At 48.7% G+C, this 255,906-nt stretch overlaps 2 protein-coding genes, 1 long non-coding RNA gene and 2 pseudogenes across 6 annotated transcripts; 1 reads left to right on the top strand and 4 right to left on the bottom strand.

The window, feature by feature from the left end:
• Positions 1 to 14,677: 14,677 nt before the first annotated feature.
• On the bottom strand, positions 14,678 to 18,641 carry LOC144172544 (uncharacterized; annotated as a pseudogene).
• A 517-nt stretch (positions 18,642 to 19,158) lies between these two features.
• Positions 19,159 to 21,413, bottom strand: LOC144172554 (uncharacterized; annotated as a pseudogene).
• Positions 21,414 to 49,372: 27,959 nt separating this feature from the next.
• On the top strand, positions 49,373 to 253,463 carry LOC144155525 (sodium-dependent noradrenaline transporter-like). 4 transcript variants are annotated; one of them, XM_077687028.1, is made up of 16 exons: positions 178,798 to 178,947; positions 199,571 to 199,904; positions 201,302 to 201,526; positions 203,533 to 203,664; positions 205,085 to 205,316; positions 219,513 to 219,651; positions 219,837 to 219,971; positions 224,247 to 224,350; positions 226,312 to 226,549; positions 229,056 to 229,196; positions 234,329 to 234,428; positions 235,303 to 235,403; positions 236,003 to 236,170; positions 237,321 to 237,395; positions 238,269 to 238,321; positions 253,257 to 253,463. In XM_077687028.1, the coding sequence occupies exons 1-15, from the start codon at positions 178,879 to 178,881 to the stop codon at positions 238,290 to 238,292; spliced, it is 2,217 nt and encodes a 738-aa protein (XP_077543154.1). In that variant the 5' UTR covers positions 178,798 to 178,878; the 3' UTR covers positions 238,293 to 238,321; positions 253,257 to 253,463. The 4 variants fall into 4 exon arrangements, with proteins under 4 accessions (XP_077543155.1, XP_077543156.1, XP_077543154.1 ...); XM_077687029.1 differs by lacking the exons at positions 178,798 to 178,947; positions 253,257 to 253,463 and adding an exon at positions 49,373 to 50,358 and having other exon boundaries at positions 238,269 to 243,839; XM_077687030.1 differs by lacking the exons at positions 178,798 to 178,947; positions 253,257 to 253,463 and adding an exon at positions 133,641 to 133,805 and having other exon boundaries at positions 238,269 to 243,839.
• LOC144155524 (tubulin beta-2 chain-like) lies at positions 77,234 to 85,735 on the bottom strand. Its single transcript, XM_077687026.1, has 6 exons — positions 85,568 to 85,735; positions 81,255 to 81,363; positions 80,876 to 80,986; positions 80,108 to 80,552; positions 78,274 to 78,710; positions 77,234 to 77,470 (listed from the first exon to the last, which is right to left on the bottom strand). The coding sequence occupies exons 1-6, from the start codon at positions 85,622 to 85,624 to the stop codon at positions 77,292 to 77,294; spliced, it is 1,338 nt and encodes a 445-aa protein (XP_077543152.1). The 5' UTR covers positions 85,625 to 85,735; the 3' UTR covers positions 77,234 to 77,291.
• Positions 98,207 to 99,105, bottom strand: LOC144172538 (uncharacterized). The gene is made up of 3 exons (XR_013323040.1): positions 98,754 to 99,105; positions 98,413 to 98,558; positions 98,207 to 98,321 (listed from the first exon to the last, which is right to left on the bottom strand). It is a non-coding gene; the product is annotated as an uncharacterized LOC144172538 (long non-coding RNA).
• Positions 253,464 to 255,906: the final 2,443 nt, after the last annotated feature.

Genomic DNA, 255,906 nt, shown 5'->3' with positions numbered 1-255,906 from the left:
TACGCTATCGTCACCATCATCGTCACCATCCTGTTTATGTTTACTGCAGGACGAAGCCCTCTCCCACTGTCTTCCAGTCGACCCTAACATGCTAATTACTTTGCTGGAAAAGCTCTGTCTCCCTCGTATGACTTTTGGCAATTATTTCAACTCTCGGCTGGCAATCTATAGCTTCGAAATTTCACCCGTAAGATATAACAGAATGATGACCACCACCGCCTCCACCGCCGCCATCACCACCGTCATCCCCCCCTCCCTCCACCATCATTATCATAATCATCATCATCATCACCACCAACAACAACAACATCAGCAGCAGCATCAACATCCGATGCAGGACGAAATGCTCCTAGTCTGCCCTGCCCGAATACATTCGCTGCCACCAAATTGCCTTATCTCATTCCCCGATCGAGTTATCAATATTGCACTTCCAATCTTGCATCTCGATAGCCACTCCGTTATTCTGGTTGTCGACCGATTGTCAGTTCTTCGCAACACATCCCAGCCCATCTTCGCTTCTCGCTGCTAATTTCACCTATGGGGCCTTCCACCCGAGTGTGCTCCCTAATATGAGACGCGCATTAGCTATATCTCTAGGCGTTAATCTTATTATTCTATTTTCCCTGGCTCGTTAGGCCAATCTAAGTGTCCTTTCAAGTTGCTTAGTAAGTCCCCAAATTAATTCGTTATATGTCACCGCCGGGAGAACACATTCGTTGTATGCCCTCCATTTTGGTGAAAGAGGTAGCCTATGCAGTACATCACTGCGGAGAGATTCCCTTCTCATAGCTTGGATCAGCACTCACATCTTACCTCAGATAGTTATACTTATCCACCTCTTCTAGTAATCCGTTGTATCGGCTGAATGGGCGCTTTTTCTTGTCTATTTAGCATTACTTTCGCTTTATTCGTACCTACCTTTAAGTACGAAGTAGTGTATGTCATGTTGATAAAGAAGATAAATACAATGAAGGGTCAATAGCAAATTTATGGTTAAGGAGGGAACTCAGGAAGTCCAAGCGGAGTTGCCTTCCTCCAGACTGAAGTAGTGGTTGTTGGCCATCATTAGTTCAAATGGAGAGTCCATACGACGAAATATGGAAAACGTAACGCAAACCGCTTTTCATTGAATTCTTTCTAATTTATCAATGTTACATTTTGTGTAGGGGTCCCATACTATGCTTGCATATTGTAATGTTGGGCTTATATAGGACTGGTAGCAGAGAAGTTTAACATTTGGTGGTGAATTGCGAAGCTTGTGCCTTAACGAAACAAAACTTTCTGAAGGCCGACGAACAAATGTTGTCAACGTGTAAATTCCAGGACAGGTTAGCAGCGAACTTTAAACCTAAATATTTTTAGCTATTGGCTCGTTTAACTGTAGATGAACCCAGGGAGTACGCATACTGAAAAGGGGATTTATTTTCGAGTTATACAATCGGAAACTATTTTTCTTTTGCGTTTACAGTCATGCCCCACTTGTGGCACCTTTAGTATGTAATATAGATTTTTGTCTGGCTCTATTTGATCATGTCTGATGCAAAATTCAAGAAATAAAATGCAGACATCTGCGAACAATCGAATCTGACCGGTTGGATGAATTACATCTGCGATATAATTTACACATCGAGTGTGCTTTCACAGGCATTGCTCGTGCGAGCACGCGCCGTGCAGGGATGAAAGTGCTGGCGACACAGGAACGGGTATGTGCGCGTATTTGACGGGAAGGCACCACCAAAAGCGTTGCTGCAGCGTTCTTTCAGAGTAAAGGTACCCCCGGAATACAGTCAGCAGGGAACAGGGGGGCCATGCACCGCTCTACTCGGGAGAAGCCGGTAGATGAACGGTGTGGTTCAACTGCCATAAAGCCTCGAACCAGGGCTGGCCCAGTTCCTGGCCTTCTTACCCCTCCACCCCCCCGCCCCCCCACCCCCTATTTTAAAAAAAATTAGGGTATACTCTATTGCAATGGAAGGAATTTTTGTCCCTTGTGAATGAAATGCGAAATGTTGCAAGCCGAGTTGCTTTTTCGGGCTCCCTGCGTGCAGTCAATGTCGCCGCCGATTAAGACGCCGCTGTCTACAGGGTTGTTACCCCTCTGTACGGCCAAAAACAGGCTCAAATGGTGTAAATCCCACCGTTTCCTAGATTGTTGCAATACAGGCTAAGGTTGCATAATGGAAAATTTCATCACATGTGGCTCATGTCAATACAGATAGACAACGTGTCAGCTAAGGTCGTGTTGAGTCGTTCCGTGAGGCCATTTGGTCGGGGGTGTGTAGGGAGGAGCAGATCTGTGAAAGCACTTCCTGTGTCGTTTATTACAACAGCGGAGGCACCATGTCTGGAGACGATATTGTGAGGAAAAAAATTGGCACAGCTTGTACTAGTGGTGCAAGGCTGGAGAAACAGCACAGCTGGCGGCCCCTCTTCCTTCATCGGATAACCGGCTGTTTCAGTTCACATTTATTTCCGAAATTGCCGCCGAAAGTTCTCCATGGCTGGCAGGCCCGGATCGGTTCGTCCGCAGGCTTTCACATCTCTCCCAATGTGGACCGCGTTAGCATGCGCTAGAACCCGCGGCCAAGACCAAAGCCAACGCCCGCGCCTCGCACACAAAGGAAACGCTGTGTCCTGAATGCGATGATAGTTAATTCGGATACACGACGTTTTCATGACGCAAAGGACCCAGGTGCGATCCGGACCGCGGGAAACGTTTTTTTTTTTTTTTGTAGCATGAGCTACACTGGCCGAGGTTGAGCAGATTCGCGTGGATCCTGGAGAGCCGTGCTGCGCATGCGCGGGGAGCACTGACGTCACACGGAGCACAGAAAGTTGCTCGCTGCCCGGCGTCTCTCAAACACCCTACTCGCCCAGCGTCTTCGCCGGCCCCCGTTCCGCACCTGGCGGCCCAGTCCACTTGATGATCATGCGAGGGGTGGCCGGGTGTGTAACCGATGGCTCGTGCGTCGCAGCAACACCGGCGTGCGCCTGTGGAACCGTCTTAGCTCTGGGGTGATTGGTGACGCTGCGCCGGAGCCGCTTGATAAATATACGTGTGTCACGTAATGCGTATACCGTGTGTGTGTCATTGAAGCAGCAGTAAGCATGATAATCAAGATAATCATAGACAACAAGGAAAGCTAAGAATAACCAGCTGAACCTTAACTCACGCTACGTATATCCTGGCATAGCCGAGCTAAGCCACTGCTAATTTTTGAACTGTGTGAGTTCCTTTGTGGGAGGCGTCCTTAGTCCAGGAAGCCTTGGTCCTTGATGGTAATTTGATGGTAATGCATCCTTGTCCTTAGTTCTTGGTAGAAGAGCCGCTACTTGAATGTCGAAGCTGCTGTACATGATTATTGACTCCACATGGCCCGGCCGCGGGTAGTTCGCACGGCCGAGAGAGAGGCTGCGCTTCGAGAGGCTCGGCGTGCAAAGCATCCGCTAGCGACGATAAATCGCGCTTGCAGAGTGGCTTATACAAAAGCGTCGAGCAAAACGACGAGATCACTCAGGCCTTGCTCAACATAAGGTCATTGAAATGCTATGCCGCCGACGTCAACCACGACAACGCAACGATACTAAAAGTCAACTTTGTGTCCGTCAGTGATCACATACAACAGCTTCGCCATTCAAGTCTTGCGCGTGACTGCAAGTTTCCCTGAATTTGTGTTTCGAGTCATTGTTTTGTGTCTTATTTCGAGTTATCGTTTTGAACTTCCTTGTTTTAAGTCATATTAACGGGAACTTCTGATAATTCAAACTCCTGTTAATTCAAACCAAATCCTGGGGTCCCTTCAAGTTTGAGCTACCACGAGTCTCCAGGTTTATTCAACGGGCGAACACGGGCTGTCCGTTTGCCTACCGCGTCGTAGGCATCTTACTGTCTGTGTGTGACGAGATGCCAAGTCAATCCCCCGTGCGCGGGTATGTGCCACGAAGACATGCGCGCTGATGATGGGAAGGCAGCGAGAGTGCGAGAAGGGGGACGAAAAACGGCGACATCGGCTCGAGCTCGGGGTCGCGCTTGGAATCGCGAAGAAACCCATTAACGGCGCCCGTGCTACCGCGCCGGGACGTCGACAGCTCTTGCCGGGGCTACAGGGCCATAGCCACAGCGCCGGATACCCGTGTCTGTCGCTGCGCTGGGCATCCGCGCCTTGCGCCGGGTCGCCTGGTCGTCGGGCCAACCAGGAGGGGGCCGCAACCTCTTCGGGCAGACCACCCGTTGGATCCACCCCACTACCTGTGCCTGCTGCCGCTTCTACCGTGCCTGGCGTTACTGGACCTCATCGGACGCTGCGCCGCAACGTGAGCACGTTCGGTTGGCATTAGGCGCTGACGCCGCACCCGACTAAGGTTACTGGACTAGCGCGACTAGGACTGACAAGGACTGCTGTCCTCTTTCCTTTCTCCCAGTCTTATTATTTGTTTTTTTTTTCTTTCGTTCCGCGCACCACGTGTCTCACGTTCCGACAATATAACTGCATTCTTCATCCATGCCATGTCTCCGACCCTTATGACTTCTGGCACGTGTCTCGGCTAACCCGAACTTCATCACAACTGGCGTCCGCGACAGGACCTCTCAACAACATCTAGAGAGGACGACGAGATTTGTGCCAGAGTTGTTCCGGCCTGAGAAGCGACATGGAGGTTGAGAAGCTCGTAGCAAGTGGAAAGGAGCTAGGACTCCGTGACGCCGAGCTGCGAGAGTGGGTGAAAGCGGAACAAGACCGGTTGAGAGACCAAAGGGCAGCAGAACGTGAGGCTGTGAAGGCAGCAGCAGATCTGGAGCGTGCTAGGCACGAGAACCTGCTGCTTAACCTAAGGCTCCAGGAAGGCGCGCGAAATAATCCGCAAGCTGATGGCTCTGTTGCGGGCGCGCCTCAGGCAGAACCAACGATTTCTGCCAGCCCCCACAAGTTCATACCTCCGTTCGACGAGCGTAGAGATGACCTTGATGCGTACCTGCTTAGGTTTGAGAGGGTCGCGCGCGCGCAAAAATGGCCGGAGGACAAATGGGCCGTAGGACTCAGCACCTGCCTCACCGGTGACGCCCTCTCCGTGATAGGAAGGATGACGCCAGAAGATTCGCTGGACTACCAGAAGGTCAAGCTGGCTCTCCTTCAGCGGTTTCGTTTTACCCCTCAAGGGTATAACGACAAGTTCCGCCTGGCCAAAGCTGAGGACGGAGAAACCGGAACCCAGCTTGTTTCCCGCCTCTCTGGATATTTCGACCGGTGGTTGGAGACGTCTGGGGTGCCCAAGACATACGAGGCAGTACGCGACAAGATGATCGCTGAACAATTTCTACGGTGCTGCTCCTCCCAGCTGGCAATCTTCATCAAGGAGAGGGAATGCAAGTCCACAAAAGAGATCGCCGAAGCATGTGACCGCTTCCTTGAAGCTCAGAGGGTCGCAAACCTGGGCAAGTTCCGGGACGAAAGGAAAGAGCCCCATGTCGACACCCCTACCAAGAGAGGCCCCACATGTTTCATCTGTGGCAAAACCGGACATTGTGCTCCTGACTGCAGGATAGCAGCCCGGGCTGCCCGCTGTGAAAACTGCGGAAAACGGGGGCACAAGACGGACAGCTGCCGGTCCAAACCGCCAAATAACAAACAGGTCTCCGCTTGCACTTTTGTAAAACGCCCTTGCGGAGGAGTGAATACGGACACTGGCGGCAAAGGCAAACGCAAACTGGCCCCCACACATTCAGGGGGTGAAGAATGCGAGCTCCAAAAAGGAAGCCTGGCAAGCAGCATGCCTGTGGCCACCGGCCAGGTCTACGGGCGGTTGGTTTCCGTTCTACGAGACACCGGCAGCAACACCGTCATCGTGCGTCGGGAACTTATTCCAGACAGTTGCCTCACAGGCCAGGCATCGACAGTCCTGTTCGTAGACAACACCACGCGGCGCCTTGAGGAGGCATACATTTACATGGACACGCCGTATTTCACGGGACATGTCCTGGCAAAGTGCATGGCCGATCCCTTATATGACGTCATACTGGGAAACATGCCAGGTGCTAGGGAGCCCAACGATCCTAACCTGGCATGGCAGCCACAACTACCGGATCCGACAGTGTCTGAGGAGACGCGCGAGCGTGTAACCTGTCACGTGACAGCGGAAAGCGAACCATCCGGAGTTCCACAAGAAGTCTCTGCTGTAACGGGCCCCATCCCGATCACGGATGTTACAAGCAGAGACATGATCCGAAAACAGCAGCAAGACCAAACCCTTGACGACTGCTTCAGGAAGATCGGAACGGAGTTTTTATCCCGAAGTGGGAATGCTTACAACTTTGTCCGAGAAAAAGGGCTGTTGTACCGTCTGTACTGTTTGCCATCTGGCCGACGGTTTAAACAGCTGGTCATACCGCAACCCCTCAGAGAGGCCGTGATGAGAGTGGCACATGAAGGAATCATGTCTGGCCACCAAGGCACGAGGAAAACCACAGACAGAATTCTTCGAGAGTTCTTCTGGCCGGGCGTTCATGCAGACGTAAAAAGATTTGTAAAGTCATGTGACGTCTGCCAGCGTACGACTCCAAAAGGCAAAGTGGGTATCGCCCCCTTGGGGAATATGCCTATTATAGACACGCCGTTCCAAAGAGTAGCAGTGGACATTATAGGCCCGCTGAGACCAGCCTCGGAGAAGGGCAATAAGTATATCTTGACGATGATAGACTTCGCCACCCGCTATGCGGATGCGGTAGCCCTACCGAGCATCGACAGTGTCCATGTCGCAGAGGGTCTATTGGAAATGTTCTCCCGAGTCGGCCTGCCGAAGGAGATCTTAACGGATAGGGGGACCAGTTTCACATCCGGCCTCATGGAGGAAGTGAACCGACTCTTCGCTATGAAATCTCTGCACACGACACCATTCCACGCTATGGGAAACGGCCTGATCGAAAAGTACAACGGTACGCTTAAGACCATGTTGCGAAGAATGTGCCAAGAAAAACCCAAACAGTGGGACCGCTATCTTGCACCCCTGCTATTCGCGTATCGGGAGGTCCCTCAAGCCAGCCTGGGATTTTCGCCATTTGAGTTGATTTATGGTAGGCACGTCCGTGGACCAATGGCGGTCTTAAGGGAGCTTTGGACAGACGATGGGCTCGACAAGAATGTCCGCACCACTTACACGTACCTTATCGAGCTCCGCAACCGTCTCGAAGAAACCTGCAAGAATGCTCATGAGGAACTGCGGAAGGCTAAAGTCAAGCAAAAGGCCTACTACGACCGCAAGGCAGTCAGGCGACAGTTAAAACCTGGGGACTATGTCCTGGTGCTTCGTCCAAGCAGCACAAACAAGTTAACAATGCAGTGGAAGGGGCCGTTCGCTGTCCTCCGTCAATGCAATGACGTGGATTACGAGGTGGACGTTCGCGGCAAAACGAAGCTTTTCCATATCAACATGCTAAAGAAATATGAAAAGCGACAGCAGGCTTCAGCATTCGTGGCAGCCGTTAACATTATTGAAGATGGAGCCGACGGCGAGGAACTACCTTTCTTCCCCGCCAAACAGGAGCAAACCTTTAAGGACGTGTGCATTTCACCGGGGCTAACGCCAAAACGCAGACAGGAGGCACAATCTCTGTGCAAGCAGTTCCAAGACATTTTCAGTGACTTGCCTGGAAAGACCGACCTCGTGGAATGCGAACTAACCCTGACCAGCATGACACCCGTACACGTGCGGCAATATCCTGTTCCCTTCGCGTTACAAGAACCCATTGAAAACGAAGTTCAGGATATGTTGCGCCTCGGCGTCATCGAAAGATCAACTGCCGCATACAACGCACCCCTTCTGGCTATCCGGAAACCGGACAACACAATCCGAGTGTGCGTCGACTTTCGGGAGCTAAACAAGATACTCCGGGAGGACAGAGAGCCTATCCCACGAATTGACGTGTTGCTAGCACAAATCGGACCAAAGAAGGTTTTCTCAAAGTTTGACTTCACAAAAGGATATTGGCAAGTTCCGATGGCCGCAAACTCCCGTGAAAAGACTGCGTTTTCCTGTAGGTCGGGGTTATACCAGTTTAAATACATGCCATTTGGGTTGAAGACAGCACCCGCAGTTTACGCTCGCCTTATGAGGAAAGTCTTTGCGGGAGTTCCAAACACGTTTCACTATTTTGATGATGTTCTCGTCGCAACGGAAACATGGGAGGAGCACATCACCACTCTACGTGTTATATTTGAACGCATAAGAGAGGCGAAGCTCACCATCAAGCCGAAGAAGTCAGAAATAGGACACCAGACGGTGTCCTTTCTGGGGCACAAAATCGGTAACGGTAGGGTTGAACCAATGACCAAAACCCTGGATAAGATTCTTGCATCCAGACGGCCCCAGAACAAGAAGCAAATCAGATCATTCCTTGGACTCACCGGCTACTATCGCCAATTCATTCCCAATTACGCGGAGACGGCGAAACCGTTGACGGATCTCACACGCAAAACTGCCCAAAATGTAATTGTGTGGACAGAGAAGCACGAACGCGCCTTCTCCGTTTTAAAACAGAAGCTGTCGTCCGCTCCTATATTACAAGCACCAGATCTGCGCAAAGACTTTGTGCTGCGAACAGATGCGTCCGACAAGAGTATTGGGGCAGTTCTGTTACAAGAGGACAACGGAAACCTCCACCCCGTCTCCTATGCAAGTCGAACGCTTTCCCCGCGCGAGACCAAGTACTCCACCGTCGAACGTGAATGTTTAGCTCTGATTTGGGCTGTGAGGAAATACCATCTTTTCCTGTGTGGCCGAAAGTTTGTCCTCCAGACAGACCACCAGCCTCTACAATACATCCAGACAGCGAAACACCTGAACAGTCGCGTCTTGAGGTGGAGTCTATTTCTCCAAGAGTACTCCTTCACGGTGCAATACATCAAAGGCTCGGATAACGTCGGAGCTGACTTCTTGAGCCGGGTGTAATCAAGTAGCGTTAGCAGCCGCTTGCTCACTCGATATCGTATCCCCTTGTTGCAAGCGTTAAGTACTGTGTACATAGTATTTTCATTCTTTTTCTCCGTTTTTCTTATTTTTTTTTCCTTTCACTCCTCACCGCATCCCGCCCACCGAGGACTCTGAAAGTGTGTGCGGCTCCGCCCCAGCAACTTTCTGAAGCCGGGGGTAGTGTGACGAGATGCCAAGTCAATCCCCCGTGCGCGGGTATGTGCCACGAAGACATGCGCGCTGATGATGGGAAGGCAGCGAGAGTGCGAGAAGGGGGACGAAAAACGGCGACATCGGCTCGAGCTCGGGGTCGCGCTTGGAATCGCGAAGAAACCCATTAACGGCGCCCGTGCTACCGCGCCGGGACGTCGACAGCTCTTGCCGGGGCTACAGGGCCATAGCCACAGCGCCGGATACCCGTGTCTGTCGCTGCGCTGGGCATCCGCGCCTTGCGCCGGGTCGCCTGGTCGTCGGGCCAACCAGGAGGGGGCCGCAACCTCTTCGGGCAGACCACCCGTTGGATCCACCCCACTACCTGTGCCTGCTGCCGCTTCTACCGTGCCTGGCGTTACTGGACCTCATCGGACGCTGCGCCGCAACGTGAGCACGTTCGGTTGGCATTAGGCGCTGACGCCGCACCCGACTAAGGTTACTGGACTAGCGCGACTAGGACTGACAAGGACTGCTGTCCTCTTTCCTTTCTCCCAGTCTTATTATTTGTTTTTTTTTTCTTTCGTTCCGCGCACCACGTGTCTCACGTTCCGACAATATAACTGCATTCTTCATCCATGCCATGTCTCCGACCCTTATGACTTCTGGCACGTGTCTCGGCTAACCCGAACTTCATCACACTGTGTAACAAACTGCTGGACCACGCAGGACCGCAGTCAGGTCGCATCGGGCCATGCGGCGTCCACTTTGAAATCTTGAGCGCGTGTGGTCTACACCCCCTACACTCTGCTGTGAACGTATGTGGGGCATGGATACAGGGGTTAGACGTAAACAACATCGCTGTAAAATTTTTCTCGGCTAATTTCGAAGATAGGCGTCTTTGAGTAGAGTCGCGCGCCACGCGCGAGCCAACTGCACGAGCTCCTCGGCGCAATGGATTGCCTACCTTCCGGGAAGACAACGAACGTCCCGGTGTTTTCTCACCGCGGTCACCATCAAAGTTGTAGTCCGTTCGAAACATGAGGGGGACCCCGCAAGCGCGTTAGAGTCGAGAAGAAGCCCCGAGGGGAGGGAGGAACAAGCAGACGCGAGGCCACAAACGGCGGAGCGTACGGCTGCAGACCAGCCTCTGCTCCTGCTCCCTCCCCTCACCCACCAACTAAACCAAAATTAGGAGCCATTACACTCGGGGGGGGGGGGGGGGGGGTGACCGGCGAAACTGTATAAATGCACCTCACACATGTTGTTAGGGAATGTACGCTCATGTGTTTTTTTTAAAGATGATAGTCTTTCTTGGGCTACTTAAACGCAGAAATTTTGGTCTGTCTGTATATGTCTATCTGTGACTTGATTCAGCCACCCCGCCAAAGTGAAACAGAAGCTGCGCAATAGTCTTATATACACACAGCCAAATCTAAACTTCTAAGTCTGGTGTCAATGTTCATACTCGTCAACATGGCTGAACAAGAACAGGACATTACGCAAATAGAATATCAATACATAAGTGATATTTGTAGTGTCCCTTCATTAAACAATTTACGTATGCTTGGTCTTTGCGATACATAATATACTAAATCAACTGCAGAAAATTCTCGCCTGTTGTTGCCCGCGCTACTATAGCTCCTGGCGGAATTTAAGAAATCAAACGGCAACATCAACGAAAGGTACCACTAGATAAAATAAAACTCTCCTAGCAACGTCAAAGTTCACTATTAGTACATAGCCTAGGTGAATACTGTAACTGTAGTGAATCATGCATGGGGTCATTAAAAATTGTTTACATCAGGGACAGCCTATATAAAGCTTGCTTGGAAGCGTTTCTCACCTGTGCATGATTGAAGGAAATTACTGAAGCATAGCTGAAGACATGAGAGGAATAGCAAATGCCTCTCTGATGTTATTCCCAGTTACAAAATGAAGCAGCCCGCAGTTGTAGCGTGTCCAAGATGGCACCTGCAGTGGTTGTGTGCGTTCGACAACCTCACTTTCATGCTCATGCCAGTTTTCTTGCATGCATTATACATTTGAAAGTATAGTGCGTTTTATAGTATATTAATGGAACAAAAAAATTCTTGCTTGTTAACAGAAATTGAAAATCAACTTCGGGAAAAATGTTACTTGAAACTCGATTTCCCCTAATTTTCAATTTTCAACATAACCCATTTTTTCTGCTAGAATTTTGAAAAACATAATAACAGGAAACAAAGAACTTTAAGTGTACTACTTTTTTCATTTTTGGCAGGTGTAGAGGATTTCGTAGTGCAAAGTTACATTTTCCCCCCCAAACAACTGTTTCTGAATTTTTGTTGCTTTGCTTTTCGGTATTATTTTGTGAAGTTGCATACTCCAAACCCTAATTCTTAAGTTTGTAAAAATATTGGCAGAGTGGCGTCCAAGCTCTCAGCAGCGGAAATGCTTTCTGCTAAAAGTGTGAAATAAGCACACGAATGTGCCAAGCCACGTTCAACTGTAGTGTCGTTTAAGAAATATAGGCTGCGGTGCTTTTGTCGACTGAAAAGGTTGGTAATACCACCGGCAAGTATTTTTGAAGTAGTTTTTTGGCCCTTATCCACGTTTTTTAAAGGGTAAAAACTGCCTCTGATGGAAGAGGCAGAATTTGTAATTGCTGCTTAACTGCGCCTCGAAGAAAGATCTTAACTGGGGCGCTATTCCAGAAAGCCCGAGTTCCCCCTACTCCCGAGTTTCCAGCTGCTTGGGTTATGAAAGTAGAGATAGTGGAGCATTCGATACACCTCGGGAGAAACCGCCGGAATCGCGCGCAGCACGCCTGGCATCTACACCGCGCTGTATTGGGGCCGCTTACGTTAATAAAGTACGGTTTCAGCTATCATCAGCATGCAGCACCATCTGAAATCGATCTGCAATACTCATTCCTTAGCATAAACTAGATAACCCCACTGCTAGTTTAAAATCCCCAGCCTGGCTGTTGGCCACGCCCGGTGCGAGACGGTACATTTTTCTCGGTGTTATGTTCTTCCATTGAATTATGTTGGCTACTGGCTTGAGGGTAGCCCCAGTGCAGCTCTGCGCAAGCACAAACTAAGTAATAAAACGGGTCCACTGTAGTGAAAGGAACGCGCCCTGCTCCCAACCATCAAATATGACTTTTGTTTACGGCTTGCTTGAGTGTGCGCGGCGGGCGCTTATCAGAAATCGTACCGTGTCAAGAGCCTGTTAGAGCATTGACGAGTGGGTTTTAGACGTTTTAGTTGTGGCATTTGTCGTCGACTGTGTTTCCACTGTGTATGAAGAAGGCTCCCGTGAGAAAATCGTGTCGTCTTATCGGCTAGTACAATAGTGGACTCCACTTCGAACCGAACACCCCCGCGACTGGGGCACCATTGGCTGACAATGACCTGGAGACTTAATTTTTGTTTTTCGCTAAGTTCTTGTCGCTACTAGGGGGCATCAAATGACGACTTCGTGGCTATGACGCCACGCCCACAAAAAGTGGACGCCATGGGTGGGTGTGGCTTCGGTTGTTTCGCCACACTCACGAATTGTCTGGGTGTGTTCGACTGACATTAGAACTCGGTGGAAACGCGGGCATGGTTTTTGCACGGCCGAGTTGAACTCGGGACGCCCGTGGTGGCCGCTGCTGCGGCGTAGCTTATTTTTATGGTCGCCGTAGCAGGTATTTTTCTAACCCGACAGGTCATTTAAACGAACGATATCACTGGAGTAGGACAGGTGCACACCACCCTCGGAGAACCCCGATTCTAGGGAGGCTGTGGCGTGTTGCAGTCTGCGTGCACACAAAGACGAACAAATGAAACAGAAGAAACTGACGCAAACACGTAATAGCAGAAAAGAAGCCGTTGACATTAATCTGTGCCAAAAGACAAAGAAACGAAAGCGAGGAAAAAGGCACCAGTAAAATGTATTAGAAAAGAAGTTGCTAATACGTATCGCCAGGATTTCGCCTTAAAAGTACGTAGGCAGACTGCACCGCGCCGAGGAAATTTTGTGTCGAAAGCGGAGGGCTTCGATAACGTAATACGAGCAGCAACTGTTTTAAACGTGGCGCGCTTCTACACCTGCTTTCTTTTTTTTGCCAGTGGGCCATAGTCATGTGATTGCACTGTCTGCCACCGACGGCAGAAACTACTTCTCAGGACGAAAAATTTCAAACAAAAAGCTCATAGGAACGCCTGGAATAAAAAAATACAAATTAATAAAGTAACAGTACAAAAAATAAAGAAGCTGGATTTGCTTGCCCCATGTAGCTACCAGAACAGCAGTGGAACGAGAGAACGCACTGAAACATGTGACACGCCCCATTCCAGCATCCTTGGAGCGCGCTGCCTTGTACCGCATACGTCACCTCCAGGGACGTATTAGGTCCCTGGAATTCTTCTAAACGTGCCTGTCGTGCCACGAAAGCTTTACTGACCTATCTAAAAGCCACAAGCCTTGATAAGACTTTGTAAATAGTACAAATTATGTGTGTTCCTCTTCATGATTATCATCATTGTCACAGCATTCATCTGGCGTAGCAAGCCAGGCGGTTTAGCTCGGCTGACATCGCCAGACTCATTAAAGATTGCTCTCTCTCTCTCTCTCTCTCTCTCTCTCTCTCTCTCTCTCTCTCTCTCTCTAATCAGCAAACAGCGTGAATCGCATCTTTAAGGTGTTTTAACCTGTCCTCGAAATATTATATTGAGCTTATTATCACCACAGCTCCGCCTTGCCCTAGTTTCGCTCAAACTTGAGCCTTCTGGAATAGCACCCCTGGAGCGGAATTTCCTCTTAACAATCCGCACGGACTGAAGAATTCTTAAACAGCTTCACTGTTGATACTGGCTAGAGTAGTCCAAAGCACGGTGTCCAATACCAATGAGTCATCGAACTTTGGACCACTCATTAAAAATGAGTCGACAACGCTCATGTGTGGGAAATTTCAGCGCACGTTGAAGATCCCCAGGTAGTCAAAATTAACCCCGTGCCCTCCACTACGATGCACCTCACCACCTGTGTAGCGTCGGCGGGTAAAACCTCACAATCAATCAATCAATCAATCAATCAATCAATCAATCAATCAATCAATCAATCAATCAATCAATCAATCAATCAATCAATCAATCAATCAATCAATACAGACGAGTCACTCTGCCAGAACGTACGACCCATCTGCCAAGGTTATAATCATTGATTAATATACAATTCCCCTTGTTTCTTTTCTTCTTGCAACGTTTTACTGCCACAATACTGTCGCAAGAGTTTTGCTATTTCTCTAAGGAGTAAGTTATTTCCTTTTCATAAATTTATTCACAATGTCAATTGTATCCCGCGTGACGGCATAATACCTGTGCAGCTCGAGTGTCACGCAGGCGGTGCGATTCCTCTTTTTAACTAAAGCAATAACCTTATAAGAATAATAAATGGTAATTCAAGATTCAGGGGCAAATGCCAGGGCCGACCTCCTCTAAGTGAAACAACTTTATTGACGATCCGGCATAAAGGGGGAAGGGGTAGGGGCATTAAAGCGAGACGCAAGCGTGCTAGGACGTCCCGGAGCAGCAACCTACTCTCGTCAAACCCGTGGGGGCGCAGCTTTCGGCCGCTGGCGTTCCAGGATGCTAAGCACGTGCTGGACCACGTCTCTTTGGTTGCCTAGCTCTCGGCTGATGATCTTGCTGCTGATGGCAGTTCGCATTGCTTCTTCTTGGTTACCCGGCGGTGGCGCACAGTCCCAGAGAAGGTGTCTCTGGGTGGCTCGCGCCTTCTTGCAGTGTTGGCATATATCCGTGGTGTATACCTCCGGGCAAACGTGATTTGCCCAGACGGGGGTCCATATGGCTTGTACTTGCAACTGCCGTAGTGTGGCTGCTTCGCTGCGTTGTAGGTCTCGGTGAGGCGGTGGGTAGAGGCGTCTGCTCGTTCTGTACCACTGCAGAACGTCGCCGTAGGTTGTGATGGAATACTCTTCGTCTTCGGCATCGGGTCGTTGCGGCTCCGAGGAATGCGTTGACGGAGACCCGCGGCTAGTTAGCGCGTGTGCCTCCGTATCTGCCTCCTCGTTGCGGTTCGGGCCCGCGTCCAGCTCCCCAGCGTGCGCAGGGTACCACTTGACGGTAACGTTGGTTTCCGGCCTTGCTAGCGTTGAACATACTCTTGCAGTGGTTCCATGGACGTTGTTTGTAGCAAAGTTGACTATTGCCGGCTTCGAGTCGCTGAGGACCGTGCGGCAATCCGGGATCGCTAGTTCCAGTGCGATTGCAAACTCCTCGGCTTGCGTGGGCGACTTGCACCGTATGCTTCCCGACGTTGTGAGTACTCCGGTGTCTGCTGCGATGACTGCTGCTGCGTACGTGTTTGGCCGGTGGGGATACTTCGCCACGTCCACGTAGTACGCGCGCGGATCGTTGGCGTGACCCTTTGTGAGGGCCGTGGCTCTCGCCTTTCTTCTTTCTTGGTGTACTTGCGGATGCATGTGCTTCGGTAAGGGTGGGACCCTCAGTCTTTGGAGAACGTCCTGGGGTAGCTGCTTTGCTACCTCCGGGGTCGTCGCTGGTGCGTTGATTCCGATGCTTTGTAGTATCGTTCTTCCTGTCCTGGTCTGGGACAGGCGGTGATGCTGCGCCGTTCGCTGGGCTTCGGCGATTTCTTCAAGCGTGTTGTGAACGCCCAACGCGAGCATGCGTTCCGTGTTGGTGTGGGGGTATAGGCCCAGGGCCGTCTTGTACGCCTTTCTGATCATCGCGTCAATCTTGATCTTCTCCTCCACTTTCCAATTGTGGAACGACGCTACGTAAGAGATGTGGCTGACTGCAAACGACTGGGTGAGTCGCAGTAGACTGTCTTCTCTCATGCCCTGGTACCGCGTGGCCACATTCTTGAGTAGGCGGGTGGCCAGCGAGAGCTTTGCGTGGAGCTTCTGTACCGTCACGTTGTTGCGGTTCAGGTCCTGGACGTGCAGCCCCAAAACCCTGAGCGTCTGCACGTGCGGTATCGGGGTTCCGTCTTGGGTTACCACGTTGATGTGCTGCGTTGTCGGGCGTCGCGCACTTTGCGGTGAGATCACTAGCAGTTCCGACTTGGTTGGTGAAAATTTGAGTCCGGTGGGTCGTAGGTGTTCTTCTACGGCGACGACGGCTTCTTGGAGGGCTGCCTCGATCTGGCTGTCGCTTCCTCCCGTTGACCACAGCGTGATGTCGTCCGCGTAGATTGTGTACTTGATGTTTCTAACGCGTTTCAATCTTCGTGCAACGCCTATCATGACGAGGTTGAACAACAGAGAGGAGATCACCGAGCTCTGCGGGGTCCCCGTGCTCTGCTCCCCAGCTGCTTGAGCGGTAGTTGTAGTTCTCCTGCCACAAGCAGCGTGGTGCGGTTGGTCAGGAAATATTTGATGCAAGCGAACGTCCTCTCCACCATGTTGAGGTGGGATACCTGCCGAAGGACGGCCGAGTGGTGTACGTTGTCGAATGCTCCCTGGAGATCCAGTCCGAGCACCACTCTGTTATCCAACGTGGGAAACTGTCTGTCCACGATTTCGTTCTTGAGTAACAGCATGGCGTCCTGGGTACACAGTTTGGTCCGGAACCCCAGCATTGCATCTGGATATATGTTGGAGTCTTCCAAATAACGTTGCCATCTGTTGAGTAGGACATGTTCTAGCACCTTGCCCACGCACGACGTTAGAGAGATGGGTCTCAGGTTGTCTATGCTGGGTGGTTTGCCCGGTTTGGGGATCAGGACCGTTTTCGCGGTCTTCCATTGTTGCGGTAGCTTGGCCATCCGCCAGCACTGGTTGTAGTACTTGGTGAGGGCTTCGATTGCCGTGTCGTTCAAGTTCCTCAATGCCATATTGTTAACGTGGTCCGGTCCGGACGCCGATTTACAGTTAATTGTTCGTAGAACCGCTCGCACTTCCCATTCTTCGATGTCGGCATCCAGTCTCTCGTTGGTTGCCCCTTCGTAGCTGGGGAGTGGGTCCGTTGGCGTTACGGGGAGATACCTGGCGTCCAGGCGTCGTTGCACCTCGGCCTCTCCCATTTCTTTGACGGCTTTGTTAATGGTCTTGTTCAGCGTGTAATGCTGAGCTCCCTTGGTTGTCTGATCGTTGAGCAAGTGGCGTAGCAGGCGCCACGTCTTGCCTTTGTGTTAGTTGACCGTCGGCTTCTTGACACACCACGTGCCACTGCTGCCTGCAGAGGACTGCGCTGTGATGCTCGATGTCTCTGTTGAGTTGTGCTATACGTTTGCGTAGCTTTCTGTTGTGGCGTTGACGTTTCCAGCGCCGTTTCAGCGAGTTGCGGGCTTCCATGAGGTGGGCTGGTCTGCTGTCCAGCATCGTAGCTTCCGGCTCCGCTTCTACCGTCTGAGTGGCGTCTTTGGTCGTGGCGTTTAACACGTTGGTCCATGCTTCTATGTCTTCAATGGTTTCTGTAACGTTGTCTTCTAATTTTTAAATGCAGAGCATTTCTTTAACTCACGATGTCACCCGGCGTTGTCGGCGTTGGCATGCCTCGGCGTCCGCAACAGCCGTTCCAGGTGCGTCCTCTCCCCCACTCCTCCTCGCCTGCTCTCCGCTGCTCCTCGCGTGTTCTCTTGCGTTCGTCGGCGGTCGCAGTTGATAAGCGCCCTCTCCCCCACTCCTCCTCGCCTGCTCTCCGCTGCTCCTCGCGTGTTCTCTTGCGCTCGTTGGCGGTCGCAGTTGATAAGCGATGGAAGCAAGACCTTCAACTAGTACCTCGACGCAATCCAACATCAGCGCCGAAGCACCAGTTGAAGACGTCGTACCATCGTCTTCGTCGACGGCGGCAGAAGACAAGGCGGCGAGGCGGCGGGCTGCCGACGCCGAGCGCAAACGTCGTAAGCGCGCTGCCGACGCCGAACTTCGTGCACGCGAAACTGCGGCCAGGCGTCAACGTCGACAAGCGGATCCCGAGCAGCGTGCACGAGAAGCAGTGGCCAGGCGTCAGCGTCGAGAAGCGGACCCTTCGAGTCGAGAGCAAGACAGCTTCGAAACGTCAGCGTCGGGCCGCGGACCCGGCCGTACGGCAACGAGAGGCGGCGGCGAGCAAGCGTGGTCGTCTGGAGGCCGCCGCCGTCCCGGAACCCGCCGTCGCGGAAGCCGTCGGGCAACGTCAACGGGACTTTGGGGGTGCCGACGCGCGCTTCAACCCCACTATGCTCTGCATTTACACGTGTCCCTCGCGCGGGGGCATGCGACGGAGGATTTTTTTTCTGTACTCGTGCCAGTCGACGATTTGCTGTTGCTGTGGTCTTTGCGTGCTCTCTGCGATGGGTATTGTAATTTCGAGTATGCAGTGGTCACTTCCCAACGTCTCCCCGGTGTTCCGCCACGTGACGCCACGCAGTGCCGAGGCCGTGCTTATGAAGGCGAGGTCCGGGTTTGTGTCTCGCTGCGACGACATTCCGTTTCTCGTTGTTGCGTTGGGATCGTTTAGCAGTAGGTAACCTGCGTCCATTGTTTCGTCATAGAGGCTGTGGCCCTTCGCCGTCGTGTATGGATACCCCATGCCGTATGTTGAGCGTTGAAGTCGCCGCCCAGTAGGGTTATGTTGGAGCCCTCGAGCTGTTGCGCTTTGTGCACAAGAGTGCGGAACTTTTGCTGGAAGAGCTTCGGATTGCTGTACACGTTGATTATAAAAGTGCTTTCACGGCGCTTGCGCTTCCCGGTGACGATTTCGACCGTGGTGTGCTCGATGGCGCCGTTGGGTAGCAGCTCGTGATCTATTGAGGTTAGATTCTTCTTTACCAAGGTGCAGACCCCCTGCCCTGCTCCTTTCCCAACTGTTCGTGCGCTGGGGGGCTTCGCAAAGGATCTGTACCCCGGTAACGTCGGTGGGGTTTCACTGTGCGTTTCTTGTAGTATTATAACGTCGGGTCTCTTGGTGCTTTGCTGTATGTACTGTTGTAACGATGCTTTTCTCCCCTGTATGCTGTTGGGATTCCATTGCCATATGAGGAGATGATGCTGTTGTGTCCGTGCTCTGCTTCTGTGGGTAGCGGTGCCTGTTTCCGTTGTCCCGTCCATTATTGCGGTTGGGTGAAGACCTGTTGTGGGATTAGTCCTGACGCCGTAAGCGCGTGTATTAGTGCATACAACGTGGTCTGTATTCCTTGTATGGTAGACTGCATGCCATGTACGGTTGTCACCAACGTGTCGAGGCGTGCGTTGGTAGCATCTAGGCGATCGTTAGTAGTCTTGATGGCTTGGCTCAGGGTGCCGTAGTTGGCTTTCATGGTCTGTTCTAGTCGATCTTGACGTTCTTCTAGGCTGCCCAGCCTAGCGTTGACTCTTCGTTCACGTGCGTATTCGAGCGCTCGCTTCTTGAGTGCCGGTTCGCTTGTCCTAGCAACGTCGATCGTTTCGGGTTCTGCGCTGTTAGCTTCCGTAGTAACTGGGGCATGTACCTCCATGGCTGAGTTTGCGTTGTTTTCCGTTGGCGTTGGGGGTCTAGGTTGAATCTGCGGCGGCCACGGCGGCGGTGGCGAAGTCGCCTGGTGCTGCTGCTGCTGCTGCTGCGCGTTGATGAGTTGGTTCAACTTGGCGTTCATCTCTTGCATTTGAGCTTTCTGTTCGGCGATGCATCGCTTGAGCTGGTCGTTTTCGTTGCGTAGTGACTGGACGGTGTTGTCCTTCGCTTGAGCTACTTGGTTGAGCGTATTGCGGTCCGCCGCTTGCGGGTTGATTGCCTGGGCCCAACTTATCACGTTGCCCGGTCGCTGCTGGTTGCGGTTGTAATTCATGTTCTCGCTGCGCTTGCCGTCGGTGCTTCTGCCGCGGCTCGCCGAGCGTCCCCTGCTGTTGTCCCGCTTCCTCGAGCGGCTGCGTCTTCTCTTTGATAGACGTGCTTCGTTTTGTTGTTGCTGTTATTGCGGTGGCAGCTGCGGGAAGTCTTGCGACGAAAACGTTGACCCCGCGTTTCTGCGCGCCCATCTGCGCTGAGTAACTACGAAGGGCACCTTGTACTTGTTCGTACAGCCTTCCGCGCCCGTGGCGTGGCCTCCGTTGCACAGCTTGCAACGTGGCTTCCACCGCGCCTCGTGGTCTGCCGCCGGGTTAGGTGCGCCACACGCAAAGCAAATCTTGGTTTCCGGTGTGGGGCATACATCGGCTCGATGGCCGATTTTACCGCATGTCCTGCACACGTTGTGGTGTTGTCTGTATAATCCACACTTTATTATAATGGAGCCGTACTTTATGTAGTTGGGAACCTTTGTTCCTGCGAACAAAATGACGATCGAGGTAGTGTTTCCAATCCTGTGCGCCTCGAGGGCGTGCGGGTTTGCTTGGTTAACGATATTCTCGTGCAGATCTTCGGCAGTGTTCTCTACTGCGATGCCACGGATCACTCCTTTCACTGTGCCGTGAGGCGCGGTGCAGTAGGCACGCGTTTCGTAGTTACGGCCCCCAATGTACAGGGAGCGTACGCTTGCGTAGTAACGTGCTCGTTCTTCATCGGGCGTGCTGATCACGATGATGTTCTGCGTGGGGTTAGTACAGATCGTATCTGCTTTCGCTGCGGTCTTGGGAACGTAGGCTGCCGTTATGACTGCGGACATTACGATGTCGGCTTCGAGTCTCGCTAGGCATAGCCCTCCTCTCGGTCGTATTACAATCTTCTGCTCTTCCCGCGGCAAATTCAGCGGCATGCGGGACGCTTTGGTGATTCTCGCTATCATGCGTTTTGCTTGAGCTTCGCTAAATTGAGAAGTTGGCTTGCTGCTTTGGGTAACTTCGTTAAGCTGGGGCTTATTAAGTCGTTGGCTTACTTGTTCTCCGGAGCCTTTCCATCCCACGATATCGCTTGGGTGTAAGTCGTTGCCTCGCACCGCGACGGCGATGCGGCCGGTGCTGCGCAGCACCTCTTGGTCGTTGACCGTGTCGGGGGTCGTAGTGTCGTTGCCGCCAGCACAAAAGTCCATGTCTTCCGTAGCAAGGGCCGTGAAACGGTTGTGGGAAACGGCGTTGAGCTGCGATGAGGCCGAGGCCATCTTCGGCGATGAGGAGTCGAGCGTCGAGGCGTCGAGCGGGGCCGGGCGGCCGGCGCAGCTGCGCGTCGCGGACGTACTCGTGCTAAGCCTAGGCGTGGTCCGCTAGGCCTAGCGTCGCACAAGAAAACAAAAACGTCGAAAATTGACGAAAAGTCCGGTTGACCGGGCCAAAAATGGTATCAATCGAGTCCAGGGATGTTCACGGACACTGTAGTGATGATTTCCAATCGGTTGGAAGCAATTAAGGCGGCACAATTAGCGAAAACTGCGGAGCCCATGCGGAGCACGTCTGCTCAGCTCGGCGACCGGAGGAAAAAATGATTCATTACAGGCGCCAAAAAAAAAAAAAAAAAAAAAGATTGTTTTGAGACCACCTGCCTCAAAAAAAGTTCCGAAACCTCTGCAGTCCTTCATCACTCAGAGTTATTCGAACTTTTCACGTAGACTAGTACATTTCAAACTTAATTTAGCAAATTTCTATGGGCATTTTGCTTTCTACACCCATGTAAGCTTTCTGAATGTTTTCATTAAAGGGGCCACCAAGAAAACACAACTTGATTTGGACAGCCCATACCTCGCTGCAGCTTTGTTCCATGCCACGAAAACAACTCAGCCATCACTGAGGAAGTACTGTTTAAAGGAGTGAACTTCAAATTACCCGCTTACTGTGCCATTATATGATGCAGCGGGGGTCCTGTGACGTAGTTTAGGGGGCAGCCAAAAACAGGCAGGCAGTACATGTAGTAAACGCCATTGTTTGAGAAAATGAAAGTTTGGAATCGCTGATCAAAGCTATAGTAAAATCAGTGAGGGTGTTTCAGTGAGAGTAGCTCTATGCCTTGTAACGGAATAACCACGGCCTTTGCCTTTGCTTTGGGCAATGGAAGTGACTACAACTGAACATCTTCCGCTTACCTGACCTTTCAGTGCGCGGTGAGAAAACGCTGGAGTCAATTCTTGTGCAATTCTTCTGACTTCAGAAGCTATCACACTGCTGCAAGAGCCTCTCAATAGATCGCACAGTGCCTTTGCAGTGCAGAAGTCGCTTGTGACTTTTTCCTTATACGCATGTTGATTTCCTTTTCTTTATTTCAGGGTAGCATTTTTTTAATCGCCTTATGAGCACAGCATAAAATAACGTCATGCTTAATTTTAAGCGCTATGATGGCTAGTTGCAGTCCTCCAAAGCTATTGCAATAATCCATTCGTTTGGTTTCCATCAGTCAATTGTGCAAGTTAGACGCATTGGGTCACAAGTTAACTGTGGGGAAGCAGCTGATGAGTCGCAAACCTTCGTTCTGTATATGTGTACTTGCTGAAAGCAAGCAGAGAAACACAGCTTTGTATCTCATGGAGTATTGGCATGACTCCGACGCTCGCTATCCCAGGCTGGCAAATTCTGCACTGACATTGTTGTGCCTATCTAAAAGAAGCTGTTATGTCGAGAGAACTTCCTCCCAGCTGAGATACGTTCAACGATCGGACAGGTCTCGAATGGAGAGCGGCATGTTGCGCATGCAGATGATAATGTATGTAAACGAAGTGTGCAGAAAATTGATGACCACTTTTTTGTGAATGAAATGTTTCTTGGAAGTTATCAATGCACTTTACTGCCACCATTACTGATTAATGTCCAAATAAACACCAAATTTCCTAGAGTAATTGCTAGAAAACCCCGATGTTCCTCCTATTTCCAGCTTGAAACAAACACCAATTTTAACGTTTTAGAGTTCATAACTTGTTCATGCGTGCTGCGCGCCGCTGTAGGCGAAACATTGCTGGGCCAGAACAGGAGTTGGGCTCCACGTTTTTGTGTTTCGGTTCCGTTTGTGTCAATGATAGATCGTATTTACGAAAATAACGGGGCCTTACCCGATGCTATTGCGTTTTCGGTTCTGGTTGCGCAATCCTGGCGCTCAGCACATACTCATACGATTCAAGGACTTTTGCGAACTTCTTTAGGGTGCAACAACTCTTGTCCGCCTGGTATATAGTTCCCACTTTAATTATTATCTCACATTAGTTTGGTTGTAAAAATGAAAAAGCCTGTGGCCGTGCCTAACCTATTTTCAAATTTTGTGCGTGCGTTCGTGTGTATCGACAAATTTTAGAGAAGAAGGGGGGGAAACGCTTTCACCGATGTCCATGTTAGTATGATCGAACGCAGGTTTGGCGGGGTTGGAAAATATTCTCCCGACTTGGCCAATCCCCCTCAGTGGGTATGCACCATTTCCCTCTGTGGCACCACTAGCACCAACCAATCACCATCTGCCACCATGCACTACGGTAGACATTCACCAATCCCCAACTGCCACTGCGCAGTAGAACAGTAGACATTCGCTCCCAGCCATGCGCAGCAGGACACGGATTTACAGCCGGTTGGAATCAAGCAGCCTGCGAACATGGCCGTGTTATCGCCGACACCCAGCCTGCCAAGACTACATAGGGAGCAGATTTCCGGCGACCAAGGCTCGAGGACACGCCATCACCACCACCGATCGGCTTCAGTCTCTCGCGGTGGCCCCATGCATCGGCGGAAGCTTCTCGACCTCGCACTCTTTTGGTGCCTCGATTGATGACGGCCTCCCTGCATACCTAGCAGCTCGTCGGGCCCTCATCCGTCGGTGGTCATGTCGCCTCACAATTTGAGGGACCCCAGCATCATCAGCGGCCACCCCGCCCCTCGAACATCCAGGGCGTCCTTTAGCGGCAACCACCGCACTTCGCATCCCTGCGGAGCCCCCCATCGCATACGGCTTGCCTTCACCGAGGCACGGCCGCCCCACCTCGTGAATCGCGTAATCATGGGCCCTGGTGACACCCTGCCTGCCAGCTGCAGGCCGTCACCAAGCATCGCGCACCATGCCTTCGGCAGCGGCCACCCCGCATCAGAACGCGAGGTGCACTTCATCGACGGCGGCGTCTTGCACTTCTGACGACAGCATCCATCCCGCCTCCCTCCTTGTGCTGTCCCGCCCCACCGGCGGACATAGGCGACACACCTTGCGGCCGCAGTGGTGGGGAACCCCATTGCTCCCATGGGAAACCCCACTGCTGGCCACCATCCTCTGCGCGCTTCCAGGTGAACGCGCATAGGTCGGTCCCAAAGGAAGGCGACGAGACACGGATACGCCCAGTAGTCGTGTGGAGACTAAGATAGCACCGAATCCAGAACAAAGAAAGTCGTCGACGGAAAGCACGGCCTGCTTTCCGAATTCCCCGTTGGAACGGAAGCGTCGACGGTACTCCGGAGAGTCCCGTTCGTCTTCCAGGCCGTCATCACCTGATTCGCGGTCGCCACTGTACCTCTCCCCACGCCGTCGGGTGAACGGCCAGTACATAAGCCACGTTGAGCCTATTGGCAACTAGTCCAGGCCGTGTACCTCACCAGCGGCGGCCACCCGGCATCAGAACTTGCGGTGCGTGCACCTCATCGACGGCTGCGTCTTGCACCTTTCCCGACAGCGGCATCGCGCCTGCCGCATTGCGGTGTCCATCACCGGCTGTCACACGCAATACACCTTGAGGCCCCAGTCGTATGGCGGCTAAGGCCTCAAGGTGTGTTGTAGGTCGCCTTGCGGTGTCCATCGTCGGCAGCCACCCCACCTCGTACCCCTTTTGGCCTCCATCAATGACAGCGACTTCGAGTGACAAAAAACTTCGATAAGGAAGCCTCGGCGGTAGTCTGGCAACAGAAGTCCCTGCACAGTCACAATGGCCAGGAAGCGTATCCCCAAGTGAGTGAGTGAGTGAGATACTTTATTAAAACGAGAGGTCATGCGGCCCTGCCCTGATGCACACTGAAACACCGGCACCACGCAACAAGATACCTGGCCTACAGTTGCTCTGCTGCAGTGCTGAACACGGATGGGATTTTTATAGCAGATGGCAGCCGCTGGAACTTTAAGCAAGCAGCTCCTTCTTTGTGCGCGGCCAGGCTTATTGTTACGATGTACGTGTGCATTTACTGTGCAGCGACGGAGGCCGGCAGGAGATGTTCTCATGTTGTTTTGTAGTGTCCCGAGATTGATGCGACGGATAAGATTTCGTCACAGTCAAAAGTCGGAGTACTGTCAACAAGGAAAGCAGCACACTTGCCAGACCTTATTAGACGCTGATGAACGCTACTGTAGTTGATATTTTGTGCATGTGTGTGATTTCGCGTGTGATTTTTAATTAAAAGTTTTGTGCTCCTGATAAGAAAATATCGTCTGACTAAAACGCCAGTTTCACCTTGCACTCTCCTAATGCGTGTGAAAATGGTGACCTCACGTGTAACCGTAAAGGATGCATGTTTTGTGAGATTGTTCCTTTTTTTCATAGTTCAATACTTAATCTTCCATGCTGACAAAATTTCTCTTTGGACCACACTGCAATTTTAGATCTTTCCTAATTGGTGAAGGTTTGGGTGAGTCGGTATGAGTGTCGCAAGACAGAGTGGATGGGGGCTTTGTATGTATGTATGTATGTATGTATGTATGTATGTATGTATGTATGTATGTATGTATGTATGTATGTATGTATGTATGTATGTATGTATGTATGTATGTATGTATGTATGTATGTATGTATGTATGTATGTATGCATGCCTTTTTGCGGTGGTCTTAAATCCTTGCAAGTATATGTAGTGTTACATTGGCGACGGTGTCCCAGAACTGACCTCCTTCACGTAGTGGTAGCGTGGTGAACGAGCGGCTTTCGGGGGAGTTGCCTTTGTTTCGATGACGCAAAGCCAAGAGAAAAAGTTAAATTGTTTAATACATGGCGAGAAGAAAACAGCCATGATACAGGAAACAGCACCCTGGCGCCCTTACAGCATGTCAGCTGAACGGGCAGAGCAAGCCTCTCAGAGCAACCTTACGCAGAGCTAGAAATCTACGTAACGCGAAACTTTAATCCTTGCATGCCTGGGTTGAAATGAACTGGCGAGTGGTATCTTTTATTGTTATTGGGCTTGGCATAGTTTCTGATCATTCAAAACAGTGAGCCATGGGGGGAGCGTCGAGAGATACGAGACGTTAAGAGAAACGTTCAAAGCTGCAAACTTCCTGGAGAAGACGCCACGAACTCCAAGCGCAGAGAACGTGATACACGCATGAACTGGAGTTTCTCCAGGTGTCTGGCCTCCCCACAAGTCGCTCCCCCGCCGACTTCAGGCACGGTAGGAGGAAGCGAGCGTTATCTCGTGTAAATTCACCATGAGCACTGTGACCGAACTAGAGCACGTTAGTCGTGTCCATGACGACCCCGCTACTTTAGAAATAACGCAGTACACCCTTAAAAACGGTCTTTACAAATTGGTGTAGCGGTCTCACATACTCTCTTGGACTGACCTTACTTATCCAAGTCCGATGTCAACAGCGACATTGTCACTCATGACTTAGTAAACTGTGCCTTCTGTGAATTGGACCCCAAGACTAGAACTGTGTGCATTGTGTGAATTGTGACCTTTCGCTTTCTCCTCCCCCTTCCCATCCTCACTTCCCCGCAGGCCTTATGGCCTCTCGTCTTTAATAAAGTGTTTCACTCTCACTCCCCGCCCCCCCCCCCCCCCTTCCGAGGGGTCGCTTACCGGGCCCCGGGCCCCCCATCAGCGCGATAAGCGGAGGCTAGTTAGCCTCGTCGGCTAAGATCAGACACAGCGGCTCACGACACCATACACCAGCCCCTTGACCAGCAGCAGATGCACCCCATTCAAACCTAACTGAAAAGCCAAAGCTTCGCTTTAAAAATTTTGCGGCCTCTTTAGCTGTTCCGCAGCGAAGGGCTTTAGTGTCGCCATTCTGTGTTAAGAAATCTGTGGTGGTGGTTATGTCCTTGTTCCCTGAGGCTGACGCCGGAAATGTGCCGAGTAGGTCCATTCTATTTTGTCTCAACGGCGGTCCAGGAAGGCGTAGGGGTCAAATAATCCGGCGGGTTTGACCGGTGGTGTCCTCCGGTGCTGGGAATAACGGTAAACTCTCACGCACTGTTGCGCTGATGCTAGCATCTTTTACCAATAGCGCTTTTTATGGATCCTTGAAAACATGCAACTGACGCCTAAGTGCCTGCAGGTTCAAGTTCATCATGGCACAATCAACCATGATTCGTTCCACTTGCCCTGCTCCCACATAAGAATATACAAATTGTGTAGACGCCGCCACTGGTGTATTCAAGTGCAAAATAGAACCGAAAGGAAATCGCAGTTACACGGACACCGAGGCTTCACTGGGATTATCCTTATCAGCCGATTCATGTCCACTGCAAACTAAGGCCGCTGCTACAAGCTTTCAACAGCTGCAATACTGCGCTGTCTGGGCCAATTATTTGCCCCGGAATTTTCAGATTTCATTCCACCGTCAAGTTATTTGTCTTTCCCTACTTCTAGTTGCGCGGACGCCCCTCTGTTATGCTTATCACCCACCGGTTATCACTATTCCTACGGGGGCGGTCTATTCGGAGGCACGCTGAGTGACGAAAGTGCAGAGCAGGGCACTTGTTGAGAGATAATTCATTAGTCTAAATAACAAATGTTTGAATTAAGAAATAACAAATTTTATGATCAAGTCTTTTAATTACCAAGAAATTAACCCTTTGCGCAATCCAGAGGTCATTTTTGAGGCGGCTGGATGATGGGGGGGGGGCACTCTAATAACCCCCTCTCACGCACGCCCCTTTGCACGCCTATGCTGCCGCATCCCCTCGGTTTCTCTCTCTTCATTCTCTTGAGTTCCTCGTCCACCTCGCCTTTAGTTACAATCGGACACTGCCTAAACTAGAGTAGCATGTGCAGTACTGTTTTCTGGCCTATTGTTGCTGACGTACAAATATGCACAGAACCCTCTGCGCTATTTTATCTCTTCTGAACGAAACTTTTTTATCTTGCCCAAAACTCCCGCTTCCTTCTTTCTTTTCATTTTTTTAACCTTTGCATGTTCCAGGCACAAAGGAGGCTAGTTCCTTCATCCATTTTGACAACTCCAGCAATACGATTCACTCCTCCAATCTTGACTCTTGTTATTTTGCGTTAACTTCCTTCGTTTTCTGAAAAAAAATGGCAGCATCTCCATTCCGTGGATGCTGGCGAGGGTGCGGAGTACGGTGACTCGAAATGACATTCAAGTTGCGTCCCGAGTGACACCCGGTTTGCGCCCCGACCGTTATTCGATTTGAGCCGTGAGTTGCACCTTGATTATTCCCTCAATGAAACTGCAACTCACGGCTGAAATCAAAATTCGCTTGATTTTTGCTTGATGGTGGTGTGCGCACGGATGAACGCGGACGGGAACTGGGAGGTCCTAAGGTACTCCGCACCGTTACAGGCGAGGGAGTAAGCCGTTTGACTCTCACGTGCTAACTCACGGTCGCAGCCCAATGGGTAAGACGACTAACACTAACTCCGTCTGGCCTACAAGACACTGGCTAGAATCCTGCCGGTGCCTGTGGGTTTTTTTGCGATTGTAAATGTTATGCGCGCGGACGCGGACGGACATTGCGTGGTCCTAACGTACTTCGCATCTAATAGTTTCACCAGTTTCTTTTAGAGATTCTCTCCCTCCTATCGGTAGTTGTCTTAATGTTGTAGTCAAGTTATTTCGTTTATGTCTACTTTATCTTTACCCTCCGTATTTCAGACCAGAAATTTGTTCTTAAGCGTTGTTCCAAATTCCGGCCCCCTGTCTCATACTGCCTATTCATTTTTAGATGGAGCCTTATTCGGCTTCTCATCACCCCGCCATTAGTGATTTCTCCTTTAACCAGCGCATCAACATCCTGCACAATAGCTGGATTGGCCCTTCGAATGATGTCGATACCGCTTTTTACCGTTTGTAGTCTTACTGTTGGGGCTTTTTCATGTCGTTTCGCTGTTCCTTCGCCTAAAGAACACAGGACGAAAAAAAGGAACTGACAGACATGGGGGCCTTGTGCGAGCCTGTTCCTTTTTACTGCAGTGTTTTTCCTCCCATTTTTTGCACTATCATTTTCTCGCATTAAAACAAGCAATCATGAAGGGCCCAAGAACGGGGCACGAGTGCCGAAGGTGTAAATAATAATCTGCGCTATGCCTTGACGAGTTCCCTCGTGATATCAAATTTTCTCAGAGGAGCGTCTTTATTAATGTCGATTGCCCGTGTGCACTGCGCAATTGGGGCATCTCTGTATAAGTGTTCGCCGGTGCTCGCTTGTTCTTGCACCAGTGCGCGTTCAGACGCGTGTCGCCAAGCTCTGGCAGAAGCGCAACGAGGAGAGAGCCTGTGGCTGTGTACCCTTTCTTCGGCCTTTCGCCTGCCGCATTCGTGGGCCCGTGCTCCAGTACGGGCCCACGATTCTGGCCGATATGATCGCCATACTGGAGGCGCTGGCATTAGTTGTGTTTGCGCTGCCATGCCGCCAAGACAAAAGAATTGCTCACATACCAGGCGCCTTTGATCTAGGCTCATGCTACGTGCGCTGCACCGATCGACTCGAAAGCGCAGTTTATTAATTTGGAGTTGTATACACAAGAAGGCTGCAGAGAGAACCGGATAAGGCAGGAGCAGAAAAAAAGAGCCAGTCTGGAACGTTGGTGCACGCTAAATATCGCCAAAATTTTGCAGAAATAACAAGGGGACGGCGGCGACGAGGGCGAGGGAGCGGAGACGTGCAGGCCCAACAGGTGCGAGGGCGCGCCTTTGTCATAGCTCCCTTGAAATTCCTCGGCCAGCCGGGTCTCGGGGATATTAACTCGGCGCGTGCGTGCGAACCCCGGATTTGTTCTCCGGAGAGTCGCTGGGAGAGGAGACGGTGAGTGCCCCTGGCAGGACCCTGAAATGAAATCTTGCAAACCGTTTTCCTCGAGGACATGTCTTTCATTTCGGCCCTCCCTCTGCCCGCCTCCTCTTCTCCCACCACGCTCTGAGAATAACTGTTCGATGACGATATAAAAAAGGTTTCATTACCTGCGTGGCGTCATATGCAATATCGCCGAACGTGCTGCATACGGGAAAACGGGCAAAAGCGAATGGCAGGTGTCTCCGATTCCCTGACTCCAAGTGGAACAACGTTTCGTCTTGGGCGATGATATGTTCCCGCTCTGTATGCTCTGCAATGACTTGATCAGCTGTCGGTCAACACACAGTTTACATATACGAGAGATCCGCCAGAAACATTTGAGAAATACTGGGGCCCGAAGAATTTAACTATAGCCGTGATGTAGTGCAGTCGAATCCGAATATGCAAAACACGACTATTCCCACCTATTGTTTATATCAGAGTCGGAGCATTAATTGAAAATCCCGTGTAAAAAAATTCTAGCACACCTAAGCACTCCTTAGCGTGTATAGTGCATAAGAAAGCACTACTGTAGTGCTGAGTTGTCAAACGGATATGCAAGTACTGTGTGCGCTGCCTTCTTGTATTCGGGGTGACATGACGTCGTGGCGTGTCTTATTCGCCTTGATCAAGCGAATTGATCAACAACTCGAAGTGAAGGACAGGTGTTAATCGACCAGATTTAGGGGAAATCCCCAAGGTGGAGTACGTTTCTGGGAAGGAAAGTTTGACATCCACCTAAATGCAGCCATACGGATACAAAGGAAAGCTATAAAGCTTTCTCAGAAACTTCGCAGTTGAAGAAAAATTCGTCCTGGTCCAGGATTCGAACCCGGGACCACTGCTTAACCGGAGCAGTCGCTCTACCAACTGAGCTAACCAGGAGGCTAGGCGTCAGTAGCGCGAAAGCGAATTGATCAACAACTTGAAGTGAAGGATAGGTGTTAATCGACCAGATTTAGGGGAAATCCCCAAGGTGGTGTAAGTTTCTGTGAAGGAAAGTTTGACCTTCACAGAAACTTACTCCACCTTGGGGATTTCCCCTAAATCTGGTCGGTGATGCAAGATTGCGTGCGTGTAAACCGTAAAAGTCACGCCAAGAAAAATCTCGCGCCAGCAATCGCGCAGTTCCTAACCACGCATATACATACCCTGATACATACCCACAGCAGGGCCGTGGGGTGCGCTGCTGCATGTTGCTGCGACTTGCGCTTCTTTTCTTTATTTTTTCATGCGAAGGGATTGAAAGGTGGCGCTCGCTTCGGCGATTTTGGCGGGAAAATGGGGTTAGAGCCGTTGGAGGCATTGGCCGAAGCAGGCGGATTGTGCGTCCTGTCTGCCGTCCATGTGTGTACTGCGCGGAGTGTTCGCTTTTTGTGGTAAAAAGTGGCGAAGAAGGAACAATCTGATGGGTGATTTGTCCTTGAATGGGCGGTGTGGTCTGCCGCGCGGTAGGTGCAAAAAAATTCACAGCATATCCACGGGGTGAATGATGATGAGTGGGCGAAGCTCCTGAGGGGAAATCATCGGTAAAACCGTGACTCTTCAGTGAAAGTTCGCCCACTACATCTGTGTCCGAACGTAACGTCTAGAAAGTCTCGCTTAAACCGCGCGTCGGCACCTTGGGGCTGAGCTCGCCTGATGCGTTTTGCAGACGCCTCACGAGCTCTCACTGCATCGGGGTCTGCCTGCCGATACGCGCGCTTTCTCGCCGCTTCCCGTTCTCTGGCGTTTTGGAGATCCTCTTCGCGCCGCAGCCGTGCCGCTTCGCGTACGGGAGGGTCCTCGCGCCGTTGCCGTGACGCTTGGGCCTCTCGTTCTCGAACGCTGGGATCTTGGCGGCGGCGTCGCGCAGCCAGACGACACGCTTCGGCCTCCCGCTCTCGTACGGCAGGATCTTGGCGGCGGCGTCGCGCAGCTTCACGGAGCGCTTCTGCCTCGCGGGCTCGCACATCTGCAGCCTTATCCATCGGGCGACTCCGAGCGCGCGCCAACAGCGAACGGATTTTATTACAACGCTCCCCGCCATCTAGTAAACAACCCAAGAACTAAACTAGAGGTAGCCACGCCATGTAGTAAACAATCCAAGCGCATCTTTTCATCATATACAAGTACCGCCATCTAGTAAACAATCCAAGAACTAAACTAGAGGTAGCCACGCCATCTAGTAAACAATCCAAGAACTAAACTAGAGGTGGCTACATACATACGTCGAGGATGGACAGACCCACGCCTTAAGGAGCTTCGCCCCTAAAAGCCTTGGTGCTGTGTTTGTGAGTGTGTTACATAAAGGACGTTACGTATATGTCTGCTTTCAGACAGTTGCTAGGATTCATTCAAGTAGTAGTTACACGTGATGGCGACGAAATTTCATGGGCGCTAAAAATGCTGCGCGATTTGTCAATGAAACTACACTTCGCCTGAGTTAAGTTCATAGCAGTATTCACGTGCGGCTTTAAAGCGGCATCAACAATTCACCTGGAGCCTATTTTATAGTTCCCGTCTTTCTTACTCAGATTTCTCTGTTCGAAAGCCATTTTTGTAAGTGGTTGTGAATAGGAAGTTTCGCTGAAATTTGAAATCTGCTTGAATTTCTTTGACTCTAAACTTTGGTTCGAAATGTCAACCTTTGCAGCAATCTTCTCCAGACATCCTCACTTAATTTTTTTCACAAACGTATAGGTGCCGAAAGAATGCGCATCAGAGGCTTAATTTTGTGGGATTCGCTATAGTGCACATGTTCAAGATGCTTCACGAACGCTTGTTTTTCACTGCCTTCAACGGCGCTTGGCTTTATCACAACCGAAATTCAGCGGCAATTCTAAACCCCCTTGGTCTGCGAACACTACTAAGTTTGGGGCCGTGTAGAACGAAGAATTAGCGACGTACTGGCAACGTGAGGCTTGTCGATCAGGGACGGGCGACCTTCTTAACGCTTAGTGAAGGGGAAAAAGAGGATTGTCCTTACCTGATGCGGCATTCTCCAGCTGTGTATAAGACGCCTCTCTCTGACCGTCAGAAATCATTTAAAGAGAAAGCTAAAATAAGATAATGTTTGTTTTGCCGTATTTATGTGCTTGGTGGGTGCTCCAATCTACCCAGACCATAATTACGGCACAGCAACTATTGTCTTGTTTCAGCTTTCTTTATAATCGATTTCTGACAGTCAGAGAGGCGTCTTATACACAGCTGGAGAATGTCGGATCAGGTAAGGACAATCCTCTTTTTCACCTTCACTTGGATTGGATTGGATTGGATTGGATCTGTAGCTATACCCCTTTGAAACGGGTTGACACTCCCTGAGAACACCCGTGAGTGTCATAGCAGGTTGATTAAGCGTTAAGAGGGTTGCCAATCACGGATGGCAAGCGTGAGCGCTTAGCGTGATAATTCACCACGCCTAAAACGAGCGTGCAAAAAATATCTTGTACTCACGCTTGGCAAGCGTTACGCATCCCACGAGTCACGCTTAGAAAGCGTGATTTTTCAGCGTGAAAACACGTCACACTTGTAACAAGCGTGCAAAAAATCGTCGACACTCACGCTTGTTAAGCGTGAAAAAATTTGAGTGTATGTTTGGCTAGGGTAAGTATGGCTGGCTAGGTTACGTTATATTTGGTTAGGTTAGGTCAGGTTAGGCTAAGTATAGGTTGGAGTAGGGTTGGGTGGGTTTGGTTGGGTTAGGTTAAGTTATATGACGTTGGGTTAAAATTAAGTTGTGTTCGGTTAGGTTAGGTTTGGTTTGGTTTGGTTTGGTCAGGTCATGTCAGGTAAGGTCCGGTCAGGTGTGCTTGGGTTGGGTCAATTTATTACGATGAGTTTGGCTAAACTATGGTAGGTTAAGGTAGGTTAGGTTAGATTTGGTTAAGTCAGGTAAAGTGAAGTTTGGTTAGGATAGGTAAGGTTTAGCTTAGTTCGGTTCGGATTGCTTCGATCTGGTACAGGTTAGTTCGGTTAGGTTAGATTAGGTTAGGTTAGGTCATCTTGGGTTTGTCGTGATTAGGTTGGGTTTAATTAGGTTCGGTTCGGTGTGGTTAGGTAGGGCTAGGGTAGGTCGGGTTGGGTTGGGTTAGGATAGGTTGCACTCGATTAGCTTAGGTTGAGGTTGGTTTAGACGGATTAGGTCAGGTTGGGTTGAGTTACGTTAGGTCAGGTCATGTCAGGTCAGATCAGGTCACTTTAGATCGAGTAGGGTTGAATTTGGATATGTTTGGTTAGGCTCGGGTAGGAATGGTAGGCTACGTTAGATATTGTCAGGTTAGGTTAGGGTAGGGTACGTTTGCTTTGGTTTGCTTTGGATAGGTTAGTTTAGGAGTGGGTTTGTTGGGTTCGGTTTGTTTTGGTTCTGTTAGGTGTGATTAGGTTTGGTTTTTTTTTGTTCTGTGTGATTTATTTTCTTTTGCTCTGATAGCCTAGCTTAGGTGCATCATCATCATCAGCAACCTACTATGTCCACTGCAGGACGAAAGCCTCCCCCATCTACCTCCAACCGCTCCTGTCCTGCGCTACTCGAGTCCACTCTTTGCCCCCGTATTTCCTTATTCTTTTCCTCCAAGTTATTAGCCTTCTCCTTCTATTCCCGTCTCTCGGTATTCCACTGTGTCACCCTGGGGGTCTACCGTGTATCGTCTAGTCTAACTATACTACGTGGTCAGCCCAAATTCATTTCTTTTAGGGGCGAAGCCCCTTTGGGGCTCGGGCTGTCGGCGTCTCCTGTCGTCGTCGTCTCATGTAGTCACAGTACTAAGACACCCGGACACTCGTTTTCCAACGCCTCGCGCTAGCATTTAACACGTACTAAAAGAAAAGTGCACAATGGATAAAACCAGTTCAAAATAAACTACCATGAGTTAATTAAAGATTTGTGGAACGCTCTCTGCCCGCTTTAGCAATCGTCAAGCACAAGCAGAAGCTGTCTGTAGGCGGGTTATAATTTGTGTTACACTCAAATACCCAGCGTCTCTCGGCCTGATCGGGTCTGGTGGTCGGTCGAAGCAACAAAAGGCATACTTCCCTGGTGCCGGGGACTCGTTAATCACCGAGGACGAGCCCCTAGGCCGAGGCACGAGCATTGTACTGCACGCGCGGTGACCCCGGCCACTACCACAAACTGGGACAGATGGGGCTTGCGAATTGCTTAAAGGAGCCATGAAGACAAAATACAAGTTGGGTTTATTAGAAAGACTGCTTAGTCCCGACAACAATGATACCAATATCATCGCAATCTTCGAACAAATAACGGAGATATTAAAGAAAACCTGTAAAGCCGAGGCGACCCCCTAGCCAATTTCCCGCAACTTTTCTATGACGTCACGGAACCTTGTTTGTGCGATTGACGGCCGCCTAACTGACCTGTCGCGACGACACATGACTGGACATCTGTAATGGGGCATCTAGTTCCATTTGACCGCATCACTTGAATGCTAACGTGCAGTTAACGCACTGAAAATTATGTTTTATTGTTGGCCCGTATGACGTCATTCTTGCTCAGAACACGTCACTGTGACGCGAAATTTGAAAGTTTATAAATACTTGCGTTTTTTTCGTTAAAATACAGCTTTTGTGGCTCTAATGGAGCTGAGTGAGATACTGGATCCTAGTTCTTTCAAATTAAACGAAGTTGTATTTTCTCTTCATGGCTCCTTTAAATCCGGTTCAACGCAAGAGAAGACGCCACCGCCTCAGCAATCGTGCGATTGCTCCTCCCACCGGCGCTTCACCGGCGCCAAATCAGCGCGCGCCATGGGGCAAGAGAGAGACTTACAATCTTTGAATACCCTCATACACTGCATGCTTCGCCCCTCTACAGGTTTCACGTTAGTGGAGATGGCCCGTGATTTTTTTCTTTACTTGAACTATGATATCCTCTACTCGAGTTTGTTCTATCATCCAGGAAGCTCATTTCCTCTCCCTTAACGTTCCTCCTATCATTCGTCTTTTCATGGCCCGTTGAGCCGACCTAAGTTTGCTTTGAAGTTGTTTTGTACGGCCCCTAGTTTACGCTATATATGTCATCACCGGTGGGACGCAGTGGTTGTGTATTCTTCCTTTCAGCGACAGATGTAGCTTACTTTTCATTATTTGGGAGTGCTTGCCGAATTCCCCCCAGCCCATACGTATTCTTCTCTGCGCCGGATTTCTCTGCCGTGGTTGAGGTCCGTACTGACAACCTGTCCGAGGTAGTTTTATTATTCTACTTTTTCTAGCGTTTCAATACACGCGCCGAAGAGGGCGCTTTTGGCATGCTTATTCCTCATTACTTTAGATTTATTCATATTAATTTTTAGCCCCATGGCCATGGTTTCTGATTGTAGTTGCTCAAGCATTTTTGCAGGAGCTCTGCCAACTCACTAGGGCAAGACAATGTCGTCTGCAAACCTCAAATGGCTCACGTGTTCCCCGTTTATCCGTAATCCTGTGTTGACCCATTCAAGCTGCTTAAATACTCCCTCCAGACACGCCGTGAACAGTTTTGACCTGCCGCACTCATTTCCTGATCGGGAACTTCTTGCTATTCTTGTGAAGGATCATCCTGCCCGTACATCCTTTATATATGTCGTCTGTGGGTTTTATGTGGGTCTCCTCAATTTACTGGTCTTTCAATGCTTCCAGCACTGCTGTGGTGCTTACTGAACCGAACAATATGTTGTGTCGGAGCAAGAGGAGGTCAGAGTCAGATGCTAAATTATCGGGGATATCATTCCAGATCCTGATGGCACGAGGCACTGCGGATGCGTTGACATGAGCTCCTCTGCCGCACATGGGCGAGAAACTTAAACTGACGTGCAGTCTAGTTGATAAGTATAGTAGGGCTGTTCAACAGGTATTTTGGCCATTTTGGTGGTGTTTACACACTTATAAACGACTTCGCAAAACAGACTCGGAGGGTGATGAATGATTGAAATGCATATATATATATAGTCCCTCTTTGGCTGTGTTTCTCTGGAGCCGTAACCACAGGTACAGAAATGAATAGGACGGCCATGCTTTGAATTGTTTCGGTCGTGTTGCTCAGATAGTCGGGCTGAACTGGCCAGATCGGTGAGGCCAAGTGTGCTGTGGTCGAATGAATGTTTCGTAACCCTATTTGCGGACGGTAGGAGAAAATGTTGGTTACGGTGAAGTAATCTCGAGACATGGTGAAAGTTTTAGAAATGTAAGAGAACCACGAAGGGTATCGGGTAATACAAACACCGAGATATTTATATGCGGAAACGTGCGAGAACCTTTAGCTATTTTTACGGTAAGAAAGAATGGAAGGATCAAGCATGCGACTAAATGAGATCGCTTTTCATTTTGATGCGTTTAGAATCATTTGCCGACAGTTGGACCATTTGATATCTATGTCTAGTTTTTGCCTCAGTGCATTGTGATTGTTACCGCTTTTTATAGCTTGGTAGGTTATGCAAAAGAATATATCTAATATATACGCCATGAGCGTATGTAGTGTACATTCCCCGCCCGAAGTGAATGTCTAATTTTACTACGTTTTCCCCCTTGATAGGTGATGCTTGCCATCCAGAAATTTGTGTACACTTCCTCCTTATGTCAAATAGTCTTTTCTTGCATGAAAACAATTGCTATGATCCATTCATATTAATCTTCAGTGATTCTAAGTGCCGATCCGCATTCAATCCTCCTACTCAACTCTCGTGATTCAAGGGAGGGTAGGGTGGCGCTCTTTGAATGAACAGACTTAAAATACGTCTCCGTCTGTCAAAACCCCAGCGGCTGTTCGCCAAGCAAGGCGACGCACTGCCTTGCACCTTTCTGCACGATAAAGTCAGCGGACGCCTCCCGTAAAGGGAGGTTATGTGAACGCTGCACGCACACGCTCGTAAGTTCTGCGCATTAACGGCAATTCAAAACTGCGCAATGTGACGGCTGCCGTCCAGAAGGGGAATAATAGACCCGACCGCAACACTGGTGCCATGATCGAGCCCGCCGATCGCTTAGCTACAGCCTGCTATATATCGAGCTCGTGCATCGAAAGCGATTCCTTCATCAATCTCATCGGGCCGACAAATAAATCCACGGTTCATTTTACCGGGGCGTATTAATAAGCTTGGAGCGAAGTTTCGCTCTTCGCGCGCCCCTTGCCAGGCGCGGCGCTCGACGACATCGAGGCGGCAGAAACCATTTTTCATTTCGCATAATGAGCCTTCGAAATGAGCAGACTTCAGGGGGCCTGCGCCGTGGCCTTGCCTAAACGACATCCTCCGTTCTAATTTTTATCGCTTTTCGAGAGTTTAAACGCGGATACGCATTTTTGGGCGAGTTTCTTTCTCTTTGATTGCTTCTGCTCTGGCTGGCCGCCGGCGCTCAATTTTCCGCGAGAGGCGGCATACCGTGCGCCGGGAGAGGGAGGGGGCCAACAGAAATGCGGCCAAACACACAAGCTTAATAATAAAACGTCCCAGAAATTTCGAAAGGGTGCGTGCCACGTGACCGCGTATTATGAACTTGGAAGGCGACAGACGGACGCCTTCTATTTATGATTTAATTTTGCTTGACAAGCCGGTCTGGTCGAGGCTCTTCATTTTCAACACAATGCTTCAAAGGCTCGCCGCACGCCCGATCAAAATGGAGCCTCTCTCGAGGATGTATTTGCTGATGAATATTTCTTTAAACAAGCGCACAAACATGCATGCTCGAGTAAAGGAGAAGCGCGCCGAACACCTATTTTGCGCCGGTTTCCTGCCCTCGCAGAGCATAATGGTGGCATATACATTATACATGTCTATAGGTGGTTGAGTACGTCTATTTCGGCTCCCGCTGTGAAGTCATTAGAGATGGAACCGCTGGCGGCGGGGAACGCGCAGGAGATCCCATTTCGTGCTCTTCCTCCGACGACCACGCTGAGGCCGGCCGCCCGGATAACAACTCCTTCGCAGATTAAAAGCCGCGGTCCGCAATAAATAGCCAGATATGTCAGGCCGCGCGCCGCTGCTGTTGACGCCCCGGTCGGCAATATGGGCGCTCTTGGACCGACCACGGGCTCCACCTGCTCGCAGCCCCGCTCGGGCATTGCAAAGACCTTCCGGCGGCCGTGCCCGTTGCTCGCCTCCTTCAATTGGGCCGTCGAATATGGCGAGCATTGTGAGCAAGGAAGAAGTAAGAACCGACATGGTGCTCCGTGGAAACAACCACGGCTTCGGAAAGCGAGAGGAGCATTCGGCATTTCAGGCCCATCCTGCTTGAAGCATGAATTCTGACTATTAATTTCTTTACTCGCGACGCGATTTTGGGGTGAAGCGCACTTTCTCTATAACTTGGTTTGGGATTTAGGTCCCCGTCTTGCCTAAGCCCCTCAAACGGTATGTGCCATCGGATTTTTGTGTCTGTTATACTGTTATAGAACTTCATCTTGGTTTACGCGAAGCTTCTCATGTCGTTCGTGAAGATGGCTTTTTATGGCGCCTATCATGCGGGAAGCAAGGCATCGGCGTGCTTATACTCTCCCCGCTTTCCTTCAACGGTAGGATTGGTAGATTCACGTTATTTCGGCCGTCGCTGCTGCTCCGCTCTTTCAGCATGGCGCGAAAAGCAAAAACACCCGTGTGTCGATATTTCGGCGCATGTTAAAGACCCCCAGCTGGCGGAAATTAATCCGGAGCCACCTTTAGAATACGCCGGCGCATTATGTGGTACTGCGTAGGTAAAACTCCAAGTTGCAGATTAGAAAAAAAAATCAGAACATGCAGGGCTCCAAGGTTCGTCGTGGGGTGGTGGGGTTGCCGGGAAATTTGGAGTACTATTAAAAATGAATTGAATTGTGGGGGACTTTCATTGCGCCGGTGTCGGAGAAAATTGAGAATAAAACTGTTTCGCAAGAGAGGGGAGAGAGGAGGTCTCTCCAGTGGACGCGGGGCTTCTGTGTCCTTGGGGCAGGTCTGGGCCTGTTGCGTCGGCACGCCATCGAATGTTGATCGCGCCGATATACAGGCGCCACAGATCCTGGTCTTGTCGAGACGTTAAAGCGTGAGTCACCGACAGGGAGGGCCTGCCTGAAAGGCGCACGTAGTGGAGGCTTCGCCGCACAGCCGAGGAGTATTGAAACGAAGCCCAGCGGCGGGCTCAATCGTAACAGCTTCTCCGCCGGGGGTTCGAGATCCCGACGGATAAGGGTCTTCAACCGTTGTCGGAGGGATATTTTCGGAGAGAAGTGCACGCCAGATGATCGGCTGTACGACACCGTGCAGGAGCTTCACCGGGGCCGGTCACTGGACGAATAGTGGCTCGCCAAGAACGTCTCTGACGTGGTCTGGCAAGCAACAGAACAACACACGAAGACACAACCGCATCGCCAGCAAGTGCGAAGACAAATCCACACTGAAGCTCTACCAGGCTTTTAGTTGCGAAAAAATACGCTAGTAACTAACTACACTAGTTATATTTTAGCCCAGCAGTCCTTTAAACAAGTGGACAAACTTGAAAGTTGACATTTCGCGTGATTGGAAATGTCCCACACACAAAAAAAATGTAATCGTAAAGGGCAAAACCTGCTTCAGGAAAAATAATGCAAACGAGAAAGTCAGGCGTCTACAAGCCACTTTTCACACTGAGAGCTGCGATTTGAGCTCTCGTCATTGCCCTAAACTTTCCTCCTTTTGTTCCGCACTTTAGGTGCGCTTGTTCTCTGAAAGCGACTGCGACCGGTCGAGAGGACATCGGCCTTCTTCCGAGACGTGTCTCGAGCGCGCGGAGAAAACTGCCCTACTTTCCACCGCTCGAGCAAGGCGTGCGCTTCCGTTCTCGGCCGCTGCGTGATCCGCTGAGACCCGGCGCAAAGCGGGCGAGCGGCGCTGCGACTCGGCAGGCACGCATAGGAGCTCTCGCCACACTTATTTGCGACACTGTCAGTAAGCGAACACCGAAGAGTGCTTTCGCTCTCCTTTCCGGCCGTCAAGGCCAATCTAGGAACGGGCAGCCCGGTCTCAGAAGACGGCTCAACCCCAGGCGACACCAGAATGACTACGAGCTTGGCTGGCCGTTGCTCGACATCGAGTATATGAGTGGGAGGTGGAACGCTAGCGACTCGCTCAGTGGTGGCGTCGTCGTTAAGCTTAGCTTCCCCGTGAAAACCATTCAGTGTCTGGACTGCCGGCTCTTCCACAGCGTTGCTCGGTTCGGAACTCGTGTCCGGAGAAACACCATTCGTTTCAACGTACTCGTGTTGCCTCCTTTCGCTAACGTCACGGTTTAGGCTTTCCCGCGGAACGTCGTTGGCCTGCAAACTGCGCGTGTTCGGGTCGGTAGCCGCTTTCAAGGCCTCCCGTGAACCTGCGCACATCGAACACGACGACGAAATACCTCCGCTCACTGTAGGATCCTTACACAAAGTGTACTTACGCTGCCATCTGTCATGTGCCTCCGGAAATGGCCCGTCCTCGCTATCTATCTGAGTCTCGCCATTTCTCTTAGAGGCGGCGACACTATCGCTACTTGAGCCCTTTGCAGCGAACACTGCTGATTGTTTCCATGGCAGTTTCTCGAAATTGTACCCCTTTTTGCGTAACAGCTGATCCGACCTGTTCGAGAATAGGTGCCTGTATTCCGGAACAAGTTGTGGGGATACTCCCGCCTGCGTGACAGGTTCACCAAACGGACCTGCGATGCTGACCTTGGCAATCGGCAGGCGCACGTTTCGTGCTGCTCCGGCCTGCTTCACCCAAACACACTGTCCCGTCAGCTGACCCGGTTCAACGTACGAAGGGTGGACCATGTCTACCGTCGCCGCGGAGTCATGAAGAACTCGGCACGGTTTACCGTTTACCACTAGCTCACGTACGTACGGCTCTAGAAACTGCCTGCTGTCCTCACTCTGATCTAGCACGTGAAAGACGAGTTTTCCCTTCTTGCAACTCGCAGCGAAATGTCCCGTCTCGCCGCAGTTGTAACACGCAGCGTGTCTGCGCGCTTCAAAAGCTTTCTTTCTGCGCTGCTCCTCAGCGTCTTCTGCTCTCTTTTCGTTTTCGCGGCCAGTTTCCCTATCCACGACAACGACTTCCCTAGTTCCACCGTCTTCATGGGGAACTCTGCCTTTAGGCCCTGTCTTATCAGGCCTCGGCCTGAACTATTTTTGGCCGTCTTTCGGCCCCTGCGCACCTCGACGAGCGACGAACTCGTCGGCTAGCTGAGCTGCCTGATCCATAGTATTTACCCCTCGCCTGTCTTGCACCCAAAGTCTCAGGTTTTCTGGTAGACGGCGGAAAAACTGCTCGAGACCGAAGCACTCAACGACCTTGTCGGGCTCTCCGAAAGCCTTTGCCTCTTTGAGCCACTCTTCCATGTTAGCCCTCAGCTTATAGGCGAACTCCGAGTACGACTCGCCCTTAGCTTTCTAGGCTTCACGGAACTTCTGGCGAAACGCCTCTGCTGACAGCCTGTACTTACGCAGGAGGCTCGACTTGACTTCCTCGTAGTCCTCCGCCTCCTCCTTTGGCGAACGGGCCATCACGTCGGATGCCTCACCTGGCAAAAGCGTAAGCAGCTTTTGCGGCCATGAGTCTCGGCTAAACTGGGCCCTCTCACACGTACGCTCGAAGTTGACCAAAAAAGGACCGGTGACTTCTCCTACCTTGTAGGGTCTCCGACATACGTGTGGTAGCGTGGTGTGAAGCGAGCGGCCAGCCGCTGTTGCAGCCGTGAAGAAGTCCAGAGGCCGTAGGCTAACGTAACTGTTTACTTCATAGCGAGAGGTGAGCCGAAGCCAAAGAACAATGCCCCGACGGGCGAGGTAATAGTACAGGACTCGAGCAGAGTGACAGCAATGATTCACTGCTCAAACAGGAATGGGTTATAGCGCTTGAGGGGCTCGTATTTATACCCAAAAGTGCCAACGGTCAAAACAGCGTTCCCTCTAGATTGTGCACACGCCACGAACGTCACAGGCACACACAACGCTCTTTCCAGAGTTCGTGAGCAGTCGGTAGTAACGGCGCACGCTGAGTCCGAGAGAGGGGAGAGGAGAGAGGAGGTCTCTCCAGCAGACGCGGGGCTTCTGTGTCCTTGGGGCAGGTCTGGGCCTGTTGTGTCGGCACGCCATCGAATGTTGATCGCGCCGATGGATAGGCGCCAGAGATCCTGGGTTTGTCGAGACGTGAAAGCGTGAGTCACCGACGGGGAGGGCCTGCCTGAAAGGCGCACGTAGTGGAGGCTTCGGCTCACAGCCGAGGAGTATTGAAACGAAGCTCAGCGGCGGGTTTAATCGTAACAATGAACATACCCTGTGGTCTTCTGCTTCTCTAGAACGCACCGGAATGACCAGCCATTGCGTTAACGGGGCGAAGCGGGCCAAGCAAGGTCCAGCTTACGATTTTGCTCGAAATATGCGGTCTAAGCAGCGACTTTTCGCAATGGAGGCACAAGCCTTTGCATTACATAATCACACAGCCCCGATCACAGTTTTAAAATAAAAACCTATGTTCGGTCTCTTGATTCTTGAAGTTTGCTCCCTTGGATTCGGCGATTAGTCACGCAGGCACACTGAGGAGAAGGAAGCGTTTAATGTCCGCATGACAGCCGCAGTCAGCATCTCATCAAAACGCAGTGCAGGAATCTTTCTGGGTGACTTTTTTTGTTTCCTTTTACACATACGACCACTAAAGTAGATTTTCCAAACACGGTGCGAATCGATCATCACGCCCAAGTTTCACCCCTCTAAGACATGTAAAGGCGAATAGGCGATATTTTAGCAGCACTAGGCACCAAAACAGCACTTCACTTACCAAACGAGCTCGTCAGCAGGTCGGGTGCCATTGAACAAATAGGACTGAAACTGCATCTCGGAAGGTTCAATAAACGTACCTCCCTACAGGATAACAAGCACTGTGGAATAAAAATAAAAATATAGAAAGTCATGCGTCTTCTTCCCCGCCATGCACTTACATAACCGATAATTAATGTCAAACTGGCGAAGAACGTCAATCACGAGGTCCATGCCTAGGGTTTGACTCGAACAGTAGGATCTGCTCTGGGATAGTAACCAGGGCGAGAACGACATTTCACTTTGCACGGAGTACTACGAAAACGCAGATGACAGCTCCCGCCCACGTTATTCGTCTAATTCACTCTTTTCATCATTCACTAGCGCCGCGGCGAGGCAGAACCTTAGTCTTTTTTAAGGCATAGAAATTTACATAGGCTCGAGAAGTGGAACAGCATTAACACACTTTCAAAACGCTCAACGGCAATGTATCAAAAGATAAAAAATTGAACTGCGATGTTAATCAACTACTCCCAAGGCTTAAACTAGTTTTCTGCCGCTGCGATAAGCAAGCTGAAGATAAATTCCGGCATAAGCTGCTTGACTAGCACGTATTCAGAAAGATTTCCGTGTGTCAGCACCACCCCAGTGCACATTTATAACAAATTGCTGCATCGTAAGAGCAAGACCTGAAGCCCTCATATGGCGTGAAATAAACAAGCTTCTAAACCGTGGGGCTAGCCAGAATGACAAACTTGAATTATTAATCTGTGATAGAAGAATACAGGGCGTCGAGCTGGCAAACAGAATCAATACGTTGTTGTTGTTTCGTTGTGTTGTGTTTTATGGCACATGAGCAACCAAGGCTATCACGCGCCAAACAGAAAATACAGAAAATACAACGAATATTTTACAACCTTATATAGTACCAGGTACTAATACTTAGGTGCTAAAGATTTTAGGGGAAAAGCCGCTTAGGAGCTGGGGCTGTTGGCGTCTCCTGTCGTCGTCGTAATCGTCGTCTCACGTAGTCACGGCGCTAAAGCACCGGGAAACTCGTTTGCACCTCGCGCTAGAACGTACCGCGTCCTAAAAAAACACCGGGACACTCGTTTACATATCGCGCTGGAGCGCCTCGTGATTCAAAGACGAGAGAATTTTACAGCAAAACGGTATACCTCTACCCCTAAACGGTTTCATCTCCGTTGGCAAAAACGCCAAGGCACAAAGAATACACTTATACACTGCATGCTTCGCCCCTCCCCATGTTTCACGTTAGTGGAGATGTCCCGGGATTTTTTTGGGTGCATTTCGAGCCAACTATTTCCTCTGAGATTTATTCAGTCTTCATGCCCCTATAGAACAGTACATCGCGCGATATTGATGACCTTCAAATCAAACCGATAAAATTTGTCCGTAACCTGTTGTTGCCCGTGCTTTGCCATATTTTTCACCTATTTTTATCCACGGGAACCTTTCCTAAAAATATGCAGCATGGCTCAGTTATGGTCTTGTTCAAATCTGGGAACAAAAATGAATTTTATAATTATCTACCTATTTCTATATTACCTCTATTGTCGAAAGGATTGGAAAAAATAATTTGTAACTGCATTGTGCCCTTTTGTAAGAAACATTGCATGATATCACCGAAATAATCTGGCTTCCGATGAATCATGTCTACAGAACTCCTTGCTAATTGAAAAAGAACACATACTCACTTAATTCGAAAAAAAAAAATTACATTGCGCATTTTTATCGATTTGTCGGAAGCATTTGAGGCGATCAACCATGTAATTATGTTAACCAACCACAAGGGTTTTCGTGGCGTTACTCTCGAACTTCTAAAATGCTTTTTGAAGTTAGGAAACAATGTGTTAGCATCAAAGGAACTAGTTCTTTGCTAAGGAACGTAACAGCGGGAGTTCCGCAAGTTAGCATTCTTGGGCCTGTTTTATTTAATATTTTTATAAATTATACATTCAATATTAGTGAATGTGCTCATTATGTTGTCTACGCTGATGATACCAGCTTCTTCTTTCAGTCCGATGATATAAATGAACTTTCGAACTCAGCAAATAGGACCCTTACAAATTTGCTTAAAGGGTGAGAGATAAACGCCCTAAAAATAAACATGATAAAAACGAAAGCTGTAATATTTCCGACTCTACAAAAAAAAAAAAGAATCATTTCTTTGGATTTGAACCTATACCTTGGATCTGAAAACATAGAGGTTGTAAAGAAAGTAAAAGACCCTGGGAGTAACCTTTCACGAACAGTTACTTTGGGATACAGACGTTGAACGCGTTGGGGGAAGCTTGGCTAAGGCTTGTCGTATTCTTTCCAGACTGCGACACGTTATCCCCACCAGAACGAAACTCCTTCGGTATAACGCGATTTTAATGGCGAAGCCCCTTAAGGGCTGGGGTTGTCAGCGTCTCATGTAGTAGTCTGATGTCATCGTCGATGCAGTCGCGGTACTAAAACACCGGGACACTCGTTTGCGCCTCGCGCAAGAACTTCATCGTCGTCTCACGTCATCGTCGATGTAGTGACGGTACTAAGACATTGGGAGAATCGTTTACGCCTCACGCTATAACGTAACTAATACTAAAAGAACACACTGGGACACTCGTTTTGGTTGATTGATTGTAGGGTTTAACGCGCCTACGCAACGCAGGCCATGAGGCGCGCTGTAGTGGAGGGCTCCATATAATTTTGACCACCTGGGGATCTCTAACGTGCGCCGAAATCTCGTACACACGGGCGTTTTTGCTTTTCACCTCCATCAGAAAAGTGCCGCCGCGGCCGGGAATCGAACCAGCGTCCCGAAACTCGTTTTCCAACGCCTCGCGCTAGAACGCTTCGTGCTTCAAAGGCACGAGGCTTTTACAGCAAAGCTGTATACCTCTACCCCCAACGGTTTCATCTCCGTTGTCAAAAACGCCAATGCGCCAAGAACACACGAATACACTGAATGCTTCGCCTCTCTATCTCCACGTTAGTAGAGATGTGCTAAAATTTTTTACCCCCCCCCCCCATAAATTATTGCCATCTTGTATGGGGCACCACATTTCAAACCGACATAACTAAATTATTTTTATTACAAAAGAAAGCGCTTCAGCATATTGCAAACGTTTCATACGACGCCCACACAGCAGAACGTTTTCCGGAATGTAAGGTGCTCCTTCTGCGGAGCTTATATAATTATAATCTTGGGATGAAATACAAACAGGCTGTCCGTTGCAATAATAAATGCTTTCTGACTTTATCTAACTTTACAAGACCTTTGAAAGTTCCGTGTAATATCAGACAAAAATTTCTGGATGATTTCCTTCTCGCGTACAAACCATGGATTTCGCAGACTGTATGCCAAATCTCTTAAATAATCTAGCAAGCAAAAATATCGACATAAATATTGTGTCCACCAGAAAATGGAAAGAGTACGTTATAGCAATGTGACTTTCTTTATAATACTACTGAATTTCTGTGTGCCATGCATACCGCAGTTATATTCTTTTGTATGAATTTCTGTCCGCAACATTTTCATATAGCACATTTTTGTTTTTCTTTTTTTTTCGCTCAGAGAAAAGGGTTTTATTTGTTTTTTTGGTGACATGAACCTATTATTTCTCTGGCTGTATGTTGTAATACACAGGTTGCTTGTTCTTCCACCCGGTATTTTTTTCCCTTTCATAGATGTGCATTTGTACCTATCAGGGCGCCATGTGTGCATTCCTCAGGTACATTACAGAAATATGTGTAATATTGTTATGGGGTGTGTGTATATATAATATGTGTGTGTGTGGGGGGTGGGCTAAGCTTCCTTCAAAAGCGTGGTAGTGCGGGCTTGTTGACTTCACAACTCAACAACAGCGCTTAAACGGGATAAGAGATTGATAGGACAGGACAAGAGATTGACAGAGATTGACAGGAGATTGACAAGAGATTGACAGGACAGCGCTCTATCCTGTCAATCTCTTGTCCCGTTTAAGCGCTGTTGTTCAATTGTGCCTACTTCCTTATTATAAATGTATATCCGAGGGTTCATATATGTAATTTTGGGCATTTTTATGTGGATTCAGATGCATACATATGTACGTTATTCTTTGTGTGCGCTTTTTTTTAAATTTCTGTATAAATTCAACCATATGTATTTATTTTTCTGCTGTTCTTTCCGCTGTAAAAAAAAAAAACGACGCAGAAACCCCGTCAAGCTGCTTCTTAGCAGCCTTTTCTATCTGTCCTGGCATTTTGTCTCTGTACAAGATTAAATGATGCATAAAATGAACTTTGAACATTGGAAATCTGATGAATAACGAGATGCATCGAAAGATTTGATATTACGCAACTCCAAACGGCATTATTGTCTTGGGTGTACTTCGTAGGCCACGTTTATCGTGTCCATATTCGGGAATGGCGACTGCAATTCCATTCCAACTCTATTTTGAGGAGTGGCGGTTTTCCTTCATTCCAATCTTGAAATGCAAGCGATGAGCCATCCCACTCCTGGAAGAAGCTAGACGATAACATTCCCTTCCTTTAATTCCGCCGCCCGAATGCTTCTAGCCGATGTACCTCGATCCTGACGTAATAAAGCTGACATTATATTGCGGAAAAAGAATAGATATAAGCCGACCACATTTCACTATCGTGCTTTTTCTTTTATTTGCGAACGAAACACTTTAAGAAACACAGAACGAAAGGTCCATTTGTCGGTGCCACTATGCGTTTTACTTTAAAAGGGCACTGCAGGCTGACTAACTTTTTGTTATAACTGAAAGAAAATCATTCACGCCTGTTTCGCCTTTTGATAGGTGACAAACGTTTTTGTTTGTAAATAAATCAAAGCTCGCGATTCATTTTTCAGGGTTACCCCCCCCCCCCCCCCCCCGCGCGCCCCGTTTTTTTTTAATGCATGTCACAAAACGAGCCGACCGAGCGTGCGTGCACAATGAAAAAAGTACCTGCGCAACACCTCCAGAGGTGTCAAAATTCTGGAGGCGAACTTAAGGTTTGGGCCCCTCCAGTCTTTTATACGCCTTCTCGCAAAGTAATCGTCATTTCTCCCATATTGGATCCGTCCTGCAAGGAGCCGCTTCATAAAACGTGTCAAAAATTAATTTTAGGAGCCCACAGCAGATGCGCAACGTTAATTAAAACCGCTCCGCCCTCATTAGGAGGTGAGCGACATCGAACGCCATAATCTTTCTTGGCCCATGTCCGGCGGTCGAACGCACCTTTGCGGGTGCCTGTGAAACTGGGCTTCTGACGTCACGCGCTGCCCGTCAGTGCGCTCTTTCCCCAAGGGGAACACGTCAGTCCGAAACGACTTGAGGGCCAGCTCGGCAAGATAGCACAAAGCCCCGGGGCGCCGAGCCAAGACACAAAAGATGGGGAGGTAAAAAAAAAAAAAGAGAGGAAATCAACCGAACAGCGAGACAACAAGAAAACGACGTGAAGTCGGCGTTCCAAGTGGCAATTCCGCCGAGGAACACAACAAGAAAGTCGTCCGAAACGTATACGCCTGTTAAACCTGTGGCGCGTTTGACGATTCTCAACTCCGAGTGCTCATCCGGCGCGTTTACCTTGAGTCTGATGAACGCAGATCGCGGTGTCGGCTATCCGAATCTCCCGCCCGCGCCGCCTCCTTCACCGCTCCCGCGGCGATTGGCCGAGAGTTGCCCGGGCTGCGAGGGGGACTGCGAGCGGGGGGAAGATGAGGCGGCGGGAAAGGAGAGCGCGGTTGCGCCACCCTTCTCGCGTTCGCAGGTGAAAGACGTCGGAAGCGAGCCGCCACATGGCACTAGTCCTCGACGGCGGCTCTGTGCAGGCGGCGGCCGCAGACCGCTCAGTCGCAGCTGGTTCGACCACGGCTAGGTGTTGAGGCGACGTCAACGCAGACCACTGCGTCCGAAGTGCGCTGGCGTGAAGCAACAGCGTGACGGCGTCACGTTGCTTTGCCGAACGTTTGGCGGCTCGTCCGGACATACGTACTGTCCCCCTGGTGCGCGTGCATCGTTTGCCACTGGCCAACAGCGTCTCCCGACGACAAACCCTCTGTGGGAGCTGAAACGTGCTGCGTAGTGTGGTGTTTAAGTCCTGACTTACTTAGCTGTCGTCTGAGGAAGACCCCTCGAAGCATCTGTTAAACATAAATTATAGCACTTTTTTTTTTTGTGCCAGTGTCACATGTCAGGTATCATCAATTTATTGTGTGCGTGAAATCATCGAAAGGCTACTTATTCAGACTACGCTGATAAATTACCTCCGGGGCTGTCTTCAGGCCTATCTAAGTCAAAGCAGGTCGAACGTGTTACCCGCAGCCTTCAAAGACTACCCGAAGTTTAATTAGGCGGATGCCATGATTCCACTCGGGGTGCTCATTTCAATTTTTCAAGAGCGAAAGCTGGCTCGAGTCCATTCGCTCACTTCCGTCGAGGAAACGCATCTCGCAAGTTCATCCTGCTAAGCTTCCGCCCCCTTATCTCCCCCTTAAGAGGAGCAGTCAGTGCGGGGAGCCGCCGGCGACAACTTTCGGCTCGTGGGAAGGAGCTCGGCTTGCGCAGTATTTTGGCCGGCTGTGTTCCCACCGGACTGGCCAGCAGCTGTGGAAGTGAGCCGACAACGACACCGCGAGCAACTGTTGACTCCTAGCGGCGTTTCGGGTCATGGCCCTGCGGCCAGGACACACTGACACCGAAATCATCCTGAAGAGTGCAGCAGTCAGCTTATGCCGGTAAGTGACTTTGTGGGATAAAGCTCAGGTGTATGCGAGTTATCGCTCTAATTCTGCATGTGATTATCTCAGCTGCCCACCATTCAGCCGTAGTTGATCACGGCGGCTGCCGGCCCCTCCGGTGGTCGTACTAGCACGCTCACCGTGTTCCGCTACGAGTGACAGCCAAAAGGTGGGCGTTCAACGAAAGAAGCGATCAAGGAACACCTGTGTCGTCTTTCTCTCTCCACAAGGCTGCTCGCTCCTGCACATTCCCCGCCGCTGCGCTCAGAGCAACGAAACGACGCGCGAACGCAATAACGATGAAACAAGAGAACGAGAGCGCATCTCAAAACATCGTTGATTTTGAGATACGCCATCGTCTTCCTTTCCTTGTGATTTTAGAGAACCATGCAGGCTTAAGCGTTTTTCCTTCCTAGCTTGCTGAGCAGAACAACTAATCTTTTATGACTAGCGGGACCATGAGCTTAACTAACAGGGTTGAAGGCGAAAACATTACTTGTTAGGTAGATATTTCCGAGAGCATTAAAAGCTTACGGCATCTTTCCTCTTTTCAACTTATTACCTTGCTTGTAATTTCAAATGAGCTGTCCAAGGTAGCCCTTCTGCCCACAGTAAGTGCTGCCACATACTTTTGTTTGCTTGTTTTGTTTACAGAGCTTGACGTACTCGGAACCGGATATGTAAAAGCAGTGCTCCAAAAGCTCTTGGCTAGTCATTCCGAATAGTCCTCTAGAACTGGGAATTTCGCAGGGCATCATTTATTTCTCCGCGTTCCAAATGTATCATACCAAGAAAAAAAAAAAAGGAAATCACTATTCATTTATAATGCATAAAAAAGTCTGGCCTGCTTCAGCTGTGGTGGCAACCGAGAGATTTCGCCCTTCTCGAGGAGGTTTCCACTGGGACCGGTGGATGCTCCGTCGGCGGCGTTCGAAGTCAAGACTGTTCATTCGCGAGGACACAAGATATACGCAAACCGCCATGTTCCGCACTGCGCCCGTACAGAAAATGCCACTTGTGCAGGAAAAAGTTTATCAGGCGTGCAGTATGTGGTGCTTACACGTTATATGCACTTCGTCACTAAGTGTCTGACTCCGCCATACCTGTGTCTATGTTACGCACGTTTTAAGGCCTGTCGCTGTGAAGCGTTTCGTGTCTTAACAGCGGAGCTGTTCTAGGGCTGGCCCTGGCGACGGTCTCTGGTGGTGTCGTGTCACTCTTTCTCTGGAGCAGGTTTCTCCGCCGCGAAAAACCGGTTACCAGTATAAAAAATCATAAAAATAATTAGAGGCCCTAGGGCCTTCATAATTAGATACGACGGCTTATATTGCCCCTGAAACAATGCATTACCAGCAATACATTTGTTTTTAGAGGTGAAGCCGACCTTAGGGTGATCGGTGTAAGCTTGGTAAGTAAGCTGAAAGAAAGAAGAAAACGTGGCGCAAAATAGCCGTGGACGAAGGCTAAAAACGACAAATACAGGCGCCAATCTACCTGGTGCCTGTATCTGTTGTTTCTTGTCCTGCTCGTCCTCGTCTAGCTTGCGCCACGTTTTCGTCCTTCTTTAAGTGTATCCAAACTAGCCCGGCAACAAGTTTTGTTAAATTTGTAAGCTGGCTTTTACACTTAGATTGTTGTAGAGGGAAGCATGGCTATCTACGGAGGGAGTATGATTACAGAAAACGGCTCTAACTGTTTTGTTATCTAAATTATCCGGGAACAAACGAATTATATGAAATTTAGCCACTAAGGCGACTCTACCATTACGCCGAGCTTCATTTAGTTGCAGTAAATAATTTCAGGGTGAAGTTGTAAACTTTAGAGAATTATGGTCGACTGTCAATAAATGGTCATTTAAGGAAAACGGCTGCAACTGTGGTTTTGCATTAACTACCCGGAAACAACTTAGATTGCAGTTAGCCGCTAAGATGACTGTAACATTATGCACCACAGCCTCGCTGGCCACTTTTTTGACAGAGTGGAAGGGCACTAAATTTGTTTTTTTTTTATTTTTGCTACAGCATTGCAGGATAGCCGTTCTTCTTTCGTTTCGTGAATTAGCTGTTATTAGACGCATTGCATGCCTTCTTTTTTTGAATCAGACGAGCCGAAACAGCAAAAAGCTGGGAGGTGGGCTTTTGTTGGAATAGTCGGCGCGATGCCGATGAAACACACCCATCAGCAACGCGGTTCAATACAGTTAGGATGGAAATGAAGGTTTAATTGTTGAGAGGTATAGAACAACTGTATAACACACGTTCAGTGTGAGAGTGCTTGTTTCTTCGTCCTAGTTTTTTTTTTCCTTTTTACTTATGCGTGGTTCACCTCCGCAGAGGTGCCCGAAGTATACGTCTCCTTTGGATGAATTTCAGCTAATGGGGAAAATAAAGAATGGAGCTGTGCATAAGTGAAGAAATAAAACAAAAATGTTTGCTTCCTTCCAACAGTACAATTTAGTATATCTTCTGATAAAAAAAAAAAAAAAAACTTCGTTGGCATTCAATAAGAGCCATCAGTGCTCAGAAATAGGACGTACAAGAACTATATAAGCATAAGCGATGTTTACTAACCAAGTGTGTATTGATGGATCACGGGGCCTTAAAACATGCTCTACGTGCCGTTAATGAATAAGAAAGCGACATAGAGTGCTCCGCGTATCTGCCGAAGATACTGGACTGATGAAGCACCGCATCTGCACTGATCGCTGTGAGCGGCTATAGATGACAGTCGAAACATTTCGAAAACTCGCGCCTCCCTGTTGGCGCTCCCTAATTCCTCAATGTTTGCTTTCAATTATGTTATTTCCGTGTTGGTCCAAGTTTACGTAATTGAAAATTTTGGCCCAGTAATTTCTTTCATAGTGCGACCTAAATTTGTTCGATTCAACGAGGGCAGATTTTATCGTAGGGCGTATATCATTAAACAAATAACCCGACAGCCCGCGACACAGTCAATGACGTCTCCCCTATGCTAACGCGTGTATCAAGCGTGAGCATACAAGTCCACAGCACAATTCACAGATGCACTATGCAAGCTCGTCCGAAGTGTCAAGTTGGCGGAGCGCAGTTGCAGGTTTCGCTGTCAGAAATGATGCTTTCGTCTGCCTACTTGGCGGCGTGCTTTCGCCCTTTTACGCCCCTTGCGCTTGCAAACCAAATGCTCTGTTTCTTGCATAGTATTCGGCAGGCGTAAAACTCCCGAATTAGCAACGACAACTGAACAACAAAAATAGCCGCAAAAATAACGGAAATCTGCTCAGAAGTGGCAGCATTGGGTCCCCGCGTCGGGTATCATAGGTCTTCTATTTTTAATAGTCGCCCGTGAGCTTTGGGGTGCAACTGCCTCTGTGGTTACTTGCTATCCCGAGGCCGTACATTTTTTTGAAACAGTCAATGCTGCACCGCCCCCCTCCCCCCCCCCCCCTTCCCCAATGACATCACATTAAGTATGTTCTCCTATAACTAAAGCCCCTGCATAACCTTTTTTCGTCATGTAGTTGGAAGCGGCAGCAGACACCAGACGATAATAAATCCCTAGTGCGGGATTGTCGTTGGTAGGGTACAACATCGCTGGTATCAGTGGGAAAGGAGAAACAAGTCGTCGTCTGAATGACGGGACGTACCTTATATCCAGGGGCTTGACGTATATAAGGCAGTGGTTACCCCTTTTAGGACCTCGCAGCTTTTGCTAAAAACGTCTGCTTCCCTTCAGTAGCCTTTTAAATATACTATAGACTCAGGGGGAGTGGAGAGAGAGAGAAGGGGGGGGGGGAGGCTCTTTAATGTGAACTGGTTAGGTTAGTCATGCTAGCGGCATGGCTTGCTACGCCAGATGAGGATGACGATGACTGCAGTTGTAAGTAGTCAATGTTGGACATTACGGGCACAGCAGCGAAAGGGCAAACAGAAAAAAAAGTTGAAAACGAGATACAAGGAAACTCTGCTAGAAAAGTTCAGAAAAAAATGAAATTTGAAAAGGAAATCGAAAGCTACCATGCATCCTTACCATGACGACACCGTGCGGAAGTTTTCTTCTATTAGACAGTGTAGACTTATTTCAGCGTCTGTGGCAATGCTGCCCTGTTTTGTCTATTCCTAACGCAAGTGCGGGTCAGGTGCCCGTTCCTCCAGCGTGGTATTTACCACGATAGCACCCTCACACTTTCGCCTCATGCACAGAAGTGTCAGTGACAAACTCTCTACGGCACTTTCGTACCATATAGAGCCAGTGTTTTCGGTTAGATCGTAAGGAAGGACACAAACTAGAGCTGGTTCGTGGTTTTAGAGAAGCACACTTCTACCTTGCCGTCAAATCAGGCTGGGGAGTGCCTCTCGTGTCTGCTTCCTAGTTTCTCCCTAGATTTTATTTTCCTATCGAAACGAACGGCAAGAGCAGTAGACCCTGCATTACTTTGGAGAATGGCCGTTGTCCGCTGCAATCATTTCGCTCGTGACTGGCTCGTTACTGGCTGCGAAGTTCTAATAATAGTGCAATTTGAAGCTGGGGTCGTTGCTCGCTGCTCGCTCAGTGCGCTAAAGAAGTGGTCTGGGCACCGCACCTCGCGCTGTTCGGGTCCTCTTTTCCGCCTTCTTTTAAATACGATAGTCTTTATTGGGTTACTTGAAGACGAATATCTTTGTCTGTCTGTTCTTCGATTCAGCCATCAAGCCCCAAGTTAAAAGAATTCTGAAATCAGAAGTTATGAGAAGAAGAAATGAGAAGTATATGCAAAAACTTTACAAAGCACTAAATCTGGTACCATACTTCGTACTTCTCAACATTGTGAAGTTTTTTAAAAAGAAAACATTACGAATATTTGAAGCAAAACATTCATACATAACTGGTGCTGGGCAGTGTTGTTTTAATTGAAAGTGGATGTGTGATTGATTTTTGCGATGGCAAATTTATATACGCGTTGAAAACAATGTTTTGATCCAGAAGTACAAAAAGAGCTCGCGCGGTAGACTAGACGCGTGGGGAATTTCCAAGTCCAACAGTAAGAAAAGGTTCCACTAGATGGCGGGCGAGCAGTGGAACGTAGAAAGGATGGAACGTATAAAAGTAGAAAAGTGGACCGCAAAAAACGTAGAAAAGATGGCGCGCGAGCCGTGGAAATATTCGCCCCAGGATGAGACATGTGTGGGATGTAGCAGGGATACAGAAAAAAATCTACCTCGTAGTAATAGAATGCCAAGAGGTTCAGCCAGCTAAAATTGGGAAGGGGGGGGGGGGGGGGACTCCTACTTCCTGAGGCACTGGGCTTCGCAAATGATGGAAGCGTTAGCTGGTCAGCAGTAAGTATTACTAAACAGCGGCTAGAGTATTTGTGGAGAAAAAGCAGGGAAGGAGTCGATAAAGTGTCATCCCAGCCAGGGGTAGCGGCAGGGCAGAGTTAAAGAGAAATACGAGTTGTGGGTTAACTCAATTTAATTACATGACGAGGACAGGCGAGATGGCGCATGCCTTCACCCCGATTCAAAGGGGAGGCCATTAATCACCATTATCATCGTAGGAAAATGTAATTGACTCGAGAAGGCCTCCACCGTCTGTATCGTGGGAGGAGCGAGACGGTATAAGAAGAGGGTGAGAGGTTTGCAGACAAGTGAGCGGATATGCGGCCAAGTTTTTTTTTTTTTGCTCGGCGATTGCTACATGTGCACGGTGAGGGCAATAAGAACGGTGTTCGACACGTGGATGTGCCGAGTTCTGTTGCATGACCGTGTTTGAAGGCATAATGCCGCGAAGCAGCATCTTTAAAAATTAAAACAATCATCGCTGATAAGTGTCATTAGCGCCTTCGATGCGTGTCATCCTTGCGTTATAACTCATCGTGACGGGGATAGGCAGGACGATACGCAGTCGGGTCAGCTATTCATCAGCTAAAGTCAGCTCGTTAATACAAGCACCCGCCGTGATGGCTCAGTGGTTAACGCGTTCTGCTGCTGATTCCCCGCAGCGGCGGCCGCTTTTCTGATGGAGACGAAAAGCAAAAACGCCCGTGCGTTCGAGATTTCGGCGCACGTTAAAGATCCTGAGGGGTCAGAATTAATCCGGAGCCCTCCACTACTGCGCGCATCATCGCCTTGGAAGCGTCGGCGCGTTAAACCCCACAATCAATCAATCAATCAATCAATCAATCAATCAATCAATCAATCAATCAATCAATCAATCAATCAATCAATCAATCAATCAATCAATCAATCAATCAATCAATCAATCAATCGTTAATACAAACACATCATGAGGGGAAAATACGACTTTCCTCCTGTAAATTCCGGGTGACATGAAGTACATGCATGAGTGTGTGAAATGTAACGTGAACAGTCAGCATGCAATTGCAACAAAATCGCAAATAATGACCCGGGGACTTTTCAGCTTAGAAGTAGTCGAAAAGTACGTTGCCAAGTTATTATAAAATGGACAGGGTAGTTTGTTTTACGGCGTGACTTATCTCGCAGAAGCATTTATTCCAGCAGCCAAACCACAGAATGCCCCGAGGACTTCGTTATAACCAGGATTTACTGTACAAATATTCGACGCAGACAGCGCCTGAAGCCACGAACGAGCGAAGACGGGACACACGACGGGGGCGTCGTGTGTTGCTCCGCTGTCTTCCGTGGCTTCAAGGGCTCTGTATACAATGGGCAAAAACCAAGTAGCCCAACCGCAAGTTCTGTTTTTTAAGGTGCTACATCACCTCCCCGTTCTAAACATCTTCCCTCATCCTATTGTTACTAATCCTAACTGCCGGCGATTTTCCTCCCACCGAAATTGCTTACGGCACCCCCCCCCTCCCCCCTCCCCCTCCCCCCAAAGGAGTAACTCTGGTAATGTGGCCAAAATTTTTCCGGTATTCCCCTGTGGAATAATTTTGCGTTTGAGAACAAAAAACTAATTCGCTGCAGCCGTTCATAAGCAAAAGTGAAAATGTTTTAGCAGCTACTAATTAAATTAGGAAAAATAAGTGCTTACTAGTGCGACAATATTTTCTTTTCTTTTGTAACGTTTCAGCTCCAGCAGAAATTTCCTTTTTACAATTTACCGTCTTTTATTACAGAACCTATAACTTCAAACCTATCCTTTCGTTGAATATTTAAATATTTGGATGTACATTTTGTGTAACGCCTGATGCTATTACCACACCGTTGGTTTTTACTTATTTCTTCACTGCTTGCTATCTCTAGCGATACTAGCACAGGAGGTCCCGCTTGCTCTTTATTAACCTTGGGGCCTCCTTCTGCGTGCTCTGCCCACTCTAAACATATATTTGCATTGCAATGAATAAAATTTGAATTTAGACACCATCGCATTGGGCACGTCGCAGCTTAGCTTTCACGGTTCATGTCCAGTTGACGTTGTGCTACATACAAGAGCCACAAAGAGCACGGGGAGCAACTCCAAAGGTGCCGTCGTTCTCTCCATATGTCCGATCTAGCACTCATTGTCCTCAAGCAGAGCAAGGCGCGCAGCGTATAACAACTCGGCGGAGAAGAAGGAGCTTGGCACGCGACACGGGGGTCTCACTTTTCGCATTGTATTCAAGCTACAGGTGCAGGCGGAGCCTCCTCCTGTCTGCTGTCATTGTGTTCGGCGCGCGGCCATCTGCGCTCTCTGGCATCAACGTTCCTTGCGCTACTGCGCGTAAGTGGCACTTGGGCTAGCTGACTCCGCTTCGCCAAATGTTGGCTTCATTGAAATGCGACATTAACATTTCATTTGCCTCAGCTTTCGAGTGCCTTTTTTAGAACTGTCTAAGGTAAACTTGCGCCTCATACGCGCGTAGCGCTCTTGGTCTCTGAGAGGAACTGAACACTCTCCGCATTGTCTATGAAGAACTTGAAAAGGGTGTCTGTCCCAAAGGGGCGGGGTAGGATTGAGCTAAGCTTCGTAGGATACTCGTCTGTGGTTTGAGGACACATATGTTTGAGCTGCAGATCGTGGGAGCTGCTTGTACAATCAGTACCGAAGTCTGTCTGTCTGTCTGTCTGTCTGTCTGTCTGTCTGTCTGTCTGTCTGTCTGTCTGTCTGTCTGTCTGTCTGTCTGTCTGTCTGTCTGTCTGTCTGTCTGTCTTCGGGTTGTGACAGTGGAAATTCGCTGTCCTGGACATTGGCGTCTCTGGAATTCTGGTTTAGATCTCGGGATAAAATGGTGCATGTGTATTAATTTACAGCTAGCACAGTAGGCGCTCCTTGTGCGAGCGCGCCCATTCAGTTTACTCAGCGCTCCATTTTGACAGCGAAGCTGCCTTAGGATACTTAAAGCGGACATGAAGACAAAAAGAAAGTTTGGTTCATTCGAAAGATTACCTCGTTAGAATAACACTGGCACCACTTTTACCGCAAACGCAACACAAATAACCTACATAATGAGGAAAACAGAGAACAGGCATGCGACACCACAGCTACTTTTGCCCACTGAACTAATGACGTCCCATTTCATCAACCAGCGTACCCTGCAAAATCCTCGAGCATATCATCTACACACATATCATGGACTTCCTTGATTCCAACCATTTTTTTCATTCCGCGCCGCATCGCTTTAGGAAAGGGTTTTCGTGTGAAACGCAGCTAGCTATGTTTTTTCACGACCTGCATGTTAACCTCGACTCTAACGTTCAGACTGACGCCATCTTCCTCGATTTTGCAAAAGCATTTGACAAAGTTCCTCATGAGCGTCTATTACTAAATCGTGCCACGTTACATTTAAATGCCGACATATTAGCATGGATTAAAGAATTATTAACTAACCGTTCGCAATCAGTTTCCGTCAACAATCAAATCTCTAACTCTACCCCGGTAACCTCAGGTGTCCCTCAAGGGTCCGTCCTAGGCCCACTTCTGTTTTTGATTTACATTAATGACATACCAATGTATGTATCTTCTAACATGCGGATGTTTGCAGACGACTGCGTTATTTATCGTAAAATAAACACCGTTTCCGGTAACACGTCTCTTCAAACTGACTTACGAAGCGTGCAAGAATGGTGTAACCTTTGGCTAATAGAACTAAACCCTAACAAAATTTAAAACTGTTTCCTTCCACCACCGTCGAAATCCGATTGTATTCCCGTACCAAATTGCTGACACAAACCTCGAACTAGTTCCTTCCTATAAATATCTCGGAGTAACCCTTTGTAGCGATTTAACTTGGGCAACGCACATTACGCACATCATTGCATCTTCTAACAAACCCTCGGGTTCTTAAAACACCATTGGCGTTACGCCCCTAACAATGTCAAATTACTAGCTTATCAATCTCTCGTCCGGACGAAGTTAGAATACGCATCAGCCATTTGGAACCCCCACCAAGTATACCTCATCAATCAACTCGAGTTGCTTCAAAATCAAGCCACATTATTTATTCATTCAAAGTACTCTTATGACGTCAGCAAATCGACACTGAAAACAGAATCTGGCCTATCATTGCTTGCATCTCCTCGCCGCATTTTTAGTCTTTGCCTTTTCACAACTTTTTTAAAGCTCACTTGGCCTCTTGCCCCCTCCCGTAAAACCTCATCGCATCGCATCGCAGGCCACCATACATTCTCACTCCTGCACGCATCTCCCATCGCACCGGTCACCCGCAACAAGTTGCGCGCCTGCGTACCCGCACCGCATTATTTTTTCGTGCAGCAACGGACTGGAACGGCCTTTCTAATGAAATCACCGCCATAACCTGTCCTTCCACCATTTTTGAACACCGTAACAAATTACCTTGCATTGTAATAAAATATGGCTTTCACGTTTTCATGTATGTACTCACCCCTTATGTAATACCCTTTCAATGGGGGTCTTTAAGGAAATGTATGAAATGAAATGAAATGAAATGGGCAGCTCGTTGCGAGGTCGGCTGAGGGCGTCAAGATCCAACGGAAATTAAACAGGGCTTACAAGCTTGTAAAACGAGATATTGGCGCTTTAATCTAGTGCACATTCTTTTTATAGCAGTAACAATGGTGGATTAAACAAGGAAAGTTAGGAAGGAAAGCGCAAAGCTTCCTATGGCACCAAGACTGCCAGAACAGAGGCCCTCGCTATGCATGTAGCGAATCAGAATAGGAAATTAGGGCCTCTGTTCTGGCAGTCTTGGTGCCATAGGAAGCTTAAGAGGGTTCAACGCTGGTCGACCACTCTCGACATGTCGTAGACACTCGAGTCACAGCCCGGGGGTTAAAAAGAAGGTCCCCTTCACCCCGAGACGTCGGAGTGGCGCTGGCTACCACCCCCAAGCACAGGAAAAAATCACATTGACATAAATACCCCAGAAAGTGGAGGGGGAAAATAGCCCCGCCGGTAGCGTAGTGGTTATCGCACCAGACCGGTATTCGGGAGGTCGTGGGTTCGGATCCACCTGGCGGGCATTTTTTCTCCACGTTCTTTCTTTCCAAATTCTTTATCTGTTTCAATGACCTACCATATCCTCCCCTTTGTTTTCCGAGGTTTTCTTGACTGCCAAACTTTATTTCTGTCTTATTTTCAACGAGCCCCTCATTTCCTATTCTGATTCGCTACATGCATAGCGAGGGCCTCTGTTCTGGCAGTCTTGGTGCCATAGGAAGCTTAAGAGGGTTCAACGCGGGTCGACCACTCTCGACATGTCGTAGACACTCGAGTCACGGCACGGGGGTTAAAAAGAAGGTCCCCTTCACCCCGAGAAGTCGGAGTGGCGCTGGCTACCATCCCCAAGCACAGGAAAAAATTACATTGACATAAACACCCCAGAAAGTGGAGGGGGAAAATAGCCCCGCCGGTAGCGTAGTGGTTATCGCACCAAACCGGTATTCTGGAGGTCGTGGATTCGGATCCCACCTGGCGGGCATTTTTTCTCCACTTTCTTTCTTTCCAAATTCTTTATCTGTTTCAATGACCTACCATATCCTCCCCTTTGTTTTCCGAGGTTTTCTTGACTGCCAAACTTCATTTCTGTCTTATATATATATATATATATATATATATATATATATATATATATATATATATATATATATATATATATATATATATATATACATAATCTATATAATGATTGGTACTCAAGAAAACCTCGGAAAGCAATTGGAAAGACAGAAATTGGAGAAAGTGTGCCTTATTTCTGTCTTAATTCAACGAGCCCCTCCTTTCCCATTCTGATTCCCTATATATATATATATATATATATATATATATATATATATATATAAGATTAGAATCACCACGGAAAACATAACATTTAATATGACGTTTCGGCTGGGGTCCAGAATTTTTCCCTTGAAAAAGGCTGGACCCCAGCCGACTCGTCGTAACAGATTGATAGATAGATGTAACTTTATTAGGGAAAGGGGTGGTTCAGAGGCCTATAAGAAATTAAGTCCGGCTCAGAATGTCAGCCTCGCGTGCGAAGTCCCAGAGGGAACGCTGGACTCGGGCTGCGTGCGTGTGCTGTGGTGGTGAGATCCAGTGCTCGTACGTCGGAACTTGGTGGCGATGGCGCGCGCGAATAGCCTCAAGTCCGGGACACTCCCATACAAGATGCTGCATAGTTGGGCGGACTCCCAGATCGCATGTTCAACGGGTGACGTCGGGATGGGAGGGCTCAGCGTCTTCAGGTTGCTGGCGTCCACGACGAGGGATGTAGGCTCGCCAAAATAACGTCGTAAAAAAACGTCGTAACAAATGTTATGTTTTTCGTGGTGATTGTAATCTGCTATACTATTCAGCTGCCAAGCCCTGTACTGTTATATAAATATATATATATACCATCAACAGCCTATTTAGGTCCACTGCAGAACGAAGCCCCCCCTCCAGTGCTGCCCCAGTCCATTCTTTGCCTACGAATTTTCTTTCATCTCTCCATTGAGTTAATGGGGCCCTCCTCTTGTTCTAGTTTCGTCTCTCGGTGTTGATTCTGTTGTCCTTGTCGTCGACCTGTTGTCAGTTCGTCGTAACACATGGTCAGCCCAAGTCCATTTCCCTTTCTTAACCGGAACTATGATGATATCATCTATCCGGGTTTGCTCCCTAATCCAGGTAGCTCGTTTTCTGTCCCTAAGTGTTACTCCTAACATTATTCGTTCCATGGCTCGTTGGGCGGACTTAAGTTAGTTCTTATTGTTCAGTATGTATATATATATATATATATACACACACACACACACACACACACACACACACACACACACACACACACACACACACACACACACACACACACACACATATGTATATATATTGTGTGTGTGTATTGTAGGAATAGAGAAAGCTCACAGAGAGAGTGTAGAAATAGTATGAGTGAAGTCAGAACACGGGAGGAACAATAACAAGGACGTCCTTACATATCAGAGCGCCGCTAACCTGTGCGCGCGTGATACAAGCTTGTTGCACTGCGGTGAAGTTCTCGAGTGGGGCGGTAAAGCCCTTCCTCCTCAAAGAAGTTGCGACACACCGGAGCTTGTCTAGCGCGCGTGCGCTCGAGGTGGTAACTCATGCCAGCGGCGGCTGTAGCGCGCATGACTCATCGTTTCCGCAACTTCTCTTAGCGGAGAACCGTTTGCTTCTGGGGCCACGCCGCTGATTCTAGGGACATTCGAACAGTGCATCTAGAGAAGATGTGTTTTGTATATTTGTTCTTTTTCGTGCCGGGCAACACGCTGGAGGCCTGCCTGTTGACCATTGGCACTTTTGGGTATAAATTCTCGCCCATCGGCAAGCCAAGTCAGAACGTCGTCCGCATCGAAACGAGACGTTACTCCATCCGAGCCATGTAAGCATGCCAGCGGGCTGCTGCTTGTGTATCATCGCTACTCTCATCTCGCCATGTATTAAACAAGTTAAGTTTTGCTCTCGGCTCTTCGCCGTCCGGAACAGAGGCAGCTCTTCTGCTCACCGCTCGTTCACCACGCTACCACTATATGACGGAGGCGACCAAGCTCGGTACGGGGACGCCTTTGCAAATGGAACACCCCATGCTTAAATAACACAAGCTCTATTGTACTCGTTCAGCAGATCCCAAATACCTCGCTTACCTTATAATACTTATCCGGATTATGTTACCCTCCCTCGTAATCTCACAGCACTATTGCCAAATAGCAGGACGCAACTTCCAATGCCCAATTTTTTTTGACTGAGAAGTTGGAGACTGCCCCCGAATATGCCAACAAAACCTTTCCATCCCTTTCTCAAAAAAGTCGAGAGAAGCGCGAAAGCTTTCTGACATCAAAGGTACATCAAACCCATCGCTGAAAGGGCGTCCAATCGATCGTCAAACCTTCAAAGACCCAAATCACAAATGAATAACCAACCCATGCGATGATTTTTCGCCCACTAAGTAAACGCATCTACGAACGATCTAAATGCATACCGATACGTGGTTTATGAGATAAAGGTATACTGTTATACTCCTTCTCCATGATCGACGCATGTATTATCTTATCTAGAACCGTTCCTCTTTCGCGATTTTCAATAACCATTTTTATACAGTGGAAGCCCGGTTTCACGCACGCGTCGCGTGTCCAGGGATCTTATCAGATCTTTTCGGTCGACCAACCGTTTTATGGGGAAACGTATTAGTTTTTTGACAGGACGCCATCGGTGCCACGAAGAAAGCTTTCGCTTTAAAAAAATGTCGACCCTCTACATTAGCTCGGCTATAGCTTACGCCATTGGCAAAGCAGAACATGAGTGTACCTATGCTCACTTTTATTGTTGGTTCACATTGTTGGTTTACATAATTAGCGAGTTTTGCTCCGAACTCAGCGCAGAAAAGCAGCCTGGCAATGAAACACGAATTCGTTTCTACTTTTGTATCCCGCGTGCTCTCACCCAAGGTTGCCCTTTTTTTCCCCAATTTTGTTTGTTTTCACTCTTGGGCCAATTTTAATTTCTGTACAGAGAATAACATAACCACCTAGTTAGAAATATATATGTGTGGCAGCGCAGATACCAAACTACAGCATAAGCAGGCGACGTATAGCAGTGTACACCAGAGATGCGCATATCGTCTGGCCCATGCCCTTAACATATTCTTGAAGTACACGATCGCATCTCTGGTGCCGTGCCTAACCTGCAGAAAAGTGAAACGCACACTTTGCATCCCAGCTCCTGAAACGGGGCTCGCAGTATACAAAGCATTCGTTTATATTAGGCATCACACACAACGCAATGTCATTACTATCTACCCTCTTACCTGGACAACGCTACCTCCTTACATCTCGGCAACAAATAATTCGGGCCTGAAACCATGCATTTCAGGCCATTCGGCCACATCTGTTTATTTTTTTATTTATTTTAAGTGCTCACCAACAGCGCTGTGCCTTCTCGGCTGATGCACTGTGTACATGAGGAATTAACGCCATTTAACGGTAAATTCAGGTAGAGTCACGGACAAGTGAAATGAGAAGACGAAAATATAAATCAGACACGCAAAATTCAAAAATACTGTTTGTTTAGGTCCAATAATGGTGCACTACTGATATTTTTGGGAAGCCGCATTTCCAAACTTTGTTTTTGTAACTAAGAAAAAGAAGAAAACTTTATTTTTGTAAGGATCCCCTAGTCCGGAGCTCCCGGGATAGCCGACAGGGCCTTCTCTGCGCGTTCAATGAGGGTTCTTTGCACTTCCGCGCTAGAGTCGGCCAGCCTTCTTAACCATGAAGTGGGGGTAGGATTGGGTATGGGGGGAAGGTTAGGGTTCTGTGTACATGTCCAGAGAGTGTGATAGATGCTAGGGTAGTCCCCGCAGTTAGGACACTCGTGGGTGCCCGGTAATCGTTGGAATCGGTGTGTTAGGTGTACAGTAGGTAGCGTGTTTGTCTGAATTTGCCTTAGTACAGCGGATTCCCGACGAGTGAGTGTTTTGTGTGGTGTTGGGTACTTTTGTCTGTTTTGACAGGCTGTCCGCAGCAGATCCCTGGGGTCAACTGGTTCTTGAGGTCCTGGTTGCGCCCTACGTTCACTTGAATGTGGAAGTGCATGCTCAGGCGCCCGGTGGTTTAACGCTCGGGGGAGTGCGTGTGCGCTCTCATTTCCTGGCATGCCTTCGTGCCCAGGTACCCAGATTACCTTGTAGCACTTTTGACTTGAAGCGAGGACCTTGTTCAGTATGTGAGCGGTATTTCTGTGCATTCGGTTGCAGAGAAGTGGCCGGCATGCAGATTGAGAGTCGGTGTAGATGTACACTGTACCGGTGTCTGGCACAGAACGGCAAGAGTGCTCTATAGCACGCGCGATTGCCCTAGTCTCCACATCGACGGTTGAATTGAGGTCAAGTTCTGTGGCTGCTGTGATGAGGGTATGACTTCCGTCTACGACAACGGTGACACCCGTCCCATCTAGGAGGCTGGCGTCAGTGTAGTAGAGTTCGGGTTGTGGCTCGTTCTTGTTGACCTGCTTCAGGATATCCTTAACACGAAGGGTTCGTCTTTCCCTGTTCCTCTCCGGATGCATATTCCGGGGTAGAGGAGCAGTGCAGATTTTCCCCCGTATGTAAGGCTCCAGTTGTCCGTACGTGCTTCCCTCATATTGGCTGGTGTCGTATCCTAGGTTGTGAAGGATGATTATGCCCTGTGCCGTGCTTCGCAGTCGTTGTAGCTGATTGATTTTGTGCGCGTTAAGCAGTTCCTCCAAAGAATTTGTTGTGCCGGTGTCTTCCAGTGCCTTTGTTGAGGTATACGTGGGCACCCCGAGTGCGATCTTATGGGCCTTTAAAAAGCACCTCTATGCTTTTGAGTTCAGATTTGTTGAGATTTTGGTATGGCAAATGATGAAGTATCCTGGAAGTGATGAGAGCTGCGTTAAGGAGAAGGACATCAGCTTCCCGAAGACCCCGGTGCCTGTTCATAATTCTTCGGAGCATGTGGTTTGTAACTAAGCCACGCGTAATTTTCACTTGCATCGAAAGAAATCGCTCCATTTGTGTGTTCTGGTTCATATTTTTCTGTTCGCGCTTCATTCGTCCATGACTGTGCATTGCCCGGTGGCGCAGTGACTAAGGCGTCATGCTGCTGAGCCCAATGACGCCGGTTCGATCCCGGCCGCTGTGGCTGCCTTTCTGATGCAGGTGAAAAGTGAAAACACCCCCCCCCCCCCCTCCTTCCTCTTCTCCCCCGTGTGTCGAGATTTCGGTGAAAATGAATCCCGAGTCCTCCGTTACGGCTCGCCTCGTGGCCCAGGTGTACATTCGGCGCGTTCAAGCACACAGTCAATCAATCAGGTACATTATCAATATGGCAATCTCTCCTTGCGCAGTTGTTACGGCCATGCGTGAAGTGTGTCTCACCTCATACGCCTGTTCCGCACGGGCAAGACAGCATGGGTTGACTACGAAAAACCGCCTCTCTCGTGAAGAAGCCGGCTGAACATTCCTAGCGTCCAAATAGTAGCTAACATTTATGCTGTAATTAATAGATCTTACTACTTTTCAGCTCTCGCCACCTCGTCGGGCCAGAAAATCAGGCGTTGCCTTGGGCGCCTGCATGTTCTTTAGTGTAACAGCTAGTCAGGTCCCCTGGCAGAAAAGTCCGGGCCACCTTTTACAGACACGTGTTGTTGAGAAAGGAAACGAGGCGGAGACGGAATAAGCAAGGTATCAGGAGTGCCGAATAACAACTGTAAGGTTCTCGGATGTTAGTGGCGCAAAATGTGCAGCCCTACCCATTTCACTTGGTCTGTCGATATGAATCCTGTAGACAAATCCAGACTCTTCTGTTCAAACAATTTTAGACACTTCTTACCCGCGGTGCTCGCTAAAGATCTGACGTCTGTATCGTTTGCCGCAGGCATCTAGGTTTAAATCGATGCGAACCGTTATTGAAGCCACGATCGGGCACAGTACAAGTTCAGTGACAGCAGAACTTTCTGCTCGACATTCTACGCTATATGACATCCTCATGTCATATTCAAGAAACCGGTCAACCTTCCAGGGCTTGTGCGAATGTTGCAGACTCACGGGCTAGAGCTGCAGCGTTTGACTTAATTTTTTCGGCAGCATCTGACGTGGCGAATACACTTCTCTCACACCGAGGCGAGCATGTCACACGTCGCGACTCCACGTGGTGACTTCTCAATCGGATAGAAATAACGGAGATCAGAGAGGATGCGAACATAACGGAAAAAATGATAAACCAACAAAATATCAATGAAAACTTAGTGATTCAACGAGAAATATCTGCGTAACCTTCCGATTGTTTTGGTTCCTATTAAAGCGTTCTCACTGACGGCTTCTGTAACGCGAAAACGCCCTGCAGTAAAGCTAACTTTCTCTGACGATGAGGATGAATTATCGTGGGTGAAGTGAAAAAAAAAAAAAAAAACGCTTTCGGGGGCTGGGATCGAACCTGGGTCCCTTGTGTTATGAAGCCGGTGTCTATCCAATTGCTCCATTTCTTTCTTTTTTTTTTTCTGTTCTATAATGCATGGAAATTTTAGAAAAACACTCGGACAAAACAATTAACACACAATACAAACACTAACAAACAGCAAAGGGTAAAGACGTCAGTGTAACAAAGATCGGCGCCATTTCAAAACTCAGGCGACCAAACGCGCGCATCCAAAAGAGGCAGCCACTCTGGTGGATCACTCTGCGCAGCATTCACGCTCCGCACCACCGCCGCCTGTTCCCGAAAAATGCACTTAGTCGGCCTAGCGGGTTCCCATGCCGGTCAGTCATGCGGCACTTCCACAGACTAAACAATCCGAGACGAACCTACTGCTCCATTTCGACATGGTCGAAAACTCTGTCCAAACTCAGACGACAACCAAATAATCTGCCACGAGAAAGCTTCGCGTTCAACCATCGCCATCGTTAGACGAAAAGGTGCATGATTTTTTTTTTGTTTATGGTCACTGCGAAATGGCTGATCTTCGTGGCGAGACGAGATGTCAAAGCCCCGTTAGCTTGTTGCGTCACTTGCAGCATAAAAACTCATGAGCCATTCCACTCTTGGAAGGTGGATGACCAGCGAAGCTTAGCCCACGACATAGAAGTTACACAGAGTTTAGGTTTTATCATTTGCCGTGGTTGAACGTGGTTAAACCAAGTTTGCTGAGTAATAGCTCATATTTTTCGCCGAGAGTACGCAGTGAACGCGCACACAAATGCACCGGAGGACAGAGTACAGACGCTGCTCGGCGCACTCGCAGTGAACTTGGATTCAGCCAGCGCCTCCCTGTATGATTTTCTGACGGCACGCGCCCTTACTATTTCCCCCTGTCCCTCTCCGCACCTCCTTCCCTGGAAGCGAACGAGCGACCAGCCGCTTTCATTGCGCAACCACACAAGGCGCTAGCTTGTCTTTGGCTGAGCTTGAAGGCCAGATTATGCTCACATACCTATAGCGGACCCGCAACAGGTCGTCCCAACTTGTTCATTTTTTGTTATACGCAAAGCCAGAAGCCTTCGCCGTTCATTCCACCCCACGCTCCCCCACCGAACACAAAACTTTCTCGGAGGGGAAGGGGGGAGGGGGGGGGGGGACTGAATTGTGTTTCCTTCTCTAAACACATCTCCCACCCGGGCTCCTCGCCCATGCGTAATACATGACACGTGCGATTGCGGGGATTCGCAAAAAGCTAGTCCAAGTTCAGTTCCTTGCTGTGCAGATCTTGTTAACACGCGTGTAGCGTGCCATGAACCTAGACTTGTTCCTTAACAACGCATGGGAATAAGCTAGTGAGTACTTCATCATTGGCGGCAGTTAAGCGCAACAAAAATTATACAAAATGCATGATACTCAAGGACAAGCGCTGCTTTCAACTGAAATTTTACTTCCAAACAGAGCAGGTATGCACATAAAAACACTTGAAATAGCAAAAGTTCACCACGGCATTGCGCATTTTTCAAGCAGGCACCCGCTCATACCCATACCATTCGCCCATTCATACCCGCGGTTCGCACCCGTTCACACCTGACGAAGGAGCTGGCCTTCTTGGGTGGGCCTACATGATATAGCCGGGCATGAATTGGAGCGTGCTACCATACTGCTCAGTGACACGGTGAACATTTGTTATTGTAAGTGTTTTAAAGCGAAGTTTTATATGGCTGGACGAAACGACAATCCGGCGGTCCTGTGTACGTAGAGAACTCCTCCGGTACAACCCGATTAGCGCGTGTGAAAAAAAAAAAAAAAAAAAGAAAGACAGGTTCGAGAGGTGTTCCAAGCAGTGTGGCTGGGTTTATATCTGTCTCAGCAGAAACGCGCGCAGCGACCAGCTGCGTGAAGCGCAGATCCCTTGATAACGGCGGGCTATATAAGGCTATGAGGGGCTATGAGGCGCGCCGTAGCGGACGGCTCCGGATGGAAAACGAAGAGGTCTCACGCATGTATGCAAGACGCGTAAGTCTGAAAAGTGAAACCATGGTTTGATTTTGAGCCCTCTACTTCGTGTCAACACGCCAGTAATTGCTTAATGATGGTATTATAGGGCACAATATTCTTTATGCGTAAAGGATGCCGAAAACAGGGTTTTCCTTCGCTAATCCTAGATACGTCCTTCTTCGCTCTCGTGAGAACTAGCCATCGTGTGAAGGCATGTGAAGGAAGTGAGAAGTACTTATCGCAAATTTTCCCGTTGTACGTAGCGAGGGTGAAATATTTGACGCGAATTAATGCCTTCACCTGGTCGCTTCAGAAAACTCCGCCTTTGCAACCAAGGGGCGCAAAGGAGCACCAAAAGCACCGGAGAGGTGTACCCACAAACGCATGCGACGACAGCGTGTACACAACGCTGTGTTCCCCGAGCTGACATTTCGCAGGCATGTTCTTTCGTGCTCTTCGGCCTTGGAGATGTCCGTCCTCCCAGCCCAAGTCGTTCCCTCCATTGCGACAGCTTTCTCGGGCTGTTCAGAATGCGCGGAAGAAACGGATCCCAATACCGGGGTGTCATTTTTAATGCGCGACATTTTTTCTGCATCCGCGTTCAGTTTCACGCCGTGGGACCTTTGCAGCATATTGCACGCGGCGACTTGGAGCCGTTATGTTGTGCTTCTGCGCGTGTGTTTTTGCCGCGGCTCGCATGGTTAGGACGAAAAGTCGGCAGCGCTTTCGTTTCACGCGTGCAAACACAAAAGAGGCAAGGTGAAGCGAGCAGGTTAGGGATCGTCAGTGAAAAGGCGCTGCTGAGACAGGCCCATTTATATGATAAAGGCGTTGCGAGATACCACGAGCAACGACATTGCCGTGAAGCAAATCGATTCCGTGCGAGTGTGCGTGTTTGTGTGCGTGTCGTTTTTTACCGCTTCACCGGGTTATTTGGTTTCTCGGACAATTTTTGTTCCGGAAAGAAAACAAAAGGAATACCGCAAAGATAAGTAATAGGGAAAAAAGGAAAACAAGGATGGGTCTACAGCCTCATCGGGCGTGCCTTCTTTTCGCACCTTTGCAGGTCTTGATCGGAATAAAAAAGCAGGCTCAAGAACCCCGAAATTGAAGAAAAGACGCAGCGTATGAAGCGTGATGCATATTCCTCATACGCGAGAAAAACGAGGACAGAAGAGAGAATCCCGTTTTGCGCTTCCCTTTCGCTCTCGGTTGACGTCATCGGGGAGGGAGAGGAGGGGGATCGTGTCACGCCTTCCCTGAAACGGCAGCCGACCATTCCTCGAACGGCGGAAGAAGGGTCGCCTTGACAGGCGCGCAGGGGGAATGAGGAGGAGCACGAGGGGACCATTTTGACCTGTTCTCTTCCCGGCACTAAGCTGCCTGGTGCTCTGCTCGGACGCATCGAAGACGAGAGGACCGTGCGCTGGGCACACACGTTCTCTTACGCCGTCCAAGAGAGTGTGGCAGTTGGTGCTTCCAAGGTTTTTCCGCCTGCGGGTAAAGTCAGGCGAAATACCTGGTGCGGATGATTTGCACGGTGCTGCGTCGAACACAAAGCGCGCGACTGCAGCCGGTTTTCATTCTCCGTATTTTCGCACGGATGGAAAGGCTGCTGCAAAAGGAGTTAAAAATCTTGCCTACTCTGAGTGCTCCGTAGTTTAAAGGGACCCTGCAGCACTCCCCCTCGACTACTCGGAATGTATTTTGTGGTAAACTCTATTGTCCCAGCAACCTCCTCCTGCAAGAATGATGAAAATCCTTCACTATCACCGAAACTGCGCACGATGAGAAATCGCGCATAATCGTTCCCTCTCAACTGGACCGCGGACAACGCGACGACAGCTGGCGCTCTCTCCGAGAGAGAGGGGCGGCTCGTGGAGTTCTCTACGGCGGCCTTCGATATATCACATGCCGGGAAGTTTTCTCCCTTTCTCCGCAACGTGGAATGGTCTATTTCCGGTATGGTGCGACAAAAAAGCAGGCATGGCTGTCTGCTCGGAACCGCGCACTCAGGCTGGTAGGGCGTTTCTGAAGCAATAAACGTTTGTGATCGAGTGGTCGGGTTGAGAGAAAAGTATTGAGCTCATTACGCGAACTCCGCGTGCACTCATAACACAAAAGAAACGCCAAAGCTGTTTGTACAGGTTCAGGCATAGAAGAGGTTAGTGCACAGCGCCGACGATGGCGGATCGCCACATGAAATGCAAGAAATAAGCCGTGAAATTGATCAGCGATAGCCAATGGGTCAGCCACCGCACAAATGACGTCATTTCGGGGGTGCCAGTGGTGCATAATGAGGGAAATTGAAAAGAGCCCGGTTGGTTTTTCCGCGTCTTTCACAGCGATTTGCGTAGTCACCGCTTCATGTGCACGTGTAATATTTGGCTCAGGTATTCAAGGCAGGGCACACTCTAAAGGTCGCGCAGGTTTATTGGCGCTGTTCAAAGAGTGTTGAAGGGTCCCTTTAAAACACTTTCGTAGTTCTGCTTCGCCACAACACGTGGGGAGCTGAGATATCACCTTAAAGGGGCAGGGATTAGGTTGACTCAAGATAAGAATAGTTGGAAGCAACTGCGTTGTGGTGTTGCTTGAACTCCACATGAGGGACCCCTTCGTATTATACATGATAACGATGACAAAGTCGACGTGTACTTGGCGTTTCGACTTGTTTTAGGCGTTACGTTTTCGTAGAAACCCGGGAAACCCGACCGGTGTTTTTGATAATTATCCTGACAGCCAGGCTAACATTTTACGCAAGAAATTATTCATGAAGTATTTCACTAATCACTAAGTCAAATTTATAAATACTTAAACTAGAGCTTTGGGGCACATCTAATATTAGGGGACACATTATTTTTGGGTTATATCAGTAATAGAAGTCGGGTTAATAAGTGAAACTTACTCAGTTTATGAAAAAAATATGCAGAAATTGAGAGAATTGTCTAGCTAATGCATTCTTATGCCGCTTGTCTAGAGTGGGAGTTTTTTTTTTTTACAGCCAATTTTTTTTGGTTTTTCTAAATTCTGTCCGACCAGTTATCTCCATTTACGCTATGTGTTACTTCCGTCAAATTCGCATTTTTGTGTAAATAAAGGGTGGTACACGGTTCGCCATTCTCGCTATTTTTTTGTATTGTTCTTCTTTTTTGGTTTTTCAGAACTCTGTTCGACGGATTATCTCCATTTACGCTGTTATAACGATTAAAGGTGGAACTTCCGCGAAATCTGCATTATTGTGGAAATGCTGGACGTTATACGGTCCTGGCGGTGGGGGTACTCGGCACAGAATGCTATGCATTAAAATTTAAAAAAAAATTCTGAATGCAGCGGGTGGACTATAGACACCCTTCCGATTCTCTTTACATTCGTAATCTTCGTAATCTTCTCTTCGCAATCTTGGTGTGTCGCTGACGACGGAGAAGGGATTTTGGGAAATCCTTATTTGATGGGCAATCAGTGAGTGGTCGCGTGCATTGCACACTCACCCTCCCCCTTCAAGGGCGAAAATTGTAAGACGAGGTGGGGAGGGGGGCGACCATTACCCTCACGTAATCTGGTGCACTGATCCACGTAACACTTTCGTGCACTGTGCTTGTCCTTACCCCACTGCTTACTGGGAAGCGTACAGACCGCAGTTATGTTAGTTTGTTAATGCTGCAAGCATCTCGCTAGTGCGGTTTCACAAGGCCTATTCTCGTCTTCGTAAACTATTCATTCTGTTCGTGGCCTGTTTCTCTAATCTGTGTTTCCTTCATCTAATTTTGATTATCTTTGATGAAATTTGTAGAACTGATTTGTTAAATTGAAATCGTGTTTTATTTTTGTTTTGTTTTTCTGTTAATTATGATTACATCTGTGTTACGTGATCCGTCTTCCATGCCTTGTAACGGCTTCCTGCGCCTTTGTCAAGCTGCTCGAGCAGCTTTTAGCCAGGAAGTCGTCCAGATGCTTCTGGGAATAAACTGAACTGAAATTTGCCAGGTTATTTGCGTAGGTGAAACGTAAGTAATCAGTAGCGTGTGCGCGTATAACTCTTGCGAAACGTCGTGTACGTCGACGCTAGGCTTACAAAATCAGTATATGAAAATTGACATATTTTGTTTGGTTTAAATTAATCCAGTAATGCTGACCCAAATGCGAGCGAAAGGCGTGTGTTCAACGGAGAACACCACACAATCTTTATTTATTAATTAATTTATTTATTTATTTATTTATTTATTTATATTTATTCGTTTGTTTATTCGTTTGTTCGTTTGTCTGTCTGTCTGTCTGTCTGTCTGTCTGTTTGTTTGCTTGTTTGTTTGTTTGTTCACCGCTTTTTGCAGCATAATTGCGCTTTTTGCTTTAATGTAAACTTGCAAGCTGCATTCTGCGTTATCGCTTTCGACGCCGTCACCGTCGCCACGCTATGGTCTGCTGCTATGTTACAAGAAGTTCATGCCGTAACCAAAGAAAAAAAAATCATGCACCCCTCCGTCTAACGATGACGATGGTTGAACGCGAAGCTTTCTCGTGAGGGATTCCTTGGTCGTCGTCTGAGTTTGGACTTCGACTCACGGACGATCTGGACTTTGACTTGTTGAGCTTGTACTTTGACTCGCACGGAGTTTGGACTTTTGATCGTAGTAGCTTTAACTTTGACCCTTCGTCTTTTAATTTCGCACGAAGCAAGCTTCTCGTTCAACCATAATCGTCGTTAGACGGAGGGGTGCATGATTTTTGTTATTTTGCCCGTCCATACGCACCCATCTCCAAATTCGAACTGCTTCGACCGTGTCGGGATGGTGCAGTCGGACAGACGTCGACTTCATAAAGCCAGGCACCCGGGTTCGATTACGACCATGGGAAGCGTTTTTTTTCTCCCACTTCACCCACGATCATCATAATCGTCAGAGAAAGTTGGCTTTCCTGCAGTGCGTTTCTGACGTGACAGACGCCCTCAGTGAAACATAGGAAGCTTCGCTTTGAAACAATGCCTTCATTATCGGTTCGGTAATTTGGTAAGAAGAGCGAGACGCAACATGGCGCTGAATGGCGAGGCGTACTCATTCCTCAAGATCGAAGTCGATGAACGCGGTAAAGAAAACAAGTCATTTTGCTATTGTTATTTTGCCCTTGTTTCCGATCATGTCACCCACAAGGAGTATGGAAAAATGCAGCGGGTTAGGCTTTATGTAATGAGGAGGCATGTACTGCCTCCTTCTGCAATACACCGAACCAATAACCACAACTGTATTGCGACTCGCAAAACAAAAACATGAAACGTTATTTTTGTACGCTCTCTTATCTCTGACGTTAGTAAACAGCGTTAAAGAGCACCCCATGCAATACGGCGGCTCCTGCAAATTCACGGAGTCGAAGTTCGGCGAAATTTTTTGCCTCATTTTGAGGCAATGGCAGACGTCATGTCCAAGCTCTTGCGTAATATCACTCGACTTTTACACAGGCTAAAGTTGCCAATGAATGACGTTCCTGCTGTTTACATCCATTAGTTCTTTTACGCCAGTGACAAGAAGGGTGTGGCCTACAAGGCATGATTTTGTTGTAGTAAATAGCATAACGCTTCACAAACCGGTTCGGAAGCTGCATTCATTAGGTCCCTGCAACCATGTTTTCTCTAATACATTGGGCTATAATACATTGGGCCATAAACACTAGCCCGGGGACCGAAACTTGAAATACTGCATGGTCATGACTACAGACCGGAACCTTAGTCAAAATGCCTATTTTTCTTTGAGTTCGTATCAAGCCTACTTCACAAGCACGAACTGAGGGAACGGGAACATTTTAAGCAATCATTTATTGTGCCTATAAGTGCCTATTTGGAGGTTCGTGCGGTTATGGGCTTGTTAGCACCAAAAATGCATTTTTTGTGTTTCTGGGTTTTTGGAGTCTATGCTCTGCTTGGACTGTTCTCCCTTCAGTAGCCTGAAACTCGGCGGTTGTTGCACCCTGCCAAAAACACCGAGAAGCGAAAATCGTGCTCGAGCCCCCGCCACCTCAAGGTGACATCATCCCGAGCAACTAGGCCGCCAGAGGCACCTACGCAACGACACCACAGCCAACCTCTCCGCAGGATGGGCTTGATGCCACCCCTGTCCGCACGAGCTCTTGCGTTCCGTTTGCCTATTTATTGCTAGAGGAATAAAAATGAGCAAACAAGAAATTTAATGCGCCACAGCGGTGCGCGCGTCGCTATAGTCGAAGTCCTATGGCCGGAAGATACCACGGGAACATCTGATGCACGGAAGTTTCAAGGTGACGTCACGAACACGTGCAGTCAGCCGCCGATCACTGGTGCACCACCGCACACAAAGATACAGCACGTGCAACACGAAGAAGGAACGAGAGACAGGTTAAGAACAAGCATCTCGGCACTTTTCAAGTAGTCTGGTCGCGACAGCCGCGATCTGCCGTTCCGGGTAACCTTCAAAGGCTTTGTGTCCTAGCTCGAAGAGTTAGGTGGAAAGAATCTTGCGTGATGTCCAATGTTGTTGATCGGTATATAGTTCATAGTCACAGGGTGGCGTTATTCCCAGCAGCTCCACTGGTCATGCACTTCTGCAAGTCAGGATGACTCAGGTTTGTTAACCAGAATTATGGCACTTCAGTGTACTATCCATGCAATTCATCGATGTTTGGAAGAGCCGATAAGGTCGTTCTGTTCCGTCAACGAACAAATACCTGCAAAGTGCTCTTCGAGGTGAGTTCATGCCTTCAAGGAGAAGTTACCGATTGTGCCTCTTGCACCAGAGCCCATTGTTACCCCTTCAGGAACTCGGCTAAGGGCGGAAAACTAACAAGTTCTGGGATATTAGGAGCTTTGCAGTAGACAAAACCGCCGCAGCCCAAACGATTCTACACTTAAACGTGACTCTGCACATCCGTGGACTCATTTCACATTCTATAGCAGAAAGCATTCGGCACGTGGAAGCTTGGGCGCCACTCTCTCCGAATGCAGACCTCATTTCGAAGGTCCGGGACAGGTAGGCCACAGTACCTAAGGACCGGTTGCTGATAAAGGTATTCTGAAGTTAAAATCGGTCTCCGAAAGAAGAATTCCCCTGTTCTCTGCTGAGCGCCAAACATTGACATTCTTGATGGAATTGGAACACTGACCGTTCTGAAGTACAAGCCCTCTCCGCCCACTAGAGTGGACGTTGAGCGTTCTTTTTGGCACAAATATGAGGAGGTACAACAAGTAAAACAGATGAACCAGGTTTGTCACTGTTAAGGTTATAATGACTACTGACCCTCAAGTTCACGCAAATTTGTTGAATGGCGACAATTGCGTGGTATATATATATTCACGAGGAAAATAAAATTACTGTCCTACAGCACAAGATTTGCACGCTTTGGTTTTTAAAGGCAAGTCAAAAATTTTGCTCAAATACTGGCTGTAGCTGTGAATTTCAGCACTATATATGCCGAAACTGGAGTATTTGACCGCTATATATATGCGCCTAAATGCAGCTTCAGTGCCTATTAGAAGTACCTAAAACTGATTTTGCATGCCTAAAGTTCCAGTCTGGAGTTGACGTGAAGGGGCTACAGTAGTAGCCAAGCACTTGGCGACGATGTGAACTGCTGAAACGAAATTTATTGACAAAACTCAGGAACAAGTACAACGTTGCGTGTTCAGACACTGGCGTCATTCTCGTTGTCCTCAAATTCTCCCTCCTCATCGGCCGTTGCCTCCTGGTACTGCTGGTACTCCGAGATCAGATCGTTCATGTTCGATTCGGCTTCCGTGAACTCCATCTCGTCCATTCCCTCGCCGGTGTACCAGTGCAGGAAAGCCTTGCGCCTGAACATGGCTACACAGAAAACAGAGCCAGCATGGTTAGAAGAAGAAAGTACCGGAGAACGCGGGGTACACAGAAGCACTCACTTCCACCACGAGTGTATGTGCGTATGTGCATGAGAGAGAGTGTGCGAGAGTTACTGTAGCCGCACAGATTTACATTTTGGAACTACATTGGAGTATCTCCTGTGGGGAAACAAACTGCGCAACGTGGTCGCCACAAGTGTATGCAAATAGGCTAAAACTGGCTGAGCAGAAGGGTGCATGTGAACATGGGTTCCCGAGCGCGCGAGGTGCACTTGGAGCGTTTCGAAAAGTGGCGCTGACGGATTGCCGAATCTACACCTTCATGGACCAACAAAGACTACACAGTCATCCACACCTCTTTACTGACCCTACCTGTCCAGCGTGCGGGGCACTCGACACTAACTACCATTCCCAATGTGAATGCCCTGCAGACCCGTACCCCCCCCCTCCCCCCCTGTTCCCTCCCCTCACCTCTGGGAGCAGATGTTGCTTGACCTGGGGGAGTCAGGCCAAGTCCCGACTACCTCCCGGGCCCTGGCGGTCGCGGAGGCCCTGTGGGCCTCCACCCCCAATACCCAATCCAGATGGACGAAAAAACGTATTCCTTCCTTTATACGAACGTGGGGAAAGCTTAAGCCAAAAGTCGCGATAGTACAGCTCCAAAACGTTTGTAACTATGTCGCCTGGAAACAAAGTTGCGTGCCGAACTGCCGAGGCACACACTGCCTTGTTTTGAACACCGCGTGACCACCGAGGAGAAAAGGCCGGTGCAAGTAAGCCACAGCATACCAGTGAAGTGCTCCGAGATGCGCTTGAAGAGCTCCTGGATGGCGGTGGTGTTGCCGATGAAGGTGGCGGACATCTTGAGCCCCTTGGGCGGTATGTCGCACACAGCCGTCTTGACGTTGTTGGGGATCCAGTCGACGAAGTAGGCGGAGTTCTTGTTTTGGACGTTGAGCATCTGCTCGTCCACTTCTCGCATGGACATGCGGCCGCGGAAGATGGCCGCCACCGTCATGTAACGGCCGTGCCGAGGATCGCACGCCGCCATCATGTTCTTTGCGTCGAACATCTGCTGGGTCAGTTCGGCAACCGACATGGCCCGGTACTGCTGAGAGCCCCTCGCGGTTAGCGGCACGAAGCCCGGCACAAAGAAGTGCAGGCGGGGGAAAGGGACCATGTTGACGGCCAGCTTGCGCAAGTCGGCGTTCAGCTGCCCAGGAAACCTGCGGCCACGAGAAAGGGAACCAGTCAAAACGGGGGGGGAGGGGGGGGGAAGGGGGTGGACAGGCAAGGGTGCACCGAGAAAGTGGAATGAGAATATTAAAAATACGGCATCAATTAAACGCACTGCAGTGCGTTTCCTTTGTTCTAAGCAAAAAGCAAGAAAACATCCCCCTGGCGAGGGGCACGATCAAATGCAGAGCATTTCCGCGGGGGGCGCGCCTGCAAGTCGTATGGATGACGTATTGGTTGTTGTAATTGTTGTCTTCCAGCGTAGACATTGTCGATGAAGTCGATGGTGAAACGTGCCGTGCACCCCCTGCCGCGGCTATGACGCAACGTGGAGCGGCTATGACGCAACACAATCAAACACACTCCACTTTAATCCAATCCAATCCAAATCCAATGCCCCTCGCGAGAGAGTGTTATAGCGCCGAAATCGCGCCACCACGCGAACGCGTGATGTTGACGTCACGATCACGCCACAGATGTTAGCGACCGGAGCGCGCGCGAACGACATGTGGTTTAAGCGCGAACCGACCGCGGCGAGAGAGCGCGATGCGAGCGCCCCCACCTGTTCTGGCGCGCGAACCCAACGCGGCAAGAGAGGGTGTTGCGCACGTCCCCACCTGTTGTGCGCCCGAACCGAACGCGGCGAGAGAGGGCGTTGCGAGCGGAGAGAAGGCGAGGAGGACGCGGGGGAGAGGGCATACCTGTGGCCGACGGTTGAACGAGCCAATGATATAAGGCGCGTTCGTAACCTTCCAATCTGTGTCGGCTTTGTGGCGCTTTGAGCGCCACAAAGCCGACACAGATTGGAAGGTTGCAGTGGGTAGAGACCATGTACCTTGCGTTCCGCCCGCAGAGTCGTGTGATCGAAACCTGGCGCCGGTAAGTATTTTTTTATACAGTGTAGGGGGAGCGATGCGGACTACGACTACGGACGTCAACGCGGGTGACATCGTGAGTTACTGAAATGCTCTGCATTTAAAAAAAGCGACATATTCCCGTGGCCGAAAACGGCGACTTGCACGGGAAATGATGGAGCGGTTATACAGGAAATGCACCGATTAGCGAAAGTTCAATGACACTAAAGCAAACTAGTAGATACTGTGGGATCCCTATAACGGCAGTGCATCTTGGCAGCAAATGAGGTGCAAGAATTGCTATTGGAAACGATTGTATGTGTACTAAAAAGCGCGGTAGGAGTATAAGGGGAAGGCTAAACGCAAAAGGAGGCCCTGTGTTTCGCGAATGCGCCCAGAGAGGCAGCAGAGCGTGGGCACGGAACAACAAAACTACGTGGCAAACGTACAAATGATGCCGACGTGCTAACTGCGTAGCTGCATGCGTAGCGCAAGGGAGAAGCGTTACCAGGAATGGCTATAAGCGGACGTACCGGAGGCAGGTGGTGACGCCCGACATGGTGGCAGAGACGAGGTGGTTGAGGTCGCCGTAGGTTGGGGTGGTCAACTTGAGTGTACGGAAGCAAATGTCGTACAGGGCCTCGTTGTCGATGCAGAACGTCTCATCCGTGTTTTCGATGAGCTGGTGCAGGGACAGGGTGGCGTTGTAGGGCTCCACCACCGTGTCGGAGACCTTGGGCGAGGGTAAAACGCTGAAGGTGTTCATGATGCGGTCGGGGTACTCCTCGCGAATCTTAGAAATGAGCAAGGTTCCCATGCCCGATCCGGTTCCTCCTCCGAGGGAGTGGGTCAGTTGGAAGCCCTGCAGGCAGTCGCACCCTTCGGCCTCCTTGCGAACCACGTCGAGCACGGAGTCCACCAGCTCGGCGCCCTCGGTGTAGTGGCCCTTGGCCCAGTTGTTGCCGGCACCACTCTGACCTGCAAGGTATAAGTATGTACCAATGAGCACGATCCTGATGGGGGACATGTTTTAAACGTCTCTAGCGTACGTCCCGCGGTCGCGATAAACGAGAACGCGAATTAGGCGCGCGTGTAATTAGACATGCAAGCCAACTAAGCAGTATATGTCAAACCTTAAAAATGCGAAACACTGAAAACGGGACACAAACAGAACCACAGGACCAGCGCGTACTCCCAACTGAAGATTAGTCGGGAAACATGAACATAAGAGCAAATAAGCAGACAGGCACAATCCGACTGCCCATTTGGCGTGCTGGAAGGGGAATGAAGGGCGCACGCACCAAAGACGAAGTTATCGGGCCTGAAAAGCATGCCGAAAGGTCCCGACCGCACGGAGTCCATGGTGCCGGGCTCCAAGTCCACCAGGATGGAACGCGGGACGTACTTGTTTCCTGCAACAAGGCAACGAAAGCACGGCAAGACCACGAAAACTGTGGAACCTCGAAACAGCCAGAGATGAGCTGTAGTGGGCGACGCTGGGCACGGAAGCACGGCTGCAACAAGTGCAGCACGGGGGGGAAAAAATGGGACGGGCTGCGAGGGACGCCGAAACCGCTTGGGAATTCGGGAATATGCAGCCAGACGAATCGGGATACGGAGCACGCGAAGCTGAACTCTAATCGGGGCACAGAAAGGAACAATGAAAAAAAAAAGCCTTACCAGAGGCCTCATTGTAGTAGACGTTTATGCGCTCGAGCTGCGTGTCAGAGTCGCCGTGGTAGCTACCAGTGGGGTCGATTCCATGCTCGTCCGAAATCACCTCCCAGAACTGCATATAAGCAGAAGTAAAATGGGAGAATCTTGTACAACCATGGACACGTGAAGCATAAAGGCGCAATGTGAGCAACAAGACAACGAGGGCACCGAGGTGAAGCGCAATGAAATCGAGAACAGGAAGGGCACACACGCAACATTCACTAGGAGCCGTCAAATGATTACAGATGGATTGTGATAGGGCAGTGAAGGAAACTACAGCGAGGAAGTGATGACAATGACTAACCAGCTCGCTCCACCAGCTGAGAGCTGTTGAAAGCCTGTCCCCACGTGGCATGTACGCGAGGACAGGAAGATGGCAGAAGTTACCAGAAACCGAACAACCCAAATCGTTTTGTCGTTCCCGCCGTGGAACTAGAGGCCATTAAGGGCCGATGTACTCTGGAGAGAGAAACGCGGGCAACGACAGCTTCTACATACCCCGCAACAAGTAGACAATTGCCGGAGCAACGCAGCACAGGCGGCAAGTCGGAACCGAACCGATAGGCTAGAGGTAATGGACCTTTTGTAGGCCACGTAGAGCGCACGTAGCGGTTAATACGAAAAGAACAATTGGTGGCTTTTGCAGCCATGTTTGCCGGTGACGCTGCTGCCGAATACTTGCAAGCACGAAGCAAGCCCGCGGTGATAGCCAGGAGGCTTGCTTGGCATGCACACCGAGCTCCGCTTTTTTAACTTCATGCGCGAAAGTCGCTCTTTGAGTGCGCTGTTCACAAAAAAATCAGTATCTTTTCTTAAGACCGTCCGATGACTTAGCGCTTCTGTAGCGGCCCCCAGAATGCCAACCAGCATGTGTTTGATGCGACGGGACGCCGGGCTCAACTCCAGTTATAAGCGGTACGTATCGGCGATAACAGAGCCCCCAACAGCAATGGCGGCGCCCGCAAGCGCAGATAGGAGTCGTGGAAAAGGCCCCTTCCAGCAAACCGACCAAAGTAGCTGCAGTGACAAATTAGCGCCCTTGCAACCCAAGGAAGGATGAGCTGCGAAGCTGGACGCACTCCGCTGAGTGCACGAAAGAAAAATGAATTTGCGATTTTTTTTTTTACTTCTTTTTACTTTTTTTACTTTTTTTTACTTTTTGCTGTTTTTTTTACTTCCGCGTAGTAGGCATGTCACTAACACCAACCAAACCCTCTCGACCCCCGAGAGGACACCGGACAAGTCGCATTGGGCAGTTTGACGTCCATGTTGAAACTTTCCACCAGCACAACGGACATATCAGTAAGGATATGAAGACTGTAGCTTCGCGCGCGCACCCCCGCCCCCCTCCCAACCCGTGCACGCCAGCAACCGTGTATGTTCGCGGATTTAGAAGTGACTGGAACAGTCGAAAACGTCGCTGTGAAAGGCCTTTAAGCTGAGCAAGTAATATTGGCCCACGTCGGAGGTCCAAGTGGGCAAGTTGCCGTTAATCACAAAGGGATTCGCAGGAACGAGAAGAGCCAGAACTGGAGGACACTGCACAAGTTGCGCCACTTGTGAAAGAGGCAGGGGTGGTGGAGAGTGAATATCAGTTGTGATAGAGCGGTCGGCGGTGGTGAGCCCTGGAGCGGCGCCGAGTAAATCGGCATCACTGGAATGAAAACGGGAGGGGGTGGGGGTAAAAAAAAAAAAAAGGCGGGTGTATATTCCTCACCGTGCAGCGGCACTGAGGAAGTGACAAAGCAAGAGATTCGGTGGATGCACTCAGGTCCAGCTCGAACATGTTGGCAGCGGTTGAGAGAAGGCAAATCCGGAAGAATTGAGTTGACGCGCGCGCGAAGGAAACCTGGATTGTTCGGGCTATACCGTTTGAAATCCGCCGGAACAAGGCCGGCATGAAACTAAGGGGGACGTTAAGTCAAAAGCTTTAACAGTAAACACGGGAGCGCGTGGCGCTGACTGCATTCAGAGCGGTCGAACAACGGGCTGGCGCGCTCTCGCAGTTAGTACGTTCAGCCAGACTCCGCCAAGAACTCCCGTTCAGCGGACACTCGCCAGCGCTGTTGTCGAAGTGATGACAGGGAAGGCGCACGCAGATCAGGCGCTTTTTAGCAAGCAGCGAAAAACTAACCATCTTCAAAAGCGATAAAAAGGGATCTTGCTCACGTGCTTAAATGTACGTACGCTGGAACGTAACTACCCCCGCAGATAATTGCACGAACCGGCACTCGTCAGAGATGGTGTCCGCTAGACGTACGAACTGGGAGAGTGCACCCTCTCACCAGAGCGATGTGCACGTGCTGGAGCGCGTGCCGCACCGCGTTTACCTCAGCATAGCTTTTGACTGCATGTGCAGCTGAGTAATGAAACCCCACCCGTCACCAGGAACGAGGTTGGTTCTAGAAATACGGACGTTGTGCCGTTTAAGGATACGACTACGTTCGTGGACAAGGAATACAGCGGAAATTAATCGGACTCGGAGTATTGGGGGGGGGGGGGTAATTTGATTGTAGGGATTAGCGCGCCGACGCACCGCAGGCGATGAGGCGCGCCGTGGTGGAGGGCTACGGATTAATTTTGATCACCCGGGGATCTTTAACGTGCGCCGAAATCTCGTACATCAGAAAAGCGGCCGCCGCGCCCGGGAATCGAACCCGCGTCGTCTAAATGTGTAGAGTCAAGTGGAAGGAACTGATGGAGTGCGCATACCATTATACGTCTCCGGGAGTCGTGAATAACGATGTAAATATAAGTAGCCGAAGTGGAATGGACTGGTAGACTTGAAAGATACCGATCAAGCTCGTCCGGGGGTTATTAGTAAAGTTTGCTGCCCCTATCGTCGGATAGCAATTCCCCGTGGATTTTATTTTGCAATGTTATAACGGCGGAGAATTTTCAGCGAGAAGCTGGCATGTGTACCGATGCGTAGTGACAAAGTTGCAGCCACGTGAGGAAGACGCCAGGCTGGCGCAACGTCAGAAGAATAGACAGCAAGACTGCATTTCGGTCAAGGAAGCACCTCCGCACACATCTACGTGCGTTGGCCTTGTAGAACCGAAGCCTTATTACGAGCCTTAGACATACAGGGCCCGTATTTGAATTCAAGGCCTTGCAATCGAAATTCCACGTTACAGACTGGCAGCAGATTTGGGGGAGGGGGCTCTAGAGAACGCTGCGGCGGTAGCAGAGCAGAAACGAATTACGCAGATATGCAATTTGAAATAGCGTAAAAGTTTATGGTGTCCAAATACAAGCAGGGTAACACCGCAGCAGCTGGCATAAAAAAAAAGAATAAAACTGGCCGTGCATCGGCGTGCTGTGCTACAAATGTCGTCGAAAGACTATCGTGCCTTGCCGCCCCGCTCACGGAACAGACGAAAAGAGACGCACAGAAGCGTCGGTGCGCACTGAGGGTGCAAGTAAGTGCGGCGGCGCCCAGAAGCCGAAAGAAGTGGCCGAGTAAGCCGCCGGGGCGATGCATATAGGCTTGAGATTGTTTCGTTGCGCATGCAAAGAAACAGAAAGATGGCGAAAAGGGGGTGTACAGTCTAAAGCTTCACGACAGTAAACACGGGAGCGCGTGTCGCACAGTACATACAGAGTGGTCTAGGGATTGGACCGCCAACTTCTGTAGTTCGTACATTTGGCGGATCCACTCGCTGTCAACGGTCGATTGCGCTGTTGTCTGCTGCTGTAGCTACGTTAGATATCAGGACACGATTTCAGATAATACAAGTGCCGATAAGGGGCTTTTTATCAAGCGCGAACGCCAGCGAACACGTTGAAAAGTTTGCTTTTCGCTGCCCGATGGGGTGATGAAACATGCTATCCTCGGTGACTCAACTAACGCAGCAGGCAGCCGCGCGATGAAGCGCTTTCAGGGAGTGCGCCCGCCAAGCGCAGGAACTGCGAGAGCACGCGCTCCCGTGTTTACCGACAAATCTTTCGACTGTACATGAAATAATGGGGAAGGGAAGTAATTGCGGAAATTACAACGCCCACACATGAACCTGCGTTTATGGCAATGGTCGGAACCAGGCCATAGCACAGGCGTTGTTAATTGGCGTGGCTCGGGGCCTCCCTTTCGCAACTTGTAGGGTACCGTGAAGAGACTACACGCACTCAACATTAAAGTGCTAGCAATGACTGCTCACGCTCGCAAAAAGGACGTGGTCACAAGCCCGCGTTTGCTTTTAGTTATAGGGTTAGCAGTACACCTCCCCGACGGAGCCTACAAGAGCGCCAAAAATGGCTGCAAAATGGAGTAGTCTTACCTTTGCGCCGATTTGGTTTCCGCACTGGCCAGTCTGGATGTACACGATCTCCCGCATCGCGAATTTCAAAGAACGAAGCAGGGTAGTAAGCACGGGTAGCGGCAAGGAGCGTAGCACAAGGTGGCAAACAATGCGAATCCAACGGCAGGAATCACTGCCGTGGCCCGATTGTGCCCGCTTTTATAGGCACGATCCATGCAACTGCGCAGGCGTCGACCATCAACCAGTGCCCGCGAGCATTGGTACTCTTTTTTTATGACCCCTGTATTGTTCGTAAGTGGGTGATTGATAAGCTTGTAAGATTAGTTCTTTTCTGCCGCGGAACTGCGAACGCCGCCTCCAATGCTCGGTACCACTTAAAATTGGTTTTTCAGGCAAATGAGGCGTTTTTTTTTTTGGAGACAAGCCAGATACAGAAACTGAAACTAAATCGGAAACAACTGCAGTGGCAAGAAAAGCTTGGCAACCTTCCACTAAAAAAGGGGTGGCAATAAAATAGTTGAGATAACGCCTGAAAACGTGTACGAAGATTAAAGTTCGTATCGAAAATGAGCCAGATCCTGCTGTTTCGCGGACCAAAATTGCCAATGGGAGTTTGCTTTTCGCTTGACTGTTCTGACTGTTTCGTGGGGTTCTCGGAAGTTTTTCTTCTTTTTTTATTTATTTTTTTTTTTGGGGGGGGGGGGGCTTTTCGGAGATGGCTTATTATGAAGGCCGTGTCTAGAGTGCCGTCCGACGGTTTTATAAGCACTCCACTATATCGACGCCCACCGACGTTTTATGACAAAATTGCCGTGTCTGGCAGTACATCGCTCTAGATAACGTAAACCTAGGCAACCTAACCTAAACATAACATAAGCTAACCTAACGCACACAAATAAAGCATTTAAAACACCAAAACTAACCTAATGCACAAAAATTACACTTGAAATAAATAATAAAAAAAAAACTAGGCGACAGCTGGTCTCGAACCACCGCATCTGGGATCAATAAGCTAAGGCGGATCATCTACACTACAACGACAGACTCTATGGGCGGTGCTAGCCTAGTGTTATATACTCGAATGTCGTCGGTCGGCACTCTAGCCATGCCTGCAACGATCAGCTGGAGTGCCGTCGGACGGCACTCTAGACACTGCGTATTATGAATTCAGACGGCAATTACGAGATAGGCGAAAGATCGTGAACGGAAGAAGAAGGGAACGAAATGAAACTGAGAGATGTGAAACAATGATTTCATTTCGTCTCACCCGTCCCTACGAAATAGCTCTGGTTATATTTATTTTTTAACTCCCATAATTACCACTTTAGTACTTAACTAAATAGCCACCGCTTACAAGTGTTGGCAAATCTCCCCCCCCCCCTCCCGCCCCCCGAAGAGTACAAACCACTTCATTAAGGTAAATAAGAAGAAGATATGAGCAGCCTTCTTGTGGAGCGCTTTGGAAATTCATGACAAAACAGCAATGAAAAGCTTGCTTACTTCGTGAGTGCCTTCAGGCGTGCCCAAGGAAATGATCCTGGGGAAGAATTCGAAAAGAGCTGCTAATGGTGCCAAGAGGACTCACCTGCCCTCCGTGTATAGTTCTACGGTTCTTGAAGCCCTGATGCATAATTTTAATGCCTTTTCCATCAAAACTCAATCGCACCATGCTTGAAAGTCAATTTAAATAAAGTTTTCATAAAAATGCCGCATCAACTTGGGTGTTTCAATTCAATACGAGCCAAATCCAAACTTATCCCTCCAAGATTGCTGAAATTTGCGGCATAATTTTTATTAATTGTGGCCATAAAGTTCCCTAGCTGACATGTAAAATATATTATATGATAGCTTTCACGGCGTTGCATTTAGGTCCGGCAACAAACTTCCGCTTATTTCTCCAATTCGCGTTAGGTGGATCTGGCTCATTAAGAAAAAAAAAAAGGCCTCAAATCGTCAAATATTCATTCGGAATTCGCTAGAGAGGCGATGTCAGAAATTGTATAAACCAAACGACAGCTTACTCGCCACTGGCACTGACACTGGCACTAGCCAGGGGCACAGACAAAAACTCACAAAAATTGGGCTTGACATGGCCTGTGCTGCGTAATAAAAAACCCAGTGCAAGCATGTTCGACATATATAAAAAATGCTCTTCCAACTAAAGGAATAGTTTAAAACAACTGTTTTGTAATAAACATGATTTGCAAGGTGGTCATAACAGAAACGTATAAGGCCCTAACCAGTAACAGCGACCCGAAATATTGATAAATTTATCAATTAATAATATCGAACCACAAATAAATTGTTTAATGCAAAGCAATTTGCTGGTTAGATTAATTGAGCAATGAGGGTCACGCGTAACGCAATGGCTGACGTCCACAACTTGTGCGAATAATGTATCAGCATGACAGCTACCATGAGTATAGGTCCTTTGTTAGAGTAGGGCGAATGGGCGAATGTGAAGTTATTCAAAATCGGTTCTGTGCGGTCGCCAAATCGCGACTTGGAAATGTGACGAACGGCTTTCTTTTGGAATATGTGACATCAGAGCTTCATCGCGGGAAAAAAAAAAAAAAAAAAACAAGTTTTAATGTGCGGGAAAGTGGGGGAATTATATGTCGCTAATTTAATGCTTTTGAGAAGAAAGATGGAAGAAATTACGAGGATTTCAGCGACACGGGATGTTTTGTTACCGGCGATATCAACAAAACACCGATATCAACACATCACCGTATATTAGCACCCGCAAGAAGAAGGTACTTGGGAGAAACGGAAGGAAGAGCGCAACTTCTCGCATAAAACACGCGCGTACGTCTCTCTTGTATTGGGTTCCTTGGGTAATAATGAACATTTTCACCAAGTTCAGTTACCATCTGCAGCTCAGAAAGGAAGACAATTTTGTTGCCGCATCTGGTGCGTGTGGCCGCCAAAACCGCCCGCAGGCTTCTGGGGCGTCCATGGAGAGAGCGGGAAATAAGGGAGTGTCCTTGTCAGAAAATTGATTTTTTCGCGCATTCCAGCACACTTGGGCCCTGTTTTGAAAGTTCTGTGAAACAGAAACATTGGCTGGAAAAAAATAATGTGCAGAAATTCACAAAAATGTCTCCTATTGCGCAGCATTCCTATGACATTTTTTTAGAGTGTGAGTTCTTTATTGCCAAATATTTTGGTTTTCTGTTCGATCTCTATTTACGCTGTTATAACAACTAAAGGTGAAAATTCCGGGAAATCTGCATTTTGGGGGAAATGCAGGACGTTACACCGTCCTGGCTGTGGGGGTACTCGCAAAGAATGCTACGTATTTTTTTTATAAATGAGGATAACAGATGTGCGGTTACATAGTACTTCCTGAATATTGGCGTTTTAGCTCATATTGCGCGTCACGTGCCAGGTGCGTAATATGAGCTAGAACGGTAATTTTTATGACTGCGAATTTATGAGGCGCATATCTCTAGTCACTGGACAAACTCAGTGTTTTTATAAAGTAGTCTTGCTTGATTTATTGCTTGCATCCAATAGCCTAAACAAATGTGGGCTTAAGCTAGCAAATACGAAGTTGAAAGGCCCATGTTCGGTAATTAGTTATTTGCAAGCTTATTATTTTCTTGGGCGCCCCACTGCCGAGGGGAGGGGGCGGAAGAAGCGACGCCTTCCTTCTACTCCCCCCCCCCCCCCCCCCCACCCGCTATTTCTGAGCTGTGGTAGGCGGGGGGATGTACGATGCCAACAACCCTGCCTATAACCGAATGCGAAATGCCCATAATTTTCTCTGTTGTAAGCTGTGCACCAACCTTAAAGGAGCACTGACACGAAAATTTTATGTTACACTTTTATTGCTTCTATCGATGCTTAATGGTCTCGTGAACCTGAAACAGCACTTCAAATACTTCAGCGCGCGATAGTTAATTACATTGAACAGCCTGAAAATCGTTTGTTTCAAATTCCCGCGCTTTCATCCCGAACGGCGCATATGACAGCCTCCCGGTTTGACCTCACCGCTTTATGCGGCCGTCACCGGCGCCCGCTTGAGAGGGTGTTGTTCCCGCTCGCCGCTCGTGGGGCCGCGCGCGTGAAGTGACATCACGAGTTTTTGACGAGCGCTGTCGCGTCACTTCTTTTTCCTTTCCTGGAGTGATGTCACGCTGATGTCCATTTGCTGAGTGCCGCTCCGCACGCTCCTCCGTCGGCGCGATAAATGCGATCCAATTGAACTATGTTCTTCGCGTCGCAGGCCCCTCATATTTCAGCCAGGGTATTCTGTTGAGTGAATGAAGCGAACTGTGCAATAATATTAACGCCGAAAATTGGTGTCAGTGCTCCTTTAACCATCTTCGATGGCTGACTGAGCCCAATACCAGCTATTCTGCAATGTCCATGATAAAAAAAAAAAAAACCGTCTTGTTTTTTTTTATCGGAATGGCATATAAGGTATATCGGAACGGCCTATCGGAACGGCAGAGAAAATTGGAACGGCATATAAGGTACGCCAACAGCATTCTAAGGTTCCTAATTTTTTAAAATTTTGAACTGATTTCTTTTTTGGCTTCTATTTTTTTTTTGTTTTTGTTCTTTCTGCGTTTTCTGTTGTCCTTTCAAATATATGCTCTCCAGTTTTTGTGGGAGTCAACCCCTTTCGGAATACCTGCGCGTATGGGAGGGAAAAAGGCATTTCATTCTACGCGCTGCTGTTCTCAGAACTTGTGTGCGTGCACACGCGCGCGCGCGCGTGTGTGTGTGTGTGTGTGTGTGTGCGTGCGAATTTCCTATTGTGAGCAAATTTCCTCAAATTCGCGCGTGGATTGCGCAGTGAAAATGAATGCCATGCTCGTAATCGTTCTGTGTATTTAAAAAATGAGAGAAGGATAACGCACAAGTGGATTAAAAAATTACAGGGTATCCTTAGAACTTTCTAAGAATGTGAAGACGGAAACCTCGTTGGACCTTTCGTTGATGTGCTGTAGAGCTTTTTGTTGAACTTAGCGGCCTCACCCGTCATCACCTGCGCAGCCTCTTGGACAGCGTCCACCGATGCTCGCTCCGATTGCTCGCCAGCAACAGGAGCCTCCTTTTCAACCCTGTCGGGACCTCCCCCCCTCAAGGTGGCTCCTACTGCACGTACGGCAGCGGCCTACCCTCCTCCGGCGTTGCTGTTTCGCTTTCCAGGCGCGCGTTCTGATTTTCTCTGAGGTTATCTGCACCTCACAACAATTTTCTGTACCTCAGGTGTTTCATAAAACAGAGATATTAATGACCACTACAAGAACGTATAATGCGTGTGCATGTTATGTAAAACCTCTGAACACACACAAAAAAGCAATTTACAGCCTTCCAAGTAATGGTTTCATCATTTAGAGAAAAATTAAAATTAAAGGCGACACGTTCATTACTATTGCCTCCATACCTTTTACACAGCTGTGAAGGGTGGTGTGCGCTGCTAACTTTCCCGTCGTGCCGTGAATGCTAACCCGCCAGTAAGGAACCGCGCGGTTCTATATTTGCCATTCACATTCAGCTAAATTTCTTTCTCCTGAAGCTGCGGTGGTGCCTTTGCTTTGTTGCGATGTGCAAGAATTTGCGCGCCACAGCATATAAAAGTCCAACGGTAACGCTTGCGCAAGAGTACAAGACAGCCGACGTGGGATATAACTAGGCAGGAAAGCTGGGGAAGCTCCGCAACAAGAAGAAAGAGTGGCCGTAGCAGTGAACGTCGAGTTGGTAGACAAGGCTGAAAGTCAACGCAGGGAAGGAAGGAATATAAAGCCCTGTACTATAGTAGCAAATGTGGGTCGGAGAGTTTCCCGGTGTTAGCAATACGGCGCAGGCAACTGAGAACCTCGTAGACGCCAGAACGAATGCTTCTACAGCTTTTTCGTAGCTTTCACGGCTCTCTGTCTCCTCGGTGCCACCATTCTCCTCCTCCCGTCTCTCGTTCTCTCTCTCTCTCCCTCTCTCTTAGGAAGATGTATCGAAAAGTACATCTACACGGAAGGCAAGCAGAACAAAAATACGTTGGCAGTGGCGCCCTTGAAAATTCTCGACCGCAATACTGTACAGGAAACGGAAGGGCACTCGAAAGAGCTAGGAACGAGAGCTACGGAAGCGTTGCTCGATGTCATTTCCCGCTTCCTTCATTCCTACGGGCGTGCATACTTGCCGCCTTTGAAGTATTACGTTATCGGAAGGTTTCAACGTGCGAATATTATAAAGGCACGCATCTCAAGAGAGTCAGGGACTGGTTCTTATCCAGTTTTGTCGTGGAATAATACCTTCTCCCAAAGAACGATAGGTTCGATTAAGTTGGACGTGGTTGCCTCGACCGTTCGAACTCACACTTCCGTGAACAGACAACGCACCCGAATGACAAGTGACTGCCATCAGCTGTGAGGCCCAGGATACGATCCGACACGAGAAATATGCTGTGATAACACAACGAGAGCATGACGCTTGGCATCACGTGTTATATGAAGGCTGATCAAATTGGCGAGAAAAATCGCATGCCGGGCTTAATCGTGGGTCGGTCATATTCCCTTCTTTGGGAGCAGAGGTTAGCCAGTCTGGTGAATTTTGCGAAATAGACAAAATCCCTTTGGCGAAATTCCTTTATCGAGGGATTTATTGCAGCGAAGTTGTATAGCCGGAAACTTATGCAATGTTGCACGAGTCAAATCCAGTCGCCCCCAAGTGTATGTTACACATCGTGGGCGACTGGATTTGACTCGTCGGGACACAGTTGCCGACATTGTATCATCCTTGCGCACAATGAAAATAAACTTTCACTGCGAAGCCGTCTACCTCTCGTACCCAGAGATTTTTGTGTTGTTCGCCCGTGACGCGAAAACTCCGACCATGGCTTCAACCCACTTATGCAACATATACACGTGGAAAATTGTCCAGGAATTAATTAAGGATCCGCGCACCATGCTAGAAATGCTGACCTCATCATGTTCCTGTCGTTTGCCAGCGACTACTCTGAGCTGCTCTGTTACAATGAGCCCAGCCAGCCAACCACGCGTAACAAAACGGGTATAAATTTAGTTATGGCAAATTATGTAGTTGCAGTTGGGGAGGAACCAACCCCAGCGTTTACTATAGTGTCCAGAGGACCAGTTTCATTGTCATTATCCCGAAATAAAACAATGTTTGTGAAGTACATTTTTTGTCACCCTTTCGTTAAACATGAATAGCGGTACTACATGCTGGCCATTCATTTTCACCGGGTGGAACGGTTGCAACATTTTTTTGTGTGTCAAAAATATTGCAATTTATTGGGTAGTGACTTGCTACTTACTACCGGAAATAATGGTGGCGAAATGTCATTTGTTTTAGTGTGTCTTGCTTCGAAGGTTTCATTCATTCAGGGGGCATAGAATAGAGCACTGCACGGGCCTGATTTTAAGGCCCGAGCCCGGCCCGAGCCCGCTTCGCGAAGCCCGAGCCCGACCCGGGCCCGTAACACCTAGCCCGAGCCCGGTCCGGGCCCGGGCATTCATAAGTGAGCCTGGCCCGAGCCCGGCCCGGGCCCGCCATCTCAAGCCCGGGCCCGGCCCGGCCCGGTAATTTATTTTTTGGCCTATGGAGGGCCCGCGCGTGTGTGACCAGGCCCGGTCTTTGAAGCTAAAGAAAGTTTGTTTATTATATTCCGGGTGATCAGATGGAGCATCTAGTCTGTACAAGCACGTCATGAACTGAAACGCAAAAAATAAGGGTTTAAAAGCGCACATAGTTTAGCTTGCACCGTCTGCAGCTCACGCCACATCGGCGTAATAATAGCTCGTATTCTTGCACGAGAGGCATCATCACCTTTGATGACCAGGCTCTTGGCAACTTCACGTGGTTGTCTCGGCCAAAAGTTGGTATTGCGGACATTTTTCGATCCGCATTTGAACCAACGAGTATGTATGTACGCGCATTGAACTACTTCACCTGCAGTGGTTGTTAAGCGGTGGTGTTTCTCTGGCACGCGAGTTTGATTCCCGGCCACGGCAGCCGCATTTTGATTGGTGCGGCATCTAAAACACGCGTGTACATACATAGACATAGGTGCACAGCTCCAGAATGTCTGAATTAAGTCCTTCCCCTCTTGGGCATTCCCTCTAATCGTATCTTTGGTATATGTTATAGTACAACAAAATATAAAATCTTGATGCTGTGCAAGAAATGTCATTAAAATTGCAGTATAGTGACCATCAGACCTAGCAAAACACGTTTCTAAAACAATGCGTACAACTAACAGGAAGAAGCGCGAAAAATAAACTAAGAATATTCATTTTGATGCTCTTTTGTACACTTCACGTCAGACCTATTAACGGCCGTGCCTATGAATTCAAGCCCGAGCCCGGCCCGGGCCCATGGCGTCAAGCCCGAGCCCGGTCCGGGCCCGCGGCATTGAGCCCGGACCCGGCCCGGGCCCGCCAATAATCGAGTTCGGGCGGCCCGGCTTGGCCCGCAGGCCGGGTCGGGCCCGGGCTTTCGGGCCGGCCCGGGCCCGTGCAGTGCTCTAGCCATAGAAAATCATTACGAGAAAATTAGCTTCTGGTTAAAGAACATACACCAAATATATTCATGAATCTGCAGTGCATAATGAATGTATTCCTATTTTAACACTCTGGTCAGGTTCAATTCATACTAATTGCACTTACTACATTTAAAAGCAGCCGTTGATATGCTTTCCCACAGCTCACCTGAGTGACCCATCATTGCACGTCAAGCATATGATCTGACTAAAAAATATCGTTTTGCATTGGTGGATATCACAAGGAAAATGAACTCTTTTAGTCAATTTATATGTCGGGCTTCATTATATTCGCGCCTTTGTGCATAAAATTGGCCATTGGATTTTTTTTTTACTTTTTAAACATCTGTAACAATACCCTTATTGCTTGAGAATAGAGGAATCGGTGACAGACAGGCGCATAATTTCATTGAGTCTGCGGTCCTGTAAATGCCCAGCTGTTCCAACCTGGCAGTGGGAGTGCTGTATTGTAACCGCAATGCGCCTTGGATATTCGTCCAATTATACATTTTTAGGGGCGAAGCACCTTGGGGGCACTGCCTGTCGTCGTCTCATGTACACTCTTAATCTGGTTCCACGTAAGATCCACTTAGTAACTGGAACTTTTTTGCAAAAAAGTTCCAGTTATATAATTGGAACCGTGTTCCACATATTCTGAAAATTAAGTGGAACAGTGCACCACATATTTTTGCAACTAAATTATGTGGATCGGTGTTCCAAATAAATATATGCGGATCACTGTTCCAAATAAAAGGGTAGTTTAGGTTACTGGAACATTGATCCATGTAAAATGATTATGGAATTTATCCGGTGCGCCGTTCCAGGCACCTTCAGACCAGCTGTTTATATAAAACGGTGTTCCTATAGACATTGGGAAGCTGTCTGTGGGACTCCACTTTTCCAATATTTCTGCTCTCCTGTCGGTATACACAGGGGTCATATGCCAGGCTGGCGGATGCATTGGTATCAGCAGGAAACCGCAAGCACCATTTTAACACAGCCTTGATATATGACCCGCAGCGATACCAACAATTGGAAAGCAGAAACCACCGCAGCAGTGTGGTCCCTGACAGTTCCCAACAGTTGTCTATCGGAGCACAGTTCTATATAAAAGTTGGTCTGAGGCACCTAGAGCGGCACACAGTCTTTGGCTTCACCAGCAGAATCCTGTTCTGGGTTTCAGCTGCATGTAAAAGAAACAATATACTTGCATTAAAATACGCACGAAACAAACTATTATGACTCATACCCTGCTTTTCAACATACTATACAACTTTATTGGGTGTTAGTATTCATACATTTTAGATTTGAATAGCTGTCTATTTTACATTGCACAGAAAATGACCAACGTACAAGGAATAAACACCATAACGATAACACTAGGCTCCAAGTGGCATTTTCACATATTCACTTTTACTCAAAAACATGGTTAATAAAGACGGTATTAGGGTCAACTGCTTCACAAATAAATAGACGTGTGCGTCTACCGTGGCACTGACACAGACATTATACAACAGTGAGCATCAAATATGCTGTCTTATCAGATAAACCAAGGCAATTCAAAGGCGGAACTACTCATTGCGCTTGCCATACTATGTTTACGTATAACTGTTTGGGAAAATGCAGTTTGCTATTAAATTGTAGGGAAAGGCCTAGAAACAAGCCATACACGGTTGTATTATCACAAACCTACAACAATGCAGTGCAAGAGTTTAGGAAAACAACGCTCGAGCCGTTTGACACGAGAGGTCACATGCGGCAGTATGCCACAATTAAAACATGATTATTAAAGATAGTAGTTTCCTGACACCAGACGTAAGTGTAGCATCAAGCTATTTGTAGGCAAAATAGACTTTATGAGCGTCCTGAAAAGGCCTTTGACTTAAGGCACGTTACTTGACCAAACAATTTGTAGTTGTTTAAAATAATTCATCCCAGGAAATCTCACAAAAGCCAGCGTGAATCTTATATAATTTTGCAAACCAGGTAGCTGGAAGCATGTTACACATTAAAATTTAACAAGCAGACTAATTATATACGTCATCAATTCAAGCGGGAACAAGTCAGACATCCTTAAGAAGCAAACAAGCCAGCGTTGAATCATACAGGGGACCAGTTTTACAATGCAGACTTTAAAGCATTTTTTCCAGCCTCAACGTTTTACCTTAGGTAAAATTCAGTTGCGTCCTATAAAAACCCTCCCGTCTTGCTGTCAGTGTAATTGTGACCAAAGCCCTGCTTCTGCCAAGCAAGAAATGCAACTTTGTTCAAAGGAGAAGACTTGTTCAAGCCAAATACGCACATTTTCAATTCTAATACGGCATGGGTGTCAGCTCACTTACAGTACTAAAATTTATCGATGAAGGCGGAAGCCATCTGCGTAAATAAGCACTGTCACTTTTGCATCAGCAGCAGCACTGCCACGAAAAAAAAAATCTCATGAGCTACACTTGAATAATAGGACGTTACAATGCCGTGCCATGAACTACATAAACACCCACTATAGATTCAAAGACAGCCTGTGCATTGTGCCAATGATAAAAAATAACGCACGACTTCAGTGTTCAGTTGACATGAAACTTGCATGTGCCAGTAACTTAAACCTCTTCATCTGATTTCACCCCCTTCATGCCTTTCAAGAGATACTTTAACCTCTACCAATAATTTAAAATCCCAAGTAGAGCTGAACACTTCAAGTATTTCAACAGAGACTCCAACCTAAATGACACCAGGCCACTGTCAAATTTCTCATGCTTTCAAAGAACTCCCTGCAAAAGTCCCAAGAACTCTTCAAAGGCACACAACCATGAGAACATGATGACACGATGAAAAAGATGACATATGCGGCGAAGAGGACGACCACATCCTGAAGTGACAATGCAGGCGGCGAATCCGTGATGTGTTTCTTGCGGGCTATATTGATGCCGCCACCAGTCCCTTCTCTCAGAATAACCGGGCCTCGAGAAGACTTATTGCTCACCTCATGTACCTTCAAGGAAACAAGAATATTTTGTTACATGGTTGCTTTAAATGAGTGAGTTGCTTAGGCCCTTTTATAACACAGTAATTGATTTAAAATCAGTGATTTCTTGGATTTTTTCTGGGAGTGCTGCTAAAGGTGAAAGTGCGCTAAACAATATCACCACAGACAATCAATGAAATTGTCCTGATTCTGGAAAGTATCCCACCTTGCTGCCTCGGTATCCTGAATATAAGGTTTTTTATCCTTGAGAGGTTTCGTTTATTAATCAAATAATAATTACTATAATCACCTTTCGGCATTATATTTTACACACTTTCTCTCTGCAAAAAATGTTCTCTGTACTGTATAATGTGCTCCCTAGAATGCTGTAGTGAGGCAGGCTTAATATAACTTACAGCTAAACGATGTTTCTACCGCAAAGAAATAAATGGCCAGTGATAGGAAATCATAAATATCGCACTGTGGAAGAAATTGTTTGGGGAATTAGTTCCACCTAAAATATTTCCCTCTCGATATGTATTACCTCCATGGTTCGTAGTGGTATGAGGCAGAAGTTGAGCTGACTAATGCTGAACTAGGCTGTTGCGCAAGTTTCTTATAAATCACAACTATAGCACATTTTCTTGCAGACGACACTTCCTGTGCTCTAAACAATTCCCTTAAAAAAATTACCCCTTATTTAACCACCTGTCAAAATCTAATGCAAGCATTACTCATGCTACGGCTGTATTTGGGAGTATTATTGGTGCTACGGGCGTATTAAAAGCGGGAAATTTAAATCGTCAGTTGCCACCGTATTGTTGTAGTAGCAAGGTCAAAATTAATCCGGAGCCCTCCACTACGGCGCGCCTCATCGCCTGCGTTGCGTCGGCGCGTTAAACCCCTACAATCAATCTGTTGTAGTAGCAACCACGTTGGGCATGTCCGTGGTGCTGGCAAATCACAGCAACAACTCTCAAGGTGTAAAAGCTAAATATTTACAGAACTTAAATACAAAATAGTGTTTTTTTTAGCCACTGTTGGAGCATCCGTAATAGGCGGAATGTGAACACAATGGCCAATATTGGCGTTCACGATAACTTCTTAACAGTGAGATTTTATTAGGATGAACAGCCTCAGAAATTGAGTCCCGGAAAAACAAAATGCCGGCTTACCCAACCAAAATTAAGACCCGGATGTTTCTGCCAGGTACGTCTCAAAGTGCACTTCCAGGAAAGTTTCGCTAACGTGTTCCGAAAAGCTCCTACTGTCACCTTGAGCCACAGGCCAAGCTGTCACTGAAAAGAAGAAACGTTTCAAACCGTTAGTTACAAAGAAACTACCTAAAAACGCGCCATGAAAGACCCAAAAATGGCAGTGCGTACTTACTTGTAGAATGCAATGATTTCATCCCGTGCAAGAGCTTTAATGTGTTGCCTTCTGATGATACACTTCCAAGAAGGGGTCCAAATACAATTAAAATGACCATATGCATTCCTTGTACAGCTGTTTTAGGTCTATCTTCGCCCTATTGCCTAGAAAATAAACAGTACGAAAATATCAGAGAATAAATTTATGCCTTGCTTTACCCAGGGAGCACGAGAAAATATTGAACAATGTCTGATTCGTTCCAAGAAAGTCGCATGTCTTTTTTACAGCGGAAGCCCTGGTAATCTTTTCTTGCTAAACAATTTGAGATATAAAAATATTTGAACATACTTTAAGCTCACCTGTCCTTGGTCTATGCGAACTGGTGAATATCTGCACAATATGCACGACTCAAAAGGTACTCTTTTGTGGCTTATGAGCTCCACAGGGCATTCATAATCCGCCATACTCTCCCCGACGACCCTTCAGCATGCCGAAGATGTCTTCAGCCAGTAAATGCCACAGCCATGACTTCGCAGGAGCATGTAAAGAATGGAAATAATTTGTTTTCATTTTTTTTTTTGCAGAGGAACAAAAACATTTGTCACAACCTATCAGTGGAGGGCCAAATGTCTCCACAGTCAGCCACAGACTCTTTCTGAACAGGTCATAGAGTATGAATACAGAATGTAGCAATCTGCTTTTGCAGTATAATTTCTACGTTAAAACGAGAACAGAAATGGATTAATGTTTCGTGCACATCATGATGCAACAACTTAGCACCTGAGCGTTTCGAAAATTATTCCAACTCTCTAGCTGCCACTGACATTGATAGCATAAAATGGCAGGAATGAATTATTTTAAAACTTACTTTGTGACGTTCAAACTTCTAATAGTCCACACGTGAGCTTTATGGGTAATTATTCTGAGGTCTCAGGTTACCACTCACATTGACAGCATAGAAACGGCTCCACACTTTCTGCGTGTTTCCACCTGACTTCCCCTCCACAAAAGGAACGTTTTGGTACTACGCTGCTGCTCAGACAACCACTTTCCCTTGCATTTCACTACACGTCAGGGAGCCAACTAAAGCTGACTAGTGTAAATAGACCATCTGAATTCATCCAAGGCATTGGAAGAAACAGGGAACAACTACACACACAGCACAGATAAACGTAAGCAGTGCTGCCGCCGACGTCTTGAACGCACATCAACATTAGGCGGAATAGCGTGATTAGCACAGTAAATTTATGGCTCTCAGAAGACCAACACAACGCAATTAACACGGAAGTTTGGAAGTACCGATAAGTCTAAAGACAGACGCTCCGACAAACTAGCCGTGCAGTGTGTGCGCGCGAGACAATAGCGTGCGACTAACCCGAGAAGATTCAGTACCGCTGACAGGTACAGCAACCGTCAATATACAACAAGCAACACCACACCATAAGGGGACATGCAGACTCGAGAAATGCGCGCACCAGCAACTTTCTAAATAGCACTAGCTAACGTATGCAGTCAGAAATGTCAAGCCGACTCCGACCCACAAACACACAAGCTTAAGTGAATAACGGCCGCAAACGTTTCTCGCATCGAACAGGCAGCGGAGCGGCACGTTTATCGGACGCAGTGATGAACAATTCAATGAACAACAACCGTTACCAAAACATAAATAAGCAGCACTGACCTTTGTTGCGCCTCCTGGCAAAACTTCACTTCGTCGAACAGTAAATACAGCCCGAGGACATAAAGAAATCTGCAGTTTCACGCCACAACCAAACTGGTAACCGTTCCCGCCAGTCTGACCGACAGTTCATTTAGTACATCAGGCGCATAACGCGAGCAATCAAGAATACCGCTATAGAAGGCCACTGGTGGCGCTGCATGCGGACGAACAAAAACTAGCCTGCATAAACGTTGAGGCGTAGGGGCGCTGCTGTCGTTAAAAGTGTTCACGCAGTCCCATTTTTTCCTCATCGTCGTTGTACCCGTTGCCGTCCCACTACACCATGCATCAACGCAAGCGCCGCTGCCTTGCGGCTGTCAACGCATGCGCACGGCATGCCGCACTGAAGTGGCGGTCGTTTCGTAATGGTTTCGGCCAACTTTTTCTTCCTCCGTGCCTTGGGCGATGCACGCCGTGGCCAGTGACCAGTCCGCGGAAGAGATCACAAGCTCGGCACCCTTGATCGCTTATATTTGCTTCGGAAAATGGGAGTAGGCCTCTAAGCGGACGTCTACGCGGCTCTGAGGCTGGAACAAAGAGCTCAGATATTACACAATTTAACACGTTAGTTGGGCTAAAGTTGTTTCTCTTGGCGGGCCGTGGGCGCGTGCGGTATGTGTGCACAAACTTTGATGACAGCTTTATCTCTTTCTATGCAGTGAAAACAAAACGACGCTTCTCTAATGACTACATTCCCTTGACAACAAGTCTTTCCAATACCAATAATATATACTGCGACGCTCTTTGATATCCACGTTATAGAAAACTACTTCGGTATAGTGAATCCAGTGTGATTACTCGCTAATTAGCGAGTAATAATACATCTGCCCGTTTTCCAACAGTTTTTCTTCATGAACACCAATAGTGCAGGAAAAGAGCAACGGGGGGACCAGGAGGAGAAGGCAGGTCATTCGGTGAACTTGAATTACTATGGCAAGTAACAACATTAGGGTAACACTGCGAATTTTCGCGATACTGCAATGCATAATTTGAAATAAGAATGACATTTGAGTATAAATATATAGAATGTAAGGCAGATGCCGCGGGGTAGATTTAGTTCTCCGGGTTCTGTGTCGTTCTCCTCCTGCAAAAAAGCTTTCGTTTTTGCTTGTGAAAATTAATAGCCGGGACGAGACAAAATACAAAAACGAACTTCTTAGCATATAACTGCATGCGTAGCCTGATGTGTGCGGTGTAAAATGTGACGCAGTCGGTTACCATTATGTATGTACCCCATCACAACATAAGTAACGTGGAATAAGTACCATTGAGCGCGTACTACACCACAGCGAGATGATGACTGAGTGTTGAACAAAAACTGCCGTTTCTGCGAAACTTTGTAAACCAAATGCATAAAATGTAATGGCCTCAACAAGTATTTCGTAATGAAGATGTTCACAAAAGCACCACGAATTCTTCAGCGCTATAGCAGCTATGGCTTTGCCCGAATGGCAGACGGGGAAAGGGAAGACGTTTAGTCCTTCTCAAATTGAAGTCACTAGTGATTTTGTACTTGACGCCTCAAATGAGAAAAATACGATGTTCATGAAAGTTGTTTGGGTGCCGCAGAACACCTGGAAATGGGTTCCTGCAATGTCTTTTTTTGCCTAAGATATCCTCCTCTCGACATTTTTAATGCTTTGTACGGAGTTGACAAAAAAGTGGGATTTCGTTTTCTGTCAAAGGACATCGCTAAAACTACAGCTTAGCCGTATGATGAGAGTTAACTGCTGCAAGGCAGTTTCATAGATGTCAGCGAAGTTCATTAAATTTTATGTGCGGTGTGCACGTGTATATCAAACGCGCACCTGCATCTTGGAGCACCTAATATATATGCGGTTCATTGTTCCAGTTGATGCATGAAAGATTGCATACTTCACTGCCATGCACGAGTTATGTGGAACAAGACACGAGCAAAAAATATACAAACGCACTCTCCCCAACCGTTTACTGGAACATAAGTGGAACAGTAACCGGAACCGCCGACATCGCATGACCCCATTTCTTTGGTTCCAGATAAAAACCACGAACATAAAGAAAACAAGCTGACGGTTCCAGATAAGATCCACCTATATGCTTCGTTCCAGTTATTCTTTCGTTCGGATCCACATAAAATATATGGATCACCCTTTTTAACTGGAACTTATATGGAACCAGATTGAACTACTTCACCTGCAGTGGTTGTTAAGCGGTGGTGTTTCTCTGGCACGCGAGTTTGATTCCCGGCCACGGCAGCCGCATTTTGATTGGTGCGGCATCTAAAACACGCGTGTACATACATAGACATAGGTGCACAGCTCCAGAATGTCTGAATTAAGTCCTTCCCCTCTTGGGCATTCCCTCTAATCGTATCTTTGGTATATGTTATAGTACAACAAAATATAAAATCTTGATGCTGTGCAAGAAATGTCATTAAAATTGCAGTATAGTGACCATCAGACCTAGCAAAACACGTTTCTAAAACAATGCGTACAACTAACAGGAAGAAGCGCGAAAAATAAACTAAGAATATTCATTTTGATGCTCTTTTGTACACTTCACGTCAGACCTATTAACGGCCGTGCCTATGAATTCAAGCCCGAGCCCGGCCCGGGCCCATGGCGTCAAGCCCGAGCCCGGTCCGGGCCCGCGGCATTGAGCCCGGACCCGGCCCGGGCCCGCCAATAATCGAGTTCGGGCGGCCCGGCTTGGCCCGCAGGCCGGGTCGGGCCCGGGCTTTCGGGCCGGCCCGGGCCCGTGCAGTGCTCTAGCCATAGAAAATCATTACGAGAAAATTAGCTTCTGGTTAAAGAACATACACCAAATATATTCATGAATCTGCAGTGCATAATGAATGTATTCCTATTTTAACACTCTGGTCAGGTTCAATTCATACTAATTGCACTTACTACATTTAAAAGCAGCCGTTGATATGCTTTCCCACAGCTCACCTGAGTGACCCATCATTGCACGTCAAGCATATGATCTGACTAAAAAATATCGTTTTGCATTGGTGGATATCACAAGGAAAATGAACTCTTTTAGTCAATTTATATGTCGGGCTTCATTATATTCGCGCCTTTGTGCATAAAATTGGCCATTGGATTTTTTTTTTACTTTTTAAACATCTGTAACAATACCCTTATTGCTTGAGAATAGAGGAATCGGTGACAGACAGGCGCATAATTTCATTGAGTCTGCGGTCCTGTAAATGCCCAGCTGTTCCAACCTGGCAGTGGGAGTGCTGTATTGTAACCGCAATGCGCCTTGGATATTCGTCCAATTATACATTTTTAGGGGCGAAGCACCTTGGGGGCACTGCCTGTCGTCGTCTCATGTAGTCACGGTACTAAAACATCGGGAACTCATTTTCCAACGCCCCGCGCTAGAATGTAACGCGTACTAAAAGAAAAGTGTGTAATGGATAAAAGCGGTTCAAATGTTTCAGGAGGATTGATGTACGCAGAGAGTGTGCGTTGCAACTTATTACAAATGCCTGAATGAGGCGCATTCTCTCTGCTTGCTTGGAGCCTCTTTTGAGATCTGTTATGGCGCATAAAAGGTTGGGAGGTTAGCCATGCTATAAACCGGGTGTTTGCGTGGTCGCGATTCGGGATAAGTCCTAGAAGTTTGATGCTAGGGACCTAAGACACTTCTTACCCAACGTGGACGCTTTTGTGCATGTGCTTTAGCTGGGAGGACAAGAAGTTGTGACTTGTGGATGCAGCATCCTAATAAGACATTGTGAGCTCCGTAACTGACCATTTGGGCACCTGTTTGCAGCATGTCTTCGATTTCGTCGTCTCTGCCCTCTGACCCCCATAGTGTATTGTCGGCTGGGTTGAAGAATTGGAACTGTGCGCGAGTTTCGGAGGGATGTTTAGCAGAGCAAGGCTGGAAAGCAGTGGGCGGAGAATTGCTGTTTTTGGGGTGGCTATCGAGAGAAAAGTTATGGTGCCCAAAGTAATATCACCAATTAAGAATATTGCCGTTCGAGCGATTAAGAAGTTTTTTGACCTGATTGTGTGTGCGATCTCCCAGGGCCCTGAATTGCAAGTTCTTGAATATGACTCAATTGGGTACTGTATGAAGAACAGCCTTCTGGTGCGAGTATGGCCGCCACATTGTCCTTTGATTAGGGCCAGGGGTGTGTTATTATGCCATAGAGTAATCGGAGAGGCTTATCTTTGGTGGAGAGTCCTGTCCTAGTGTCAATCACGGTGTTTCTGTTTGATTTAAGCGTTTCATTAACCGCTAGTGGACACTGCGTTCAAGCATTTTGCCCGTACACGAGATGGAAATGGGCCAAATAGGTGTGTAGGCTCAGAGGCTTGCCGATTTAAGGATGAGGGAGATTTTGGCGTACTTCCACGCAGAGGGTAAGGTTACTGTGAGTGAGCAGTGATTATATATTGCCCGGTCGGCGGGGTAAGGAGTGGTCATGGAGGGTTAGTAGCCTTTTACTGGCTACGCCATCCATCACGGCAACGAGCCCTGGCTTCACCTTATGTTATATCATGTTCCAAAACGGTATTGTCCGGTCCTCGATAGGGAGGTGAAGGTATTGATGTGTCCCGGGCTATGTAGAGGGTTTAGATTTGTTCTGCGAGTTCCTGATTGGTTTCTGAGGAGTTTTGTATTGTCTGCATGAGGCGATGGTTATGCGCCTGTTTTGATTGCGCCGGGTCGAAGATGTATCGGGACAGGGCACAGGTGCGGCGCATGCCAAGATTGTCCCTTATTTTTTCGCGGACTTGGTTGATTCTGCCTGGGCCTGGTCTGACGCGCGAGTCTCGATTGTGTTACGATGTTCTGCTAGTTTGAGAGGAATGCGCTGACTGCATTTGCAGCGTCGCCACCTGCGTTGCGAGCTTGCGTATGCCTCTCGTGGTGCAAGTGTGTGTCCACGGCGTCTTGAGGGTCTTGGGGTTCTACCAAGTTGGATTACCCAGCTACTAATTCGCTTACTTAATTTCAGGGAGGGTAGTTTGCTCCCATCCACGTCTACACTCGTCCAAGTTGGTGAGGCATTGTTGTCTTAGCGTGAATCCAGCTTGGAAGAAAGGGAGATGCCTAATTCGACCATGTAATGGCCGCTGCACAAGTAGTGAGTTGTGTAGCTCATTTGGTAGCCTTCATGTTGTGTGTGAATGATATATCTAGAAAGCTGTCTTTATGCGCGCTATTGCAATTGCTTGGGGTTTGGAAGACAGATCCTACTCGATAGCGAGCCATTGGGCCTGCGACAGCTCCCTTAGGAGGGGAGCTTTTCTGCTAATCCTGCAGTAGCCACATGCCGCGAAACGTGTCATAAAAGATCCATCGGCAAAGAAAGTGGAACGGGCTGCGCCGAAAATTATTAAGGCGTCCTACGCTTCAGTTGTCCTGCATGGCGTCGCAGAAAAAGGGAGCGTCGCAATGGATTCTGAAGCTGCCACATCGTCAGCCCTCTCGGATACAACCTCAATGGGTTCACAACGCGGTTCCAGTTTCTGGCCGCCGCGCACGCATGAGAAGAAACTTCAATCGCACCGAAAAACGCAGGCGCACCGAATCACGCACTACGGCTTTCGCATTCACAACTTCCTAAGAAGTGATCAGGTGCCCTTGTAGTTTTTCTCGGACTATAGCCATCCATCTCACTTCGTAAGAAGGCTCTGGCCGCCTTATTCGATTATCTTCAGGATATAAACGACTCGTGGCCGATGTAGAAATCAATATAATCATCCTGTTAGCGGTTCAGCCAAACTTTTCACGTGACATACTTAAAACTTATTACGTACTTTCTTCCTTACTTTTTACACTTCCACCTTACGTCTTATGGGTCCTTTATATCCACGTCAGCACTCGTGCAGAGTAGCATGTAGGCGACCACATAAGCCGGCAGTCCTATCTGCTTTCCTCTAATAAAGTGATTTTTCTCCATCCCTCCCTCTCACACATACACACAGACGTATTGTATTTCGCTATTAAGATTTTTTAGCCATTCAGATGTCCGTCGTCATTCCTCGTATTTGCTGAATTGGTCACAATGATGGCTATTTGCTGCTTTGTGGCGAAAGAGACGGTGAGGAGTAATTCCGATTGTAGGACGGGGATGAGATTTAAGTGCTGAAGCGCATGTCTATGATCTATTTTTTGAAGCCGGAAGGCTCGTCACAAGATCTGGCCGTACAAGGTCGATTGAGAATGCCTTTACACTTTTTATAAGAAAAATATTTCTTTTTTTCTATACTTCTTTAAATATGAGCAGAATAATATTCATTTATTACCAAAATAACAAATAGCTTTGCCGGTAAAAGCTCGGTCTTCGTTAAACCACAGAGGTGTTTTCCCACAATTGTGTACCGTGATGCTAATTGCTCGTAAGTGCCACAGAGGCCTCCTAAATGAGCATGTTTGATTCATGCTATTACGCAGGTGCGTGTAAGCCCTCACCTTGAAGAGTCGCGCTGCGGGTGAACGAAGGTTGCTCGTCCTGTCGGAGTATAAATCTTCCTAATCAAGGTCACGGAAGGAAAGAATGCCGCTTGTGGAAGCAAACGCGTTTCTAGGCAACCTCCAGGACAGTCATTGTGGGGCGCTGCAGGCGGCAGCGTTCGAAGCGCGTCGTCTGATACACGCATAACCAAGAGGCGCTGCCCAGCTCGAGCACTGCCACTCCCATTCACCAGAGGGGCGAGACTTCCAGCACTTAGCTTGACCATGGCCTCCGCGATCACCCCGAGCAAAACGCGCGCGTGATAATCTCGGAGGCCATGGCTTGACAGTGAACATTATTTGGGCCCGGGGGACGTCAGCTCCCGGGCGGCAACGGGCAGAAGCGGCGATAAGTAACCCTTCCACGACACATCATCGGCCTTTATTTCCAGTTGACTCAATTTTTGAGTGAACCACCGACAAAGGAGACCTCCTGCGCTCCGGAAGCGCACTTACCCCACTGAGTAAATATAACCTCCCTCGTTCGCTCACCTGCCTAAAGGAAGCGGCGCTAAGGAGGATTGGCGTCGGTGCAGCCCTTACACCAATCGTCAAACTCTACATAGCGCCCGGATCGACGAAAACCGTTTGAGCCTACATGCCCATATTGCTGTATGCATGACGGCATCGACCGCAGACATTGACCATTTTCTCTGCACTTGCCGTGGTCTGCAGCATTCCCCAGAGCGAGTACTAAACTGTCCGCGACTCAATCCAGACCGGCTGCCAGACTACACACGCTGGTGCTTTGGGCCGTATCACCACATGCTTTTAGACTTTCTCGCTGAGTCGAAGCAGCCTGTGTTTGAAGAGGGGTGCATAGACATCCAAAATTACACAGATAAATCATGCAAGCCTCCGTCTAACGACGGCGACGGTTGAACGCGAAGCTTTCTTCGTGCGATATCAATTGGCGAAGGGTCGCCACAATGATCAAAAGTACGAAGTGCGGGCGAGTCAAAGTCAAAGCTCAGGGGAGTTAAAGTCCGAACCGTCTGCGAGTCAAAGTCCAAGCTCTGACGACAACCAAGGAACCCCTCACGGAGAAGCTTCGCGCTCAACCATCGTCGTCGTTAGATGGAGGGGTGCATAATTTTTTTGTTTCTTAACGTTCAGTCGTTCTGCGTTTTCTCATCTTTAGTGGTGACCTTGACGCGGCGACGATGCATTTCGTTTATGGCTCCGATCAGATATGAATATTATTATTATACGATTACTCCTACCAATCAGTTAAGTGAGAAAACTAAATACCGCGCCTTCTGCGAAAATGCGTCGGCAGCGGGCTACGACCACGTATCAATCACACATTGTGGCAAAAACTTCCCTGACAGCGAGTGCGAATAAGCCCCGGCCTAACGTTCTATTGGCTGCACCCCGTCTTGCAGCCGTAAACACGGTAATGCATAACGTGCGAATGCAGGTATACCGCAGCCCGGCTTCGCCAACGCGTCATGCGGCCACGCGAGTATGCGGCGGCATAGCGCCGCTTTGGGTACGCGACGGCCCGGCGTCGCGCCTAGCGTTACGCTTTTACGTCCAATGTCGTCAACCGGCGCCCTTCAGCTTCACGAAAAATGAGTCGTCGTTCCTTGGTTGCACGTCGTTAGGCTCAACGATAAGCTTACCAAACACTAAGGTTGCATATAGGCCTAGCAACATTCTCACATTCCGCCTCAAGGCGATTGGTTAGGGGAAAATGCAGCCGCCGTTAGAACCTCACAGGCGGCTCACCAATTCTCATTTGGCTGCGATCACAACACCCCAGCAACAATTCTCACATTATGGCCACTCAGGGGAAGTGGCCGGAGTTTAAGGCAGCTTCCTTCAGAGGCTCACGTGAAGCCGATTTACCAATTGCCACTGCCTACGACGTAAGTATGCTCACTCCCACATTCTACACGTAAGGAGTCTTACGTGTCTTTCTGGATTTTTTTTTTATGTTCCGCAACCCCGCTGCAGGCTTCTCTGCACATACGCTCTTAGTGCGGGAAAGAAAGATTTCACGGTGGCCTGGCGAAAACGGTTTTTCTCTGTTCAATTTTTTGTTCAAATGAGCTCCTTAAGGCCGTTATACATAGTGCGAATTTCGCCTTCGAATTCGCAGCTGCGACGCGGGGTCTCGTGCGGCAAAACGATTTATTTTCCAATTTTCACTGCTGCGACAAACTGCCAAATGCCAAGCGGCATGCACAGGAGAAGTGTGGCTGTTCCAAACATTTGACAATTTGCCATAGCAACGAAAATAGATCGTTTTGTCGCACGAGCGGCGCCGAAGCTGCGAATTCGAAGACGAAATTCGCACCATGTAGAACTGGCTTTAGCTACCAACAGCAACCAGTCATCAAAATTTATGCTATTATACAGATTAATTGCCGTAACATAGCTAACTCACGCATTGATATGTAGACACAAGGCGTTAGAATTTTTGCGTTAAGGACAGATTTTGCTTTCTACTAAGGTATGCGTCTTCTACAAAATTCAAGCCAAAAAATCATGACCCAATCCACTCTGTGAAGGTGGATCGCCAGCGAACCTTGTAGTGCCCGATCTTGCAGAGACACAGACCAGGTGAAAGATATGAGCAACTTTATTCCTCTTTAGCGATGACGAACGTTATCTCTAAGAAAGGCGGATTTTGTCACACGCCCTTCAGCGGTGGTGTTTGCCGTCACAGTCTCACAGTCACAGCCGTCACAGTCTCTCAAAGCCCATCACAGTCTCGTCTTCGTTCTCGCCGTCGCTCTTTGTAGGCGCGCTGCTCCTCGTCGGTGCTCACATGCAGGGCCTCCCCATCACGACGAGAGAAGAGCAGCCATGTTCAAAATGTAGAACGGCAGCTTGCCGAGTCGAAGCAAGTGCTAAGCCAAATAAAAGCATGTGAGCACGCACACTAACGACCAAATAGACTATTAACACCCCCCCTCCTTCCCCCCTCACACACACACACACACACACACGCACGGGCGCCTCGCATTTGGAACGCCTAGCGCTTCAAAGATAAACAAACGCACAGACACGAGCGTCTCGCACTTTGGAACGCCCCGCCAAACATCTTTTGAGCGGCATGCTAATAGCAAACACACCTGAATGTACGTTCGTTTTTCAATCCCTCAGGCTTAAGACACGTGAAGCATCGATTTTTTTTGCTCTCTGACATCAAGAATACGCAGGTTCCTAGCCATAACTACAAAGATTTTCATGAACAAACATCGACACAGACAATCGATTGCCTCTACTCATGGTCAACTTAAGTACTGGAACTCTGGCGAAAGCGCACTGCCGCAGTCAAACTAACACAAGAATACCCCGCGGCATACTCTCCCCTCTTCCACACAAGGAACGCTCGCCGCAACCTCACTACACTGTGAAGTGTGACCACACTAAACGTAAGCTTAGGACCCGCATTGCAAAGCTCTCAGAGGAAGCTGAAACCTCCGCTCGCTAACTAAGCCGACACAACGGGGAACCCTGCACCAAACTTCTAGGCACATGTGGCACCTGTCATGCCTAGCACCTACTTCGCCGCCTTATGGGCAAGACTCAAACCAAAGCTACCGTACAACACCCCATCAAACGCCTCAGCCACGTCTGCCCTGGTATGGAAGACCCCCTTTTGAGCAGTCTCCAGCAGCCCCTCTAGGGAGACCCAGCGCGACCTCCGGCACACTCCCCGGCTGACACGGGATCCCCCCAATCTCTCCCTCGACGCCCCATTCACGCCGGATGAGTTGTAAGCTGCCCTGCGGAAACTCGAATGCGACACCATCCCAGTAATGACTCCACTCAAAACAAGCTTATCCTGAACCTTGACCACGCGGAACTTACCATCTCCTGGATTTCTATAACTATCATTGGGCTGCTGTTACCCTACTCCGAGAGTGGCGGCATGCGAACATTACGCCCATCCCCTTAACCCAACATACTTATGGGCAACGCAAGCCTTCGCCCCATCTCCATCACGCACTTTGCTAGCGAGCTCTCAGAACAAATGGTGCTTAACCACCTCACTCCCTCCCTACATCGAAGATAATGACTTTTAACGCATGACATCATCTTACAAATCAGAGGCCATCATCAATAACCTCACCACCTCGAGCAGGAAGTTTATCGTGTCTTTTGACATTACAGGAGTATTTGACAACGTCACACCCGAGGTCATCTTCAAGGAACCAGCACCGAACAGTCATGGACTGTGGTCCATGAAGGCACGAACACTTCAAGTCATTTCGGCCTTGGCACCTTCGGCCTAGGTGCCGAGGCCGAATGTGTCCTCCTATTGTGTGAAGTTGGCTTTTCTGCAGTGCGTTTTGGTTACGACACCTCCACCAACGGCGGCCAAGAAACATTCGCTTTAATAAACTTTATTTACTCCTCCTCCACGCTGCAGCCTTCTCCGACTGGCAGCACCCTTGACCAGACACCTCTCCGATACACCCTGATCTCTTCATCGACTACCGCCTCAGCCACCGCAGATATCCTTTTCCTCACCCACGCCTCATTCGGCACGAAGTCACTGCTCTCCGAAGACAACCAGCTAACTGATGCCCAAACCGTGCCTTCCTTCACAAAATGTACCCCACCAAACACCACATGACCTTCACCTACTGCCCATCCCTGGCACCTGATACCATCTGATTTGGATGCCATCACTCCCAGTCTTTATCACCCACCCCTGCCCACGAGCAGTGAGAGGACAGGATTATTAGCTCGGTACTTGCGGCTTAATAAGAAGCCGTCGCTGAAGCCCGGGCAGCCAGCCAGGGGCCAGGGCATCCAGGACTAAGGGCGCCCTCCACAGGGCTGGTGCCCCTGCCATCAGCGGCAAACTTGCTCGTTTCGATAGAATTTTTATTCTCCATCTCAAATTTTTATTGTTTCGTAGGAGATGGGGACTCGCGGGAGCGCAGGCATTTGTCAACGCTGTCAGCCCTTATATATACTGAAATTCCCGATCTTGCCCTCACGTTGGCATGGGGTGGATGGCCCAGGCACCTGTGTTCCTAGCTCCGTCACCTCCGTACTGTTACTCAAATACTCTTTCTCTCGTACGCATTTTTTTTTTTGTGATTCAAGCGTTTTATAATATGGGTTGAACAAAAGGCAAACGCATGCATGGATTCCCTCGATGCTGCGACTGTTATTTCAGGAGGGAAGAAAACCTGTATAAATGAGGTCTTAGAAAAGAGGGTAGGAGTCACTGCGGAAGGCCTGTCTTAGCGTGCAAGATTCGGCGACAATGCAAGTAAGAAACAAGAGCCCACTGCGCCGGTTCTTCAATCGCATAGGCTTTGTTTGTTTTGTTCTTGGGAGGGAATGCCGTTTGCGGGTTCGCTGGTGCAGACGGCGGTGTTCTTGGCATCTGGGACAGGTAAACCCCGCGGTATCCTCGGGGGCCCGCATCGTCGAGACACTTGCAGTACGCATTTCAGGCAGGCTAAAGTTATTCTGAAAGGTTGCGTCACGTTTTTGAAGGCTTTATCCCCATCGCGTGCGCCGTCACTTTACGTCGCCATCACGATGTGTGCCAATTTCTCCTGTTGCCTGGCGTTGAGGGGGCTTGTATCCCGGGAATACGGTGTGAAAAGCAAGTTTTCATGCAGCCGTACTTTCGAGAAATGTTGTTTGTTTTAGATGCATATCGCGTCTGTTTCGCCGTACGCCTTCACCCTAATGTGTTTCTTTTTTTAAGACGGAGCCTTATAGGGTTAGGGTTCCGTGTATTTTTTCCTCTGCGCGCGCAAAAAAACGCCTTGCGGCAAAGCCAACCTTATCGCGAATTCTCAGCAGAAAATGGCTCTAACTCTTGTTCTATCAAAACTTTTCAAAAATGGATATATGATGATTGGCCACTATCACAACTTTATTATGACTCTGAGTTTAGCTTACTTGTCATAATTAGTTCACAGTGAAGTTGTAAACGTTACATAACTCTTATCTGCTGCAAATAAACCGCCATTTACGAGAGGAGCGCGGTTGCAGAAAACGGCTGTAACTTTTGTTTCATCGAAACTTTCCCAATAAAAGTTATATTACAATTGACCACTAAGGCAGCTCTATTAGTACTCCGAGTTTCATTTACTTGTCACAATTAGTTCACAGTGACCTTGTAAACGTTCTCATCTGACAAACGTTGAGCAGAATTATCCTCTACTGCTAATAAATCGCATCTACGGGAGGAGTATGGTTAGAGAATACGGCTGTAACTGTTGTTTGACCGAAACTTTCGCAAGGAAAGTTTTGCCGATAAGACAACCCTATCACCACTTCGAGTTTCTTTTACCTGCCATAATTGCCGCAAAGTGAAGTTGAAACGTTACAGAATTCCCGCCTGCTGTAAACACATGGGCGTCTATGGGAGGAGTATGGTCACAAAAAGGAACTGCAACCCTTGATTTACGGAAGCTATTCCGCAGCAAAGTATGTTACATTTAGCCGCTACGGTGACTACGTCGTTATGGCGAGTTTCACGTACTTTTCATTTCATAATTGGGTAGTTCGCAGTTGCAAAGGTTGCGGAATTCCCGTCTGCCATCAATACATGGGGTTCTACAGGAGGAAAACGGACAGCCCCATATATTTCTGCTAGGATAAAACCAAAGTTTTTTCATGTTTATTAAGTAATCACAAAGCCATAGTTACTACCATCACCAAATATAGATAAAAATCAATGCGTGTATAATGTCTAACCATGTGTGCGATGTGTATTTCATACATCTCCGCCTGTCATCCACCTTCACATAATGGAACAGCTCCTAATTTTTTTGGAGATCGTTTCGGCTTATTTTGCACGGAACATTTGCCCTCAGAATGACGAAACTGTTTGCTCTCCTAGGCCTCCGCTGCTACTGCGCGACAAAGCAGTCACAGACACACGCTCACACACTTTTGGGCGTCAAAAGGTCTTTAGAGTTCTAATCGGGAAGGTATACGGGAAGGATTATAGCTTGTTGGGGAAGCGCTGGGCCAGCTTGACCAAAGAGCGCCGGTGCAACTAACACCCGATTCACAACGGGACAGAATCGTACCTTCGTATTGGCGTTGCTAGGATTCGACTCATTGGTGTTGACTTTTTTGTTCTTTGCGCTATGTTGAGAGCTTGAACCAACTCCTGCGCATTCGAGGCTGAGGGATGTCTTCGCGGTAGTTTTTAATCTACTCGTCGTATGTTACTGCAGCGGTTTTTTAATGGATTGGAATCTTCGGTTTCCCCTCCCACAATGTCCCTTTAAGTTTCTTGGTTTGTGTTTTTGTGTTTTAATTTGTAAAGTTATGGTTCTTGCTCTAGATTTTTTCTGTGTACCGTATGGGCCAGCAAATTCTCCTGCATGATTGAAAATTATTCAGAACTTGATCCATTCTTCCCAGTGAAATGTCCTTAGGCCATAATAACTGTGTAACACATTGATTAACATTACTGAATGTCTTGATGCAACAGCTTAACAAGCGTTAGAAAGCAAATTTTCGAAGTCTTTCTCTCAAGGAGTAGGTTATAAGCTATTTCTTGAGGGAACGACTTCAGAATTTCGGCGGAAATTTATTTGGTCGACTAACGAACGTCCTATAGCTCTAGTCGTAACTCTAGTGGTAAGTATGTATTAATTATTATTTTTAGGTGTTATTTTAACATATTTTACATCCCGCGGAACGAAAATGTAGTCCGTTCTTTGTGCCAATTTGACGAAAAATGATAACACACTCCATCACTACCTCCTCTAATACCTGTGACGATATCATTGTATTCATGCGTGTGCGCGTGCGGGGCGGGGAGCGTGCGTACGTGTGTGCGTGCACGTGCGTGCATTGTTTCTTGATGTTCGCAGACCAAAGTCAACAAGAAGCAGAAACCAAATGAACCCCTATGACAACTGCGTGCACCGTAAACTACCGCCCCCTTCATATGTGCAGTTTCCGCATATATTTGCGTTAAAGGTGACCAAATATAGGTAACATCAAGTCGCTCCAAATGTAAAAATTGTTGAATTGTACCGTCGGATTCCGGGAAGCGATTTAGAGTAAACGCGGGCCGTAATGGTTCTAACTCTCGTTTTGAGCCGTACTTTCAAGCCGCTATTCAATGCGGTTGGCTAAAGACCGGTCACCGGCCAACACTTAACTCGTATTAGGCACGGGGCACTTTTGAGAACCAGTGGTTGGCTACAACGCTAACAGGAGCTAGATAATTGAACGAATTTCTTCGTTTTATAGCTCATTTTGACAGCTTTGGGCTGCGCTGAAGGCCGTCCGAGCAAGTAGGCGAACTGAGGCGTTGCAACTTGCAACTAATGTTGATGATCGAAAATGTGGGCGCATGCATGTTGAAATCTGAGTGCAGGCTGAAGTGATTAGAAAATCTACACAATTCCCACAACGAACGTCTCTTACCGAATGCGAAATGTTCCTTGGTTGTTCATGAACGACGCTGGTAGGCCCCCTACAGGCGTGCTAACATTAAGATTCGACCCTGTTCGCTAAGGCCACAGCAAGACCACAGAGACGACAAAAAATTAAAAAAAAAAATGGGATGTTGACCCTTAGCGCTGCTTCAGAAATGTACCTGCATGGTGAGCTTTTTTCAGACAAAACCTACCTTCATTAATTCCCTCCTTATATATAATTATGGACTGTGAGAAGCTGGATCAGCGGAGGAGGGCCCCTGCAGGAAGGGATCAATGGACGTCTGTTGGGAAGCTCTTGGACGCATCGGAAGACGTGGCAGGACAATGCTTCATACACGATTGCGTCTTGCTTCCAATTTTTTTCAAATCAATTGCAGTGAGTGAAAGCGGATGCAGTAAACGTTAAAATCCCAATTCCATCGACTAGATCACTCCGTCCTCCTCCTACCTGTCAGAGCTTCAAGGTAGCCGCTAGAACGGTGCGTTTCTAATACATGCACCAAAAGGGGATAGTCACTAATAGAGGTGCTCGACTTTGGAAGCACTATACATTGCACGTGTAGCCAGCTAGGAGCCCTTTCCAATAAAGTGGACAAGCAAGAGATTACAAAACGGTCTAATGCTTTGAGAATTTGGGGACACAAACCCTCCTCGTCATCGAACCGACATATACATGTCTTACCTGAACTTGCAGTGTGCGGCGAGGATGAGGGACGATCCCGCTCCCCGCTGCAGAGACGCAGACACCAAACTATTTCGCAAGTACCGAGGTGGGCCTTTCAACATTAAGGAAATCATTGGTAACCACCCACGTAATGCTGCCTGTATCAGAAAAAAAAAAGAGAGGGACACACTAAGCGAGTTCTTTACAGAGACGCGGTTAAAGGTTGGTTGGGCACCCTTTTAGGACGTTATCTGCGACATTGTGAGGTCATTAAAGTCTTTATGATGGCAGTAGACAGACTTTTTCCTTCTCCACGTCGACGACATCTAAATAGCGTATTTTTTAAATTTTTTTTTTACTTTCTCGGTTCTCGCGGCGCTGTAGCAGGCCGCTTCACGGGAAACTGCGCTCCCCGTTGTCTTCTGGCGGTAGTTCTAAACTCCGCTGTGCGGAGGCAGCGCTGGACGGCCGCTGTTTCGCGCTTCCAGACGCTCGTAGAGAAGTTTCGAAACTGTTCCTCAAAAGACGCGCCATGGAGACATCCCTTTTTTCCGGCGGGTGCGCGTGTGGAGAAGCAGCTCTGTCTCGCTAACCCTACTCCAATCTGTCGGCTAATTAGTTTTGGCGTGCTTTCATGGTAACAGGCAGTGTATTCTCTGAAGACAGACGGCGGCTGCCCGGTCGAGGCTGGCCGGCCGACAGCAGCAGCAGCAGCGGTCGCCGCCACCTGGCTTTCCCGGGAAGCACGGGACGCATGAAATTGAATGGCGCTTGCAGAATGAGGCGCGCGGCCAAGAAAGGGCAGCCCCATCGTCTCGTATATTACGGCCGCAGGTGCCCCCGAATGCGACCGGTCGCCCTCCCAAATGATGCATTCTTGGCTGACTGAGACGATATAAGTTCCGACGGAGCAGCGCGCCGGGAGGCCCCCCGGACACCCGCCGATGGGGAAAGACAATGGTGGGCCGTCGGCGGGGACCGTCTTGGGGAAAATAATGAGCAACCATTTAGAATGTGCCGAGTTTGAGGCGTCCCTGCGAAAAGAACGCGGTGAGCGCAAAAAGTCCCTCCTCTCGATCCTTCTCGGCCTAATTTCGCACGGCGTCGTTTAATCGATACACACGCAAGCACGTGTCCGCCAGCTGCTCGTCTCTTCCAGAGCCGACAATTGGAGACCCGGCGACTGCTCGGCGCGCAGCGGTTGAGACACAACGCCGCGCACCTAAAGCGCCAACCACAGCTCCACGAGAGTTCCTTTATATCGGCTCCTGTGCGGGCAGTGGGGACGCCCAAGTATGGAGATATACACGTTTTTTTTTAATGTGAACAAAATGCAATTTACTTGTTTTATTATCAGCGGTTCGTAAGCTGAAAACCTTGGAATGTTCAGATAAGTTATGTATAGTTCGTTTTGGCGTGCATTTTTGGCTCCTTTGCTGTTTCTTATTGCAGTAGCTGGCTCCTTTTGGCCTTTTTGTCCCCAGCCCCCATTTCCGATAAAAATTAACCTCCCACTCCCTCTACCCTTGCCATTAGCCCAGGCCAACGGGATATTCATAAACCGTACCATCATTCTAAAGGGCCTCATTTGTGGTTACGCCTGTAGGGGGGGTAACTTTTGAAATGTTAGAAACTAACAGAAACAAAAGAACGCTAATCAGCTTGTAGCGAGGTTATTCATGGCGTCTAGCATCCTAACACTCATACATGGGGAGTAAAAATCATTTTGAAATTGTTGCAGGGGTTTAAAGCTTCTGCATAATACGTAGCTCCTCTAGCAGCCCCCCCAAAATTACACCATCTTCCCGTAGGGGAACCCTGAGTAGTATGCAAAGCAGCCATGGGGTCGATTCAAGTGCCCATTAGTTTTCAGTTCGTCGTTTCCGTTCGGTTGAGGTACGTAGCTACCGTTATATTTAGTTTGGTTTCCATGGTAGCTACCACACTTTTCACTTACCGGAACTACAAAATGGGAAATTGCGTTGAGCCCATGGCTGTTTCGCATACTACTCAGGGTTCCCCTACGGGAAGATGGTGTAATTTTATTCGATGCGACGGGGCTATGTCCCTCCCTTGTCGTTGTTGCGCCGTCCACACCCCCACTGCGCATGCTCGGCTTGCTGAACGCCCGGTGGTGTCTTACCCTTTAATGGCTCCTGGAGCGACAGTGTTACCGGTGTGTTCCTGGGCCGGCCCGAGATGAGCCGAGCATGCGCATTGGGGGTGTGGACGGCGCCAAAACAAGGGAGGGACATAGCCCCGACCATGAGATGCTGGAGCGACAGTGTTGCCGGTGTCTTCCTAGGCTGGCACGAGACGAGCACGCTTCCCCTTAAAGGGCTCCTGGAGCGACAGTGTTGCCGGTGTCTTCCTGGTCCGGCGGGTGGATGGACGACGGACGACGGACGACGGAGCCGAGAGCAAGAGATGCTTTGCATCTAAAATTTAATTACCTTCTGCAACCATAAACATTTAAACATAACATTTTTTGAGCTACACAGACGTTCACAAATTGAATTTTTTTGCCAACACTTCATGCAGTACTGTTCTTTTATTTCGGGTAAACTATAAAAAACGATAACGTTACACTTATTAAGTTTAAGATAAACAACCTTGAACTCATTTGATGGCGATTAGAAGTAATTTAGGTGTATACGGCTAAGTTACTTTTAGCAGACATTTCACCGAATAGATTCCACACAAACACTTTGAAGCTCTCATTTACCCCCAAAGAAATCAGAGATTGGAACGCGCTGCCCGATAACGTTGTTACATGCGGAGCCCTTGATGCTTTTGTGTCGGGATATCAAGCCTGGACCGTGACCGAACGTTGCCACCGTCAATTATCTATCGTGCCTGTCAGCCTGTCATTTTTGTGCGCATGTGGTTGTGTGTGTGTTTTTCAAGCTGTTCTCCCGTCTTCATCTTTATCCCCCGTGATGACTGTGGGTTCACAAAATGCTATATCATATAATATTGAATCGGGTAGTGTCGTAACTTTCCTACATCGTTGTAAACGTGGTGTGCTATGTTATTGTTTTGACGTTACTGTGTAATATATTACCCAAATCCTGCAACAGCCTCAACAAAAAGGCTAGCATTATGCCCTGAATAAACAGATAAAGCAAATGCAGGGCATACAAACATTTATTTCGCATCCCTTAACTCGAGTGAATGAGTCAGTGTCTGTACAGCTTTACTGAAATCCCTTAGCTCAGAATTCGTGCAATCAATCTAAATAAAAAAGAAACAAACAGCTTGCCCAACCCAAAATTGTGATACACATTACCTCCATTCTTTTTTAGCCCTCGGATATGCTATCAAGTACCCGATTCTTGAGTAACAGCGCGACGCGCTTTTTCCCTTGAGTTCCCAGCCACCCCTGTCCAACAATTGCGTCAAAAATATGTATCGATCCAACTCCAAAAACACGCTCGTATCGAACCCTTTATGAATTTTTATTTTGCCCCAGCTTTTCCCCAAAGTGAGTGCCATTTAGGCTGAAATCTTCACAAATACGCAATCTCGTATTCTTGAATAAGGGATACGTGTCTTGCGATATCCTCGGCCTCATTTTTATTATTTGTCCCCTTATCGGAGGCGTGCATGAAAATTTCGTTGGACGCTTTTAAGCTTGCTGAAGGTACTGCGAAGAAAGCTAAATTTTATGCTAGCTGGCGCCTCGAGGGGTGGCACTCTACGTCCCCGTTCACAGCTGTCGCCGCTGACCAGGCGGCCCGAAATAAACAAGATCACTGAGCTGGCACGGGCCAATGTTCTCGTATATTGTTATGGCGGGGCCCTTTCACCCCCCCTGTGGCCATTACCCCTGCTTGCCTCGCTCCCCTTCTCTTTTTTTATTCATTATAGTCTGGGGGCGTATGGTTTCGCTACCTTTGATGCTAGGTCAAGGTGACGCACGCTCCTGAAGAGAAGTTGCCTTCGATCCGCCAGGGTTCAAGCAGGGTCTTGGAAAAGCTGAAGCTAGTTGCGCAACGAGCAGGCAATCGTTCTTTTTCGGGAATCAGGGAGGCTAAAAGGTTGCATGCACCTGCTAAGGGGGAGAAAAAGCACGGGTTCTACAAGCAATTTGGAGATCATGTGTGCAGATGTCTGTCGCGTGCAATGGAAGGCTACGGGCTTTGTTCGCCATCTCACAAGATTTAAGATAGTTTTGAGTAGCCTCGACGGCGACCGTTAACCGGCAAGACCCACTCTCGCGGCGACGGTGTGCCGCATTGTATACCACCGCCAAGCGAAACATAGGAATTCAATATTGTATCAATATTTACGGAGAGCCTAATAAACGCGCAGAGAAGATCCCCTGGGACTTAGACTGAAAATCAGGCTCCTTTCTTTTTGCCTTGCCTATATGTAAGTGGCGCACTCGGGTAGAGCGTCGCGGCTCGCTTCACGCCTCCGCCAGCCCCACCGCATCCTCCACGGGGAGCCGGCGACTGCTCCTCCGAGAAGCGCGCTCCTCCTCAAAACTCCCGGCGCAAACATCTTCCAGCTGGCTACCGGCTTTCCCGTAGTCAGCACAGTTTCCACAACAAATTAAATGACCCCGCGGCGTGTTTCTGTTTGATCCGCTTTTGCTGAGCCTTCGCCGCTTTTTTCCGTCGCGTTCTCGTTGACTCGCATTTCGCGCTTTTTCCCGCAAACACGGCAAATGGTACTGGTATACGCCTTGACGCATCGCGGCGTCAATAAGAAGGCCGCACAACTGACGCCAATGGCCGCCTTCCTGTTAAACTTAATCAAACTCCACCCGTTCCGGCCGCCGCGTGCGGGCGTTTTGTGTTGAGGCACATTCAGCAGCAGAATTACTCCTGAATGTCGACCTTGCACTAACTCTTCCTTCTTCTCTAGAAGGTGTCCTCTTCCGCCCTTCTTTTTTTCTCTCTCTGTGTTTGTGTGCGCATGTGCGTACGTTTCTCTCCACAGCCCGTACTTTTGAACTGAGACGCGGTACACACACGCAGAGGCGGGCGTCGTTTCGCACCGCTGTTTGCCGCCTGCGCCACGCGGAGAACAGCTGACCTGGCGAAAAGACCCGGAGTGGCGGGACGCAAATTGCACTCAAATGTGGGAACAAATGCAGGCCTGTGTCAACAGTCCAGCTGCGGGCGCTCTCGGCAGCCCAGGAGGGCCCTATGTCCCACGCACTGCTTCGGCGTCGATGTCGTCGCTGCGGCATCACGCACCGCGGGCTTAGGCCATGCATACTCACGCCGAATGAAGGTCTCTCGATTGCAGCACTGGTGTTGTGACGTGAGTACCGGGGGCTTATGCGCACCTAAGCTGTGGAAGGCGGCGATAAGTAAGACGGGATCCAGATGGAAGTCGTCAGCAGGGGCATCCAACGCATTTCCCGCACCGGAAGGCAGGTAGCGATGTACCAGAGACCGGAATCAAACAACAGCAGGGAGAAACGGGGGCAGGGTACCGTGCAGCTCCCCGTCTTTATTGACCATAAACTTAACCAGCAACGAAGACTGTAGAAGTCAGAGGCAAGCAACAGACACCTTGCACGCGGACTTACTCATTCCAAACTATACTCGCACTGACGTCACTGTAGCTGCCATGTTGGAGCATTGGTTGCATGGTGGAAGGCTGTGAACTTATCTGCCAGCGCTGTTCTCAAGCAGCACTGGGAAAGCCAAGAGCAGTACTCCAGAAAGGGCTGTTGTAACGTCACATGCTAGCTATGTATAGTTGGAAAGGTCTTCTGCAATAAAAAAAAAAAAAATGGCTAGGTGCGTCTCAACCTCATGGTAATGTAATTATATCTAGTTCGCATCAACATTCAATGACGGGCTGGACATTTATAGTCGACATACAAGGGAGTACATTTGTTAGGAGGGAGGAGATGGAGAGAAACTTTATTGTAGAATGAAGTTAAGAGGACGCCGTGGCCACCGGCATGGGTCTGACGGCGACAGCGGTGGCTCGGTTCACCTAGGAGATTTAAACCACTGGATTGGAGCTACCCAGCGCCTCCTACCGCTGCTCGTCACACCCTATGGAGAGGGCGGAATCATTTGGGCATGCCCACCTAGAGCGGGACACGGTGGCTGGAGCACCAGACGAGGGGCAGTTGGAGCAGGGAAATAGTGTGGGATGGATATGACGGGGTACTGCCCGACCCGGAAGAGTACCGGTCTGTAAGCGCCGCCACCTGCGTTCCTAGGCGTTATAGGCTCACTTGAGCGGGGGGAAACGCTCGGAGGGCGCGACGGCTGGGTGCGACCAAGTTATGATAGCTAAATAGGCTATCATCTCGAGCCGATCTGGCACCATGTAAGGAGATAAGTCTGGGGCCCGCTCGGATAGTGAGTTCTCGGGCAGCCTCGTTACTTACCACACCGGTCTGGGCTGGGGTCCAGATCAGTTCGATCAGGGGGGTGGGTAGAATTTTGGAGAGAATTCGGAGGGCCGGCGGGGTTATTAGGTCCCTGGCGAAATTTCGAATGGTTGTCTTCGAATCAGAGATTAAGATTGTGGGAGCTGGCGGTTGTGCTAGGGCCAATGCAGTCACCGTCTGTTCCGCCGTTGAAGGATAGGTGGTACGGACGGAGAGGGAGGTAACAGGGGAGGTGGTTGTGGTGGAAAACTGGGAAGGGGGGGGGGATTTAGTCGGTATGTTTATTAGGACGCGGTAATGTATGATGCGCGGACGCCGATATCAAGCCATTTGTGTTCTTTAGAGATAAGGTGCTTATGGCTAGGGTTTCGTGAATTTTTCGTGTCCTTCAACAAACCTGGGTGTGCGAAAACTCAGTGAAATTCCATAGCGCAAGGCGTTCATGTGTGTGCGTTGTTTCGCTTTAGAGCGCGAAGCGTTGCGTATACCGCGAGGCGCGTTCGTGTATGTGCCTTTGAAGAGCGAGGAGATCCACAGCCGAGTCATCCGTGTTCTTTCGTTTGTTTGTTTGTTTGTTTGTTTGTTTTATCTCCACGCTTGGTTTGCCTCAACATGTTTCCGTTCTTTGTTTTGAACTTCACTTCTCTTCTGTCGTCGTAAGGAGGAGGAGGTATAGTTCGAACTCCCGGACGCCTGGGAAGTCCCGAATTTTCGAGTGTGCAAGACCAGTAAAGACTCTCAGCCTAAAGCTGCCGTGTGCTGATTATCCACCGACTTCCATCCCCGATTCCAGACCATCTGCCAAGACTTCATGACGTCCAGAAACGGCTAGTTGCAGCACGACTTCCGTCAGGAGTTCGTACCTTTGCTCAAAATTCTGTCTCACGTCTACTTCGCTGGTCACCCCGCCTTGTCATCCACCCTCACAGAATGGAATGGCTCACGATATTCTTTTTTTTACCTTAGCCATTCCGCAATACAGGGGTTATGTCGAGGGCGAGAAACATATAACAATAAATAATAAAAATTGGCTCCAATCCACGCTGTGAAGGTGGTTGGAAAGCAAAGCAAATCTGTAAACGACACCCACAACAATTGGTCGTGCGTCGTCACTTGAATTCACACCCATGGCTTCAACAGCATGGGTCGGATCCTGCTTACGGCGCTCTCGAGAGAGATGGTACTGTTCTTTTCGTCGAGCTTTGTATTGCCGCTCTTCTTCTGCAGTTTTCCCTTTGCGTGGTCACCCCATGGCAGCCTGCGATGAACTGAATGCGTCGCTAGAGGGGTTCCACTTTAGCCGTTACCTGGGATTCGCGGGGGCGGCGTCCCGAACGCCGCAGCATCGGCCACGGCCGGGCTGAAGCGGCGGACGCCGCCGCTGTAGCCAGGCCGGGCGTCGGCAGAAAGAAAATTGGGCCCATCTCCCCGCGAGGGGGACTCGAGTAAATGCGTCGCATAGGGGGTGGGTGTATTGCGTTAACGTTTAGTGTTTGGGGAGTTGGTGGTAGTGAATGCGTTGTATCAGCAGCTTCTTGACGTAGTTTGAATGAGTCAAGGATATAAGGCGCGTTCGTAGCCTCCCATTCTGTGTCGGCTTTGTGGCGCAGTGGGTAGAGCACCATGTACATTGCGTTCCGCCCGCAGGGTCGAGGGATCGAAACCAGGCGCCGGATGGTATTTTTTTTTATATAGAGTAGTGGGGGGGGGTGCGGACAACGACGGTGCGGACTACGACTACGGACGCCAACGCGGGTGACATCGTGAGTTACTGAAATGCTCTGCATTTAAAACGGAGAGGAGCGTCTTTCAAAGGGGGAGGGGAGGCCGGTACGCGCGGCTACTGCGCCGTCTTTCTCACTGCCTCCCCGCCAGGCTTGGGTCATGTGTTGCCCCCAAAGCGCCCTCCCCCTCTCCAGCCCCTGAATCAAAAGCAGCGTCTGGGTCCCCGTCTCCACGTGTGGGCGTAGCTTAGTCGCTAAGACGACGGGCTCTCGCTCCGCTTCTCTTCGGGCCCAGGCTCGATCCCTGGCGGTGCCTGCATTTTTATTTAGCCTGGTTGGGAGTTTCTTGTGGCGCATGCCACGACGAAACCGTTGGCTGGTGGAGGTAGAAAGCTTTGCTTTAAAAAATCAGTGCCCTTCCACTCTGTGAAGAAGCCTGACCAGCGAAGCCATACGCCGTTTACGTTTGTTTCTAAAGTACGTTTGTTTCTAACTTGCTACTGAGCATACTTCAAGCCAATTAGCTTAATGATGCTTCGAAGGACCCTAGCTTTATCCTAGCGGACAAACCTGGAGCTGTCTGCTTCACCCTCGCGTCGTACGCATCTTCCTATCTGTGTAACACACCAACCCAATCCGCCCGACCACTGCGGACAGCTGACAGGGCGCATTGAGCCATAAGTATTCCATGTTTAAATCTCCCACCAGCAAGACGGGCAAGTCATCGGTAGCGACATGAAGCACAGCTCTGCGCGCACGCCCCCTGCTTCCACCCCCAACCCGCGCACGTATAAACCGGCAACCGGTGAGGGACGCATACTTAGGCGTGAAATACACCAGCGAAAATGTCTCTCGGAAAGCCTTTGAAGCTGAAAAACAATGGGCTCGCGCCGGCGGTCCAACCGGGAAACTTGTGCTTTATCCGGAAGGATGCGCAGCTACTCGACGAAGTGGAATTTTTGGGGAGAAACGGCGGTGGCTACATGTTCGGTGGCGGCGGCTTTCGGTGGTTTTTACGCCCATACGCGCTTCTGTTGATTTTGCGCAATCATCTGATAATGGCGCTACCGCTGTCGTCAGCCGATTCCGCAAATTGTGAGGGACATGGGTGGTGGCGAGCGGGTTAACAGTTGTGAAGGAGGGCTCGGAGGTGGCGAGTAGGAGCCCCGGAGCGGCGCCGAGTCAACTGGCTTCAGCGGAATGAAAACTGGAAAGGGTGGCTTCACCGGAATGAAAACTGGAAAGGGGGGGGGGGGAGGGGGGTGTTAGGCATATACTGCTTCACAGTAAAAGGTGCTAACGGTGGCTACCTATGCGACTGGGGCCTTCAAAGATGCGTGGTGAGCGACAACCCACGGAGCAAACGTGCCCACTGGGAGCGCAGCTAATCACGCTGCGTAGGGAAAGTGCGTGAACAAATCATTTCCGTCCTTCGGACCACTGTCCCCACCAACGACTCGCCCGACGCCGCGCTGCGCCCGTGGCGGTGCGGCTGGCGGCTTTGCGGCTCGCTTTTGAGCACCCACCCCCTCCTTAGACGCCCACAGTCAGCACACGGGTACCGCTCGCCACTCGCAGCGGCCGCTACCTCTTTCAAAGGTGGCCTCGAGAACTGAGAGCGGTGAATAAAATATACCTTTCGGGGACTGAATGCGCGAGCGGTGCTGAGACGAACGCGTTACGGCTCGGTCGAATTGCGCCTTTTAACCCGATCGTCCGGAACGGGATCAGGCGCGCGCGTGTAGGCCGCCGCAAGAAATTCGCGCTCTCCTGAAGGACGCGTCGTGCAGAAACAAAAGGCGCGCCAGTCCGCGGCTGCTCCTTGGGAGAATAACAAGGAGCGCGCATTTGTTTCCACTATTCGCGCGCTAGCTTCTAAGACGCCAGGGGCACCGCTTCCGACTGATCCCCAAGGGCTCCGCGAAAGCCGCGCTCTCTGCTGCGCCCCTATTGTGGGGTCTCTTTACACGCTCCGTCCGTGTCCGAGCAAATTCAGGGAATCTGTATATATTCAGGATTTGAACAGGTGCGAGGGCGCCATTTCTGCTTGCTCTCGCGCCTTTCCTGTTTGTGTCATAGAATTTATTTACGGCATAAAAGCAGTGCGACTGGAATACTGTTTGTGTATTTTATGCTACTACATCACTCCTTTTTTTTTTTTTTTTTTCTCTGTGTCCCGTCCTAGGACGTAATCTTGTTCTAGCGACCTTCGGGTGAGGCAAGGGTTGACGTTTTGTAGCAAAAGCGGAGCTATTCCGTCACGTGTGACGTAGTATTTCTATTAACGAGTGAACATCGTCGCGAAAAGGGTTACTATTTCACTCAAGCATTTTTATTGGGCTTTCGCTTTTTGAGTGGCTAACGCGCGAATTTGTTTGCTATGTAGGCCTTAGATACGGCGCCAGCAGCAGCTAAGGGCGGCTCCTTGCCAGCGCTGCGCAACCGCAGTGTTAAGGCGCTGGGGGTTGAAAAACCAGCATCTCATACTGACGCAGGTCAACATTTACTTCGATTGACCAGTCAGTAAAAAACCGGAGGAAGGGTAAGGGGGGGGGGGGTGGCATTTACGGAAAAGTCATGCACCCTCCGTCTAACGATGATGTTGGTTGAACGCGGAGCTTTCGTCTTGGTTGTCATTCTCCGTGGTTTGGACTTCGACGCGAAGACAATTTAGACTTTGGCTCGTTTAGCTTTGACTTTGGCTCGCACGCAGTTCGGACTTTTGATCGCGGGGGATTTGACTTTGACGCCCCTTTGACGCCTATTTGATTTCTCACGAATAAATTTTCGCGTTCAGCTATTGTCGTCGTTAGACGGAGGTGTGCATGATTATTCGGTCTAGGTTTGCGCGTCCATGCACCCCTCACCAAGTACAAGCTGGTTCGGTTAAAAAAAAAGTATCTCTGTGGAACAATCGGACAGACGGCGGCGGCTTCATAACGCGAAGGTCACAGTTTGAATTCCGACCACCGGAAGCATTTTTTTCTTTGACTTCACCCACGATCATCATCATCGTAAGAGCAAGTTGACTTTCCTGCAGTGCGTTTTCGCCGCGACAGACACCATCAGTGGGATATATAAAGCTTCTCTTAAAAAAATCTCTGTACCATTGCGGCAGTGCAAGCAGGGCGACAGATGTACTGGCGCCACTGTCCCTGGCAGAACCGTTATTCCAACCTTCGAGATACCTTGGCAGGACTCCCTGCGTTCTCCACGGCGTCGCCCTGCAGGAACTCTACCGCGGGTGAGAAACAACGCTAAAACCAACACAATCCAGGAGTGGCCAAAATGCGTGACATACCCCGTAGTGCCGTCAGGTGGTCTCCTCCTGTCCGGCAGACCACCCGCGCAGCCAGCCTGTCCTCGTCAGGAGAGGAGGGAGGCGCGTGAGGGTGACCTCGCCCAACCTCTGCGCCGAGCGAAGGTGGTTGCACCTCTACCACCTGAAGGGCGCGGAGTGTTCTTTCCTCGTCCCTGGGCAGTGATTTTTAAAGGGGGGGGGGGGGGTATATGCTATGCGGGAAAGCTTGCAGCGCTACGAAATCCTTGGTATGGGGCTAGAGGATGCAAGAGCTCGGGTTCTGCTTCATCTACGCTGGTTAGCCGGGTTAAACAACGGGTCAAACTCTTTCCTTATCGGTTATGTCGTGCTGACCTGGCGCTCATACAACCCTGGGGGGTCTCGGCTGTGATTTGTGGTTGATGATTGGAAGCTTGTTGATGTGCAGTCGGCCCTTCGCGAAGTTGCGGCTCGCCTGTTGGTCGTCGGTGACGGTGACTCTGGCGCCGGCAGCGTCAGGGTTACCTCCGCCTTCCTCAGCTTGAAAGGGGCTGTTTCGGATGATTGTGCCGGTATTCGTTGAGCAAGAAAATGGCAGTGCTCTGCGGTGGTTGATCGTCCGGGGTAATGTGCCGCATCCGTGTAGGCTGTAGAGCGTTGATCCCTGCCCATCTGAAAAGTGGCATGGGCATGGGCCTCTGTGTATACGACGTAGACCAGCGCAAGTCCTGTGTTTTTCTTCTTTTGCATCCTGTCTCTAGCTGCTAGGTTTTTACCATGTTTCATTGTGCCAACTAACTAGCCCAGATTCGAGCATTGACAAGACATAGACGGTCTTGAAGGTAAGTTGCGCTTGTTGTGATCACAGAGACGGACACAGGTGAAAAAAGGTACATTTTCACGAGAAGACGGCGCCGTCTTCTTGTAAAAGTGTATTTTTTTTTCTGTGTCCGTCTCTGTGATCATAACAAGCGCAACTTACCTTCAAGAGCATGTTACACCAACTAGTCCGACACCAAGCTTCACTGAAAGACGTAGACCTCTGCATAGCCGTACGTGCGCAATTGCGCAGTCTTTAGTATAGAGAACAGTTACGATTTCCCGCGATGTCAGGCTCGTGAGGACACACTCGTGAAAACTGTCATATTTACTGCTGCTGTAGGTATAAAAGTTTCAGTTTTATGACTTCGCGGAATCCTTTATGAGTTGGAAGATGCTTCTCTATCAGGTCACAAGATGCGACTTTTTATCGTCGGTAAGAAAAAAGGATAATAGTTAATTACGCTCCTGAAGGAATGGTCAGAGCGCAGAAAGTGATGCTGATGATGGTTGTTGGGGCTGTGGTTGTGGTTGTGGTTGTGGTTGTGGTGATGGTGACGGTGACGGGGGTGGTGGTGGCGCAACAAAATAAAAGAAATATGCGGATATTTGGAGAATTCTCCACTAATGCGTAGCATTCTTATGTCGCTCGTATAGGGTGGAGTTCTTTACAGCCAAACTTGTTTTTCAAAATTATGTACGACCAATTATCTCCATTTCCTTTATTATACGATTGCAGGTCCACCTTCCGCCAAATCTGCATTTTTGTGGAAATGCAGGACGTTACACGGGTCGCCACTTATCGCATTTTTTTTCTATTTTTCTTATGTTTTCATTTTTTAAAATTCTCTTTGACCAATTATATCCATTTACGCTATTAAAACGGGTACAGGCAGAACTTCCGGCAAATCTGACTTTTTGTGGAAATGCAGGGCGTTACACGTTCCTGGCTGTAGGGTTACTCGGCGAAGAAGGCTACGCATTAAAATTAGCGCAGCCTACACTAGTGGCGCAAGGCTGGAGAAACAGCAGAGCTGGCGGCCCGTCTCCCTTCGTCGGAGACCCGGCTGTTGCACCTCACATGGATTTCCGAACTTGCCGCTGAAAGTTCTCCACGACTGGCAGGCCCGGGTCGTTTTGTCCGCAGGCTTTCCCATCTCTCCCAAAGTGGACGTGCCAGAACCGCGGCAATCGGCTTCCTGAAGTCGGCGTCTGTAGTGTGAATTTGGCGTCTGCGCTCCTCACTTCAGGCGGGAACGCAGGTGAACTGGCGAGGAGAACAGCACGCGAGAGATCACGCCACGAACGCTGAAGGTCGAGCCGGGCGCTCCCTCACGAGGCGCACGGTCACGTGCGCTCGGTATTTCAATGCGTATCATTCTTTGCCGGGTACCCCTACAGCTAATACCCCGCATTTCCACAAAAATGAAGATTTGACGAAGTTACACCTGTACTTGCTATAATTGCGTAAATGAAGTTAATTGGTCGAACAGAATTTTGAAGAACAAGAACCATAAAATAAAACAATAGAAAAAATAGCGAAAATCGGCGAACCGTGTAACGCCCTGCATTTCCACAAAAATGCAGATTTGGCGGACGTTCTACCTGTAATCGTTATAATAACGTAAATGGAGATAATTGGTCGGGCAGAATTTCGAGAAGCCAACAATTTTGGCTCTAGAGAACTCACACTCTAAACACGCCACATAAGAATGGTAGGCGTTAGTGGACAATTCTCTGAATTTCCGCAGATTTTTTTAATATTTTTTCGCGAACTCCTCACGCCGTGCAAGCCCACGTGCAAGCCTGGATGACGCCGGGCGCTCCTCACGAGGCGCACCCTCACGTGTGCTCTGGCTGGGTTTTCTGGTAACGCTCGACGGCGAAACTACAAGCTTTAACAGCTCTGCCGTAAAACGTGCCACGTTGTACGGGTGAACGTGAGGTCCAGGCGGCTGCGGTGGCGTTCTAGCATGTGCTTGCACCTTTCGTCGTCGTTTGTCCGCGTAGAGATGAGATTTTCGTGCAATTTTAAACAAACACCAATGTATCTTGATTAATTTTTTTTTAAACTTCTATTCGATAAGCCGCCTTGCCCTGTGGTTTTAAACTTGTCCATATCGTACCGATTCCTAGAAAGACGACACACCCCTTGTCTTTCCCAGATATACCGGACGATTTCCGCATTATCTCCTACGTGTAAGTTGCTTGAGCATGCAGTGGTCACATGAATCATGCAATTTTAATGCGCCCATTGAGCGAAAAAGCCGTCGTCGGCGTTGTCCCGCGTCTTTGGCAGGTTTTAAATTCCAATTTTCTGCGACGCTTTTCATAGCACGTATACCTCGAACTACCGGCGCCGCAGTGCCGGCCCGACACTGCGCATGAAGTTACGCTTTGAGGTCTAACGCCTCAAACCGGTATCCACAGCATGACGTACAATTAGTTTGGCCTTGCTTGGCACGCTGTTGGACTCATCGCAATGGCCAGCTAACGTCAAGTGTAAATATAGGCCTAACGAAAGTAATTGGCAGTCTCTTGCTCTTGATGACGGAAAAAAGGGAACGATGCGATGATAAAAATACGACGATAGTGGCGGGAATGATGAATGTTGTGGTGATGATGATGATGGCGGTTGGGGTTGGTTGAGTTGGTGTATCAAAAATTGAACCCCAAAATATACCTGGATTATAGCCCGTACCTTAGCCCTCTTTCAACACGGCGTTCGTGTTCTCTGGCGTTAAACCCTTGTATCGAACGAACATTTTCATAGTTTGTTTTTTCCCCAATCTCCATGTGGAACAATCTACCTGACACTTCACTGCAGTCAACTCATTCATTGAGACACATGCTGTGCTGCTTTTGAACTTTGTAACCCTGATTGTCCTACTTTACAACTTTGATTCTTCCCTTTTTCCCTTGGATTGAATGTTGCACTTTTATGCCGTATACTTTTTTCTGTATTTCTTTCACCGTAGTTTACTATAATCAAATCTCAGTTTCGGCCCTTAGGGACAAGTGCTACCTGAATGTGCTTATGACTTTTCATAGCAGCATTGTATACCGCGGCGACTGTTGCTTGGGCTTCACGCCTGCAGTATTGCGTGAATAAATAAAAACAATACCAATTATCATCATCACCACTGATAATGAATGCGGATGAGGATGAGTATGTACGCACACACATAAATAAAAACAATACCAATTATCATCATCACCACTGATAATGAATGCGGATGCGGATGAGTATGTACGCACACACATTCTTTTGCAAAGGTTTCTAAACCACGAAAAGATTCAATGTGGACTAAGATACAAATAAAGTTTATTCCTCCTCCTTCTGGACTCCTGAGTGCAACCAAAATACAAAACGTGATCAAACTAAACGCGTTCAATGCCTTTGTTAAAGCGATCTTAAAATTGTATCAGCAGATTCACTAGAACTAAGTAACGCAATGTATAAGGACGCTAGATGCACCAGATTTTCTTAAACGAAGTCCCCCAATGAATTCATACACCCATCCCCTAGTTGGGGAGGTGGCAAATATCGCCGCGAAATGGGACTCTGGTTGCTCCGACGTCCATGACGTGCGCGTCGGGGTACGGTCTTCCACATCCTAGTAGAACCAACCACATACGAGTAGAGTTGCAATCCGCATCGAGTATATTCGTTGCGAACACGCTTTCCAACACTTTCTTTCTTTCTTGACGATCGTCTGAACAGGTCCCGCCTCTGCTCTATGGAGTGCAAGCTCCAAAATGGCCTTCGCGCATTGCTCCATCAACCTTAGCAGCGACTTCGACAGTCGCCGCCGCGTGCTCCATGGGCCTGCCGTGGGAGATAATCCGTTTCCTCGCGCCCTTAACATTCGCGCCCAACCAGTCACTGTTGTATTCGACACGCATTTTTCACCATATGTGCCTTCATTGTTTGATGAATTTATACAACTTTCAGCTGTTAGAAACTAGATAGCCACTCCCTGAACCACCTTGGATGGACTCCCTGTCACCCCAGCGTTGTCAATGGTAATCAACACGAACCAGACATGGGAGCTCAATTGGTTCTCGCTTTCATGACTGTTGTCAGACGTGTGTGGGAATAAAATGGACTCTCGCTTTCATGAGTCTCGTAGGCAGGTGTATGAATACGCCCACTTTCTGCCTTAGACAGGGGTGTTAACCCTGAATTTGTGTGTGTGCGTGCGTGCGTGCGTGCGTGAGTGTGAGTGCGTGTGTGTGTGTGCACGTTTGCGTGTGCGGGAGATCATTCCGTAGCTCAGGGTGCAACATTGATAGTAGCACCATTAAAACTGCGTCGTTGTACACTTACGCATGCTTAGCGTAATAGCCACCGCTTTATTGAAGCTCATGCATGATTAATTCCACCTGTACGTAGAGATGTGCGCGCCCGTACAGCTGAAGTCATATGTGGGTGCAATTAAGGCCGCAGGGATCCTCGCAAAGGTCTGACTGCGCATAAGAACGCGTGTAAGAGCAAAATAAACGCTCCGGGTGCCATTTCTTTCCACTTTCTGGACCGTCTGAGCGCCGCCGGGTATGTGGCACCTGCAGGCGCTCTGGGTCGACGTAGAGCGAGCCGGCAGGAGCATAAATCAACCGGAGGGCCCCCAACGTTGAGCAGTGCTCGAGATTAAAGCACCTCCCGTCGTGCCATTCCTTTCATGCAGGAAGCTGATTTATTGAAACCTAAGTCCCACCCATGTACACAATGTGGTGAGCGTATAGAGAGCGCCTCAAGCCGCCCCTAACGATGCGCCTTTTTGCAGAAATTTTTGGAGTTGAGGTGGACCTTCGACTTTCCTAGGCGCGGCCCATGTGAATCGCCCGGCCGACGGTACCTGTCTATATATCGGTGCTTATGAAGCCGCGCTGAAAGCATCAATCTTCAGATGCTCCGCCTTCGGGGCACTGCGGAGACGCGCGCGTTGAACTTGTGAAATTAGTTGGGGGAGAGCAAAAGCATCTGCACCCCGGCCGATGCGGCAGAGGACGAGTCAGATCGGGATGCTGAAAAAAAAAATGATAAGAGAGGGTTATTGCCGCCAGGCCAGACAGCGCGCTTGGTGTTATTAGTTAGGTTGGAGGGTTTCATCACCACCTTGGCTTGCCTCAGCGCCAGCACGCTCTTCACGGGACGATCTTGATTGACAGTATACTTACATTCCCATTTCTACATGCCACGGGGTTTAATCAAGTGAACTTGGACGATAAGATATAAGAAATTGGGCCACGATGACAAAATATTACGACGCTATAAGAAACTGCTTATGCAGTTTACCGGTTGTCTGTATATTTCTTCCCACAGCAAATGAACCTACATAATCAATTACGGCTCTCTTCGTGTCGGACGTCTGAAGGTAGCACCCTCTCTGGAACCACGTTTTCACATTATTACGCAAAAAAAAAAAAAACATTTGTTTCGCGCAGCCACCACGCTTATACCGCCAAAATAATACATTGCATACTACATTGTGGGGACTCCGAACTTGGACTTGATGACAAAACGACGTATGTACATACAAATAACCTATCTTTGCACATAACTGCTTGTTGCCAGATGAGAGCTCTACTCTACCTTATCGAGGTACTCCAAGAGCGAAAGTAAACGAAAGTGATTTCGCATCCACGGGGTGAGCGGGAAAGCTGTCCATTGCTGCCCTGCCCAATCAGTTGCCGATAACACACGCGTGTGGTGGAGTGGGCACATTCGCATCTTATCAGTAGCTGCACTGTGTGCACATAAAGTGAGCGCGCTCCAGATAATGGCTGCGAGGAGGTCAACACTGGCCAGGAGACGCTATTGATCCGCGTTGGCCTTCGCAAAAGGCAAGGTGACGCGTTCATAGCCCGCGCACGGGCTGTTGGAGGACCCGCAAGCATGCAAGCAACAGACTACTGGACCGTAGGCGATACCGCGTGGGCAGCCGCCAGCGTGGAGGCGGTACTGGGGTTCTCCAGTGGGTGAGTTCTGGCGGCTGTTTCTGGCACAAACGCGAAGCATTACCCATCAGAAGCCACGCGCGAAATGCGACACGGCCTGGCATAAACTGGAGCGAACCTTGAACTTTGTTGTCGGGGTACAGTTTTGGGAAGTATAGCTACAAACCACGTAGAGACGAGCTTGCAAATGGTCCGTCCCGATTACGGTACGGAAACACATGCGGTGACCGAATATAGGTATATACAGTAAGAAGTGGCACACAGGAGTAAACAGGCGGTATTACATTGTGTCAAAAAAGAAAGTATTTCCATCATTAAGACTGGGGCTGAACAAATGATACCACCGTCATTGTAAATTCATCAACATTCACAAGATCGCTTGGAACTCATTCCCTGTTTTCGTAGACAAAAGAAAAAAAAAAGGAATGTCTAAATTTGTCAGGGTGCGTGTGCTAAACGGCGTAGTGTGCTTAAAATTGTTCCTACTGCTTGAATGGCAGCCGGCCTAATGGAGGAATTCGTCTTTATGGATGTGACAGCACCGTGACAAACAGCACAAGAAACTTTATGAAAGAAACCCTACGGCGGCAACGCAGTTGGCAGACATGCTTGACTGCATGTGTACCTGTGGCAGCCCCGCTATGGTTCTATGAATGCTTACGGTACGCAAACCTTAGCGCATTATTCGAGACGCTTTCCAAACTATTAGTGAGATACATTTTGTGCGGGTTTCAGACCATGTTTCTCAATTCAAGGATCTGCCTGATAAAAGCTTTAAGGGTGTGCAGTTTCGATTGTGGGGGACTTTTGACTCATTTTTACGCAGAAAGCCGAGTTGACAATTCTTTGGCGCACGTGTTGTTAAAATCAGTGTCCTAATTTATATTTTGGTTAAATTTCGTACCTAGGTACTTTAGAGATTCAGCCCTCTTGGTGTTCTAACCTCTAATGTAGGCAAATTGAAGAGGCATCTTTTTTCAGTTATGTTTGTACGAGTAGTTCTATTACTATGTGGATCTGTTAGCAACATTGCCTTCCAGTGAATTCGTATCGATGGTTTCTTAATCGTGGGTGCTTTTACACGGAGCCCCTGAGATTCAGCAGTCTGAAAGACAAGGTTATTTTCTTTTCCACAGCAACCGCCATATTGACGACACGTGCCGGCATGTTCGACGGCTAGTTATAGATTGGAAGGCTTTGGCTATCATCGTAGTACAAATATTTTCAGGAAGAGTACGGCGGTTTTTCCAGGACGTCCCGTTCGCGCTACTCATCCCACCTATGATGACGAAGTTGTCCTGATGGCGCTGGGTGGCGTCGGGGTGCCTCCCTGGGCCAGGATCCAGCGCAGTGTAGAGTGCTAAGTGCGGCAGTATCCCTGGAACGGCCAATGCTTGGCGTACGGACCATACGCAGTGGCGATGCGGAGACCGCGTAAGAGTGCATTCCGCTGGCAAAGCGTCTACTTAAACGGGTACATGGCGTGTGCGTGGCACGCGCCCCTAGGGCGAGCCGCTGCAGAACTGAATTGGTGGTTACGTCATCCAGGCGCCTCCCAAGCCACCATAGGGACGTGTTACTCGCATCCGTTCATTCGCCACCCAAGGAGGCGATGTGATTCATCACCGTAATCATCATAATCGTCGTCAATGCCGTCGTCATCCTAATTCTGCAGCAGGACGAAGGCCCCTGCCATAGGCAGCTACGTCGACTATGTATTCCGCAGGCCCGTAAAGATCATCGGCAGAGAGGCCCAAAATGGCACGATTTGGTCCGAAGAAACCAGAAGGAAGCGATGCCGGTCCGGTGCGCATACGAAGGGTCGCATACAAAGCAGCAAACGATGCTTTATTCACTGAGAAATTACACAATTTAAGCGGAAATTTCAATTCTCCCACTAAATCGTGTGTTTCGTGACGTCGCCGATGACGTATCTAGGGCAGGTATTTGAAACGAATGTTAAGTGTGTTAAGTAGGACTGCAGCGGACGACGAAACGTCTTTCGTTGCTTCGTTTGCCGCCCGTCCTTCAGACGGCGCCACAATACCGTTCAGGCTAGAGTTCCTGTATATAGCTCCTGTATATAGCTATATACAGGAACTCTAGTTCAGGCCCGCTGTCCGCACTCGCTTTTTTTTTTGACCGGATTTGCCCCTGGCTTATTATAGTTACGGTTGATAGTAATCGTTTCGTGAAACATCGCGTATGCTCGACAAACAGGGTCACGTAAGACAATGTCGCCTATGCCAATCGGCCAGTGTCGTTTGAGACAACCCCAAGGCGCCGGTCTGTGTGCAGCTATAATAAGCATAAAGTGCGCAGTACGCACTGGTGCTACTATGTTTATGTGAGTGTTCGTAACTTCCACTGTTTACCCCACCATTCTTACTGCTACAAAAAGAATATGCATTACATTTAACCGAAAATAGCTCGTTCAGCATGCTTATAAGCCTGCCTAATTTGCGTTTGCTTTTGCCGGCCTCAGCCAATCGCACAGCTGCCCATAATACGTCATAGGTTCTAGATCGGGAAATAAGCTAGTGGGTCGCATGGCCACTGTCTTGCTTTCTAATTACATAGCTCATTTTAGTGAAGTTTGGGTTAAAAGTGGTTTCAGTGTCGTTTTAACGAGGCAATCTTTCGAGTGAACCAAACTTGCATTCAGTCTTTATGGCCCCTTTAGGCGCTGCCGCCACCTTCACCACGACCATATCGCCCATCCTCTTTCTCCTAGACGAGAAAATTACAGAGCAGAGCAGTTTCGGATTTATTTGGTTGGGAAAACTTTTTCGCTTTGAGCCGAACGATACAAGGGAATCGCGCAGTTTATGCATTCAATACAATGGAGCAGAAGCACTTTCGCGATCGTGACGCGCCCACTTTCTAACTCTTGACGGGACTTGATGGTCGGCTGGCGATCGCATCCCCGCGCATTTGGTCTGCCGAAGGTTCCATCCGGACTCAGAAAGAATAGGAACGAAAATAGTTGGCGCTGGGGACGAATGGAAGGGTTGTAAGCAATACGTGTTCTACCGCCGAAATTTCAGCAATAGCAAGCTATCGTAGGAGCCCTAGGAGAACACCTTAACAGTTGAATGTCTTGGACTGGTTTAAATGCAGTAATGACGCGGGTTCGACTCCGATCACGGAAGTCGTTTTTCAGATGGAGGCGAAAAATGAAAACTCTGGTGTGTCGAGATTTCGGCGCACGTTGAAGTAAGATCTCCAGGTGGTCAAAATTAATTCGTAGCTCTCCAGTGCAGCGCACTTCATTTACAAGGTGAAGCATCGGTGCGTTAAGCCACCAAATCTTTTGTTTGAATGCAGGACCGGGAGACACCTAAGCCGGTGTATTATCCGAACCATCCAGTTAACTGACAGGCACGAGCACTTTCACTTTAAAAAACCCCGGAGGGGTTGGTTTCACCCCAATGCACCTGAATGCCGCTGATTGCGATCTACAGTGAACTAGAATAGCGAAGTAAGCCACTGAAGAAGCCCAGCGTACGATTTGACAAAAATAATATGGTGGGCACTTCGGCGGTATTCAAGCCTGACGATTTTCATTGCTTCGTGTCATATATCACAGATAAAATTTCTGGTGCGAGTTGCCGATTAAATTTGTTGCCTTGTACGCAGGGATTGAATTCAAGTGCATGGTGGTGAAGCAGACCTACGAAATATTTTTAGAGCGAAAGTACGCTATGTCTCACAAGGTCATTCATCGCGTTACAATAACCTTGAGCCGTTGGATTACAAGTGCGGATGTTGTGCCGTCACGCCACATGAGCTGCTGCAGAGAGACGCCGCAGCTGCGCTCGCTCAAAGCCTCGCCGCTGTGGCACCACGTGACTAGGCGAGGGTTTAATGGCTGCTTCGTCGCCGCTTGGGCGCTCAGCCTCTCCATGGATGGCGTGCTGGCTGGGCCGTCTGTGCGTGCGCTTCAGCGCAAGCGGCAGGCAGAATCCAATCATCCAGTAGCCCAGCTGTCATGAACCACCGTGTGCATAGTCTTCGCAAAACCAAGACAGGCAGACATTTCGCTCGGGATATCAAGGTTTACAAGTGGTTTTCCAACAATAACAGTGCCAACAATAATTTGCCAACAATAACAGTGTTGGCAAATTGATGCGTTGAAATTCGCCGGCTTAAGTGATATTTTACTGAATTGATTCGCTGCCCGCCATTCCTGCACCCCCCCCCATTCCCTCCACCAAAGTAACGCGTCCAAGCTTTACGTGGGCAATGAGGCGCTCCCACGGCACGCTGTACTGAAGAATTCACGTGAAAAAAAAATCCGTGAATCTACTGTGAAGTAATATTTCTACTCTTCCTGCGAATAAAGATTATGATTATTACTTTGGAACTATGCTTCTAAATGACTAATCACTGTGTGCAAAGCGGGGAATTCGGCAAACAGCGAGGCTAGGCATAATATTGGACTAATAAAAGCGACCTGCGCTGTGGCATCATGCCACGCAACGTAAGAAATTGTTACAGAGTAGGCCACATTTTCGAGTCCAATCGTACCCGTGAGGCGGCTTTACCACGATGCGCCTGAATGACCAGTCGTTGCCATCACTAGGGCCAGCGTGATGTCCAGCGTGGGCTTTAACTCGATAGATGTCGTTTGCGCTCTGACATTACATAATGCGAGCAGGTATGACTTTTGGTATTGAGTGAAGTCATTGCACAGATGACAATTTATTTTAGCCAAATCCCATGTCGGGGCTCAGTATACGCAAAATTCGCTCTCTTGGACGCAGCGATCCGTCATTTGGGTGTATTGTAGTGACGCAGAGAGAGAGAGAGAGAATAAAATTTATTAAGAGCATCGTAATGTGGTGTGGGGCCCTCAGTCCAGGACTCCATTGGAGACCCCTGCCGCCACGGCTCTTTCCACCAGCAGCCTAAGCTGGGAATCGAGACCAGAGATGGACAGCTCCTTCTCCCACTGCTCACGGAAAGGGTGCGCGATTCCTTGAATTTTTGGGTTTGCCGAACACTCCCATACCATGTGGTACAGGGTGCCCGGGGAAGCGCAAAATTTGAGCAGCGGGAAGTACTGCGTTGGATGAAGTAGGTGAAGTTTGGTCGGATGAGGAAAGGTATTTGTTTGGAGGAGCCGGTGGCAGTTCTGCACGTTTATTTGAGCTTGCTGAAGTGGGAGTGGTTCCTTCGTCCGGGAATTCATGAGGCGAGCAGAAAGCCTTCGTTCTGGATGCCAGGAGTTGTTTGACCTCCGGATGACCGCTGGTCACCAGGTACTCCGACAACTCCGGGATGAGAAGAGAGGATCGGAGAGGAGGAACTTTGAGATTGTGCGCCCACTGTATTATAATATGAGGTAGAGTTCCCGGTCAATGCACAATGCACATCGCCATATTTGCGTTGCGCAATACCACAGCGCAGATCGCCTTTCTGAGGAGGAATAAACTTTTATTGTGCACACCACGATGTGCTCAGCCTCCCAAGTCCAGGAGGCCGCGAGTCCGAGCTGCGTCCAGAGCTCGTTGCACCAGTGCTTGCTGTCGCTCTAGTGCTGAGCTGGTCAGCTCGGACTCCCCCTGCTCAGGGTTCTGAGTCAAATCGTACGTCCGACATCGTCATTCGCAGAAATTTCACTGTTGGCTGCACGGAACGGCCAATCGACTGCACTACCCTCTAGGGCCTCTGCAGCACAATGCTCCAGAATGACCAATCGAAGTGGTCCAGTGTGCAAATTCGTTGAAGGACTTTTCGAAGCATTAAATTTGAGCGAAAAAGGGCATCTGCGCTGGTACATTGCCCAATGCAAAACGCCTTGCGTGTTGCCCCTGCGTACATGCATGTTTTGGTCAAATCATATGTCGGGCTCCGTAATTCGACGAATTTGCACACTAGGCCACTTAGATTGGTCATTCTGAAGCATTGTGCAACGGGGACTTAGAGTAGGTGGTGAAAGTGAACCATTCAATTGCCTTGGAGTGTATTGAAGCAACTTAACGGGGGTTTCGAGGGTACACGAAATACTTCAGACCCTCTATAGAATTCTTTGACGAGCATCGAGGTGTCGTGCATGCATTTACTCCTCTAGGGACAGCGTTGTCCGTCGCGTCTGTCCAACATAGGCATTGAAACCACCATAGTTTAATTTTAGGCTTAACAAGTGTGGATTTTGTGGCAGTTTACCTCAGTCTAAATCAGCTTTCATGGGATGACAAAAAATTTCTCAAGGTTAAACTCTCTGAGTTGTTGGAAAATAGATCCGTTGACCGGCTAACAACGACGCTTTACCTGCTATATGCCATCACGGCAATGAAACAAATTATCTTCATTGTACACACATTACAACTGTCAGGTGGGAAATAATTACTCTATTTGCTATGTGAGATCGTTAATTGATATATAAAGGGTAACAGTAATAGCTTGATAGCTCAACATAGTCCTGGTGGAATCTCTATCGCAATATATTGGGCCATACCGTATCTTTTCTTTTGCAGAAACGCTTGCTAAGATGATTGATGATTTCAGTTGAGCTTTAGAGGTTTGCATATGAATTGAATTCTTACAATTCTGCTAGAATTCCGGCTAGAGAAATGCGACAGCTGAAAAAAAATCGTCATTCAAAATGTTCCCTCCTAGCAGTTTGAGGTTGTCCCAACCCGAAAGAGGCATTAGTTCACATGGATACTTCCAAATCTTGTATAAAATGGCTGTTTCTGCGGAAAGATTTATCGTATAAGCTGCTGTTTCAAACGGTCGGGTGAAGAGAAGGGAAACATGAGGCCGCCGTTCCGAACAGCTGTTACTTCTTCGTCCTCTCTTTATTTCTCTACCTCTTCTGCTACATTCTCCCCCCACGTTTCTTACAGAAGCAGAACCTGTCATCAGTTCAATGCCTGTGACCTATACGTACACATATGCAAAGGAACAATAGGGCCTGTGCACTTTCTTTTTGAAAGTTCCTTACTGAGCACTCCTGACCGAGGAAACGGGGACGAATCTTTTATCACCTGAAGCCGACCGCTTAAGCGAAGAACCCTGTTGTCGAAGACTGGGTGGAGGTCATGCAGGAGAGACAATCTGTCTGTCGACACATTGGCTACGCGAAAGTTGATCGATTTCGCGGGCGAAGTCTTAACTTTGGGTACGCCGCATCCAGAAAATGTCTGCCCTGACCATCTCCTCGGCGGTGATCGATGCAGGAAACGACCTTTGGGCCTCTCGACAACGTTCCATAAACCTGAAGACCCGTGGTGTGATACGCAACTTTTTTTGCCGACTGATAAATCTCTCTACGCAAAAAAGGGGCTCTGAATTTTCCTTTGCCTGAAGAACCCATGAAAGTTGAGAGTTCTCACGACGCGACTGTGGATGCATCATCTGCTTTCCGCAGGCATCTCTCACTCCGCTTGGGTCAGTAGTCCAAGCTGAGCGATGTTTTGACAGCCACTCTGGGCCTATCCACCATGTTCAACTATCACGTAGAATATTTGCATCGCAGACTCACCCCTCTCGTCACTAAATCTGCAGGATTACCTTCGCCTGGGCAGTATCTCCAGCTCTCCAGGTCGGTTACAGTGGTGATTTCAATGATTCGGTTCCTGAAAAACTCATTTGGTTTGTACCGCTGCCCCCGAATCCAGTTAAGCACAATGCTAGAATCTGTTCACATGGCAGAGCTTAGAGACAGAGTATTCCACGACGTCTGCAGGTAATTCATCACTCTCACAATTACCACGGCGCCCATCAGTTCCAATATCAGAAGGGTCAAGGCTTTCGTGTGTGCGACTCGAGATTTGGCCATAATCAAGGAAGTGACGACATGGTCATTGGCGTCTGAAGCCTTGAGGTATGCGCATACTTTCAAGCTGGCGTCTACGAAGATATAATTTCAGCAGTTTTCACCGACGTGTCAAGTCCATGTCTCGCGCACCGTGGAGTTGTAATCGAAGCCAGCTGCAGTAAATCTGCGCACCAGGCTTTTCAAAGTATGGCAACGTCTATAGGTAGCTCAGCATCATATGGCACTTGCCTAATCCTCTATGGTAGGAACAAAATCTTGGCTGTTACAGTAAATGGCGCGAGAACTCCACGTGGATTGAAAATCCTGTAGAGGTCTTCAAGAAAGAGCGCTTCGAGTTGACGTGACCGAAGCAGATGCTGAGTAACTGCTTTGGACGCTAAGTCGAAACAGTTGTGCTCTGTATTCCAAAGCATTCCCAGCGCTGTTACATAAGTTGTTGCCCTGTCAACGTTATCTTCTCTCAGGTCAAAGACCTTCTAAATCTGCCTGCCATTAGTCCATATTTACGAAGATTCACAACAGTGTTACTCATTATAGATTTGGAGTTCTCATAGATGGTCAATACTTCGTTGTAGGTTTACGCTCCCACGATTAGGTCATCGACGTTAAATGACTTCTTCAATTTTCTAGCCAAACCTCGGTCCTGCGTACTCACCGTATCCAGGTAATATTTGATGGTGGCCATGAGCAAAAAAGAGCTAGAATGCGACCCAAATGGCACTCTCGTAATTCTCTATTCGACTATATTTGCCGTGAAACTGGCAGGAAGACTCTCAAAACCAGAGAAATTCGAAAGCCCCCCAATTCGGTTCTTTGGCTTCGATTTGCAGGAATGCCTTTTCTTTGCCCGAATTTATGGCCATGGGATATGACCGGAACCAAAGCAGAACCTGACGTAACTCTGGGTTGAGATTTGTTCCTTTGTCGAGACAGTCGTTGAGGGACGGTGCACCTAGGGAGTGCGAGGAGGCGTCAAAAACAACTCGCAGTTTGGTTGTCAATGCATCCTCGCTCAGGATGCCGTGATGCAGCATGTAGTAGACCACCCGATCGTCAGGAACTACTTCGGGTACGACTTTATGGTGGTTGAGCAACAAGTATACTGTAGCCCTTCTTGGCGTGAAATTCGCGTTACCAACCTCTGCAGTCGATTCAGTGCGATGTCATGATTGTTTGTCAAGAAATTTTTCCGGCCATCGTTCTAGGGAAACGCAATAGTTTACCTTCCGCCGTCCTTCTGAATTGTTTGTTTAAAGTGGGCCAGAAAGTCAGTAGATGGTTCCCTGGAGTCCAGGATGTCCATAGATTCTAGCTGCCGGAACGACTGCAAAAGCTCTGACGCTTCATCGTCTTCAGCGACGCTGCTCACATGCAGAACGCAGACCATAAGGCGAGTTTCACAGCCTAGGAATGCCTTCTGCTGAGATGGTCCTTGAAGTTTCCACCCGAAGGTAGTGTTTACCGCTGCAAGGCTTTCGATTTCAGGTCTCCGAGTAACTTCTCCCGTTAGCAAGCGCCATATGTGGTCCGATTCGAGGAGAAGACCTAGTCCCGGCTCTGAATCTACGCGCATCAGTCTCTGCTCATCAGCGAAGACCTTGCCCTGCGTCCGCAGATTGTTTACGAAGGAATATATCAGCCGATTGTGCAGATAAATCTTGGCAGATGACGGTTACCCATGGACATCTGTAGCATCCGGGCTGCGAAGGAGGATTTGAACGACTTTTCGCTCCTGCGCATACGCGGTAGAAGCACTGCCGAACGTGTTGAATGCGACCGTCGTCTCGTTCACGACCTTCAAACCGAATTTGGTTGCGAGTTATTCAATAATGAATGATCGCTGGCTTCCGCCCCAGAGCATACGTTGAACCAGTCAGCTCCTCCCGTAGTGGCTCAACCATGCTCGTAACGTCTTCAGGTACACCCCGTTGTCCTTAGCACGAACGCTTGGCTATTCGTTCTCTCCAGAAGCTCGAGCCGTGGCCGATACGCAGACCGTAGTAGCCGAAGCACTCGCGGTTGCACTCTTCTTAAACGAAGAGTCGCACATGCTGGTTGCATGCCTCCCGCGGCATGACGCAAAAGTCAATCTAAACTTGTTGTCTACCGCTTGATGACCTCAGGACATGTACCTAAAACATCTGTCTTTCGCGAGCTGCTCTTTCTTAGTGGTCATGGAGATGTCGGCGGTGCATTAGCGCGTGCCGTGCTTCTGGGAACGGCAGGAAAAGCATTCTTCTTTACAGTCAGCAACGTGTAATGCCGGCGCTGTGGGAAGGTCAATCCACTGCTTCTCTGGTCAGTTGCCATCGAATTGTCGTTGGGGAAACCAGCAGCACTGCTCCCGACTCTCTAGTTCAATCTTCACTAAGGTAAGCAGTTCGTTCCGCTCATCATCCGACTCAGCCACCAGTACCAATGGATTGGCTGGAGGCGAGTCGTCAACTGGATTGGAGTTCAGCTCTCAATGCCGTTTCTCTTCAGTGTAACTCAAAACAACTTCGTGTGGGAGTGCGTGCTGCAGTGTATCCACGAGAATTGAAGAGAAGCTATATTGCACGTTTAGGCAGTTCATGCAGCGGATGTGTAACTGAGTCGCCCCGTAGAGTCTCCTGAGCCCCTCGTTGCTATCGCTTTCCCCATCACGCAACGGTGCAGATAATAAAGCTTTCACTTGGGCGTAACGGCGCTATTGTTGTGAATAGTCGGTTCAAAAATGTCCCAAAAGCACGTCCACAACTGGAATTCACCTCGAAAGGCAGGTATGTGCAGCTGTGGAAGCTGAGGTCCCTAGGTCGTGGCCGCACTTTCCTGTCCGAACGGGACCCCTTCGTTGACGGCTGGCGCTTGTGGCGCGTTTTGAGCGGCTCATTCTAGAAGGTCGATCTTGCGGTGAATTTGCGCCAACGTGTTGAGGATATGGTCGCTCTATTCCTCGGCCACTTGAAATTCCATGTCGAGTTTATCAGCCGTAAGAAGTCCTCGAGCTCCTCGCTGCTTTTCGAAACTCGGCGTGTTTGGCCAAGAGGCGGTCTTGCAAGCTTGGAGATGTCCTCGCATCCGGTGTCGAGAAATGAGCGTGCTTCGTTTATATGCCTCGTATTAGACCTCGGATAGAGCTTGCTCTTGAGGCGCTCCATGGCATGGAATGCTGCAACCGGTCGTCTCTCAGCCCGTGACGCTCCAGGGCCACTCCGTTAAACCGTTCCTCCCCCACTGGCGGCGCGATGAGAGACGGGACCTTCAGATAGTGCGTAGAAGCCAGGAATTACCGCACGGGATTTTTGCACCAAATGTTCCAAACGTTTGGGCAAAGGGAAGCGAGGCAGGAGGCTGTCGTTCCAACGACGACGACGACGATGATGATGATAACCATGCTGTTCCTTTATGAATGGCACATACCCAAACAGGCGATCGGCCAAACATCAATGGCAAGAAAGAAGATCTCACTTAACTACATTCTTCTGCATAAAGCAAATTTAGAGTGGTTGAAAATCTTGAACGAATTACATAAGTTGCCAGCGTAAACGAAGCCAATCATGGTGGAAGTCTATCAGAATTTTCTACGAAGCTCAGAAGGACTGAGCGCACATCCCGGCGGCAGAGCCCCATCTCGGACGCCCCGAGTGAAAGGAGATTCGGTACGGATAAGGCAATCCCCAGGCTGCGAAGCGGCACCTCAACACGCTGGTATCTGGTCCTAGCAGACTCTCGACAGTCCAGCAGGTAATGATCGACGAGCCCATCTTCATTGCAGTAGCTGCACAGAGGAAATTGCGTCAGACGTGGCCTGTAAAGATACCTATTTAATTGTGGCAAATGACAGCGGATTTCGGCTAAAATAACTTCAAGGTTACGTGAAGGGCACCAATCTGGTTTACAGGAAAATTTAAGGTGGTGAAAGTCTGCCAGTGATAATAAAACGCATTTCTTCTGGCCTCAGCCTTCAAGGACATGTTGCCGCCGTAATTAAGAATGGTGACAGAATAAACTCTACGACTGGCCCAGAGAGTGCCATCCGTGCGAGAAAGTCAGCAGCTTCGTTTAGAGAAATCCCTGCAGTCAGATGAGGCGGCACGAGAGATCTAAATATTCGTTGGAGAGGGGCAGCTGGGCAGAGCAGACTGAAAGTGAGTCTGATTATAACCGGACAAACAATCGATGCATCTAACTTCCGTAGTGCCAATGCGATGGCCAAAAATTCAGCGTAAAATATGGGGATGAAATCAACTTGACGAAGCGGAAAGGACGAGTTAAGGGAGGGAAAATATATACCTATTCCTTATTTGTCTTCGCATCGGGACGCATCTGTGGCAATTATCACATCGCGCTGGATGGAGGCCAAATGATCTTCCAGGAGCCGATTGAGCAGTCGAGAATACACTAATCTGCCATTTTTGGGAAACATGTTGCGCAGGCACATCTCGAGGGGAGTAGTCCTACCAAAAAAAAGAGGAGTAACACTTTTGATCGTTACCAGTAATGAAGAAATAAAGCTTTGTACTAAGGTACATTGCGACGGATACGATCTAGGCCACTGGTGAACATAAAACGAAGCTGGTTTCGTAATATAGATGTACTGCGACCTGTTAACCACAGATTCATAGGCTCGTATGAAGGTATTCACAGAGAGTATGCGATATCTGGTTAACAGTGGAGGGATATGCGTGCTTCGAAATAAAGTACTGCATTAGCCGCGCACTTGGGCTAACTTAAACAACAGTGTAGAGGCTGCCGTTGCAGGAGGCCCAGTCGATGATGCTTGTATGTCGCATACGCAGAGAATAACACACATCCAAACTCTAAAATAGGGTCAGCATATATTCGGTATGCCATAATAAGTGAGTTCCTGCGCATACCCTTTCTTCTATGACTGAGACGCTGCAACATTCTTGCTACACGTTCACCTTTAACACCTGTTATTGCTATATGTGGGCTCCAGTCAAGCACGCTGGTGAAAAGAATCCCGAGATATTTTAAATAATCAACCTGTGGAATGATGTACTGGTGATAAGAAAAAGTGACATTAACTGGGGTAGAGACTGGAAAGACTAGTATTGAGAATTTACTGGCGTTAATTGAGAGATCAATAGTGCCTAGCCAGGAGTCCAGAAATTTTAAATATGATTGCAATGAGGAGTCTTTAGAGAGTTTTAATATCAGACTCTGCTGTGAAAAACGCAATATCGTCGGCATAGATATATGTATGGACTCCCGAAACCACAGGGACCGCACTTAACAATAAGTTAAAAAGTACAGGCGAGAAAACGGCCTCTTGTGACACCCGTCGAGTTTGCGGCCACCTAGTGGAACAAATAGTACCCCTTGCACAGCAGAATTGTCTGTCTCTTAGAAATTCATAAAGCCATGCTATAATGTGCCCCGGAAAGTTTAAGCTCCCTAGCCTAGAGAGCAACGTGGGACATTCAACATTGTCGTAAACTTTAGCACTATCGGGGGTCACCAAAACAACAACCTAGTTATAGCGACGGGAAAATTTTATACGGCTTTCAAGGTCCATGCGCGAAATGCATACGGAGCACTGGCCAGGGCGAAAACCAATTCGGCATGGGCTGAGGACATTAGCTTTGCACACAAACTGCATAATGCGTGATACAAAATCCGCTCAATTAATTTCCCCACACTCGATGTACAGCTGCTACTTCTTTTTCCTCTCTTTATTTCTCAACTCCATAGCGGGCGCACAATAACGTTGTTCTCTCTCTGTCTACCTCTTCTCCTGCAGCTGGGATGCATGCACGACCCAACCGATCACAGCGGAAAGCGCATATATACTCACGGGCTATATGGCGCGGAATGTGGCGGGGGTACTTGCGAATGACCGCCTTCCCCTCTTCCCTTTAGCCAGTGCACGTACGTCTTTTGTCTACAAAGCGGCTGCGGAAGGTCCGCGACAGGGTCGTTGCCTGCCTCAGCAGCGTGCAGGGGCACCAGGACAATCCTTTAAAATTTGAGTGTGAAGTGTAGCGCTTTGACGGGTTGCACTCAACGGAATCTGCCTAAAGGTTTTGGAAAACAACCCACTGAAGAGTTGGGTTTAAGCGCCAAGCACGACTTCAGGAAAAAAAAAAAAAAAGATGATGATAGGACAGAGGCGCGCCTCTGTCCTATCAGTATCGTTTTTCCTGAAGTCGTGCTTGGCGCTTAAACCTAATTAACATGATGGCATACCAACTAGCCCGTGTCGACACATTAATCCAGTGAAGAAGATCCTGGCTATGTCATTGAGCTGGGGCGTGAGATCCGTATGAAAGCCAGCATCCGTTGCCAATACTCATACCCCGTGTAAGAATGAACGCTGACCAAGCTCCCGTGTGAGGCACTTGGCGTCGGTGCTTTGGAACACTTGTTCATAAGTTGTGGCAGTGAAATCGTTTCAGATATTTTTCCGCACCATGCAATGCAAGGGAGGTCGACGCTGTGAAACTGCTAGGGTGTCAAGGACGGCGCTTGCCACGGGCCATTCGGGGTCGAAGCTTTCTGCCAGCACCGGCCCCGGCTACATGACGCGATGTCATCTCGCACGGGGCCACTGTGCGGAGCGCTATAGCAGCGTGGCCTGGTTCGAGGCTCGCTCGGCTGGGCCCCAATGAGCGAGGCCGGGGGCCCTGCTGGGGCCGACAGCGGGAGTCAGCAGGCGGCTTTACATATGCGGCGCTCCGAGACCTGCAGTGGGCGCCCGGCCGATGTGCCCGCCGTCAGATTTCCCCACTGCGGGGTCCAAAATAGACGCGGCCGGACGACATTTCTCGCGCAGCATTCCCTGACGAGGGGAGAAGAATGAGTTCGCGGCAGCGTCTCCCTACAAGGCCCAACGCGCTCCTCTCCCGTCGTCCCGGACGGCCATTGTGCTCGGGCGAGCCTTTGGCGCCCCTCCTGGCCGTCCCCATTTACAATTCACGTCTGCGGCTTTTAATTTTACTCCTGACGCGCCACCATTCAGGGGCCTTCGTCTCCCTGCCCCATTTTCAAGTAAACAAATTTCGGGTCGAACGAATTCTTCATATCTGCCCGAGCTTGACGCGAACTCTTCCCGCTTTCATGCATATCCGCGCGAGCCTATATTATGCCTCCTATCGCCCTTTTGTGCGCTGCCTATCTTCCCCCTCCGCAGAATTATACATCATATGTTTTCGCTAATACACACCTCGTCGGGTGGAAGGCTGCTATCAATGGACTACCAAGTAAAAAAAGAGAATATGCGCTGTACTATCACAAAAGGCGACCATGATATGGACGCCAAGTGCGGAACTTATTGTTCCTTTGTGGGGCTCTGCGGCGGCATTATAAAATGACTGCGAAATTTGTTTACATGAGCCAATAAAATGTCCCTGTGCTGACGTCACATCCCCTTAATGTACTGCCAAGAGGCAAACCTACTACCCATAACTGTTATTACGTCTAATTTAGGATGAGCTCTAGCTCCGCATGGACGTACAAATGGCGTAAAACGCCTTACGCTGAAGTTTCCCACGTGTACCGTCAATCACACAGTGCTACGCGGGGGAAGTTAAAGGACGTGCACTAATAAGAGCTATTTGGGTCTGGGTGGTGTCTATAGTAAAGCAGTGGAGTCGAAAACTCACTACCAGACGCCATATAGCCAGCACGGAATGAGGTTTTTATAAATCCGAGGAGCGGGCACGTAGCTTCACGCTATTATAGAACAAGCAATGTTTTATCCAAATCTGGATAATTTTAGTGCTAATCCTTACTATATACTTTCATTTTCAGAAAAACGATGGGTATGGCACCGTCAAACTAAAGAAACTTCATTGATAGTTGAATTACATGCTGTTACGACGTTAAAAGCCGGTGTTATTAAACACTTGCGTTTTATAAATTTCCGTAGGCAATATTTCAAAAGGGAATACAGTGCGACAAGCGGTATTAATCAACATTATTGATGCACGTTGACAACGAAATATTGTGGGGCCTTCGCTTCCAGGTTAATTGAACCCGGGAACTGATTGATACTGACTCTAACGCCATTGCATTTCTTCTCGTATGGCGTCGCTACGGAATGGAACAGTGAATCATTACTAATTTATCAGAAAGAAAATTATTGTACTAGTCGATAAGCCTACCAGCCTCATAATCCATGAGCACTCAGCGTAGCCGGGAGTGAGGCATTTGGGAGGCGCGAATACGCGGGGAGGTGGTCGCCAGAATGAACGGGCCACTACTGACACACCAGATCGGCTCCGGCACCTGGCAGTGGTGCAAGTAATGCCTTCCTTTGTACACGCGCAGCGGCCGTATCGGCATCGATAAAGCGACGTCTCCGAAGCGTGCTTATCACAACTCACTTAGCATCACAAGGCCGTCTTACCATAAACAGTCCGCGCTGCGACATCGCTCAGCTCTTCATTTTGTTTTACTTCATTTGAGCTAACAACTGGTTTTGTTTGGCTCCACTAAGTTTATCTGGACATCCGTACAGCAGGCGCACCGTGAGAGTAGCTACATGAGAATATCAGGGGGCATTGTAAAAAGAAGACAGTAAAAGACCCGACACACTCATTAAAAGGGCTATGAACACAAAATGCAACTTTGGTTCATCCGAAAGACTGGCTCGTTCGAATAACAATGGTACCCCTTTCAAGGCGAACTTCACTAACGTAGGCTGAGTAATGAGGAAAATAAAGGATAGGCATGCGACACACCCACCACTTTTCCACATTAAATTCATGACGTAATATGGGCAGCTGGTTGCGATAGGTTGATGCCGGCAAAATTCAGCGCCAATCATTGCGCTTAAATTTAGTGCACATTATTTTTACAGCAGTAAGAATTAAGGGGTAAACAGTCGAAGTTACGAACGAATACCTAAACATAGAAGCACCAGTGCAACCGCCCTGCCGCTGCCGCTCCTTTAGGTTTCTTGCATAACGCCCCATCACTAACTCGTCCTGCCGAAGTTTTTATTAGCAAAGTTTGCGCGAACGCTTTATTGACCCCCCACATCACGCGCAACTGGCATCACCCGACGGGCGATCCTCCGCTTTACCGCCCATATTTGCAACACAGCTTCACCAGAAAATCTGACCCACCTTATTTGGTACTGCTGTGCTTACCGATCCTTCCGCCCCATCCTTCTTAAAGCCCTACCCAATCCAAACGAGATACTCCCCGCGACACTCAGCGACCCCGATTTTCTCGCTGCCCTTCGGTGGTTTGCTGTCGAGAGTGGCCTCGCAAAGGTAGTTTAGCCGGGGTCTACCACCCCCATATGTGCATTCAGGAACTGGTTATTCCTCTCCAGGATCTTCAAGTGAACGTCACCTCCTGACCACCGGCCCCTCCCCCTTTCCCCCATCCTTCCTACCAGTCCCCGGACCCTCCTTGTGGTACTAAAAGACTTTCACTCACTCCCCAGCGAGTACGTCGGGCATTATGCCGACCGAACCTGCTCAGCCGTCGGGCGCGTTGGGCCTGTCTGACACGGCACACTGGCCAACTGGCATAAGCGACATCGCCACTTGCGCGACCCTAGCTGTTCGTCGAGGATACTTAATTTATCACGAATGATTATTATGGACCGCGACAAAAGTAAGCCAGGCTCGAATGCGGTCAGAAACCGAGAACTTGCGGACAGCGGCCGTTGAGCGGTATTGTCCCGCCATCTGTGGAGGCATACAGTAAACAAGACATCAATTTAGACGTTTCCCCGTACGCAGCAGCCTTAGTGAACATACTGACGTTTGTTTTAGGCACATTTTCTGAATACGTCATGGCTGACGTTACGAAACATACGATTGAGGGGCACATTTTCTTGCCTTAAAATGTTTGATTTCTCAGTGAATAAAGCATCGTTTGCTGCCGGACAAGCGTTTTCGAATAAGACGAACTTGTATTTTGTCTTTATGGCTCCTTTAGGGCTTGTCAATTCGTGCGTTAAAAGGAATGCAGTAAACGCATAAATGTGGGCTAGTTGGTTCGAACTGTGAAACATGGTGAAGTAGCGCGGAAAAGACGGGGCAATATTGAAGAGATCACACAGGACTAGCGCTGGACATCAACTGAAATTTTTACTACACACGTAAGAAGATATACAGGAACGGAATTTCCAAAGCAACAAGAAAAAATCGCGACAAAGTCAAGGGGGGGGGGGGGGGGGGGGGGATTTTGTTACGCAGGTGACAAGTGCGCATTCAGATAATCTATTTTATTTTTCATTTTTTTGACAAACTCATAGATGCCGTGCTTACACAGTTATCGCCGGCCTTCATGATGCACCACGCTTCAGACAATGCACGGCTGGCTTGGCCCTTAAAACAGCGCAATATCAGTGTCTTCTCGAAAAGTGGAACGCAGTGTGGAGCGCACAGGCAGCGGCGGCAATGGTCAGCTAAATGGCCCCCCGCACCGAGCGCTTAAACAGCTGTACGGTGCTCTCGGAGCCTGTCATTAATGCACCTACCATTAGGTATGTCGACTTTTAGGTATGTCGATGATTACACAATTGTTACTAGGTCGGTGAAGCCAGAAGAAGTAGACCTTTTAGTCAAGACGGTTAAGAAGAGATTTCTGGGGTGTTCGGATGGCCTGAAATTCACTCATGAATTACCGACTGAAGGTTCTTTGCAGTTCCTCGATGTGTGTTTCAATTTCAGTGGAGAACATGTCTGTTGGGCGTATAATCCGCGGTCAAAAAAGGCAATTTTGGATTATCCACAGCACATTCGAAGATAGTAAAAAGGGGTATTGACGTTAGCAGTTTTCGTGGTGCCCTCGAGAAGTCCTGTCAGCACCAAGTCCCCGATAATATTCACGTTTGTATTCATGATAATATTCAAGTTGGGCATTTGAAAGATGCCGGCTTCCCTTAGGAAGTAATACCATCGGTGGTGGAAAGCCTTTTGCGTGACGTTACACGGCGTCAATTAAGGGCGAGATGAAATTCGCAAAGAAGGGAGGCCTGTGATCGCCCCTTACGTGCACAATGTCTCCCACCGCCTTAAAAAGGTGGCGGGGAATCGTGGTGCCGACGTTGTGTTTTCCGCCCCAGAAAAACTAGCACGAATGTGTTCTGCTGTGAACAAAGGGTTACCGCTGTGCTAAGGGTCATGCCACGCAGCTTGTTGGTTGCAAACAAGGTGTTGTATACAAAGTGTCTCTATTTTGTGGAAAATGCTATATAGGGAAGACTGGTAGGTGCATTAATGACAGCTTCCGAGAGCACCGTACAGCTGTTCAAGTTCTCGCTGCGGGGGGCAATTTAGCTTACCATTGCCGCCGGTGCCTTTGGGTTCAGTGGCTAAGGCGTTGCCCTGCTGACCACGAGGACGCGGGTTCGATTCCCGGCCGCGGCGTCCGCTTTTCTGATGGAGGCGAACAGCAAAAACTCCCGTGTGTACGACATTTCGCCGCACGTTAAAGATTCCCGGGTAGTCAAAATTAATCCAGAGCCCTTCACTGCGGCGCGCCTCACCGCCTGCGTTGCGCCGGCGCGTTAAACCCTACAATCAACTTTTCGAAAAGACATATTGCGCTGTTTTGAGGACCAAGGCAGCCGTGAATTGTTTGAAGCGTGGTGCAGATGATCACTGTGTAAGCACGGCATCTATGAGTTTGTCAAAAAAAGAAATAGATTATCTGAGTGCGCACTTGCCACGTGCGTAACAAAATACACCACTTGGCTTTGTCGCCATTTTTTCTTGTTGCTTTGGTCATGTTCACGCATGCACCGTTCCCGTATATCTTCTCATGTGTGTAGTAAAAATTTCAGTTGATGTCCAGCGCTAGTTTTGTGTGGTCTCTTCTATATTGTCGTGTCTTTACCGCGCTACTTAACCATGCTTCAGAGAAATGCATGCAGTGTCCGCAGTTCGGTTATTACGCTTAGTGCCAACATTACAGAGTTACAGCAGAGCGGAGAAACGGTGCAGGTACGGTTCCCGGTACGCCTGCGCGTGCGCACAGCCAGTGTTTCCGCCTCAGTGCAGGCGCAGTGGCGCCGGTCGCCTACCGGGTACCGTACCGGGACCGGCTCTCCGCTCTGCTGTAACTCTCTGATGTCACCTAATAAGTCGGTTACTGTCTCGAACCACGGCGGAACGGTAGAAAAGAAGAGGGTGAAGAGGGGACGAAGCAAGAAATTTCGACAAGCTGGAGGCGAAAGAGAAAAAGTGAAGCAGAAGAAGCGAGGGAAAAGGGAGAAGGAAGACCAGGAGCAGGTGCAGAAGAGCGATCGGTACTCGAGGCGGCCGTACGAGGTGGGACTACCGGTCTTGGATCCCGCAAGGTACCAGCGGCGCTGCCCTCTGTCCGCTCGAGAGGCTGAACAAGGGCGCCCAGAGTACAGCGACTCCGCCACGCCGGCCTCATCAGCGACGTGCACGGCCGCACTCCCGCACAAGCGGCTTGACCCCGCTGGCGCCATCGCCAGCTTCACGGACTCTACAGCGAGAGATCCTCGCCAACCGACAGCCACGCCGAACCGGTGTCATCGCGGCGATACTGAGATTGGGGTAGAACGGTTGCTTATACGTACGATTGCGCATAGTGCACGAGGACTTTTGTAATATAAGGATTGACAGGGCATTTTGGGTTTTTCTAATATTTTGTTTTTTTCGCCACTCGCATTTTCTCTCGTTTCTCTCTCTCATACCTTTATGTATGCTCGCTTTGAAGTTCTTCTTTTCATAATTTCTCTCTGGTTTTCATAGTCCGTTCTTTTCACCGAGGAGATTTGCGACAGTTGCTGTCGCAGTATTTGTTTTGGATCGTTTCTAGCTCTTTGTTTTGGTGGTATGGGCACCGTCGTGGATATGCGTTGCGGGTATCCCATATACGCTACACATCCACGCCAGATAGTACAATACTACACTTCAAACACATCCCCTGCCCTCTCGTTTGTAAGGCTTCCCCACACAGCTTTGTTGCCAAGTGGCGGCGCGTGACGTGTAACGGAGCGCAGTCATGCCATACAGAGCAAGCGGTATCATGCGATGGAGGAAGATGAAGACGAGGAAACTGAAGCGAAGAAAGAGTCGAAAACACGGTGTAGCAGAAAAGAAGCCGCTCGGAGTAGTTCGCGCCGAAAAGACAAGGAAACGAAAATTGGGAAAGAGACACAACTATGAAGTAGCAGTAAAAAAGTTGTTAAAAATTACCGCCAGGCTTTTGCCTTCGGAGCACTAACCAGGCTTAAGTTCCCCGAAGAATTTTCGTTTATACACATATTTATCGCCCCGAACGATGGAGAGGCCGTTGTGCTGCTCCGCGCAAGGTTGCGCGTCGGTTCCCAGTAGTGGTTGCTGTATTTTAGACGTAAAATGTGTAAGCACCCAATGTTTCTGACATAGTTAGAAATTACCATAGCCTTCCACTGTGGCCCGCTTGAATGTAGTGTTGCGATTCAGCGTGCCGCTACCCTGCGCCCGGGTGCAGCAAGTTTGGAGTAGTGCGGGACAGCATCGGGTGCTTGGCGGTAAAGCCGCACTCCTCAAACAAGCTACGACACGCACAGGCGTTTCCGACGCGCGAGGGCTTGTTGCGGTGACTCAGCTCACGGTAGCCGCAAAATACAAAACAAACTGTTCTTCGTGTAGAGACTTGAAACTGCCAGAGGACGCTGCTCGCCCAGATCTCCTCTCCCCCCTTCTCCCAGACTCAACGAGCGTCGCTACCGCCGGCTCCAACGAACTCGGGAAAGGGTGTTTTGCGCGTCCGTGCTTTCTCGGGTCGTTTGAAAAAGCACTGCATAGGCGGCGGAGCCGTTGCTGCTTCTGTGTGTAAATCCAATGCTTTATGTGGCCGATGCCAGACCACACTGGGCTCCTGTTAGGAGCGCCGCTCTGCTCGAGTCATGCTGTAACCACGCCCGGAAGGTTGCTGTTCGTGTACCGTCGCAGTTCACCTCTCGCCATGCAGTAAAACCAGTTATGTTTTGCCTCCGGCTTTTTGTCGTCATCACCATAGCAGCAACTTTTGCTGGCCGCTCGTCCACCACGCTACCACTACATGACGGAGGCGACAGAGTCCGGTTCGGGGACACCTTCGCCGATGTAGCAGTGGACACACAGTGTGTTCAGCGCCCAAATCGACTTTGAACCGGTTACTTTGGCGTGGACCAATGACAACCGGTGGCAGCAGGTGGCCCACCAGGGTAACAGAGTGGTTACCGAGAGACTGAACTAGAAGGCGAAGGACATTACTGTGATGGAGGGAAGAATTAAGGAAATTCGGAGGCAAGGAATGGACTCGGGCAGCGCAGGACAGGAGAGATTGAAGAGAGAGAGAGAAGTCTCTTTATTAAAAAAGCAGAGAGTTGGAGGTCAATAAAAGAGTCTGCGATTATGATGATTATCATGATGACGGCGACTATGGTGATGATGATCATGATTACGACGGCGACGACGACATTGTCGTTGTTTCCTAAATTAAGGTTGCGACTGCATCTTGCTCTCAAAAACCCCCCGTTGACAATATCTTCGCAACCTGGTGCCGCCAGCGTTTACACACTTTTTCCTCGGCGCTGTTCCTGCGCCTTCCCTCGTGAACGGGTCGTATGAAAACTAAGGCCCCGCCGTATCGAATACAAGCGCAGTAGCGCTAGAAAAATTATTGGAAGACAAACATCTGCCCGCAAGGGCGATACTGTCGAATGTATCTGTCAGGGCTGCCAAGTACGCCTTTTTACGCCAGTACGCAACAGGTACACTAATGATCTAGGCACGAAGATACGCTAAAATGTATCGAGCACCAGTCTAACACTTCTGAGTAGTTTAATAATGCGCCGGCTGCTTCAGCGTTGAGTAGTGGAAGTTTAAAAGGACCCTGCAACACTTTTCAGCGACTGCCCCGAATTCCTTTTAAGGTAAGTGCTAATTCCCCAAAAGTATTCCCCGAAAAAAATTAAAACCGTTCAGAATCCCCGAAATTATACGAGATTAAAAACAGCGTTCGGAGTTTTATGCGCCGTTCTTTCTCTGTTCAATTTTGCACTGCCGCTACAAAGGCTGCGTGCTCTCCATCCCCGCGAAGCTGAAGTAGGGGACTCGAGAACGTGTCTTCACCTGCAGTGGCTTCCGATACTCACAGGTCTGCGCACTTTCTTTTGTTCTCCCAACGTGGAGTCCCAGCTGTATGCATGCTGCGCGCAGAGCATTTTGAGTAACAGTGACGTTAACAATGCGGCAAATTAAAAACAAGCGAATTAAAGCGCTTTCGCTTTTCCCTCATCTTTCGCAGCAGTCTGAGAGTTTCTCACTGCACGGAAGCGCTTGATATTTGATGATTGATTGATTGATTGATTGTGGGGGTTTAACGCGCCGACGCAACGCAGGCGATGAGGCGTGCCGTAGTGGAGGGCTCCGGATTAATTTTGACCACCTGGGGATCTTTATCGTGCGCCGAAATCTCGTACACACGGGTGTTTTTGCTTTTCGCCTCCATCAGAAAAGCGGCCGCCGCGGCCGGGAATCGAACCCGCGACCTCGTGCTCAGCAGCGCAACGCCTTAGCCACTGAGCCACCGCGGCGGGTAGCGCTTGATATTTGGCTGGGGCATTCCTGGCCATGTAATCTAAAGTCGCGCAAGTTTATTTTCAGTGCTGGAACGGTGTTGCAAGGGGCCTTTAAGGTAATTTAAAAAACGTACTCACGTTCAAATATCCGAGTGAAAGAAAATGACATAAACAGAGAGAGAGAGAGAGAGAGAAAGAAAAGAAACACAGAGAGGACGACAGAAGCCACGGTGCTTGTAGCTGCACCTTTCGAGGCAAGATACAATTCTTAAAGTCTTGTATCAAAACATACGCTCGACGTTCGTGGACCTGTGCTGGCATCGTCCGTAGCCGGCGCATTCTCGTCCTGTGTAGCGTGCTTAGGCAGGTTCGAGCAAATGAATTGACCCAGGTAAAGAAGTGAAAATTTAAAAAAAAAACGCCGCTACCGAAAAAATTTCTTGCCGCTCATACGAAGAGAAAGCAACCTTCACAAAAGCAAGCACACTTCTCAGACAATTCCGTAAAGACGAAGTAACTATAAAAATTTAAGGAAACCAGTTCCGGATAACTGCGAGACTTTTCTGTTAAGAAAGAAAAAACGATGAAGGAAAGAAAAAATGAGTACCTGCGAACACCGGTGATCCTTCAGCGCTTCGGGTGGTCCTTACACAAAAGGGGCCAAAAAAAGTATTGCGCGACTAGTGTAGAGCAAATCGAGAGCTGGGTTTTTAACAAAAACGAAAGGCGGAACCCGCGTCCCGGGGCTATAATTTCCTGCTCTCGGAGCACCTGAGCTTCTCGATCGCTACTAGGTCAAGGTAGCGCATCGTTGGAATCAACACTGCGCGGCGGACAGCGTCCGACTTTGGCGCGTTACACTTCATTACCGGCAGCTTTGGCGTCCGGGCTGCCGGTGCGCTTTCGGGGCCCGCTCTCCTTTGTGCCGGGCCAGTCTTGGACGAGGTGCGCCGGTGTTTGCGCGCCCCTCGGACCGTCGAAGAGCTGCCGCGGCCCGACGCAGAGCCGACGGCGTCGTCACAAATTGGGTTACCTTTTATTTAATCAAGCCAGCGATCACAGTGCCCCACTTCGGGCCTTTTATTTTAACTCCGCGGCGCCGCCTTCCATCCCATACACCCTTCCTACTGCTTGGCTCGGGAGCCCTCTTTACTGTTGACGCGGAAGCCCTTTGTTCACGGCCGTCCCTTGTGGTCAAGATTACGACAGCTGCTTTTTGCCGGCTTTAAGCTGCTCCAGAGATGCCCCGCTCGGGAATACATTGAACACGTGCGTCATATACCGCAACACGTTCAAGAGAGAGGACTAAAATTGGGGAGAGAGAGAGAGAAAACTGTGAGGCGGCCGGCGCGAGTCAGACTTCCGCGCAGAGCTGCGGAACAACGTAGCAACTTTGCGGCGGCAGCGTGAAGCGTATGGATTGAGCAGCGCGCCCACGTGTGCGTCGCCTCTTCCCTCCTAGCCCACTTGCGCGGGCGGTTTGTCCCTCGGCGGCCGAGCGAGCTGGCATCGAATCAATTGATCGGGGTCGGCCCGAACATTGGCCGCCGGGGCATCGGCGCTGATGAAGTGCTGGGCGGCGCACAAAGGAACATCGGCGAAACGACACGGAGCACGTGGTTTCCGCCTCATCGAAGCGGCGCACAAGTCAAACGAGCCGCCCCCGCAAAGAACGGGCTCCCGCCAGCTGCAGGCGAATCCCACGCGAGGAACTTCCGCCGCCTGCGATTCCTCGCCGCGACAAGAGAAGCGAGCACGAGGGTATCCGCGGTGCGCGCGTTCCACGTACAGCAATCTCGGCATACTTTTGGCAACGCCGTGTGTTTCGTACAGGAAACAGTGTGCGGTCAGTACCACAATGCCATGCAACTAAGGGAGCACGAGATTTCATAGCCTGCTGACGACAGGCACGTCTAATTGCCGAATATTTGATAAGCAAGGGATACTTGGAAAATGCCCTTACCACAGTAAGGACCACCTTACTGTGATACCTCAACTCACTTGAGTTAAACAAAGTAAATAGTTAACGTAAACATAATCGCTGCGTAACAGCTGTGGTAGTTGTAGCATTTATTACTTCACGCCTGACGCTGACGGCGTGGTTGGTGCGCGACTTGTCGTTGAAGCCAATCCAGGGGGTTAACTAATGAAGAATGGCCTGAATCGAAGCGGCGTACAAGTCAGTACGCGGGCGTACGTGCGAAGCATTCAAGCACAGCACCGGGCAATGCACCCGTGATGAAACAGCGCTTCCGCAGTAACTGCCCGTTTACGACGACGAGGAGCAATGACTTTGTGCCCCCTCAAATGCGTGTGAAAACGGAATCATATGAATAAGAAGAAATCCCTACGAGGGTTTCTCAAGGGATACGAAGCATACGTTGAATCAGTCGCGTAGAAATGACTTGCCTTGAGGGGTCATTAATTTGCCTCGTTTCACACAAACCGAGTCCAAGTGAAATGACTAACACCGTTGCTTGCAATGTTCACCCTTAAATGTACCAGCAAAGACAAGACGAAGGAGACGAGAGCGCGCTAAATGAACAAGGACCGCTTCCTGGTGTCGAATCGGTTTTCCTTTGTGTTGACCTTTGCGTGCACTTCAAAGCGTGATTCGTGCAAGTGGAATACCCCTTTTGGGGCTTTAGTAGCAATGGCAGCAGTTTATTTATGTTAGCATCCGCAGCGTCTGAGATTTCCTTGTACTCAGGGCGGCTCGGGTTTTCTCAAGTGAAAGTTGGTCACTTCTTTCCCGAGCCTGCTCGCATCACTGTGATGCAAATAAAACTGATTTGATTTGACTCGACTTTTTGAGGAGGACGTCCATACAGAGTACGTAGGCGTTCAGTTTACGAAAGAAAGCATACACACTAATCTTTTTTACGACTTTTTTTGGCCAAAAAGGGTGTTGGGAGGTCTTTTCATCCTTTTTCTTGAACCTCAACGCCCTTATTCGTAGCTCTACACCCTTTTGGTGGAAAACAAAAGGCTGTTGACCAACTTCAACACTCTTGGTTTTTGGTAGGGAGTTAAAAGGGTGTGGAAAAGGTGTTCAGCTGTTGATTGATTAAGGTGATGCGTGCATGTATAATTGCACTGCAAGTACAAGACATCCCCTCATACCATCCTCCCCGCCTGGTAAGAAGTGTTCAAAAGCAAAAGAAAAAATTGTTTCCTTCTACAGTGCGCTTCATGGCCCAAGTTTCGCTTTGGCACGTGAAACGCCAATCTGGACTTTTAAAATTAAAAAGGCTATATATACACACTAAACTTTTTACACCCTTATTGTCTACAAAAGGTGTAATATAAGTGGAATGAGGGTGTTTGGAAGTCATTGCGCCCATTTTCTTAGGTTCCAACGCCGTAATTTCAAGCTTTCTATGCTCTAAACTATTTTTGTGGGGCGAAAAATGTGTTGACCGACTACAACACCCTTGGTTTTTGTAGGGTGCTGAAAGGGTGTGGAGTAGGTGTACAGTTGCAAAAAAAAAGAAAAAAGCGGAGCTGGGGGTCGACCTAGCTTCGTCTGGTGTTTCCAAGTTCTGGTAGGTTTTGCTAGGAGTTGCTAAGTGCTGTGGGGTATTGCGATATTCTTGCTAGGCTAGGCTTGCAGCTGAGGGGTAAGGCCAAGTTTAGCCGGATGTTACAAGGCTGTTCCAGTGTGTCCCCCACAGTGACAGCGGATCCAAGGGGGAAACAAGCTAGGTCAACCCCCAGCTCCTTTGTTTCTCTAGCCTCGCAGCACGTTTTTTTTCTTTACTGAAGGAAAACTGCTCTTATTACAGCCTACAAAAGCTATGAGTCATCCCAGATGATGCACATCACTGCAGCTAAAATAAGCCGTCCGTCAAAACTCCGGCAAGCAGACGCACGCGTCCAACAGATGCAGCCATTCTGGTGGGTCCCTTTGCGCCGCATAAATACTCCGCACCAACGCAGCCTGCTCCCAAAAAATGGACATCGTTGGGCGAGGGGTTCCGCGTGCCTGTCCGTCATGAGACACTTCCACAAGCTATGCAATCCCATCAAAACAAAGATATCATAGGGCACTCCAGTAACAGCTCGAAAAGGCAAGAGCCGATTTGTGTAAAGGTTTTGTGTAAGTCGATTTGTGTAAGAGTTCGTTGCAATACAACCCAGAAAAACACCGCATCCCGGCACAAAACAAACAAAAAAAAAGATCAATGGTTTCAGGTTTATTGCATAAACGGCAATTGTCAGACCAAGGAATAGACATTCCTTTCTCGCGCAACCATGTTTTCACTGGGAGTGTTGATGCATGCAGCTTGAAGAAAAACGTTTTTTTTTTTTTTTGCATTTGGAGGAAGACACATACGCTTCAAAACACTGTCCTTATGAAGGCCCATGTAAGGCTGGTAATAAACTGGCACTGGGAACAGACTCTCTAATAAAGTGTTCGTCAAAGCCTTCCTGGAAAGGGTACAGAGTATTGCAGGGAAAACCCCGCAGTAAGGAAATGAAAGGTGTCGCCCACCTCCTTTAAAAAGCCCCATGGCGGCTTCGTACTAACTTCACCCGTGGAGACAAGCAAAAAAGGTAAATGAAAACTTATTCTCTGTTCAATAACGTTTAGCAGAAGTGGATGATGCGTCACTTTCTTGAAGAAAAACCGAGATGCAAGCTGGTGTACAAACAAATGTGTCAGCCCAGCACCCCCGGACACTAATGGAAGAAACAAGTCCCTACGCATAAGTTCCCATTGAGACCCCCACACAAATGTCACAAAAACTCTATGTAGAGCTTGTACTTTAGAACACGCACAATGAAGTACTTGCAGCACATAAACAAGCTTCGCGACAAGGAAGATTACAAACCCGCGCACGCGAAAACACAGAAAGTTCTCGCCCCATCCATGCCTGCGGGGCTCGGAGTGCCAATGACCAATGCGGCCCGGTGTTTCGTATTTGGTGCAAAGGTACACCTACGTATTGAAGTGCGTTGTTATCCCAAGTAATGTCAGCAAATAAGGAGGGTTTCGTACCCCATTCACCAAACCAAAATCCCTTCGTTTTTTTTTTTTTTTTTTTATATATTCACAGCCGCTCCAGACGCGTCACAAAACTGCCTGGTCAGATTAAGGGCTTCTTGTGCAAGATGTGCTATTTTTTGCGTTTTATTATACCAAAAGGACTAGTATCTTTGAAACGGTATAGTAAGAGGTGCGCACACCCATGCGCCCCTTGGGCTTACACTAAAACAGGCTCGAAAGCCGGCTTCACTGTTATAACACCCTATCTGCGGTTGTGCACCCTTTACAGGCGGCGTTGTATTTTTTTTTTTTTTTTGCCAGCGCCACCGAACCTAGCTCAAGCTTAAACAGCTCCGCCGGTAATAAATTATGCCAATTCATATTGTTTTAAACATCATGAGGCCCAAAACATATCCCCACTTGTAGAAAATGTTCAGTCCACCATGTTAACGCGTATAAAATACCTTCAAATTCGGAGGTCTTTTACATCCTTTTTTCTTAGTTCCGGTCTTTCTTTGTCTTATTTTCCAACACCCTAATTTGTAGCTTTAGACATTTCTAGGAAAAAGGGTGTTGAAATAATAAACACCCTTCTTGGTGGGTGTTGAAATGGGGTGGAATATTCGTTTGATGTTTAATAAAACTCTACCACTTATTGAACATAATAACCACCTCACGCTTTTAAAATTGTTTGCAAATCCACATGCGGAGTTGTATATACACACGTTAAAATGCATCATTCCAAAATGACCACTAAAATATCTGATTTTTGCGACAAGCCCATCGACTCTATCAGATGACTTTTCTCTGCTGGATATAAAAGCAAGATGACCACATGTATATTTAAGTAAGTATGTACTCGCTCTCCCCATGCATCGCGTTGGTTTTCTTTCTCAATTTATTTGTGGTCCAAGTGTGACTTGTGCGTGTAGAATGTTTCTGTATGTCGCGTTGCGAGCTCAGCCGGTCCACAATGTCACGCATAGCTGCGCTGCCCACACTTTTTTTTTCCTCACACCTTTTTTTAGGGCGCTCACAAGAACGCCTATTTTTCATCCTTATAACCTCCTTCAGCCAAAACACCTTTTGAAGGTGTGTGCCATCGGAAAAGATTTTTACCCCCTTTTCAGCCAAGAAGGGTGCAAAAAGTTAGAGTGCAGGTTTTCCAGCTGCGACTTAAGACATGTTTGTTACGTAGTAAGGTTAGTAAAATTTTTCCCGCACATGAATATTTCTCGCGTAAAGCTATGGTGCAATATGGCTTAGAGTGGTCGCCATCAGAGCGATATTTACGGTTATATACACTCCGCAACGGTACGCTCAACCACCATTTCTATAGCTGCGAGGCCACGGGCCATTTCGGCGCTGCGGATACACCTGAAACTCTGTTCATATACTAGCTCCCACATAGAAGTAGACGGAATTTCCCATGTTGCTTTCTGCACCTCGCTTTTAGAAAGTTTCGCTGGAAGGTACGGGGGTCGTAAAAGTTCGTAAAAGGACAATCCACAGTGGTACGCTGAGAGCTCCGCAGTTTGAAGCCACTGTGGCGAAGTCGGTATGCAATGGCTTTCGGGAATTGAGCCAAGGACATTCGGAGAAAACATGTGTTGGTGGCAGACCTAACTTACGTCACGACACTCATTACCACCGCTGGCTCCACTGCCCTTCTACCGTTTCTTGATATAGTCTATGGAATATACCCGGGATGCTAAACTAGCTTCCTAGATATAGCTCGAGCTCGCTTTGTATACCCACTAAGCCTCGAGGCTATGCAATAAACACAAACGCAACAAGGAAGCTCGTCCTTCAAATTACGTCAATTTTACAGGGAAGCTGAACAGCACTACCAGCCTTTTTCAATGGCTCAACAGTGTCCGGCTTTGCGCTTTGCGACCAAAACGCTTTGCGGCCAAGTCAGTTTTCTCATGAATGCTTTGCAGTTCTGGAGCTGGTGTAAATACCTTTGAAAAAAGATTATACCACAACTGACCGATGATAAGACTATAGCTGCAATGAATTTTATTCACTTTTTGTGATTAATTCATTCACCGGGGGTTGTAAATTCCCGTCTGCTGCCAAGAAGTGGTCTTCTACGGGAGGGGTGTGGTTACAGAAAACGGATACAGCTCTTAGACAGGCGATCTTTAAAGGTTACTTAAACTGTATACGCAGCGTGGCTGTATACGCAGGGTGATCAAAATTAAGTCGACAGGCTATCTTGAAATTAGGTGGTTAGCTTTACGTGAAGACCACCTCTACTGTGAGGTTATGTGCCCAGGGGGACACAGACCGACGTGTTAATTATTGATGTCCGTGGCTTAATTAACTAAAATTGAATAAATAACTTTTAGTCCCTACAGTAAGCAGGTGTGTTTGTATTGAAAAGTTGGACGCAATAGTGTTTCTACGCAGGTTCATTTGGCAGAATTCTTCTTGCGCATCCGTATTCCGAGAAATGGAACTGCGAAGTTTAATTGCCGTTCGCGTGATTACGCATGCTAGAGAGTGACGATCTGCGAAAAATTCTCGTTTTAGATGCGACGGCATCTCATTCACTCGCCTTGTCCCTCCATACGGCGTTGTCGTTGTCCGTCCACACCCCTCCCCCATTCTCCTCGCCGCGCGATCTGCGTTCTCCGCCGCTCACCTCCTCTCCTCTCCGATAGTGAACACTCTCTCGCGAGGGGCATTGGATTAGATTCGATTGGATTGGATTGGATTGGATTTGGATTTGGATTTGGGTTGGATCGGATTGGATTGGATTAAAGTGGATTGTGTTGGATTGTGTTGCGTCATAGCCGCGCAATGTTGCGTCATAGCCGCGGCAGGGGGTTCACGGCACGTTTCACGCGATGGGAGAATCAACCTAACGGAAACAACAACGGAACCCCCTATGCGTCGCATCTACACAGGGGTTCCCGCGAGGGGAGGTGGGAGTAATTTTTTTGTTATGCGTTTCGATAGCGGTTCCGCCTACTGCAGATTGCGATAACGTCAGCCAAGACTAAAAGGGTGCCAGTTATCACTTTGGCCTATGTCTCCATCTCGTTTTCAAACTAAACACCGTACACTACAGGCACATCACAAAAGGGAGGAGCTTTGCGCCGGTCTTCACTGTCTAGCATGCGTAATCATGTGGAAGGCAATTAAATTTCGCAGTTCGATATCTTGGAGTACGAATGCGCTAAAAGAATTCTGCCAAATGAAAGTGCGCAGAAACACGGTTGCGTCTAACTCTTCAATACAAACATGCCTGCTTACTGCAGCCGCTAAATAGCTAATTATTAAATTTTAGTTAGTTTATTAAAGGGGCCATGAAGACAAAATGCAAGTTTGGTTCATTCCAAAGATTGCCTCGTTAGAATCATGCTGACAGCACTTCCAATGTAAACCTCGCTCAAATAAGTTGTATAATTAGGAAAAAGGGGAATGGCCACACGACCCACTAGCTCATTTCCCGAAACAGAACCTATGATGTCATACCAGCCAGCTCTGAGATTGGCGGAGGCCGGAAAAAGCAAACGCAAATTAGGCACAAATAAGCTTGCCGAACGAGCAACTTTCGCTTAAATTTAGGGCACATTCTTTTTTATCAGTAAGAATGGTGGGACAAACAGTGAAAGTTACGAAAGCACACATAAACATAGAAGTACCTATGCGAACTGCTATTGGTACTGCGCGCACTATGTTTCGTTTAGATGCATAGCACTGCGCGGCTTTGGGGTGGTGTCAGACGACACTGGCCGATTGACGCAAGCGACGATGTCTTACGTGACCGTATTTGTCGAGCGAGCACCATGTTTCACGAAACGATTATTGCCTCCGTGAACAAAACAAGCTATGTTTAAATACGTGCACAAACAAACCAAAGGCAGAAAGTGGCTTGCCGCGATGTGGTGGTGCCATCTAGGTTGACTAACAGTAAGCAAGTCTCCGCCTCCACGGCCGAACACCACTCGGGAGGAGGAGAGTCATAGATAGCCGCTCCACACCAAGTTTAGCTGGAAGACCTGCTCTTATGATGTCATTGCAAACGTCGTTCAAATGCACGCGTTTTGGCGCTATAATCAAAATTTTAGCTTAAATTGATTAGTTTCGCAGTGAATAAAGCATATTTTGCTTTCGGACAAGCGCTGGGGGCATTATAGAACAAGAAATCTTTCGAATAAAACAAACTTGTATTTTGTCTTCATGGCTCCTTTAAGCCACCGACGTCAATAGTTACCACCTCATTGTGTCCCCCTTGGCGCATAGCCTCACTGTAGCGGTGGTCTTCACGTACATCTAAGCGCCTAATTTAAAAAAAAAAGAACCTGTCGACTTAACTTTGATCACCCTGTATTGCAGGACATAGCTGAAGGGAAAAACATAAAAAACTGGTTTGTACAGGGGTGGGCCTTTATATGTTGGCTGGCGCCTGCAGTCATAGTCACGACAGCAACGATGACGACGACACCTTCTTTTTACGTTTTACTTTAAATACGATTGTTGCTGTTAGATGCGTGGGTTGTCTCGTTTTGTTTTTGCACGTATAAAGGCCTGGCCAACATACAACGTCCTTGTTATTTCATTGCTTGTTCAACCCCTCCATCCCCTCTCTTTGTCTGGGGAGAAAATCCTGAGGATGCCGACACTTATCCAGCTGCTCTTCTGCGCGTGTGCGTAGCCCACTTGGGTGTACCATTTCGTGGCACTTGAGCGTATCATCCGATTTTGCAACACTGCCTCTACCAGGCATCCTGCGTCATGAGGAAGCACTGCAGCTCGTTGCTTACTCTGGCGACACGTATTACGGGCATTGAAACGCAAGAACAAAAGCCTTTTCTTGTCGCCCGATTAAAGGGAACGCTAGGAAATGTATTTTTAATGAAATTAGTGGGGAAGGATGGGGGAAAGCCAAAACGTAGTGGTTTGTGGTAGAATTTCGGATTAAACTCTCAATATTACGTTAAAAAACTGTGGTTGATTCCTCTGTCATAGGGATTGGCAAAACACGAAAGTGAAATGGGCAGCGAAATCTGCACCTGAGCATGATTTGCGGGTCGGCGGCCGTCTTGTAGGTGTGCGTGGCGAGTGACGTCCTGTTGGCGGGTCGCTTCGGCAAAGGTGTACTGGCGTCATTTCCGTGACGGATATCAGGTCAGTGAAATCATGGTGTATCCCGGCATAAAACACTGTCGTGTTAAAATATAAAACCCGAAAACGAACAACCCGAAGCATAACGTACTTTTTAGTACTAAAGGTTGCTTCCCCGCAAGCTGACCCTGTGTGCAGGGGTGCACCCTTTACAGGCAATTTGATTCGTTATACTGGCGTCACTTCCGTGACGGATATAACGTAAGTGATACCTTCGTGGAGCCCGGAATAAAACACTTTCGTGTTAGAAAAGTTTAACAATCACACCTTCTATCTCGTGATCCGAAATTGTTATCGAGCTACCTTATTGAAGGAGGACAAAGCTCAGGATGTTGTGCTCACAGATGCTTTTCGGGAGGATACGAAAGCACAGGAGTGCGATTATAAGTAAGGTATATTGTGTTCCGTGGGACTTCGAGTGCGCGAGCATGGGGGTGGGGGACTGTGCATCCCGGTTGATTGGAGGCGCCGATGACAGCCCGAGTAATATATGGGTGAATGGGATTTTTCTGTTCTGCGTCATCCCAATGCGCATGATTTTCTGTATCCTTGCCAATTACCTGCTCACGGCCTCTTCGACGTTTGCCCATTGCCTGGTTGATGTACAAATCACACTGCCGCCACCAACCCACTAACGCACGTTAACGGGGTCCATGCCAGTCCCCAGCCCACCCGGTAAACAAATTGCTATCCTCTCGTGGTTTTTTTTTTTTTCGTATGGCAGAAGAAACAACACTATACTTCGTACATCATAAAGCATTATGGACGTGCAACGCAAGCAGTATTCTTCACGTTATAGTGAGGGGTTGAAAAAATCCGTTCCCAACATTTAGATTGTTGCGAAGAATTGCGAGTTTAACCGACACCTGGGGATGGACAACGAATGAGGTCGACCCTCAAACTCAAGGAGACCTCAATCTGACATGAGATGAGATTGACGGGAAGTTAGTAGTTTGACGTTATGATTGAGTGACATTAGAGCTTCGGAACCCTCCCCCCCCCCCTTGCTGCCCTCAGTCCTTCTGACACTCTTTATCAACTGCTAGCTTTAAAATACGCGTGCGATAGGTGCTGCATCACCATGTGCTTTTTGGTAATCTAATTCGACAAGCTACTTTCTGCTTTGGCTCTCATCTAGCAGACTCTTTGCACTGTGAAACAATGTCAAACATCTAGAACACTCGAGAAGTCGCATGAAAGATTTTACCAAAAATTTGAGTGAAACAACAAATCAAAGTTGATTGTCCCTGCAAGTTTTAAGACATAGTGTTATACACACACACACACACACACACATATATATATATATATATAAATATATATCTATATATATATATATATATATATATATATATATATATATATATATATATATATATATATATATATATATATATATATATATATATATATATATATATATATATATATATATATATATATATATATATATATATATATATATATACATATACATATATATATAGGGGCAGAAAGTAAGGGTTGGCAGTCAAGAAAACCTCTGAAAGCAAAGGGGAGGTTGTGGTGGGTCATAGAAAGAGATGAAGAATTTTTTGAGTCGAAAAGAAAGTGGTGAAAAAAATTCACCCGCATTTCCCCGAAGGGGAGCATGGGGAAGTGCGAATGCACGGGTGATGCGAAATAACTCTTCTTGGCCAATCGCCCTAAGTGGGTATGTGCTAAAGAAATTAGGAACTCTTCTTGGCCAATCGCCCTAAGTGGGTATGTGGTGCGGACGGACGGACGGCGGTGGACGCGTGATTCAGGGTCGCTTAAGAAGTGCATTCGCACTTAAAAATGCCCGCCGGGTGGGATTCGGATCCCACCCGGCGGGCATTTTTTCACCACTTTCTTTTCGACTCAAAAAATTCTTCATCTCTTTCTATGACCCACCACAACCTCCCCTTTGCTTTCCGAGGTTTTCTTGACTGCCAACCCTTACTTTCTGTCTCATTTTCACGGAGCCCCTCATTTCCCATTTTCTGATTCGCTATATATATATATATATATATATATATATATATATATATATATATATATATATATATATATATATATATATGTATATATATATATATATATATATATATATATATATATATATATATATATATATATGTGTGTGTGTGTGTGTGTGTGTGTGTGTGTGTGTACAGCACCCATGGCACGCGTGAGACTCATAACATTTGCGAAGGAAGCTTGAAATTAACTTGAAATTAGCGCATACACTGGTTTTCTTGCTTGAGATGAAAGCGAATTCGAGCCTGAAGGGGGGGTTGAGGATTAAATGAAAAGCTATCGTGCTAAATCGGTGTTCCGCTTGCTTAAAGGACCCCTGCAACGCTTTTCTTTGAGGTACTTTTTAGGCTTTACGTGTGTCCTCCGTGTCATGCAGAGGTCGACGAAAAAAAAATACCATCAAGTTCTGTGCAGAAATAAAAGAGTTATTCCATTTTAATTGTAATACAAGCTAATTGAAAGTTGCTCTTTCTCTCGAAAAACCTGGGGACTGCTGTTCGATTCCCACTCGTCCCGATGACGACGCATCGCGGGACCAATAAGGGCATCGAAAAACGCCGCTTTCCGCAAGTGAGCCCATGGTTGCCCGGCCCGGGAAGCTCCTCTCCGCGCTTCTTGACGGCGTCGTTCGGCGGCACCGCGACAACCGCGCCGATACAGTGCCGACGAATAGAAAGACGCCTGCCCGCCGCTGCGTTGATGTGTGTTGCTAGGCTTACTTTTCTGAACTCTACCGTACTCTTCAAGATATTTTTGGTTAACAGCAAGGCTGTTCATAACAAGACTTACCTTGAAGAATGCCCCGAGTGATTCAAAGTGTGAAGTGTGTGCGCTGCCTTGCTACTGAGGCTTGACGTGAACTTCACTTGTGGATTCACAGAAGGACGAGAAACAGTCGCATACACTGGTTTTAGAAAGGAACTTTGGAGACACAAAAAAAAGGTAGGCCTCCGCAGGGTCGAACTACCGACCTTCAAAAGCAAGGTCAGATTCGTTAACCATTCGCCATTCAATCAACGAGGCAAGGGGCGCAATTTGGCACACAATGCTTGGGCATCAACGAGTATCTATCTGCGTGTGTAGTTTTTCTAGTTTTTCAGATATGGCCGTGATAACTTTGTTCATCACGAACCGATCTTGCAGATGAGCCCCGTCATGCTAATGCTACAAGAAATGAAGCCAGAGCTCCCTCGTTTAACTTATAAAGAAGCACTGACGATTACTACACTCTCTAATGCGAAATTTTTGCGCAGCGCGAACTGCAGTCTTATCGGTCACGGCGCATATCTGATGCGTCTCAGGAGGTGATCGCGTGATCAGCGAACGCACAGCGGCACGCGCTACTCTGCTGTTTTCTCGCAGCGTGTCGCCGCCGCCGGCGAGCGTGTTGTTGCAAGTCTTGTTTGATCCTCCCGTGCAAATGTCACGTGGTTCAGATTATCCACGAATGGAAGAGCAGCGTCTGACGAACGTGTCAGGGAAAGGTGCTCTTCGTCTGCGACGCATGGCGCAAGTGTGAGGGGGAGGCAGTGAGAGACATGACGCCATAGCAGCGCGTGCCGCCCTCCCCCTGAAGCTTTCACCATCCGTCGCCGCCGAGGAGCGTCTCGTGCGGGCTCAGCGTACTGCTCTCCGCCTCGCACTTTCGCCACTCTTTCCTCCGCAGTTTTCTTTCTGTCTTCCCTCGCTCGGTTACAACGCCGTCGCCGTCACCTTCGCCGCCGTCAAATCACAGTAGCGGCCACCAAAGTGCGGCTATCCCACAGTCGCGGTATTCCCGACGCAGGCCAAGGAATGCCCCATTATAGATTTGCCGCTGTCTTTGGTAACAGCTTCTTAACAAGAATAGCTTGGTTGAATTTGTTTCATGGCAGCCGATTGCTCCTATAGGAAAAAAAACAAAAGGTGTGGTTGCTTTTTGGTGAACGGAACGGCGCTTTCTAGAGCGAAAGCACGTCCCCGAACGTCGTGACACTGATTTGATTGATTGCAGGATTCAACGCGCCGACGCAGCGCAGGCGATTAGGCCCGCCGTAGTGGAGAGCTCCGGATTAATTTGGACCACCTGGGGATCTTTAACGTGCGCCAAAATGTCGTACACACAGTCGTTTTTTGCTTTTCGCAACGTGGAGACACTCGGCCCGGACTGAAAACACTGAATCTGCCGTCCGCTTTCCGATGCTCGCTGACTACGCCACTTCTGGCGTCGACACTGATATCCGCCGAGCATAGACATCGTCATATAGAACGCAGATGGACGATTTGGCAGGCATTTTAGCGAAGCGCGCATACGCCGGACGTCGGGCGATGCTGACAGCATAGAAAGCGGCTCATCGTAACACGGCTTGAAAGGACACAGAAGCGCTCGAAGCGGACAGTAGTGTATGCCCTTGTTACTATCCGCGGTGAAGTTTTATGCTTCCTTTAAGGAAAAAAAAAATGCGGACTAAAGCATTATTTAGGCACGTTTGGTCGATACAAGGACATAGGCAAAATACTGCAAGCTCAGCTAATCGTAGAGTTCGTAGGGTCCCCACGTTGCGTCGTCATATCCGGAGGCTTCGGGCGTGACGAAGGTAGTGCCACATTATCTTGTATTTGTAGACGTAAATATTGAATAACTTGAATAACGTTCTTATTCGCGCAGCGATCCTGATAATTCTATTTGCGTCTGTATCTGAACGACACCAAGAACCGATGTAGGGCCAGAAAAGTACCTGTAAAAAAAGCGTTGCGGGGGTCTTTTAAGGAGTGCTGAATTAGTAAAACACAAGTTGGTCTGTATTGTTAGATAAGCTTGCTTAGAAAGCAAATGCATGCAGTAGAATTATAGGCAAAAAAACGCCCGTGTGTACGAGATTTCGGCGCGCGTTAAAAATCCCCAGGTGGTCAAAAGTAATCCGGAGCCCTCCTCTACAGCGCGCCTCATCGCCTGCGTTGTGTTGGCGCGTAAACCCTACAATCAATCAATCAATCAATCAATCAATCAATCAATCAATCAATCAATCAATCAATCAATCAATCAATCAATCAATCAATCAATCAATCAAGCAATCAAGCAAGCAATCAATCAATCAATCAATCAATCAGAATTATAGGCGAGAGAAAATCTCTTAAACTGAATTTTAGCTAAACTGTAACAATTATCTCGGAGTTCGGTTTGTATTTACGCAATGTAAATATGCCCCCGCTACACAGGTCGGGCATGTATGCACACCGGGTAAGCCGGACTGGAGATTCAAGGCTCCCCTGCAGCGAAGGCTGCTTGACCAGCCTTCACGATAGGAAGATAGGAAATGTACCAAGATAAGAAAGGTGTTGTGTTTCGTACTGTGTCGGGTGAGAGTGCAGTTACCGACGTTGCTGATTGAATGGTTTAACGCGCGAAACCGGACGTGGGCTATTTGGCGCGCCGTAGTGGAGGGCTCTGGATTAATTGGACCACCTGAGGATCTTTAACGTGCGCCTAAATATCGACACACGGCCATTTTTGCATTTCGCCTCCATCAGGAAAGCCCGACGGGGCTGCGTCCAAAAACTGGTAAGAAAAGTGTTTACCAGTAACTCTGCGTTCTCAAGGTGTCATCTGGCGTTCAAGCCAAAGGACACCGAAAAGAGGCCATGCAGACAAAACACGTTTGGTTCATTTGAAAGACTGGCTCGTTAGAATCATACTGACACCACTTTTATCGTAAACTTCGCCCAAATAATCAGGAAATTATTAGGATAATAATTAGGATAATAATTATTATGCTACATAATTAGAAAAAAAAGGAATGGCCATGCGACCCACTAGCTCATTTCCCGCAACAGAACCTATGATGTCATAAGACCTGCTGTGTGATTGGCGGAGGCCGGCGAAATCAAACGCAAATTAGGCAGGGCAAGCGTACCGAACGAGCTAGTTGTACTTAAATTTGGGGCACATCCTTTTAATAGCAGTGAGAATGGTGGGATAAACCGTGGAAGTTACGAAAATACACGTAAACATAGTAGTGCCCATGCGTACTGTTGTCGGTACTGCGCGCACTATTCTTGTCTTAGCTGCACAGCACTGCAGCGCTTCGGGTAGTCTCAGATGACACTGGCCGATTGGCGTAAGCGACGGTGTCTTACGTGACCGTATTTGTCAACAGAACACCATGTTTCACGAAACTAATTTTTTTACCTTAACAAAGACAAGCCAGGTAGAAATAGGGTAAAAAAAAGCAAAGGCACAAAACGGCGCGCCGTGGTATGGTGGCGCCATCTAGGTTTACTAACGGTAAACATGCTCCGCAGCATATAGTTTTAGCTTGACGACCTGCTCTTGTGATGTCATTGCAGACGCCCGGAAAACACAATTTGGCGGGAGAATCGAAATTTTAACTTAAATTGATTAATTTCTCAGGGAATAAAGCATTGCTTGCTTCCGGACAAGCGCTGGGAGCACTACAAAACACGAAATCTTTTGAATAAAACAAACTTGTATTTCGTCTGCATGACCACTTTAAGCGCACAGATAACTGCACTGTTTCTAGATCTCCAACCCAATATTTGCCCTTCAAAATTTTGAGGTTCACTGGTGGAAAGATTAGGGAGGATAGACTGAGTGTTCTAATCAGAAGCAACGAGATTTATTTATCAATATCAAGATTCACAAACCTTTCTGCGTAAGCTAGTGGCCATGAATGAATAGTTCCCGTTACTCTGGATGTGCATTAAAGGTAGTCGTGGTCCGCATTTTAACGCGGAGCTTTAAGGGCCCACGGCTCGGGAAAGTCGGCGGCGGCGGCGGCGGCGTTGACTTTGATGATGGTGATGGTAGCTGTGCCCTTTGAAGCGGACTCTCGCTGCTCAATAGTCAACAAAGACCAAAAATATGATGATGATGATGATGATGATGATGATGATGATGATTGCTATTAGTTTCCCCTTTGTAGCGGGGTGATGACATGTCATCTTACCAAAACGGACCAGTATACCTATGTTTTATACTCTTGGTTTAATACTAGCGCTGCTTAGGGCAGGTACAAAAGGCTTATTAGGCACAAAATACTTTTTTTTCTGTTACAGGTGGTAGCTGTCCTACGCAATATTCCCCTCTCTGCTTTTCGTCCACCAGCATTCTAATCTTCTTTTCGTCGCCTCGACAGCCTTGAAGTTAACTTCCTCTGTGCTACCCTTAAATACCGAGAAAAATGCCGAGCGCCACCTTGCGGCGTCCACTGAAACCCCGGGATCGTAAAGCGCTGCCACAACTGCAGAAGGGGTGCCAGCAAGAGCGGAAAGTTTAACCGCTCGCGGGCGCCGATAAAGGGGTAAGATGACGTCAGAGCTAGGGGGAAGCGGCGACGTTCTGTCGGCTAAAGTTCAGCATAGTCCGGCCACGGCCGCTGAGCGGGCTATGCTGTGGCCGGACTATACATTGAGCGACCGTGGTCCAGCGCATCGGAGTGGCCGACGCAAACTAGCGTCCGTCGACGTGTCCCGGCGGCAGGCGCGCGAAATGCGGCATTCTGCATTTCGCGTCGGCTACGCCAGTCTCGTCAACCAGGGCGCGCTGCCTCTGCGACTCGACACTGTGTCTGCTGCAGGCTGCGGTTAGCTTGCTGTTTCTTGGCATTCAATAAAATGTAGCTTGGCATAATTTGCGCGTGTGCAAGGCGGTGTGGTACGGCGTGCTACGCCGAACGCGTTGTGCTTTCTTGCCAACGTGACATGACAAACCTGACATCGCCGATGTCGAACGCAGCTGCTAGGCACGACACTGAGCAGGACCATAAAATTGCATTAAAGTGACTCTGCAACACTTCTGATAAACGCTTCCACTTTTTCTTTCGCGTCTGGAAGCACTGTGAAAGCTATATCTATCGCCAGCACGGAGCGGCACTGCGCGATTTGCTCGTCGCAACAGATCCGCCTTCTGTTTCTGCTTTGCCTTTGTGGCGATATTTTTAAAGTGGCTACCGAATGTGTTTATTGCTGAACTAATATGAAGCTGGTTAATAGCCGCTACACCGATTTAATGACGTAATTCTAGCGGTTGAAGAACGCCAAGACAGGAAGAGAGATATAAATCTTTTGAGCAAGTTTTAAAGTTACCTGATAGGCATAGAGCAGCAATTTTTGGCTGAGGTAGTTTGTGACCTCCTTTTATAAGTACCGAATCTGCTTGTTGAGTACGTACAGAAAACGTTTAAGATTTAGAAAAAAGTTGAAAGAAGTGTTGCAGGGACTCTTTAATATGCTGTAGTGCGTGCTCTCTCTTGATGCATGTGTGATGGATGCGCTGCCGGGTATAGGGGCGGGGGCACTACAGAGTCTTCCTCATCGCCGAGTACGAACGGCTATCACGTTCCACGCTTAAAGTCAAAGCTTAGGCATCCTCCTTTGGTTTTATTAAGTGGCACTACAAAATGGCTTAACATCCTGCAGAGAGCCGACGTAGACGCCTCGCATAGTGCATCACTCGCAACATAAAATGAATAATCGGTAGTCGGTATTTCATTATATTGATTTATTTATTTATTTATTTATTTATTTATTTATTTATTTATTTATTTATTTATTTTTTTATTGATTGATTGATTGATTGATTGATTGATTGATTGATTGATTGATTGATTGATTGATTGATTGATTGATTGATTGATTGATTGATTGATTGATTGATTGATTGATTGATTGATTGATTGATTGATTGATTGATTGATTGATTGATTGATTGATTGAAGGGTTTAACGCGCCGACGCAACGCAGACGATGAGGCGCGCCGTAGTGGAGGGCTCCGGATTAATTTTGACCACCTGGGGATCTTTAACGTGCGCCGAAACCTTGTACACACGGGCGTTTTTGCTTTTCTCCTCCCTCAAAAAAGCGGCCGCCGCGGCCAAGAATCGAACCGGCGACCTCGTGCTCAGCAGCGGAACGCCTTAGCCACTGAGGCTATTTCATTATAGGCAGTCGGTAATGGACAAGGCTTCTGATTCTGTCGTAGAGAAAGAACAGTTCTCAGCCAACGGGACATGGTAACATGGTGGCTACGCCCAGTTCACAGCAGTGAACAGGGCCCCTCCAACGCGATATCTCCGCAGCAAGACCCTCCTCCCAGCGAGGAGTCCAATGAAAGGTTTGTTCCGCAGGGTGTAATGAGAGCACGTGTGGCGCGACGAAGGTCGTCCTTACGTTGGAGGAATTGTTGATTTGCTGCTGTTTTAAGCAACGGAAGTGGCCGTGGAGTAATTCTAAGATGCCATGGTATACTACTATCCCCTGCGATGTGAGCGTGGGGAGCATAACGACGAATCAATAGTAGGGTGCGGATGTCTGTTAAAACAGTGGAGCTGTAGGCAACGCGGCGTAAATCCGGTACTGCCGTCGTAAAATCTGTTTAAAGCTGTAAACTTGAGCCTTCAGGAACTTGAATGAAATTTCGCGATGGTTGCTGTAGGCTGTCCCAGGATGGCTGTGAGCTCCGCCAGCATAGATGGCGGGGCGCGAAGCGTTGGGTAAAAGCAAGTTTGAGTGCCATCTGAGCAAACGGGGGGACATTGCACCAATGTAGTCGGAATGCTGTCGTAGACCCCAGCGTCCGCAAGGCCTGTACCACCCGGGTCAGGGTACTGGTATGCCCCGCGAGATGCGCGTCGATACACGCCGGACATTCGAACATGTGGTTGAGTGTGTGGCTTGTTATCGGTCACCTGATGGTGTAACCACAGTGACCTGGTCACAGGGTGGGTTGGTGGGGCAGGTAGCGGACAGCCCATGTAGTTCGCTAAGGTATTATTCACGAGATCTCCACAACCGAGCTCCTTTCCAGTCTGCCCTGAAACGCTCCTGCCCTGAAACGCAGCTTTTGCTTGCGGAAAGGGCGAAGACAGCCGGCCGTACCAACGGAGTCCTGGACTGAAGACCCCGACCACAAACATGCTCACTTCAACTGTGATTAAAGTTTCTCTCTCTCTCTCTCTCTCTCTCTCTCTCTCTCTCTCTCTCTCTCTCTCTCTCTCTCTCTCTCTCTCTGGGTGTGTCTCTCACGAGATGCGAATCTGTAAATGAAGGGCAACTTCCCAGGACATCAATCACAGTGCGTCTTCAATGTGAAGGGGGTATTTTCACATTATAGCGTGTTTCCGCAACCTGGGGAGCGTTCAAGTAAGACTGATTCCGCTGCAGTTATAGCTGGCCTCGCTTTCAGTTTATGTTTTAAGGACTTTACCCAAAAAACTGTTCCACCGTCCGCTATTGAATTGAACTTTTTCATTTAATTGTGCCTTAAGTTGCATGCAAATTGGTCTCAACGATTGCCGGAAGTTCTGAATGTTGTGTGTCTATGTATTATAGCGCACGATCGAGTTGGGGTTCGAAATAGAAGCTTGACGTAAGCTTACAGGACATCCACAGTTGCGTGTCGCTGTGCGTCTGCATGCCTGCGTAGACAGTAAACAATTTGGTCGTTAGTCAGCGCTTAGCCTATCTGTTGTCTGTCCCCTTTTTCGCTGTGCACCCTTCCGAGCTTGAGAGCAGTCTCCCCTCAGACGGAAAGATAGCCCGGAAATCTGGCCAGGGAATTAGCAAACTCGTCACGCACGTGGAGCCGGGCTGAGGTTCGTGCATTTTAATGAACCCTTTTCACGTCGCTCCCCTTTCTCCCAACGATGTTAGAGGCTTCCATTTTCCGCATTCGCATTGGGCGACCCCTGCGCAGGTACAAATGCGGCCCGAGCATCCAATTAGGCGTGACACTGTGAAACAACATAAAACAAACAGATATAAATATTGCGCTTCAACTAGTCGGATGTCGAAATCAACTAGGAGCTTGCTGAACCAGAATGGTTATTGTGTGAGCTGCGAATCCGCTACTGCTGGCCTCTCGATGGCAGGGACCTCGAGCTCTGATTTGCCATGATTACTGGCGGCACCTACGCGACTCTGCCGATGCTGAACGGTCGATGCGCCAACGAGCTACGCCATTCTGTGTCCCGGGTGTCTGAGGCGCGTACGTTCGTTGGCTATTTCGGGCAACTGCTCGAACAGGACCTACGTGTTAGAACTCCAGAGCATCGTCGATACAAGTTAGACGGCTACAAAAATCAATTTGTGGAGGCTATTCCGTGAGCGTAGCATGGGTTTTTCTCACGCGAGGCTCAGGCGTAACTTCCGACCTGGATCTCGGTTGGAAAGACGGAACCGCTGATGCCGCCTAGCAAGGGGGAAGGGCAGTACTGGAATTTGCTATTATAGCAGGGAACTTAAGCGCATGTGAATACTTTCGACGCAAATCAGCCCTGGTGTATCGATATCAGACCCCGCATTCGGAAAGCACGCTCTGACAGTTGTAAAATGGCCTCGCATGCGCTCCGTGTTCATTGAACTTGCGCCCACGAACAGCCTTCACATCCAAATGGGCGATGCCAGAGTGCGTTTTCTTTTTCGCTTTGTCGACGTCATGAATCGCGCTCGCAGTGGCACATGGACGGAGGCGGCACACGGGAGCGCAGGAGTCATGCGGTGGCGATCTCATGCTTGGGGGGCGCTAGCCGCGGGGGGTGCCCGCGTTGGCGGTACGAGCCCGGCCGGCAGCTTGTTAAAAGGTTCCCGTTGAGTGGCGCAGCCGATGGCCGAATAGAGCGGCCCGCCAGAACGTCGAGGATGCTCGATGCCGTATTCCCGAGCCGAGAGGCTGTGCATGCAGGACCGACGTGACTTCAGACCCCGCGTGCGCAAGGTATGACTTCGTCCTTTTGATTCCTGACAGTGCAGCCCCGCGGCGGTGCACTCCTGTTGCCATGTGGCGTCCGCGCTGCTGCCTGGCTTTTCTTCGCCCTTAGGAGTGAAATTCAACCTCCGTGAAGTCACGAACCATGCATGAAATTCGCAGATCCTCGCTATTTTCCGCGCAGCCCCATTTATGTTCTGCGCGTGAGCAAAAGCATATGTTCGATTTTTTATGGTACAGTGGTACATAGCACCGGCCGTGCAAGCGTCAATTGAATGCGACAACAGCTTATAGCGAAATTCGCCTTGAATTTCGCTATATGCATTTCGAGCCTCGCTTAGGTTGGACGTTTCTGGTGGTAGGATTTAACGACCCGATTTACAGCTGTAAGTGTGTCAACGTCTTTCGAGCGTATGTTACGCCACTGATAACGTAAAATACGTTCTACGTTATCTCTTCAACTTTCTAACGAGTTATGTGAACATTCCTATAGATTTCATACGTGTTTTTTTTTCCTTAACCATATGAGTCAGGCGGCAGCAAGAGTCCATTTCGCCAATGAGTCCATAGTAGGTAGAAAGAATACGTATACGTATAACCATTCGTACAATATGCTTGTCTCAAAAAGATAACGAGCAGCGAATAGTTCCACTGCCTGTTATTCTTTACGGCAGCCTTCTTGCCTCCACAGGAAGCAACCCAATGTTTTTGCCTTGACATGTTTCAGTTTCATGTACACAAATTACCTGAGCAACGGGTATTTCCAGGGCCAATTGTGCGAAAGGTAACCATGGCGCAGCAATTCTAAACTAAAGCTGCGGTGCAAAAAAAAACTTTGTTAGATGCCACGAAGCAAGCTGGGTTCTTTAATATCCAATGAATATATATGTATCGAGCAACTGCAGAGAACTGACACAGCACGAGGGCGAGACGGAGGACGCACTCAGCGTGTCCACTTGCTCAGTCCTCTCCACGCCCTGTTTCTATCCTATGCTATGTACAACGTTCCATAGCTGCGCAGTAACTAGTCTTTATTAAGGTTTATCACCCGTAGCATTCCATTGATTCGGTCCCGGAAAGAGAGAGAGAGAGAGGGAGGGGTGAAGTTCAATTTGGATTGGCCGCATCGCTGTCGAGGCCAGAACGTCAAACAATGAAGTGGTTACTGGAACCATGTCCCACGTGCATGCGCTCAAAGCTGTGTGACAACTTCAGCCGAAACATGAAATTTTGGCTAGTAGTAAATCATGGGAAAAGTAAGCGGAGCCCGAGGAATAACCTTTGAACTTGGCGATTCGGTTCTCCCTTTCGCATTTAAACAATCTGTAGCGTACGCCGACCTACATTGACACCATGCACTGCTGCAGTCCGGAACCTGCATATATTGCCAAATGCGAAAAGGGTCAACCGCGAATCTTTTAACTTTTGACAGTGACATTCTGGTTCTTTTTGTAGAGTGGCGTAGCCTGTCTCAGTCACGCCTATGGATTACCTGACATGGCGGTCTCTGCGTATGGTCCTAACAGGCTTTGGCGTTCAGGTGTGTTTCTGTGTAGCGACACGACACTCACTCGATGTAGACACATGGAGCCAGGGGCTTTTGAGCCTTTCCGACACCTTGTCATCTACCACGAATGTTTCAAGAGCTCGGGAAGCAGACATACAAACTAATAGTGGCGCTACGTGACGGTCCATTACGGTCTTCTATATGTGGGTGGTTATGCAGACACAAAGGATCCCGTACATGTATACAGCAGACTTGCCTGCTCTCCGAATGTTTTAACACGAAAGTGTTTTATTCCGGGATACATAAAGATTTCCATGACGTCATATCCGTCACGGAAATGACGCCAGTACAACGAAGCAAGCGGCACGTAAAGGGTGCACCCCTGCACACAGGGTCTTCTTGTGGGGAAGCAACCTTTAGGACTAAAGAGTACGCTATACTTAGGGTTGTTCGTTTTCGGGTTTTATATTTTAACATGAAAGTGTTTTATGCCGGGGTACACCAAGATTTCACTGAAGTCATCCGTCACGGAAATGACGCCAGTACACCTTTGCCGAAGCGACCAGCCTGCAGGACGTCACTCGCCAAGCACACCCACAAGACAGCCGCCGACCCGCAAGTCAAGCTCAGCTGCAGATTTCGCTGCAGATTTTACTTTCGTGTTTTACCTATTCCTATAACAGGTGAATCAACCACATTTTTTTAGTCAAACCTCGCTCTCCGAGTAGTGAAAACGTTCGGTTGTGACAGCACGTGTGGCTGAGCATGGGGTCTGCGTTCACTTCCCACTGTTTGGGCCCATGCTCAGGATGGAGGGCAGTCAGGAAGTACAGTGGAAGGGTAGCGGGGTCGCTTAATGTGCAATACGAGGGAGAAAATTAATTAAGGGGCCTGCCCTACGCGAAGCTAAACTCGACTTGGGGGCCGATCCGGGGATGACTTTAAGAAAGGACCAGGGGCGTGATAGGGTGTGGAATGCGGATCGCGCTCAGTTGCGCCTTAATTTTTTGCAAAGCTCCTGATCTCGGATATAAGGCGTGCTCAATGCGCATCCACCCCCCCTTCCCCTCTGTTTTTTTTTCTACTCCCCTTCAAAATACGCCAGTACAAGAAGCTTAGATGCATGCCCAGCTGCCGCATACAAATCTTGGGAACTTGCAGAAGAGGAGATTTCTGAAGGGTTATGAAGTTGGGAGGGAGGGACGCGGCTAGATTGATGACTTGTCGTTTTGGTGTACGGGAGCCGGGACAGGCATTGCATGCTATTTTTGTTGTTGTTGTTCATTGTGATGACGTCTAGGCTGAACCGGCTTTGGTTGCAAGTTAAATTCACTGATTGTAGAAGGTTTAATCATAATACTAATCCTACATCTCAATGGGGTTCTAGCAATTCGAGACACAGTTGCCAATTTTAGGGTATAGCAGTAGAACCGGAACCCTCTGAATTCATTGCAAGTGAGGCTATAGAGCAGCGAGTTGTGTGCGATTTAAATGCGATTCCCTGATCATAATGCAAGCTATATACGCCAAATACATTTTTCGAAGGTGCAACTAATGGATAGTCAAACGTGTCATTCGAGGGGCCTTTTTCCACTAAACGGCGTACGTGTAAACAGTGAGGCACGTGCTGACGATAAAAATGACTTAATGTCGCTCCGCCCGCAATGCTTCTCAGTGGTGCGCTGCATGTTCAAGCATCCTTAGGAATCAGTGAGCATAAAGCTATGCACTCGGCAGAATATTTAGCAGGATTATTCTCGCACTGGGAGACTGCAAGCAATGCGTACACCTACATATTTCGTTCATTCTGAGACACGCAGAATCAGCTATAGTTGGGAGGCAAGATAAGTGACATGCAGACGGTGTACACCAAAAGACGTGTCTCTGCCGACTGCACCATTTAGATTCCGTCCGTGTGTATGGGGTTTAGCTGTAGAGCCATAAACAAATTAATCACGAGCCCGAAGATACGAACCACAATGCTAAAAGTAACACGTAATCACTCGCGGCCGGATGACGACGATGGACTTCAGGTATACATTATACTGACTTGCTATTAATAAAACGTAAGTACTGTGACCGCCCATGCGAAAATTTCACTTACATGGAATACGCGCAATTTGAGTGTTTTGCTCCATACTGTTGTGTTCGTGCTCCGTTTGTCTATGACTACACGTTGTGTCTGCCAACTATATCTCATATCATCATACTCGGTCCGCCTTGTCACCTTGTCGTACCATCTGCTAAGACTAAGCAATGCAGTTCACCTGCCTCAGTGAGCCACACGACCAGCTTCTGTTCATTCAGCAGACTCAGTGCAATGGCTTATTAAAGACAGGACGAAGCTGCGCCATTGGGCCGGCTTTGTCTAGAGTACCACTAGTTTCTTTTAAAAGACGATAGACTATCTTGGCGTATTCATGGGACTCAGCGAGCAATGGAACGGAAGATGACAGATGGAACATTAAGGGACAAGAAGAGAGCGGAGTGGGTCAGGGAACAGATGCATGGTAAGGACATATTAGAAGAACTTAAGAAGAAGAAATGGGTATGGGCAGGGCATGAAATGCGAAGGCAAGATAACGGTCGGTCATTAAGGGTAACGGAGTGGATTCTTAGAGAAGGCAAGCGCTGCAGGGGGCGGCATAAATTTAGATGTGCAGATGAGATCAAGAAGTTTGCGGGGATAAATTGGTCGCAGTTAGCACAGGACCGGGGTAATTGGAGATTAATGGGAGATGCCTTTGCCCTGCAGTGGACGTAGATAAGATGATGATGATGATGATGATGATGGCGGTGGTGGTGGTGTGATTATTATTATTATTATTATTATTATTATTATTATTATTATTATTATTATTATTATTATTATTATTATTATTATTATTATTATTATTATTATTATTATTATTATTACTACTACTCCTGGGCTACTTAAACAGGGAAATTTTGGTCTGTCTGTCCCTCGACTGAGCCGCCCGGCCAAAAGGTACAATAATTCTTGAACGAGACGTTTAAACACTGAATCTGGTGGCAATGTTCAGGTTGTCAACATTGTTGCGCAAAAAGCATTGGGTACATCTGAGACAGAACACCAATACATGAGTGGTATCTGCAGTGTTCTTACAATTAAAAACACATGGCTGCTTATGATTTTTGTGACAGCAATTAAAAATACCCCTTGCAAACAATGTTTTGACCCAGAAATACAAAAAGCGCTCACGCGCTGCACTACCTTTCCTGATGGCATTCTAAGAAGTCCAACAGTAACTAAAGGTTCCTGTAGATGGCGCCGGAGCAGTGGAACGCGGGAAAATTGAATTGACTGGGGCAAAGCTCCACCGTGTTTATCATGGGAAGAGCGAAACGGGAGGGGAAAGACGTCACTGTGGGTAGGGGGGGGGGGATGAAGAAGAGAGGCATTTACGTGGCAGCGGCGGCACAAGGCTATCGTCTTTCGTCGCCATTTGCAGCGAAGTAAGCAGAGAGGCGGCCAATTTTTTATGTTAGCCTAACTAGGTTGACATTAAGCCGCGCATCCGGGGAAGTGAGGGACGCCTGATGAAAGTAGACCCCCTTCCAACAGAGCAGGAAGCTTTAAGGAAACCTGGGAGGCAAGGAACATGACGGAACATTGCAGCTTTCATTGCAAGCATAATGTTTCGCCAGCAATGTTTCCCGTCAAAAACCAACTAGCCCTATTCCAAGCTATGGTAATTTCAAGCTGGTATGTGTTAAAAATTAAAAAAAAAACTGGCGCGGAAAACCAGTCTGTGACAAATCACTACGCCATTACTGAGACAGGGCTTTCATTGAGTCCGCAGAAGTGATCTACCTTTCAGACGATGGGCCCGAAGTTGTCATGTGACCCCAACGCATATTCTTATGGAAGTTCTGAGCAAGATGTGCTAAGGTTTTTTTTTTTTATCTTTTCGAGATGAGCAATATTATTTCGTGTGAAATATGTGCCTTTTATGGTGTCCCTGGGCGATCATCACCGAATGGCTCCTGCGCCCATGCTGTTCTCGGCATGGTGCATAACATCCGACGGCGAAGTCGGTTGCGAGCGTTCTTTATGTACCTGCTTCACGTTCGTAAACAGAGTTCAGGAAACTCTAGGCGGCCTTCATCGGCGTAATTTGTGGAGTTTTAAGGTCAACTTTTTTTTTTTTTTTCATGGCAGTCGGGGCCGACGCCACCGCCCCCTATACTCTTGCAGCCGTGGACCACACACTTGCGACGTGCCAGCAAGAAAATAGTCAGTACCATAGTACGGTAAGCACGCGGCGCCAGCCGCGCAAAGCAACAAATTCAACCCACAAAGGTAACCGCACGGTTCCGTTCAAAACGGCACAAGTTCGCGCGACGGCTGCAAATTGAGAACTTGTACAAACCGCATGCGGTTTGTGCCTCTGGGAACTCTGCCTCAGGTCATCAAGTGGGGTTCACAGTCAAAAGTATACACCTCCGTATAACGCAGAAATTAGAAGGAAGAGTATGCATTCTGTGGGTGTCAAGTGTATAATTTGTACGTCCTGTCATTGCTTTTGGTCCAGATTTGTTTCTGTTCCCGACGTTACAATTCTCAGTTTACTCGCGGCAGAAAAAACGCGTTTCCGCTTTCCACCTTAGTCCTCTTTTTTTTTTGCTTCTGCATTTGTTGGCCTTAGTTTTGAAACATTTTCAGTACGTTTCTAAAAAAGGTATGTGGGAAATTGTGGCCCGACCTGAATACATACTATGGTAATGAGATGTAGAATTGTTTGTGGTTCGGCTAGTTGGCTCACGTTCATTGTGAGGTCAGCTTGAACGTAGTACTAAGGATGACACAGTGCGGTGTTCTGTATATTCTTCGCAGCGTTCTGCAGTACCAGCAAAGTCCTTGAATTCTGTGATGCATTCAAGCTGACCGAAAATGAATTAGAATGACGCGACGAATGAAAAATATATGTCCTTGATCGCAGCGAGGCCAGACTTTTACTTATAATCAGCGTTTTCATACTTTCGCGCTCGCTTTTCTATTTCGGAGGAAAAATTTTTCTATAGTCGAACCTCGTTATAGGGAACACTGGTAGAGCGAATTATTGGATGTAGCGAACTAAATACGAAGTTTGCTTGGTCACGCTTCATTTCAAGAACACCTATTCTTTTTATAACGAAACCGAATCCTCGGGAGCAGCGCGATATCGGCTATAACGAAGAAATATTTGGTTCCCGCGAGACTCAAAACTCGACAGCTAGCATAATAAAAGCAAGATCTTAAAAAAGTGAGACAAAACAACCGTTGTTCCGTAGCTTCGGGACCATTATTGTGTGGACAATGGAGAAGGCTTTATTCCGCTCAGACTGTGAAAAGTCACCGGGCGAAGGCCACATCCTCCTTCAAGTAAATAAGAAGGCCGGCCTGTTTTGCCAAAAGAACTTTGTTCTGCTGTAATTTCACGTTGTGACGTTCCGGTATGCTTAGTTTGAAATGCCACGAGGAGACAGAGAAGGACTACCTCGTTTATAGTTGGTTCGAAGCCTAGAACAATGCGTTTTCTTTTTATCTAGGATTGTTGCGCGAGCCAGATTGCGGATTTATTAAAGCCGATTTTTACCTCTACGGTTATAACGAATATCGGATATCAAGAACTAATTTACTGCCCCGATAGTACTTCCTTATAACGAGTTTAGACTGTACTTCTGTTTTCACGCAACAACGTTTATTGAAAAATACGTCCAAAAAATCTTGAAAGATATTTATCCAAGTTATTGTTAATTCTCATTACGAAAAGTGACTCATCAAGCATGTACACACACAAACAACGCCTTGCGAGCTTGGTTAGAAGCCAATGAAAATATTATCTTCATCACAATCTGATTTTCCTACGTGTGGCACCTGTTCCGAGGTGCACGTGTTCCGAGGCGTATGGATCCAATCTTCAGACGCAAGGATTCAACACCTCACCACGAAATACGGAGATGAACAACGCACAAGGTACACCCACATCGCACTGAGTCATAAAACGCCGAGGACTACTCTCGAGGTGCTCAGACCAAGAGGGCACATCACCACCACGGCCTCATATTCTCACCTATCCATTAGCGCCGCAGAGGCAATGACCATTGCTCATGCAACCCCGCCTCACTGCAACGACCCATACCTCACAAACTTAAGGGACTCTCAACACGCCTGTCCCCTGTATCTAGCCGGACTAGCATCCGCCAAGGTTCTATCCATCCTACAAAAGCTTCCCGACGACATGAATGTAACCATTGTCTGGGCCCCAGGCCACTCAGGCCTTTTAGGGATCGAGGCAGCACATGCTGCCGCCCTCGACCTTCATATCTGGGCAGGAAATCCCGAGTTGAATGAAACCGCCAGCCAACGGTCCAACACCTATTGACCCCAATTGCAACTCAATACTCTCACACTACACACACATGAGAAGAACATATCCTCCTCCACAGTCCGACAAAAGCTCTATTGGCTTTCCTGCGAAGTACGGAACTTGATCAGAATCTGTAAATAAGGCTTCATAAGTGAACGCATCATCGTTATAATCGTCATCGTCATCACTTCATCAATTTCATTTTTTTCCCACACATATGGTGTAGCAAGCTAGGTGCCTTTGCCAGGCTAACCACCCCAGTACCATTAAAGATCTCTCTCTCTCTCTCTCTCTCTCTCTCTCTCTCTCTCTCTCTCTCTCTCTCTCTCTCTCTCTCTCTCTCTCTCTCTCTCTCTCTCTCTCTCTCTCTCTCTCTCTCTCTCTCTCTCTCTCTCTCTCTCTCTCAATCTACCAAGCATAAATACTCCGAAGACTGAAAACAGAAACATTTTACAATGACCTAATCCCCTTGAAGATCTCACCATCCCTCTTTTCGCCAGACTGTCCGCACTGCAACTTGCCTCTTACGACGTATCATCTCGCATTATCTCGCCCACATAACCTCAACCCCATTAACAATCCATATCTTTTGAGCAGTGGGAGTCTACGCTGACCAGCTCGGCGCCGGAACCTCAAGAAACCGTGGTGCAACGAGCCCTGGATTCGGCACAGGCTCGCGGCCTCCTGGACATATGAGGCTAACCACATCCCCATCACAATACCCTCTTGCTCAAATAGATGTTTATTCCTCCTCCTCGTCGCAATCTGGTACAGTCGTAAAATGTAGTCAGTCTGTGTATTCTTAAGTGAGCAATCCATAAGTGAGCAAGACCATATGTAAGCATAAAAAGTAGACATTCATCAAAATTTCGAATATTACTGGGAAACGTTGCAAAAAAGGGCGAAATTACATTTCCTTTTTTCTCCTGCACTGCCTTTTTTACATTGAATGTAATTTCTCCAAGACTGGAGAATATTGCTTGAAGTGCGGGCTTAATAGGTTAGCAAACACGGGAACTAACATAAATGTCCCTTCAGCAGAGCTGATAAGCGCTGCCCTTCGTTTGTACCTGCAGGAAGCCCTGCAAAAGCCATCGTTTATCGTTAGCACAGTCCGCGGGACTCTGTCACTCGCTCGCTGCAGCAGCCTTTCTCTATCACCTGAATTGTCTTTGTTGTGAGTTTGTTTAAAGAAGCTGTCGGATGCTTTCATTACTACACTGAAACTTAGCCGGCCAATTGCCGTGTTATTGCTTGTGTGACGTCACATAAGCACACAGACAATTACCGAACTCTAAATAGTTTTTAAGTCATTTGCGTGCGCAGCGCAGTAATATTTGCTCGGATATTTCGTGAACACGTAGGATGGACACGGTCATTGACCGTCTTCTAAAAGCGTTTCAGGAGTTTCACAATGTCGGAACGAGTGTTGCACGTGTCTTTTAAAGTGTTAAGCAAAGTGACGTCCGAAATGCCCGTCTCATTGAGTCATTTTATTGCTAGACATGAGATCCGCATTGCTTGAGAGGGAGCCGTAGCTCTAATCCATGTTTATGCACTCCGCCGGAGCTTTCAGCGCCGGGTAAAGGAAAATGGGTCAAGGAGATGGTGTTGGCGCCACGCCGGTTGGAAGCACCCTGAACTTGAAAGTTGCCACGAAGCAGAAAAATAAGGAACAATGCGAGTCATTTGTGCGGGGGACTTAGTGGGGCCTCTTTCGACCTATATGCATGTCTTCGGTCGAAGCGGGTACAGAGGAAAACCTGCACATTGAATTTGAACCCACGGCAGGACTACATCTTAATTCTGCGCCTTCATTTTAACCTGTCTACTTTATTGTAAAAAAATGTCGGGGTTTAACGCCCCTAAGCTACACCCGGGCTATGAGGCGCGCTGTAGTGGAGGGCTCATGATGAATTCAGATCACCTGGGGATCGTTAACGTACGCCGAAATCTCGACTACCGGGGCGTTGCCTTTATCGAACTTCTTTTCCCGCTTTTGAGCATGCGCTCGAGCTTTTCATATACTTCCTTTTTTATTGTGCGGCGCACATCTTTCTTCTCTTTTTTTCTTTTTCGCCGAGTACTCACTGTCATGCTATTTTCTTTCTTCACGCCAGAGGGCATGTCATTTATACCGTCGCTGTGTCTAAAATGGTGGCATAGACTTTCCAGGCAGTAATTCTGCCTGTAGCCAGGTCAACCAAGAGAATGATCATAACGAGAGTTATCTGAAATCAAGCGCAAACAAGCGTTGGCAACCATAACACTTAAGTTTGTAGTTATAAGTGAGGCCGCCCTCGCTTATTATTTTTTTAATGTGTCACGGTTCTATTTACATTGATTGATTGTGGGGTTTAACGCGCCGACGCAACGCAGGCGATGAGGCGCGCCGTAGTGGAGGGCTCCGGATTAATTTTGACCACCTGGGGATCTTTAACGTGCGCCGAAATCTCGTACACACGGGCGTTTTTGCTTTTCGCCTCCATCAGAAAAGCGGCCGCCGCGGCCGGGAATCGAACCCGCGGTTCTATTTACAGGCTTCTCATGCTTTCATTTAGTACTCGACGCCAGGCATACCGGAACATGCGAAAATAAGCGACAACAAAGGCGATGGCTCTTGGTACCCAAACTTATAGCCCTGTAGCTGGGAGCTTCACAGAAAAACACATCATGCCGTTACGTCCTGAACGCAGTTTTTAGTCGAAATCAATTGCTTAGAAAAAAGAGGAGCGCATGTTTATTCGAAGGCAACGAGAGGCTGATAAACAGGCAAGCCTGTTGCGTGATCTTCGGGGCTGCAGGTTGGCAGGAATGGGAACGAAATGGGAAAGCGGAAGGTGTGATGAAAAGCGCGCAAACATCGGGAGCCGAAGCGAGTAAAAATAGGCGAATTCTTACAGACGTAAGATAAATAATCCAATCGGGTAACAGGCCCATTCCAAAGTTATATTACTGGATAGGGTAAAAGCAAAGTTAACTTTTTAAATGCAGAGAATTTGTATAACTCACGATGTCACCCGTGCGTCGGCGTCCGCAGCAGCCAGCCTTTCCCTACACTATAAAAAGAAATAACAGTTACCGGCGCCTGGTTTCGATCCCACGACCCTGCGGGCGGAACGCAAGGTACATGGTGCTCTACCCACTGCGCCACAAAGCCGACACAGAATGAAAGGCTACGAACGCGCCTTATATCCTTGACTCATTCAAACTACGTCAAGAAGCTGCTGATACAACGCTTTCACTACCTGTGGACGGAACGCGAGGTGCATGGTGCTCTTCCCACTGCGCCACAAAACCGACACAGAATCAAAGGCTACGAACGCGCCTTATATCCTTGACTCATTCAAACTACGTCGTCAGCGGCGTGCGTTGGCGACTCAGCGGCGTGCTAGCGGCGTGATAGCTGCGTGGTGTACACGTGATAGCACCAACCCCCCAAGCACTAAATGTTAACGCAATACACCCACCCCCTATGCGACGCATTTACTCGAGTCCCCCTCGCGGGGAGATGGGCCCATTTTTTTTAATCATAATATTACTCAAAGGGACACTAAAGGAAGTAGCAAACGGTGGCCCGCTTAGATTTGCTAAAGTTTGGTGGGGAGTCCTACAAAAAAAAATATTAAGGATGACTTCAGAGGAGAGAAACAGCAAATAAACGTTTTTATGCTCCCACAAAAAGGAGTCTGCATGCGTGGCAGGACTCCTCACTTCAGGATACCGTTGGAGCTTGCTGCCTTCTTTCAGCGCGCATTCCACCAGCGGAAGCTATGTGGCGCGGCTGTAGCTGGTCAGTTTCTCTCCCACGGCCTATGGTGAAGGTCGGAGATGGGGTGAAGTTCCGTCGTCTACAACTATAGTAGCCACATACCATGTCGTAGAGGGTACAAACCTCGTTTAGGTGTTATCAGGTGGGATCGATGGAATGGAGCGAGATGGGTAGGGGAAGGCGTTTGTTTGCGGGAGTCTCACTTGACGCTCCTGGCACTTGGTGAGCGCCGGGCGGACAGTACGATTGTGCTGCCTATCCAACTTTCAGTATTCTGTAATGCTCTGACAGGTAACTAAGGAGGGTGGGCTGCCCGCAGCCAGTCGTCCCGCTATGCCAGGTCGGCCAATTCTCGAGCTGCCGTGCGGAACATAAAATTGTCGTGAAGAGACGGGTGGACAGGAGTTCAAACGAGATGGACCTTGACTTGAGGGGGTCGTTGGTGAAGGATATGTGCAGCCACTCTTGATATTCGTCTGCTGGGGAAGCTTGGACATGCTCCTCCAATGCGAATGATGTTTGTATGTGCCGGTGTGTGGGTGCCGGCAAGAGCGATGGCTGCCTGCCTCCTTTGTTGGGAAGGTGTTGATGCTGGTATTGGTGATTCTGGCGATGTGTTCGGCGCACACGAGGACGGCAGCTGTCATGACGTTCATAGAAGCGTAGTTCGCAGCATCCGTGGGCAGAATAGTGGGGTAGGATCCGTGTATTCTTTCTTGTGTCTGTGCTTGTGCCGCATGTCTTCTCTAATGGAACTCCGGGTGCAATTGTTGCGGGGAGTGGGAGGCACAAGGGGGTTTTGACTGATAGTTGTGGTTATGTCCGTGGCACGATTGCCATGTTTCTTGGTGGTATTGTATCCTGGGTGAGTACGCAATTGGCATCCTGTTTTCGTGGCCACTAGGGGATGGTGCTCGTTTACCAGGTGAGCCTCTACGAGCTCCTCCGCCTTGTTAGGTCAGCCTAGTTCGAAGGCTAAGAAATAACATACACGAGCGCTGTGTTCCTATGTCTTCGTCATTAGTATTTCCTCGGTAATGTTCACGCATTGTGGGTAACCGAATGGTCTTACCGTCACAGCTAAGTAAATTTAGAGGGTGTAACCCATGTTCCAGGCTTTTATGGCTAATTTATGCGCACTTGTTACGGTGGGAGGGGGATACGAGAAACTTGCGTTCAGGAATTGTTGTTTTCCTTTCACAATCCTCGAGGTCGAATTTGGCGACGTACTGTCTGACGACGTACCTGCAAGTCATCTAACGCGTCGTGCGGCATCTTATTCAAACGGTGCTTGGACAAGAATATGGGTAGATAATCACCACGAAAGGAGCTTTTAAATTAAATAGTCTGAGATAGCATTACGTCAGATTGCAAGCACGTGTGAAATCATTGCTGTAGTTTGCTAGGGGACCGCGAAAGACACACGGGACCAACTTGACACACCTGTTCGCGCGTAGGATATCGCAAGATCAGCTTGTGATTTGCCGGTGCCTGGCTGTGATCGCGCTTTTCGATGGGAGCCAGCACTGCGCGGGTGCCGGCCTGTCATCAGGTGATCTTACAAGATCTAACGCGCAAGCAGCTACGTCAATCTTGGCTTTATTCTTTCTCCGCTTCCGAGCTTTGCTAAGGCTCTGTACTTTCACTGCGCACTAGAATTAAAAAAAAATGCGCTGGATTTGAACTACGCAACATGTCACAAATAAGAGTTCGACAAATTCAGCGGGTGCAAAAATAATCAATACGAGTTGAGGCATAATAACGGGATTACTATAGAATAAGCAACAAAATATCGCGAGGGAGTAGGCGCGGTTGAAAAACTACAAAGAACTCCGGCGCTATATTCCGGTTTAGCCCCTCAAACCTTTGACCTTTCTTCATTTGCGTGTATTTTAAAAGCCCAAGCGTCATGACGAAAAACGTGCGGCGGGGGTGGGTTTCGTACTCTGTCCGTGTCTTGCCTGAATTTCCGCTATAGGTAAATCATGAATGCTTGTAAAATAACGCTAGAAAATGGGCAACTTGATGCTTAATACTAGACTAATAGAGCTGAGTTATTAGGGGAGGAGAGAATGATACGGAAAATAATGACACCCGTGACGTCTCGGCGCTTGTTCCGTCAAGTTACTTCGTTTTCCAGCATCCCCTGTGGAAATCTCTCCATCCGTAACAACTAAGCGCACGTATTCTGATATGGATGCTTATTAACTGGTTCGAATAGCAGTTTGGTCGTGCATGCAGGTCTGAATAAAGAACAGCAAAAAAAAAACTACGCGGATTCCTCTAATAAGCAATCAAGGGCGGACAACATTCAGGGTGTCAAGGAACAATGCTGCCACATTGCCTTTTTGAAGCGAAGCTTTTTACCTCTACCCCCAAGAGTTCTGTCGCGACCGTTGGTGTCAATAGAAAACTCCAGCGAACAAATAAAAGAAGTTGCTGGCACCTCCAGGAATCGAACCTGGAACGAATAGAGAAACAGAGCGAGAGCCCATTCTCTCCCCGAATGAGCTACGAGCCCACGCGGAGACGGCAGAGACAGACGGTACACTCACCGAGCACATCTGCAGGTTTACCCCCTGCATTCTCGCTGAATGCCACGTGATAGCGTCATGCGACCTCTCGCGCCGCTGTGCGATCTGCCCACAGCACGTGTAGCGGCCGTGTGCGCTCGTGCGCATGCATGCGCTAGGAGCTATCAAATATTAAAAGAAGCTCACACCAACGCGTGGATCTCGTTGCCGAGGGAGGCGATCGGCGGCAGAGACGGAGGAGAAGAGAGATCGTCTAACATTAGGTTTGAGCTTCCTTTAATTTTGCAGAGAGAGAGAGAGAGAGAGAAAGCGCTTTATTTGAAGCGAAAGCCGAGATGTTTGCTGGAATTTCGACACCGACATGCTACTCGGCGGGTGAAGTGGGAAAGGGGGAAGAAAATCTCCGATAAATTACAGGGCAGAAGAAAGGTTAAAAATAAAAGAGAGAAAAATATTGCTGTGGTTTAGATTTGGTTAACCTAGTTGATAGCGAAAGCTTCACTGCCCTGGCTAGGCCCATTGTCGAGGTGTGGTCGAGGTGTGGTTTCGCAACAATATACAGACATGTTTGCAATGAATACACTGCTTATTCACCATCTTTTTTCGCCTCACGACGTTGTTTAGGCCTCGCCGCTCTACGAGCGACCACAACTGGATGTTCGTCTCCCTCCATCGCACACGGCTCTGCGACCCACGTGGCCTGCAGGCCTTCCTTTGTGGCGCGCGCTTATCACTGCGGCGGCGGCCTCCTCACCTTCCTCCGCCACGTGGCGACACGGGTCCCGCCCACGTCTCCGTTCCCCCTCGCTTATCTCTCGGCAGAAGGGTTGCAAGTTGGGCTAGTTGGAAAGACATATTCTGGGATGAAACCAGCGCGAACTTAAACAAAGACATGAAAACGGAACAGATATTGTATCAACGTGCGTTTGAGAGAGCATTAATTGTCATAAAAGGGCCCCCAATAGCCCATCTTTCTTTACGTTGTACTAAGTGCAGCGGATGTACACCTAATTTTCCTGCCACTGACATTTTATTTAGGCCCCGTGAACCAATGCCCCGGGAAATTATGTTCCACTTAGCAGAAAGAGGGCACAAGTGTGTCAGCCAAGCAAGTGTGTGTCTTCATCCCAAAGAGATGCATATCTGCGTGGGTCTTGACTGCGGCCGTTGTCTATCCAGTTTCCTTATCACCGTGGCTTTTGTAATCTTGCTTTGCTGATGTGGAGTGTCTTATTGTTTTGTGTTGTGTTTATATTCGCCCTTCTTGATATTAAACTAGTTTTGAGACCAGCGGCTGTCTTTGTCTTCCACTTCCTTTGTCCTTGTTTAAGTTCGCGCTGCTTTCATCCAAGAATAAGCCTATCTGTGCCCTGCCGCCTATCTCTCCCCGCCATCGGGCCGCTGCTGCGTGTCGGGCGCTTGCGGGAGGGGTGTGGTCTGACCTCTAGCTCTCAAGGTCAAAGCTGGTCACCCCGCGAAAACTGCCCGATGTAGCGTAGTGTAGCTTTCGCTACAAAAAGACGCTCAGATTGTGTGAGTAGTGTGCTTAAAAAGTGTTTCTTCTAAAGAGTTTCTACTCACGTGCTTCAACACAACTCAACGAACCACCATTCACAAATCATGCATTGATTTAACCTTAGCACAGAATATCTCCTTGAAGTAATAAATGGTGCGGTTAAGTGCATTTTGCTTCTCTGCGGTTTCATTCTTTGTAGAGCCACGTGTGTAGAAGAAGAAAAAGAAGAAAAAAGAAAGGAAAGGCCGGGAGGTCAACCAGGTGTAGAGCCCGGTTTGCTACCCTGCACTGGGGGAATGGGGCTCAGGGAATAAAAAGAGGGGGAGAAGAGGAAGAGATAGGAGTGGGAAAGCGCGCACTCTAGTCCCGTTTCGGGCACTATAGTCTTTCAAGCAAGTTCGTTTCACTCAGGAAACGTAAAAGGGCTTTCGTCACCTTCTGCGAGGTCGATGGTGAAGACCGATGACTTAGAATAGTTTCCACCGTAAATGGTCGATTGTCCAATCGGCTCAGCGCGGCGGCAAGCACGCTCCTCTCCGACAAGTATTCGGGGCAGCGACACAGCACATGTTCTATAGTCTCTTCCGCCCCGCAGGCGTCACAGTGGGCGCTGCTGGCCATCCCGATGAGGAAGGAGTAGGCTTTCGTGAAGGTCACTCCCAACCACAGTCTACAAAGTAAAGTTGACTGGGGTCGGCCCATACGGAATACGGCGCTGAAGAAGGGGATCCTGAATATACAGACGGGGATTCGAAAAGTCCGGTGTGTTCCATTGCTGCATGGTAATCTTGCGTGCAAGGGAGCGAAGCGTCCTGGCGGCATCGGTCCTTGAAAGCGGAAGTAGAATGGTGCGGTCGCTCTCATGGCCTGTACGGGCAGCTTCATCCGCCCGCACATTACCGATGACTCCGCAGTGACCTGGAAGCCACTGGAAAATTACGTCATGGCCGGCTGTGATGGCTTGATGGAATTTTTCTCTTATCTCTGTCACCAGTTGGTGTAGGGGGCCGTAGCACAGGGCTGCGCGTAAGCTCTGTAAGGCAGCCTTGGAATCCGAAAAGATCGCCCAATTTTGAGGAGTAGCTCCGATGATATGATCAAGAGCCTCACGAATGGCTGCAAGCTCCGTAGCTGTCGAGCTCGTGGTATGGCCAATACGGAATCGAGTTGTTGCAAAATCTGCTGGCACAAACACTGCACCTGCCGAACTGGATGACGTTACTGAGCCATTTGTGTACACATGTTTCCGGTCGTTGTACCATTCATGCAGTAACAGCAGCGTAAGCTGTTGAAGGGCCAAGTCGGCTTTTTTTCGAATTCCCGGAACACTGAGACGAATCTCAGGTTGTGCCAGGCACCACAACGGGGAGGTCGGTGTTGCCGCAGGGGTGTACCTTGACGGGATTTCAGCCCTGTGTGTTGTGATAATGGCTGAAAAAGTAGATCGTGGTCTACTTTGAGGAAGCTGGAAGTCGTTTACAGCTTCGCTTTCCGACCACCTTCACAGGGTGGATTGGCGCGCATTTTTTATGAATATTTCATTGTCATTGGAATGCTTGTGCTTATGGAGAAAGTGGTGCATGAACATTTTCGTATGATAACTGCTTAATCGACACGTTACGAACAAACAACGTGGAACTTTCAATAGCCAGAGTGAATGAGCAGAAAATATCCCTAGACAGTGACCCCTGGGCGATGCGTCGTACAGTCAAATCTGTTGGCGTGCAGGTATGCGGTTGCAGCGATTGATAATGTTTCATGGGGTACGTCCTATAATGTTGTGGCTTTAAAACTACAAGGGAAAACACGGAGTAGGAAAGAGCCTCAGGCTTGTTCTAGAGCCTCAGGCTCGTTATACTATCTTCTAAATACCCAAGCATGTGTCCGGTATACTGCCGTGGGGAAGATGACTCCCCAGATACGCTAGCAAGGTCGTTGCTTCTCTATTTTCGGTCAATTCCAGGCGTGTACATGCGGGTATGTGAGGGGGCATAGGCTTGGAGCGGCAGTGCTCTTTATTCCTGGTGCTGCTATTTCCAGCCGCGCCGAAATCTACAAGCCATGAAGTTTTGAGTCACTCCTGTAGGCCTTAAAACAGGCTTACACAACTTGAATAGAGGGCGCACAATTACAACTTGTTATGAGCGTGGATTCCTGAGCGCGTGACTATGATTCCCGCTTCAGGAGCGCGGGGACCTGAGCTCAATACCGTTGCCTGCACAGTGGCAAAAGGATTTTGTATTAAGATCCGTACTTGGCAGCGCGTGCGCCGTGACACTGGTCACGAACACACGCTGACAAACACGCGCCGAGAAAAATTGCCAATTAACTAAGAACAGCTAGCTGTGGGAGTAACAACAAGTTTACAGGAAGTTCTGAGGCTGCCAAGGCCGCAGAACATGCTAGCACTTGAAATCAAGCGTCATGGGGAGTTTAGAGGATAAGGAGGTTATCGCCGTATAGTAACCTGCAAATCCCATTCTAGCCCTGAAAGCTTCGAGCGAATGAGCGCACGTCGTGTCCACCTCCCGGCCAGCCTTCGCATTCCGGCAAACTTGCGAATCCCGGTTACTGGGTCGGGCTCAGCGGCCCATATATACCATCGTCCAAGGTCGCTCGTTAGCATCTCCTTTCCGCCGGTGTGTCATATTTCTCCACTTTGGGCCACGTGCACCAAAAATAATCGCCTGCTCTGCAGCAAAACACCAAAGATCGTCGCGGAAAAGAACCTGCCCAAGATCGGTGGCGGGGAGCCGCGAGCTTCTGACCAAGATTTAGGGCGGCTGGCGGAAGCGCTGGACTTCTCGGATCATTATCTTCCGGCAACGATTACGGAATCCGCAGTGGGCACACGATTCATAAGCCTCCGAAATTCCTTTTCTTTCGTCCGTCGTTCTCGTTTCCTCTTTTTCAACTTTTCTCATTTATTTGCCCCCCATTTTCGCGCCAGCGCCCGATCCATGTCTCGGCCCAGCACTGTCGCGCACCCTCTTTGTCATCTCTGTTTCGGTTTCGCGCGCGCTTATATTTCCCCAGTCCGCTTCCAGCTGGCTCTGTTTTGCTCTCTGACGATTTTGCTTTCTTTTCGTATGCTTGAAAACCAATTTCCAATTTGCACGAAAGCTCGGCCACGCGATTCGCAAATGGCGCAAAACGGCCATTTATAACAGCCACAGTCAGCGTGTTGTGGCATTCGTTCTTGTATATGCGGCATAATAAGCTCATCATTGGGCCCCCATATGCCTGGCGGAGTACATTTTCAGGCCAGTTGCGTACCAGCACAAGACCGCCGCAGCATGGTTCATCAGAGAATGAGCGCACCATAAGACACGAAGTAATGAGAACCAACCAATGCCACATGATGATGTGGGCTTATTTCGCCTTTCAAAATTTCCGCAGTAAGCCGCTCCGCGATTTTTATTATTTTCACCAAGCGGCCACGTCCAGTGTGTTTACATGCCGCGTGTGTGGAGCTCGAGAATAAAGCTGCGCTGGAGGTCTTTTTGTAGAGCCTCTTTTACTTGCTGCGAAGCTTTGATTGAGACGGAAAGATCCAGCCAAATATTTATTAAGTTATTTAGCCATCCAGCCAATTTAGTTAACCAATGACGAGGCAAGACGCATTGTTTGACTGAAAATTTTGTTACGCGCTGTGACAGTGCGACGCAATGCTGAATGTTGTCGGGCTTGTATTCCATGATGCCACAGTGCAGAACACGTTTTAACGGAGCTGTTGTTACTTGCCGTAAGTTCGGTGTTGCAGAAAACTATCTGAGAGGAACGCCGAGCGCTCATGAGCGTGGGCCTCGCGGCGACCGCCGAGTGTCCTCGGCACGCGCAGTGGCTTTAGCAAAAGAAAAAAAAAAAAAAAAACACTGGCGAAAACCCCGAGGAGCGAGAAAATTCCGAGCGCTCGTGAGCGCGTGCCTCGGTGAATATGGCGATGACCACTACTAGCACAGTGCAAAGCGACGACGGAACCTGTAAATAGACAATTTCCAACTCCTACATATGCGTGGTGATGAGTCATTCAATGCTCACGTAGAAAGAGATCCTGCAGCTTCGCTACGTTCCGAGCCTTGCGCGACTTAGTGCAAGCTTCCCCAGTTTTTTTCTTAGCCAAATTGTAATCTACATCTCGCCGTTGGCTAACTTTGTTCCTTTATTCAGAATGATTGCTCGTTAAGGTACATTGTGGCGAGGCAGAAACACGGAAATTTTGAAAATGTGTTGCATTCGGGAGGTACTCTAAGGCAATGCCGTAGTTCCGCTTCACCACAATTCCCTCGAGTGACCAATTCGCCGCCAATGGAGCGATTTCAGCGCATGGACCCGCCGCGGTGGCTCAGTGGCTAAGGCGTTGCGCTGATGAGCACGAGGTCGCGGGTTCGATTCCCGGCCGCGGCGGCCGCTTTTCTGATGGAGGCGAAAAGCAAAAACGCCCGTGTGTACGAGATTTCGGCGCACGTTAAAGATCCCCAGGTGGTCTAAATTAATCCGGAGCCCTCCACTACGGCGCGCCTCATCGCCTGCGTTGCGTCGGCGCGTTAAACCCTACAATCAATCAATCAATCGATTTCAGCGAATGACACCAATGCGCATACAATCTGAATGAAAGATGTTATCTGCGCTGCGTCTGTGTCACTCCGCGATTCTGAATGCAACGCTTGCAGTGCGTGATGCCAGAGGGCGGTCCAAACTTTTGAGTCAAATCGTACGCTCGATTTGACTCAAGGCAAGGCACAAGGCAAGACATCGTCACTCCCCCCAAGTTTCGTTCTTGGCAGTATGGGTTGATCAATCAAGTGCATTGTGGTGAAACGTAATTACGGCATTGCCTTATATAGAGTGCACAGTGATGGCCGTAGATGCAAAGTGGGGAACCCCTATTACCCTGCATGGGTGACGTTTCTTGTGGGTGGCTTGCAGGCGCAGGTTGGTGGGGCCCCGGACCTCGGTGCGCCGCCCCCGCGGCGCCCAGTGAGAGGCGCCCGTGAGCAGGCCGCCGCCGCCATGCCGGTCAACAACAGCGTGGCGAGCGCCAAGTCGCCGCCGGCCGCCGAGCCGCTGCTGCCGGCCGACGAGGCACCGCGCGACGCCAGCAGCCCCAGGTCGCAGCAGCACAAGGGCCCCGCGCCGTGCTCGCCAGCGCCGTCGAAGGACAGCCCGGTCTTCTTCGAAAAGAACAAAGTGCGCAAACTGCGCCACTCCGCCATCCGCGACGACGGATACTGCTCGTCGTCCAGCACGCCACTCTCCTCCGGTGGGTTGGCGCCCGGACGTACCCGAGTGCGCAATGTGGCACCCATGTAGCTGCGTGCAGAGGTCCCACCTGCGAACGTGTTCGCACAGTCTTTTATGGCTGCAGAAGTCCTACGGATGGCCTGCAATGTCCGCGATTCTAACAGCGAAGCTGTTCAGCATCCTTTTGACAAAATATTTCGTAAGTTCGTCGTAAGCAAATAAATTCGAGCCAAACTATTCCACGCGACAACGTGTGCCGCCGCAAGAACCGCATCTGTGGCATCGCGGAGCGGAAGGGCCCAAGTTCACTTGTAAAAATAACTACCAACTTCGCAGGCCACAGTCCAGCTTGAAGACTTTCATTTGCAATAAAGGGGCATATAATATAATTCTGCCCAGCAGAAAGGCAGCATGTACTTCTCCCTGCACCAGTAGCCGACATGGTCCGGTATGTCACATGACCCATGGGGTAGTGCAGTCAATGATGCACCTTGAGGACCCCAAAAGGAACTTGGAATCTAACTGGTTCAAAAAAGGGTCTGTTATCAACGAGGCAGCTGATGCAAATCTGACGTCTTTTCAAAGGTGACGTCATCATCGATATCGTAACAGGTCGGTCTACCCCTTCACTTCCCGCTATGTTGTCACATTCACTTCCGAGATGCTATCACCCGTTACTTATGGGCAGTGAAGCAGTTGGGAGCAATGAACCTGCAGCCGAGTCCTGCAGCTGAGCGAACTCTGGTATGACCGCGGACGTTAACCCACTCAAACCGCTCTGTTTGAATGAATTCCCTGCCATGGCCTTTGATGTCCTGGCCGCATGAATGAAGTCCAGTTTTTTTATGCAAAGCTCCTCTGCATAGTTTTTTATTGCAAACTTTTTTTTTTTTGAAGCCCAAGTCAGTTGAGGGTAGTCCGCATGGTCACGGGAACACTTCATAAGCCGCAGTGTCTAAAAACGAAAAGAATAGAAAGGCGTGCCGAGTTGCCATTCGTTAGGACATCCCTGAAAAGCCAAGGCTGCTGATGTTTCTATCAACCCCTCCCTACCCTTTTTCCTATTGTGCTCTTCACTTTGGCTTGCGGCCATAAAACACGTCTACAGTGTCGGTACAATTCGCTCTATTTGCTTTGCTCACGAATTAACGATTACCACCCGCAACATATCTGCTAAATCACTGCGGAGGATCATCACTTTGGCTAACCCTGCCATTCAGCGTACCGCCAAGCGGCAACTTGTTTGCCGAGGCAGTCCACAAGTCCGCTGGATACTTCCTGTACGGGATTAAGAAGATCGCGCTGCTGCTTGTTTGGGTTCCAGACAGCGCAATGTGATTGCGGTACTCCGAGTGCGGCTAGGTGGTTTTCTGCTCTGGCCAGCTCAGAAACAGCGAACTCTTGTTGCGCACGCAGAATACGTGGACCACCTGAGTGGACCCGAGGGACAGACGGCGGTGATTCTGGCCGACGGCGTGACAACGACCGTGCCCGCTGCCGCCAAGCCGGTGGAGGATAAGCCGTCCAGCGACCGGCCCACTTGGAAGAGCAAGGCCGACTTCCTGCTCTCGATCATTGGCTTCGCCGTTGACCTGGCCAACGTATGGAGGTTCCCCTACCTCTGCTACAGGAACGGTGGAGGTGAGCACATTTTGTTAATTTCGGACTTGGTGCTCGAGCCACGTGCTCTAAACTAGAGCGTGAGCGCTTTTTGTATACTGTAGTTAAAATATCGTTTTTAACGCGTTTTCTTTGTTTGCTATCGCAAGCATTACGCCCCCGCCCATTTTTTTAGTACAAGAGCACTGCTAGTATCAGTTATGTATTGGTGCTTTACCCCAAATACGCCCAATGTGTTCTTTTTGCTGAACAATGTTGACAGTATGAAGTGTGCTACCAAACTTAGTAGTTTGGAAACACTTTGCCATTATAAACGTCTCGTTCAAAAGTTCTCTTAACATTTGACCGGGCGTCTGGATCGAGGAACGGACAGACGGACCAAAATTTTCGCGTTTAAGCAGCCGAAGGAAGACTACGGTCTTTAATAAACACCCTGGTACGTCACTAGCCCAATTCCGTCGTCGGTGCGGTGCATAAGCAGGATGATGTGGTCGTCATCAGTAGCCGTTGGATGTCCAGTTTGCCAGCCGAATCTATTCTTAAGCCTCCCAATTTTCTTCACTCGTAGCTCCACTTCGTTTTCCGCCTCGAGTTTCTGTTACCTGTGCCCAGTTCTTCGCATAGACCAACCTGCCAGAATGTCCGTTCACTTAAATTGTAGAGCAATGGTATACCCTCCGTTTCAGCGTCAAACGTGAAGTATACTCTCTCATAATCACGAGTGTTTCCCGAACACACAACAACCCACTCCAGTTCTTCGCCAGATTGCTTTCCCGTAGCTTGGGCTTCCAAGGAGTGCAAAATTCTGGCGCTGTTCACCGATTTCGTTGCGAAAGACCTCTTCCGTGTTTTTGGTTGTTTAACATTTCTTTATTAATTCGATGCGTAAAGGGTTTTAAGGCAGCAGTTCAGCTGATTGAGAGAACACGCCCGAACAAAATGCGGCAGGCATTACCAGCTCACTTCGCATTGGGGCAGGTGTGATCCGCCGGCTCAAAAGCCTTTCGCAGGGGCAGAAACAGCCTTGAGCGGCTTTTTTTTTTTTTATGCTCTCGGTATCGGGTGCACGGGGCGTGTATTGTAACGCTGCCGCTGCAACGGAAGCCCCGCTGACAATCCAAACAGATGCGACAAAATTCTGCTCGTGTAAATTTGGCGAGCCGTGAAGCAACCTTTGCTGATTCGTTTACGCCTGTTTGCGGACAACGCACGAGGAGTGATGGGGGGCGAGAGTGCGGGTATAAATATGCCTTCCCTCGGGGCGGCGGGCATACTTATACTCGTGCTCCTGTGACCGCTCGCTCGTCGTGCGCAGTCCGCAAACAAGCCGAAGCGTCGCTGTTTCCGAGAAGCGAGCTGGAAGTCAATTTCCAGCTGTTTAAGAACAAGCGCCGTCAACGCTGCCGTGCGCCCTGATTTTCACATGAATGGCGCCTGGAACAATGGACGCCTTCGAGGGGAAATGCCCGATCAATTATAATGTAAAACACGTTGTCGCGGATCTTGTTTCAGTGACTTGGCAAACATTGCTGCACTTGTGCTTGCTGTTGTCACTGAATTTTGAGGTGCTGATGCGTTGAAAACCCCTTGTGGCGTACAATCTTGGCTACAAAACTGAAACTTGTGTTTTGTTTTGCCTTCTGGGAGAAAAAACAAGACGTGCGCTCACGTCTGTTTTTTTTTATGTTGATAGACAGCTTTGTGTGGATAGAAACATACAAAGGATGCTGCACTAAACATAGAGCCGCCAGGCTATGAAGCTTGTCTGTACCTCCTGTCAGGTATGCACCAGCAGCAACGGAGCAATACGTACAAAGCTCAGTGAGAGTAGCATAGTTCTTTCAGAAATACAAAATTTAAAGAAAAAACTACGTTACAAGCCGCTAAGAAGTTTGCTGCATTCTCCCTCCTGTTAACCAAGGTTTGAACTGTCGATACGTTGCTAGGGACCCAAGTCGGTGAGACGTTACGTTGCCGCATCTCTTTCGAACGACGCGTCCATTTGCGTGTTCTCTGGGCGTTTTCAGGAGTGTTCCTGATACCGTACACGCTGATGCTGATCTTCGGAGCCCTGCCACTCTTTTACATGGAACTTGTTCTCGGGCAATACAACCGACAGGGACCCATCAGTGTCTGGAAGTTGTGTCCGCTCTTCAAAGGCAAGTGGTGTCCACTGCGTTTCAATAACTTTTAAATGCAGAGCATTTCTTAGCCTCGCCTCTTCCTGCGTCGGACGGCGTCCACAGCTCCGCGTCCGCAGCAGGTGCGCGCATGCGTCGTAGTCAGCCCGTTCGCTCGTCACCCCCGGAACGCTCCGTCGCGGTCTCGGCCACGGCCGGGCTGGAGGAGCGGCGGGCGCGCACTTTCATATGAAAGTGCGTGCTCGCCGCTCCTCCAGTCCGGCCGTGTCTCGGCGTAACAAGTGCGTGATAGCAGCGCGGTGGGGCGTAGAAGAGCGCGCGCTGCTTGCGCATGCGCGCTCTCCCCCCCCGTACCGCTTTCCCTCTACTGCGCGCGCTGCAAATATAAAGCCGCTAGCGGTCGCTCGTGCTTCAGTCACTGCGTTGCTCCTTCCTTCCTTGGTTGACGCTCGCTCCCACGTTTACTCGTGTCTGCTACTCCAGCATCACGGAAGAAGCGATGGAAGCAACACTGCCTTCAACCAGTACTGAGGCCCCAATGCTCTGCATTTACTCGTGTTCCCCTCGCGGGAAGGCGCGGGAATTTTTTTTTTTTTTTCTCTGTGCCCCATTGTGAAACGTGGGAGTACACAAATCTGCCGAAGCGAAGCTGTCCTCCAACCACCTTGTCGCCTGAACTAAACCCTCCATCCAGCACGTCAACCATTTCAGGTGGAAGCTCTTCTGCAGTGTAACGACCAGGTTGTAAGGCGACATAAAGAGCGAGCTTAGTCAGTCCCGCGACTTTCATAGCACCCAACGGTTCAAACACTCGTCTAAACTCGAAGTTTCTTATGTGTCAACGCGCTTCAGATGAGCGCAAAAAAAAGTTTGACATCCACCCCAATGCAGCCATACGGCTTCAAAGGAAAGCTATACAGCTTTCTCAGAAACTTCGCAGTTGAAGAAAAATTCGTCCTGGACCAGGATTCGAACCCGGGACCACCGCTTAACTGGAGCAGTCGCTCTAGCAACTGAGCTAACCAGGGGGCTAGTCGTTTGTAGCGCGAGAGCGAATTGATCAACAACTCGAAGTGATTGACAGGTGTTCCTTTGTAGCCGTATGACTGCATTGGGGTGGATGTCAAACTTTCCTTCGCAGAAACTTACTCCACCTTAGAGATTTCTCCTAAAGCTGGCCGATAAACTTCAGATGAGTGCATGCCCGCTGCGTTGACTGACGCACCCACAGGTCTGTGCTTAGCACGCTGACTGATAAGGTGCCACGAGAATGGTAAGGATCGTTCTTGGGCTATTTAATTCAAGACCTTCATTAAATAAATATAGCCTGACAGGAATGAGATCAAAGTGCAGAAACGGGGAGCCTCCTTTGTCCCTATGGTACAAGTTCCCTTGGCTGAGCGGAGTCAGCGGGCAGCAGCGATGCTCCTCCTCGCAGGGGTGGGCTACTGCTCCGTGCTGGTGTCGTGGTACGTGTCCTTCTACTACAACGTCATCATCGGCTGGGCGCTGTACTTCATGTTCTCGTCGTTCCGCGCCGAGCTTCCCTGGTCGCGGTGCGGCAACCCTTGGAACACGCCCAGCTGCTACAGCGGCACGCTGGCATCACAGAACGCCTCGGACGCGCCTCCCGCCGAAAACCGCACCTCGCCAGCCCTGGAATTCTTCAAGTGAGCAGGTCGCATGGATCGGGCCGTGTGATGTGCGGCCCACCGAGCAAGTGCACGGGCTGGCAGTCTTTTGTACGCACGCAGTGAACTTGTGTGCCTTTACGGTCCGCACCGGTTACGGGGGTCACTCGCTGCATTGAAGCGTTGCCTCCGAGCGAGCCTTGCGGACAAGAGTCTCTTTCAAACCAAGAGGTTCCTGGTTGTTGAGAATTTTAGAGAAGGGAGTTGGCTTCTCGCAGTACTCCTCCCCCCTGCGTATACCAGTGCTGTCGTGCGCCGAAAACGGAAACTTTTAGGCAACCAGGAAAGCTGATAATACGATTCGGTAGGATTATCATTTTCCTATCCGAGCTACCCGACAAAATTGTATCTCTGCCTAGGGTGGTGCAGGTACTCGCCTGAACCGCAACTATATTCCTCGATGAGCACTCGCGTAAAATATGCTACTGAAGCCCAAACTATGCACCAGTTTGTTTGGCAAAATATTCACGGCTTACGGTACACGTTTTTGAGGGACGGCTGAAACACATTAACATATATTTGAGCCTTTGGAGAGTAATTAGTTTACAAGCAAATCCAATCAAATTATGTTTCCTACATAAGACCGCCTCGGTCAGTTTCTCGAGCGGAAGGACGTACGAAAGGAGACTTAACTGCGACAAAATATGCTTTTACCTTTCTGTGCGAAATGCCTTCTGAATACGTTTCTGTAGCTGCCGACATAATCGGCAGTGGTTAGCCATGTTTAAAAATCGTATTGTAATATGCCGGCGTCGCTACAGTAGACGGGATTTTACGTAACAGGTAGACCTAGCGCTTAAAGGAGCCATGAAGACAAAATACAAGTTGGGTTTAATAAAACGACTGCTTAGTTCCGATAACAATGATACCAATATCATCGCAATCTTCGAACAAATAACGGAGATATTAAAGAAAACGTCTGAAGCAGTCGCGACCCCCTAGCCAATTTCCCGCAACTTTTCTATGACGTCATGGAACCTTGTTTGTGCGATTGGCGGCCGCCTAACTGACCTGTCGTTACGACACATGACTGGACGTCTGTAATGGGGCCTCTAGTTCCATTTGACCGCATCACTTGAATGCTAACGTGCCGTTAACGCAGTGAAAATTATGTTTTATTGTTGGCCCGTATGACGTCATTCATGCTCATAACACGTCACTGTGGCGCGAAATTTGAAAGTTTTTAAATACTTCTTGCTTTTTGTTCGTTAAAAAAACATCTTTTGTGGCTGTAATGGAGCTGAGTAAGATCATGAATCCTAGTTCTTTCAAATTAAACGAAGTTGTATTTTCTCTTAATGGCTCCTTTACAGATGTGCCGGCAATTGCTCCGCCCGAGCAGCACATTTTTAAAACTACTCGAACAAATCAAGAGTAACAAAGGTTTGCGTCGTTCAGGAATTGGAGGACTAGGCGCAAAATGTTTTGCCTAGGAATCCAGTGCCCGTTCGGGTATATGACATCCTCTAGCAATCTTTCAAAATTGTCGTCGGCAAAGATTCGATGTCTTTAGGTAATAAGTCGCGGAGTGCCGAAGAAACACATTGCCCGCAGTTTTGTGAAAAATGTCACCACAGACATTTTCGTGGAACTATTCCCCACTACGAGAAAGAAGTCGGCAGTTTAAAAGTCGTGTAGCGGAATTAGGCGCAAGGTGTAATGCAGCGGAACCCGAACATGGGGTACTGACACGGCTACACAGGTCATAAAAAGCAGCTTCGAAACCTTTGCGCATGTTCTGGGGGGTATATGAAAGCGCGGGTGGCTTATGAAGAGAAAAAACAGCGTCAGCAGCAAGAAAAATCTGTATTGGTCGCCAACACGGGTATGCGCCAACCGGGCACGACGTCATCACTGCGACGTCATCAGCATAGACACGACGTCATCACTGCTAAGGGGCCAGCCGAATTGTTGGCGGCGCAGCAAGAGGGGGAGGTGCCCGCTTTCACATCCTCGCCCACAGGCAGACATCGGTACGCTTTTTCTGCTGTTAGTCTAAGCTACACCTTTCTAACCAACGTCTGGGTTGCACCATTAAAACAGTAATTAAAACTGCCGGGAGTATGCTTTAAACTAAAGCGTTAATAACCAGTGAGGTAAATACCACTCTGCATGCGTCCGACGACAATGCTCAGCATATGGTCTGACACGAAAAATGTGCCCGACGCTGAGACATTGCACAATACAAGCATAAGGGTTTGCAATTCGGGCTGGCACAGCACAACTCGAGTTTGACGCTGTCTGAAATGGGAAAGTCGCCGGCTGTTCAAGTGACCCTGCAACATTTTTTTTTCAACTTTTTTTCGATATACTAAATGCTTGCAGAACGTATTCGACCAGCACATTCAGTATTTAAATCAGGGGGTCGCAAAGTACCTCAGCCAAAAATTACTGCTCTACGCCCCATCAGATAACTTAGAAACTTGCACAAAACATTTTTCTCGCTTTCCCGGTCCTGGCGTTCTTCTACCGCTGGAATTACGTCATTGCAGCTGTGTAGCGGCTGTTGGCCAGTTTTCCTTCAGTTGCAGCAATGAGCGCTTTCGACAGCCACTTTGAAAAGAAAGCCACAAAGGCAAAGCAGAAACAGAAGGCGTACCTGCTGCGACAAACAAATCACGCGGGGCCGCTACGTGCTGGCGATAACTATAGCTTTCGCCGCGCTCCCAGACGCGAAGGAAAGAGTAAAAGCGTTTATCTGAAGTATTGCAGAGTGCATTTCATAGTGTCCGAACATCATGCCCACACCACCATCACAAGGCTTGTTTTTAAAGGGTGCTCCACAATAAGCACACTCTTCATGCGGGAAAGACAACAACGAAGCTACTAACGAGGGAAACCATTACGGTGTTGTCTGTTATGCGATTATTTATAATAACTATAATGGTAATTTAAGTGGCCGCAAGGTAAGACCGGCGCTACATAATCGCATTACGTTCGTCTGATCGTCTCAGAATTTTCGTGTCCGACCGTACGTCTGGCCGTGTTATTGCTCAGATTTTCTCCCCGTTATTCCTCAAGATCACTTGCGGAAAAGGTTTCCCTTGCACGGCGCTGCCAATCCTGGCCACACAGGCAACGACTTTATCGCTCCGATTCTTCCTCTTCGACGTTCTGCTGCTGAGCACAAAGACGCCGGTTCGATTCCCCGCCACGGCGGCCGCTTTTCTGATGAAGGCGAAAAGCAAAAACGCCCGTGTGTTGGAGATTTCGGTGCACATAAAGATCCCCAAGTAGTCACAGTTGATCCGGAGCCCTCCACTATGGCGCGCCTCATCGCCTGTGCAACGTCGGCTCGTTAAACCCTACAATCAATCAATCTTCCTCTTCGAGCATCCATACAGATCATGCAGGCTTTGGGCGCCCTGCAGCTGCATTGCGCACGCACCTCACCTCCCTCCTCTTCCCCGTGCTTAGCGCGCCTCCTCCTCACCGGTGCAGCTCACAGGTCTGCGCGCGGTATGATGAGCTTCACGCTGGTAGACAGATTGCGCGCTTCTGTTGGGTGCCGTCTAAGATAACAGCGGCTTTCAATGACAGCGACCGACGGGAAACGCAGAAACTGCCTTCTGGCGTAACGTTTGTCTTTTGAAGAGGAGGGACCATTCAGCCCTTATGCAGTTGCAGACAATATTTAGGGTGCACCGCTACAGTGGACCAGCTTTCCATTCGCTCTCTCCTCTCTGCTCCACCTTGCACGCACTTCTCTCCTCCAGTGCTCCCGCGCCCCTGCTCCACCAGGACGTGTGATAAGAAGAGGGGAGCTTGGCGCAGACATCGGGATTTCCTTGGACGTCAGTTACACTTAGAGCTGATGCTTTGAAAGCTGAGGAGTCGGTTGCACTGGCTGTGGTAGACATGCAGAAGTAGTTAGCACAGAGAATTTCTGTCTTTCGCGAGGCGGGTACAGATCACGACCAGGTGCAAGGAGAAGGAATATAGGGAAGCTTGCAGGTAACTGGCTTTCCAGCCTTTTATCTACGAGAGCGAGTGATCACGTGATGTCGGAGCACCTGAACTGAAGCAGGAACTGCGCGCTGCATGGTTGGCAGTTTTAATAGCATCGCCGCGGCAGATGTCCATCGCAGGGTGAGTAGGCAGAATGCGAACAGCTGGAGTACACATTCGAGCAGCATCGATGTAACGAGGTACAGCCGGTAAAACGCTTGTCTATAACAGCGATTTCAACTTAAACCAGCTACATTCGAAAACTGCCGAAACATACTCGTTCCAAACATGTCGGAGGCAAAAGCGAAGGGCTAAGGCTTCAGAATTCCACAGTAGTTTTATTCAAATCCCGCTCCGGCGGGGCAGGATAGGGCTGAGAGTACGAACGCTGTGTTATAGACAAGCCTTTTACCGGCTGTACAGTGCAAGGAGTGGTCGTGGTTGTGGTGCGGAGACCCTGACGTTCGTGCTCGTGAACTCGAGACGGAACAGCGGTGCCTTGAGTTCACAAGGCAGTGTTCCTGATGAGAAAATCAGCGAGTAAAGTACGTTACCTGACGCAGAATTTCGTAGCACACTTTTCTTGCTCTGTTCCTTATTTCGTCTATTCTTTCTTTTCTGTTTGGGTGGTAGATGGGACTGGTGGATTGCCCGACGGATCATTTTTTAGAGTTCTTAATGCATACAGTATTAGTTAATGCGCGATGCATGTTTAGAGTGATAAAGTGACTGGTCCCTTCACATGATTTGTAATCGTGCGGAAGGAATTTTTTAAGTGTACAGCGCCTAGCTGAGGGCAGATTCTCGGGCCAATGCTATGCGAACGAAACAGAGGTCGTATTTTGTTTACATGTATTGAATGTTGTCGGCTTACTGCTACCCTGCACTAAATTTAGATTGGAACGGAACAACTACTCTCTCACAGCACCTACTGCGGAGAGAGTGGCCACGACGGGTTCGTGCGAGCCGAGCTGTAAGGCAGGGACGGCTCTTGCCGCGCGTACACCAGTCACTCCAAAAGAAAACGATAACTTTCATAGTACAGGGGTTTGCTACGTGGACAATCACGGTACAAAAAATTCACGCATCTCCCCGAAGGGAATCATGACAAGTGGGCGAAGCACTGGGGATCATTCTTACCGTAAATCACCCGTGGCATTGCCCACTCGCGCATGTAAATGAGTGACAACTCGTGTGTACAGTATATATAATTCCAATCCAATCGAATCCGATACAATTCAATTGAATCTAATCCAATCCAATCCAATGCTCCTCGCGCATGCGCTCACTGTGTACACGGGCGCCAAGGGACAAGCCACGGACAAAGCGAGGCCCTAAGGTGCTTCGCCCCTGAAAAACAACACTGCACTGTACACCTAGCCCCTGGGTCAAACAACCGTCAGCGTCTGCCCAGCCCGGCATCGGGTGACAGCGTACGCCTGCGTATGCCGACGCGACGCGCGCCGAGGTACTGGGAGGGGGCGCACTGCGGGCGCTACATTGCAAGCATCTGGGCTCGACCGGGCGGCATCGGCACTCGTTCGCTGGCCTTAACGGCGCAAGCCGTCACAGCGCGGACGCGGGTCAACCCGACAAAAGACGGAGATACGCAAGACTCAGCGGACATCCTAGACATGAACTAACGCAATCAAGGCATGCGCTAATCAACACGGTAGGTTCCGTGCCCCTAGCATGTAGGGGACCATGGCCAATGCAATGAAGACCAAGAGTGGCCAAGATGCATTACGTACCGAGTGCTGCCCCGTCCGATGGTCGTCTCCCCCAGATCGCTCGCGCGCGTCCCGAGTCCCCAACAGAGAGGTGAGGGAGGCACGCCAGGATGCAATAGCCCCACTAAGGAGGGGGGCGGCGTGAGCGCCTCCGTGCCCCAAGGGGAGGGGTTTGCGTCCCCTCAACGTCTGAATAAACTGCTACGTAGATATTCCCAGCACACTGATCGAGCACGCTCAATCCATCTCCCTGTAGCCGTGTAGCCCAAACTTTGCCAGGCTGCCTGATTTATCTTTTTTCGATGTTGTCATAAAATGTTTGCCTCCTATCTGCCACTAGCGCTCATTTAAAAAATTAAAGCCATTCCACTCAATGTGAAAGCTGTCGGAAGTGCAGAGCAGTGATTCGCCATAATGGGCTGTAGCGCCGTTATCCGCTCACTGCTACCACCCAATGCAATTCAAATTTTCCGCCTTCGCAGTGCTCGCGCGCCCCCTGCCTGAAACTGCGCCAGCGGGATTTCTGTTCTTTCTGTGCTTGCTTTTTTGCTCCCGCATGTGCCGGCATTGCACTGCCACTTTTTTTCGCTTACTATCGTAAAAACCAACCCAATGAGCGTTCATGTCTAAATGAATGCGGGTGCTGCCAATTAATTACGTATAAGCCCGCTTATATTAAACACGGATATATCGAATTATTGCCTGTATCGAACCCTTGTATAATTTTGGTAAGAATTACATGCATTTAAAACTTTTTATATAGAACGCGATTTGGCTCACAATGGATATATCGAACTCTCCCGCGCGGGATTTTTCGCTCTCCTTAGGCATGCAGCAGGTTTTCCCGCAATACAACGGCGCGCAGTGGTGGCGCGGGTGTGGCATTGGGCGCTGCGGGCTGCGGTGTCACCGAACTTCAAGTCCGCGCCACTCGCTGCCCGCACTTTTGCTCGATTCGCTGGGTTCGCCGTTATTCGCTTGTATCCATGCTTGTCTCCGCTCTGTCGAAGACTCCGACGACTCCGTACCGCTTCCGAGCACGAGCGAAGCCGTCGCTGCCGTGACCCTGCTAGGCGATACTGCAGTGCCATTGAGGGCAGCGGTCTTGTGCTTGTCGACTGTTTAGATACCGTGGAGCAAGCAGTCACCAGCAACGCGTTGCGCTCCAAGAAGCAGGCTACACTCACGCAGTTCCTCCGCCCCAATAAATGATTTTTTTCTTTCCGAGAAAGTGTCGTATCAATAGTGAAGTGCAGGGTGATAAGAGCTCAGCGTTAGCTCGTGACTCCGCCGGCAAGATTGCTCTCATGTAAGTTTTTTTTTCTTCACTTTCTGTATCGAATTTTTGCTATATCGAACTATTTTACAATCCTCGCGCTGTTCGATATAAGCGGGCTTTACTGTATTTTGCTTCAATAGACCTACAGTTTTCTTTGCGCTATACGACGGGGAGATGTATGGCAAGCGCCAGCGGTTCACGACTTTCGAACGCTTATGACTATAAACCGTTTGGCTTTCGAAGCCTCTGGGTAACGCCGTAGGCCGTGGGGCTCTACTTGGGTCCATCGAGTGAGCTACGACGACAAGGCGAGCCCCTAAAGGGCTCTGCACTTTAAAAAAAAAACGTGTACAATGACATTCATGTGTGCGTGAACTATATACGATCGAACACCTACTTACTTTCAAAAGGCGTCAGCCTTGCCATATACATGAGCGTTCTTCAACTTCAACTTATGCACTTTGCACCTCGTTTTGCACGCTGCGCCCCCCCTCCCCCCCCCCCTGTAAAAAATAAAAACTATCGGTAAAACTGAGAGTCGAGTACGGACCTTCGCTGGACGCTTTCGTATCTAACCTCTCTTCAAGTTATCGTTGATGGGCACAATTTTTCTGTGCATGTATCGCGGGAAGTGTCCCGTTGCAGCGCCGACAATCGCTTCCAAAATCGCGGCTTGTGCTGCGTTATCCGGCCGACAGCTGACAGCGGCAGCCGCGACTCGCAAAGAAAGGCGGCGCGTTTGCCTCGCACGTTGCCGAACAGGTGCTTGCTTGCACGACTCGCTGGGCGCAGAAAAGTAGGAGCAACAAAGCAGGCGAGGCGAAACTAAAAAGCTCCACAAAGCGCAGTCTTGGTTTTGACACCCGGACACGGCCGGCCGCAGATAAACAAGATTTAGACAGAGAAGCGAACAGCCACGGCAGCGATGCTTTTAGCGATACTTTTCACGGCAGCGGGAAGGAGTTAAGGTAAAGAAAGAAGCGCCCAGTCTGCGGGAGTACACTAGCGCCTCTGTGCGCGGACTGTCTCCAAACAGAGGCTCCAGAAGGCAGCAGAGACAGAAAGGCGACGCGTTAAACAAAAAGCGAACTGGACGCGTACTTGCCCGCGCCGTAGCACCTGGCAGTGCGTCTTGTCCAAGGAGGCACGACGATAGAGGGGCGCGGTTGCGGCCCGCCGTAACGGCGGGTCGGGGCCAGCCGTAAAGCACGGGGCCACGTGCTGGCTTTTATCTGGCGCTTCCGCTTGAGGCCTTCGCGGACCCCAGCAGGAGCGGCCCACGGGTGATTCCTGCGACAGCGGTACGCTGCGGTTACCATGGCTACTATCACCCGCCCTTTGACCTGTGCCGCCACTGTACGCGTGGGGCTTTCTTTTTGACCCGCGAGTGTCTGCCTTCCTTCACTGAGTGCCTTCTTCGCACGCGTCACCGCCCCGCCGCGCCATTGATACGTTGCCGCTGACGACTGGTCGTGCAACGTTTGCCTCTGCGACTCATGCCCACCAACGGTGATCAGCCAACGCAATCGTCAGTTTTTGAGGTAGCGCTGAAATAAGTTGAGAGTAAAAATGCCATTCCTGAATTTGGCTTAATTTTTTTTACGGAAATTATTGCGGGCAAAAAGGGTTTGGTGTAGCTTAGCTAAGCCGCGCACTGGGAGCCAGAATGATGTAAAAGAATTTCCCACAGGTGGGCTTTGAGGTCAAGCTCAATAACCACTAATCAATGCGAACAAGACCGTAAATTCGACGAATGACGATGGTCCGCGTATTATTTGACTCAAAAGTGGGATCTGTGCAGGGATAACACGCATACCGTGCATGACGTCTTGCAGACGCTATGTTCCTCCGCAGATGCTACTACTCAGTCGGATGGATGCTGGGCGCCGTCATTCACCGATTCTTGCTACTTCGTGCAATGGTAACTCTAGAACATTGCGGTGAAGCCAACCTGTACAGAACAAAGAATGGTGCAAAACGACCCGGAGGGAAAAAATACTCTGTATCTGTATCTCTGAAAACAAGCTTGGCGGACTTGTTGCCTTCGGGAACGTTTATTGAAGCAGTAAAAAAACAGTCTGGAATTGCGTATATTTGATTGATTGTGGGGGTTTAACGCGCCGATGCAACGCAGGCGATGAGGCGCGCCGTAGTGGAGGGCTCCGGATTAATTTTGACCACCTGGGGATCTTTTACGCGCGCAACACACGGGCATTTTTGCTTTTCGCCTCCATCAGAAAAGCGGCCGCAGCGGCCGGGAATCGAACCCGAGTACTCGGGCCCAGCGTACAGTGCGTCTACATTTTTACGGTTTGCTTGTTTCCGTGCGTTTTATGCTTGGGAGTAAAGTTCTTATCTTGCAAAAAGGAAGGAGAAGGGCCAACTTAACGAGTAAGATACCTGAAAGAAAGGGCTATACTCGGTGACAACTTAAGAACGGCACCGGAAGTTGCCGCTGTGCCTTATCACCGTAGCCGGATGTTTCTCCGCGCGGCGCAAGTAGGACGTTACTGGGAATATTTTGAACATGGCGTGAGCCGTTCCCGTGATTTTTCGGTCTTAATATGCTTATAAACGACTCCAGTGACGACAAACAAACTGCGTGAGACAAGGCAGACGATAACACGCATTCATAGCAAACCCCTTTCAAAACGCGCGCGCACTGACGTCACGGGTCCGGCGCTTTGGCGGAGTGATACACTACATGAGGTGGTGCCGTTCTTGAGTTGTAACCGAGTATAGTAAGCTCGTTTCCTGTCTCTAAGTGTTCCTCCTATCATTATTATAGTTCCATGGCCCGTTGAGCCGACCTAAGTTTGCTTTCAAGTTGTTTAGTAAGGCGCCAAGTTTCCGCTCCATGTGTCATCACTTCACATTTATTTCCGACTTTGCCGCTGAAAGTTCTCCATGACGGGCAGGCGCGGATCGCTTCGTCCGCAGGCTTTCCCGTCCCTCCCGAAGTGGCCCGCGTTAGCACGCGCTGGAACCCACAGTGAAGTACATAGCCAACACCCGCGCTAAGAGCCCAAAGGAAATGCTGTGCGCACGGAATGCCATGACGGAATGCGAAGCTGATGAATTAAAGTGTTCCCCGTGCCTCTTCATCGCCAGCCATACTTGCGGGACCATAAAAATAATGTTTTGGACCGTGTCAAGCGTATGTGCGTGCCGCCAAATGACAAAACGTTTTTCTTTAAGCTCCATTCGCAAACGCTTCCAGTTAAAACATGGCTGCGCAAAAAAGGAATGTCGATCCCTTGGTCAGACAATTGCCGCTTGTACAACCAACCAGAGACTATTGACCATTGTTTTGTGCTGTGCCGTGAGGTGGTGTTTTTCTGGGGCGTTTTGCAACGGACACTAAAGAAGGACATTGACATCACCCCCTACACCATTCGCTTCTTGCCATTTGAGGATGTTAATCGGGTGCCATATGACGGTTTGTTCTCCTAGGATTGTTAGCTTGTAGAAGTGCCGCATGAGTCATCGGCATGCTGAACCTCCTAGGCCGACCAAGTGCATTTTTCGGGAACAGGCGGCGTTGGTACGGAGCGTTTATGCAGAGCAGAGTGATTCACCGGACTGACTGCATCTTTTGGATGCGCGCGTTTGCTTGCCTGTTTTGAAATGGCGCCGACCTTTGTTAGACTGACGTGCTTACCCTTTGCTGTCTGTTAGTGTTTATATTGTGTGTTAATTGTCTCGTCTGAGTTTTTTTCTAAAATTTCCATGCATTAAATAAAAAAATGCGATGATAGCTGTATCGGATAGATGCCGGTTTCAAAACGCAAGGGACCCAGTTTCGATTCCGACCATGGGAAGCGTTTTTTTTTTTCTATTGTCTGCACATGTTATTGTTCCCCGCGAGACCGCCGCGGTGGCACAGTGGTTAAGGCTTTGTGCTGCTGAGCCCAAGGACGCGGGTTCGATTCCCGGCCGTGGCGGCCGCTTTTCTGATGGAGGCGGAAACGTCCGTGTGTTCTAGATTTCGGCGCACGTTAAAGATCCCCAGGTGGACAAAATTAACCCGGAGGCCTTCACTACGGCGCGCCTCATCGCCTGTGTAGCACCGGCACGTTAAAACCTCATAATCAATCAATCAATTCTTCCCCGCCGCTACTAACCCTGTATCCATCGGGCCTTTGTGGTGGCCCTTTGTGGTAAAGTTGCCGGTTTTCCGGCGTGAGGTTTTTTGGTGTGACGGACGGATTTGTGTCAGAGTAAACAGCTATGCTGTTAATAAATGGCGCAGCTTGCCCTAGTGGTGCAAGGCTGGAGAAACAGCAGAGCTGGGGGTCGACCTATAGCTTCTCCCCACACTGGCAGTGGATCCCTGGAGAGAGGGAGCAGCTGGACCCCAGCAAGGCAAAGCCGTTTCCGATGGCACTCTAAAGCAAAGACCATTAAAGTATGTGCAGTGTTTTATTCAGTAGCAATCGTCGTCATTATTTTCGTCGTCGTCTTCTGACGGCGTAGCTGCGTAGGGCAAATCCTCTTGTAGCGCGTCCTCGCCTCGTTCGACCTCCACTTCTTCGTTAGCTGGTCCGGTGGCCGTCTCCAGCACTCGCGTCACGGCCCGAAATTGCTTCGACGGGTCGGTATACTGAGCATCGCGCCCTCCCACTACTCTGAATCTGGAAATCGCAGACCGCTAGGAGAAGCGTCCTCTGGGCAGCCATACCATATATGACCTAAATCTTCTCTTTCGCCTTTACATAGGCAGCATTAGGGTTGGCAAGCTCCTGGATAAATTATCGTAATTAATAAAGGTTAACTCATGTATTAGTTTGGAGCTGCCTCCAGGTGACTTGCTGAATATTGTTGAGGGATTTCTCAGGCGTAGGATATTTATGCATCTCTAGGCGGTAATGTATGAACCATTGTAAGTTTCTAAGCGTTCCCTGGTCGATCTGAGGGAGAAGTCCCCCACTGCCGGGGTGGCGAAAGATTGATTGATTGATTTGATTGATTGTGGGGTTTAACGCGCCGGCGCAACGCAGACGATGAGGCGTGCCGTAGTGGAGGGCTCCGGATTAATTTCGACCACCTGGGGATCTTTAACGTGCGCCGAAATCTCGTGCACACGGGCGTTTTTGCTTTTCGCCACCATCATAAAAGCGGCCGCCGCGGCCGGGAATCGAACCCGCGACCTCGTGCTCAGCAGCGCAACGCCTTCCACTGAGCCACCACGGCGGGTGGGTGGCGAAAGAGCCCGTGTAATTAATAATATATATACAGGGTAAGGCAGGGAAGAGGAGGGGGAGGGGGGGGCTATCCACCATATTGCTGCACCGCTCAAGAGCACCCCTAGTAGCCTAAAGTGCCTACCTGTTGCATTTTATCTTTCCTAGGGATACATGGAGCTTCAATACTGTGATATAAAACTACTTACATTACTCTTGGTAAAATGTCGTCCTATCAATTCCCATTTGTATACAGGTGTAACCGCCTCTATAAAGGCTCGTTATATAATAGAACGGCTAAAAAAATGTTCACGCATCAGTAGACAATTGTAAGAATTTTTAACCGCGAAGCTGTTGAGCAAATCGTTTATGTATGGTGTCCGCAGTTAAAAATACTAAGAAAATGCCGAGCGCTCGTGCACGCGCGCCTCGAGCCCACGTTCGTTAAGCTAAGCATACCTATATAGGGAGATTGGCTAATATTGGCAAAAAAAAAAAAAAGCTCCAGCGTTCGCCGCGTGCCTCGAGCGCACGTGCGTCAAGACAGGCATACCCACTTGTGGAGATTGGGGAACATTGGCCACAAAAAAACTCCAGCGTTCGCCGTATCGCGGCAAGACTTGCTCGAAACGAGAAAGACACGTCATAGCGTACGCCCCTCGTTCGTTCGTCCTCGTGTCGTCTCGCGCGCATGCGCTCTGTACCGTAAAAGAGCCGCGACTTGAATGTCGAAGCTGCTGTAGGTGATCATTGACTCCACACGGCCCGGCCGCGGATAGTTCGCACAGCCGAGGAAGAGGTCGCGCTTCGAGAGGATCGGCGTGCAAAGCATCCGCTAGAGGCGATAAGTCGCGCTTGCAGAGTGGCGTACGGAACCGTCAACCAAAACGACGAGCTCACTCTGGTCTTGCTCCATCATTCCATCATTCAAGTCTGGCGCGTGAGTGCAAGATTCCCTGAATTGTTTGTAGCATTTTTTGTAGATTGTTAGTGGTATAAAAACGCAGGTAGAATTCTCTTTTGCTGGATTCGAAAGGCAGCTCTGCACTAAAGTCGCCCAAGTTTGTGGTCAACGCTATTCCCCACCTGCGCCTACTTACCCTCGGCATGGGACGTCACGGCAACCATCAAAGCAAGATAAACGATGACCTCCTTTTATTTGGAAGAAATAGCTTTTGGTAGTTCGCTCTACGCTATTCCGTCCCCACAATACGTTGTTTTCAGAAAAAAATGATATTGAAAAACCTTCAACCCAACGTCAGCGGTGACGTAACGTGGGAAAACAGATTTATCAGAGCGTTAACTTCATGTTAGCAATCAAGCGACATGATAAAACAAGTCTGGAGGGCCCACTAATATCTCACAGACCTAATGTCTAGAGGTGGATTTTGTCGGCAGCTGAGAATCGCATAAATATGTCCCTGTGACGTGATAAGGGTGAGGTAAGAAAGTGCCTAGTAAACGTCAACAACTTCATTTCTATACCCCATTATTCAGTCTAATGGTTCAAAGTCACCATTAAAATGGACATAATTCTAGTGAAACAAACCCCTTTTTTGAATGAACCAAATTTGTATATTTTGGTTACAGTGCCTTTGAACTACAAAGTAAATTTTTTCCACTTCGTTATAATACATCTTTTCGAATAAGTTCGCGAACCAGTTCAGGCTTGTGAACCGGTTCGCGAACCGGTTCGGTGTGTAATTAAGTCGAACCGAAACTGAACCGGAACAAAATTATTTCACCCGGACCGTAACCAAACCGGTATTTCTTCCGGTTCGGCACACTGCTATTTTGGCATTCGAAACAGAAAATTAGAGGCGAAAAAGTTCGGCCCAAGAAGAATACATTTGTTTGCTGTAGCGTAGTATTTAGGTTATGAATACAAAATGCTTATTAAATAAACGGGCACCGTTATTGCACCTTGCGCGAGTGGATAATCGCCTTAAGTAAGTATCTTAAGAAAGATCCCTAATAAAGTATCGTGTGCGCATCGCAGCTTCGTGCCCAAGCGTGGCCCGCCTTCTATTTGCAGCCGCGCCGTGCTGGAGCTGCACACCAGTCCCGGCATGCACGACCTGGGCAGCCCCAAGTGGCAGCTGCTGCTCTGCGTCTTACTCGTCTTCATCATCCTCTACCTGGCGCTCTTCAAGGGCGTCAGCTCCTCCGGAAAGGTATAGGCTTCCCAGACCGGCTACCCAGAATAGTTGGTCTTCGAATAGTACCACTCAGTTGTTCAGGGGCTGCGGCGGGCAGCCCGCGGAAAAGCTCTTGCGTCACGAGGCCAACGCAGCCACGTCCTTCGGCCGCGGAGAAGCTGCAGCCGTGCATGCTAGTTACGAGCGCGGGCGTGGCGCAGGTGGTGTGGGTGACGGCCACGGCGCCGTATTTCATCCTCACGCTGCTGCTGCTGCGCGGAGTGCTGCTGCCGGGAGCTGGCACGGGCGTCAAGTACTACCTCCAGCCGAACGTCACCAAGCTGCTCGACACCCAGGTGCGGCCCCCTTCCTCCTCCTCCTCCTCCTCCTCTGCCACCGCTCGTGACGCCTCCCGCGCGTACCCGGAATTTTTTACAGCGAAGCTTTCGGTGTCTCACTCTGGCAGTTTAGGGAAAAAACGCGCTGCAGGAAAGCCAACTTTGCACCATGGGCTTCCACTAAGGGCGCATCAATATCACACCTCATAAGCAATGGGGTGTCTTTACATGCATAACGGGTTCCATTGTGCTAGACGAATGCAGTTTAGCGTCATATGGTTGATAGAAAATCATAACATCAGATTCTCTAAGCTCAGCGCTCTCGTAGATTTGGCCTTTGGCTCATTCGATTTGGGACTTTGCATTCGTATAGGAGGCAGCTTCGCGTTTCAACCATCTTAATTCCAGAAAGAGGCGTTAGATTTTTTTATGCCCACCCTTTATTTTTCGCTAAAGACACTCAACGTTGTTGGGACGGTAAAGGCTAGCGCCAGCTCTCTTGGCGCAACACCATTCGCATGGCGTAAAACAAACAACAATCGCAAATTTACAGATAAGGTACACTATTCCCTTGCTGGTAATGTAGCTCGAGAAGTAAGGCGAGAACTAAATATTTTTGAACATACCAAGCACACCTTGGCGAAAACACTGACTTACTTTGTGGAGTCAATTTTTTTTATGTAGCCTTGCAGAAGTCGATTTAGTTGTAAAAATATGCGAGGCGGTTTGGGTGTGCCACTCACGGGATATCTTGGAAAAGCGGGCATACTGAACGCTTTACTAAAATTCAGTCTACGCACACAGTATATGGAGTACCGCTATGTAAAGCGTTGTTTAATGCACCATTGATGGATGCGGGTATACATGCTACTCTGGCAGTACACTCAAAGACAATTCCGTAGTTCACTGCAGTACACTCGAATGACCAATCCATCCAATCAACAATGAATTTTAAGTCAATGAAATGTCGAACATGTGATTTGACTCAAATGTTCTGTCTGCGCAGGGGTGTAGCGCCAAGCAGAACGCCATGCTCGCATTGCGTGGCGTCGCAGTCGAGACCGCAACTTTGTGTCAAATCGTATGTTCGACATTTCATTGACCGAAAGTTCATTGTTGACTGGATGGATTGGCCAGTTGAGTGCATCGGGGTGAAGCTGAACCAGACATTGTCTTGGAGGGTATTAGACTTTGCCAGTCGAACAGCAGCAACACTTGGCTATGTACCGAAGTTAAGGCGCTTAGGCCTAACGCTTCGCTCTGAAGACTCCCAACGTTAACTGGTACCCGCAGATTGAAGTGCGGTGAGTACAATGAGTACTTTTTCGCAGTGGATACCGGTTGCCGACGTTTGACCTTTACAGTAACATTAGGCCTAACGTCCAATGCTTCGGCTTAACGTTAGGTATCCTTCAGGCTGAGCTTACCGAGATGCTAAGCAGCGTCATATTCATTGTACTTCGAGCTGCGGGTACCGGTCACCTCAGGGCGGGGCGCTAGATCTAACGTCCGGCCGTCGCATACCCGCGTCGCCTGCTCTCAACAACAGTGCCTAGAAACCACATAAAGTGACCGTGTCAGTGAAATCTTGGGGTATCGCGGCATAAAACGCTTTCGTGTTAAAACATAAAACCTGAAAACGAACGACCTTTTAAGTATAACGTACTCTTTAGTACTAAAGGTTGCTTCCCCGCAAGAAGATCCTGTGTGCAGGGGTGCACCCTTTACAGGCCGCTTGCTTCGTTGTATTGGCGTCACTTCCGTGACGGGTATGACGTCAGCCAAATCTTCGTGTACCCGAGAATAATCCACTTTCGTGTCAAAAAGCGTGTCCTTGCACTGGCCGCCAAGAGTATGTTTAAAACGAGGCGTCAAAACCCCCTCAGTGAGGATGAGGGATCGTTCCAAAGGTTTCTTGCACGAGACGGAAGGATTGGCTTAGTCGCCTAAAAGCGTATTTGCCCAGAGGGATTGCTTGTTCACCTCGTTGCACAAGGCGAGTCTGTGGTGTCTAGATGATCACATTGCACCTCACATACATACATCCCCGATCTGCGATAACGTGACCAGAAAGCGAGCGCTCGTCTTCAAACTACCACGGAAGGTGTCTCTAACGTTTTAAGCTTTATAAAATTTTGCTCTCCCACGAATCATTCCTATCACTCAGCCGTAGTTTAATATGTTTTCAGGTGCTGCAGCATAGCGGTAATTGGCCGCAACCACGCAGACATACGAACTCGGGCTTTTCATAACGGTAAGGTGACTCGTGGTCGCAGTGTCACACGCTACGTATGCAGGCGACTACGCAGAAGTATGCGCCTGTTCAGTTAGTCCACATTCCTGCTTTTAGGGACTGTTGTTACGGCAAGCGAATTGTGCCGGTCTTGCTGCTTCTGTCGAAGGAGGTATGCAGCGGGTATACCCTTAATAGTATAATGCTGCTTTAAGGCAAAAATTATAGGCAAGCCGAAGTCTGAATATTGTACCAAAATCAGAAAGTATTGGCGCCGCAACACTTCATCCCTGGTCTTCCCTTCTTTGGTTCCCCGGCCGGCCGACCACGTGAGCGGAAACCGAGAAACCTAAAAAAACAAAAAACACTGGCAAAAAAAGTGAAGCCTAAAATGTTCGTGAGGGTTCTTCCAAGTATACTTCGCAAAAAAAAAAAAAAACTGTTCAAGCTCCGTGCACATGTAAGGCCGGTTTGTGCCCATAACTTTGTTCAGTAGATAATGTTACATAGTCTAGAGGCCGCTGGTTGTTCAAAAAGAGTAAGGGCCAGCATATAGAGGCAAAATAGCGGATAAAAACACGTAAGCGTAGTCAGCGCAGATGGAACTGGCGGCAATCGCATCGAAACGAAACACGTTAGGTGTCGGATGTGGTGCCCTCTCTCCAGCGACGTCACCTTTCTAGGACTTTGTTCAATCCAGGTTAAAGCGATAAAGTCCTGTGTATCGCTGCGTCGTCATGAAACAGATTTCCAGAAGTTCTCACTTTCCGCGGCGTTAAAACCGTCACTAGCGCGGAAACGTAAGGCCCTCGGGGTGCGCTTCCGTCAAAAAGATAAAGAAATTGCGTATTGGGGCATGGCTGCACATTTCGGAGTGGTGCAGCTTTGAAAATAAAAAAAACATAAAGAGAGGCTCCTCTCTGGGGAGAATTGGATTGCCATTGGCTCGACGAAAATGACAGCCATGAAGCCCTTGGGCACTGCTTGTGACCAATGCTTAGAGGGAAAAGAAGCTTTAGAGTGCACTTTTAAAACGCACTCGTGTGTCTGCTTTATCACTGCGCGTCTTAATTATCAACAAGTGGGATCAACAAGAAGACAGTTTTAAGCCAACGACGAGAGCCAGCACAGTATTTCGATCGAGACGTGGTCTGCGTCGCGACGCTATGCAATGCAATTTTGAGCCAAAACGCATCTAGCATATCCGCTTGAAGCCCCCCATGGGTAGCCTGCGCACATTGTGAAGGAAACTCACGGAACTTCTTTAGTGTGTACTAATCCGCGCAAAATTTTCACTAGTTTGCAACTTTTTTAGTACGCAGGGACAAAATATTCTTAAAGCAGTCACTTGGGCTCTCAAGAGTGGCGTCAAGTTTAATGCGTAAGGGGGACATCCGCTCTGTGAAGTAGCCCAACAGAGAAGGCATGCATTAGCTACCCAGAAGACCACTTTTCTGTGAGAAAAAAAAAAGCGCTGAGGACGAACCTTGCAGGCTTCCTTGTTTTTACCATCATATCCTGCAAAACAAATGTTTCAATCGGCACCGTACGGAACCATTTCGGCCTCTCCGAATCACGGCGTAAACCTAAGCGTTAGTATATACTCCGCCGGAGTGCGGTGATCAACCGCTGGAAATAGCAAGCCAAAAAAATGGGTTTCCTTTTCATTTAAACAACTTCGCTTTCCAACGGCGCCGCCGCTGACTTCTCCTGTAATAGCTTCCCGCCTTCAGTCAGCATTGCGAAGATCAGGAAGTGGAGATGCAGTAAACCGCCGTTATAACAAAATCTTGTTATTCGAAGTTCCTCTTCATTCGAAGTGTTTCTCAGTTCCCGCCGTCGCAGTGTACATCGAGCCCATCGTCGCTTATAACGAAGCCACTTTCTTGTCCCGGTGACTTCGCTATAGCGAGGCTTTACCATACACAGTCGTCCAAAACACGGCAGCCACAACTTGTGGGCTAGGAAATGCTGTACGTCGGCGGCGGTGTTTGTAAACCAGGCGTGCGTCGGCGTGGAGAGCGCTAATGTGGCCTGTAACACGCGCGTGTACCTCGCAGGTGTGGGTGGACGCCGCCGTCCAGGTCTTCTACTCCGTGGGAGTCGGATTCGGCGTGCACCTCACGTACGCCTCGTACAACCCGTTCAACAACAATTGCTACAGGTGAGCGCGCAATCGCCGCCCGCAACAAGTGATTGCGCCCGCTTGTGGCCACGTGCCACGCGCATTTGCATTCTCTCTCTCTCTCTCTCTCTCTCTCTCTCTCTCTCTCTCTCTCTCTCTCTCTCTCTCTCTCTCTCTCTCTCTCTCTCTCTCTCTCTCTCTCTCTCTCTCTCTCTCTCTCTCTCTCTCTCTCTCTCTCTCTCTCTCTCTCTCTCTCTCTCTCCCGTGCTTTCCTTTTTTGTCGCCCGCGGTCGCTCGGCGTGGCGGCGAGATACTGGCGACGGCTGAACGCCGTGCCCAGTGGGGCGCCTCATTAGCGGACTTCCCGGTGCAAAACGCCTCGCGAAGCCCGGGCCGGCGTTGTGGCGGACGCTAGTCGAGACTCATTAGACCCACAACGCGCGCTTTTATCTCGTCACCATTGAGCCGAAACCGACGCCGCGACTGTATAATCCCCTAAGCCGGCAAGGCGGAGCGCCGATATTATCAGTAGTAGGCCGGGCCCAGAAACCGTTTCCATCTACTGAAACTGGAACGAAAGGGGAAACAAGGCGCGTCTGAGAAGAGCTGATTGTCAGTTTTCCGTACCTGAAAAACCGCCACCAAAGAAGGGATATTCGGGAATCCGACGGTGAAAGCAAAACGTGATTGCCCGTTGTTATCTTTCTTGTTTCTTTTTTTTTTTGTAACAGGTAAAAAATAGAGCCCCCAGTTTTCTTTCACTTCAGTTCTCTTCAATAAGTTGAATAAAGCATATCTTGAGCCCGCTGGGATCAACCGATGAAGAAAGTTTCTCCACAATGAAAGTTGCCTTACTTATTACCAACAATTCTTGTTGAGTGTAGTTGCGCAATAATAATTTCTATCAGATTAATTTTTCCCAACTTCAAAAGACGTGTCCGCCTTACCATTAGGTATGGTTCTTAAAGACTTGCAACATTGTGACGTAAACCAGCGTGAATGCGCATACAAAGAAACACTGACGAACTCGAACTCTCTCTGTCCTTCTTTATAGCCGTCTTCTGTAGCTGTTCCTCGTCGCAATGTTGCAACATAACCAATTATCGTATGTTCAGAGCTCATTTTTACCTATATTTTTGTTGTTGTTTTTCTTTTAACTGTGTTTCTGTAGTGTGGAAGCCCGCATTTCGTGCCCTTGTGGATTTGCACGACATTAACACGCAATACCTGCAGGTTTTAAACACATCTGCGCCAGTTACTTTTGCTTAAAAAAATTCTTGTTGGCTTCAGCTGTTTCAAACAAATCCAAGTCATAGCGAGAAAATATATGATTGAGTGTAGGGTTTAACGCGCCGACGCAGCGCAGGCGATGAGGCGCGCCGTAGTGGAGGCTCCGTATTAATTTTTACCACCTGGGGATTTTTAACGTGCGCCGAAATCTCGTACACACGGGCGTTTTTGCTTTTCGCCTCCATCAGCAAAGTGGCCACCGCGGCCGGGAATCGAACCCGCGACCTCGTGCTCAGTAGCGCAACGCCTTAGACAGCGAGAAAATATAGTCGGAAGGTATGACTGGACTGGCTCTAGACTTGTTGCAATGGTGCATAACCTCCTAGCTTTCAACTGTACGTCACAAATAAAAACACCTCATAAAGATGCTAAACGTTATTCTCTAACTCAACAAACCGAACGTAAAGAGGTTAATACGAAGTTCTCCGCGTTACGAAAACTATTCCCGTGATTATCGAGCTAAGATCGATTGCGTGCTACTGCGTGCAAAACTTCTCCCTTATCCGTGTTTTTGAATTAGGGGATTGAATAATGATTAGGAGGAAGTCACTTCGTTCTCCCGCTCTTCACTGATGCGGGCACGCATGTCTAAAACTAGTTATACCGTTTCGAAAGTGTCCCGCGCGGAACCGGGCGCGCTGCAGCGGGGAGGAAAGGCGGAGGCGCAGTGAGCTCAAGCTTCCCGTCCGCTGCGCCTCGCCGCGCTGCAGGGACTGCCTGATGACGACGGCGGTGAACAGCTTCACGAGCTTCTACAGCGGCTTCGTGATCTTCGTGTACCTGGGCTACATGGCCGCCAAGCAGGGCGTTCCCATCCAGCAGGTGGCCACCGAGGGCCACGGGCTCGTGTTCCAGGTCTACCCGGAGGCCATCGCCACGCTGCCCGGGGGCCCGCTCTGGGCCGTGCTCTTCTTCGTCATGCTTCTCACGCTGGGCCTCGACAGCGCCGTCAGTACACACGCCGCGATCGATACGCCCGACCCCTGACCGACTCAAAATTATACGATCTCCCTCTGGTCCCGCGTCCAGTTTTAGTTGTAGCGACGAAAATGTGTCAAAGCCACTACAAAGGAAAACGCTATGAAAGCAAAGCTCGCTCTACAACCGTATCTGCTACGTGGAGTATTTTCTTTTGCGGTAAGCGTAAAAGAAAGGGGAACGCCACCTAGGTCAGAATCAAGCTGGCAACTTACGCCCATTGCGACTGGTCTGCTCGACATGGTCTGCTTAAAAAGACAGCTGGTGGCATTTCCTTGCTTTTTTTTTTTCACCTTGGCCACTTACATAAACAAAATTGCGTTTGAATGGTTATTCTCCAAGCGCGTTTTTTTTCCTCGTATAAAAGATTTTTATCAGCCTCCGTTCAGGCCTTCTCTAAGCCAAACTCGCTTGCCAGAAAAAAAGCGCAGCTAGTGTGAAGCGGTTCTATGGATTGCCATTGATGAATTTTACAAGAACTATTCGCTTAACAGTAACCACTTGGGCATCCACACGAACTCTGTCTAACGAAGGTGTAACCCGAGTATGAAAGGGTGCGCCGGAAGCGGAAAGCGGGGTACTAGAAGGCCTATCAATGTACAGAACGCCATATTGTGAATTCCTCTCTACATACAAAACCTTTGGCACTCGGGTTACCCACAAAGGCTAATAATGATGACGGCAGAAAAGTAGCTGTCCAGGAGCGGAGAGGGAAAAATGATTGGACTTTATCGGCATTGCTTTCCGATAATGGTGTTGCATTCACTACGCCGTACTCCCCCTTACAAAAAATTCGCAATATGACTAAATAAAAAAATTGCGCAAAAAGGGGGGGGGGGGCGTTGTGGACACGGACGAAGTAAAGATGGGACACACACGGCGCAAACTTCCAACTACATTTCGTTGTCCCACTGTGTCAACCTTATAAACGTCACAAAGGACGATCGCGCATGCGTAAACATGAAGAGGGATTAAACGCCCGGCGATGCGGCAGCGAAGAAAACCAATTCCTTTTCAGCGAGAGCAAGCGAGGGCGTGCTGACACATTTATCTCAGAGTCTTGCTATCGCCTCAGCTTCGGTAATTTCTCGCAAAAGTTGCGTCCGGCCACGGGATGAAATCGTGCTCTTCTCAAATATCGGTTTACAGCCGCATCTTAAACAATGTGCGGCCAAGAATTCACCAGTGCCAGATTTAATGTTATTGCAGTGTTCGCGTAACCGGTCATTCAGGCAATGCCCGGTCTGCCGAGTGTGCAGCCTCCTACAATTGAGCGGGTGGCTGTATACCACCCGGCTCGCACAGGCAACAAACCTCTTCCGGTGCCTCTTGTTGCCCTTCTCAGGGGTGGGGCGATCGGGGTTTGTGAGTTTACTCAGCTTCCCAAGCTTGTTGGGCGCCGAAAAAACCACCTTAATGTTAGCTTTCTTTCCAATCTTCTTGAGGTTGTGGGATATCCGGTGCATGTAGGGCACTACACAGTTGTAAACCGGAAGATGCGGCTGTAAACCGATATTTGAGAAGTGCACGATTTTATCCCGTGGCTGGACGCAACTTTTGCGAGAAATCACCGAACCTGACGCGATAGCAAGACTGAGATAAATGTGTCAGCACGCCCTCGCTTGCTCTCGCCGAAAAGGAATTGGTTTTCTTGGCTGCCGCATCTTGGCTGCCGCAATCCCTCTTTATGTTTACGCATGCGCGATCGTCCTTTGTGAAGTTTCTAAGGATGACACAGTGGCACAATGAAATGTAGTTGGAAGTTTGCGCCGTGTGTGTCCGTCTTCGCTTCGTCCGTGCATCCCCCCCTTTTTGCGCGATTAATTTATTTAGTTATGGAGTACCAACATGCCCAGGACGCTACCCTTATTTCGCAATATGGAAAGACTTCTGCTAAGACGTGCTTGGTATAGGCCGATTTTCATTGTTATTCACGCCTGCCTCAATGATTGTGTGTGCAACTGCTGTAAATCACATGCTCTTAAAATCACCGTCGCCTCAAACAGCGACCCGTGGCGCCTAACCATATTGTACTGCCGGGACAGTCACCCTTTTTACGATCTCAACCCCCAGTGAAGGTCTTGTCGATTAGGATGCTGTCAAGCTCAGTAGGCTCTAGTTCGGGACAAACCAGCAAACAACACTTCAGATAACCGAAACAGATTTTACTCGTACCTCAGGCTTCCCTCACAAATTTTTATCTGTTTAATTTTCTTCTTTGCTTCCGGCAGCGCGTATAATAACTGCTACGTTACCTTCAACGTCTCGTTATTGCGCATACATATCTCCACTGCGCTTAGGAAACAAAATAAAGCGCGACTTTATCCACCGTTTGCTTGTTTCGCTTCCCTTTGTCTTTTATTGTCTCCGTACCCGCTGCACGATTGTGGGACGTATGACCAGCACGCTGCCGAGCCGTTCGATAGACGTCTCACCCGGCCCCTCTCGATCCCCGGTCGTAACTGGCGGTCCGCAGATGGGTGGCCTGGAGAGCGTCATCACGGGCCTCATGGACGAGTTCAAGACGTTCTTCTCCCGCTGGCACTGCCGCCGAGAGGTCTTCACGGCGGTCGTCATCTGCGCCTCCTTCTGCGTCTCCATCGTCAACGTCACCAGGGTCAGTGACGCAATCTCGCCACTGATCGCCGCTCCTCTCCCCGGCGGAAGGAGTGCGGGCGAAGGCGCAGGGAATGCATTTCTAGGCTCGTCGGCAGAACTTCTCAGGGCCTATTAGTGTCGCGCATTCTTTCGTGCCGGAAGCGCTACTTTATCACTTATCAAAGCTTTGCAGTGCGCGTCTATGTCAGCGGCCCTGGGCAATGAATCCAGCATTTCGCAGCCGTACGTATTGCTCAGAAGGACGCCTGTCACTTAGGCACAGAAATTGGGTCACGAGGCTTCAAAAACAGATCCCGGCTATTGACGGCCGGAACGGTTCTGTACATGTGAGCTAGAAGGGAAAGACTCTTTACCGGAACGCCCTACAGTCCGGCCATCATGCACCATCTTCTTCGCCATGGGGCGAGGCCAAGAAGCACAGGAAATGATTCAAAGCCAAAGCAGAGGATTCTTTCGAGACTGTAAGAACTGTAACTACACAATCCCACTGCTTGTCACTCTTTTCCCTCAGTCAGGAAAAGGGGGCGAGTAAAATTCAGTTCTTCTACTCCTCCAAGAACGCGCCGCCGTGTCTCGTGTCGCCGTGAGGGACGAGGCAAACTCTGAGTCCAAACAATGTACACTTTATGCACAAAATTATATACAGGATATATACAGGATCACTGGAACAGCCGCAGTGCAGCTTAGAAAATGCTTGCCGGTGTCCGACCGGCGCCGCGGGGCTCTTCCCGCTACCTAGAGCAAGTTGGACAGCACAAAGACCCCCTTCCTCTCGCCGGGCCGTACATATATACCCTCGGTGAGGGAAGGGGGAGCGTTAAAGATAAACAATAAAAAGTCAGGCAGGGTACACAACGCGCCGACCGAGCTTGAGGCGTTCGGAGAACGTACCTGATGGTCGCCACCCAACAACGTCACAGAAGGCCGCATCTTTTGTCACCGGGAGGACACCGCCATGCTGGTTTTCGCAGGCGCCGAGCGTCCAGACCGCTTGACGCCTTATTTCATTTCATTTCATTTCATTTACTTCATCCTTAACGGCCGGAAAGCATTAAATAAGGGAGGGCAAGTGACGAGGTACAGTGCGATGCTCACATGATTTGACACACAAAAAAGCAAAAGAAAACAGACAGAAACCAGAATCGGATCCATGTAGATAGTAAAAACAACAAAAAACGGGAATGTTGTCCGAAAAACATGAAAAAAAATTATATAAAAACTTAAGGTACGTACAAATCTCAAATTCTTGGCAGAAGACATGAGGTAGTCAAATTATCAAAAGCATGCAAGTTGCTCCGACAGGTGACCGGTGAGCTTAGTGAGGAACATTTCTCGGTAGGTGCATGATGCGCAGTGCTCTGGTGGAGCGTTCCACAGGGCTATTGCGTGGGGAGAAAAGGAGGTGTTAAATGCTGATGTCTTCCCCGTGATACGAGCCAATGGGGCTGCTGTGATCTACAGGCGTGGTGAAGTTCCGTGCGCTGGTTGAAGCAAGAGATGCCGTGAGTGGGGTTGATAGTAGTAGATGCGAAGAAGGCATATACTGGCAACTATTCGGCGGAATTAAAGCGTTGGGAGGGAGAGAGAGAGTGTTTTATTGCAGTGATGCCGGTTCTATGGGAGTATTGCGAAGATATGGAGCTAGCGGCACAGTTTTGTCAGGGGACCCTTTGGCGGGTGACGACAGCTCCGCATTTGCGTCGTGGGGCGCGCAAGGGGTACAACGACCTCCGTGGTCAAACCTTACACAGTGTCCACAAGTTTCCACTTCTCATCAGCCGCTTCCGTATGCACCAGGAACCGTATCATCACTCTGTTCGCATAGTTCTGGTGCTCGGATGGTGGCTTTAGGAACCAGAAATGAATGTTGCGCCGATCGAGCACAGAAATACATTTTGCAGTAACGACTGCATGAGAGAGACAGAGAGACGAAACGTACTATAAAAGAACATAAGCGTATGTTTTTTTAGCTACAAAGTACGATGCAATATGTTCTAAAGTTGATGCATAATAGCGAGGTTCATCATTGTTTTTCCTGAACGATACGCACTGCAGATATTCTTATCCATAGCGGGAAAACGACCTTAAAGTTCTTTTTTTTTTACTCAATGATATCTTCTGTTGAGAATATTTAAATAAAACAAGCGCTAGAAGCTTTTCTATTTTTTGTGTGAATGTTTAACTCCATGTCGGGTAGTGAAACTTGTGTTACATAAGTTTAACGATTCCGCAGTAACACACGTGGCACATTTGCTGAATTCTCTTGTATATTTGAAAACCGTGACACCCGTAGATTGTGAAAGAACGAGCGGCACGTCGTCTGCATGGTGTGTCTTTCTGGAGCCAACACGTCACACGCAAGTAATCGCAGCTACCTTTCAGGATAGATAAGCGAGCCCTGATCGCCGCTCAGTAGGCTGTGGTTCGAAACTTTGAGGTTTGCGCTTGCACATCTCCGCTTTCAGGCACAGCTACGCCAGTTGGGGTGCGTCCGTTTAGAGTCACTCCAAGCTTATTATTAGCACAGGAGCAGGAGCTGAGCGGAATTCGCCTTTGAGAAACCGACGCCCAAAACACGAAGCAGGAAAACCTTCAACGTTCACGCGCGCACTGCTCGCGTACAAAACTGAAAAAAAAGGCAAAGGGGATTATAAATCGTCGCAATGACACAAAAGGAGGAAAGAGCGACCCGTATGGGCGTTAATCGAATAAATGGCGTAAGCACTCATTATTTTCTCTGCGCGGAAATGATGCTGCAATCACGCGGACATCTTCGGACACCGCCTGCTAAACGATTCCCGGCAAATTTTCAATACATATTGCCTAGCTGAAGGAACCGAACTCATGGGCCCGGTGGGCGCTGTCCACTCCATCCGCGGCCATTGTGACTCTCTCAGCCCGGAAATTTCGCATCATTACGGACGCTCACGTCGCCCTTGAAGAATTGAACAGAACATTTTCGCCTTAATTATACGGTCACAAATATCCTTTATGCCTTCCGAGACCTTCAACTGGAAGGCACCGCCATCCGCATCGTCTGGTCTCCGTTACACACGCCTGGAGCACACGGCAACCAGATGGCTCACACGTCCGCCCGGGAGAGGCTTGACACACCTCCAGTGGTTTCCAGTGCCCCATTTCAACACCCACCACAACCAGTCTGGCAGCTTTGCCTGAGGAAATTCAAAGCAGAGAGTCGCAGGAGGCTGCAAGATACTACCCCAGTGGGTGTACTGGGCCCGCTCAAGACACTAACACGCTCGCCGGAGGTAATAGTTAATAATATCTATGCTGACACGGCACTAGCCCCTGATGTAGTAGAAAGAAAGGACCCGCGGAGCCAGCTCGCACATCCAACGCTGTCCGTATTGTGACGATACATGCATCCCTAATCTATATCATTTGTTATGGCCCTGTGCACACTTTATGACTGGTCGCGAGCCACTATTGAAACTTGGTTCCTCACCTGCAGATTAAGAAGCGCCTTGCAAAGCGTTCGAGCAGACCCCTCAGTGCCAGAGAAAATAATTGAATACTCACTAACCGGTGGTCTCTACAAGCTGGTGTGATAACCTGAACCGACTCCTGTCATAAACGTCCTTGAGCACCTGTCTCTTCACGAAATCTGCGAACTATATCTTCACGGAACCATAAACTTCAAAATTCTCTCCACCTATTTAAGAGATTGAACCTTGAACTGTGATATCTCTTCAATTACTCCCTCCCCCTGTGTCTCTTTTGTTCCCCACCAAGGCATTCATGCCCCCTCAGACAATAAATCTATTCCTCCCTTTCTGTAAAGCGTACTTTGTTGTACGCATACATGCTTAAGGAGAAGCACCCTTGCCAGGGAAAAGAGATGGCGACTATTCCGGCGTTTTCGGGGAGCCTCTGAAGCCTAATACGTCGAGGCAGCTGAAAACTAAAGACGGAAATGCAGTACTCACCATAGACGGCTAAAACAAATCATAAAACTGCCAGATTAAGCCTGACGCATTTGCGCAACGTGTGTTGCACAGTCAGAGAACAACCGTCACGAAACGCGATTATATCAGTGAGGAAGGCAGACCATGATATGGAAAGACGGAACCTTTTTGCGCCCCTAATACGTGCACGGACATCAATAAAGGACCTAATAGTATAGAGGGGGTCCTCTTGAGAACGTTTAGTGAGCAGCCAAATAGCGGGCGCATCCATCATCGGCGTCGAAAACCAGCGTTGCCGGCGAAGGCCAGCCACGCAGCATCGCTTAGCGGGCCACGAGTGGCGCCTTAATTAGCGCGGTCAGCTCCGTGGGAGCGCGACCAGGCGTGTTTCATTGTCTCCAGTCGCGTGAAGGGTGAGCCCGTTGTTGCGGCGGCCAGCGCGACTCCGCCGCGGGCGCAATTACGGCACCGCACGCGCTGCGCTCTGTCCGCGCGCAAACACGAGGCAGCGGCGGCAATAAAAGAGGCCTCCGGCGATAGGCGCGCAGGCACCGCCTAATTGGTCGAGTCCCCCGAGCCACTGCTTGGTCAAACTCGTGCCACTGCACCTTCTTACTTTGGCCTGCACGCGCCTGTCACGAAGCGTTGTCCTCGTAAAATTGTGCTCCTCGCGGCGAAGGGCTGATGTCCTGTTGGCCCGCGCGGACAGCCCGTGACGGCAATGGGCAGACTGAATCGCCGACGACGGATGATCGCGGCGCCCCCTTAAAACAGAAATCATCGGATCGAGCCGAGTCGCACGAGCTTTGTACGCGCGTGCATGCTGTGTACGCGCGGGATTCTTTAGCGCATTGCGCATAGGCAGGTAGTACTACTTCTAAAAAACGCACCGTTAACAGGCGAAGTATGCGTTTGGTGTCGTGTTGGGCTGTTTACTGTCAGTGATAGAACGTTATCAGTGCTCTTCTCTTTACATGTTGTTACTTTTAAAAAGCCATAGTATTTATAAGAGAGGTTTTCGCTTACTTCGAAACATAACTTTTTTGTGTGAAAGTGCATTTCTGGGTTGCGGCAATCCCGGTGTAACTGCGGGATGCTTCCTTAATAACAAGCGTGCGTGCTCTAAATGTTCAAGTTTGCAATAACATGGCAAAATAGCTTCGCCGGCGCCGCTTGGTTGAACGAGGGGTGGTGCTCCTCGCAGGGAGGCGGTTACATGATCACGTGGCTGGACACCTACTCCGCCGGGATCTCCCTCCTCTGCTCGGCGCTGTTCGAGTCAATAGGCATCGCCTGGTTTTACGGTGAGACGCGCTCTGGTAAACGAACTGGAAGTGTGGGCCCGCTCGAAAGCGAAAAGCGCGCGTCCCGCACTGACCGCGGCAAAACGTGTACAAGGTGGAGCGTGCCCGAAATGCCGACAGCGGGCAACGTGGGGAGCACAGCGCGCCATCTAGAGGCACATTATGAACTCACATGAGGTGTCTTATGAAGGCGGGAAGAACAAAACAAGAAGATCCTGTATTTTGGTCGCCAAAGGCCCTGGTTTCAGCGCGGTTTTGTGCTTTCTTTTGGAAACCCTATTTTTCGCTGCGTTTTCTTTTAGCCGAAAAAGGGGCCAAAAGCATTTTAAAAAAGAAGTTTTGCTCTATGTAGTGGTGGACGCAATGTTGGAAAGACAGCTTTTTGCCTTTTGGTGGGCTGTAGAGCCAAAGTACCGTGAAGGGGCCACTGGGTATCAATATTTTATGTTTGCTGATGCACGAAGAATTACGGTCAATAAGGAGGAGGCAAGGTTGCAAGTTTCCGCAGGCGCTGGCAGTCCAATTGAGGGTGATATTTTTAGATATTACAGTGTCTTTATTTCAGTTTATGGGTCTTCGTTTGTTACAAAAAATCATTTAGGGCCATTCAGAGCTATGAACAACTGAAAAGGCTTTTAAAACTTCAGTTCAGCGTGCCTCGACAGAATAAAAGGTATTTCCAGCTTTGTCTCATGCAAAACAGTTTAAGGTTTTCCGTCATTTTTTTAAGACGGAAACTTGGATTTATGTGAGTGTGCCTTGTATAAGTAAGCTAGAATGCTTCAATAAGTACTTGTAGCGTTCAGCAACATAGTGACTAACCGGGACATTGTTTGGACTTGCATTCGCTTCAAAACTGCCTTGTGTGCAACAGGTCTCGACCGGTTCTGCGGCAACATACACGAGATGCTGGGTTTCCGCCCGGGAATTTTCTGGAGGCTGTGCTGGAAATTCATCACTCCGACTTTCCTCGTGGTGAGTTATCGTTAGCCGCGCTGCTTGCGGCTGCTATTGCATTTCGGTAAGAGTGTGGCTTGAAGCAAACTGAGCTCGTAGTATCAGGCGGCACAATTGTAGAACGCAGCCGCCGCGGAGGCTCAGCGGTTAAGGCGTTATGCTGCTGAGCTCAAGGATGCGGGTTCGATGTTGGCTGTAGTGGCAGCTTTTCTGATGGAGGAGAAAAGCGGAAACACCCGGTTGTCGAGATGTCAGCGCACTTTAAACACCCCCAGGTGGTTGAAATTATTCCTGAGCCCTCCTCTAGGTCAGGTTTAGCTTCGGGGTGGTAGACTCCTAAAATGCGAAAAAAAAATAATAGAGTGCATAGGCTGTCCTTGCACACACACCTATACATTTTGGCAGTGAGAAATTGCCGCCCTCGGAAGATCTGTCTGAAGATCGCCGTCCCGTCCCACTGTCTCGGAACAGTGGGACGGGACGGCGATACCTGGATGCTGGGGTCGCGATTATGAATGATGCCGTGGTGCCCGTTGTTTATTCATTTGCCTTCCTTTTGGGAAGCAAGATCACTCAGCAGGCGTTGTGTACAAAGAGCAGCGTGGCGCGCATTGCAGGCGGTGATCATCAGCGGCATAGTGAACCAGGCTCCGGTGGAGTACCACAACTACCGGTACCCGCCGTGGGCCATCAGCATGGGCTGGGGCCTGGCGCTCTCCTCGGTCTCCATGGTGCCCCTCGTGGCTATCATCAAGCTCTGCCGAGCCAAAGGAACCTGCACCCAGGTGACGAGCGCCTCTGTTGGCCGCCAAGGACGAGGGCCGAGGCCAATGCGGACGAAATATGCTTCACCGAAGCTTAGTTAAATGCTCCCACATTTTTTCCGTGACACTTTTCGACCCGCGCATTGTGTAGTCTCAAAGTTAAGCGCAAAACTGCTGGCACATGTCTGCTGGCTTTACTTTTAATTACCGAAAACCGCACCTTGATTAGGGAGCGAACCGGGGCTACGCACCGGACATAGGCGTCGGAAATTCCTCCTGAAGCGGAAGTGGCATTCGTGGACCTCCGCGGCTCGTCGTGCCGTGCGCGCATAGCTTGGCTGCTGCTTTTTCGAGAGCACAGCGGTAGTGCAGCGGACCATTCAGATGACTCTTATTCGGAAACTTTTTGTCACAGCTATTAAAAAGATGATTTTATTTATCTCTCTCCACACCGACTGCACCTAACCAGTAAGCACACCGGGCAACTTTACTTGCCAGCTTTTGCATTTCAAACACCCCGAAAAAAAAAAGTTGATCCGCACACACTGAAAACACGATAAATATTAGGCCGAACACCATAGCCCCCAATAAAAATTTTAAAAAGTAGTTTTTTTTTTTTCAAGCAATCACACACTCCTAGCGAAGAACGCACAGTAACTAAAACTTTCCAACAAATTGGGCTTGCTTCTGAATCTTAACTGATGTTAGCGAGAGTCATAAAAATGATTCATGGGAACCCCTTTTCTTCGTGGCTGGGCGGGTATTTAAATGCTACGGTAGATAATCGACAATATTTTTCCCAGTTGACAAATGATAAAGCCCTACGCAAAGGAATCGCGGGAGTTTTCTAAAATAACCCAGCATATGGACGTGTCAATTGTACTTCCCGTCAACTTGCGGTAGTGGCCTCGTCTACCCCCAGGTGGCGGGAGTGATAACAATTACGTCAATTTTGGACCCGGTAAATACTGCAGGAACTTCCCGCTGGTAATTCGGTTTTTGTGCGCCGTTAATGAAGTTTTTCAACGAACAATTTTGTGCGAAGATCTTGAGCTAACTTACTGGAGCAACATTTCTATGTAAAACATTTTGTTGTCATCTCGTAACAAAGTGTTTGCGTGAGAAAAATGTGTGCCATTTGTAACATAGCTAACTTCTTTTATGTTCGCAGAGACTGGCGTACACCATAACACCGGCTGTAGAGAGACAGGAGGAAAAAGAGAAAGGCATTGTTGAACGATTCAAGGTAAGCCGGCTGTGTTCTATTGGTCACCTATGCGTATAGACTGATTGATTGATTGATCGAATAAACTTTTATTGAAAAAAGGCTCAATTGACCTTGCGCTTGAATTGTGGTACTCTTAAGGTCAAAGTGGTCATTTTTGTGGGAGTATAGCAGGAGTGGAACAGAAAGGTGGGGTGGGTAACAAACAGGTGCTGTTATCTCGAGAAGGACCTAGGCCGCGTTGGCGGCATCGTTGTAACTGTTGTTTTTTTTTTTTTTAACCATTACCAGTCCACGAAAAATACTTTCCATAAACAAACGTGTCCACCTGACACAATAGTTACACAAAAGACTACCTGGCATTAAACATTTTGAAGAGAAAGTCGAGATGGTATATCACTGGGAGCCCGTGTTGCGCGTGTGTACCGCATGTATGTAACCTGGGATGCTGGACTTCTCTTTTTATACCTTTCTGCTCCGGGTTGGCTTATTTGTGCAAAGTAGGCCGAAGCACCGTCAGTGAAATGACAGGTGTTGCCAAATAACTGGAAAGCATGCAGCTCAGTTGCATTTTATCGCGGCATACATAGTCGAAAAGCCCTAAACTAAGACACCAGTTTGTGGACAGCTTTAGTCCGTAAGTTCGACGGTGTTCTCGTTGCCCTGGTGATAGTCACAGTGCGTGGGTTTCCCCTAATAAGCCACTGAACTGTGATAAAATCGTTGTTTTCTCACTATAATGCAGCAGCATGATGGTACGGCATTACGTCAAATACTGCCTTACGTTTTTTTTTTTTTTCGTTTTTATCCTAGAAAAAGTCGTTTTTCTTTTTCTTTTTTTTAACTTGCGCTTACTGCGCAAGTTTAATGAGAACTCCGTTCTGTTCTCTGCAGCTCAGCCACTGGACCTACGTCTAGGAAGAAGGTCACCCATGGCTCCACTACTGGTAAAAATGTGCACTTTGTGGCCGGGCATTTAGTTGCCCGTGCCAGTGTCTCCGAGCTGCCACCGAGGCATCGAGAAGGCAAACTCAGTGCCGTGTCCTGCGTCGCTTCTATGGAAACCCCAGTGGTGCGAGACGACCAGGGCGCCTGGCAAGGCCGTGCTGAACGGTTTGTTAATGCCCGCGTGCTCGTCGGTGCTTCGAGACGCTTGTGCCGTCGGTGCTACTCCAGGGCCAGCATTTTAGAAACCACTGGGACGCCCGTCCCGTGAACCTGAACGGGAAAACTGTGGGTCACGCGCGAGTCGTCAGAGACCGAACTCACCCACGCGTGCTTACCTTGACGCGCAGAGCGCTACCCGCACGAGGGCGGACGAAACTGCTGTGGCATGGTTGCCCATCGGTTGACAAGGTTGTTATCCAAGTACGCAGCCCCTCCCCATTGATCTGATACCGCAGCGTGCTGCGATTCTCCAGGAAAAAGCATTCTTCTCGAAGATAGCATCCTTTCTTTGTAGGTGTTGTGACGTGTGTACCGTAGGGCTGTGCCTGTGCTACCGCGGTCACCGTGCTGCTCCAGGAACTGTCGCGTGACCATTCGTTTAGCTTAGTGAGCCGGTCATGTGCGATCATTCCCTGTTAAGGTCACGAGGCAGCAAATTACTTGCCGCCGAGCGCTGGTTTGGCCAGCGTGTGGTCCGTCGTCCCCGGCAGATACGACCCTTGCAAGACCGTACACACCTGCACTCCCGTAGTTGCCGATTTCTAGACACAAGACCCTCGCGGAAACCAACAAAGCACCACACAGCCCTGTTAGCTTCCTCCTGCTGGCACAGGTCTCAAACCCACCTGTAGGGGCGGTCGCCTTACGCGACGTGGCGCGCAAAACGCTGTCCACGAGTAGGGCCCCGCCCTTGCGGAAACCGCGTAGAAGGAAAGAGTTTACGGCTTTGGTGTTGTTTGAAATTAGGGAAAGGTTTGGAGTGACTTGTGGTAGGGCAAAGTGAAATTGTATGGCGGGGCTGATTCGTCTCGCCAAAATTTGTTGGCTGGTTTCCTAGTAAAATGAGAAAAATATTCTGAATTCCGGAACGGCGAAGATATGCAGGGCGACTTTTCGTAAGGTTTTGTCTCAGGTTCATTCGTGTCGGCTGATGCTATTCTGAAAGTGGAAGATGGTCCATTTTAATTGTGGGAAGGTCGAACATTGCACTATCCCGTTTAGAGGCTTAGGGACTCAGGTCGACGAAAAAAGCGCGTGTGCTCATTGAAGTAGCTCATAGGGCGTCTCCTCATTTGTATTTTATTATAAAAAAAGAAATAGGAAGATTATATCATTACTATTAAGCAGGCGGGACTTTCCGGAAGTTTCAATAAAGTTCAGAAAATGGGCTTTCATTTTCACCAGAAATCCATTAATTTACCGCTGTGCTCATCATTCTTTACTTATACATATATACGTAGCTTTTCGGCGTAAACCAATTCACTTATTCCAGATCTGAATGCCAAGCCCACTTCAGCTAGTCACTTCATGCGTCCCATTACGTCGTCGCATCGAGCGAGCTTATTCAGGCCACAGCGCCTGGAGTCGACCGCGAATGCCACTGAGCAGTTGTGGCGGCTGCTCACAGGCATCCGCGATGGCTCTAGGGTTCCAGCATGGGACCGCGTGGCTATAAAATCATCGTACCATTTCATATAAGCTTTTATGAAATATTATGACGCGTCATAATATATTACGTACCTCCGCGCGTTTCCCACACGCTCCCCAGGCAGTGAAGAAGCACCACAACCTTTCCCATGTCACATTAAGCTTTAAATGTGATAGGTGCACGCGTGCACCATTATCTCACCCTATAGTGCACATTATTTTGTAGTAACACGTACATAGCCGCCGCTTCACAAGCCAATGCGACCATTTAATCCTTGTTCCGCAATGCAATGAAACACGCCGAGAAAGCAGCTGAAAGGGAACATTTCGATTCGCTTCTAGCGTTCAAACTGTTGGCATGTAGAGATGTGTTTTGTTGTTGCTGTGCGTATGGTGAGCCTGGCCCGACGCAGAAGTTCTTGCTGCGTGGTGCTGGCGACGCCTTCGTTGTATTTCGTCTGTGGCCCGTCGTAGAGCAGGGGAAACTGAAGCAGCTAGCAGAGCCATTCACGCGTCTAACCCGCTCTCTGCTTCGTGTAAAAAGGAGCCGTGGAAGGGAGCGCTGTTCAACGCTGTCTGATGTCAGCACGCTTTCCCCTGGAAGCTGCTTCACCTGCTCCCCCTGAAAAACTCTCCGGTGTGTGTTTCGCGGGCGACGGAGAAACTTTGCGTCGTGACAACGTTCTGTGCTAGTGTACCGTAACACCCTTTAGTGCGGTGTGCCCGACTGTTCTAACCTTAGCTGGACTGGCAATGACAGCGCACTCGTTCAGAGTACTAGCTGTTTCTGCCGCACTGCGTCACTTGTGAGAGCGCTATATCCAGATATGCAAAAAAAGGTGAATATCTCGGTATTCGAGCTAACCGTTGAGTGAAGAAGTAAAGTACACCGATAGCTCCTTTCAAGCATGCTAAGCAGTTTTTTTTTTTCTGCCTCCTTGAAATAAACGTGTTACTTAAAAAGGGTACAGAACAAATGAAATGGTTTGTCGCGATGCGGCTCTCTGGACAAATAGCTTACAGATGCAGCGCCAGAATAAGGCAGGCACATTTCGTAGAGTCTTACTGCGTTCATTACAACCGAACGTTTTCCGAATTAAATGTTTTTAGATCATTTCTTTAGACGCACTTAAGTATGTTTGCGTGACACAACCTGAAGCAAGTCTAAGGTCAGGATTCGTAGCCTACCGCGTTAACCACAGCGATATATTCCCACAACAAGCTGTGCTGACATCCCCACCCACACACATAAAGAAAGTGCACCCCCGTTGCCACCTCTCAAAATTTCCGCGGCCTGTGTACATGCAGCAACTCGAGGAGCATAGGGGGAGGCATCGTGCTACGTCGCTACGTGGAGGCTCTTCGAAGGCGGTTGCAGCCTCCTGTTAACTGTCGGCAACATAACGCTGTTCTCAGGGGCCACTGAAGGAACGGTTGTGAATGTCCCCTGCATGTAGGGATTTTTTCGGCGTCGCATCATTTTTTTGAACGGGTGCGCCGTGCAGCCAGCGCACACAAGACTGGCCGCTAGCTTCACCCGAAACCTCGCACTCGCAGTGTCAGGTGACGCCACTCGGCACTGCGGTGCCGCTAGCGCATTCCACATCGCGTCGTTGCCACGTGGAGGCCGCACAGAGGCCCTGCCCCCCCGTATGTGTGACCGTCAAGAGCACGCGCTTAGGAAAAAAAAAGCCACTATTTTGCGTGGGCCTGAAATTCCCCACGTGGCAAGCATGCAAGGTAATAACGAAGTATTATGCGAGCCCCTTTCAAGGGCAGCATTATTTTTCTCTCGCCAAGCGCGTTCGTATTCTCGGTGTGCCGGAGCGTCCAGAAGTGTGCCTCAGTGCCGGTGCTGCTTGGTGCGCGCCGGCAGGCTGCGGCGAATTCACTCGCGACCCCCGTGCACCGCTCCCCTGCCACGAAGAAATTCAGAAACTGTGCTCAGGAAGGTTATTATCTGTGCAAACAGTGGTCTCCTTGCGTCGCGAGTGCTTTCGCGTACAGCTCTCGCTCACCTCATCCTGACCAGAGAGGCTGGACTGGCTATCGTGCGAAGTGGCCTCGTCGCCGTTGGCGCCGCACTCAGGGAGCTTCAGATCACGACTGCACGCAGCGGGCGCCTATATACGAGAACTGTTGAGCAAGCGGTCTCGCATTTTGGTGCGTGCACCTTGCCTGGAGAAGGAAATGTCCGTGGAACTGGCAGCGGAGGTGGACGGTATATGCGCAGAGTTTACCGTGGCCACCAAAAGGCGTGGAAAAGGTGGTCCGGAATTTGTGCCCACTTGCATCGTCACCGACAGCCTGAGGAAAGCGAGATGTGCAGGAGGCACCCTTCCGCCTGGCGGTTTCAGTGGGACCATTGCGTGTAGTAGCCACGATCAGAATTGAGAGAGGATATGAAAAGCGAGGCAAATTTGCAACCAATTAGGCAGGATAAGGTAGACAAAGAGCATGACAGCGCTGGGTGCTCAACGTGCAATGCCGTAATTGCAAATAAAAATAACAGAAGATGCATCGTAAAAAAAACATTCGCAGAAAACTGCCAGGGGGCGGCATTGAAGCGTGTTCGTGCACATCGGAACAATTCCCACAGCAGGATGGACTGTTGTTACAGTTTAAGTGAAATTTTCCACCGCGCGCTGTAGTAACGCAAGTGCGCCGGGCTCAAACAACCTAGAAATTTCTATGGCATACAACATTGGGGTCTGCAGCTTTTCTTATCTTTTTTTTTTCCGCTGGAGACAAGAAATTAGTGAGCTTCAAAAATAACAATCAAAGACCCGGAAATCAAAGCTCCGTGAGTCATGCTACTGGAGCCCATAAATATATGGATTAGTGATATAAATTGAGTAAAGCATGAAGAATATATCTCGGCAATGATCTTAGATGCTTGCATGCTCCTTCATAGTCAAGGAGGGAATACGCGCCTCGTACACCGAAAGCCACGATGACCAGCATCACAGATTCGCGCTTATCCCCCAGGAACACGTGGCCGCTGTAAACGAAGAAAACGCATGGCGTGAAGTACAATAAGAACTCGCGAATGAGACAGTGGCGGCTACAGTGAACGCGAGCGCGTACTCAGATGATCGAAGCCAACGACGTGATTGCCGCAGTCAGAGTGACAGACAGTGTGTATAGCTGTGGAAACGATGCCGCTGGCAGCCAGGACCGTGAGCGTTACCGGAGCGGTCGATTAGGCGACAGCAGTGGTGCTCTTGGCGGCCGGGAGAGGCGCGCGACTGAATTCGCCGAGCGCGGCGGCGGCGTTTCGTTAAGGTCGGACGAGTGGCCACCCCTACTCGCCGTACGGGGGCACGCACGAAGCGCGCACCGTGCGCCACGCATGTTGCTCCGCTGTTGTGCTCTATAGACGTCATTGCAAAAGTGAAAGTAAGGTGTTCGAGAGAATATAGCGCGGAGTAACATTATTTGTGATCGTGTGCAGCTGGCAAAGCAGAAAGCCGCCCCCCCTCTCCCACGTTACGTATTCGAGCTCTGCCGACACGTCCAAGTGCGAACATGGCGGGCTGTTCGGCGCGTGAAGCGATTTAATTAGTTGCCCGTCCTCCCATTGCGCGCGTTCTTGCGCGCCCGTCCCGGGTACTCCGCCCGGGAGAAAGTGGCGCGCAGGGTCACACGAGGCTGTGAGGAGGGCCGTCGATTAAATTTTTGTTCTCCACTAACTCTTTCATTCCAGCACATAATCAGCGGCGCCACCGAATGAGTTTTCTCTTGTTACGCTGTTGTTCCCTCATGGTTGATTGTTTTCTTCTACTGTTATCACTTTGTGCCCGCTTTGTTCGCGCGTGAAATGAATGTTGAGAATAAAACAAAAGTGGATAAACGGGCGCCCAGCGCGGACTGTGTCGTCCTTCAATCACGCTCGTGCCGACACTATGAAGCTGTCGGCGTCATGCCCCGTTATCGGCTCGCCTCGTTCAGGCGCAATTTCCGGCTGCCTGCCACCAATCACAGGAGGGCCCGCAGCCGCCCGTGCCTTGCTGCTGCTTCGAACAGGTAACCACTGCAGCTCCTGGCAGGCCATGGCATGGCCTCCATCTTGCATGCCTTAAAACAGTCAGCAGACACCCCGCATCTCAACGCGGCACTTCAAGTTCGTGCATTTAGTTGTGTACACTTAATTTAACCGTATTCGCTTAGTTGGTCGCTTTTGGGGGCGAAAACGTAAACAATGCATGCCCCTAATCTGAGCGGCCGATCTCCAACAGCGCGTCATGTCGCTTTCAACAGGCAAGTTTATAGTCACAATCTTTTTAACAGCGGAGCTTTTTAAGCTTGAGCTTGATCCGCTAATGCGGTTAGCAAAAAAATACCGAGAAAAAAATTAGTGCCCTTCCACTTTGTGAAGAAGGATGACCTGCGAAGCTGGGAGCAGTGCAAGGACCGCATAAAACGAAACACGTTGTTCTTAATTGGTGATTTAGCATACTTCTTAGCAAATTAGCAGAATGAAACTTGGAGGGAGTCGAGCTTTATTCTGACAGACTAACATGGGACTTTCTGTTTCTTTCCCGCGCCGTAGGCATCTTACTGTTATGTAACACACTAACCCAATCCCCTTGACCACTCATGACACGGGACAGGTGGGATTGTGTCGTCTAACGTCCACGTTTAAGCCTCCCGCCAGCACAACGGACTGTTCATGACCCGCAACCAGTTATGTGCGCGTGTTTAGAAGTGAAAGAAACCGTCAAAAATGTTGCTCGGAAAGCTTTTTAAAAGTAACAAGTAATATTTCCGCACTTCAGCGTTCCAAAAGGCAAGTTACCGTTCATCTGGGAGGGATTTGCAGCTACTCGGAGAGCTGGAACTTGAGCAGGCAACGGCGGCGGCAGTGGGTTCAACGTTGTTTTCGTGCCTATTCGCGCTTCTGTTCAGACCGACGCTTCTTCAAGTTCCGCTCTTCCTCCAAGCGAACGACATGCGTCCGTCCCATAGCGAGTTAAACCTGGAAGGCCTCGAGCTTTATTCTAGAGGACAAACGTAACTCTCCTTCGCCCTCCCCCGTCGTAGGCATCTTACTGTAGGTGTAACACACCAACCAAGAGCCAAACCGCTCGATTACGTAGGAGAACTGACAGGGCGAATGAGCCAACCGTCTTCCACGTTTACATCTCCCACCAGCACAACGGGCGTGTCATCGGTAGTGACATGAAGCGCAGCTGTGCGTGCACGACCCACTCCTTCCACCCCCAGCCCGTGCACGCATAAACCGGCAACCGGTGATGGGCCACACTTATAGGTGTGAAATGCACAGGCGAAAATGTCCCTCGGAAAGCCCTTCAAGCTGAAGTATACATAGGATTATGGGCTGACGCCAGCGTTCCAACCGAGCAAGTGGCTCTTCAACTGGGCGGTATTCGCACCTGCTATGCGAGGTGGAATTTGAGGCGACAACGGCGGCGACACCTTTCGGTCGTTTTCACGCCCATGCGCGCTTCTGTGTAATTGTCCGCAATCATCTGATAACGGCGCTACCACCGTTGTCAGCCGATTGCGCAACTTTTGAAAAAGGCATGGGTGTTGGCAAGGGCAACTACAGTTGTGATAGGGGAGGTCAGCAGTGGCGAGGAGGAGCCCCGGAGCGGCGCCGAGTAAAGCGGCTTCACCGGAATAATAACTGGGGGGAGGTTAGACATGTACACTGCTTCGCAGTGAATAACTGCGCCGCCTTTAAAGGGTGCATTACCGCAGATGGGGTATTATAACAGCGAAGCCGACTTTCGGGTCTGCTCGAGTGTGATCACAAGGGGCATATGTGTATGCGCACCCCTTGCTATACCACTTACAGGTGATAGTCTTCCTTGGGCTACTAAAACACAAAAAATTGTCGCAGCTTGCACTAGTGGTGCAACGCTGGAGAAACAGCGGAGGTTGGGGTCGATCAAGCTTGTTTCTCCCTTGGATCCGCTGTCAGTGGGGGGGGACACGCTTGAACAGCCTTATAAAATCCGGCTTAGAATAGCCTTGTAAAATTTTATGACTTATTAAACGTAACAATCGCGTCAGGATTAAAGCGTTTTTGCAAATCCGCACGCTGACTTCTGTATGCTCACATTAATATGCATAATTCAAAAATTAGTGCTAAAATACCTTGTTTTTGCGACAAGCCCACCGACTCTATCAGAAAACATTCCTCTGCAGGCTATAAAAGCAGGAAGAGCGGATGGATGTCTAAAGTAAGTATGTACTCGCTCTGCCCATGCATCCCGTTGGTTTTGATCAATTCGTTTGTGGTTCAAGTGCATACCTCGGCAAAGTTGGCGCGGCTCACTCAAACTCACTCACAATTTTGTTTTTCGAATCACCACTCACTCAAACTCAGACTCAATGCTGAGCAGCACATCTGCGCTCACTCAAACTCAAACTCACATTGAGCGCAAAACTCAGAACCCACTCGGACTCAAAACTCAAAATGTACTCAGAACTCAAAATGTACTCAAACTCAAAATGTAATCAAAACTCAAAATGTACTCAAACTCAATATGGACTCAAAACTCAAAATGGACTCAAACTCAAAATGTACTCAGAACTCAAAATGGACTCAAACTCAAAATGTACTCAGAACTCAAAATGGACTCAAACTCAAAATGTACTCAAAACTCAAAATGGACTCAAACTAAAATTGTACTCAGAACTCAAAATGGACTCAAACTCAAAATGGACTCAAAACTCAAAATGTACTCAAAACTCAAAATGAACTCAGAACTCAAAATTGGCTGAGAACTCGAAATGAATTCAGAACTCAAATGGCCTCACAACTCTCTTGTGCTAGGAATTTACTCGGGGTCAGATGGACTCTGATTTCATTAGCAGTCAGTGTTTTCAAATTCACGCGTGGTAAAAATATTACGGGTGCAAATTTGTGAGCTCAAACTCTTGCATTCGCCACAACATGACACCGTAGCTCCTGTGAGGTCGGAAACAATTTTCGTTGCAGATTTAATACAGCTATACCTGCTGCTCATGAAGAGTAGCGCTGGTTGGAAGCAATTGTACGTATATATTGGATACCAAACTCTTGATGTAGGCTCCGTGTTCGTGTTCATGACAGAGGCGGTCCAGGCTCGATGGTGTGCTGGGTCCCCAGGTCGAAACGAGCAAGATTGGGCGAGGGGACGTGCGCTCACTGCTCCGTTCATTTATGTGGAAGCTGTTTAGGGTTACGGTTCCATGCATTCTTGCTCTGCATCCTGAAAAAACGCCTTGTGTCAAAGCGAACTGTCCCCGCGAATCTCTGAAGTGCGAGGCGTTCATGGATATACCTTTGCTGTTTTATTGCGTAGCATTCTTTGCCGAGTACACCCCTCCCCCTTCCCGCCATGATCTTGTAACGCCCTGCATATACACAAAAATGCAGATATCACGGAAGTTCAACCTGTAATCATTATAAAAGCGTAAATGTAGAGAATTGATAAAACTAAATGTTAGAAAATCTAAAAAAGAAATAAGAAAAATATCTAAAATGGCGAACCGTGTAACACGGGAGTCATAGATCGTCTCAGATTGGGTAAAAATGCAGAGAGGTGTGGCGCTAAAAAATGTGGGGTATCAAATTGAGGGTCTCGAGGAGTGAAATCACGTGGGACAAACAAAAAAGTGCCTCGTTGTTTGCTGAGGCACTTGTATTAGTTTTTATTAGCATTTGCTAGGTGGGATGAGCTCTCGTAGCTCGGAAAACCACCCCGCTGTCGTTGTAAGCAATAACCGCCACCATACCCAGCTGTTAACTTCCAGCATGCACGTGTGTGTGAGTTTGTGTGTGTGTGTGTGTTTGAGAGTGTGTGTGAGTGAGAGTGTGTGAGAGAGAGAGAGAGTGTGTGTGAGAGTGAGAGAGAGTGAGAGTGTGAGAGTGAGATTGTGAGAGTGTGAGAGAGAGAGAGAGTGAGAGAGTGAGTAAAAGAGTGAGTGAGAGACTGAGAGTGAGAGTGTGAGGGAGAGTGAGAGTGAGAGTGTGAGTGTGAGTGTGACTGAGAGTGTGAGTGTGACTGAGAGTGTGAGTGAGTGAGAGTAAGAGTGAGAGTGTGAGTGAGAGTGAGGGTGTGAGTGAGAGTGTGAGTGTGAGTGTAAGTTTGAGTGAGAGTGTGAGGGAGAGTGAGAGTAAGAGTGAGAGTGAGAGTGTGAGTGAGAGTGTGAGTGAGAGAGAGTGTGAGAGTGAGAGTGTGAGTGAGTGTGAGTGTAAGTTTGAGTGAGAGTGTGAGGGAGAGTGAGAGTGAGAGTGTGAGTGTGAGTGAGAGTGTGAGTGAGAGTGTGAGTGAGAGTGTGAGAGTGAGAGTGATAGTGTGAGTGAGAGTGAGAGTGTGAGAGTGAGAGTGAGAGTGTGAGAGTGAGAGTGTGAGAGTGAGAGTGTGAGTGTAAGTGAGAGTGAGTGTGAGTGAGAGTAAGAGTGTGAGTGAGAGTGAGAGTGTGATTGAGAGTGAGAGTGTGAGTTGAGTGAGAGTGTGAGTGAGAGTGTGAGTTGAGTATGAGTTGAGTGTGAGTTGAGTGAGAGTGTTGGTTGAGTGAGAGTGTGAGTGTGAGTGAGAGTGAGAGTGTGAGTGAGAGTAAGAGTGAGAGTGTGAGTGTGAGAGTGAGAGTGAAAGTGCGAGTGAGAGTGAGAGTGAGAGTGTGATTGAGAGTGAGTTGAGTGTGAGTGTGGGTGAGAGTGAGAGTGTGAGTGTGAGTGAGAGTGTGAGAGTGAGTGTGAGAGTGTGAGTGAGAGGGAGAGTGTGAGTGTGAGTGAGAGTGAAAGTGTGACTGAGAGTGAGAGTGTGAGTGAGAGTGAGTGTGAGTGTGAGTGTGTACCTTTTGCTATATACCTTTTGCTATATCCTCATAATTATAACCAGAAAGCATTTTTATATTTGTCCCACGTGATCCCCCTCGACGAGACCTTTAATTTGATACCCCACACACCCTAGCAGGTTCATATGGAATTCATACCAGTCAAACTAACCATGACTCTCATGACTGTAACCAGGACGCATTATTTAAGTGTACGACGTGATTCCCCTAACTGGAACCTTCAATTTGACGCCCCACATGCTTCAGCGGCCTCACCTTGAATTTAACCCAATCTATGACTCATAATGACTATCTCATGATTCGAACTACGAAGCCTTTTTTTATTTGTACCACGTGATTCCCCTCGTCAAGACCGTAAATTTGACACCCTACACGCCCTAGCGGGGTCACTTCGAATTTTACCCCAATATAAGACTCGCCATGACAATCTCATGGTTATAACCAGGAAGCATTTTTGTATTTCTCCCACGTGATTCCACTCATCCAGACCATTAATTTGATACCCATCACATCCTAGCGGAATCAATTTGAATGTTAAACCAATCAATGACTAACCATGACTATCTCATGATATAGCCCTACCACATTTTCGTCCCACGTGATTTCCCTTATCGGAACCTTCAATTTGATGCCCCGGACACCCAGTGGCATCATTGTGAATTTTAACCTAATTTATGACCCATTTTGACTATGTCATGATAATAATCAGGAAGCACGTGATTACCCTCATCGAGACCTTTAATTTGATATGCCACACGCCTTAGCGTTATGAACTTGAATTTTAACCGAATCTATGACTTACCATGACTACGTCATGATATATCCATAACGCATTTTCGTCCCGAATGATTCCCCACATCGAGACCTTGAATTTGATTCCCCACATGCCCTCGCAGCATCATTTTGAATTTTAACCCAATCTATGACTCATTATGACTGCCTGATGACTACAATTAGGAAGCATTTTTTTATTTACCCTGCGTGATTCCGTTAATCCGGACCTTTCATTTGATACCTTACATGCCTTAGCCTCATCAGTTTCACTTTTCACCCAATCTAATGTGGTCATTATTGCCCAGTCAATTTAGCTAATTCATTTGAAACCGCAGAAAAGACAGCCCCCGCCCCCATTTCCCCCCGGCTCTCACCTCTTCCTTTGTGACCCCTAGTATATCAAGCCGTTAACAGTAGCAGGCGAACAACCAGCCCGCCAGCGCCGCCGTGTGCTTTCCCACCACCCTTTCCCACGCTCTTAGTGGATCCGTCAGGAGGAAAAGTTAAGACAACCCTTTTTTATGACCTCACCAGTCAATTATCACTCACGCGCCCAGCCGCGAAAATTAGGTATACAGCAAGTGCTTGTGGCCGTGAAAATTCAACAAGAAACTAAAAAAAATCAAGCACCCCCTCCCTCCCAACCGATCATGCAGATCGCGATTGGTGCCGTACCCGCAGGTAACCTGAATTCCGAGCCCACAGTGACGCATGAAACTTAACAGCCAACCATAACTGCCTGCTAGGCTACTCATATGTACTCAAACTCAAAATGGACTCAAAACTCATATGCACTCAGAACTCAAAATGTACTCAAAACTCAATATGTACTCAAACTCAAAATGGACTCAAACTCAAAATGGACTCAGAACTCAAAATGGACTCAAACTCAAAATGTACTCAGAACTCAAAATGGACTCAAACTCAAAATGTACTCAGAACTCCAAATGGACTCAAACTCAAAATGTACTCAGAACTCAAAATGGACTCAAACTCAAAATGTACTCAGAACTCAAAATGGACTCAAACTCAAAGTGTACTCAGAACTCAAAATGGACTCAAACTCAAAACGTACTCAGAACTCAAAATGGACTAAACTCAAAATGTACTCAGAACTCCAAATGGACTTAAACTCAAAATGTACTCAGAACTCAAAATGGACTCAAACTCAAAATGTACTCAGAACTCAAAATGGACTCAAACTCAAAGTGTACTCAGAACTCAAAATGAACTCAAACTCAAAATGTACTCAGAACTCAAAATGGACTCAAACTCAAAATGTACTCAGAACTCAAAATGGACTCAAACTCAAAATGCACTCAGAACTCAAAATGGACTCAAACTCAAAATGTACTCAGAACTCAAAATGGACTCAAACTCAAAATGTACTCAGAACTCAAAATGGACTCATAATTCACTAGGTCTCAGGCGTACTCAAACTCAATCGGACTCAAACTCAGTCGGGATCACTCGGCTCAAACTCACTCAAGCTCAAACTCACCATGCCACACTAGCCTCGCGCTCACTCAAACTCAAACTCACGCGTGAGTTTGAGTCCAAATGAGTCTGAGTGAGTGGACTCATGAGTGAGTTCGCCGACCTCTGTTCAAGTGTGACTTGTGCGTGCTGAATGTGTCTGTATGTTATGCTGTGCCAACAGCCGATCCACCTTGTCACTCGTTGCTGCGCTGCCCACACCCTTATTTTAGGGTCTTAAGCAACCTTACACCCTTATTTGAGGGTGTTTTCAAGCACACCCTTTTTCAGCCTTACATCCTTTTTTTAGCCAAAACACGTCTTAAAGAAAGGTGTGTCCCATGGGACAAGATTTTTACACAATTTTCGACCAAAAAAGATGTAAATAAGTTAAGTGTGTAGCCTAGAAAGAACATCGTAAAATCTAACAAAACTTCGCAAAGCCTAGCAAAACTTAGTAAAACCGGAAAAAGCTGGGCGACCCCCAACTTCGCTGTTTCTCCAGCCTTGCACCACTAGTGCAAGCAACGCCATTTTTTCTCGCCTTTTTTTTAGTGTATGCTATAGTGAAAGTAGTTATAGTAGAATAATTCAGCCAGTTGGATTTCACGAGGCCTAGTTGGAAAAGGAAAAGTTGAGAGTGGTTTGCAGATCTACCTCGGTGTGCGGGAAGGCCGACTGCGACGTGTAAGTTCCATTCACGGGCACAGACGACGATTAGCATAGCACAGGCGTACTGAATGGCAGCCTGATTGCAATCATTTCGGAGTGAGCAATACCTGAAGGAGGACGAGAATTGTCGAAGGGTTGCATAGTAAATTTAAACTAAGGACCTCATTGAGAAATGCATAGGAAAATGCTCATACGAATGTAAAACTGTATACACCGAGGTAGCAAACATAATTACTGGAGATGCCGGAATTATTTGCAGGAGCGATGTAGCGATGTAGAATCTGACAAAGACGGCCAACATTTCTAGTCCACGCTGTAAGACACTTTATTTGGGCGGATACAGCGGCGTAACACAGGTGTCGTAAAAGTCGCGACGCCGCGCGGGGTCCCTTGATCGAAAGGTCATCTGGTGGCAGCGCTCGTAACTTCGCAGCGTCCTAGACTTCACGTGGCTCAACTATATAGATGGCTGTACCGACGACTGCCCGAAGCATGGTGGTTCGCAGGCATCAGCGGCAGAGTGAACTAGAATACGGGGAGAGCCTCGAGCGGGTGGAAACACCGCGGGCGCGCCTCCACTCTAGCCCGGCCCAGCAGCGTCAACCGCCACTGTGGGCGCTTTTTGTGTACTGGGCGGCTTGTTTGCGAACAAAAACGCTTATCGGGGAGCAGTTGCAGGAATAATTGTGCGTAAGTTATGGAAGGGCAGGATCTGAGCTAGTTGGAATCATACTTGAATTAATACTGGTCAGCCTAAATTAGGCTGACCACTATTAATTCAATTATGGAAGGGAACCGGAAAACCATGCCACATATTGTAATGGTGTGCAAAGGTGTCCGAACAAGACATCCTTCTTCCGTAATGAGCCCTCGGTTTTGAGCTTAACGGGAAAGTTAACTGGAAAGCAGTAGAAGTTAGTAAACAAGGTGAGAATGTTTGGGGGGGGGGGGGGGGGAGCAGAGAAGACGCCAAGAAGGCATCCGAGCTAATTTAGACTAGCGCAAAGTACCGATAAAGGGGTAATTTTTTTTCTTGTTGAAGGTGCGGTGAATGTACAGTAACGTCAAAACTAAGATAACTTTACAAAGGGGAAGAGTGCGAAACACCATTACCATCATCATCATTCTCTAGCAATAACGCCAGGCAGCCTCCCGCCGCAGGCCGGAGAAAACGCGAAACCTTTTTGTGTACGTCCGGTGTCAACGGTGCCCTCAGTGCGTGACTGTTCGCGAAAGAATTCTTCACAATTATTCATGAGTGCACCTTTCGCACACTTGCATCATGACCTTCAGATTGACACCGAGCTGATGCACATCTCCGTATCCTGCCAAGGTTCACGGATTATGTCCATCTCTCTCATCAGCCTGCCTTCGAAGCCCACCATAGCTGACCTAAGCCCTATCCACGGCGGGCTTACCCGCCGCGAGAAAATAGTCATTCGGCAGGCACAAACATATGCACTACACATACAAACTCGGCTCCGTTTATTCCAAAGCGCTCCAGACACCCCTGTCTCACTGTGTCCCCACTGCCTTGCTCCCTCTACCCAGGACCACTTTCTGTGGGACTGCCCCCACAGCCCTACACAACTACACAGCTACACCTGAGAGTGGCTGGCTGTTGCGGCGAGTCTCCAAGAGCAACGGGAACTGGTGACCAGTAACATCAGGGAAATCAGCGGCTACCTGGACCGAAGCGGCTGATTCATCCCCAACACCCGTGTTTAATAAAGTTATATCTATCTTCACCGCTAGTGCAGGCTAGACAGTTCCTTAAAGCCTCTTTAAGTACTTCTGGGAGATATCGTGGGATTTATTTAATTTGTGTCGAGCAGATTGCAAAATAATGACAAAATTGCGCCGTACGTAGTATAAAAGCCAAGCAATAATCATTTTTACCCATGGAAACGACGATAGATGTATACATCCCTTTCCTCCCCTAATCACCCCGCAAGAATTCCTAAATAATAATAAAAATTGGTTAGTTTCTCTTTTGAAGGAACTGGCTACAACACAGAATACCATGGTAGATGACTGGTGACATCATCGTTGTCACTCATAGCAACAACCGCAACGACCGCGAAGCAGGGCCGCACACCGACGAAACGATATATACGTGATGGGCGACGCTGGCGCGCACACGGCTCCCCGGTGGCGTCACCCCGGCACCGTTATTTGTATTAGAGTGCGCAATTGAAAGACAGTCACTGGCGAATCTTACTCCACGCTTCTCTCGGTCTGAGCTCAACACGCCTGCAGTGAGGAAGTATTTGCATACGTTGACTTCAATAAACCACCCGGCCACGTAATGCGGCTGTGTGAACATAACAATTGGCGACGAGGTCGATTCAGGACGCATGGCGCTTTCGAAGCAAAGCGGCTGCAATATCACACGGCGATAAAATCAGCGCTAAGTACGCCATGGCAACGCCTGACTTCGCCTGGGTTTGTGATAATCATGGTTCCCCCCGTCTGAACTTCTACATCAAAGCTGTTAGCCTCTCGTTAGTAAGGGCTCTTCGCGGCGTCCGTGTGCGGGAAGAAATTGGAAGTAAAAAAAAAGGTGGAAGAAAGCCGTAAGCAGGAGACAAACATAAATAGATAAAAGGAAATCAAAAATCATGAGCCATTCCAATCTGTGAAGGCAGATGACCAGAGAAGAGGTTCAGCAAACGACAAAAAGGGGACACAAATTTCTACAGATACAGATACAGATACAGATTTACTGTTAACTAATTACTACAAGCAAATGACACTCGACGTGATGATATATCGCCTTAGTAGCCAATTGTTGTATAATTTTTGTTGGGAAATCTCGGAAAACAAGAGTTACAGCCGTTTTCTGTAGCCGTACTGCCCCGCATAGATGTCCATCTGTTGACAGCACAGGGGAATTCTGTAACGTCTACAACTTCACTGTGAACTGACGTGACTATGATAGATCAATAAACTCGGCGTAATAATAGAGACGTCTTATCGGCCAATGTTCGTATAATTTTTGTTGGGAAAATTTTGATGAAACAAAAGTTACAGCCGTTTTCTGTAACTCTACGCCTCCCGTAGCTAGACGCCATCTATTGACAGTGTCAAGCCTCGATGCCGTTTATTGCAGGGACCAGAAAGAGTCCAGCCGCTGGCTGCGGCTAAAACATGGCATCGGGTCAGCTGCACGCTCTGGCGCGCCGGGACTTCGTCTTCGTCTTCTCCCATTCGTGGGCACGTGCACCCTAGCCCGGTACATAGCAGACAGCACGCGGGAATTAATTTCTAAATAAAAGTGGTTTATCCAGAATTTTGGTTTGTTTGATGGAAGGGGGGGGGGGAGATGTTTCAGGGTTTAGCGCTTTTTTTACCGCGTTGTTTCATTCAAATAAGGCCGAACGGTCCCAACAAATGGTGATGGAAAGCTGTTAATTAGCCGAAGTACGCCAAATAACTGTTAAGCAAGCATATACTGGAGATAGGTAGAAATAACCTGTTGGAAGAAGTCAGAGAGGTCGGCCTGAGCTAGTGCGCTCTGGCCCGCAACTCCACACAGGGGAAAAGGGGAAAAAGCGATGAACTATGATGTTGGAGGTACGAAGAAGTGATGCGTATATACAATGACCACGTAGCACTATGGGTGGCCTAAATTCTGGCATCCAGTCCAGTACTCCTCAAGAAAACTATCACTGCCCTTGTGGCATTTGTTGAAACAATCTGATCAGACATTGCTGACAAAGTACAAACTTCCGTTAGCGTTTGCAGTCCGACGCTTGATAGCGTACAAGTAAGTGTCTTTCTCTGTGACACATAGGCAGGGCACTCACATTAAAGGGAGTTCGTCCTTTAATTTATTTTCACTATAACCGAGGTAAACGGAGAAAAAGGAATAGATGGAGGGCTCATTTTCTTTGTTTTTTTTGTTTTTTTTTTCGTCCACCTTAATGCCTTTATCAGTTAAGTCATAACTACCACACCTAACACTAAAACAACAAAGAACATCTCCGATGCTCTCCTTGGAGTTGGCCTCATGATCTGTTGGTTCATTTGGCTGTGTACAACGGAAATGATGCATGACAGGAGAGAACGAACGAATCCTGTATGGAAGGCCAAAATGTGTGCCTCGTTTTGGAGGATGATAAATTCAATAATGCATTTAAACACCAACAGCGTTCTGTCACCACGTTTGAAAGTTGCAAGAACGTGAGAGGCAGCATTT

The sequence above is a fragment of the Haemaphysalis longicornis genome, unplaced genomic scaffold (assembly GCF_048455015.1).
Source record: "Haemaphysalis longicornis isolate Haplotype H1 unplaced genomic scaffold, Haemaphysalis longicornis Haplotype H1 scaffold_1, whole genome shotgun sequence".
In the NCBI taxonomy this organism is placed as follows: Eukaryota; Metazoa; Arthropoda; class Arachnida; order Ixodida; family Ixodidae; genus Haemaphysalis; species Haemaphysalis longicornis.
The sequence above is the reverse complement of the archived record's forward strand: the minus strand, read 5'-3'. Positions and strand labels throughout refer to the sequence as shown.

Coding starts and splice junctions, on each gene's coding strand:
- LOC144155524 (XM_077687026.1), bottom strand. CDS start 85,624: ATGCGGGAGATCGTGTACATCCAGACTGGCCAGTGCGGAAACCAAATC. Junction 78,711..80,107: donor GGCGTCACCACCTGCCTCCG/GTACGTCCGCTT, acceptor TCGTGGCCGCAG/GTTTCCTGGGCAGCTGAACG. Junction 77,471..78,273: donor CATCTCGGAGCACTTCACTG/GTATGCTGTGGC, acceptor TTTTCTGTGTAG/CCATGTTCAGGCGCAAGGCT.
- LOC144155525 (XM_077687028.1), top strand. CDS start 178,879: ATGCCGTATTCCCGAGCCGAGAGGCTGTGCATGCAGGACCGACGTGAC. Junction 178,948..199,570: donor TCAGACCCCGCGTGCGCAAG/GTATGACTTCGT, acceptor GGTGGCTTGCAG/GCGCAGGTTGGTGGGGCCCC. Junction 226,550..229,055: donor CGCTGGGCCTCGACAGCGCC/GTCAGTACACAC, acceptor GGCGGTCCGCAG/ATGGGTGGCCTGGAGAGCGT.